Consider the following 288358-nt stretch of genomic DNA (forward strand, 5'->3'; position numbering starts at 1 on the left):
GCTTTATAAAACCTTCTAACCACTAACTGCTTCGTTTTGGTTCCCCTTTTCATTGCATGCAACGGGATGGAAAAACTCCAGTTCGATATGATGGCGTCGGTATTTGAAGCGGCATATCCCGGTCATTCCTTTCCATTACTGAACGTAATCTCGTGATTTCACACAGATTTCAGCTTCCGCTAACTTGGCGCGGGAACGGCTTACAAGACTAAGGGCACAGCGCCCAAAATGGCGCCGGCCGAGCCCAACTCCAACTCTCGCGAGACGACGGCGGGAGCAGGCAGAGCCCTCGCAACCGGTGGAGGGGAGGGGGCGCCTACAAGCCCCGCCCACGTCCTCGCCCACTTCCGGCGCGGCGGGCGGGCGGCTGAGGGAGGAGGAGCCGCGCCGCCGCCCCTGCCCCGGGCCAGCCCCGGGATGGTGTTGGCCGCGGGAGCCGGGCCCTGACGCCGCGCTCAGGTAGGTGCGAGCCGACCCTTGCGCTTCTAGATCTGGGTTCGGACCCGCCCGCGTCTCCCCGTGCGGTACCAGCCTGCTAGGCCTCGGAGCACCGGCTGGGTCTGCCTGCCCCCGGCTGAGGGGCGAGAGGCCCGGCGGTGCGGGCCTGCAGGGAGCTCGTGCAGCCCCTGCGTGCTGCGGAACTCCCCCCCCCCCCCGTGGGCTCCGTCAGCAGAAGGGGGGGGCAGCGCTGGGGCTCGGCCCCTTGGTGCGCGCCTTCTGGTTGCCGCAGCTTTTTAGGACGCAGGTAGCGAGGTGCTTAATGCCCGCTGATACCGGTTTCGTTTGGACGTGGTGCCTTTAGGAGGCTGTCTGCAGTTCGTAGGTTTTCTTTTCTGTTTCTGTTACTGTTTGTTTGCTTTTAGGAGCCCCTGTCACCGTTTTCCTGTCTTTTCCCTTCTGTGTTTTTTTTATTTTTTTTATTTTTTTTATTTTTTTTTTTACTCCTTTCGTTAAAACCGGCTGTTGCCTTTCTTCGTGGGAAAGCAGACTGTTTTGTCTGCTTATTTTATGTCTCTGGGACAGTGTGAGAGGGGGGGAAAAACACAACCGAGCCTGTTTCAGCTGGGCAACCTGGATTTCTGTTTGCTCCAGGTTTTACTGCTTTCAGTCTGGATCTGAAATGTAAGACACCTATCAGCCTCAGAGAATTTGGCCTTCTTGTGTATCTTATCAGGGAGTTGTGCTGTTGGGAACTCTTGTAAAACACATGTTTTTCCTCTCTTTTAAACCTCATTACTCAGCTATCTGTTATGTTCTCCTCTACACAGAATCACAGAATGGCTTAGGTTGGAAGGGATTTTAAAGCTAATCTAATTCTAGTCCTCTACCTTGAATGCCCAACTGTCACAGCAGTTGTTTGATTTCTCTTCTTCCCCATGCTGGTACTTCGGTGCTGATGTGGTTTGTTATAAAAACCTCAGCTTTCTCACAAATCTGCAGAGCAGCCAGGCTGTTTCTGCAGATATGCCAAGGAGACTGACAGGCCAGGGAAGCTTTTTCTCCCACCTGATTTCTTTAAGGCTGGAACGAACACAATCAGCAAAGCAACTGCTGTTACTGTTGACCTGCTGATTTCAAGGCATGCTTAGGAAGAAAGAAGCAATGAGAGATGTAGAGCTGGAGCTGACATAAAAATCTTGTTTCTAGTCTTGTCATTTTATGTTATGCTCATCTTCATCTCAGTAGTTCCTTCACTTGACCGTTTGCACTGTGAGTATCTCAACTGATATTGCATGAGCACCTATTTCATGTCTTGGGAACTGCTGCACCATATCTGTCCGGTCTTCTGTTCAGACTAGCTCATGTAAAGACTGTATGGTTAAAGGGTAAAGATTACTGTTCTAGTGGTGGTGAGGCCTAAAGGGTATTGATCTTGTCAGTAGAAATTTGGTTTTGGCCACACTTTTAATAAGAGTGAAACTTCTTGAAAGAATGAACTGCCTTAAAGTAGGAGTAGCATCAAAATGTTCAGGCAGAGGACTTTGCTTTTAAGAATTTGGCATTCTGTCCGACTCCTGCTGTGACTGATCATCATAGTCCTCTTCTGATGTGGAGGATTGACGTACCAAAAATCTCTCTTTGTTTCAGTTACCAAATGTCCACATGTAACTTCATGGCTGTGCTGTAAAGAGTGCATCCTGTCACTACTGGGCAGTTTAAATCTGTTCCATTCGCTGTGTGCTGCTGTCTGACTCAAAGCTCACTTCCCAGTGCTGCAGAGTAGTTCCAGGAAGCACTGCCCTCCCCTTCCTCTCTTCTTTGGATGCAGAAAGCAGTTCTGAATGCTGTTATAGGAGATACAGATGAGGATGGTGGGAACAGGTTGTCTGGCTGTGGCAGTGGGATTCTCGCTGTGATTCGATATGCTGTGGTAGATGGTGCAGGGAAACAAGGTTGTAAACAGTGATGAAAGTCTGACCTTCTGCCAGCAAAAACTGAACTTCCTCCTTGCCTGATAGGCTGCAGCTCTGTCAGTGTTCTGGTCTGAAACAAAGTCTTGTTCTTCAAACTCTATAGTTTGTCCATGTCTTTAGCTGCAGTCAAGTGATCTGTTTTCTTTGACTGTTAAGAATATGGCCAGAGCTGTGTAGCATGGGTCTATTTTTGTACTTCCCCTTCCCTAGTGCTCTGAGTATTGGTAATTGACTTCATTCTTTTATTTTTTTTTTTCTCTAGACTGAGGACAGCAGTAATGCTCACTCTGGCAAGCAAGTTGAAGCGGGATGATGGTGTCAGAGGACCCCGTGCATCCAATCCAGCTTCTGATTCCACTCGGAGGGTGTCTGTACGAGATAAATTGCTTGTTAAAGGTGAAAGGAACTTACATTTCAATTTTGTGGGTTGTACTTTTTAGACCTGTTGGCAGTGGTGCAATATTAAATGTTTATAAAATGGTTTCCAGAAGTGTGTTTGAAATTGGTTGTGACTTATATGTGGAGCTTATCACAGAACTGTAGGGTGTTTTGAATGGGAAGGGATTCATCTAGTCCATCAATGAGCAGGGACACCTTCAGCTCCAAATGATACTCAGAGCCCTGTCCAGCCTGATGCTGTATGTCTTCAGGGACGAGGCTTCCACCACCTCTCTGGGCAAACTGTTCCAGTGCCTCACCACCCTTTCTGTAAAAATATTAAAATAAAAAAAAAAAGCAAAACAAAACAAAACCAAGAAAGCACAATAACAACTTCTTCTTTATATCCAATCTAAATCTCCCCCCTTTTTGTCTGAAATCATTTCCCCTGGTCCTGTCACATCAGACCCTGCTAAAGAGTCTGTCCCCTTCCTTCATGCAGCCCCCTTTTACATACTGAAATGCTGCTCTCAGGTCTCCCCAGAGCCTTCTCTTTTCTGTGCTGAACAGCTCCAGATCTCTCAGCCTCTCCCTGTAGGGAGGTGTTCCATTCTTTGCATTGTTTTTGTGGCCCTTGTCTGGACGTGCTCTAACAGGTCCACATCCCTCCTGTACTGAGGACTCCCCATCTGGATGCAGCTCTCCAGGTGAGGTGTCACAGCACAGAGGGCCAGATCCTCTCCCTCCACACTGCTTTTGATGCAGCCCACGGTACTGCTGGCTTTGGGCTGTGAGGGCACAGTGCTGGCTCGTGTCCAGCTGCCATCCTCCAGCACCCCCAGTCCTTTTCAGCTGCTCTATCCTGACATCCCCCAGCTTGTGCTGATAGTGGGTGTTGCCGTGATCCAGGTGCAAGACCTTGCTTTCAGATTTATTGAACTTCTTGAGATTCACCTGAGCACAGTGCTCAACCTGTCAAGGTCTCTCTGGGTGGCATCCCATCCCTTGGCTATGTTGATCACAGCAGGGAGCTTGGTGTCATCTGCAAACTTGCTCAGGGTGCACCCAATCACACTGCTGATGTCATTGATGAAGGCATTAAAGAGCAGTGGACCCTGTACTGGTCTTGGAGGGACACAAATTGTCACTGATCTCCATCTGGACACTGAGCCATTGATCACTGCTCTCTGGGTGCAATCTCACAACTGGTTACTTGTCCATCAAACAGTCTACCTATCAAATCCATATCTCTCAAGGGAGAAAAGTATTGCCATATGTCAAATAGAGAAAAACTGTAGCTGCCTGTGAAAGGAAAGTAAATCCTAGAAGTAATATCAGTGTTTGTGTTATTAATGGTAAAGATAAAACCATTAAACTTAAAAGTTTTAAAAACAAGCAAAATATGTATTGTGAATTTTTTTCTTCTACTTAGAGTCACTGGGTGTTAAATGAGAACTTGAGAATGGAAAAATAGACCCCTTGTTTTTGTAGCACTGTGTAAGGAAGGCTAGTTTAGGTTGTTACATCTGTGTCTGCATTGGTGCTTTGTGGCAGTTCAGGGCAATGGAGGTAATTTGTGTTTGAGGTAGTGTGAGGCTGTGTAATTTTACTGTTTTAAACTGAAATTGAGGACAGCACTTTTCTGTAGCTCAGATGATCTGTTAGATAAAAATCCTGAAGTGCTGGTGCTTTGCAGTTATAGTGGGCCTAAAGCCTGATTTACTCCCTCTGGTACTAGTTGAGTGCTTCAGTGCTTGAGCTGTGCAGCTTGATCTAGTAGACCGGAATATGCTGTTTAGATTGATGTTTCTGCTAAAAGTGAGCCAGTGTGAGTATATTGCTGTTGGTGTGTAAGCTGTTAAGGTTAGGATTTGTATGAGTTAAACAAACTATTCATGTTTTCTGGGCTTGTATCAGCGTCCTGAAGTTGCTCTGAACTATTTGGTTGAGTGGTATTACTGAACTACTGCTTTATGTGTGGCTTTTTCTAATTAGGGTAAATTCTGATGGAGGGCTTTACGCTGGAGCATGGTTTCCCTGCAGTTGCTAAGGCTTCAGTGCAGTGGGAAGTGCCTCAGGTAGACATTATGTTCCCAATTTTCTGGCAGTTATAGTTCTGTAAGGACAGAGAGTTTCAAATCACTTTAAACTCTGATGCAAAAAAATGAGATTGCTTGTGACTTCTAATTTGGAAGTCTGCACTTGGCTTCAATTCTGAAGGGAGAAGGGCATCAGACTAATGAAACAGGCTCTTCAGCCAGAATAAACTACAAAACTCAAATGCTAAATGTATATCTTCTGAGATTCTCATTAGCTTACAAGTGCAGACTTCAGAGAAAAAAAGCAGTATAATACGAATGCACTTCACATTATACCAGAAATTGTAGTTGAAGTGACATAAAAAATTCTACTGTACCTTCAGAGCATTTGCATTTTTCACTTTTATGACTAAAACCCTGTGCATCTTTCTTCTTTTGCAGGGAAAGCAAGGAGTGTAAGCTATAGGAAATCGTTACTGAAACTGTAATTGCTATTACCATTATAAAACCAGCACAGGCTAAGTATTGAATGAGCTGAGTGCCAAACTGACAGATATTAAGAGCAGGTCACTGGCAGCATCCTCTGACGAGTGTGGGTGTTACATCATGGTCTGATTGTGTGTATCACATGGCCCTCCAACAGAGCTGTAGGAGCAGCTGTCAGTCTGCTTTGAATGGTTGCTGGATGGAAATGAGAACTGGTGGCAGAATTAGATGAGTTCAGTATAACTGTGCTGGGAGTGAGTGGAATATCTGGTAGCTAGACTAGCAAAGCCTTTGTGGGAATATCATCTTTTATGGTTTGCTTTGAGCTGGATGAGTACTGAGATGAGTACAAAAATTGCTAAAACTCACTCCAGCCACTGAAGGTCTGTCAGCCAAAGCAGCATCTGCAGTGTTGGAAGCCTGAGTGGTATGTTGTGATGGTGCTGGTATTTTCAGGACACGTTGTCTAGGTCTGCAGGAGGAGTTTGGAAGCAAGGGACTGCCTGCTGAGAGTGTGTGTGCGTGGTGGGTGCTTGCATCTAGACCAGTGTAGGTGCCTTTTGCTGCTTTATTGTATGGAACTGAAACAGCCCTTTGGGTGTGCAACTATACGGGGCTGTGCAGGATTGGAGGCCGAGCTGAGGGGAGTCTGTAAGAGCAGTGGTAAGGAGAAGTTGTTACTGATGTTCGTTATAGGCTGGAGGCATCAAGCACAGAGATTGCAGTACAGCTGAAAGGCTGAACTTGATCTCCTGGCAACTGTGGATTGAAAAGTAGTCTTTCACATAAAGGAAAATAAATTCTGGTGGAGGGGGAGACAAGAAAAGGCCCAGCAGTTGTGCTGAGATCTGAATAGGTTCAGTCGTACCTCTTAATAGTGTTGGTTTCCATAACATATCTGTATCATTTTTGTCCTCAAAATAGGCATTAACTTGTGAGACAGCAGAACAGCAGACAGCTGGTCTGTGCATTGGCCTTAGGGGCAGTAAATGCATATGATGGGCTGTATTGGAAGGTTAGCTGAGGATGATTTTGGCACCGTATCCTAAATCCCACCTAGCCCTGGAAGCTGGTGATGATGTATAAACCAAGGTGTGGAAGCTGTTTGCCTTCTCGAGGATGATGGTGTGCTGGAGTGATGCTGTCCTATTCCCAACCCATGGAAAGCTGGCAACGGTCTGACAGATTCTGCAGGCAAATGTCTTGGCCAATTTGATTACAGGCATCACCCAGACAGTGTTGTTTTATGGTGTTTTGTTTTCTGTTTTTGTTTTGTGTTTTTATCTGGGGGTGAAGACAGCCTTACTTGTGATGACAGGGAGTGCAGTCCAGGAAGGCTTTATAGGATCTCCTTGAAGGATGCCTTTGTCACAGTGATAACACCACTGTCCTCCATGTTTTGTGTGCACAGCCTGGAATACAGATGAGTGGCATTTTGTCTGTGGGCTGGATGGTTGTGAACACAGCCACTGCTAAGTGTAGACAGTGCTTACAATCTTCTGAAAGGTAACTGTTGATCAACAGCCTGACTGGTGCTGCCTTGAAAGAGGGAAGAAGTGATAATGTAGGTATGATTTACCTAATGTAGGTATGATTGATTATAATGTGGCTGCTTGCAGTGTGTGAGAAGGTTTGGGCTGGGAAGAGGCCAAGTGGTGACTGATGTGTCAGGATGTGCTGTGCCTTGAGATTGATGGTGTGGACACAATTTTTTTTTGTGCTAAAAGAACTGTAAATTCATCTCTAAGAGGTTGCTTCATCAAGTTTAAGTAGTGGCCACTTGCTTGCTCTTGCAGGATGCTCAAAGCTTTGCAGTGCTGAGCTTGATGGCAGATCCTTTCTGAAATCATGTGTGAGCCAAAGTGTCATGTAAGATTAGTGTTATCTAATGAGCATGACTACGAAATTGAATTAAAAACAGCAGTCCTGCCAGGATGTCAATTGTAGCCATGTGTTTGGGTATTGATCACAAATGCACTGCAAAAAAAGCAGCAGTTCGAGCAACCACATCTTAACATCATCCAGTTTTATTTTACTGGTGCTGTTTACTTGATTGCAAATGTCAGGTTGTAATAACTTAAGTCCTAAGACATTGAGTTAGTGTTTATTCCTCGGTCATCTTCAACGTGTCTGAATTTACAACCAGATTTAGTTGAAAATGTTTCAAGTGTGTATTTGTACAATCCTGAAGGGAAGGGAGCGAGAAACTGATCACATGACGTGAATGTGCTCTGTAAATAAAAATCAGGAGAATCTGTATCTTGGCTTTTTTCAAACCTTTAGGTACTGTAATATCACTTGTCATAGTGGTAGGTGAGAAAATTGCAAAGTGGAGAATAGAATTAAAAGAAGACATTCTAAGCACTCTTGAAATTCTGAGACATTGTTTTGGAAATGCTGCATTCATGTCTTCACTTTTTTTTTTTTTAACATTAAACAGGGACAGAAGCAGAAGAGGGGCTTTGGGGCCAAAAGCAGGGAGAAATATGTATTGCTGTGGGTGAGAATGTTCGTTTCAGTTGAGGAAATACCCCTTTCATTCTGTGCCCTTGTGTTGCAGCGGGAAGCACGTGGCCTGACACCGTGGTGAGGGTAGTAAATAAACCATCTTATATCCTGCCTTGTTGAGCTGGGGGAAGGAGAGAGAGCAGAACATCTCGATTATGGTTTGTGTTACTGAATATAACATCCACGTGGGTCTATCATAAGCCATATGCCTATATGCTTGTCAGGAATGTGTGTTCCTATTTCTGTCCTGAGAATTGTCATGACTAGGGAGAATTGCTGTTTGTGAAATCATTTATAAATAGCTCTGGTTACTCGTGTGTAGTGTAGCTTTCATAAAGTTCTGAGAGCTGTTGCTGTGAGACGTCACCGGTTTGCATTCAGTTTGTCCAAGGCCTGTGGTAGGTTTAAGTTCAGTCCCTGCCTTTTCACCCTTTCATTGTAGCATCTGGAACCACTAAACTAAAGCATTCCACTGGTGTTGGAGTGATGTATGCAGGTAATCCTGTGCAGTGAGATTCTTCGTTGAGATTCTTTCTTCAGTGAGATTCTTTTACTGCTGAAGCTTCGACTTGTCTGTGTCAGGGATGAGAGCCAGTCCAGGTCCAGCTGAGTGCATTGCTTCTGGCAAGTGCTTACAGGATGCTGCAAGTACACTTGATTTAGGTGTGCTATTGCACCTGATTGATTAATGTTTCATGGACATCAGACTGGCTGATGAGGAGCTGGTTAGGGTCTGGGCTGCCTGCACCATGCGTGTTCCCCAGAGAAGCTCTGGCACCTCTCTGCCTTTCAGACCTCCCTGGGATGCCTTACCAGCGTGGTGCAGAGCTCTGTGCTGCTCCTGGGCTTGCTTCTGGTTGGCAGTCAGCCCTCTTGGCTGTGAAAGGGCTTGAGAAGCTCTGAGGTTTGCACAGCACTGGATCAGCAGTAGCAAGCACTACTCCAAATGGTCATCATTCCTCTGTCCTGCTTTCTGGGTGCTTGAAGAAATACATGAAGCATTGTGCTTGCTGCAGAGGTTTGGTAAGCATGGATATAGGAAGAGCTCTGTGGAGCTGGTGAGCTTTTAATTGTGAGATAAACTGTTTTCCTATATCTTAAGCTCAATTGTAATCTTCTTTGGGAGTACATTTCTGAGAGCTGGTGTGCAGATCTCTTAATGTTGTTAGCCTAAATGAATCATTGGTTTCTGTGCAGAAGAGAAAGTGCAGTGAGAAATCAGGTGGAGAAAAAAAGCCTACAGGAAATGCAAATATACACTTAATTAGGTTTCCTGAAACTGTAAGAGGAGGGGGTGCCTTCCTGCATCTTATTCATACTCTTGTGAAAGATTCAAGTAGTTGAAAGTAAGGCTTCATTGTGGTGCAGGAGAGAGGGAGAAAACAGTGGGCCTTCCAGAGAGGGTAGTGTGACAGAGAGGGAGTTAGGAATAAGCTTTTCTGAGTGCTACACAACTGAATGGTGTTACTTTCTTTTTTTCCCAATGAATGACCTTGAATTTCTATGCGTGGGACATAAAAGTGAATAAAAAGAAACCTGAATTTATTTTTCAATTGGAGTGCATATCCATAGCAAACGATGCTCCAGGGGAAATTTCTAACAGGCATTGAAGCAAAAAGTCTGACTGCTCTGAGAGTATTCAGCAGTGCTGAGGTTACAAGGGGAGCTGTGCAATGGGAGCTGATGTTTCTGTCCTGATTGCTGTGCCAAGTGCTTCAAATGAACGTTTCTGGGTTTTGACGTTCTTAATGCTGGTTTATGCAGGCAGGGTGGTGTCTTGTATGATAGTGCTCTTGAGTAGAGCCTCTGTAGCTGTTCCCAAGTGTGCAGGCAGTAGTGTCATGCTTGGAGGCTTCCCCAAAGGAACCAATGTGTAACCTGAGGATATCTGTAGCCGAAGGTGGTAAAGGACATGAGCAGGTAGGTGCTGTAGAGTGCTGCAATTCCAGCAGACTGTGAACCTCTTGTGCTTGCTTTCTCCATTGAGGTGTAGCTGCTTCTTGAGGCTGGTCTGCTCCTGTGTTTTGGCCTTCTGTATTTTAGAGCCTTATGAGGTTGGAGGTCAGGATGGTGCCACTCTTTGCAGTGGTAGGGCTCTGTGTCTGTGGTGCTTCTCTCTTGGCAGAGCTGAGCCCTCTCATTGCAGTAGGGAAGCGTTGTCTGCAGAGCAGACGAGCCTTTTCAGTAATGAATTGTGTGGCTTAAAGAGAAATTTCAATGTAAATCTTCCGTGAGACTTAATTATATCTTAAGTGAAATTTGATTTACAGCAAGGTTTAAATTAGATTTGCCAATTTGGACTTTGAGAATGGCTTTCTGCTTGCATAAGTAATGGTATGTTTCTTTTCTTTCAACAGAGGTTGCGGAACTTGAAGCTAATTTACCTTGTAAGTACAGCATTCAATGGCATACATTTTAAGGGGAATAGGGCTGTTGATGTGATTATTTGGATCGAAGTATGAATGCTAATGATGTGTTAACTGTGGGGCAAGCTGTGCCAAGCTCTGCTGGCCTAGGTTTGAGCAGGCTTGCTCTGCCCTCTCTTAAGGTGTTGCAGAGATGTAGATCCTTGCTGGTGTCCTTTGGAAGCAGCATTGGTCATTCAGTGACATGACACAACTTGGTTGCTGGTAGAGTGGGAAGTTCCTTCTCACAGAACACTCTGGAGCTGAAGAGCATGCTTCTTACCTTGCTCCTGTTTCTGCTGTGGTCTCACCTTAATTCCAAACCAGGAAATGCTCATTTAGTAGCAGAGCAAATGGCTCAGGTCTCAGGAACCACATTAACCTGGTGCTTTTTCATTTCACATTTCACATGCAAGCTGTAGCCTAGTGTGCTTCTTAAGCAGTAGATGTATTAACAAAAATAAGAATACTAATTAAAAATATATATATATATTCCTTAAACAAACAAAAAAGGCAAGATGAAGTGCTTTTAGCCCTGGAATCTTATCTGCATTATGTGTTATCTCAGCATTATAGGGGTTTGAAGAGACATCTTGAGATCCCTAATTATAACCCTCTCCCTTCCTCTCCCCCCCTGCAAAAGCAGTTACCTCAAGCAGGAGGAGAATCCACAAGCTGGGCAGCCTGTTCTAGTGCTGTGCTAGTCTGACAGTAAAAAAAAGTTCTTCCTTACGTTTGTATGGAACTTCCTCTGTTCCAGTTTCTGCCCATTGCCTCTTGTTCTGTTGCTGCTTGCCACCAAAAAGAATCTGCCCCCATCAACTTGATTCCTGCACTTTAGATGTTTGTAAGCAGCAATGAGATCCCCTCTCAGTCTTCTCCAGACTGATCAGTCCCAGGTTGCTCAACCTCCCCTCTTACAGGAGATTGCTCCAGGTCCTTAATCATCGTTATCTCCCTCCACTGGGCCCTTTCTAGGAGACCCTGTCTGTTTTGAGCTGGGGAGCCCAGAACTAATGCTCCAGATGTGGCCTCACCAGAGCAGAGGGAAAGGAGAATCTCCCTCAGCCTGCTGGCCACACTGTTTTTAATGCAGCATGGGACAGCATTGGCCGTCTTGGCCACAGCAGCACACTGATGGCTCATGACCAAGCTGGACTCCCAGGGCCTTCTCTGCAGAGCTCTTCTCCAGCAGGTCAGCCCCTAACCTGTACCAATGCGTGCATTTATTCCTCCTCAGCTGTAAGACTCTACACTTGCTGTTGCTGAACCTCATCAGGTTCCTCTCTGCCCAGCTCTCCAGTCTGTTCAGGTCTTGTTGAAGGCAGCACAGCCTTCTGGTGTGTCAGCCAGTATCCACCCGGCTCAGTATCATCAAATCTTATGCCAGAATGGTTCATGGATGCTTTAAGATAGAGTTTGAAGAGCACAGGGTAAATGGCTTATTGCATGTTTTCTGATCCTTAGCTTCAGAGAGTTCTGTAACAGATAACAAAACACAAAGTCCTTCTATAAAGGGCTCCTGCAGTTCTGTGGTTGTTGCTGAGGGTGAGTGTTGGTGGCAAAGCTGAGCTCTCTTTCCTCTCAGATTTTGACCAGAACAGCAGCACCCTGCCATCTCTGCTTCAAAGTTACCACACAGTCTGCTCGGGGGCAGCTCCAGAACCTGTCACTTGCTCTACCTAACTTCCTGCCATCCATGCTCATATTTCAGAGTAATCTAAGACACTTCCCCTGCAGGGGAAGAGATGTGAGCTGCTTGCTGCAGTCTGAGAGCATGCATGCAGGCTGCTGCCGTGCATTCACATAAGGGTGAACGTGCCTTGCTCTTATCTTTCAGAGAGAAGTGGTGAATATTCTCTTTGATTATGCTGGCAGATAACCCGTAATGTGCCTGGTCTTCTCCATCTGAGGGAAGTTTGGCCATTTTTTTCCCTCTAGGTTAGACCTCTGCTGCTTCTCCTGAGCCTCTTGTGTTTGCTAATGCCTGTAAATCCAGATCAGCTGTCAGATCTCAAAAATCAGGCTTCTCAGCATGCAGGCTGCCTGATGGAGGGAATTGAGGGGAAAAAAACACAGAACAGGAGAGCTAAAAGGGATAATGTGAAGCATTATCACTTTCTTTCTGTATGCTTCTCTTTCTAAAAGACAATTATAGAGATTTTTTCATAGTAGTTTTTGGTTCAACTTTTTGCTTAGTCTCTTCTATAAGATAATGAATGAGAAATGGATTAAAGTAGGATAATGTTGAGAAATGTATATCATGGTTTGTGGCTTTTACAGTGTGAATGCATTACTGGAGTGTGTGTGCAGCTGTAGGTATTTTTATAGGCAAATGGGATCTATATATTTTTGATGCTGTGTAGCTTCTTAGTTAAGGGAGAAAAGTACAGCCAGCTTGGATGGATTCAGAAGCTAAAGGCTGCATTATATGGATAATAATGTATGCATGGTTGTACACAGCTTCTAGTGCCAGCTTGATAGCTTTTCTGTGCCATAATCAAAAAAGACCAGCTTTGTACATGAGAAGGCAGCTCCGTTTGTGTCATCAGAGGCAAACAAAGGGCTGTTATGCTGTGAATTTGCATCTGTTGAACTGCTGCTGACTACTTTCATAACAGCCCCTGCACAACTTCACAGATGGATGTTTCCTCTTCTTTTTGCTCTTGTTCTTCATTGTCATTGTTGTCCTGAATTTCATCTAGTTTGAGAATAAAATCATCACCTTTGCTTTTTGATGCTGCTTCACTCTTAGTAGGTGTAATCGCTGACTTGAAAGTTAAACAGGACAGAGATGTGTAGCAGTTGTACGTAGGCATTCTGAGGCAGTCTTTATTGTTGCATATGGCTGCAGTATCTGTTTGATTTCTAGTCTGTTGATTTCTGAATGGTGTAGCAGCTTCAATTGCAATTGCACTGTCTGGAGTGGTCAGTGCCCCACATTGAAGCAATTCCTGATTGTGAAGCCTTGGGTAGGGAGAAATACTTGCCTCACGAGTTAAAAAGTGCACATTGCCAATACAGTGTTAATTTTTGAATTGGCTTTTTAACATAAAATTTCTGTAATACAGTTCACTGTAAAGAGCACTAAGGAAATGTAGATTCTTCCCTCTCCCCTTCTTCTGTGCAAAAGCCTGAAAAAGTAATTTACTTTTCATGAGTTCATTTTTGAAGGGCTAGGGCAAGGCTCTGGCAGCCTGTTATGGGTTTGAAACTTGCTCTTGGATGGAATAAAATAGGCTGGTTGTGGCACTCAGCTAGGCTGAGAAACAGCTTTGTTCAATGTGACAGCTGAACAGCAGCTTTGCTTCTCTTTTGGGTGAGTGAAGCAGTAAAGCATGCTTCTAATTGCATCTTGCAGGTATAAATCCATTCTAGCATAGAGCTGTGGTGGCAAGACTTCCTGGAAAGTGCTGTGTATGATCAAGTGTTAAAGGTATATGTGTTCCTGTTAGGGAATCTCTGAGGAAAGGATGCTGATTCTGCATGCTGTCTTCTCAGCTTAGAGCTAGTGTCCATATAGAAGATCTATTCCTTTGTCATTTTAGAGTATGAGACAACATGGTTTACTGAAAGGAAATCAACTTCTCCCTCCCAGCTCAAAGAAACGGAGTTATTGCAGGTAACCTAGAACTGTATGGAGAAAAGACACTTAGAAAGTATGGGAAATCAGTGAACTGGAACACAGGGATTAAACAGGGTGCTGATTCAGGGGTTGTGAAAGATGATATATGTTTTTTCAACAGTGGACAAACAGTTATCTGATGCAAATTGTTCTTTTGCTTAACAGGTACATGTAAAGTGAATTTTCCTGACCCAAACAAGCTTCATTACTTTCAGCTAACCGTAATCCCAGGTAATTTTCTAAACCTATAGCTTTTGCTTCTGTATGTGTTGCTGTGGTGGAAACACAATTCAAGGCCTATGGAATATGGTAAAAATTCTAGTCAATGACAGCTGTAATGCAGTGATGGTTTCATAGGGGCCGTGAGGAAATTGGGCTGGATTTTGAGAACTATGTTGCAGTAAGATTGCTATCAAAATATAGCAAGTTCAGCAAGTATTCAAGTCTTGTTGGCTCCTTTTGAATGAAGACATTTTACTGAGCCTATTTCAAGTCATATATTGGCAAAAAAACCTCAAAAACAAAGTGTGGACCATGTCTAGAGAAATGACTGTATGACAGCTCTGTTGAACTCCAGATTTATTCCTATTTATACATACAGATTGCTTGATTCTGTGGTATTTAAAGGGCAGGTGATGTAACACTGCTGGAAAACTTCAAATCTGTGCATATCTGAAGATGCTTAAAAAGTGGGAGTCTCTTGGTCTTTAAAAATGTCTTCAAACATTCAAGTATGTAGAAGCTAGATCTTTTAATGCGACTGAAGTACACTGCTGGCCTGTTGGTCAGTAAAAACTGCCTCGAAATTAATTTGTGCATTCATCTTTTCCATGTGAGATTCTTAATAATAATCAGAAATTACGGAGTTTGCTCATGTTTTGGATTAGAAAATGGTGTCTGTTGTGGATGGACTTGCATGGAAGATCATCTATTGAAATGTCAGGAATGCTTTTACTGCAAATCATCTTTGAGAGCATGCAGCAGTTCAAATGAGGACACTGATGTGTGCAGTGCACTGAAACATTTGAGTTAAGAGGCGTTGCAGCCGAGCCAGCAAATTCTTACCGGTGTAGATTTCCTGTGGATATTTATGGACGGGGGTTTGCATGCTATGTGTCAGTCTTGGAGACGTCTTACCTGTGCAAATAGTGCTTTACAGTTTGTAGGGCTAGAGGAACATTTTTGGCAGTGTTTTGATAGGAAATGACCGCTAGATGTCGGTGTTGCTTTTTCGCTGGCCCGAACCGACCGGCACTTCCTTGGCAGTAGGAATCTTTGCTAACGAGTTCATTCGTGTGACTCCTTTTGGGTACGGAAAAACGAGTTCGATTTTCCTTGTCAGTATGCTAAGAAAAACAAAAATATATATATAAGTGCTATTACTGAACTTTCTAACGTCTCGTTCTGTGCAGGAGATGTATTTGTATTTAATTAGTGAGTGTTGCCTGTTTGTAACAACTCGTTGTCATTCAGTTTAAATGATACTTGCTTATGAAGTTTTGGAAATGAGATGATTTCACAGGATCATCACAGTGCAAGTCAGGAATGTCTTCGATGTGAAAGCGATAGATAGTTTCATTGTACTAATTTTATGGCATCTAAATACATAAGGTTTTTTGGTCTGTTAACTGCTGTGCAAGCTGTTGCAGTTAGAAGACAATTGCTGAGTGCAGTGCATGGTTTTTGTGCTGGCTTCGTTAAACGATCTCGGGAATGAGATGATCTTAATGAACATTTTCTTGCTCCAAATATAGCTGCACAGCTGAAGTGGCTGCAGTTGTAGCCTGCCCAAAGTAAACATCTATTTTCAGCTGTGCATAATTCAGGTGCAGAATCTTGTGATCAGCGACAGCTTGGCACAGCTCTCTCAGTGCAGAACACAACACATACCAAGGAACCACTGCAGTTTTCTGATCACCTTTGGAATATGCTAAATCTCAGTTTTCTCTGAGGTGACAGAGAGGCAGCAAATATTGTCTCAGAATGCTTCTGGCTCAAATGGGTAAAATTCTAGATGGGAGACAACCATTTTTGAAACAGCATTGCATGAATGTGAGCAGGGAGAAAAGGGCTGTTCTTCCTCATCCTGCCTGGAATTGTTTCTAGCACTGCACATCCAAATTACTTCTAGAAATCATCGTATAAAAATTGTTATTTTGGCTTGTGCTTAAGAAGTTCTGGTTCCTTTATGGTCTGGCAGTGCTCAGTGAGAGAATGTATAGCAGCATGCATTGGACAAACAGTAAAACAGGTTTTACAGCCACGATGGATAAACTGCTTGCCCCTGAGACAGATGCTGCTGCTGGAGCTGCTTTTTCCTTGTGTCATATCAACCAATTTTTTCTGTCATTGAAAAATGTGCTCGTGGCACCACTTGCCTCTGTTCCTATTTTGGTATCTGTACCTTATTGGATCAAATGCTAGGGAAAATAAGGAGATGGATGTTTGCAACATGGAGGCCTGCCTCTGCACTGGTATTTGAAGCACGGAATTTGAAGCTGAAAGTGAAACGCAGTAATGACCTGGGCAGAGGGGAGAGGTGAGTTTGGGTGGCGTATACATGACGAAGACTAGAGGAATGCATAGAGTTAATTAATTTGTTTCCCATGCAGTCGTGTAGGTTAGGGTTAGCGTGATTATTTGAGTCGCATTCTTCAGGGAATTAATAAAATGCCTGTTTTCTGCTTTGCTTACCATAAAATGACAAATGTCAGTGAGCATGGCTGAGCATTTCAATGCTTACGATTCAAGGAGCTGCTATCAAATGCACATCCTTTGTGGCCTGTCCAAATTATCTTACATTTTCTTTTAAATGTAAAATAATTCTGTATCTTCGCTGTGCATTTAACCATCAGAACACCTCACAGGCACAGATTACTATTAGGTTGTTAGTAAAGAAACTTGAGACTGCAGTAGGAGGAATGTTAATGTAGCTTGAAGAAGTAAATTTAAGCAGGAGACACAAACTGGAGCTCAGACATATTCACTTCTTGGAAAAATCTCCTGTAAATGGACAAGTTATGAGCTAAAACTATTTTAATTAGCTCTTTCATTTACACTGCTTTGCTTACTATTAGCTTTGCCAGAACTTCAGTTCTTTCTAGCACTGTTACATGGCTGAAAGATAGAGGGTTTTTGAGTCTGTATGAGGGCAGGGAAGGAAATACAATTGTAGGTGTTGGAAGGGACCTTGGGTCGTCATCTAATTCAACCCTCTGCTAAAGCAGGTTCCCTATAGTAGGTTGCAGTAGGAAAGCATCCAGGTGGGTTTTGAATATTTCCAGAGAAAGGAACTGCACAGCCCCCTCGGGCAGCTTGTTCCAGTGCTCTGCTGCTAGTTACAGCCCTCAACTAGACTGCACTGTTGTCTGCAGCCTTCTGTGCTCTGCCAGTCAACCAGTTCTCAATCCACCTCACCATCAACTTGTCTGTCCCACAGTTCTGAAGCCTACCTATGAGAATGTTATGGGAGACAGTGTCAAAACCCTTGCTGGGATTCCTGAGGGTCAGTCTGAAAGTCTGAAGCAAAGAAAGCATTCAGCAACTCTGCCTTCTCAGTGTCCTCCATTACCAGTCACCCACCTCATTCACCAACAGACCAACATTTTTCTCCAGCCTTCCTTTTGCTATTGACATATTTGAAGAAGTGTTTCTTGTTGTTCTTGATCTCCCTTTCCAGTGGGCCTCAGCCTTAGCCTTCCTCATTTCATCCCCTCTGGCAGCATTACTGTGTCTCTCTCAAGTGGGCAGACACCTTTCCTGCATTTCACAGGATTTCATCCATTTGAGGTCTTCCATGAGTCCTGTGCTCATCCATACAGGTCTCCTGCCACTTTTGCCTGATTTCTTACCCCTAGGTAAGATATGTAGATACTGATCTTGAGCTTTGTAGAAGTGGTGTTTGAATGCCAATCAGTTCTCATGGGCCCTCTAACCTGCACTGTAAAGTGCCACATCTGGAATGCTCTAGGTCTTGCAGAGATTTCTCAGCCTTGTGTAGAACACAGAAAAATAAAGAAAACAAAAGTAATACAATAGGAATTTCTTGTGGCTTGTGGAGCTGCTAATATGTGGTTAAAAAGCGTTTGAGCTAATCTAAAACAAGTTTTTTGCTAAGGAAAGGGAATGTTCTTCCATCGTCTGGTCCTGCTGTACCTCTTGCACTAATTCCAGTTCTCGTCTCAACCATTTGTACACCAATTTGTCTCACTAATCCCGTGGGACACACTGCAGTCTTTTTGCCATGATGATTTCATGCAGCTTTGACTGATTTCCATGTTGTTGCTGGGAGTCCCTGCCTGGGCTGGGTGGGTGTGGAGCTGCCCTGAGCTGTGTCTGCCTGATGGTGAAGAGGTGGAGAAAGTGACGAACAACTCTTCACCATTTTTCGTTTCCTTTTTCCCCCCCTTCCCTGTGCATTTTCTTGAGCAATGTCATCAGCAGTCTTGCTGCCCGTGCTTTTAAATGAGTACCAACCTGTATGTTCCTGCAGATGGCATCTGTGCCTGGTGTTTTCAGTGTGCAGAGATGCAGAGCGTGGCTTTTCTCTTACTGTTCAGCTGGCAGCACACTGACAACCTTCTGGCAAGCTGTCATTCCCTGGAGCTGTTTTTGAGTATTTTTGTTTTTGAACAATTGGATTACAGTGAAGACTGATTAAATCTGAGGGTTTTCTTTGACGCAAGACACATGTAGACATACCTATTTTGCATTAGCAGGGGTAGAACATGAAGGGCTGCTGTGTGCTACGCTCCAAGGCCACGGAATCCAGGAACTATTGAAATTAAGCCAATGAAAATTAACTTTCTGCTGCTGGGCTTTGTGAGCAGCCTTCACAGGGGTGCTGTTTCTCCTTTGCCTTGCAGCAGCCTTATTTCTCCCTGTGCAGACATCACATTGCATGTGATAGCTTCCCATGGAAGCCTAGAACGGTTAAGGCTGGAATAGAGCTCTAAGATCATATAGATCATCACCCCCAGGTTATTTTCCTCTGTGCAGCTTTCCAGCCACTCTGTCCCAAGCCTATAGCATTGCATGGGGTTGTTGTGACCAAAGCCTGGCGTTTGATCTTGTTGAACCTCATCCCATTGGCCTCAGCCTATCCAGATCCCTCTGCAGGCCCTTTTACCCTCAGACTGATCAACACTTTCACATGAGTTGGTGTCATTGCAAACGTACTGAGAATGCATCAATCCCCTTGTCCAGATCAATAAAGTGATGTTGAGAAGTGATAGCTTAAGTGCTTGTGAACCAAGGAACACTGATGGAAGACTGATCTGCATGGTTAGTACTGTAGCAGGCACTGAAGAGATTGGTATTGTTTGTTTTGCTCTGCTCAGTGAAAGACCTGTGCATTTATTTCTTCCAGCTGTGGTTTTTAGAACGTGTGGCATCACGCTTGGGAACAGTGAGGATTCCTGCAACTTGGTTAAATAGATTTCACGTGTGCTGAGTGGTGAATGAAGTGCAGTCAGTTGCATCCTGTAGGGTTGCTCAGTGGTGACTGTGCTGTTTGAGTTCCAGGTGGAGCATTGAACCATTTCTATAATGGATCTTTCTTAAAACAACATCTTACTTTGAGCGTGTGGCAAATCTGACAGGCAGCAGTTTCATCAAAAGGATATTTGGTGTTACTCACCTTTATATACTTGATTCTTCAGAAATGTTTTGCTTCACTGATTTTTATCTCCAATATGTTTGAATGCAAAATATAAATGCTTTGACTTGGGTATTTTTTTCCCATCAAAACCAATGCATGTGCAGCTCTGTGCTGGTAAAGCACAGCAGCATGCCTGAGAGGTCTGCTTAATAAATTAAGTGCATGTCAAAATTGAATTGGAAGTGAAGGATGTATTTGAAAAATGCGTACTCTCAGTAGGTTATTAAAGTGAGCTTTGCACTGGGTGAGGCTGGCAGTTCTGTGCAGATGTCTATGGGATGACAAAAGGTTTGGGTGGGCTGGGTGCTGGAAGCCAGCAGTTCCAGGATGGAGGCAGCCATAAACCTGTATGGGATGGGAAAGATCAGCCATGCTCTGTTTCCATGCTCTGGTTGCACTAGATGTGGGAAGGGAATAGGTCCAGAAGGCACCACGTCATCCCAGTGGGATTTTGGTGATGTATAGTAGGAGAGCTAGAAGCATTTTGGAAGTTAGATAATAAGATAATAAGAACTGTGTCTTTTTAATCATTCTCTAAACCACGGATTGCTTTGCCAAGCTTTCCTTTGCAATGTTGTTTTTAAAAACTGCATATTAAACAGTTGTGTGAGGATAACCAACCTCTCCTGAGTATCAGTTCTTTGTATGGCTGCACGATGTGATGCAGAGAACAAGAATAATGACAAAACTCTGTAGTTGCAATGCCAGACAGACACGTATCAGATTGCTTGCAAGCATTTCAGCATCCAAGCACAGCCATCTCAGGAATGACAGCCTGTTGCCTATTGTCTCTGGTTACATGCAACTGGATATGTTCAGAATTCATATTTTACAATTTAGCACTTTTCATAATTCAGTGTTGGATCTCAGGTTGACGGAGAAGCAGGCGGATTTTCCTAATTGGTGCATCACCCAATGGGAGATAATTGTCAGTCAAAAGACCTGACTTGCTTTTTTATTGTAGTGCACGTGCTCTTGGCACACCATTATTCCTACTGTGACAGTGATTGCTGGTGCAAGTCTGAGGGTGCTGTGGTTAAGAAGGATTTAGCATGTATTAGCAGCAAGGTGTGTAACCAGCTCTTTCTTTTTGGAGTTGGAAGCAGCTAGTGCTTTGGCGTGTGGGTTTTTGGTGATGGCCTGAGGCTGTTATTTGAATCTCGTTAATGACATGATTTGTATAACACAGCATTGGTTATTTTCTCTAAGTGAACTGTTTTAATATTTGTGGTTCTTTTTCTTTGCTAGATGAGGGCTATTACCAAGGTGGAAAATTTCAGTTTGAAATTGAAGTTCCTGATGCCTACAATATGGTGGTAAGTATCTCATCGTTGGTCTAAAGGTGGTTACATTTCCTTTCTGTGTATTGGGACAGAGGGAAGTTGGCATTGAGTCTAAGAGAGGGGCTTCTCTCTCTTGCTGAAATGCCATCAAAATACACAACAATCTGGTTACACTTTGGTAGTGCAGCATCTGAAACCAACGTTATTCCTTAAAGAAAAGAAATGCTCTGGCAGAGGATGCTTGGAAATGTAAATGAGGAGTCAGACTGTTTTGGCTGAGGTTCCACTCTCATCTGTTCTCCCTTGGTAATTATTTTTGAGACCCGAGCTTGATTATTCTCACCAAAAAAATAGTGTCTAGAAGAGGGAGTTATACAACTGAACAGAAAGGAGAAGTCTTTGCTTTTTATTTTTGTGGGGCCTTCAGCTTGTGCTTATATTTCTGCTATTGGACTGTAGTGCTCAACTCCTTTTTAGAGGGTGCAGTGGAGGACGTGGAAAGTGCAGAGATGGTGGCAAGTGGCCTTTGGTGCACTCCACTAATTCTGCAGGTTGTCTCCCAAACTGCTTAGCTATCTATAAAAAAAAAGCACCTTATTTCAATGGTTATTAAGCAAGCAACTTTCCAGAGGACATCCCCATGATCACAGTTTCTTATTATAGACAAACAGAAAGCTCCAAGGAACTTGCTCTTTTTGAACATGAGAAACATTATTGCTTTGTTTTACTCTACTAAAATTACAGACTGTGGCAAGAGAGGAGGAGGTACAATTACAATAAAAATAACTGTAGACATTGTTTTCAGAGTTCAGCAGTCTGTAGGAAAAAGCAAACTCCAAAAATGGAAAACAGGTGGGGCGTATGTCTGGTTCTCATGAATTACTCTTGGTCCTTTGTGTTCTGATGATATATAGGGAAATTAGATTCATTTGAGCATTTAAATTGCAATAATTGCATGCGGAGGTATGAGCTGCAGCAGGAAGGAAGGAAGGAAGCCTCACTTTTAGTTTGAACATTTTTTATTTTGCTTGCGTTCATAACTTTTTTTCTTACATCTTTTTTGTTTTCTGACATTTGCTGTTATTATTTGAGAAGTCTTCTTTCAGAGAGGCTGAAGAATGAGTAGGAGAGGATAGCAGAGGTCCGAGAAGACCTTTGACTTGGGTTCAAATGCACCAAGATGAAATTCAGCATCATATATGTGCGGCTGCTGTCGCAGCCCTGTTTTTTGTGCAGTATGTATATACACACACAGGAGGAGCAGCAGTCTGGAATGGGATGGCCTGAATTCTCAGACTGAGCTTGAAGAGCTCCAGTGGGGTAGAAAGGATCTGCCTCTGGGAGTGGGGGGACTGGGCTGCCATTCCAGAACATGCCTTCGAAAGTTCTCTGATATTCCTGGTGCTTATAATCAAGGGGGCATGCACTATATTTTTTAAGTTATTGCTTGTGGAGGACGGTAGTTATTTCTGAATCAGCTCAATTTTCCATTGTCACTGGTCAAGAGATGAACAGTATTTTAGCTATCCAGCTATCTGAGTTAAGTGGTAGCCATCTCAGATCCTGCACAGCTTCAGGGAACGGGTTTTGATCTCTGTTCACAGCTTTTTCTCTCCTTGACTGTTTTCCTGGGAGTTTTTGGTAAGAATAAAGTATTTTTTTTTTTGAAATCTCAAACTCTATTTCAGTTCAGTGTTCTATTCCTTTTATTTTATTATATAACCAAACCCTGGATCCTGTGTGTCCTTCTAGGTAGGTTCTTTTAGTGCATCTCATGTTTGCAGTTGCTTTTTTTTATAAGTTCCCCACGTAACCTCACCAGAAAACTTTCCATGGTGACAGTTTTATACGCACTATGAACATACTGTAAGTAAGGTGGTCACTAAGTAATTGCATTCTCCTTTTAATGTGAATGAACTGTGCCATCAAAAATACCTGGAGGAACGTGGCATTCATGGCAGAAGGGGAACCCTCCCGTATTCTCGTCCATCTGACTTTTTAGTCATCATCAATAAAGCAGTTTAACCACTGTGGCATTGCTGAGTACATGGAGAAATACAAAATATATAGTCATTTAAATTTCTTCTGTTATCATCTTTAAGGCATTCATGTGAACAACTCTTGCAGGAAAGGACTTGCTTTACGGTAACGAGAGCACAGGATGTTAATTAAATTATGTTAAATTGCTAAAATTGTAACTGAAGAGGAAAAACTTAGTAAGCTTTGTGTTGTGAACTGAAACTGATGCGTGCTGTTCTGTCAGGGAAGCAAAGCACTGGAGGTAATAGTGGATCTGTGAGCATAAGGCACTGGCTTGTGTCACCTAGGCTGTGCAGTCCCTCAGGGCAGAGATTCAAGAGCCTAACATGTGGGAAGGATGCTTTGGGGTTAGCTCTGCTGTGAAGTGCTGCCTCTTGCTTGTGCCCAGAGCACACAGCTGGTTGATCAGGCACTTCTACATCACTGAGCTGCTGTACGTGGTACTGGAAATGTTTGTGGTGATTATCTGTAAGGCAATAACATATTATAAGGGTTCTTCCATTATATCTGTAATTAAAACTACTTAAGCTGTTGAAGAGATGGATGATTTTAGAAGCATCTGAATGGGAGAACAGGAAAAGGTTTTCATTTCTAATCAGTTGCTGGTTGTGCAAGAGGAATTGTTCAGATAGATCTGTGCTGCATTGCGAGAGGTAATTTGTGTCACACTGCTTCTGCAAGCTGACAGGATGCATTTCACTGTGCTTTGCAGGCAGGCTAAAGAGAGGAAAGAGATCTCATGGAGGAGAGATCTCATCCTTGTTTTACCAAGGACTTCTTTTAAAGCAGCGTGTTTCCCATAGAGGGGAACTCTTTGGGCACTGCAGCTGTGCATTTTCCTGCTGGGTCATCTCAGTGATTGTCTTCACTGTTACTGAGTTAGTACTGCTAGTAATGTTAGCATTACTACAGAACAATCTGAACGTTACAAGTGTCTTCAAACTCCCATGTTGGCAAAGGGGCCTGTGTGGGCAGTTCTGTTCATCCTTTTCCTGTGGCTTCTGAGCAGACGGTCAGAGGTGATGCTTCATGCAGCCCTAAGGAGGGAAGCAGAGTCGGTCACAAGGACACCAGTGCATGCACATGGTCCTCAACTAACATGTCTGCTTTCCAGGGACTGTTGGGGTGAAAAGCGTCCTGAAAGGAAGACTTCATCCCATACATGACCCAAAACTAACTTGAAAAAGGGTTTGCGCATGTCAGATCAGATCTGTTCCTCCTATAAGTATCTGATTTGGGCAGGCTGATTTTTGGAGCCGTAAGAAAACCTGGCATCTTCAGAATTCGCTGTTTGGATCCAAACACCTGTAATCACTCTGATTTCCCTTCATAGCCAAGATTTTCTTGACTCCTATGGCGCTGTTTTGTTGCCATCACTCGCTAACTGGTAATCTTGAGCTCTTGATATCTTTCAGACTCTGTGCAGCTTTTCCCATAAGTAATTTCCATGTTCTGAATACAAAAAGGAAAGAAGAAATTAATCCTGGGAGGTCTTTCCCCTTTTTAAAGTTGAAGCAACTCGGAGAAGATATTGTTGCTGATACAATTAATGGTATTGATATTAGCTGTTAAGTGTTTTTCAATGGCACTGCAAGTCTTTAGAAGGTTGACACTTAATATTACCTATTCTTTGAGCTGCTGGGATGTTGTGTAGGAGGAGAAAGCATCTGGATATGATGCAGGTCTTGCAGTACTGTCACGAGAGCAGCATAAGTTAATTCCTAGTGTCTCCTCAAACTGTGATGCTGTTAGAAACTCTGCAATCTGTTTGGTAATACTGTCACTTGGCATTTTAAAGGCATTAAAAAAATGCCTTTTAGGAAATAAATGTATTCACAAACATTTCTGTGCAGCAAACAGAAGCTTGCCAGCGTTTGTGCCTACGAAAACCTCCGGGATTGTTGTTGTCACAGACATCAGAGGAAGCTGTGAAGTGGCAAGCAAATAATGGAGTACGCGGCAAAGCCTCCGGTGCCAAGTGCTGACCTCTGTCTCTGCAGCATCTGTTCCCCAAGCACTGCTTTCTCGGTTGATCAGCTGCCCAGAAACGAGTCAGTGAGAGAGGGAAGCAATTGTTGCTGTTGGTTAGTTTTTTTTTAAATACTAGTAATCTACTGACCGGGGGATGTCTTGATTTAAAACAACAGCAGCAAAGAAAAAAGCACGACAACCCTATTCTTCCTTAAGGTGCAGCTGATTGCTATAGGACGGGGGACCTGATGCTTTAAGGACTCAAGCCTAGTTAATGGTAAAGATAGCAACACAAAATCAGTTTTCCAAGGTTTTTATGACCATAGGTAGAGGTCGGAAGCTGGGAATTTAGCAGCAGAGCTACTCTTCTTAGACCTTTTCCTTGCAAGCATCTCAGCTGTGAAACAGCAATTGGAAGGGATTGGAATCCTGAAGAACTGGATGATAATCTCTTAGTCATGAGATTAATTCTCTTTGGTGGCCTTGCTGCATAGGATTGGATAGACACAGCATTCCCACGTTAGCACACCTGTTACATCAGTGTGATTTGGCTTGCCAAACCAGTCAGGGTCTAAAATGAAGTTCACGTCCTGGTTGGTGCTTTATATCCAACCTCTGATTCAGTGAGAATAACATGGGAGAGATTGTTAGCAATGTCCTTAAGGAAAAGGGACAAACTTGATAAAGGCTTGTTCTATAAAATGAAACTTCTGCCCTAACTGAAGTCAATATATGCATAGATGTCAACTGCTTGCAACACTCTCCTGTACTGTTTGTGCCGTGTTTTGAGGCTTGTGAATACAAACCGATACGGTGAAGTCAGCTGAGAGCAGAAATGGAAGCAAGGATGGTTCCATGATAAAAACTCGCAAGGGCTCTGAAAACATAAGTGGTTGCTGAGAACTGGAGAAGAAAATAACTGAGATTGCTGCTGTGCCTTGTGGTGAGAGTGGATCTGCACGTATGTCTTGCAGAGTCTGAAGAGAAGGATGAACTTACGAGCAGTGAAATAACGGATTTTCTAAGCTTTGCTGTCACATCCGTGACCTGGAGATGGTTTGAGGCATTCAACTGAAGCATCTCAAGGAAAGCTTGCGTGGATTTGTTGGTGTAAGGAAGATTCAAAGATAGCTTGAAGCAAAAATTCAAAGGAGAATTTGGCTGAAGCTAATTTTTATGGTAGTGCTGCTGTTGTCCTCGTCTCTCTGTAAAAGGAGAAGAAGGGGAGAGAAGGAAAACCTTTATCTCACTGTCAGCAGTGGGTTTCTCTTATTCTTAGTGATAAGAAGCACTTTGGTGTGTGGTGAAAGTATGAAAGATTAGTTGTTTCTTCCACATTACAGAAAACCGAGGTGCCAGTTATTTCACTCTGAACGACTGTAGATTTGGGAGTTTCTTGTAAAGGTTTAGTTTGTATAAAACTTACTTCTTCTATTCATCAGTACATTGTCTGCTGGAAGGCACGTATGGTAAAATCTGCTCTTTTATCCGGAGTCACCAGGTGGAATAAGTACTGCTGCTTCCTCTCTTTATTTTTTTTGATAACTAGGCATAATCTTTCAAAACAACATGAGGGCGTAGCTGACGAAGGGTTGCGCTGTCAGAGAACTTCTAAGTGAACATTTGTGGGTTTGGGAGGTAATAAGTCAGACCTTTCTGCATGCCATGCATTATTCAGCAGTGCTGTGATCCGGCACTGCCACAGGTGCCTCCTGAAGGCTGAGTGTTGAGCAGCAGTTGGGCAGACGTGAATGTTTATGGAGAAAAGCTGATGTCTGTACTACAAACTGTAGCTGTGCTTTGGTGATGATTTCTTGCAGTGCTGGACAGATGTTTTCTCGGTAGGTTGGTATCATGTGTGTACTCTTACCTTTACTCCAAGGAGCTGGGCTAAGTGGATAACATCTAAATACATTCCTAAGATGATGCTGGAGAATTGAGAACAAAGCAGTGAGACAAAACACAGCGTGCTGCTATGCAGATGCAGCTATTAGAGCTGTTTTCTCTCCTGACTGAAGACTTCTTGGGAAGCAGTGGGGGAAAATAGCTCCACATTTATAACAGCAGATTTAATTGAAGCTCTGAAAGGTACTGGTCTGTGTTGGTCTTACAGTATGGCTGCTGTAAGAAATTATCTGCCTGATTGAAAGCTGCAAATCGTAATTTGGAGAAGAGCGAATGGAATAAGATGCTGTTGCTAAGCTACCGGCATTTTTATGACCTGCTCTTTATTTACTTCACAAAAGTAGAGCAAATGAAACTGTATTTTAAGAATCCGTGTTTCAGAACTCGCTGTCTAATTCAACATTCTGGTGACCTTACCTAAAAATAAGTCGGGTGGCTTTTCACATTAGCATCTTCAGTTTGGATACGACTGCCCTTCTTTGTACTATCCAGCTCTGAACAGGAGCTGACACACTGAAACGGTGCTTAAGAGACTAACCTGGTTTTGTTTTGCTTTCCCTGAAGGAGACAAGAGAAGAGAATGAATTTTCTTGTCTTGCTTTAAAATCAGTTTTTCCAAGGAAAAAGCCCATCATTAGTAGAGAGTAGAAAGAAGCTAAAAGGACAGAGAAAGGTGGTGTACCTCCTGCAGTTACACTGTCAGGATCTTTAACATGCAGACATATGCTGTGAGCATCAAATATATTTCCCTTTTCAATTCCGTGACTTCTAACTGTGATTTGGCTTTATTTTGAAGAATAACACTGTAATTTTCTGTTTTCTGTCCTGGCAGCCTCCGAAAGTAAAATGCTTGACAAGAATCTGGCATCCAAACATCACAGAGACAGGAGAAATCTGCTTAAGGTAGCAACAGCATTCTTTTTTTTTTTAATATCCTGAAGGTCTTTCTGTGTGATGAGATGTTGTATGTAATTTTCAAGTCACTGTTACTTTTGTCAATGGTTTCTAGCAATCAGACCACTATGTGTTAAAAACATAGAAATATACAGAAAGTATTGTTCTTGCTGTGCAATATGTGCTGGGTAGAACCTGGCTCTTCAATTTCAGACTTATCTTTAAGTTTTGTTTAGGATAAGAGTGTAACATCCAATCTGGACACAGCTTCTTCCCTTTCCCTCTTTCCCCCTTTCCCCTTTTTTCCTCTCCTCATAGGTGAATAATTTTCAGGCCCTGAGAAGGCTGAAGGCTTTGCTCTGTTAATGCCTATATTATTTTAGTGCTTGGAAACTGTTTTTCAGAATGGAAAAAAAAATATCTGTTTAACTTTACAATAACTATTCTATATGTATTTATTTTCACATATCTACTGAAAGACAAATGCTGGTTATAAGAAAACAGAGTTGGGGGAACATGAGGCGGGGTATGAAGCCCAAAAGCTGATCTTTCCCAAAGGAACACAGCTACACTGCTGGCAGGTTTTTCACAATAGTAAATGTTTCCTCTTCAAAATCAGTTCCAGAAACCTTGTGATTTCAGTGTTTCATCTCGTGTACCCAGTGGTGAAATTGGCTGGAAGCTGAACATAAACAGAAGTAAGAAGCAGGACTGTCATTTCTCAACTTAATGGAACATGAAAGAAATACTAAATGAAGCATAAGCGGTGAAAATAAGTAAGATTGAAAGCTGTTCTGAAAATCCAGAACAGTTGCCGCCACATGTAGCAAAGCAGTGCTTAAAAAGATATATTTTGTGTCCTTTAGATTTGAAATACAAGGTCCTGGTGCAAACAAAGCTTTCACAGGGTAGCCTTTCTCCCTTGGTGGGCAGCTCTGGCTCATTGGTTGGTAGCAGCTGGAGAGCTGATAGCAGTGCTTTGAGCTTCATTGATGTGCTCCGTGCTTCTGAGGAGCTGGTGCTGTTGGAGGGTGGTGGTGGATACCTGGTCAATGGAGAGAACCTGGGTGCTGTTAATCAAAGAGCCGAAGTAAAGGCAAGGAATGGATGAAGTGTTTAGAAACTGAACAGGAAATACTGGACACCAACGGATAGGTAAAAGTTTAAGCTTTGACTATAGAGCTGTATCTTTTGAGGTTAAACAAAGCCTCCTCGCACTCTTGAGGATGTTTCAGTGTGTCTATTCTTCAAATGATTTTAATTATGTCAGACAAATGTAGTGTTGGAACATCTTAATTCTGGTTAATGAAGTGAAGTCATTTCTTTGGCGTCTGCACTGAAATGTCAGCTTTATTTGATTGTCAGATACTTAAGCACATTAAACCTTTGAATGTCTTACCGTTTAGATGGGAAATCTAAAATAACCCAGACTGCTAGAATGGAGAATGCAATCTATATATAGTACCTGCAATCAGCTTCTATCAGACTCTTCATATAGAAATGTCTTTGGGTACTTATTAAAGCAGAAGTAATTCCTTATCAGTATTTTTCCAGCTGTTTTCTTCTGAGCATACCTTACACCACGGTGTGTAATTGTTCCTAATTAAAACACAGTGAATGATTAAACTTGAGTCAGGTGCAATAGATTGGGGCACAAGAAGCATTCTTCCTGTGCCTTATGAATTGCAGTCACTCAGATTAGATCTGGACCATACTTATGGGTGTTGCTTGGAAACACCAAGATATCTAGAAACAATATGCTTACCACATACACCAGTTCATCCTTTTCCTAATAATAAAACTTCTAATACATATCCCTGATTTTATTTCACCTCTGTTGATGATCTTTGGCTTTTTTTTTTCTCCTTGCCCACATAAGCTTTTGGAAAAGCTTAACCACTCTGAAGTTTTGCTGCTTCGTAGCTGTGCTTCTGCTCTATAGTGAGAAGACAAGATGTGGTTTCCCCTGTGCTGGAGAAGGGCTTTGGTTAGGAGCCAAATGATTGTTTCTGATCTATGGGAGGAAAGGGGGTGCTGCTCTTAGAATGGGTTATATCAGCAAATCTGAAATACGAGGCAGAGCTACGCTTATCTGTCTGCATTGCTTTCCTGCCAAAGCTCCATGAGAAATGAGTGTGTCCTCTTCAGTCCTGGCTGCTGAGCTGGAGATTCGCATAGAGAGAGAGGCTTTGGGAGCTGCAGGGGTGTTAATGAGGTTTGGCTGGTGTTCTCAGGTGCTTGGAGTTCTGTCAGTTGATACTTGCATACTTTTTTTGTATGCACTCGCTTATTCTTAGCTCTTAAGCTCACTGGGGGCTGTATGGTAAAGTAAAGGGAAGCACTGCAGCAAAATTGAAGGAGGAAAAGAAAGCTTAGAAGGTCCATTATTTCTTCAAAACCTGAAAACCTTGGTTCTTCCTTGTTCAGCATCATTTTTGCTTGTTTTGCTTTACTTTTATAATGTGAACAAAAATAAAAGCCCAAACGTTTTTTTAATGTTTTTGAAATTAGTTTTGGGTGCTATTGGTGGTGGAAGCACATTTTGTCTTTTCAAAGGCACTGAAATGGGATTAGCAACGTGGTTAAGATGGGATACTTGGTCGTCTTCTTCCTAGACTCTTAAAGGGATAAAGAAGTACTACAAAAAAAACCCTGCAAAATGAATAGCTTTGGAGTATTTCACTTTAACCCTATCACGTTAGCAGCAGAAGCTATTGTTACTGATAAATCCCTGTGCTTTGTTACTTTGCTGTGTGTTTTCAGTTTCAGATTGCTTCTTAACAGAGGAAGTCAATTGTGAAATGATGCTTACAGGAGTTTCTCAGATTATTAACTTTGCTTTCGTGCACATGAGTGAGACTTCTGCTTTTCTCAGTCTTTCATCACCTGTGGTGTTTCTTAGTTACGCTCCAGTCTCCAATACTTTTACTCCTCGTGTCTGATGATGTTTTCACCTGGGAGCTCTAGGAGTTTCTGACCGACTGAATACACCTCAACTCTTTCATCTTGTAAATGGCTCAACAGTTTCAGTGGCCTTATTACATAGCACAGTGTGCAGGTCAGGTAAAATTCAGACATGTGCACGGAGGAAAGACCAGAGCTATTTCATTTTCCTATCCCTGATTTTAAGAAGCTGCAGTCCCTGTACAGAAGGGAGGATGATAATAATCCTCTCTGATAAATAGATGTCTCTCCAAAAAATATCCTCTCAGAGGGATTGAGCTGTGCCAGCTGTGGTAGGAGCCAGGACGTGCTGCTGGAACTGCCTGCTCGCCACAGATGAGCGTGTTTGGAAATGGAACACTTGTGTGTGTCTGTGCATTCAGGGGTAAATAAAGGCTCGGTGTTGGGAGTGCCAGAAGGACTGCTGTCACACTTAGTATACTTAAAATAATTTGATTTTTGACCAAGCTGAGCTGTGTGAAGAATGTAATTCTTGGACAACATACCGATTTTGGTGCTTTCAAAAGTCCTGATGCTAGATAGAGTGCAAGAGGGATGTAATACTAACGTGGCAATTTCTTCCAAAGTTGTTAAAGCTGTCTGAGAAGACAAAGTTTCTCTAACTAGAAATTACAGTGTATATAATATGTTTGTCTTTTTTTCAGTTTATTGAGAGAACATTCAATTGATGGCACTGGCTGGGCTCCAACTAGAACATTAAAGGTACTATTTCCTTTTAGATACATACAGCAAACTAGATAATCTTTTAAACTACCTTTACAGACTTGCGAGGAGTCAGATAAATGCAGTTTGCTCTGGGAACAACTGTTGTGTTTTTTGTCTTTCAACAAGCTGGTGACAATACTGAAACAATTACTGTGCTAACCAAATATAGAAATGTTGTCTATTTCTAGTGTGGCTGCTTTGAGTGATAACAAGTTTTGTGGGATGATATGATTACAGTAACCCTGAGAAACCACTTCCAGTAAGGGTGGTCTGATTTCTTGGTGGTCTTTTTACACAGGCAACAAATAGAAGAGCATGCTGTGAGCAGGACTAACAGTAATCCATAACCCTTCCAATTTCCATTGTGTTGACAGTTCTGACAAGCCAGCAGGCTGTCTTATGAACACTTTTTCCTTGGAAGACTAAAAGGCACAGTGCATTTGGGAGAAACGCCGTATGGAACATAGAATTAGACTGTAGTTACTGCTGTGCCTTGAATCGTGTTTCATCCCCAGTGTTGGAACTGGTAAGAAACATGTCCACACTTCAGTACTGCATAAGCAGGCTGCTCCTGCCTGTTCTAGTAATTCCAGCAGGGAAATGACTGCCTCTGCCTTGTAAGCTTGCCTTGCAGTCACGCTACCCGAGTCACCACAACGTAAGTAGAATTTGCCCCTTATGAAGTTGATGGCAGTTTTGCCACTATGATTGCAGAATGGCATCTGAGGTCAGTCCCACAGTGTTAAAAAATTCAGAGCCGTAGTTCCTGGCTGAGATACACATCCTTTGTGACAGTCTCCCCAGGAGTGCCTCAGTGCAGCGAGTGCCCTCATCTCCATACAGAAAGCACTCTGTTGTCTGCTGCTCCATGACCTCGCTGTCAGAAGAGTCTTACAGAGCACTGAGTAAAAATCTCTCCAGCCTTTGATAGGAAACCTGCTAGAATTTGTTCCCAAACAGCATTAGCTGGGTCGATAATGGGTGAGCATGTCAGCTGTTTGTTTCTTTTCAAAAGCCAGATTTAGAATTTTTGTCTGATACCTGCTTTGCTTTTTCTAACTATGAATGAGATCTATGTCTTCCTCCTTTTAATCTCCAAAACATCCTTATGAGCTGCCTGATTTCCTGGAAAGTGGAACCAGAGTATGTTTTTTTTGTGTTTTTCAAATACTTTCTGCTTATTTTTCATCAGCAAGCATACTTTGTCTTCTCTCTTACGTTTCTGTTTGCAAATTAGCTTAAATTGAGACATTAGGTAATTCAATACACTGCTTCTGTTCTTGTTTCTCTATTTCATTCCCAGAGGAAGTTTTTGGACTACAAATGTTTAAGCTTTAGACAATTAGAAAATTCCTATGCCAGTAGTACAACTTGACAAGAATGCACATACATTCTTATCTCTTCTCCTAGCTTTATTTACAGTATCTTAGGAAGATTAAAATAGTGTTTCATGTTAAGACTGTAGGTGGGAATAATTAGTGACGCTGTATTTAACTTCCTATCGTCAGTAAGGTTAGGAAGATATGTATTAATTTTCTTTCCCGCTCTGTTTTTGCATCAGTTTACTAATTAATTTCATAGAGGAAACATCCTAGTATCTCAGTTGCCAGAAGAGTGAAATTAATGAGCTTTATGAAGCAATTTAGGGTGTTTTTACCCTCCGTAAATTAAAATCTAGCATCCCCTCTGGGTGTCATTACTCCCCGTGGGCATTGAAGCACCACAAATTTCATAGCTTAAAACTTGTGAAGTTTGTCTGACTTCAGGTTTTGTTTTCAGAGGGCCCATTTTAAGCATGCGGTTTCAGTCAGCGTTCCCTCACTTGTTCTGCGATGGCTTCGTGTGGTTTTGCAATGCCACCACAGCAAGTACCTGACTTCCATGTTTTGCCTCTGTAGAAACATGGTAATCGCATGAAGTAGCTTCACAAAAGTCAAGCAGGAATAGCTGTTAGGGATGCTGGGAAGCTGCAAGCCTTGTTTCCAGAACAGTGCTATTAGTTTGATTAGTCTCCAAGTGCTCAGATTCCAGACCTTGGATGGAACAGACAGCATTGTGCAGGTTTATCTCCAAGCAAGTTACTTTTCCATAGACATGAATCATTCTGTGGTAGGTACGTGTTCCCTATCGACCAGAACATTATGTGGAGTGATGTGATTTTGTAGGAAGGAGCAGTGCCCAACTTTGTCAAATACTCTAAAATGCTGCCACAGTGTTTTGTTGGAGAATGCAGGAAACATATTGGATTTTGATGACAAATACTGTCAGGTGTCACCAGTGCAGCCGTTCTGCGTGCATTAACAAAGCCATTTAAATAGATAACAAAAGAAAAGCCTACCCGACCTCAAAAGCCACATGCACAAACCAAGCCAGCTTTGCCTTAGGCTGCTGCTGCATTCATCTGTATGATACACTCTTAACCTTTCAGAAGGCTTTGGAAGTTTTAGATTGTCTCATCTTCCATATCCTAGTGGTGGCAGCAGAGCTCTTACATGAAAAATCCTTCAAAATAAGTTACTGTGACCTTCTTAATACTTACAGTATCAAATTGGGAGCAACTTGAAGAGGCGTTCAGATTGCGCCTTTTGACTTTCTGAAAACAGGCCAAAAAAACCTGTGAATATTTCCTGATAAAATGTGTTCTGGCAGCGTACATAATTCATAAGGGGGGGAAAAGGCTCTGTGAGTTCTGTATCCTGGCATTTTGCTTCACTTGCTGCCATCTCATTCACAACTGAACTCTGTCGGAGTTACCAAGTGTTGAGCATGGTGCTGTCTTCCAGTTCTTCCCTTTATGGGATCTGCAGCCTGTGTGCTAGTGAAGGCACTGATGTGTGTGGTCTTCCTGAATTCCTGTGTTGGATGGAGCAAGTTGAGTTTTAACCCTGGAAAGAGGTTATGGGTAATGTTTGAAAATATTCTCTCTGTGTATTCTTTTATCACCGCTGATGCAGTTGCAAATATTTTCTTTATCCATAGAAACAGTCCTGAATTCTAAATTCTTAAAAAATAAAAATCTGGCAGCTTGCTCCACAGATTATGAAATATACAAAGAGAGATGCAGTACTTCTAGACCGATATTGCAGTGCAATCATTCATTGCTTTATGAGTTAGCTGCAGGCGCTTGCTTACCTTTCTGTCTCCATGCTGTGAGGTTTTGCATGGTTTTACTGCATACTTTCCTCTCTAGAACAGAGTATCTATGAAGCTGAGGACTGCAGAGGTTACTTTAGGTTGAGTCTCTCCAAGTAGCTTCCTTTTTTCAGTTTCTAGGTCTCATAGTCAAAGCTGGAGCTTTCCAGGTGGAAATCAAAGAATTTGTTTTAATTCATTCCGCTCTCAGATTTTCATTTCACTAAAGGTAGCAGTTTTGAAATGCCTGTCAGGAAATAACGGTGTTATTGCTTTAATACCTTGCTTTTTCCACCCTCAGGAGTTTCAATTCTGAACCCAGAATGCTGCTCCTTAGCATGCACCTCCTTGTGCCTGGCTCACCACAACCCAGCTGCCTGGTTAAGCCAGGCCTCCCTAGTGCTCATCAGCTTTGTCTGAAATGCTTGTTTTGACTTTGCTGTAAAATTATCTCGGGTGATTGAGCTGAAAAAAAAAAAGTCTACGTATTGTGATTGCCTAATTGGTTCTAAAAGTCAAGCTGTTTCTTCTGCAATTATCTCCAACAAAACTATAGCTGGAAATTGGTCAGTGACTGATTTATGAACCATAGAAATGATGGAGGCACCGCTGTGTAATTCTGACTCTGCAGGGCAGAGCATGGTAATGTTAAAAACAGTATTTTAAAACGTCTGATGAACGTCCACAAGGAGAATTTGGGTGAGTTCCCTGTTCAGATGGAGCTACAGTGAGTTTCAGATAACTGGAGGACTATTTGCAATAGGATTTTCTTGTTTACTGTTCAAGTTTTTATACCTTTCAGTTCTTACCACGCTTTAGAGTATTGCTTTTGACATGTCTTATTTCTTATGTCTTATGTCTTGTTTCAGTAGACAGGAACAGTAGTGGGAATTCTCAAGGTTCCCTTGAACTGTAGCTGTGCAAACATCTTCTTATAGCAACCTGTAGGAAAATGCTATGTTTTCCAGGAATTCATTTCTGATATCTTCAGATAGCTGTTTGTGTTACTAAATAATCTAATCTACAAGGTATTAAAGGCTTCAAGAATAATTTATAATAACCTGTCATTAGCTGAAGTTTATTCACAAGAGGCTTACTTATTTAATTAGTGTTTATGAGTAAATGGGAAAATATCTCCTATTTGTTGTGTTGGTTTTGCTTTTGTCCACAGGCAGTAAAGATAGTTTGTTTGAAGTCATGCAAATGACAACCTGTAATCTGGTGGAGAAGTAAATGAGAGGAACTTCACTTAATATTTCCATTTACCAGCATTTAAGCACGAAGCTGTTTAGTTCTTAAAAGCTTTGGTGTGAGCACAAAACTTTCATTCATTGTCTTAATGAAAATGGGTGGTTTGCCATCAGGATTTTATGTAATTAGTGTAGAGGAGTATTTTCAGGAGCAATAACTGTCAGTGTCTTCAAGATGAAGGGAAGAAGAGTAAGCCTGTATGTCCTGTGCCATTCTAATGTAATTCTTGCTGCTGATAGTACCTCTTTCTCAGCCAGCATAATGGTAATGCTGTTTGCTGTAATGGCAGTAGAATCACTCCTGATTTGAGTTCCACTGTTGATTTATTCAAATCCCACCTTGTAATGTGTCTGCCAGCTGTGTGCCAAAATCTCCAAGCACGTGCTAGTGGAGGCTGCATTCCTACATGGAATGTCCTTATCCCCCACTCCAGCACAGCCAGTAGCTGATTTCCCTTGCACCAGAACTGCTCTGCGACCTCAATCACCACACTGAAAGTAGGGACATGGGATTCTGCTCCATAATTTAGTCTGAACTGACCACCACCAGGTCCATCAGTGCCACACAGCGCAGACCCCATGTGCTGCTCTGCCGAGGACGTCTCTGGTTTGCCCTTGCTGTGCAAGACTGAGCTGTTCCTGGCAGCTCTGCAGGAATGCTGTGGGGCTGATTAGCACCTGAGACTGGGGAAGCCTGGCACATGTTCACTGAAAGCCAAATTGCGAGGGAGATTTTGCTCTTACAGTGCTTTCTGAGCATCCTGGATGATCACAACTGAGGTAGGTAGCTGTAGCTATTGCAAAAAGGCACGACTTGCCACAAGGTGCCCTTCAGTGGTTCTTGTCTCCTTCTCTGAAGGAAGTCAGCTAAAGAAAAGAGCAGTGCGAATTGCTGGATTTTCAATACCTTTGCTCCCTAAAGTGCTTAAAATGTCCATTGTTGCTGCACTTGCTTCTTCCTCTTTCTTCTCCAGCTCTAAAAATTGAATAGGCTGCAGACAAAAACTTCACCCTGTATTTGTTAAAGTTACGAGGCACTGAGTGTGATCTCTCAGATCTGACATTATTGCAGTTTTCCCATAAGGAAAATTCCCATTAGGAACTTTTTCTACAATTCTGGTGCATTGTATTGTATTTTGATTTTATAAATCTGCTTGTCAAGATTTATTTTCTCTCTGCACATGCCAAAACCAGTGACGAAACACAACTCGGTGTCCTCTGATAACCTCTGCTTCATAAAGGATTTGCAGCAATTTTCTTTCTCTGCATTAAATGGCTGTGGCAAAGCTGAATCTGTGCGCTAAACACAGTTGCTGTTACCACTGGCGTACTTTGTGAGTGATTTTGTGGAACAGTGTAGTACATTGTAAAGTCTAATTAAACCATGCTTGTTTTCCCCAAATTGTTGATTTCTGAATATGCAATTTGCATTGACTTTAATCAGTTGAGTAGACTGGTCTCCGGAGGGCGATCGCTCCAGTGTTCGTAATTGCTGTAGCGTAGTTCATTAAGAACTATTGCAGAGTTCCCCTGGGAACGATTTCCAAAACATTGTCTGCTTGTTCCAAGGTGAGGCTGGGGACAAATGCCAAGGAGTCAGGAGCAAAAGTGGGGGATTTCAGTGAAGTGCTCCTGCATGCTTGGCAATTCACAGCTGTCTTCGTCTAGGAGAGGAACAAGCCATAATTGTTCCTATTTTCTTCCCTCCAGTATATTTGAGCACAGAAGAAATCGTTTTCCAGCCTTCCTTCTGTCTTTATTATTGTTCTTTTGGTGGTTTTTTTTGGTGTGTTTGCTAAGTGGAACAGCTCATGCCATTTAAACTACCCAGAGCCCTCTAAGTGAGCTGCTGCTGTTATGTTTGGGTGGGAAGCATGAGCTGGGACTGCAAGCACGTGAAAATTAAGGTGGCCCTTGGGGTGGACTGAAGAATACCACCTTACTGTGGGTGAAAGTGGTGCTTTAGCTGATGTAGGAATTTAGCAAGATATTCAGCAGTGTTACATGCAGGGTTGTAGAGAGCAGGACAGGGAGAGGCTCAGGGGGTGACATTATCACTCTCTACAACTCCCTGAAAGGAGGTTGTGTCAAGATGGAAGTTGGCCTTTTCTCCCGGGTAACTGTGATAGGACAAGAGGGAAGGGCCCTAAGTTGTGCCAAGCGAAGCTTCAGTTTGGGTATTAGGAAACATTCCTTCTCTGAAAGAGTGGAGAGTTACTGTGACAGGCTGCCCAGGGAGGTGGTGGAGTCACCATCCCTGGAGATGCTCGAGAAGAGCACTGAGGGATGCGGTTTAGTGGGGGTGGGTTGGGGTTGGACTAGATGATCTTTTCCAACATTAATGATTCTGTGATTCTGTTCCGTGATTCTTCGCTTTCCAAAAACCTGCTTCTTCCCTAAGCAGTCTTCTGCCAAATACGCAGTTTATAGAATCATAGAAACATAGATAGAAAATACCTCTGATTGCCTAGTCCATCTGTCAGCCCATCCTCACCATGCCTGCTGACCGTGTCCCTCGGTGTCACATTTACCCTTTTATTGAATGCCTCCAGGGATGCTGAATCCATGAAGAAGTGTCTACTGTCTCTGGAATTAGAGCATGCCGTGTTTTTCTAACCTCGTGGACTGGCAGTAAGATCTCTACAGTCAGTTAAAGAGCAGTGATTCACAGGGAAGAATCCAGAATGGTTGTGGAGGCACACTGAAGGGGCAGAGAAGTTCTATAAAGGAAGATGGGCTAGCATGCTTGGTTCTCTAGCCTGCAGTGAAGAGAGAAGGGTGCTGTGCTTGGTTAGAACTGAGAGAAGAAGGGGAATGGAGCTGGAAGACCATCTTGGGCAGGTCTGCAGGCAGGAGAGAGCAGCCTGCAGATTTCAGCACACTGTTTGCAGTTGTGCCCCCTCCTAAATGGCAGTGTCCAAAGCCTGCCATGGTGTTGCACTGGGCTTTCTACTCAATTTCTTAAAACCTCCCATCAGACATCTGCTGGTATGGATGATCGCTGCTTCTTTCATTGATCTGAACAGATTAAAGTTTTTGCACATAAGAATCTTTTAGCGACGAGCTTTAATTTAATTAGTCTATGAGATCAGAAATTCTCCTTGAATCTCTGAGGAAGTTGCTTTTGATTGGAAGTTCATTAGCTGCTTTTGTCTGGCTTGTTCCCTGCCTAAATTAGTGTAGTAAATATACTTTGCCTGCTGGGGGAAAACCTTCATTTACAATTTACATGTTGACTCTCTCTTCAAAAGAACTGCTGCATGGTTGTTTTTTTTGGTTTTTTTTTTTCCCAGACATCTGAAAGAACAGCTAAACACTTGTCTCTGACTTGGTTTCAATGGCATCGCTTTTGTAAAGAGCTTGTGAGAACTGCCACTTGTGCATATTTGGTGACTAACTGAATGAGGACCTCCTACAAACACAAGGCTTAGAGAGTCCCTGGGCTGGGGAGAGGCTATTCCAAAGGCCATACTTAGCTTTTTGCCTCTTTGCTCTTGACCTTTCAGTGTTGCTGCAGGGCGGATTTCTAATTCCCTCATTTGGTATGCTGTGAATAAACCTAGGGGAAGGGATTTCAAGCTACTTTTCACTCAAAGGCAGGAAAAAATGCCTGAGAACGAAAAAGGGCAATTGTAAAGTGTTCTTGCTAAGTCTGATCTGCTGAGTTTCTTACACTGACATCATCATGCTGTGAGAAGGAGCGTATTTCCTTCGCTATATCTTCTTCCACTTGTACAGTGGATTTAACCATGCACTGCTCTGCTGGGGAGGTTAACCCTTGCTCTTTGATTGGAGTATGATAGTTGAATCTTCCAAATTAACCCAGTAGTGGAGTGTATAAAACCCACCACCCCATAACCACGTTAAGCACATGGAAGAAAATAGACCAAAAAAAACAAGCATTGTAAAGGAAATGGTCTAGCCCAGATATTCTCCATGTGAGCATGCAGATTCCTATGCTCAGTTCTCCTTCTGCAGGTACTTTTTCCATAGCAGCAAAGTCTGGGGAGTGAGAAATGTGTTAAAGAAGTGGAGCAGCGTAAGGCTGTAGATCCTTAACATTTTAAAGGCAGTCTGCCCTACCTGGATCATAGAATGGCTTGGGTTGGAAGGGACCTCAAATATCTTCTATTGCAGCCCTCTTGCTGTGTGATGATCATTAACATTCTCTATATAGAGTTGACTTTCTGCTTTCCGAGTATTCAAGCTGGAAGTTCAGTAATGTTTGTAGCCAAGGATAATGCTTTGTTACATTAAGAGAAAACAGAAGCTTAGCTTTTTTAACGATTAAATCTGTCAGTATCTATTGTTTGGTAGCTTGCAAAGCCTTTCAGATAGTCAGGGGAACATTGAGCATTCAGGCACGTTGCTCATCAGCATGCAGCAAGCAGCTCTGCTGAAGTCAGTAGAGCAAAGTGATTATTTTTGCAGTACAACAGTGTCAAGTTCTTCAAATATTAAATACTTGCTTCACTGCCTCTCAGCTGTTCCGTCCCATTTCCCTGTCTTAATATCCTGGATTTAAATCTGGCTAGCCTCAAGCTCATTACAAATGGCATTGTCCTCTAGTAGTAATTTAGCATTATTTTTTTATGGAACCATGCAAGGGAGTAAAATGAATCCAGCATGTCATAAAACTTGCATAGGTGGTAACAGGTCAGAAATAATATTAAGATTTTCACACCATTTGTTCAGTAGTAATAATAATCTTTGTACACTTTTTGGTCACTGGAGTGACCATAAAAATGCAAAGCGCTCTGAAAAGCTACAGCCTTGTGGAGATTTTTTCTTATTTTGTTGGGAGTTTTTGGATAGAATTCTCTGAAAAGCCAGCTTGAATTAAATAACAAGTCCAGGATTCCAAAGTCTTAAAACTGTGTTTCAGCAACTGAGAATTAGAAAGCAATTTGGGTAAACTTAAAAACATGGGGTTTATTGAATGACATGGGGAATAATTTGATATAAATAAATTACATTTCTGTCTCAAGTTGCAACACTTGTATGAGATGCAGCTCATAACTGGAGCAGTTGGATTCAATGAGGTAACTCAGGTGTGCCCTTTTTTTTGTAGTTGGTGCTGCCATTGAGGCCCCATTAGGAGAAGATGCAGAAACTAGAAATGCTCTGATCTTTACTAGGCAGCTTTGTGTCAGTAAAAGATGCACTGAGCAAGTTCTTTAAGCAAGATCAAAGGAGAAGGGGTTCGTAGGAGGCTGTTGTCGTCATGCTGACATTGTGTCTTTTGCTTAGGATGTAACTGGATGTCACTTAGAGGGAATGCAGATTTCCCCAAGAGTTTGCAGTAGGGTAACTTGGTTATGTGATTTCAGAATCCTTTCTCTTGAAAACCTTCCTGGTGGTGGGTGATCCTTTTGAGTGTGCTTCTGTAGTAATTGCATCTTGTTTGTTTTCTTAGTCTGTGAGGCTTGTAACTGAGGATATGGGCTCTTAGGTGAGTGGTAACGGACCCTTCTGGAGATGCACACCCTCAGAACAGGCCGTGCTTGATGGCACCAAATGAGGTTACATTTAGAGTCAGTTTACCCTTAATCTTCTTATTTGCAGCAGTTGCAAATCTTCTCTATTCAGTTCTTTTTAAATAGATGCTTATAAGCAAGGCTGGTATCTCCGTAATCATGCTACACCTAAATCTCAGTGCTGTCATGACACTGATTCAAGTATTTGCCTGACGTTATTTTTAAGAACAGATTGCTAAATTAAGTTGTATACCCACCATTTGAACTAAGCTGTGAGGTCATCAGGTGGTGGCATGTAAGTTACTGCCCCTCTCCTTGGCAGAGAAGCATCAGGAATAAGGAAAATCTGAGCTTGTATTTGAGTATTCAGTGTTTGGGGTTTGGAAACTTTGATATTTCAGGCATGCATGAGATGTGGAAGATTTCCCACTATTTTGATTTAAATTAGTAAAGCTTAATCTTGATTTGATTTCCAGTAAGCTAGTGGGCTAGTAGAAAAAGAATGTCAACTTGTTTGGAACACCTGAAACGCATGCCTAACTGACTCTGCTTTTCCCTTGCAGGATGTTGTCTGGGGATTAAACTCTTTATTTACTGTAAGTAAATGAATCCTTTGCATATCCATGTTCTTTCTGTCTGCCTTGTGTGGTTTCAGCCTCACCTAATGTTGCCTCTTGAGGTCTTTCTCCCTTTGGCCTCAGTAGGTGTTGTACAAACAGAAAATCAGTTTGTGCTTTTGTTAACTGCAGGACACGTACAGGTGATCTCTAATGACCATGTTTTTGTAGATTGTTTTTCCTTTTGGTTGCAATTTATTATTATATACTTTGATAATGAGTTACACTATCTAAGGGACCTGCTGGTCAAATTGAAGGATAAGAAGGGAAAGTATAGGCAGTGGAAGCAGGGACGGATGCCCTGGGAAGGACATAGGAATGCCATCCAGATGTGCAGAGATGGAATCAGGAAAGCCAAGGCGCAGCTGGAATTTTACTTTGTGAGCAATATGAAAAATAACAAAAAGATAAGTTGGTCAGAAGAAAAAGGCAAAGGAGAATGTACCCTCTCTGATAAATGAGAACTGGAAGGAACAAACATTGAGAAGACTGAGGTACTCCATGAGTTCTTTACCTTGATCTTCACTGCTAGTTGGGCTTCCCCATCCTCTCATGTCCCTGAACCTCCAGGTGGGGTTTTGGGAGGACCGGATTCCTCCCACTGTAAGAGCAGAGGAAGTCCAAGACTGCCTCATGAGGCTGAATGTTTATAAGTCTAGGGGCCAGACAACGTGCATCGTGGGCTTCTGGAGGAACTGGCTGATGTTGTTGCCAAGACATTCTTCAACATGTTTGAAGAGTCTTGTCAGGTGAAGTCCCTGGTGACTGGAAAAAGGGAAACATCACTCTTAAGAGAGAAAGGAAGACTCAGGGAACTACACAGGTCGGTGAGCCTCACCTCTGTGCCTGGAAAGATCATGGAGTAGATCCTTCTGGAAGCCACATTAGCATGCATTCAAGATGAGGAGGTGGTTTGGGGCAGCTTCACCAAGGGCAGGTGGTACTTGACTGATCTGGTGGCCTTCCATGATGGAGTGATGGCATTGGTGGACCAAGGAAGGGCTACTGATGTGATCTTACTGGACTCGTGCAAGGGCTTGGATATGGTCTTTATCTTTAAATTGGAGAAATGCAGATTTGAAGGCCGTTCTATTTGGTAGATAAACAACCAGTTGGATTGTTGCAGCCAGAGGGTTGTTGTCAATGGCTTTATGTCCAGGTGTAGGATGGTAAAGAGCGGTGTCTTTGAGGGGTCTGTCTTGGGACTCGTGCTCATGAGCATCTTTATCAGGTATGTAGATTGTGAGATTGAGTGTACCTCAGCAAGTTTGTGGACAACACCAAGCTGAGTGGTACGGGTAACACAATAAAAGAAAGGAATGCCACCCACAGGAACCTGAACCAGCTTGAAAAGTGGGTCCATGCGAGCTGAATGATGTTGAGCAAGGCCAGGTGCCAGACACGCGTACTGACTAGGAGAAGAGCTCATTGAGAGCAGCCCTGCAGAGCACGACTTGGGGGTCCTGATGGACGAAAAGCTGGATGTGAGCCAGCAGTGTCCACTTGCAGCCCAGAAGACTGACAGCATCCTGGGGTGGCAGAGCAGTGAGCGTGTTCCACGCCATCACCAGGAGTCACGGTGCGTTCCTAGAACCTCCATGCAGGCTGAGCCTGGGACTGGCTGCAGTCATCTCGCTTTCACGGCTGCTAAAGGCTTCGTTTTAGATGGCTGTTTTAGTCAACTGATTTACAAGATTGGACAGCAAAGAGTAATTGTGTTTCTGTTAGTCTCCCACTGCATGTTAAGTAACCAGAGGGAAGTTCAATCCAGTGGAGGTACAGAGATACAAAGAAGTCCCTTACACAACTGCACATAACAGTGATCTATTGGGCAGACAGCAGCACATGATGGTCATGCATTAGAGACCACAGGGATCTGTCATGTCCTGGAAGAGCCGTGCTTTGCAGCTTGCTCTTGGATTTTCCTCCCACACTGCTTCTACAAATCAGGCGTTGTATGGCAGGCTTTGTCAGAGGAAAGTTTTGTTTCTGGAGGGATGTGTGGTTCTGTGGTCCGTGCAGATTCTGATGGGGTTTTCTTGAAGACAGTGAGTGAAAATCAGTCTGAGAGCAGCAAAGCCTTTCACGCTGATGGCATGTCACTGCTCTCAGAGGCCAGCCTTCAGCTGAGGAAAATGGTCCAGTCTGCAGGCAGAGGAGGGTTTTTCTGTGATACCACATTATTTTTGTGATGATTCATGTGTTACCCATAGCTTGGCTTTCTTTGCTCTTAACCCTGGGCACTTTCACCTTCTGGAGTCATTCATTGAGGTTAAACTGGTGGAACTCAGATTTATTTTTGACTCTTTCTGCTCCTCGCCTTCTTGAGCCATTATCTCATGGGGTCTGTGCACTTCCTTTCCTTCTGGTCATGTGTTTCCCATTGCATTAAGCATTCCCTGTCTGTTGCTCCAATTTAGAGGGAATGAAATTGTGTTGCTCTTGTAGATGACATTAGGGAAATTCTCCCTGCTTTATCACCAAACTTAATTATGATTCACAGTAAAATAAACCCTAATTAATGAAAATAGTCAACAATTACGCCTCCTGAAACTCTGAATGTTCCTTCAAAACTTGTTTTAAAACTCTGTCTCTTTTCAAACAGAAATGCATCACTGTCTGAGGAGTGTGTCATAGGGGCTGCATGTGGCATGCAGTCAGATGAGATGGAGTGTCTTGCTGCTGTTGTCCTTTAACTGATGTTTGATTCAGTTTCAACTGCCCAACTTGTTTGCGTTTACCTTTGGCAGGGATCTGTACAGAGGATGTGAGATCATAAAATCATAGAATGGCCTGGGTTGAAAAGGACCACAATTTACTTCCAACTCCCTGCTGTGTGCAGGGTCACCAACCAGCAGCCCAGGCTGCCCAGAGCCACATCCAACCTGGCCTTGAATGCCTGCAGGGATGGGGCATCCACAGCCTCCTTGGGCAACCTGTGCCAGTGCCTCACCACCCTCTGGGTGAAAAACTTCCTCCTCATATCCAGTCTAAACCTCCCCTGCTACTCTTGTTTGCTTTGCATCTTTTTCTTGTTTATTAGCGCTGGGGAAAATTTGGAGGAAACCCTATAATGTTTTCTGGTTCTTTTCCAGGATCTTTTGAATTTTGACGACCCTTTGAATATTGAGGCTGCAGAACATCATTTGCGTGACAAGGTGAGTCAGTGGTTTATTTAAAGCATTTTGTTCCTTAACACACACTGTACTCTGTGATTCCCAGTCAGTCCTTTTATAGCATTTAAGCTGGTACTTAAGGCAGTAGAGTGACTCAGTCTATCAGCAACCAGATATTCAAACAAAAATAAGCTTGATCTGGGAAAGTAAACTCAGCACAGTGGTGGTATGCACCATATGCTGAAATTGTTGACCATAATGTAATCACATCCCCAGAATAGATGGTCTTTGGCTTCTTGTTTCTGAGATTTTTCCCTGAAGCTGCATATGTTCTGTGGAGCAAACGATAGCGATTTTTTTCTGGCACAGCTACATGAGCAGCCTTTCACTTAAAGGCCAGCAAAAAGATCCACTCTCTCTCTGTCTCTTTCAAAATGCTGCTTTTTTGTTCACAAGCCTTACACGTTGCATGCTTTTATTAAACCTTAAGAAACTGGGGCACATTTGAAACCCAGCAGTGGAAAACTTCATGTTTAAAATACTCTTTATGGTTTTCTGATTAGTGACCTGATGACAAGCTGTGAACGTGTACCTCTCAGCTAAGTGTGGAGATAGATATGAACAAAAGTAATAATTTCCCCCTTACCTGGATGTCTGAAGTTGCATCACCTTCCATTACATGGATGCATACCTTAAATGCATAAAATATTGACTTGGCATTTCAGGATTGCTTATTTTAATTAAACTCTTCTGGTACTTTTGGCAAAGTTAACCTTCAAGACTGAGCAAAATTTCCAGGTAAATGTTGGTGTGAGGAGTTTGTTGAAAATGCAGAGTTGGGCAGTATATCTGATTTAGGTTGCATCTTCCCAGCTATTATTTGTTTCAGTAAGACCTTGTAGCCAGTCTGGTACTCATCAGTACTTGCAGGGTGGGGATGAGACAGTTAGCCTAAGGTCAGTGAAAATTGGTAGAAGACTAATCTGGAAGTGGTTTTCATTCTAGTTTTGTTGTGTCCACATGGCAAATTGTGCCAGGAAACCTTCCAAGCCATAAAACAGCAAGTAGTTACAGACAGCCTGAGGAACAAAACCAGTGTGGTGAGGTGGCAGGTCAAAGCATTTTCTTTGTTTGCACTGCTAGACTGAATTATTCTCTAACATCTTGCCAGGAAGGTGTCTATGTGTGCTCTTTGGGAATGGTGAGGAGGCTACATACCTGCTGCTGCATCTCCAACTCAGCACTTGTTTCTTTTAACTGGCAGAGGGGAGCAGTGGGGGAGTCTAGGAAGGTTTTGTAAGCAGTGATGCTCCCACGGCATGAGCACAGTCTTCTGTCAGGTCTTCTGAGGCTTAGCAGTGCTGCAAGACATCGAACCAGCTAAAGAATGGCAAAAAGAAGAAATCACTATCATGCATCTCCCAGGCTCGTTCAGAAACTGGAAACCTAGGGAACCCTAACAAGGGAAGAATGCTACGTGCTTTTGAAATCCCAGCTCCCTCAGAAGAGGAGTGTTGAGTGTTCAAAATGTGTACTTCCTGCTCTAAGAACGTGGAAGCGTTTTCAGATAGCAGTTATTGAGGAAAAAGTTAAAAGGAAATGGAGGTTTTTCGTCAGTCTTCAAAGCTAAAAAATGTTTTTGCACAGACCATTGTTTTTTGTTTTTAAACTTAGTAAACTGTGGGGTAGACTCATCACAGTTAACCAGTTAAGTGAAATTCGTGTTCTACCATGTTAACTTCTTTGGTGCTTTATGTAGATTTGGTGTTTGGTGAGTTTCACATATTCAGTGCTGAGTTTTTGATAGGAAGTGTTGGATTATCCATTGTATATCTTTCAAGCATCATGAAAACAAAACCAGTAATGCCTGCCTAAGGATTGCAATGGGGAGAAATGACTGTTTTTATTACAGTTGGGCTCAAAAGGATGTGATTGCAGCTTGCATTTTTGTCTCCCTAGGGAATAGATGCCATGTAGTGTCTGAGCACTTCATTATAGAGTAAAACTGCTGTGGTTCTGTCCCTCTCTTAAGAAAATGTTGCATTGCACAGTGTGATTAATAGGGGCATTTTACTGAATTTTCCCTAAGTCATTTTTATGTGCATAATACAGTCATACAGATAATGTATCTGTGATATACATGCATGCTGTATTTACACATAGATATGCAAATACAACCGTATACAAACAGTTCTGTCTGCAAAGATCTGTGTGTAGCAGATATCATAAGGAAATGCCTGTGGTCATTTGGCAGTGTGGGAGTATATGGCTTGTAGAAGCCAAAACAAATGTACATTGAGTGGTCTTTTGTGGTTCTCCTGGGGGAGATGACTGTTTCACTGATGTCATTTCAGACTGCAAATCCTGAGATCCTTTCACAGACATTGAAGCTTAGTGTGGCTGCTTGAGAAGTTAACAGTTAATCTGAAGCCTGTCTCTGGTTATTTAAAACGTGGAGCTGGAGTTCGTTCAGTTCTCTGGGCTGGTATTAAGTCATCAAAAATGCTTCTCTTCCTGCAGGTTCTCAAAGCTGTATTTGTAGTCACATCACAGATATCAGATCTCCATTACTGATCCTCGGAGAACAGCCATACTGTGAATGTTTGCATTATAGATCAGGCTTCAAAGGACACTTAGGATCTCTCTGCATAAGGAACTTAACTTTTTGCATTAGGTCCATGGCTTATACTGGAGCATATAGCTGTGGCTGTTGGGAAGGCAGTCTTGCCTGAAAACTGAAAAATGATGCAAAATTCAGAGCTCGAGTTCTTCAACTAATTGCTGTGAAAAATCCTGTCTTATATGACACCTGTGTTCGTGCAGCTTCATCTTCCATTCTTCAGGGTATCTGTCAGTTTGAGGAAGGAGCTGTCAGCTCCTCCTCAGCCTCTTCCCTGCTGATTCTTTCAGCCTCTGATCATCAGGTCACTTTTAAGTTAATTCTTTAAAATGCATACAATTGTTCATGCAGCTTTGGTAATTCTGCACTTCCTTGCACATTTTGCAAGATCTCAGTAACTTTTTGGAAAGTTGTACGACAAACCTGGCCAGTCATCAGTATCCCTTTTCCTAAATGGTGCACTGAGCTAACCTCAGTATTCAGCCCTCTACTTTTCAGCTGCAGAAGTGATTTGGAGTCCTGGGTTATGACTGATTGCTTACATTAACAGACCTTTTCAGTGCCAGAGGATGCTCTGCCATCTCGAATGAGCTAAGTAGTTATTTCTGAGGTAGGACCCCATTACTTGTCTCCTTTCAACTGATTTGATAAGGCTTCCATTTTGCTGGCTGTAAGTTTGTCTTATGGGTCACCATCAAGTGATGTTGGGTGCTCCCAAAGCTTAATCACCCACATGGTTGCTTTTGTTTTTTCCCCCACTCCCCTTCCTTTCAGCTTGTGAGCACAGTTCCCTATTCTCTCACAGTTCACCTCTGTGAATGCTGTCTTCCTAAGTAACCTCGTTGGTATTGAAGGACTGCTACTGGAATAGGTTGCCTAGTGATGTGTTTGATGCCCCGTCCCTGGAGACTTTCAAGATGAGGCTGGATCAAGCCCTGAGCAGCCTGATTCAGCTGTACATATTCATTGCAGAGGAGTTGGACTAGATGACCTTTAAAGGTCCCTTCCAACTCTAGAATTCAATGATTCTCTCCAAAGCCTTCTCCTTCCCAGTAAGTCCCGTTCCCTCAGCCTCCCCTTGGACCCAAGCCCTTCCCAGCAGAAGTGTCCCCAGCCAGGGGCAGAGCATGTCCCGTGGGCAGGGCCTTGCCTTTGGCCATGCTGAGCCTTGTGGGGTTGCTCTCAGCCCTTCCTGCAGCCCATAAACCTCCCTCTGGAGGCTGAATTTGTCCCCAGCACGTTGACTGCATCCACTTCAGTGTCTGTATTTCTGTAGACCTGATGCAAACTTCCACACGCAACCATTGTTTTCAAACTTGGGTCTTCTCGCAAACACTGACTGTGGCATTTCTTTATTTCATAAAGCCTTCAGTAGAATTTGTAGTTCCACGTTGCTTTTCTTTTTCCCCTGTGCCTTTGTTTAACTGCTAATTGTTTCCAGCTTGGGCAGAGTTTGCATTGTTCATTTTTTGTGGAGCCGCTTTTTGGAGCAATTTGTGGTTTCCACATTACACTGCAGTTAGGTCATGATCGCTGGAAGATTATCATCCCCCTTTGTTTGAGAGCTCAGTAAATCAGAATTAGAAGATGATTGATGTCATTATATAAACTAAGCAATGTTTTTCCCAGCATTTAATCTTCTCGTGCCGATAAAATCTCATCAGTTTGATAGCATGAGATTTCTTGCAGATTTTGAAGAACAACTTACTGACTAACAAGCTGCTTTGAATTTAGCAGAGCAGTCGGTCCATGATGGATGTGGATGCCAGAGCCACTGATTGCTGGTAGAATCAGTTCCAGGGATTCCTAAACAGTGAGGAAGTGTTCATGTTCTGAGGATTTGCTGTTTTGTGTAGGGAACAAACAGAGCTGTATTGATTCACTTTCTTTCACAGCCAAACAAGCTGAATAGTAGAAGAATAGGGGTGTACCTTGTTGAATGAGCTTAGCAGTTCAGGACTGATGTATTCCTTAGCTGGAGGTGCTGTGGCACTGCCTGCAGTTTGTTAGTTGAAATCTAGAAAATGCTTTCCACATGTACCTCTCGTGACTGTTTGCAGATCCAGTCTCAGGCCATTGCATTCACTGGGTTCCTTATTTTTGTGCCTTATGTTTTCTCATAGTGTCAGCATTTGCCAAAGCATTTGCTCAAAGCCATATGTGTGCTACCCAGCAAGAAAATTCATGGTGCTCTTTCACGTGGTTTAGGGTGCAGTATTTCTTCTAAATTCTGTTTAGCTTTCTTCAACTCCCGTACCCTGAGTGCTAATGCTGTGTCCCATTTCCTGCTGAATTTGGTATAGTTTCAGTTGTCGTCATCTTGCAGATTAACAAACACTCATTTGGTTTTTCTTCCGTGTGTTGGCTTTGAGCAGTTTTAAAGGAGAAGCTGCATAATATCATCACCCTGTGTTGTGTTAGTGCAGATGTGAGCGCAGTGAGGCTGTGGGTCGTGCCTTTCACCAGTGGCAGCAGTGACAGCAGGCACCTCTGCTAGTGCAGATTTTGATGAGCCACGGCATGCAAACTCTGTGCAGAAATGCACAGCTAATACTTGCGATGTTGTTGAAAGAGAGTGTGTTGTAGCTGAGATTTAGCTCTGTCAAATAGTGTTGTTTTGCTCTTTGTATCAGTTGTAGTTTCCATGGAAAGTAATAGAACGCATTACTTCTGGAGCAGCCTTTATAGATGCAGTCCTAGACAATTCCTGTGTCCCAGACAAGCCTAGATGTTGGACACCCATGGTTAAAAGGACTTTGTTTGACTCTTCCTTGAGAAGCAGTGTCAATATGTTTCCCACCACGGAGCTCAGAAGCGCATTGACAGGTAGGAGTGCAGCCTGCAGGCAGCCAGCAATTGCGTCAAGAAGGCATCAGTAATGCCACACATCGTGGCCCTCCCTTTGCTTGCCCCAGGCAGAAGGATCACACTTGTCACTGCAGGAAGGCTGCTGTCAGACTCGATGTAATTATTGCTGGTAACGTCCAGGATGTGAAGAGGCCAGCATGCTGCTTCCAGCAGGCACTCCAGCCTGATCCTTACCTGCCTTGTTTTATTTCCTGGGAGCCTGTCAAGCTGAATACCCTTACGTAAAAGTGGTCTTTCTTCTGTCTTTTTTTTTTTTTTCCCCAGTCATATTCTGTTACTTTCAGATATAGAAGGGAGACTTAATTGTTGCCTTTTCCGTGCCTACATTGGTTGTGAGGCTCGTGCTGTTGTTTTGGTATCTAACGATGAAATATTTTGTGTCTGTTTGTGCAGGGGATTTTGGTTCTAGTCCAGGTTTTAGGAATCTTGTTTTTTCACGGGAGCTGCAGAATTTTGGCAGTTCTGTTGTCACTGGCTATTTCTAACCCATCTGTTGTTAGGCAGCTTTATATGCTGGGATGGCTGCGTTTGTGGGTTGTGTTGTCACTGCACGGGTGCTGTGCATTTGTAAGAATATTAATGAGAATTAATTCCAGCAGCTGGAATTCCATGCTGCAGTTAAACTGGACTCTGGACAGTTCAAGACATCCTGAGGCTGTCTTTAATAGATCATCCTGACAATAGCAGTTCATATTCCTGTCCAGATTACATCTTTCTGATTCCTCATAACAGTAATGCTAGCACACTGGCAGAAATCCTCCAAAAGACACCATGGACAGGATTGCCAGCCTCATCTCACCTGGGGTAATGGTATGTTTTCATGAATTAAACAGAGATAATTCACACAGACAGTGTGACAGTGCGGGCAGCAGGGAAGTGTGAGGCCAGGAGCTGTTGGGGATGCGGAGTGTTGGGGCAGGTATTTACTTCCATGCTGCAATGCCAGCTATCAGGCTTTTTTTCCCCTTTTTTTTTTTTTTTTTCCAAAAGAAAATACTATTTTGCTTTTGCATTATTATTTTTTTTTTAATCAAAGGCTTCTCTTGGTAATATAAAGTTTTGTTATAGGATTGTTTCTTGTGGAGATGATCATGTTGTTATGGAGTCCGAAGCTGCCCCTTAGGTTTCCTCTTAATTGCTCTATATAGCCTCAGCCTTTAGGGAACTAGGCTTAAAAAACGTCCTCCTCCCAGTTGTGTGCTGCCTTTGGAGGCTGTTTTAATGAGTCTTCTGAGATGAATGTTTTCCTTGAATTGCCTGAGGAAAGTCTTCTCATCCTCACAACTGAGCATGCCAATGTAATTCCATTAGAAATAGCATTAATAATTAAAACAGCAATAGATTACAAATCTCACTGGAGAGCTTTAGTAGCAAACAGTTCAGCACTTTTATAGAGCAGTCGTGATGTCCCAAAGTCTTCCTTGGGCTATTGGGTGAGAACCAGGAGCACCTGAGATGTTCCTGAGGGGACACAGGTGTATATCCTGAGAATAGGAAAGTCATCAAAAGAGAAAGTAGTCAGCAAGGGGTCTGCTTGAAAATAAAGGTGAAAAGGTAAGAAAACAAAGATAGATCCTAGAGTATCTCTAGGCATCCCTTTGGAAATACAGTAAACTCAATTTCACCCCCACATTTGCATGTTTTTAGAATCTAACCCCAGTTTTTACCAACTTTCTGTCCCACCAGCCAGGAGCCCTGTGCTTTCCCTTCCCTGCTGTGCTAATGGGCATTGCTGCCTGCCTAGCAGACATGGTGCTAAGTGCATCTGAAGTCATGCTTCTCTGCTAGAACTTGGAGTGATTTTATCCTCACACTGATAATGCCTTCAGAGAGTTAAAAAGACCCAGAATTTGCACCCTGTGCAATCGTTTCCAATTTATCCTGCAAAAGACTTTTCCTGTCAGTGTCAGTGCCAGCTGCACTTTCATCCTCTCGGCTTTTTATTTCTGTGCCTGTACATAATAGAGACGTAATTACATTTGGATTTAAGATTTAAGTCTACCTTGAAAATCCACTTTTCTGTGTAGCTGAAGAAATGCATTTGCAACAAAGTAGTGTTTGTAAATTTGGATTGTTCTTTCTCTCGTGATTGATCTTCATAGAATGGCCTGGGTTGAAAAGAACCACAGTGCTCATCCAGTTCCAACCCCCTGCTGTGTGCAGGGTCACCAGCCAGCAGCCCAGGCTGCCCAGAGCCACATCCAGCCTGGCCTTGAATGCCTGCAGAGATGGGGCATCCACAGCCTCCTTGGGCAACCTGTGCCAGTGCCTCACCACCCTCTGGGTGAAAGTATTTTCAGACTTCAGTTTTGTTTCCATTCATCTAATTTGATGTATCAGAAGACTTGGCCATTAGAGATGTTATCTGACGCATCCGAATGAAAAGCATGATGTAAGTGCTGACTTTTACAGTGCTTGCTTTGGAGACTAAGCAGCCAAACAGTAACACAAAAATTAAAACTTGAATGCTTGGAAAACAAAATCATCAGCCCTTCCTCGTGTCTTCTGGTTCAAGTTAATTCACTTAGCTGATTCATAGAATCATGGTTTAACTTCTCTATGTCTCTGTCATAGCTTTTCTTTTTCTCATGTACGTTTTTATGTCAGAGGCATTTTGTGAGTGAGGCATCTGTCTTTGCGGACTCCTTGTGCTCAATTTCTGCTGTTAAAATGGTGTTGATTTTTTGGAGACCAGAGTTTCCTTCCTGACAGTAACCTGTCAGGATCTCTCTCACAACTGAAAAGATGTTTTTCTCATTTTGGATGCGATTTGCATGGAAAGCCCAACCTGCTGGAGACGCAGTGAGGACACAGAAATCTGTGCTTGAAAAGCATTACAAGGGATTTGAATGCAGTTGAGTATTGGATGGCTTCTAGCATCACCAAAGTTTGAAAATGGAGTTTAAAACCATCATTTCAGGCTCAAGTGCTGCACTGACAAAGGGAGGAACTGAAGGATGACAGGTTTTGCCTCACCTGGTGTTTTCAGCATCGTCCCCACTTTCCTGCTCTGTTGTTCACATCAGAAATATGTGATATGGGAATCAGAACCCAGGAGCAAGGACAAAAAAAAAACATTAGAAGAAGGTCTAGACAAGCATTCTATTTTCCAAACAATTAATAATTATGTGAAATAGGTCTTTTCCTTTGATGGTATTCCTTGAATAAATTGAAAGCAGTGGAAACATCTTTATTTTGCAAAATATTCAAGACCATATGCATATGCCAGAAGTGAAACACCAGCTATACATCACTCAAGTTATATCCTGATTGTATCCGAATGCTTGTTTCTGAGCAGATCAGTTTGGTTCTCAGCAGCACACTCCAAAAGATTTCATTGGAAAATTCTTCTGGTTTTTTTTTTTTTTCTAATGCCTTCCCCAGTGTGTTTGTAGAAGATAATGCTTATTGAATTCACCAGTGTGCTGTCTGTGCCCTGTTCTCTGTGCCAGACTTGCTGCCTTTGCTAGCATTTGTCCATCACAGCCATGCACCTTGTTAATCTTCTCCTGTATCCCAAGCATTTGACATTTTGTATGCAAGAAGTGCTGATGATATTTGTAAAATTCTGATCATGAATTGTGATTTTTACAGTTAATAGCAGTCGAACTGTGATTACTATTTTCATTTCTTAGGCTTAGTGATGGCTCAAGACAGCTGGCAAATCCGCCTTAGAACAGAGAAATTCTTTGAAAACATTGCCTCGAAGTTCATTTTGGGCTTTCTTTAAAACATTCCTTGTTGTTAGGAGCGTGTTTGAGCAGGTGCTGGAAGAGAAACCAGATGGGGGATGGTTGTGCTGGGTGTTTGTGTGAGGCAGGGAGCAATTCTCAGCTCCATGTCTAGCTGCAGGTGGATGTGGTGGGGAGATGGAATGGAGCGTGCCTTGGTGACTTGTGTTGTCACCTTGGTGGCACAGCACTGAGGAAAAGCCCTTGCTTTGGCTGTTTCTGAAGACATACAGGAGTGTCAGTGGTTTCTCTTTGCACTGCTTCCCTGAGGCTTCGGTGCACAGAGAGCAGAGGAGGTGCTCCTTCCTCAGAGCTGGAGCTCTCCCAGAGCTGGCAGTGCTCCTCCCTGCAGCAGCAAGGGGAAGAGTTACCACCATGAGGCAGATCTGAGCAGACACTTGGGCTGCTCTTTCTGCTTGGTGTGGGAGGATTTTCAGTCCCTGCTACCAGATCTTGTTGAAGACCTTCTTGCTAAATTATCATTTACGTGTCTGTGCAATAAGCTTGGCAGCTCTGTTGGGTGGAAATGCTTTTGATTAAAAGTGAGATGTTTTAGGTTGTGGCTTGGCTCCTGCTAGCGAGACAGTTGTGTTTCTTGGTAACTCTTCTGTTCTGGGTTGTGCTCTCTGCTTTTTCATTTAGTGATATTTCCTGCATGCACAGATCAAAGCAAAGCCCCCAGGTGTGGTGAGAACATCTGGCTGGATGCCCTAGTTAGAAGAACGCGTTCCAATGACCTTATGTCCAACCTGGAAGTCATCACAGCATCAATTTTGGCAAATTGAGGGCTCTGAGTGAACAACGTTACAAGTTATGGCTTCTGTAAGTGTACTGTGTGGGCTTTTTCATACTTGTGGGGTAGAAGTAGGGATTTAAAAGGTCAGTGTAGTTTTGTGATCTCCTTCTGCAAGCTTTACATGCTTTCCTTTAGCAAGTCAGAGTACATTGGATCTATCTTTCCAGATAGCTGAGTGCCAGCATCTGTTCTGTTGCCCCACAGTGAAAATACCCAGCTGTTAGATACATTCTGGTCGGGAGGTTAAAAAGTAGGCACATTCTTGTACTATTTTTCAAGTCTGTTCTCCAAATTCTGCCCGCTAGCATAAGGGCATAACAAACAAAAAGCTGCAGAAGTCTTTATAATGAACCCAGATTTCATCCATCGAGCCAAATGAGTGGAGGCTGTAGGTGAACAAAGCACAGTTTTGTTCCCTCCAGAATATTGTGAAAGCATCCTTATCAATTTATTAGCAGGGCAGAAGGATCAGATTGATGTTTGATATTGCTTCTAGCTTGGAAAACAAATAAGTTATGCTGTGCATCTAGATGTGCAAAGTGCTGGATGCCATCCATTTCTCTTTCAATTTAAAAAGCATTGGGAACATTCAGAATCCAGGTTGAGTCTTTTAATCTTGTGTTGATCGTACAGCAGCAGTTTCAGAGAGCGCTGTGAGCTAGCTGTCCTTCCTGCTTCAGCATGACTCATGGCATTGTATTAATTATTCTTACAAGACTCAGAGATGCAATGCAGACAGAATACAGCCTACCTGACGTGCTTCTCTGTTTCCTGTATGTAAGAACAAAGTGTGGAAGGGGATGGGAAGCTCTTAGTGACATGTTGAGCTAATGCACTCTGGTGTAATCTTGCATCAGATAGAGATAAGAACAAAATGTGTCTTAGCTGCTTCTGGAAGGATGTAACAAGGTATCTAGCTCCAAGGCGATGATAGAATCTCTGAATATCCCAAGATGGAAGGATCATCCAATCCAGCTCCCTGTGGGTGATGGAATAGCCCGGTACTTTGCTAACTGTGCAAGACTTATGAGATCTGGCACATCAGCTTATCAGCCTGTTTCCTGCTGAGTGCTCGTCAAATTTGTGACTGACAGCTTTATGCAGCTTGCTTGAATATCAACCTTCATCCAATTTGTTCTGTAATTGATTGGGAGCGAATGAGTAGCTTCCTGTTCCAAAATGACTAGAGCTCCAGATGCAGGCACACCTGTCAGGCAGAGGCAGCAAGGGAGAAATTTCATGGGGACACATGAAGAAATTGGGTCAATCAGCATTCTCGGCGTTGCTTAGAGTACTTGGTGCTGGATGTTCCTTGATGAAAGGTGGTGATTGCATGCTCACACTCTGCTGCATCCTGAGCAAGAGCCTCTGCCAGCACTTCTGGGTAGGCAGCAGACGGCTCACTTGGACGCTATGAAGGGATAATATGTGACAGTATCTTTAGCTACAAACCCAAGTTTGCGTGCAGTTCAGTCAGGCACACGGAATATTTGTTGAAATAGCCTGAAATTTCACTTGCTGATCTGCCGTGTGTGGCATAAGAAAGTGGCAGATAAGCAATGCAAAAATTCTCCTGGCATCTCTTGTCAGCACTGTGCCAGCACCAACCTCCAGTACTGTGTCAGCAAAGGAAAAGGAGGGCAGTGGATGGGTTACAGCTGCCAAGTGAGGTGTTGTCAGAGGGTGGCTGTTCTCTGTGGGATCCAGCCCTGTGTTGGCAGGCTTGGGCACAACCTGCAAACTCAAGCATATCGTGCCGTGCCAAATACGTTGTCAGCAGTGTGAATATTCAGTAACAAAATCTGTAAAGCCAGGATATTTTTGCCTTCTGGAGCCTAGAAGGAGCTTTATTTCAATATTGTGCATTCAGCATGTAACGTGCAAACTTCTTTCTGTGTGATGGATCAGTCAGCAGAGCCTACAAGTCAGCTATCACACGTGAGCCCACAGCGTGGCGTTGAGTGTATGGTGTGTTCATGACCCCTGTTCTTGTAGCTCTGCAGTCACATGGCTGGTTGTCACCATCAGAGTCACTACTTGTTAACATCAACTGCCCATCCAGCACCCATTAACCAAGGACCCTACTGGATTTCCTTATCAGAAAAGCTAACAGCTGCTGTAGGTAACTGGTTTTCTTGCATTGCTCTAGCACTAAAGCACTGCTCTAACACTGCTGGGGTATTAGCCTATCACCCAACTAAAAATAAGTCCTTTATAACTTCCAAAGTATTACGTTGCTTGTTGTAGAAAACAACAGCTGCCTCTGATTCTTTAATATCATCGAGCATGTGAACCTAGGAGCTGAAATCTCTCTTGAAAAATAAACAGGAGTTACATTTAATAGGAGGAGGAGTCAGTAAACCACACTTGGATGTATTTTAGAAGGTAGGAACTGGGGGAGCAATGCTGATCCCATCGTAAGAGAAGATGAAGTTTGGAACCACCTGAGGAATCTGAGCGTGGTAGGTCTGTGAGTCCCAATGAGGTGCTATTTTTCAGAACTAAGATTGGACTTTGGCTTAAATCATCATGGTGCTGCAAAGCTGAGACTCGCGCTAGTGTTTTACTTTCTAACCTCTTAGCAGCATTACCCCACAGTGGAGTGCATGATGTGATAAACAGAGAACGGTCAGCAAGGAAATTGATGCATGTCTTAAGACTGAGCTCCTAACAGTAACTCACTCTCGTGTCTCTCTAGCTGGTGTAAGTATTGTGTTCTTCAGGCAGTCCCAGCTGTTATTCCTTGGCTGGAGGAAAATTCTATCATGCGTGTGATTAAAGTCAGTGGCTGTTATCTTAAAAAGAAAAAGAAAGGCTGCCATCAGGAGGGATGGCTTCCTGAGCAGGGCGGTGCAGCACACATAAAAAAAGGTGAAAGAAGAAAAGTGGGTTCTTGTCTTGATCATTAGAGCAATCCATTTACATGATTAGTGTCAATTATAAGTGGGGAGAGATGCAGAATTGCAGGGCCCTTCAGGTTGTTTCAAGTATTCAGATTTACTAGAGTGTAAAACTGCAGCTGGGGAGGGGGAGGAAGGAGGAGTCATCCATACGCTAAACAATCTGGTCTTGCACCTACTGGAATATGAGATAATAGTAATTAGGTGTAGAACAAAAGCATTTCTGTGGAGCTGAGAGTAAAGGAATTACTGAGTTTGACAAGCCCAACAATTTCTCCTCCATTTTTCAATATTAGAAATTATACTTGTAACAAATTATTCCTGTCTTTGGTGCGTCACAGTACAGGTGGATGTGTCAACCTCTGCCACGATCGCTTCTGAAGGATTTCTGTTTTCCCTTGAATTCTCTGATAAAAGTTGAGTATTGTTTTGGAGACTGTCAGTCTAATATTCCCACGGCAGCAGCGAAATAATTGGAAGAGATATAAAATGATGAATACTGATGATAATGAGTAAGGAGATGCTGGGAAATTGTTAGGCAGCTGGCAGGTTACATGAGAAGCTTGTGGTTTTAATTTAACGTGAAGGTAAAGGTCTTGATACAAACATGTATTTCTTCTCCCTTGCTTACATCCACTGTAACCAAGTAAACAATTCTGAATCACATTATGAGGACTGTCTGTTCTGTAACAGTTCTGAGACGTTTTCAGGAGGCGTTTCACAAAGCAATGGAGTTGCTGAGGGAGGCACGACCCCCTGGATGGTCTGGTCCAGCCCCTGTGCTCAAGGTAAAGTCAGCTAGGGAAGGTCACTCAGCAGGGAAGCATCCAGTGGGATGTTGTCTTCAAGGCTGGAGGTCGGTGTGAGCCCACACTGGCATCCACAGCAGGTGAGATGCCCTTGGCCCATGAGGGCACATAGAGGATGCATTTTACTTTCATCCAACTGCTGGGAAGGAGACCAGAAGGATGAGGGAACTGGAGAGAGGAGGAATATCATGGAAGCTGCATTGTGGTGGGACGAGGAGAGTAGCAGTGATAGTTGGCAAGTCTGTAGGCAGGCAGATCGTGTTGTCTTTGCTTGCTGAATGTATGTTTTATAGCCCTGTCTTGATTTTGCTGGCTATTCTGCAGCTGTGTGGGTAAGAATGTGTGGGTTGCCAATAAGCACACTGACTAAACGAGGCTTTATTCTGGTAGAGGTAAGTATCCACCAGCAATTCAGACACCAAGGGGAGTTCCATTACTTCATACTGATCACAAGATCTGCATATTTTCGCATGCGTCTGTCTTTTTTCCTCTATCTTGTTTGACCGTATTTGAATTCATCAGCAATCAGACTCTGGTATGCAGTAATTTTTAGGGGATCTTTGCTCAACATGCTCGTTGTCAGCACCAGCCTTGCACTGATGTGTGAGAGTTGTGCTATTCAGGTTGCTATAGTGGTAACTGAAGTCAAGGCTTTGAAACGGCTGCTGCTTCATCTTGTATTATTATTAATTCTCAAGGAAACAGTACCATGGTTAAAAAAAAAAAAGCAACAAAAACCCAAATCATTGTTGAATTCTGTGCTGTATCATAGCTGACTTTGCGGCGTCGCTCATTTCTTACGAAGAAATTCCAGTGAAAAAGAAAGTGCCCATGAATTTGCTGTGGGACGTGGGGCTATGGGAGAGAGGAGTTTGAGATCATCTGAGGAGTTCTATATATACCCACGGAAACAGTAAGAAGATACTGCTATTTGAAACTTCTTATTGTAAGAAATGTTTTGACAAACGTTATGATTAATCGTTACAACACTTCAGGAATCTCTTGGTCTTCACTGATACTTCCTCTCTGGCTGAGATATGTCAGGAGACTTCAGGACAGCTCTCCAGATGGTTCTTCCTGCAGGATGATCCCATTCATCTTTGCCCAAAAAGTGTGTATGGACATCAGTAGGCTACAACTTGACCCTCTTACTACCTTTGCCCCTTCTTTCGCTTCATTTTGTTGTCTTGGTGCCTCTCTTTTACCCAGAATCCCAGCTGGTGATCCCCGAAATTGCTGGAGCAGATTTGTGTGTTTGAGCTGCAATCTGTGTCAGACTTGCAGGTTCCACGGAGTGCCAAACCTTCCAACACTGCCCTTCGTACCACAAACACAGCTGACTTGTTGAGCCAGGACGCCTCCGTCCCTTGACCAGTTCCATGTACGTTTATTTTATTCTGCTGCTCTTCCAGAGAGAGTGACCAGAATAGATCCGTGCCTCCAGGAACTCTCCAGCCTTTTGATTTGTGCATCTAAGAATGTAGGACACAAATTAGTATGTTTTTATCTTCAGCTTGTTCGGAGCTGGACTTTGTCAACAGCTCGATTGATGCAATTGGCTCTTAGCTCAAGGAGGAGCAGGCAACAGAAAGGCTGCTTGTGCTCGTCAAGAGAGGGTATTGTTGCAGCTAACAAGGGGAGGCATGCCCACGTCTCGCTCTCATTATGTTTGCTTCAAGCTGGCATTGTCAGGCCCTCATTTTAATGTTGTTTGCATTGCAGAATATTTGAGTCAATGCGTTGCTTAGATTAGTGCAGCCTCGTCCTTGCTGTGCTGTTTACATTCTCGTGTTTCAGCTTCTGTTGGACTGGGATCTGCCTTTGTCCATTGTTGGGTATAAGGTTTTCCACTTAACCTCATTCCCATGTTTAAACTGATAGCTCCACGCTGCCCCTGGTCGTGCTGGGATTTCTCTTGCTAATAGGAAGAAGCTGGTTCTGAACATGATCTTCAAGAACAGCACAGAACTGTGATGTGATGGAAGAGTGAGGGCTTTATAACCTTCTTCAGGTTAAAAAAGAAAAAGAAAAAGAAAGCAGCTTGCATTTATTCCTGGATACTGAGCCAAGTATCTCTGTCCCAATGTTTTCTAAGAGGGGTTATGAAACGCTGAAGAATTGCTCTAATTAGATGCACCCACAAAGTCTTCCTGAGGTATTGAAGTGGGTTTTTTTGGAAGCTGCTTATTTTTTGCTGTTTGTTTTTCATTGCTTTGATCGCAGCTGAGCTGTCTTAGTAGGAACAACAGAACCATCCCAGTCCAAACCCATCTTTGCAAAAGAGCGCACCCTGTGAGTCACTGCATTTAGTGATCTCCTTGTTTACTACAGGAAATCCTTCACTTCCTTAGCACAGCCAGCCTCCCTGTTTGATGGTGGTTGTGCTGAAATTGCAGCGACCACGAAGGCTCTGCATTTTGTTTTTCCCCCAGCATTTGTGTGTTTTCCTTGGATTTCCTCCCCATTTTGTGCTGCATCCATATGACAGCCTTGAAACCTTCCCCTGCTGAGCATAGAGTGCATTGAGCAGCGTGTGCAAATGAGCAACGACACAACTGCTAATTGTGCTAGCGGATGTAAATAGCAAAAAAGTTCCTCTTCTAATTCTAATGGTATTTATAGAAACCATTACCCACCTTTCATAACGCTTTGATTACGGATGGAGCCTCTTTCTGCCTCCCTGAAGTTGATGAAGCTTTTGCAGGTGGTTTGACTGGCTGAGGTGATGGCAGAAATGCAGATGTTTGCAACCTTTTGATTTACGTGTGCTAGGCAGGTAGGAAAGCTGCTGTTTCCCGTTCTGCAGACAAATGCGTGGCTTTGGGAGAAGTCTGTGCTGAGCTCCCCCTCCCTGTGCCTCCAGGGCATGACTTGTGGAGGGGATGACTTGCGAAAACTCTCTCGCCAGACCCAGACAACTCTGATTTCCTCCGCTGTGGTCATTTAGCCATTAAGATGTCAGATCCTGAAGACATATCCTCTCTTGGGAATGAGTGACATCCTCACAGGTGGAAGTGTGTTTGTAATTTGGGATGATTGAGGTGATTGTTTTTCAGGGCTGTTTCCTGCAGGCAGTTCCAACAGCTGTATCAGCAAGGCTTCCAGGAGCAGAGCAGCTCTGTGCTTGCCGGTGGGGAGCGTAGTTTTGCCCAGGGCCACGTGGAAATGACTCAGTACAGACCCAGGTGGATGTTCTTGTCTTCAGCAACCTGGCTAAAGCGTAAGCATTACAAAGCAGATCAGTGAGAGTCAGGGCAAAGCCTGAGTCACTTGGCTCTGCAGCTGGAGGACCAGAGCACTCCCAGGAGCCGAGTGAGGACTCCTCTTTGGAAGGTGAGGGTGGTGGTGATGCTGTGCTTGGGCTCGAATCTTCCTCTGCAAGACTTAGCTGTAGGCCCTGACCACCTCAGCAGCTTTCACGCCTCCTAATCCATGGCCTTTTTGTCTGCTGAGCACCTCAAAGTGCTTCACTTTGCATGGTGCACATTGGCCTCCTCCCTGAGCAGCAGTCCAGCAGGTGCATCAGTGCCACCACTCCCATCAGTTCTCTTGCATCAGTTCAGACAGTTGACCTGTGAGAGCAGCAGTTTGGGGGAAAAATGTCCAAAATGTCTGACTGCACAGAGACTGGTGTGAGTGTGGCGGGGACACTGTGCTGTTTTTCACCCTCCCTTCTCTCCAAGTCCTCCTTCGTGCAACTGAAATGTAATTACAGGGCTCAGAAAATGTGTAAAATGATGTAGAAGCTGAGCTCTAAATGAAACAGTGCCAAGAAAATCACAGCGAGGTAGGAATATGGATTGGAAAAAGGCCTGATCCTGGAGATCTTTGTGTTTCATTCAGCTCCTTTCTAAAAGAGAGTGGGAGTGCAGGGGCTGATGGATGTGAAGACTAATTTTTTCCTACAAGATGGAAAAGAAAGGTTGCTCTAAATGTGTTCTACAGGGTTAATAGGCAAACCTAGCCAATTATTGTGTCCTCCTCCCAAAGCACTGAGTGGGGCTGAGCAACATGAGCAGACTGTGGCTTGCTTACTGGTGAGTGGTAGAGCCCAGTATTCCACTAACATGCCTTTCAGTTGAAGCCATAAAGAGGGTCCTAACGGAAACCATTTGGGATTTAACCCTGCTGATAAACTTTGGACTAAAATAATGTCGTGTTGAAATAGCGGAGGTTTAAATTACTATTTGGTGTTATTATGTGGGTCCATATTCTTAAATAAAACAACTCTGAGACGGCAGCTTTTTCAGAAAGCTCCAAGCTTGTTGTGTTCAAACAGAAGCTCAGTGAGTGCTGGACTTTGGTCTGTGCTGTAACCCAGTTTTCAGCACAGTGATATTGTGAAATATGTTGTGGCTCATATATCACACTCTTCATCTGCTGATTAATTCTGAGTTTCCCTTCGGTCGATCGATGCCCCGGTGTGATTCTCAGCAGATGAAGCAGGGGTTTGGCCAGCATTACTCATGCAGTACATACTTCCCCATGGACCCGTTGTGCTCACGTACCGCTCTGACCTCCCTGCAGCTCGGGGCAAAACTGCTTTAGGTCTGCTCCAAAATGGCTTTTTGCTCATGCATGGGTCTAAAGCAGACACTGCCACATCGTGGGTATCCACCAGCTCTTGCTCATCCCTGGGCTGTTGCTCTCTTCTGCTGACCTTCCATCCCAAGCAAGACAGGGCTGCAGGTGCTGCTCCCAGGCATAAAGCCCAGCCTTGCTTCTCCCCAACACCCCACCTCCCCACTGGGAAAACCCATGGGCAGCACTGGCAGCCTCTTACTCCATCTGTGTGCTATCTCCAAGCTCGTGATGGAAACGCTGCGCCCTGAAGTTGATGAAAGGCAAATTAAAATTAGATTTCCCTTTTGAAAAGCTTTAAAAAGTATTTTCAGCATTCCCTGATGGCCTTTCAAGGCTTAATGGCTGGCCGGGGTTGCTTCTGATGGAGCGTCGTGCACTGTAGCATCTGTGCTGCTGTAGTCAAATGTCACAGCAACAATCAGCCCTCTCCCCTTACAGTGGCCTAACAGTGCCACTGATGGGGCAGGCAGCTGTCCCAGCAGGGACAAGGCAGGAGCCCAGCAGATGGGTCCCTGGCAGCAGCAGTCTCCCACTCTTCTCCCTCTCAGCATCCAGACCATGGGGTGCAGGACTTAGGATCCTCCTTCGTAGGTTAAAAGCAGGGGGCAGAGAGCAGCAGGGCTCTCACCTAACATGGTGATGGGTGCTTGCATGCACTGCCCGCCCCAGCCCCGCTCCTGCTCTCCCTTAGCACTCCTGCAGGATCCCGTGCTCCTCTTTGTCATGCAGAATACAGACTGCTCTGACTAATTCCTTGCTTCTGATTATTCAGTGCTGCACACCAACAGATGTGCACGTAGGAAAGTGCACACTGTTAATCAGGGACTGTTGAGCCATATGGCATGTGAAGATGGAATATTACAGCTCCGTAATGAGAACCTCCTTCACATACAGCAAGGACAGCCGTAAGGCATTCTCACCAGTGCTGTCAGCTCCTTCGTCTGGTGATAACTTGTAAGTGAGGGCGTGGAGTCCTGGAGCACCCCTTGGCCGAGGTCCACCTGCTGTGAGTTGAGTTCAGAGGCCCTGTCTGTCCGTTGAAAAGCATGGGACCGGCTCCTGAGCCACCTGTAGGTACTGTAGTTACAGTAGAGATGCAGCTGGCTCTGTTGCATGTTCAGTGCTATTTCTTGGCCATCTTCCCAGCTTGTTTTAGTGACCCAGGGCAGCGGGCACCACGGAGCCCTCTGTTAACCCATCCAGCTCCCAGCAAATGGGAGCTGTAAGCAAGAGTGTCAGCAGTCGTAGATGGTTGCAAAACCAGAAAAAAAAACATGTTAGAAAGGGTCTTAATTTGGGTTACTGTCCTGAAAGATGGGTGGTGTTGCCTTCTTGCACTGATGTGTGGAATCAGACCTGATGGTCCTTATGGCTCCCTTCCAACTCGGGTTATTCTGTAATCAAGCTCCATTCCTCACTAATACAGTGAGTCCAAGTCTTAGTGTATCAGATGCAGCGCTGTGACTGACGTGCTCCAATGCTGTCATTGCCCAAGGAGAGTCTGGGTGCTCGTTTTGCTGCTGTGAGGGACCAGCCTGTGATACCCAGGGTGCCCACCATGACTGCAAATGAGATTTCCAGCACGGTTTGCCATTATGAGTAATCGTCCCAGTTTGCAGCAAAGCAGCCCGCAACTTGTCAGAGCTGAACACAAGTTCAAGGCGTCACTTATTTTTGGTGGTGTGATATTTCAGCAGAACTCGAGGTACCTGGAGACAGCCTGACACTGGGGAGTGGCTCAGAGGCACGTAGTTTGTAAGCTTGTAAGTGTGTTCAAAAACACTCCAGTGTGATGCACAGCTTTCCTATCTGCCGGCAGGATTGGAGCTGGCTGACACACAGCATCTTGTTTAAAACAAGGTGTTACATCCCTTCCATTAGGTCCTTTGCACACGTAGGGTGTGTGCGGGGCGTCTGTGCAGTGGTGGGCCTTCATTTCGTGGTAATTCTGCCTCTGCTTCTCCCCAGGAGGACTTCAGGAATAAAGTTGAAGATTACATGAAGCGCTACGCGAGATGATGAAGGGCGATGGCCAGCAGGACCACAGCTTCCATGCTGTCTTTAACTTCAACAACACCGACCAGAAGAAAACCAGCCCGGACTGTACCAGTCCAGTGTCCATGTTGTACCGAAGAAGAAACCTAACTTCATAACTTGTCCATGTTAAAAGGAGAGTTCAGCATAAATACAGCAAGAAATTGTGTTTGTTGGTTGAAAAAAAAAAAACAAAAAAAAAACAAAAAAAAAAAACAACAAGTTGTTTGCTTACTTTTAAAATGTTTACTCTTCTGAACTGTACTGTATATCCTGTTGATGAGATATGCTTGACAAGTTAAAAGAAATCACTATTGGAATTGTAATTATTATTATTATTTTTTTTTTTTAAAAAACCTTTTGCCTCGTTTGGGGAAAAAAGAAAAAGCCAAAAGCAAGCAGGTGGTGTGGGTTTGGAACACTTCAAGTTGGCAATAAAATGGTCTCCTGTGAACCAAATCACAATCCTGTTGCTTTTGATGAGCAGGAACTGTAGGAGCTTTGTCCAGGAGCTGCTGGAGTCAGGCAGAGTGCTCTGCTGAACGTCCCCTGTGCTGCAGCACTGGAACTCCCATGGTGTTTAATGTAAGTCCCTTCTTGTCACAAGTTTGGAATTTTTACAGTGCTATTTTCAGCTCCTGTTTGGGCCACAGTATTTTTTTTTGTGTGCGTGTGAAGTAGTTCAAAAGAATATAAGGCTAATCTGTAACTTAAGTGATTGTGTAGTATTAGTAACATCCTATATATATTTTATATATATATATATTTCTGTGGAAAAGTAATGAAAGGGAGATTTTTTTGTTTAAGAAATCTGCCTTTGCCTTCAGCTGGGGATGCAGTCGGGGGGGGATCAGTTACCATGACCCTCAGCAATCACTCAGCTCCATGCTGTGTGCGGGCACTTTGCTGACCCTCTGCTGGTGCTCTCAGCTCCCACTGCTCACCCTGACCTTGGGGGGGATTGCACAGCAGCTTTTATACGTAGATAAACCCAGGAATAAATGTTGGTGTGGTTTCATACAGAGCGCTTGTTGTGTTGTGCAGTGGCCAGGTCTCTCAGTCCCCTCCTCCTCTGTGTGCACAGGGCAGCTGCAGCGGGTTGCAGCAGCCTTGCTGGCTACGTTTCCCTCCTGCAGGTGTTACTGGAGGCCCAGAAAAGTGAGGAGATGAGATGTGTGGATGGCACGTGGCAGGAGCGCCTTGCCTTTTAGATAATGCAGCCTTTGTATGCATTGGGAATGAAATGTGGAGCAGCACGTTCCTTGGAGCAGGAGGTGACTGTGGCGGATCTCTACTGCCAAAGTGGTAATGTCAGGGAGAGGAGGCAGAGAAGCACACACAGGCAGGGTGGAAAGCACGTTCAGTTTTCACTAGTGCCAGGGATGAACCCCTCCACGAGGTTGCGGGGGGCAGCAGGCCTGCAGGGGTGCTTTGGGGCTTGCTCTTGGCCCACGCTTGGCACGTGCCTCATTCCAACAGCCTCCCCACTGAAATCCTCATTCCATCGGCTGAGTGTAATCCCCTAGCTCTGTTTCTCCCCTCAGCTTCCATATCTCACCTGGAGATTCCCCCCTCCCCCCCCCCATGCCTCCCTCCCCTGGGCTTGGTTTGGAGGTGAAGTCCTCCCCTGGGCACCTAAAGGAGACCCACAGGGACACCCAGTGGGGCAGCAGGGTGGGGGTTTGGGGACCCTCAGCCCACCCGGAGCCTGGCTTCGTGGAGGGAATGCACCAAAGACTGCTACCTGCTTTGCTTCTTCGTGTATTTATTTAATTAGGAAAAGCACCTAATTCCCATTGTTCACTGGCCCTGGGGCACCTCCAAGGCCATCAGTGCCGCTACTGATATCACCTGCCAGTATGAAGCAGTGACCATCGCCCATCTCTCCACCTGTAGTCGGAGCCTGTCTGCAGGTGGGCAGGGGGAGAAGGTGCTTTTCCTGCTGATACAAAGGGTAAAACAACAAAAAAAAGGATAAAAAGTGAAGGTTTTATCATCCAGGCTGTGCCCTGACCCGCTGTCCTTGTGGTTACGGCACGTCCCAGTGCTGTGCTGGCACCAGAGGCAGGACACCGACCCCTGCCTTGTTTTTTTTTGCCCCGATTTTTCCATTTTTTTCCTTTTTTCCCCCCAGTGGATGCTGTAGGCTGCCGGGAGGGAAGCAGGGAAGGTCTGAGCAGAGCTGTGGCACTCTCCCATTACCCAGCGAGCAGCATCCTCAATGCCACCAGCATCCCCATGTTGTTAAGGATGGATTTAATTGGAAGCCACCTGGGAAGGGGCCAGCAGGGGACGCAGCGGCACCAATGGGGCTCAGCACCCAAGGATGCTCCTTGGCCAGGTTCTCCCCTACAAACCATCTCTAAACGATGCCCTCGCTGCGTTTGCTCCGCCACACCACCAGCGCTGTCACCAGCAGGGTGACGAGGATGGGCACCAGGATGAAGGGGCAGAGGATGCCGTTGGGGGGATCACGCAGCGCCCGGCCGGATGGGGAGCAGTTCCTGAAGTAGTGGCTGTGGACGGCGACGAAGAACTCATCCACCAAGCGGTTGGGCCAGTAGCAAGTGAGGTTCTCAGCCACCGCGACCGTGCAGTTCGTCAGCTCCCCGTAGGTGCTGCAAGACAGACAGGGCAGCGGGGTGGCAACAGTGGGGGACTTGGGTCCTCACCAGCCTCCCGTCGCCAGGTGCTTCCCACAGACCCCACTAAAATGGATCCGCCCAGCCCTGGATACCAACAGAAAGGTTTGTGATATTAAGAGTATTACTGTGCGTGTAATGAAGGTAAAATATAACCAAAAAATATAACCAAAAATAACCAAGATAGGATGTAATATTCCATAATAGAAGTATGGTTGTATGTATGTCAGAAAACATATTTTCTATCATAGAGATCATACCTTCTGTTACAGAGGTGTCTGTATGTGCACACAGATACTTGAGACTGGGTAGCCAGGGACAGAAATAGGTTTCTTCTTCTAGTGAGCCACTTTGTAAAGGAAGGGGGAGGAAAACGAAAGAAGGCAAAAAGCTCACTTTCTAAAGGAAAGGGAAAGAAAACAGTGTCTTCCCCTGCAAGGTCGCTGTTCAAGACAGTGCATCCCACAGACACTTGGGAAGCTGGCGATAAATAGAAATGCCTGGGGTGTATTCTTAGCAGGGTGACAGCCTGGCGGCCCCTCAGCAGCCAGAGCTGAGTGACGGCTGCAGCTGCGCTGCCATGCTGGCACTGGGGTGGTTCATCCTCCTCCATTCCCACCACACAGCGTGCATGTAATTTGTTATTCAAATCTGCCTTCCCAAAGCAAGTGGCAGCTCACACAGCTTCCCCGGCTACATTTCTTCCTGGGAGGGATGCTCAGGCTGTGGTGCTGTGCAGGGCAGTGCTGCAGCCGATGCTGCTGGAGGTAGAGACGTGTGGATGTGGCACGGATGGACATGGACTGGTGGTGGGGCTCAGCCGACTGCTGGTTGGACACACTGATCCAGAAGGGTTTCAAGAATCAAAATTCCTTGGCTTGGGGGGAAATATGGAGAACAAACAACGAGGCTCTAGGCCCAGAACATCCTCTCCTCCGTAACCCGAGGCTCGTGTTCCCACGGAGCAAATGAACTCGTGCAATCAAATTAAACACTGTGAGTTTATCAACATTTCCTCCAAGTGCCTCAAGGATAATAAGTTTAGCAGAAGCTATTCAGAAGAAAATCAGGATGTCAGAGATAAAGAAGCAGCTCCCTAATACAACTCTGCTTCCTGTGCTGTGGCCTCACCGAAGATCTGGAGATGGATTGCACCTCATCCAGCTCACAGGTGGCACCGAATCAGGAGGTGCACTTCCCCTTGCTCAGAGGCAGCAGCCCCAGACATCATGAAAACAAAGAGATGTCCAATGCACTCTGTGCCACAGAAAAGAACAGAATAAGGGCTAATGCTGGTCTCGCAAACCCATTGAATCTTTCAGGAAGGAGAGTCAGATTTTGGGGCAGATGAGGTTTCCCAGAAGCAGAACATCTCCCACACAGTCTTCCTGCTCTTTCTCGCCTCAATTTTATCGTTGATAAAGAGGAAGGAAAACCCAAGCTGTCGTTTTTGTAGGCTACATATGTGTTTACATACACATAAATGCACAGAGAGGAAGATATCAATTTGGCACAGAAGAGGAGGAACAGGCAGGAAGTTAACCAGTTAACTGTATGTTTGTGCAACACACTCATGGCACGTGGCAGCATCTGCTCTCCCTTTCCAGCTGCTCTCCATTTCCAGCTGCCCTCAATCCCCAGCTGTGTTGCAGGAGCTTGCTTTTGTACACTCTTCTGTCTCTCAAGAGAAAGACCATGCCCTGATGTTGGATGAGAGCACAACATGCAAAGTGAGCTCTGGTGAGAGCAGCCCAGGACCCTGCTTCTCATCTGCCACAGATCGCTGCTAATTCCCTGACACTGATTATGAGCAGCAGAAGGCTGCCATGCCGTACCAACAGCACGCCAACCTCTCCTCCAAGATGGCAGGAAAAATCAGCATGCGACTTCTGGACGCGAAGGGCAAGCCTGTAGGACAGCCTGAGACTTTAAATACAGAGGGTGTCTCACACTAAGGGAGCGTGGGATCTCTGGGTCCCTCTGGCCCAGCCCCTGCTCCAGCAGATACCCAGAGCAGGGTGCCCAGCACCACGTCAAGGTGGGTCTGGAGGGTGGGTCTGAGGAGGAGGCCCCACAGCCTCTCTGGCTAGCTGTGCCAGGGCACTGTCACAGTACAACAAAAAAGCAGTGTGAAATGGCACATTTGGTCCGTTGTGAAAGAAAACCCATTGCTGAACTCAATCCATTCCCCAAATCAAATATGGGTGCAGGAGGTCCCTGATGCAGTACCACCCACACTGTCCCTTAGGCTCGCCAGCTCTGACCCGGCTCTCTTTTGGGCTCATGAGGTGTTCTGGAGAATCACAGAATCACAGAACTGTAGGGGTTGGAAGGGACCTCTGGAGATCATCGAGTCCAACCCCCCTGCCAAAGCAGGTTCCCTACAGCAGGTCGCACAGGTAGGCATCCAGGCAGGTCTTGAACATCTCCAGAGCAGGAGACTCCACCACCTCCCTGGGCAGCCTGTTCCAGTGCTCTGTCACCTCACTGTAAAGAAGTTCTTGCGCATGTTTGTGCGGAACTTCCTATGCTGCAGTTTCCGGCCATTTCCCCTTGTCCTGTCTCCACTCACCACTGAAAAGAGTCCGGCCTCGCCATTCTGCCCCCCACACCTTAGGTATTTATAGACCTGGATCAGGTCCCCTCTCAGTCTTCTCTTCTCAAGGCTGAACAGACCCAGTTCACTCAGCCTTTCCTCACAGGAGAGATGCTCCAGGCCCATCACCAGAGGGTCATCAACAGAGGAAGACCCACACTTACCCCATGGTCTCATCCCAGTCGCACCACAGCTGCTGCCCGATGCCCTCCATGCTGAGCTTGAAGGGTCGCAGGCAGCGCTCGCGGATCTGCCTGCCGTACTCCGCCTCATGGCACGCCGTCGCCGCGATGAAGTGATGGGCTGAAAGACAGGCCAAGGGGTCGTGGGTCACCACCTCCCCATACTTACCATGGGACTAGGCAGGGAACGGCACCCATAACTGAGCCCTGCCCTGAGCCGGTGCTTGGAGCTAAACCCATCTGCCAGAGCACCGCAGGAAGTAAAGGCAGCCCTGCTCTTAGACAGCCCCTTAAAAACATGCCGTGCTTTTTGTCATTTTCCCCTCTCCCCACTTATCATCAGTTCCCTTCCCCATCATCTGCAGTTACTTGTCCGAGTGCCTGATGCCTGAATCAATTATTCACAGTGTGTTCTCCCAGGTAAGGCATGAATAAGAAAGGACGCAGCCTTATCCTCTGCTGATGGCACGGACTTCAAATTCAGTGTTCTTGTTAAAAACCAGCAGCACAGACAGGTCCTGTCTGAAGAACTCCTTACAAATTACCTGCAAGGCGCTGTGCCTCCAAACAAATACCCATCTCTGCATAGATGGTGTGCACCAGCACCAAAATACTGTCGCCACCAGTCTGAGCTCTGCCATAGAGGGGTTTGGGATCAGAGGAGAAAGATGCTTCTTGTGGACTCCACTAGTGGAATCTGGGGCATGAAGACTGCACTGGAGAAAGGCTGCAGGGAGTGACTGTGAGCAGCACGACTGGGCTCCCATACGAGCTGTGTTATTGGATGAATTTGTGCCATTTTTTCTATGGAAAGCAGCAGTAATGTTACGCAGGAATCAGGCTGAAAGAAAAACCTTAGTAGGAATGATTTACTGCAGCTGGCTATAAATAATACCTTGCTCTTGGTCCCAAAGTGCCTGCCGGTGCCTTTGCAGCTACTGGAGCACATTGCAGGCAAGCATCGCATTCCGACTCTATTTTTTGCTACATGTGAATAACTCAGTGCAAAAGCTGGAGGAGAAGGGGGTATTTTTTATTTCATTTCTTAACAAAAGAAATAATTCGTGCATGGTTTAGCTGCAGAAATGTTGGCCTTGGGAGCAGCGGGCTGCGATGGCCAAAGTCGTCCACGGGAGCAACGCTGAGCACAGGGTGCAAAGGGAGAAAGCAGGGCTTGGAGAACGGACTGAAAAGCAGGCAGGAGAGGAGCCAAGGGGAACTGGGAGCAAAGCAGGAAGCGGAGCCATGCAGAAGCAAGCAAGGCACGCAAAGCAGAGAGAAGAGCCGGGGAAGAGAAAGCTGCCCTGAGAAATTCAAGAGCAATACAACGTGAGGAAAAGCAGAATTTAACTGAGCTCAGCCTGGCTGCCCGGAGCCAATTAGCACAGATGAGATTGGAGACAGGTCATCCACTTGTACCAGCACAACAACTATTATTAGCGAAGCCCCAGCATTTCCTGACATCTGTTCCCGAATAACAGACACCGTGGCCACTTCCTAGAGGAAAACACCTTAATTGGCAGCTCCACCTCGGTTGGAAAGACAAGAAGCAACCACAAGCCATACCTGAGCAGCTGCAAGCTAAAGCTATCTCGTATTCAGCACGGAAATGAACTCAGAATGAGAAAATAAAAGTTAAAGACACAAAGAAATCAAACCAAGCAAAAACCGACCCTTGGGAGCTTTTAGTGCTTGCCAATCAAAGCAACTCAAAGGCATGGATGGGCTGAGCATGGCTGTGAGCAGCTGGGAAAGAAGTGGCAAGGCATATGAGGAGTACCTGAGGAGGACCTGTTCAGGTCCCTCAGTTTGCTGTGCTGTTAAGGAAATGCCATTAAATGAACGCCCCTGTGACACCCCTGGATGGTGCTGGATGTAGAAGGAAGAAACATGTGGAGCACGTTGCCCATGGATGTGTTAGCAATCAACCCAGTTCCAGCTGGACTGGCAGGCTTTCCTGGTGAAGAGCCCTCAGGGCTGCACAGCAGGGAGCAGAAAACAGCTGGATATTCAGCTAAAAGCTCGGAGGTGTAATTAAACCCCCAAAGGTTGCAGACCACTGCTAAGTGACGATCGCAGCAGGGCGAGCAGTGAACAAGCACATTTATCTACAAGCCAGCAAAGCTCTGGGTTTCAAGGACTAAAATCCCAGCATTTTCTCCCGAACGCTACAAAACCCCAAGTGAAATCATTTGCTTTCTGAACAAGCCCAGGCTGAAATCACTCCGCTTTCCCCCTCTTGCCTGCAGGTTTGCTCTGTTGCACTGAGAATGAGCTCTGTGGCTCAAACTCCACAGCACCAGCGAGTGCTCCCAGCACTACAGCTAAGCCCACAGCCTCCAGCCGTGCCCACATGCAAACAGATGGGCTGTGGTCTGCCTGATGTGCCCAAACCACCCATGGCACAAACGTGTGGTGGCACCAAAACTTAGTGCAGAGACATTGCTGAGAGCTTTCTTTTCCTCTGTGCTATCAATAAGGCCCTGCAGACAGCCTTCCCTCTCCTCAGAAGAAACCCTGGGCTGAAGCACTGTCACGCTCAGGCACCTCTGGTGGCAGAGCTCCACGGTCAGTATCTCATGGAGCATCTGTTACAGCGGTTTCCTGTACCTACAGCCAACTTCTCCCCATTCAGGTTTGCACAGAGCAGCTGAGGTACAATTTAATCCAATCCAAACTACTGGATTAAAATTAAAACAGGACTGACTTTTTGCCTGATAGCAGAACTGCTAGATGCTGTTAGCTAATAAATAAATGGCAACAGGCAGCCCCGGGCTGCTCCAGTTCCTTCCCTGACCTCAGTTCCCTGTGTGGAGCAGCAGGAGAGACGCGATGTTCTTGTCAGGTGCTGGTGGCTGTCAAGCACATTTCCTGGAAGGCGACTTCTCTTGGATGTCCCTGGACTTAACTCCATGCAGGACAGAGCAGCAAATGCTCTTTTTTCCAAGAAAAAGAAAACACCAAACCAAAACAAAACTGATTTAGCGCATAGATAAAATAAAGACCAGATGAAGAGGGGAGGGACAGGACTATGAATCAGAAGCCGGGCACGCTGCACACCAACTGCTGGCTGACTGCACACCAAAACCTGGCATGAGCAGTTAGCTATAATTACATCCTTAATGAATAGCGTGGGCTTTTTAAAAATTATCTGCCCTGGTTAAATTATTGGAGAGAAGCACGGGTTTTCATTACCCAATACTCCCAAAGACCGTGGGGTTGCAAGGAGGAGGACAGAGGGACCTGCATGCTCACCCTGCTGGGCTTTGGGGCTGATCAGAAGGATGCTGAGGCGACCTCTGCCTGTGTGTGTGCATCAGGAGGAGGGTCAGCACCACAGGCACAGATGCTGGAGGTCAGTTTGGGGACAAGCAGTGCTCTGATCACGTTGCCTGGCTTCCCAAAGCATTTGTCTGCGTTGAGCTGGGTGCATTCCGCTGTGCACAACTAGAGGCTGCTTTATGGAACTACCTTCGAGATCTACAAAAATGGCTCCCGGACACGCGTTACTCACTCAGCTGAGCACACAGCCTACAAAGAACAAAATAAATAAATATAAAAATCCATTAGAGCAAAGGAAAATAAACAGCTCCAGTGTCTTGCTGATGCACTCATCCCAGGCTGCAAAGAATTACGGCTCGCCTAAATACTTTCAGCATGCATTTTCCCAGCTAGAGAACAATTTATTTCACTTTTTAAGATGGGTTTCTTGACGCAGGCTATTTTTCCCTTCCAGCTGAATAATGCACTTCTCTCCTGCTCACCCACACAAAGCACAGATGGCTTCCCACCAAGCCTTACCTAAAAAGACATGGCAATGCCGGCACTGATGGCACAGCGACCCAGCAGAGCACGAAGCAGGTCTGAGCCCAGGCTCACTGTTGCCTTTTCGCATACGGAGGCCAACATCTCTCCTCACGAATAAGAACCTTCAAGTCCCCTCTGTTCCAGGGCCTAATGCAGCCAAATGTTGTGATAACCCTGCAAATCTGCTTGGGTTTAACAGAAATAATGTGGTTTTCTGACAGCCTGGAGCTGGGATCACTTCATCCATCGGCACCAGCAACAACCAAGCTCCACACGCAACCTGGCCCACAGGGAACTCCACAAATGTGGAAATCAGGCAGCAGAGCCCACAGGAGAGTCTGCTCCTGCCAACAACAAGCAGCCCCAAGCTGACAGCTGTTTCACCTTTAATGGCAGCAGGTACCTTGGGACACAGCTGGCGCTCCAGTGTGGCAAGCAGGGCTGGGGTTATTTTAGATGATCCCCCAGTTGCAGCCAGCTGCTTAGAGCACCAACAGAGCATTTTTTTGCTAAGAGGAAAGCTCAACTGGTGAGGCTGGCAGGAAGATGGTGAAGAGGAAGGGAAGGTGCTCCCGGCCAGCACGAGTGGCTGAGCTGACTTGACACAGAAGTGACCAACTCACCAGAGACGCAACAAAGCGGTCTCAGCCTTTATCTGGCTCCCCCAGTTTTATTCTGGATGCCATCCAGGCATCTGAAGCGTCTGTATTCCTTTCATAACACCGAAACAGAACCAGCTGGCCTCCCTGAGCACTTCTGCATTGCGCTGCACCATGAGACCACAGCTCAGCACGAGGAGCTGCAGTGGCACGGCAGCCGGGGCTCAGCAAAGCCCCTGCACTCTGTGAGAGCTGAGCTCTCTGTGTTTGCCTCAGCACTTACACAGCAAGCTGCCAGCACTTCTATTAGCACAGCTTGTTTTATCTTTTCTTTCTAAAAAAGAAAACCCACACCTGCTTCATCAGAAGCATCAGCAACCTCCACATTCACCACTCCACTGTCTCAGTGGTCACCCCTAGTATGGCCACGTCTGTCCATGGCAACAGAGCAGCAAGGAACAAACAGGGTTTTTTTCTTTTAATTTTTTTTTTTTCCAACTAGAGCAGAACATACTTTAAAAAAAAAAAAAACAACAAACAAAACCTACAAAAGGACACAGCGAGAGAAATGCATCCCCAACTCAGCGCCAGGATTAGCTGCCATCCATCACAGCTAAAGGCTTACATAGAAGCAGACGTCCTGCTGCGAGCCCTGAAAGTGGAAAAGAGCAGCCTGGAGTACCACCAGCTCCCACTGTCTTATTTAAAGTCCCTGAACCCAAAGCACGTGGTGGAAGGTGCAGCAAAAGAATGAGCAGAGGTCCTGCAGCTGAAGCAGGGAAGCTTACGGTTAACGACAGCACAGGGATGAGCCCATCACAGCACACAGCTCCATGTATCATTCAGCAGGGTTACCAGGAGAAAACCTGCACTGGAGTGCAAATAGGGGAAAAACAAATCCACATTTCTTCAAAGAGCACTTGAGTTTCGTGCAAGAGTAGCTGCACGGCACTGTGCAGCTTGTTTTCTAAGCAATCTTAAACACACTTCTTATACTAAAGCACAATCCTAAGGTTTTTACTGGCTAGACTCAGGTTATAAGGCAATCCTCCACCTGTTGCACACAAAACCCTACCAACATCGAGGAGACCTCATGCCTTGTGAAAGCAGGTGGGTGATGCAGGAGTTCCCAAAGTGAATGGCAGTCTCCCACCTGCCAATCCATCCCCAGCTCAGAAGGGTGGCCAGAAGGAGCGCTTCAGGCTGCGTCCTCTCCTCGTGCCCGGTTCAGAAATGGAAAATGGCAAAACCCCTCTTAGAGCAGTCGCCCCGTCGTTAATTTCCGTATTAGAAGCCAAAGGCAGGGGATGTCTTCTGGCACGAGTGCTCTTCAGTGCGTCTCACAGAGGACCGTGTTGGACGGCATCACCGCCTGCACGCGCAGAGCCCAACTTCGATCGTTTCTCAGCACTTGGGAACGAACGCTCCTTCCCGTTCCCCCCGCGGCCGGCAAAGCTCGGGCAGAGCCCACACAGCCCACGTTCAGGAGCCTCTCCCGGAGCCCCCGCTCCCCCCTGGCTGCCGGCGCAGCCCGCGGCACTCACCCAGCACGAAGCAGAGGAAGCGGCGCGGCAGCAGGGCCATGGCCGGCAGCGAGGGGCCCGGCTGCCGCCTCGCCGGGAGCTGCCGCGCGATCGCGCCCGTCCTCGGTGCTCGTTTCGCGTTAACAGAAATCAAACGAGTTCGCACAGCTCCACCTGCAGCCCAGCCGCGGCTCCTCGGGAATCGCTCTGTTACGGACATCCCTCTCCGTCATCGCAGCAGCACGCCGCCCTCTGTAAAGCATCGCGCCCGTCTAATCGCACAATTAGGGAGCGCAGAGGGCAGCGAGCGCCGTTAGCAGCGCGCTAGGGCAAAGCCTGCCGCTGCGCTCAGCTGGGCGCACGCGGGGGGGAAAGCAAAGCGGAGGCCTGAGCTGCGGCTTCAGGACGAACCAGCAGCGGCGCCTGGCAGCGCAGCGCCGGGCCCTGGGGAAGCGATTGCCGCCGCGGTTCTGTTGAGGGGAGACAAAACGGGTGAGATTTGGAAACAGCAAAAGAGCCGCACAACTCTGGGAAGAAGGCATCGCCACCTTTATTCACCGTAAGGAGGCAGGGCAAAGCCCAGCTGAGGGACGGAGGTGCGATGTGATGCGCGGTACCACAGCACTCGCCCGTCAGTGGCCGCCAGCGCTGGCTGCCCACGGCAGGCACATGCCTCAGCGTGGATGGAAAACCCTGGGAGCGGCTCCACATGCAAACAAAAGGCTGCGTGCTCCCGCATCACCCCGAAGCAGACCTCAGGGAGAGCGCAGCCAGGAGAGGCTTTCCCCTGTGCTGTGCTGCAGCATGCAAAAGGAAGGCTGACAGGCTCAGCTCTGCAGGGCACGGCTCTGCTCCGAGCAGCCGCTGCAGCACTGGGTTCACGCAACCAGCACTGCGTGTTCTCCAAGCTGGGCCTTGCTGCCTGTCCTGCCCTGCCTTGTATGAAAAGGATGCCTGACATTTCTGCACAATATTTGGAATCGCTGTCTGGAAATCGTGCAAGCGTGCCGGCTGTTTGAGAGCACTGCAGCTATCGCTGACACAGAGCAGCACCACGAGCCGGGGCTGCGTGCTTCAGCACAGGGAAGTGCTGCTATGAGAGAAGTCTGCTATGGGAGCCTTCAACCTCAGAGAAATGCACTGAACGACCAGACAGGGGAGAACTACTTACCATCTGCCTGCACACAAAGCCACTCTCAAAAGACCTTGAGGCAACGTTCTGTCAAACAAAACTGCAAACCATGCAGCAACACTAAGCGAGTTTTCACAAAGCTCTACCAAAATCAAACAAACAAGAAATACAGAACAATCCCGGAGTGAGCTGGACTGCAAAAATCTGTCATGTGAAGCGTTCAGTTCTTCATTACATCACCTACACAGAAAGAAAAACAAAGAAAAAGCAGATTAAGTTTTGCCTGAACACGTGTATGCGAAACAAAGCCTCAGCAGTGCCAGCATCCCAGAGCACCATTGGCTGAGCTGCTTTTGCTACGGAGGGCGGAAGTTTGCACGCAAGAGTGAGGTTTCCTAGCCCTGAGAACTGCACAGAAAAGTTATGCTGATAGAATAAAATGGTCCTTGTGAGACAGATCACATCCAGAGGTAATTGTTTGCATGGCCTGAGTTAATTCAAAGTTCTCAAGTCAGCATTTAGAAGGGAACAACTTCGCTCCAACTCCATGCGTTTCCTGGTGGTGCTTTCAGCATTAGGCCAAACTTCCCTCCCTGTCTTTTCGAATGCAGAGACTCCTCCACAATTAACAAATACACAGACGTGTAAACATTGAGATGTCCAACTCGGGGCTAACTCTGCCAAAGGGAGAAAACAATGCAAGATTTCCAGGCAAGCCAGTAGAAGAAAGGAACCATCTACAAAGTCCTTCAGTGTGCAAAAACTAGAGGATGTGCAAACTTATTCTGTTCAATATCTGCACCGAAATAAATATCACACAGAATCACAGAATTGTAGGGGTTGGAAGGGACCTCCGGAGATCATCGAGTCCAACCCCCCTGCCAAAGCAGGTTCCCTACAGCAGGTCGCACAGGTCGGCATCCAGGCAGGTCTTGAACGTCTCCAGAGAAGGAGACTCCACCACCTCCCTGGGCAGCCTGTTCCAGTGCTCCGTCACCTCACTGCACAGCCGTTCCTTCGCACATTGGTGCAGAACTTCCTATGCTGCAGTTTCCGGCCATTTCCCCTTGTCCTGTCTCCACTCACCACTGAAAACAGTCCGGCCTCGCCATTCTGCCCCCCACACCTTAGGTATTTATAGACCTGGATCAGGTCCCCTTTCAGTCTTCTTTTCTCCAGGCTGAACAGACCCAGCTCACTCAGCCTTTCTTCATAGCAGAGATGCTCCAGGCCCCTCACCATCTTGGTGGCCCTCCGCTGGACTCTTTCCAAGAGATCCTTGTCTTTTTTGTACTGGGCAGCCCAGAACTGGACGCAGGGCTCCAGATGAGGCCTCACCAGGGCAGAGCAGAGGGGGAGGATCACCTCCCTCGACCTGCTGGCCACGCTCTTTTTAATGCACCCCAGGATGCCATTGGCTCTCTTGGCCACAAGGGCACACTGCTGGCTCATGGCCAACCTGTGGTCCACCAGGACACCCAGGTCCCTCTCCGCAGAGCTCCCCTCCAGCAGCTCATCCCCCAACCTGTACTGGTGCATGGAATTATTCCTCACCAGATGCAAGACTCTACACTTGCTTTCGTTAAACCTCATCCAGTTTTTTTCTGCCCAGCTCTCCAGCCTGTCCAGGTCTCACTGAATGGCAGCACAGCCTTCAGGCGTGTCAGCCAATCCTCCAGCTTCGTATCATCAGCAAACTTGCTGAGGGTGGCCATTATCCCCTCATCATGGTCACTGATGAAGATGTTGAACAAGAGCGGACCCAGCACAGACCCCTGGGGAACACCGCTGGTTACAGGCCTCCAACCAGACTCTGCACCGCCAACAACGACCCTCCGTGCTCTGCCACTCAGCCAGTTCTCAACCCACCTCACTGTCCACTCATCTATCCCACACTTGCTCAGCTTTGTTATAAGGATGTCGTGGGGGACAGTATCAAATGCCTTGCTGAAATCAAGGTAGACTACATCCACTGCTCTCCCCCCATCCACCCAGCCAGAAAAAATCATCAGGTTTTAAATCAGTATTGAGCCTCTACTGGAATTCCTGTGTGAAATGCTACACAGGAACTGGCCATTAGATGTCACCTTTGCCCAGAACATCGATCATGTGCTCAGTCACTGAGTTCATCACTCAAACCCACACAGTAAAACCCCCAGTGTGCCCAGTTTGATAGCTGTACTAGCAAGCTCCTGTGTTTACAGACATTCTACAGCAACAGTCCATCTTTAGAAATCGTTGTTTTAGCGATTCCTTCCCTTACTTTCGTGCAGGAAGACGTTCCTAGGAAGTTCTCCTAGGCTACACAGCTAGATGAATTCACATCTGTGTTTTTATAGGCTAAATACTCACTGATTGACACTGCTTTCCCTGTACCAGCAGCCGTTGCTTTCCTTAGGATTGCAGAGGCCCTCTGCGTAATGGAGCTGATGGTCAAACCACTCAGGACACCATTATTGTTCTTCCTCACCTCCAGCAGAGCATCCACGATTGTGTCTCTATAGGAGCAACAGAAATAACTGCTGACATCACTTTTTGTGCAGTTGCTTAGCGCTCCAGCTATCGTGGCTATGGCATCCCTAAACCTCTAGGTGGGGACCGGGGCGACAAATCCCCCCCTTCTGTGAGGACAGAGCAGGTCTGAGACTGAATGTGTACAGGTCTATGGGCCGGATGGCTGCATCCCAGGGCTCTGAAGGAGCTGGCTGAGGTGGTTGCCAAGCCACTCTCCATCATTTTTGAAAAGTCATGGCTGTCAGGTGAGGTCCCGGATGACTGGAGGAAGGGTCACATCACTGCCATTGACAAGAAAGGGAGCCAGGAGGACCCCACGAACTACAGGCCGGTGAGTCTCACCTCTGTGCCTGGGAAGATCATGGCACAGATCATCCTGGATGACATGCTCGACCACATGAGGGATGGGCATGTCATCCATGACAGTCAGCACGGCTTCATCAGAGGAAGGTCATGCTTGACCAATCTGGTGGCCTTCTATGATGGAGTGATGAAATCGGTGGACAAGGGAAAGGCGACCAATGTCATTTACCTGGACTTGAGCGAGGCCTTTGACATGGTCCCCCACCACATCCTCATCTCCAAATTGGAGGGATGTGGATTTGATGGGTGGACCACTCGATGGATAAGAAACTGGTTGAAAGGATGCAGACAGAGGGTGATCATCAATGGCTCTGTGTCCAGGTGGAGGCCGGTAACGAGCGGCGTCCCCCAGGGCTCTGTTTGGGACCGGTGCTCTTCAACATCTTTATCAATGACAGTGATGTAGGAATCGAGTGCACCCTCAGCAAGTTCACTGATGACACCAAGCTGAGCGGTGCAGTCGACAAGACTGAAGGAAGGGATGCCATTCAGAGGGACCTCGAGAGGCTGGAAAGGTGGGCAGGGTGAACCTGATGAGGTTCAACATGGCAAAGTGCAAAGTCCGGCACTTTGGCTGGAGGAATCCCAGGCATCCGTACAGGCTGGATGGAGCGGTCCTTGAAAACAGCCCTGTGGAGAAGGACCTGGGGGTCCTGATAGATGAAAAACTTAACATGAGCCAGCAGTGTGCTCTTGAGGCTCGGAGGGCACATGGAATCCTGGGGTCCATCAAAATAGGGGTGGCCAGCAGGGACAGGGATTGTCCCTATCTGCTCTGCTCCTGTGAGGCCCCATCTGGAGTACTGCGTCCAAGTGTGGAGCCCGCAGTACAAAAAAGACAGGGAGCTGTTGGAGAGGGTCCAGAGGAGGGCCGCTAGGATGATCAGGGGACTGGAGCACCTCCCCTGTGAGGACAGGCTGAGGGAGCTGGGCTTGTTCAGCCTAGAGAAAAGAAGGCTGCGGGGTGACCTCGTTGCAGCCTGCAGTACCTAAAGGAGCCTACAGAGGGGAGAGGAATCAACTCTTTTAAAGTGTTGATATGTGTAGGACGAGGGGAAATGGTTTTAAGTTGAGGGAGGGGAGATTTAGGTCAGACATCAGGGGGAAATTCTTTACCCAGAGAGTGGTGAGGTACTGGAACAGGCTGCCCAGAGAGGTTGTGGATGCCCCGTCCTTGGAGATGTTCAAGGCCAGGTTGGATGGGGCCCTGGGCAGCCTGGTTTAGCATTAAACATGGAGGTTGGTGGCCCTGTATGCAGCAGGGGGGTTGGAGATTCGTGATCCTTGAGGTCCCTTCCAACTCTGGCCATTCTGTGATTCTGTGATTCATTACCAATCAGGGCAGAACTACAATCCAAGCACTCTTACCTACTAGCTTCTGGATGAATGGCTTTAAGTTTCTTCATTAATTTGGCAAAACTGCTGAAGTTCAATGCGTTAGGAGACATAAAGGCTTCTGATGAGTTAGCGGAGAGAGGCGCAGCAAGTGCTCTTGGCAGGGAATTCTCTCCAGCATCCTAAAATTGCATGAAAAGCAGCAAGCAGTGAGTGGGCTATGTGCTGCACAAGTCATCTGGAGCATCTTTACTACCAGTAAGTATCTGTGTTACAGAAAAAGGAGAAGTGAAATTCACACAGCGTATTTACGGTTCATTAGCCATTACTATTTTTGCCTTGACCAACGTGAGTGAACATAGAAATGATACCTATGATATCTATTGGTTTGGGGATAAGAAGAAACATCACAACTTGATGTGGGAGCAAACAAATGGTGATATCACTCTTTTCCAGCATGTCACCAATTTATAACTGACACACTCCGTGCTTTCATACCCTAACACTGCTCAGTAAGCAATAAATAGAACATGTTAGAGGAAGGAAGTTGTGAGGCTCCAATCTGCCACATAAAAAAGCCACAGTAATCATTAATTACCTTCTGATTAACTGCAAACAGAAAACGTACGGAGTCTTCAGCAGAGGACTTGGGGCACTTTGCTTCTGAAGGCAACTGTGTAGAGCAAGGAGCTGGTGAAGAAGCCCTGGGCAGGAGAGGCACCTTCAGAGAAGCAGGAGAGGGGCCAGGTGCTCCCACAGAACCAGGGGCTGACGGCAGTGTTTCATTCTGATCACAGCTTGCACTGCTAGCAACAGAGAGGGCTTCACTCCAAAGCTTCTTCCCAAGGATTCGGGAAGCCGAAGATCTGTTCTCCGATGGATTATTGACAAGCTCCACACTTATTGGTTTTCCTTTAATTTTTGCCTTGTTCATTTCTTCCACTGCTAACTTTGCTGCAGAGACGTCTTTAAAGCCAAGAACTGCACACCTAAGACATGAAATAGGAAGCTAGGTGAAGTACAGCTTCAGTTGCTACACAACGTCAGTAAGTATTTTGGGATTGTCAATATGAACACATCATGACTTGTTCATGTTCATCTTTTGAACATTAACCATGTCACAAGAGAAAATTCCAAGCTGCTTAGCTTCTCATAAGGTGAGAAGCTGCCTGGAATCACAGGTTTTTGCCAACTAATCTGTATCTACATTACTTAATAAAACTTTACTAATTTACCTGTAGTTATCAGAATCTCCACAGAGCAGGACAGAGATCTGGTACTTCTGGAAATGCAATCTCAGATCACCCTATAAAAACACACATGTTTTGTTTGCAGGGATATAGCACGAAAGTTCACACGAGCAGCGAGACATCACCGCTATGGAAATGGAAGCAGGCATACCTCTGACACTGAAGAACTCAAGCCACCAACATAAACAAAGGAGCACTCATTTGCACCCTCCGTTATCTTTGCTTCTGATAACAAACGGAAGAAATCAGACTGTTACCATTTTTTCAGCTCAAACTGACATCTCTAAAGCAATTCTCAAGAAGCCATTACAGGGAAGGATGCAGAAAGGGACAGAGAGCACAGTGCCATTATGAGGTACGTCACCTTAAAGCATGTGACCTCACCTCTCAAACCAACCGTGTCTTGTTTCTCTTGGCACTTCCCCACTTCTTCAGATTCTCCAGAAAAGTCTGTTCCTGTGAAGTCCTCCTCAGCATCAAACCAACATTCATTCCGCTCTTTGTTTCTCACATGTCCTTGACAAATACATTTCAGTGTGTCAAACTCAGATGAACGAATATCAGAGGATCCCAGCTACTTACATTATTTGCTGCTACTTGAAGAAGAGGTGACACGCAGCAGGTCACCCTTGTAGCAAAGGTTTATGACCACTTTTTTCTGGATACAAAGTGTAATAGATGGCTGATGTATAGGGATGTCCTACTGTGCCCCGTGTCACAGTGCTTACTGGCATGTATTTTATACCACACCCCTCACCTCACCCCTCAAACAATGAGCAGGCCATGCATCAGAAGCAGTGAGCTTACCGTGCTGCACGCCCTGCTTTTCGAGCTGCTCTTGGGACATCTTGGAAGAAGCAGAGTCACTGGGCTGCTGGCCATCAGTCAAACATGTGGGCTGTGCACCCTCCTATGAGCACGTTCCAGTTATATCATACAGCTTGCACTTGATAAGGCCTTTTTTTAACTTCAGAACATTAATCAGTTAAACAGGTAAATTTTAAAAAGAGAACCTGATGATCCCACCAAGAACCCCCACATTATTTTGCTTCCAAAGGACCATAGCTGTTATCAGAGCATAGCTGAGAAGAGACACTGCTCCCAGCACAATGTCTATCAAATAACAAAGCCCTACCTACCACGTTAACAGGAGTTCTGATTTCTTGCAATGCTGAAGCTTCAAAACCTGCCTTTCTCATGCCTGAAACAGAACTGCAAAAGATCCAAGGACTTAATACAAAGTACAGCTCCACAAGTTTTAATTTAATTGCCACTGCACAGTTCCCATCTGAGAACACTACAGAGTAGAGCCTTCCTTGAAATGAAACCACTGCACCCGAAGTGCTATGCAGTCTAGAGCAACAAGATGCATCCCAAAATATAGGAATCCCAAGTCAAAGGGGAGCAGAGCTTAAAAGATGTTCATTCGGAGCTTTAAAACCGGAAGCAAGGACTACTTACCCAGGGCAAAGTTCCTCCCTGAATAACTGTCAAAAGAGAAAACAGGACTTCATTTTCAAGAAAGAAATCATTGAAAGCAAAAAAAAAAAGAAAATTCACAAACATACCTTGCATGGGACATAGGAAGAAACAATTGGCAATAACTTTATCTCAACTGACAGTGGTGGAAGTGCGCTCAAAGGTGTGCCCGCTTGTATTTTTGCTCTCATACTGCTGTAATTCATTTTTAGCTCTTCCAAAACTGACGTGACAGAGGAACCTGATTCAGTATTAGCAGAGGTATTTCCGTGGTTTCTGTTAAAATAAAATCATCACAGAATCATAGAATAGCCTGGGTTGCAAAGGAGCACAATGCTCATCCAGTTCCAACCCCCTGCTGTGTGCAGGGTCACCAACCAGCAGACCAGGCTGCCCAGAGCCACATCCAGCCTGGCCTTGAATGCCTGCAGGGATGGGGCATCCACAGCCTCCTTGGGCAACCTGTTCCAGTGCCTCACCACCCTCTGAGTGAAAAATATTGCATCCCATAATAGGAAAGATAAATTTTCCCCATCAGCAGCACGGTAAGACATCCAGAGGCAAGTCTGCTGCAGGGCAAATATTTAGCAATTAATGCCAAGTTATCCATTTCACCCAGAAGGACATTAACATACCTGCTAAAACATGCATTTTCCTCCAAAGCCAGTTTGTGGATCTTCAAGCAGTGCTGATAGCACATCTGATAGTGAGCATTTAGAACCTGCAATTCTGCTTCAATAGCTCTCTGCAGTAGATTTTGACAGACAGACACAGAATCCTTCACAGCTTCTTTGTTGAGGTGTGCTGGCCTTCAAAATAATAATAATACAATCATAAAGCGTTTGAGTCAATACTGCAGGTTTCCTATGTTTTACTGTTTAACGAGCAGCTTTACAGGAGCTACGTCTGAGGTGATTTAAGGAAAAAGACAATGCAATCAGTTCCTCCTGTTTGCAGAATTATAGAATCAGAACCTTTAGAGTTGGAAGTTTTTACAGAATACCTTTAGAGAATCACAGAACGGCCAGGGTTGGAAGAGACCCCAAGGATCATGAATCTCCAATCCCCTTGCCACGTGCAGGGCCACCAACCTCCCCACTTAATACTGACTGCCCAGGGCCCCATCCAACCTGGCCTTGAACACCTCCAGGGACGGGGCATCCACAGCCTCTCTGGGCAGCTGTTCCAGCACCTCACCACTCTCTCTGTAGAGAGCTTAAAAGAACTTTCAAGAGTTGGCCGTCCAGTCCAACTCCCCTACAACAAACACAGCCTTTCCATCTGCAACACAGAAATCTTACCCGGCATCTAGAACTCCAAACAGAGAACAATCCACGACCCACCTGTCAGCCTTTATCTTTACACTGCTGTTAGACGACTCAGTTTTGGATTCCCACTGTTCCTAAATAAAGATGATTACAAAGAAGTTACGGATTAACATTTGTATATGCAAGTTCCGAGCAGTGTTAGGTTTACAAAGCTATGCGTCAACATTATTATTATTTCTGAAGTTACCTTGACTTGTGAACTTCTTTCATTTGCTGCAGCACTACCATCCTGGTGCACATCAGCAAGCTGTGACCCCATTTCCTCTGTAGGACCAGTCCCAGACAGCCAGTCTGTATTGCAAGCAACACTGGCACAAGTTTCCCCAAGCCAACCCACACGTCTAAATTTGTTCATCACTGTGATCTCTGTATTAATTGCCCTGGATAAGAGAGGAACTTGAGCACTGGTACTTCTGCTGGTTGTAAAGCAAACTCTAAAATCAGAACTTGCGTCGACAGCCTGGTTAACTTTAGAATTACTGACCACATTTACCAAGCTTTCACAACACTCCAAGTTGAGAGAGGCAGAGGTATTTGCACTGCAAGATTTCCCTGCAGCTTCCTCCCCAGAACAGAGATCCTTGCTAGTGAGAACTGCAGGGACTGGACACTGGTTCTCATCCCCCTTTGAAGCACAGTAAGCACAGCTGGCACCACGCATGCACAGGAGAGGTTCCTCACAACTGTAAAAATCAGAGTCCCCTGCACTTTTGCAGACCTGTGTGGCTGTTGCTTGGGCCCTTTCCCTTGGTGACAGTAAAGGGCTTCCTTGCTCCACTAAGTTGCTGTGAACACATCCGTCGTTCTGTCTGGGCTGTGCACCGCCACGTAAGGAAGCATCTTCCACCTCTGCACGGTCAAGTGCAAGCAGATTTGGATAACTCCTTCCTCTACTCCCGTATGCGTGACTTTCAAGCACACTTCCAGTAAGACCACTAAGAGATGCTGCCTGCTCCTCCTTACTACCACAAACCGTGCCACTGCCAACAGGCAGAGAGTCCTGGAGCAGCTGGGGAAGCTCTGGCACAGCTGTACAACACTCAGAAGCAGAGTCAGAAAGATTTTGTTCTTTTGCAGCTCCGCCACCTGCAACGTCATGAACTGGACCTACTGCCACTAGGGCTTCCTTTCCTACAGCTTCCCTTTGCTCAGACAGCTCGCTTGAGCTATTCCCATCACCAAAGCCTTCCTCGTTCGCACTGATGTACTCCAGCTGTGAATCTTCACCCACACGGAGGTGACTCCCAGCATCATAAACCCCGCAGCTGCACCACGTACCACCAGCACACGCCGTCCTCAGCACACCAGCTTCTTTCCGGCTTTCATCTGCCTCGGCGCTGAAGGTTCTCACTCTCACGTCATACACGTCAATAGCAGCATCTAAAGACGTACTCAAGTAAGGCAAGCTTTCCTCCGATAACGCTGCAAGGCCCCCGCTGGTGCTTTGCTGGGCTTCCCGCGGACGAGGGCAGAGCAGGGAGCCGCGCGCGAAGCGCTGCTGGTTGCTTTCAGCACGGTCCTCCTGCAGCTCCATGGCGCACATCGGGCCTTCTCAGAAGCGATCCACGCAGCTCCTCCCGCAGGCAGCCACGACCACCTCCTTCCCGAAACCAAGCCAACCTCACGGTATCCGCACCGGACGAGAGCACGTTCTCCCCCTACCGCCGACCGCAGCCCGCGCCCGCAGGCCCGGCCCTCACAGTACAGCCCGCCCGCCAACTGCCCGCCACGCGCTCAACGGCCGCCGCGCCTGATTGGCTGAGGCGGAGCCCTCGCGCTGCCGCCGCCATTTTTCCTGACGCAGCCGCGGCTCTGTCCTATATCTTACCGCTATCCAGAGCGCTTTGACGCGGAATTGCTTTCGGTCCTGGCTGCTGCGGTGCAAGGTCTGCTCTCCCAGAGTCCTTAAAACGCGGTAAAAATGCGTTGAGGCTTCTAAACAACGCAGCGGCGGTCTGAACGCACCCAGCCCCGAAGCACAACCGCCTTCAGAAGCCCGCCCGCCCGCAGCCCCAGGGCCGCGCATCCCCACACGGCGCTGCTCGGGGCCGTTTCCCAGCAGCAGCACGAGGACAGACCACCAAAAGCACCCGACAAAGTGATGTTTTTTATTGGCAACTTCTGCTGATGAGTTTCCTTTTCCACACTCCTTGACATTTATATATATAAAAAGGAAGAAAAACAAAAAACCAACAACCAATAAACTTTTTTCGGGTAACATTCCATTCTGCAAACATTAATATTATTTAACATTTGAAAATAAACGCAAAGCAGTTTTAAATAGAAATTGTAGGAGAATTGTGGGGCCATTGGAGGCAGCCCTGCCTGGAGCCCAATGGAAACAACGTGGGCACGTGCTGCTGTCATCATCCAAAGCCCTGCTGTACATTCTTCACAGGAAGACACAAACCAGTTTGCATTAAACCCAACGGTGCTTTCTCTTCCCTTATTCTAAAGCTAAGTCATACTGAAAGTTATGGGGGGAAAAAAAACGTAGCTTCAACATCCAGCTACTTCATCACACACGACGATTCCTACTAAGAGCATATCCAGGTTGAAATACACAGCTGATTTCTGTCATGAGGCTAATGCTTATGGGGTGCAAGATGCAATCTGCTTTAAAAAAAAAAAACCCAACACATCACTTCTTGATGAGCAAAACATTATTTTCAGCCTTTTGGACCAACTCTGATTTGTTGCTCCTGAATATTGCCAGGGGAGTTTCTCACCGCTACCACAAATAAGATGACTGATGGTAATCCCACACTTCATCATCAGTTAGCAAGATGTAGCAGTTAGCATGTTTATTTGCATTCAGAAAAACCCTTAACTCATCTTTTTTTAGGCCCCAGAGGCTTCATACACCAGAAATTACACAAGTCACATAAAGTTGTAAATAGGTATCGACAGCGATTTTGAGGTATTCCATGAGAAACATGGATTTGCGCCTGAATGTTCCTCTCAAGGAAAGGAAAACAAAATCCAAAGCCCTAGCTGGAGAGTAAATTAAATTATTTACGATTCCTCCATTTCCCATGTTCTACCCCAATTGACCAGCAAGGACATACTTATTTCCTCAGAGGCACAGCAAGCCTACCTCTTCCACATCCTGGAGTATTCACCTCAGTACTTCACCCCTGAAGTTCAGGGCACTCAGAGGAACAAAGAAGAAGGTGTTACAACCTAGCCAAAACACATTCAGATACAGGTTTTGGTTTACTGGCCTTGTGAAGGTGCTCTAAGATACCAGCAATCCCCTGATGTTCCAAATAGCAGCAATTTATCCCCTAAAACTCCAGGCTATGAGGAAGAGGCTAGAGAAGGATCTGGACCAGCAAATTCAAAACCAAGTTAGGACAACACGGGCTTCTGAGTTTGCATTTGGCTTAATCAAACCGTATTGACAGAAGGCTGCTCCTGCCAAACAGGAGATGCTGCTCCATCCCACGAGCAGATCCCTTAGGGAATTGCTCACCTGCATTACTGCTGGGGTAGGGCTGAAGGGGAAAGGACAGATGTCATCTTCAGCTAACTGCTGTTCTCCTTGGAGTAGTACATTCAGAGGTTTTTTTCCACAATCCAGAGCTACTGTGCTAGTTGTGTAAACTGCATCATTTTAACTGGTTATGGTAGCTTTCATGAGAAGTGGAAAACCTTTACAATGACTTGCAAAGGAGATATTTTGCTATCTCTGTATTTGTAAAAAAACACAACTAACACCCATATGCAGTAACATTTTCTAAAGTGCTTCTTATCAGTTACTTTTTAAAGATTAGACTTGCATTCTGTAGCGGCGTTTTCCTAGCAGTTCATGGACCAGTAGATAGTTTCTGATGTAGAAAACCCATGACGTATTTTGTTTAAGCAAACGACACATGTTTTGACAAACTGAAGTCATGTAAGTGCAAAACCCACCACTTCTTCAAACATGGCCTTACGCTGGTTTATTAACACAACTTTACATCCTTAAGAAGTATTCTACTTCAATTCCAAGAGCAGGGATTAAATAATACAAATAAGATTTGAAATCCAATGAAGCTATTGCCTATTTACCCTGAAATAAAATAGTCTTACAATTCGTCCGGTGCAAAAATCCCTCCAAACACCTTTGTTTTATTGGCAAAGTCATTTAAGGTCACTTTTGCTTCCAAGACCATCTTCTTCCACGGTTTCCACTGAAGGAGTTTTGCTTTGTAATGGCTTGTGGTTCCACAGTGATTTGTAAATGAAAAGCCTACTATGAATAACTCTACCGTAGTCACTAAATGACAGATACAGTCATGAGAAAGTCTAAAACTTAGTGTTTTTTTGTTGTTGTTGTTTTTTTTTTTAAATTCTCAGCAAGACACAAAATTCCAGTCCAGTTAAAGTGTTTTCTTCGAATGCCATTTGAAATGGCGAGGAACAGCTGCCGTGCCTTCTGGGAGAACTCAAGGCGGCGCCCCGATGTGCTTCTCACATGGCATACAGATATTGTACCCACAGCAGTGCGTAGAAGGGCCCCGCAGGCACAGCCATTTGGATCAGCTACTCCTACGGATATAGTGCAGTAGGTTTGAATCTGCGTAAAGGGAACCACGGCTGGGTGGCACCTAGCAAATGTTGCAGTTGTCTGTTGTCAGAAGGCATGACGCAAAGCATCCCGGACAGCAAGACACAGAAGCATCTGTAACGCCGTTCGGATTCTGTCCAGCAGTCGTTTCCACTGAGAGCTGGTGGTTATTGCTGTGACAGCAAAGCACTGCGGTTGGCCTTCATCTTCTCCAAGCGTTTTACTAGATGACCGTTGCTGACTTCCAGCTCTTCAGTTTTATCCAGTGCCGAACGAAGCTGAAGGAAAGAAGCAGAAAAAAAACCAACCCCGTCACTTTTGCAGTGTTTGCCCTTTCCAATGATAAAGCAAAGTTTATAGTTACCAACAATACTGCAGGAGCTTCCTTACGTGGTAAAGCAGCTGAAAATTCCCAGGAGAGGAGTTAATGGTGAATGCAGCACTGCTGCTTTGAAGGCCACACGCACACAGTTTCTAAGCAGGGTGCCAAGAACCCAAACTATTTACAGAATGTTGAACATCTGGCTCACAGTTGGCCTTGGCTTCAGAGGCATGGATGTTCAGAGATCTGCTGGGTGACATACACCTTTCTCACAGTGCCTGACTTTTCCATTTCTGGTTCCCAGAGTTACAGAAACAGCCTTGACTTTGAAGCCTTAATTTTCTATAACATCCACTAAGGGAGAAAGCATGGAGTAACAGCTACAAAACCCTGATAAGGGTGCCAATGACAGCACAAGGCAGATTTTAGGGCTTCCCTCAATTTAGGACTTGCTAGTAGTTACACTGGCCCTGAGAAAAAACAAGTGTCACTCCTGACAGAAGGAAGGAACAGAAGAGATGGAGCAAAAATGCCTTAGTCTAGAGCTGCCATCCAGGGGAGCACTGCAGCATTTGGGACCCTTCTGGCCTTGGGCAGCTTGCTGCCTTCCAGGACAGCATCCTAAGCAACAGACTAAGAACTGCTGCAGGTTTTGACTGAAGCCACTGCACTTTGTGGAAAAGACTTCAAGGCTCCTTAGCTCAAGAGAAAGAAGCCTTTAGCACAGCTACTGGAGTACTTCCCTGGAAATAACAACACAAATCCTGAGTTTAATTTAAAGACCACTTAAACAAGAATATCTGAACCATTTTTGGATATCACAATCCAGCACCTCACCCCCCCTTCAAAAAAAAAAAAAAAAAAGCTAGAAATTAACGTCCTTTTCTCAAGCAAATGTGATGTTTATAAACTGTGGTCCGAGCTTCTTCGTGATTTCTATGCTGTGGTGGCTTATAATGCCTTTACAAGCACCAGCCCCAGTGTCTTAAGGGGAATGAATCTTATCTGATAAGCAAGACAACCAGACAGAAGGGTAAGTTCCACAAGGCATCACTTATTACAGGCAGCATAGCAGGAAGAGCTATTTAGTTTTTATGGTTCAGAGAGCCACAGTGGAAAAACCCCTTAGGAGGCCGGCGTGAAAGCAGCTGACATATTTAAGGCTGGCTGTAGCAGTTGCTTAAAGACAACACAAAGTTTGGTAAAAGAAATAAGGTCGAAATTATGAAGAGCTTGAAAAGTGTGCTTTAGGAGAAAATATGGGCAGAGTCAGGATGGGAATGCAACAGGAAAGAGGCACAAACAGATAACTGAGCAAGAAAAGGAACAATTCACATTCACTTACAGCTTGAGATTAACATGCAAAGCTGAGCATCTGAAGGCTGCACAAGCAGCACCTGAGTTTCCTGTGACAGTTACATTTAGTTACCTCTCTCTGTAGTTTGCGCTTCTCTGCTTTCAGCTCATCTTCTACTCTTTCAGCATTTTCAGCAGCAGTTTTGTATCGGGCTACTTGACCTTCCAGTCGTATTACCTATTGCAAATGCAAACGTCTGGAATTAAAGATCACTCTGAAGCTTTACTCCTCTGCTGATAGTTAAGCAGTATGAAAGTTGGTGGATTTATTTCAATCAAAGAAAGGCATGTTTTGAGAAAAATGTATGAAAGAAGACATGGCAACTACCTCCAGAGCCCTTAGATGTACCCATATTTCATATGCTTCCAGCAACAGAAATCACAGCCCATTTACTAAATCTAGCCATTTATACTCTGATCACGAGCAAACAGTTACATCTGAACAGCACTGCACAAAACCCACACATACTATCTCATGTGCCAGGAGCCATTTGAAAACTGCCAGCAGCTAGACACATGAAAGTGTTCTGAGGAGCTCATAAAGTGCTCTGAGTACACATCTGTGTTTGAGAGCTTTTCATTTGGTAGACATGAATAATATATTGACTTTCCCCTGGAGATGAAAAAAAGTATTCTAGTCCTCATGGCTTAACTTCAAGAGCCTCGGTGCTCCAACAATCCTGCTTTTTATCTTAAGGGAAGTCACATCAATTAAGATTGCACTTTTCATGGAGTAAAATACACTCTCTGCATTCTCATCAAGAGTAAACAAACAGAACAAAACGGGAACTTACATTCTGCTCCAGTGCTGTTATCTCTTGCTCAGACTTGGCTAGTTTAAATTTGAGATCACTGATCTGCCTGTTGGCATCTCCTAAAAGAATTGCAGATTTATAAGAGATGTGAGAATAAGGCTCAACAAAGCTGTCACAACACTTCCACATTCCAGGAAACTACTTGGGGCAGTGATAGAGCAGCTCCCTGCCTTGGGTTTCCTTCTGTACTAAGAGCTGCCAGGTAAACCCACTCAGTGCCCAGCAGATAGATAGCAGCTAACCCCAACCCTGTCTGACTGCCTTCTGGTCACTCAAAGCCGAATGAAGCAGGTGTGACACGGAACTCGTCCTCAGCTCTCCTGCAGAACATGAAGGAGGTTTCCCATCCCGTTCTTGTCCGAAGGACTGCTCCCTCCCCTCTAGCAGAGGTGCCTCCTGGCTGGCTCCCATTTTGGAATTCCCTTGGGACTGAAGGCTCACTCTTACTTCAGGCCACATGTCCATTGTACTGGCACATTCTCTCACCTTCATTCACGACACAAAGGTTCTCTCAAAATGAAAGCACAGCTTACTTTGGAGGTCAATCATGTGCATATCCGTCCCATTTTCCAGAACTTCTACTTCAGACTGCGCGTTCTCCAACTTGCCGTTCTTCTGCTTCTCTTCCAGTTGTCCCTTTAATTTTTTAACCTGAGGTACACAAGACAATTATTAAAATAAGACACTTGTTTCAGGACTCTCTTGAATGTTATGAAGCTTTTTTTTTTTTTTCCTCCAAACTAAATTAAAAACATGCATCTTTTCTTACATTTCCCAGAAATTCTTCTGGCAAGTGACTCACCATAGTTTAAGTATCAGTGCTTATGCGTAAATTTGGGACCAAGAATATAGGAGGAAGAAGAATGTTTTATTAGAAAAGCCAGAACTGTTCTGTAGGCACAGTCACATAAAACATCCTTAGTAACCCCAAACTGTGATTGATTGTGCTTGAAAGCCCAAGGCCAAGGATACTGTCTGCAAATGGAAGCATAGAGCGTGACACAGAGAAACAGATCAGCTCAAGAGTTCTGCATGAAGATCACAACCTCTATATCGCGATATCAGCAATAATTACTTTGTTATATACCAATCTACTGTAATCCCACCAGCATTCTCTCCAAACTGCCTGCTGCCCACAGAACCAGCCATGAGGAAGGCTTACTCTTGGACGTCACATTTGCTTTTCTAATCTCTGGACCATATTTGCTTTTTCCCCATTGGCCTCGCTCAATCCAAAGTATTATTTTTCAGACATAGTTATGGAGGAGGAGGTTTAGGTGGCTACAAACAGCAGTCTGGAATACTCAGAGCACTGAATGTTAGCAACACAAAACAGGCCCCTGGGTCATCTGTTTCACACCCTGTGTTAACGCACAGGAGAATTCCAGAGGGAAGCAGCCGAGTCTTTGGCAATAAAAAGCAGCACATGTTCTGAAAGAACAGCATGTATGTTCTGCAGTCTGTGTTAGGGGCATCCTGGTTTCCTGAGATTGTATTATTTTTATCATACGTCAAGTGAACACACAGCATTTCAGTTCTCACGTGCTCACCTGGTCTAGTAAGGACTCTCGTTCACCAATGAGCTTTTTCAGCCTTTCTGAAAGAGAAAACTGAAAGCTCAGTGCTGATTTCAGTGAGCCACGCGTTTCAGAGTTATCTGATACAAGAGGGACCCGTTCAGGTTAGTGAAGGGAACGATGAAGGTAGTTACGCACGTACCACGGGAAATGAGGCCACAACAGGACTGGGAAGGGGCTGCAGCCAGGGGAGGTTATGTCATTCCCACAGAGCATGCTTGTCACGGCACCCACTGCATGCAAAGAGGCTAATCTTCTACGTTAGGTTAGCATGCAAGAACTCTAGGGTCAAACACAACAGCTGCAACACAAAATCTCACAAATCTTTACAGTTCAGCACAATGAAAACACCACAAACACCTATAATCATAGCTATGCACATTCTCTGCGCTGAAAATCCTCACTTCAAAAGGAAAACTAAACAGCATGAAATGACATCACGTTATCTTCAGTACTGTGACAAATAAAACATTTATCCACGACATTATTTTTTTTTTCCAAACTCAAGAGCCTGGTAAGCATTCTTTGCTCTTTAACCCTTCACAGTCAATCGTCCCAGTCAAACATCAAAGAAGGCAACAGGCAATCTAGACTCCTTGTGACTTGAACTTGGAAGTACAGCAGATCAGCAAACAGATGTGCGTGGCATTGTTTAATAAGGAACACGATACACAATGAGACAACTGGAAAGCAGCAGTGAGTAACCAAATCACTTGTTTCTTCTTTCCTAGTAATGCAACACGTGAAAGTATTTTAGCAGGTACTGTATGCAGCAAATGATAACTCTCAGTTTTTACGGTAATTGAAGTCACTCTACCTCATTAATTGACAGCCTGAGCGTGTTCAGCCACCTCAACAGAAGTACACCAAACACCACCTTCCAGCATTCTTATCAGAAGAGGATATACTGACCTCAGATAGGTCTTACTCCACATGTCTGTTTGTTGCAGTTATTTAGGTTTGACACACACGTTTGTTGCAGTTTTCTGTAGTTTCCCTCCCTTGCCAGCAGGCAGTCAACTGTGCAGAACCAAGGCAGTGAGTGTGCTCAGCTCCACCTCTAAGGTCCTGCCTGTTAGCTGTTCAATTGTTAAAATGCAAAGGTCATAAATGCACGTTCAAGTTCCCCGTATCAGCAGTGATTCCAGAGCCTGGAATCAAACCTTGACCTCGACTTCTGATGCGACACCCAAACACAGATATCAACATAACACCCCAGCAGCAGTACAGCAGCTCTGTGCATTCCCTTTGAACCTCCTCAAGTCCTATGCCTTTTCACAGCTGTTTGTAACACACCCGGTGCTTTTACATGTGAGCATTGTCGCAAGACAAAAAAATAGATTTACGTTTGTGTAAACTAACGAGAAAAAAACACCAAGTGTAAAATAAGAAAACAGTTTCATCTGCCTACGTGGAAAGAGGCTGAAGACACATCCTGTAAAAAGATGACAGGGAAGGAAGATGAAATCCAATGAAGAAAGCAAGGAGAGCAAACAGTAAAAGGAAGGTCACAGGTATTCAGATAAGCGTTGGTGCCAGAGCTCGTCAGAGATAAAGAAATGGAATTACTAACAGTAGGCAAAGAGAACAAGGACTGATGCAGAAGAAATTAGCCCTAACTTAAGGGACTCCAAAGAGTCGAATAACTTGTTAGCACAGCCGCTGCTGCGGGGTGAAATATTCCTGCCTAATGGAAGGACAGGCGCAGGCCAGGCGCAGTGCCATTCTTTTTGAGAAGAGAACAGGACAGGTGGGATGGTGGCAGCTCTGTGGTTACCAGTGCTTTCTGCTGTTGCACAGGCTCTTGAAGCCACACGACCACTGTCATCGCTTCGGGAAAGCAGTTGACTCACTGTGCTGCTTCAGTGGCAAAGCTGAGCTAATATCCCCTGATCACCCACAGATACCCGGTGCCTCTTCCTACTTTGAGCATAGTGTGCAGTGGGATGCAGCTGTTGATAACTTGAATGATTTGCATGGTCTGCCAAGTAATTCATGGCAGTGTGGCTGAAAAGAGTAAGCTGTCCTTGGAGGATGGGAAGGCAAGCAGCAAAGGCTGCAACCCCTGAAAATACACCAGCTATTCCAAGCAGCTATTCCAATCAGCTTGCAGGGATCCAACAACAGGCTGGACAATACCACTTCTCTGGAGCTGTCAATTTATACTACATTGTTTAAAATAAGAATAATAACAACAGAACGCCTTCCACTCTTCCCCAGAAGAGGGAAGTTCATGAGCAAGCATGAGGATAAGCACTGGAGTTAGAAGGCACTGGCTTTACAGCACAGATTTTGAAGGTGACAGCAGGACCACTCTTTCAAAGGGACTGTTGACTGAGGCCTTTCACTGTTACCTGCTGAATACCAAAGTTATTTCAGCTACTGCTTTTGCCAGCACTTGAGGCTAGGTGTGAAGTCACGGTAACGCATAAACCCGGCACTCCAGGCTACGCGTGCCCCTAGGTCTCAAACACAGAACCCAATGAGTGTTTGAAGTTCTTTTGAGAGATGAAAGCCCTACGCATTGCGACCAGCGCTCACTGCAGCAGGAAAGAAGATTCCAGCAAGAAGCGAAGAGCCAGAAACACCCAGATCACCTCCTTCTTCATGGTACCTGTCCGATTCCAGAAGGCAAGGACCAGCTGCCGACACGGGTTCCAAGAGGCAGCAATCATGGGGAGATTTGTGATACCTGAGCTGTTCTTCATCACCTGCCCCGTGTTCTTGTTCCTGCCCTAGTTTCATTGAGATTTGGCAAGGTGCTGTGGGATGAGAGCACGCACAAGGGCAGTTAAGGCCGGAGGTGTCATCTCTTTCCATGACTTAGCTCTACAGAGGGACTTCTCTAAGGACGCCGTATTTTCTGAAGTGGAAAAAATGGTTAAAAATAGGTCTCCATTAATTCCCCTTCAACAATCAAGCAGCACTCCTGTTGGAAACAAACTCATGAAAAATAGAGGAAATGTTGGCAAGTGCCTCATTTCAATGAGAGTTGTTTATAGACCCATCCACAAGTTTAGGCAAAGTCTGGCATGAATTTAGTTAAATATAACACTGTATGTAACATTTAAATATACACACATTTAGAACACTTTCAACATTAAACCATACGTTACAGCTGAGCGTGACAAAGAAAAAAATCTTACTTACACAGTGCTATATAATAAGAAATGATGCTTTAGAGAACGGTGACTCTTTAGATTAGAATTAAGTGTAACAGTAAGAACAACTGCTAATGCTTACAGAAACCACACTGAAGCTGCTCTAAGCTGGAAAGAAGCCATATGAAAAGAGTTACAGGCTTACAGTGCTGTCACAAGTGCAGAGCTATGGTCTCACTGAACACTGAATGTCCTCAAAGGCTGCCTGTTCCTCACAGGACAGCTCTGTCATCTACGTAGCACAAAGCAATACGTTTTAAAAAGAAAGCTCTAGAAAAGGGTTTTTGAAGTGAGAAGGATTTAAACAAATATTTACACAAGTTTATAAAGAGTGCTCCGGACAGACAATTTGAAGTATAAAATATGTTTATTTTAATTATATACAGCTCAGTACACTTTGATATACATCTTGTAATTTTGCAGTCTATTTGAACTCTGTCAACTTCGTAACATCAACAGATAGAACCTTCTGTAGCCCCCCAGCTCCTCAACTTGCATTCCCTTTGCATGTTCATCGCTTAATACAACCTCCAGCTAATTATTAATTATGCAAAACATCATCTTCCTGCCAAGCACTGTAAAAATGCAAGAGGAAATACATCAATGGGTTGAAGTGTCTCATTGATGCCAGTAATACAAGGTAATCCAGCTTTCCAAAAAAAGGCACGGGGGCTCATATGTGGAAAAACAGCCTTTGGTCTGACATCCATGAGGATTAAGACATCCTGAGTTACCGTCTCTCCAGAAAAAGAGGAAGAAAGAATTTTTCAAAGAAAACCATTCTTTCATAATATTTTTTGCAAAAAAATATATATATAATGCAATAAGGAATGCAATATTAAACACTTGTTTTAAAAATATATTTATATATTCATAGGTACAGTATTGGATAGCAAACCTAAGCACGTTACAGTGTGTACTGACACTTTCTTAGGAAAAAAATACAAAACCCACGTGAGACATGGTGCAAAAGGCCTGTTGTGGTGCAAAGTGCCCAGATGAAGTAAACATGTACATGTTTGCTCCCTTCAGCAACCTACATGTTGCATTTCCTTCAAATCGTGTTATTGTTCCTCCAAAGCTGAGCCTTAATTCACAGTGATCTACCAATAGCTTGGAATATGTCCTTTTAAGAAACATACATACAAAAAGTGGAATGAGGGCATCTTTTTTTCTTCTTCTTTTGCTATGGAAAAGGGCTCCTAGGCTTTAACCGCTCAGCAACAAATGTTAGCATTACATCTAAGTGCTGCTGATCTTCCGAGTTCCTTCATGACAAAGCATCAACATTCTAGTAGTGCTATTGCACATACAAGCACGTTCAGATAATCTACTTTTATTCCAGGCTAGAAAGTAGGAATTTCATATAAAAGCTCCTCAGCAGCAGTTATCAACACCAGAAGTACTTTAAGTGCAAAAGCCTGATCAGTTCCTTTGTGAAGCTTGCTTTGTTTGGTGACACACATTTAACCTGAGACACAGCAAAACCAAACCTCTGGATGATTTTTTGTGGCTAGGTACGTCAGTGAATCATCTAATATTTGCATTATCACCGCTTACATGACCAAACAGTGTATTATGAGATCTACCTGCAAGGAAAAAATGAACTCCTTAAGAGTATTCCTATATTCCTAAGGGCTGATTTATCGTGCAAAGCGCGTGCTTCGGTACAGAGCCTGATCAAATGGCTTCTAACTTGTATGGACTGAAATTCAGAACTCAGGACATTGTACAGTCATCTTTAGATTTACCCTTGCCCTTCCTACCACCTCGCAAATCCTCTTTGCTTTCAGCCCTGTTACAGCCAGCACTTTCCAAATCCTGCTCTGGAACATTTTCACCTGGTGCCTTTTCCGCTTCATTAGAATCTGATGCTTTGTTTTCACCTGCCAACACATCAGCCTTCTCGTCAGTTTTCAGGGCTGATGCTTCCTCTTGCAAGCGCCCTGTTTCTTCAGACTCATTTCCTTTGTTATGCTGTAAGCTGTCACCTTCAGTCAAGGTGTCCATGGTTTCTATTTTGCCAGTTCTCTCTCCCTCTTCGCCTGTTTGGGCAGTTTTTCTCATCACGCTGTTTGTTCTGTCATCCTCTTCATTCTGTGCATCAACTTCTTCTCCATCGCATTTTTCATCAGTTTCCAGTGTCTGTTCTGAATCCTCATCAAAATCAAATGCATCACCATCGTCTTCTTGTTCTTCCTCTGCTTGGCCCTCTAGTCTAAGTTGCTCACTAACGTTTTCATCCAGCTCAGCTTTCTGTGCAAGAGAATTACCTGCATCTTCCATAGAAGTAAGTTCATCACCCTGGTGGTCTGCAAGCTCTGAATGTTTTTTATTTTCTTTAAGTGCTTCTTTATCTACTTGGTTCTCACTAGTCACACTATGACATACAATGGACTCCTCTTTAGATTCACCTTCCTCGTGTTGGACTACATTCTGTGCTTCACTTTCTAAAGAACTATTTTTCTCATCCTCTTCATCACCTGTTGTTTCTTTACCACACTGAACTGTTTGAAGCTCTGCCTCTGGCTTTAAGTCTTCTGTTCTATTACGCTCTAAGCATTCTATTCTATTTTCCTCTCCATTCCCAGACACGTCTCCCGTTTGCATTTCTGTTTCCTCGATTCCATCATCTGAAAAGCCTGGGTCTAAACTTGTTTCCTGAGATGCCATTTGTTTCACAGTGCCCGTGTCTGGCTCTGTCTGATGCAGTGCACTTCCTTCTACCTTGTTAGCAGAGCCCACAGACTCCCCGGATGCCTTCTCCTGCTTTTCTGCAGAATCTGAGCACGCCTCCTGTCCATCTTTCTCAGCAGGTTTAAGTTCTGTTTGCTCCTGTGTATTCTGCTCCTCTAATAATGCTAACTCACCATCCTCTGAGGAAACTGGCTGGATGTGTGCCTGATCTCCTCCCTCTTCATTTATATCTGATGGGACACCACTTTCACATGACTCCTCCCCTTCTAAGCCCGTGGAATCTCTTTTCATTTTCTGACCCTGAACTGCACTCCCAACCTCATTTTGTTCTCTAGCTCTACCACCTCCAGTTTCATCAGCTGTTCCATCAGTGCAGTCTTTGCTTTCAACAAGAGCTTTCTCCAAGACCTCTGTCACTTTGTTTTCAGCACTTTCTTCCGAGCTCTGGAGTGTTTCAGCATGGCCCTCCACCTTTACCTCTTCACTACGTGAGCCTGCTAGCACAGGCTCTGGTAGCCCTGACCGGCCAGATACCGTCTCACCGCTGTCACCTGCACTGCCTGCTGCTTGCTCCACCTCATTAGCACTCAGTGCATGGCTAGCTTCCACATCCTCTCCTTCTTCCTGCTGTGGAGCAGCTTTTTCCAGTTCATGCTCTACACCTAAGTCACTGTGCGCTGCCTGAGGACTCTCAAAATCCTGACCTTGCAGTGAGCCCATTTCTGAGTTCTCAGTCGTCCTTGGGTTTAAGTTACTGTGTTCAACCTCCTCGCTAACAGGCTGCTGGCCTGCTGCGTCTGCTGACTGCGTCTCCTTTCTCAAATCACCTGCATCACTATCATCATTTGAAGAAGCATTCCCTGACACGGGTTCTGTAAGGCTTTGAATTTGTTCTGTGAACCTACTATCTGGTAACGTCACTGTTGACAGAGCATCAGTTTCTTCAATCATTTTTTCTGCCTTTGTATTTTCATCAGCATGCAATGTCTGTACTTCCTGTTCCTCAGACTCCTCTTTGTGTTCCTCACGCTCAGAATTCTGCAAGATTTCTCTTTTCCCCACATCCTCCAAAATCTCATTTTTCATGTCCACTTCCTTGGCTTTGCCTAAAAGACCATTGAGAAAGTTGAAGGGACCGCACCACAGCTCTTACCTCCCCACTTAAAACCCGAAAGAGAATGAATCAAAGAACAGGTTAATGGAAGATCAGCTCTTTTGCCAATGACGTGAGGCAAAGCAGCAATTGAATTAGTAAGGGGGTGGGTTTGTTGATCACTGAAATTCACCACCACCACCCTCTCAAAGCAAGAAAAGCCTTCAGTGCTGGCCTGTGTTTTTGTCAAGATCTATGCTCTTGGCTATGTGAATTACAGCTTCTGAAGATGAAAACAACTCTGTTTCAAGCAGTGCAATTTAACAAGGATATCTGCAGATGTAACTCTGTAACTGTAAAGATTGCACTTCCTGGGCAGTTATTTTCTACAGCTTGAAGCCTAACAGCGGTGCATGCAAGAGTGTTCTGATGCCAGTAAATGAAGTAAGCAAGAGTAACTCGGTAGGATTTCATCACAGGCACCATCAGTGTTTACGTATATATAAATCTGATTGGCAAGCACATGTTTCAGCTGTTCAACATTACCAACACAGACACTTAGTGCCACTCCATCCACTCAAAGGGATGGGGACTTCTGTAGGTTGGTTGTTGTTTTCTTCCAACTTTACTTAGAAGCAACAGGTACTAAATCAACACTGCGGCTTCAGCAGTTAGCTTTCGAGTCTATGTTGTACCTGTTTTCAAATAAACAGAATAAGGAAAGACAGAAGGCATATTACATTTAAATATATACCCTTACCTTGATTTTGGTGCTCCATATTGTTTCCATACAAAAACAGAGTGAGGAAAAAGCAGCCAACAGCAAGATAAATTGCACTTGCAACTGTTGGCTGCTTCTCGCTATTTACTATGATGCTGATTTAGAGCAGTAACAACAAAAATCCCTTTTGCTATTTTAACAGTTCTCTGAGTGGTCACTCATCGCAACTGGACAAGGAGGAAGTTTTTGCCAACCAGATTTCTCCTTCCTTACAGCATCTGTCTCAGAGTCAAATTCATTAAATTTAATGGCATTCATTCCATCATAAGAGGCTGAAGTGGTAAAATGAACTGCTCAACAGTATGAGATACCAAGAATAAAGAATTCATGCACCAGAGGGTTTTAATGGTGACCACCGTTTCTGTTCAGCAAACGCTGACAGTTCTCAGGTACGTAAGTGAACCAACATACAAGCTTTTTATGTGAAACTAAAATGCTTTGATCTTGATTCTTTAAGATGCGTGCAGAAAAAACACTGAATGACATGAATTTGGGACAGTTCAGAGTTTAAATAGTAATCCGAGTGACTGCTACTTATCTGTACCGTGTAATATTGGTATTCTTGTCCTTTGTCACCTCCAAGGGGGAATGAAGTCTGCTTTTGCAGGAAACTGCACAACACACTTGAAGTGATACTAAATATGAAGCAGGAAAATGCACACCGTGATGTGAAGCACAAGTGATTCAACAAGTGGCATGCTGCGTGACGTGTTAATTGTCCCACTGACAAAAGCCCAAACTCCAAGCAGAGAGGAATGAGCGGACAGACAGACAGAAAGATACAGAAGGACAGCCAGCACTTACCTAGCATCCCGTCCCCTGGTGTCTTTAATGCCTGCGTTGTGCCTTGAACGGTTTTGGAAGAATCCAAGTGTCCTTCATTATCAAGAATGTCTGATGCCTCCCCATTGGTGGCTACCTCAGAGTCTGGGATTATTCCATGTTTCTACGGGGAAGCAAAAGCAACGCTTTAAAGCCTGCCGCTCAGTTAAGAGTAGGATCGTTCAGATGCTCTCGTCCTTGACATTCTGATCAAATCATTGCTTCAATTGCTCCATTACAAATGGCTGGAAGTCAGAAAATAGCACAGGATATTACAGTTCTCTGTTTAGCCAGCATCACAGAAAGCACGTGATACCAGCAAGGCTTCGATCTTTAAGCATAATTCTGCTATGTCAAGGGCTTCTCAGAGATGAGTCTCCTACAAAAGCAACAGTTTAATGCTGAACATTACAGGCTATACTAAGAGCTCACAATCAATTAGGGGGAAGGACTTTATGAGAAAATGCCTGAAATGGCAACTTATAGGCAACACGGCAAGAGTTCTCGCTACTCAGCTACAAAAATGCATAGGAAGGCAAGGTCAGCAGTCAGTAAGCAGTAAGCTTCTCTTACTCCTCTTGCATACCTTCAGTTGCTCCTTCAGCATAATCACTTCATCTCTAAGGTCATCCCGCTCACTCCTTATGGAATCAAAGAAATCTTTCTGCCTCTCTAAGGCCTGAGTTCGCAACACAGACAGAGAGGGAGGAGATGTGAAGAGAGGAAAAGGAGAAAAGTAAAGATCATGAAAAGCAAGTGTAAACAAGAATGAGCAGATTTAAGATATTCAAAGATCCGTGGAAGTGATATGTGGAAAAAGTAAAGTTCAAAGACTAAAGGACCAAGTTTTCAGACACACAGACAAGCTTCAAATCCAAGAAATGCACAGCTTATTCAGTAATAATCAGCTCCAGGAATTCCTATTAAAGACACTCGGAGCCCAAGCTTCATTAGAAATCCTTCAAGTGAGGATCTACTTTTCCCTCTTATCTGCTAGATGAGTCCATTCATATTACTTCAACGCGTACGTGGAAGACATAAAGCGATTCCCATGTACTCAGACAAGAGCATGAAAGCAGGCCTGACATTTTAACGGTCTATAAAAGGGCTATTAATTGCACAGGGTACTATGATGGCTGCATTACATTTCAATTAACTTGAAAACTGCAATTAAGTCATCCAGACTTTGGGATGTGTTGCAAAAGTGCCATCTAGTATGGCTCTGCCTTGATAATTCTTATGTAAATGCACAAATAGAACAATAACAAAAATCAGACACTTGAGTTTCAAATTGCAAGAAATTACTGGACATCAGCAGTATGACTTGTTTCCCTTCTATATTCAGAAATTCTTCCAGTATTCATTGCTAGAAAAGAAAGCAATGCTTCTCTTTAAGAGCGTGTTTCCATTTGGCTTTGATAAGGGGTGGTGGGAAGGCATGAGAAGCAAGGGAGAGTTCGGGACTTTCATCCCCACAGGCCACAAAGAGCTCTATTGCTTCTTGATCACACTCCCAGTCTGCAGATTGAATCCAAACAAGCAAAAAACCAGTGCTGACAGCATTATAAATAGCACTTTCCTTCTCAGTACAGCACACACAAATGAAGCACCATGGCAAATAAAAATCCCTGCGTTTCGAATTCAGAACAGCTGCTAAGTTTTTCTTGGATTTTATGGTGTTGAACAAAGACAAAATGCACTACTTGCTAGTTCACTGGAAATATACTAAGCCAGCCACACCAAGCAGGGTCACTCAGGAGTATTATTATTCATGGGGTTTTGCAAAAGCAGGATCAGCTGAAGAACGACAATGCCACTCTGAACACACTTCAGGAGTTGACAGTCCTACCCCTATTTTTTTGTCTTTCCACTCTATTGTCTCCTGAAGATCAGAAATTTCCCTGACATAGCTCTGCTGTTTCTGTTGCAGCTGCTGGATTTCCTGAGAGACAGGAGCAAAATGAGAAGACAGAAAGTAGGGAACAGGTTAACAAAGACAGTCGAGATTGCAGTGATGCCAAAGAACACAAAGTCAGGTGAAGTAAAAGGGTATCTGCATGCACAGTATCATAACTTCTCACACCTCAGCTAAATCTATGCTTCTCCTAAGGCAATCTTACTATTCGCAAGCTGATTTACAAAGTTAGACAGTTCCACTGCTTTCCTCTACATCTCCACAAAGCAGCTGTTGAGAAAACAGCTTATTTCACATCGTGGACAATACAACTTCAGATAATACTTAGGAAAATACTATTTCCTGTAAGTTAGTCTGAACCTGCTTGGCCTGGAACACTAACATTTCTTCAGGTGAGAAACTTGAGAAGGGAACAAAATTCCTTCCTTTCTACACAGTTACACACACCGATCAAACGAACCAGTAAAAAGAATGAAGTTACTTACTGCAAGCATTTCTTCTCTTTGCTTCAAAGCCTCTTTGATTTCCTTAAACTGAAACTGCAATATGCTATGAGCGTGCTTCTCTCTCTCAAATTCCTATGAATGATGAAAAATTCATGAGATGTAATCGATCAAAAATAGCATCCCAGGAAAAACTGGAGGAAATAAGCCCAGCAACCAAGAAAATGCTCACTGCCACGCAATTCCTCAATGTGCTCCTAATCACAGTCCCACAAGAGTACAGTTTTTTTGTTGTCTTATTTGTCCTTTTCCCAAAGAACTATCACTACATCAAACATAGAAGTGACAGACATCGTTTAGCCAGCTTCACAAACTGCGCAGCACGATGCCAGTGAACAGCTGTTACACCCAACTCCTACTGACTTCACAGATGAGTGGATGGGAATTTAACCCCCACTTCCTATGTAAGAACGGTGCAAAAAAATTCACTAGACATTAAGGACTTAAAAAAAACCCCAAACAAACGAAAAGCCAAACCCAAATCAAAACAAAACAGATGAAAAGACAACCAGTGAAGCAACCAAAACTAAACAAACCAACCACCAAATCTTCCAGGAACCGTATGTTTTGCAGCACACTATAGTAAAATGCCCCCAGGCTAAAGGGACAGTTCAGAGAAGCTAACCCAAGCACCAGATGTATTATTTAACACCAGCTTACTAGCTCTCAGATGCTGAATTCATGCAAAACAATGCCATGCTCAACCATGCAGCTGCTTTAAATCTACAAGCTGCACAACTCTTTTTGGAAGAGAGTTTCATGCATTAAAATACTCCAGAAATTACCACAAACAAAATCTTCACCTCCAATGTACAGTACAAAAGGATGTCTGATACTATAGTAGTACTACAGTGTATCCTTCCCATATTTAATATCTCTTCACTTTAGAAATTGCTTTCTCAAACACAAGCTAAAGGAAAAATTCTACTCGTATGACTGCAAGCACATAGCATGCTGCTCTACAAAAAATAACTTATTTAAAATCTGGAATAGTGATTTGCTTTGATCCTCTCAAAGATGTCAGCCCCCCAGAAGTCCTTCACTGCTAAATAACACGCCGTTTCTGTATACATACTTTACTCTTCTCTTCATATTGCCTCCTGGATTCCGCGAGCTGTTCCTCTAACTCTAAGAGTGCATCCTTCAGGGTATCTACTTGGTACATGAAATTTGTTTTCTCGTTGTCTAGTTGAGCATTTGACACCATAGCCTTTTTGTATTTCTCTTCGACTTCAGCTAGAGAGTCCTGCAAACAACAAGCAACCACAGTGAGAGGTCAGCTACAAAACATCGCTCTGCCAGCCGAGACCTTAAGGGAGAAAACGAAGGTATAAAACCACAAGCCTCCTCAGTAGTCCTGTTGAAACCAGTGCTAATCATCTGCAGGACAGACTTAGCAGCTGTCCCAAGGTGAGGATAATCTCCCCTGCGTTCCCACTTCTGTTAATGAGCAAGAAACCTTACCTTGGGATGGATTAAAATGCTTCCTGTTCTCTGCTGCTTCAGCTCCTGCTTTCTCAGGGTTTTCTTCCTTCTCCCTCCTCCCCCTGCCCCTGAATGCTGGCAGCTCAAAGCAGCTGATGAAGATATGACAAGTTGCAAATTCTTTTTCTTTAAAGGTAAACTAACCTTGATTTCAGATCATTATAGGTCGTCCAATCTCAGTGGGGTAGGCTTTAACATAAGGCAGTTTAACAGCCACTTCAGGCAAATTTCAGCGTGAGGTAGGAGACACTGGTATAACTAAGTACACTAACTCAGGAGTTAACATTTGCTGTGAAAGCTGCAGCTTTTGTGATGTGATGCACCATTTTTGTTTCCTAAATCGCTTTCCATCTTAACAAGTTTACTCTGCAAGATACAAATCCCAGTGTCCTGAAAACCCATCTTAACAACTTGGCCTGAATACAAGAGACTGAGATGTTTGTAACAACAGACAGTGGCAAAACAAAGATCAGGACCATTCCCATGCTGTGCAGCCAAACTTGCAGTACTTGATTTTAATACGGTGACAAAGGTCTTACAGGGGCAAACCAGTGAGAATATGCTAAGACACACATTGTTTTAGTTTCCAGATCAAGCAACTTTTCTAGGAACTTCAGCACTATTGGCATTGCTCCTATAGCACGAGCAACTTCCATGTACTTCCCATTCCATTCAATAAACAGAGCTGGGGATGACAGAGTGAGATGATCACAACAGTAATTCTGAACCAGTTTATTTTCTATTTCTATTGACAAATAAGAGCATTTGTCTTTGATCCTGTATAAATTTATCTCCTGAAACACAAGTTGTGTCTTGGCATGCTTTCCAGCCCAAGGGTAAGAAATATTAAGCACAGGAAAGCAGTCAGTATTTGGAAACAGTGGAAAGATTAATCTCAGAAATTAGCTGGAAAGGAAGTACATGTAAGTAAGTTAAGGGAGTTGCTGCAGCCCTCCTTCAGCATGCTACATTTGGTTTTATTAGCACCAAGTTCCACCACAGTTGGGCACCTGGACACCTTTACATCCAAGTAAAGCCAGAATTAAACACTGCTATTGAGACCTGCTGTGGCTTAGGTACAAATCACCAGAGATGCATGTTAGTCGTTGCATCAAAACTCCTTTCTAGCTTTGTGGAAGCTGTAAGTGCTTCCTTGGTGCCAGCTTTCAATTTTGGGAGGCTTCCTGGGTTACACAGCTATTTAAAAAAAAAAAAAAAAAAACAAAACACCCACAACTTAGTAATTTTCATTTGCAAGCAGAATGATTACCTTTTCAGAACATCAAGTAAGACATGCAATAGCAATCAGCAGTCTTTCAGTTCATATTTGGAAGCATTGCTCACCACAATCAACAGACACCAGAAGGGACACTTCTCCTGGTAATGCAATGCTTTCCACAGTTTACAACCCCTCCCAGAAGAAAAGTGTGCAAGGTCAGTGCTAGGTCTCACTCTGGCTCTGTGAACTTTTAGCTGGGGTTAATTAGCACACTTCACACTGCAGTACACCAGTACCTTCATTTCTTTCAGTCCCTGCATGTATTTGCCTTCTACATCTTGAATCTGCTCCTTTAACTCATAGATATCCTGAGAGAAATGGTGAGAAAGGTCAGTGATGTCACTGAGACTAATGGGTACAAATGCACATGGAAGAGCAAGTATCCGAAGTTCTCATGTAAGTATTTCTACAACACAAGTTAAGCAGTCTGATCGCAATCTGAAAGCTTTGCTAGGGAGTGGAATGTCTGGGTTAGAAGTGTATCCTAATTCTTCTCTTCTTGACTGGAAAAACCACGACATCAACAACAAGGCCAAGACACAGCTCCAACTTCTAGGTCTCCAATGTGTCTCAGTCAGAGCCCTTCTCTACCCTTTTTCACTATGATCTTTTTGGGGAATTCTGATATCTTCTGTTGAAGCTGTCCAAGCAAGTCTGAAATACAGGCTGTACTAGCACTATAAGAAGAGACTGTACAAAATCCATCCATCACATTAAATGCATTGTAAGGCCTATGCCTCTCCTCTTTGTCCTTGGTCACCAGCAAATGATTGCTTTCAGCTTTCTTATGGTGCTGAAACTGGACTGAACTGCTCATATCTGAGCTCTCCAGTGGAAATTCCAGGTATTTTAACTTGCTGTAATGACTGAAAGTTGACAGAACGCACATTTCCAATTTAAAAATAGATTTCAGAATGCAGCCTTAAAGCAATCTTCAAGAAAAAACCCAAAAGAGTTTAGTTATGGACTACCCAGGCACTCAGATAAAAAAAGCCATGGTTCAATACAGTTTATGTTGGCTTTAAGAACAGCTCACCTTTATTTCTCTAATAGATGCCTCTGTATCTGCTGAGATGGACGTATCCCCGCTGCCTCTTCGTGAAGAAGTCCCACCCAAGGAAGCTAAGGTAGCTGCTGATAGACTTGAGACAGTACGTGCTCCCTGGAATCACAAACAGTTGAATAGGGTTGTGAATGTTTCTTCTACATATTATTTTTAATGCACATAACGTGCACTATTTATCTCTTGATAAATGCCAAAACAGCAACTGTGTCTTTGGCACCTAACTGGTCTCTAATGCCACTGGAAACATTAGAAATGAGTGCTAAAACCAAACTCAGGGGAATGGGAGCTGCTGTTACTCAGCTCCTCAGCAAGGGCAGCTTTAACATCAGGCTGGGAAAGAAGAACCCATGCATTTCTACAAGTTAATGCAAGTTCCATTAACATCTCTCAGGAAGTACTGAGGTCAAGTTTTAGCAAGAAGAGGTAATGAGAAAAAGGAGACTAGAGCTAAACATTGTTATCTTCGTGCACAAGTCAACTTCTAAGTATTAACTCTCAACTAGACAAAATCCTTAGGGGCTAGTGCCATCTTGCCAGCCACTTTCAGAACTTGTATTATGCCGTAGATGCTTTTGACTGCTCCTCAAACTCTTCTGCTTTCGTTTGTACTTGCTACTCTGCAGCAGTGGCAACGCTGTGTTAGAGTAGTGGGGGTAAGGCCAATTTCTCACTGCTGCAGTACGATCTTCATTTTATCCATTTTCATGCAATACCATCATTAAGCTCTACTAAACAAAACCAATATTCACATGGCTTAGCCGTAGCAATGTCAGTGCTGTTAAATGCCAACTTAACCCCTGAACGACCATGATGGTTTCAAGGCTGTCTTCAAAAACCGTAGGGTGGTGCCACACTGGAACAGGTTGCCCAAGGAGGCTGTGGATGCCCCATCCCTGCAGGCATTCAAGGCCAGGCTGGATGTGGCTCTGGGCAGCCTGGTCTGCTGGTTGGTCACCCTGCACACAGCAGGGGGTTGGAACAAGATGATCATTGTGCTCCTTTTCAACCCAGGCCATTCTGTGATATGATTGGAGTAATAGAAAGCTCTGCTAATTCAAACTCACTACAAGTTGAGACAGAAAAAATAGCTGTGCTGTTGTCAGAGCAGTTCACAAGATCCTTCTTACCTTCTCAAAATCTTTTTCTGGCCGCTCCTCAATCTGTAAAGCAACGGTTTAGAAGGAATCATTAGATAATGAAGTACAAGAGAAGGCAAAACAATGTCAGAAGGGTAATTCTTAAACCTTTGAGATACTTTTCATTAGCAATTTCTCTAATGAACCTAAAACAGCCACTTACTTAAGTAGAGAGATCAAAACTGTTCAAACGAAAGGTGAACGCGCTTCCAGATCAAGACAGTTTCTTGCAGGTACAGTTTTATGGACTTTAAATAAATTGAAGCAACTCCACCCCTCTAAAAAGCAAGGCACCAACTGAGGTTTGAAGGACTGGATTGCATCTGCACCTCTCCCAAAAAGAAGAGGAAAAAAAGTAAAAGAGAAACGTACGGCTCAGAAGCTCCAATAAGTTCAGTGTTCTCCTTCTGTGAGAAAAGGTGTCTGACTTCAAGCAAAAACCCACGTAAGGTTCAGACGACAAAAACTGACCCTGCAATCACATATCTGGGACCAGCTCAAAGTCTAAACAAACAGCTGGTCTATGGCTTCAGAACTTTCCTGGAATTTATTGGTTCAGAAAACCAAACTTACGCTAAAAGCAGCCCAGAAGAAAAAAAGACTGGAACCAAAGCAGCATTTAGGAGCAAGAAAATTACCAGGAACCAAGACCAGTTCAATGCTCAGAAGGCTGAGCAGAACCACATACAACCTGGGCAGATGCAAGAAGCCCAGGTGTCAGCTTCTGGGAATGCTCAGCACAGCAATCGAGATGGTTTCCTGCAAAGATTCTTCTCAAAAACAAACAGCTGACCCAGATCAAGAGCCTAGGAGAGCTAAAGAGAAGAGCCATTTTGAAATGGCTGAGGAAGCAATAGAGATCTGCTTCAGAGGAAAGCAGGGCATAGCTGAGGTTAAGCTAATAGATTTCATTGGAGAGAGAGAACTAACTCAAAACTTCCACGTCTTTCCAATCAGTCAGCGCTCGTATTCTTTTCCTTGGAATTATACAGAGCAATGTGTGGATGACTCCACTCGCTATGCTGCACTTTACCCACTACCCCATTACTTCCATTTCTGGACAGCATAGGTTTCATTTGGCAGCTTTCCAGCCCAGCCAAAAACTGCTTTGCTGTGTAACAAGAGAGTTGTGAAGGTATAAAGGTGTTACCACAGATTAATGCATACATACACACACACACAATTTTTTATACCCACAACTTTATATGCTGCCTTCTGCAAAGCCTGCATTATGGCTTCAGGGCACAAATGAAAGTACTGCTTTCCCTCAATGACTCGCAGAATAAGGATGAAAAGATGTTTTTAATAAGATAAAAACATCAACATTTACTCTCTTCTTTAAGTGAAGCACCACATGAGTCAAATAAAAGCTTCCATTTACAAAGGGGAAGACGTTAAAGCTCACGTGTTGAAAGATATGCATGCATATCTACTATGCATACTACTTACATACTACTTCTACTCGGCTCTCAACCCCATACTATGATGTTTTGCTGCGGATTACTTGCAAAACAATCTTCAATAATTGAGGCTTGTGATAGGATGTAATCATCCAGAGCTATTAAGTAACTTCTAAAATGCGTGTGGTTTCAAAACTAACAGATTTCATTCATTCTGCCCAGCGATGCCCTGCAACACACGTCTATTTGGTGCCACAAATGAAACAGCCACAGCGTTTTCTCCTTAAAGTAAGAATCACTGCTGGTTATTTCACCTGTTTGGAGCAAAGCCATTTCCCTTAGCCCAATATCACCTCATTACAAAGATGTAATGTTACATTGATAAGGCGACGGTAACACAAAGGCTGTAACGATTGTCTTGTGAACGACAGAAGCCTGTTTGATATGAATGTTCCCCACAGTTCTCATTCAGCTCGCTGATGGAGTACTTTCCAAACACAGGCAGCCAGCAGGGGGAACCCCGGCTGTTCAGTCAGTCTCCACGGAGCCCTTGGGCATCTGATCCAGTAAGAAATCAAAGGACGTTCAGGAAAACCTCTTTGAAGTCACACAAAACTCTTGTCTGAAAAACTTACCTTCCATACCTACATGCAATAACAAGCATCGTATGCAGCTACACTGAACACATGTGCTCCAGTTTCACTGCGCTACACCCAGCATACTTGCTAAGAGAGAGACTAAGAGGAATGCACTTAATGGTACATGACCTTGAATTTATGGAACACTGTCATCTTTCATTTCTACAAAGACACAGGTCTGTCTCTCACCAGATCATCTCCTTCACTGTCAACAAGTTGGGCAATTCATGTCTTAGTGTACAAAACAAGAAGGTAAAGGAGGCAATCTTCTGAGGAACCCCAGCACGCACATCTTTGCTTTGGCAAGAGCAACTGGCTGCTCTTTGTAAAAAGAAGTGAGTGGGATCAGAGTTCAGCCTCTTCTCAAAGTTAGATCAAATAAATCCCGAGCCACGATACAAAAATGTCAGCAATATCAGAGGCTTACCGCAGCTGGAAACCTCACAAGAGCAAAACCATCCTGCAAGCCTATATATGGATATAGTGCCTATTTTTCACAGACACTAAAATCATTTTAGCACAGTGTCTGAAAAAGCTTTCCTCCCCACAGCACAGAGGACTGGCAGGCTAACCCTTAAAGCTGTTCTGTCAGTGACTGCCCAGGACAGACCGTGAGCTGGTGGCAGTTCTGCAATACATCCCAGCTGCACACAGGAGAGGAAAAGTTACCCATACCTTTAAGTCAATGGGCATCCCTCACCTCTCTGGGCAACCTGTGCCAGTGCCTCATAACCCACACTGTAGAAAGCTTCATCCTTATGGCCAGTCTAAATCTCCCCTCTTCTGGTTTGAAACCATTTCCCCTTGTCCTATCACAGCAGACCCCGCTAAAGAGTCCGTGCCCTTCCTTCTCGCACCTCTCTCTGCATACTGAAAGGGCACTATCAGGTCTTCCTGGATCTTGCGCTTAGATCTCTTCCTCCTAAAAGCAAGGCCTCGGCTGTGACAGATCTAGTTAAGATCGTTTCCTGCTCTTGAAGCAGCAGGGCCTGAAAGAAAAAGAGTGGCCCGCACTGAAGAGCCAGCACAGCAACCCATCCAGCCACAACCGCACACCTCTGGCTGCCTGGCAGGGGCTCCCGGTGGCTCAGGGATCCTGAATGTTGTCTGGTAGGAAGAGCCACCTTAACTCCAGCAATTAGCACTGAAAAACCCTGCTGAACTTTGTCAGGTCTCAAGTGGATGTGTCACAACTATCCTCACTCAGGAATGCATGCTACGCCAAAGCTCGTTGTTTAAACAAACTTATCAGTGTCGGAAACACGAGTGAGCATTGGAGAGGTCTAAGCAGATGCAGGCCCTGCCAGCGCCCAACGTAAATCTTTTGGAGCAAGGAAAAGGTAAAGCTTCAGCACACAGATAACTGCTTGCATGCGAAACAAATCTGCTGCTGTTTTCATTTCATTGCTGGCAAGAATGCGATAAGCTTCTTCAAACGACAAACGCCGTTCACAGCCATGCTTTGATTCACATCCCAAGGCCTGCCCTTACTGAGGGGCACTACATCTCCAGCCACAAGCTGGCAAAACTTACTGTAGCTTCTGGCATGCTGCTTAATGAACAGCGATAGAGGGAGAAACAGAATCCTCAGAGAGGATTTCAGTGACAGCATATCGTGCTCTTTAATTCACAAAGCTAAGTTCAAAAGTTTTCCCTTCTCAATATCTAATTCCTCACGAGAGTCAATCGAGCTAAGGAATGGTTCGATTCCATTCATCTGCCTCACAAACATTAAGAAAAATCACATCCACCTTCAGTGTTAGGCACTGATTTTTATCACAGCACACAGATAGTGAACTATCAAACCGGTAGGTGACAAAAGCTTGCTGGAAACTCAGCCTGTTCAGCCCTGAGTGCTTCCTGTCTCCTTGCAGACCAAATTCAGTGTGGCATCTCTCCAATTTCTGGGCTGACACAACAAACCACCTCCACCCACTTGCATGCAAACAGTCCGAACTCTGAGCAGAGAATTAAAATAAGAAAAATCCCCTACAAGTCCCAGGAGGGACAAACTGTGTTTTGTTATTACTAAGAGCAACTTGCACTAACGACTCAGAATGCATGCAAAAAAAAAAAAAAGCACATAATGGAAGCTAATGTCAACATAGGGACAACCAATTCTTACACTTCAAGGGCTGTAATGGCATCCCTAGCTATACTAATTATTTTTTTGCCTTGTGAAAAATTAAAATTCAGTTTTAAGGCCTCTATTAACAAACTTTATTCAGCACCTTTCTCAAATGGAAAGGCAGGGTTTGCTCGATGACCTGAAGCTTTTGCCCACTCCCTGCTGAAGGTAAGCAGCATAAACATGTGGGCAGAGCTCAGGCACCCATCCCCACTATGCTGCAGGCACTCTGTGCAGTTCCAGCTGTGGAACAAAGTGCCAAAAGTGCATTTCCAAACTGCAGGCTGTGCCTGGGGGGAACTGTGTGATGGAAGACACCTGATATGATGCCATTCATCACTGCAGGCAGTCTGTGTTACTGAAAAACACCACTCCAGATTTGCATGGTACAGCCTACCTCGCTTCTTGCTTTGCTAGCTTGAGTATCCAGATATCCCCCTTTAAAAGCCACAAGGCAATAGATGTTATGACTAGAGAGGCATGCTATGTGTGTTAATTCATACCACCATCCTGATCTCTCTGCATCTTGAGGACGTGATAGGCAATCTGTAACAGGTCCTGCATCACCACATTACTGCTTCACTAAGAGGAGCGCCAAAATGCAGCGCCACACTTCCAAACACACTCAGTGTGAAGACTGACTGGTTACAGATGAGCTTACTGCAAGCTGCACATTTCCTGTAAAAGGAAAGCTGTCACCACAATATCAGGCCTTGCTCTGAAACGAACAACAAAGTATTCAGAGGTGGGGACAACTAGATGGAACAAGAGAAAACAGCAACGTGCCACTGAAAATAGGAGACAGCTACTTTCTATCAGTAAGAAGCAGGGGAAAAAGTAGATGTCTTAGCCAACTACAGTCACAGGAGTTGCACAGCCTTTAGTGTTTATGCCTTGCCCAGCCATCACCACTCAGGAGTTCACAATGCTGTCCAAGCTAAGTACACATATTACCTCTAGCACTTCATGATGCTAGAGATTCTGCTCGTCTGGTAGTCTATAAGTATGTTCAGCTCCAATTTCTAGATAGCCCTGCAGCAACACCACTATACTGCTAATGGAGAGAAACTGGAATGCTGCAATAAGCTGTAGGGTTTCCTGATTGCAACAGTCACAGGAGATGCAGCACTATCCATCAGCAGTGCAATCTTTTCCTCAATATCCTTTGCCAACGTGCTTAAATCTCTATACAATTTAGTGTCTTTACAATAACCCTCTAGGTTCCTGTAAGAATGCCAGTTCTATTTTCCCTTTGTTTTTGTAACTTCTCATCTGGTTCATCCCTTCTTTGTCTCTAGCATCATCTAGATGGCCCAATTAATAGAATCAAAAACTGTCTCATGAGGGACAACGACCTCTTTGTGCAGAGAAGAGCGTGAAGGACAGAGAAATAGAACAGGAAAATAGAGGAGCTCACCACTGGACTGGCCCGAGCAGAGCTGGCTCTTGAGGACGCCCGAGATCCCGAACCAAGGTAACAGCTGTACTCTGAAGGCTGCCGTGAGCAATCCAGGAGCAGCAAGCAGAGAGGAGAGAAAAGAATTAGGACTGGGAAAGGAAGCAAGATAGAAATTAAAGCACTGCATAGTTACAGTTACATGGGTACATGCAGCTGGACAAAGGAAGAGCAGTTAAAGTCAGAGAACAGACACTTCAGGTGTTAATTTGAAGGGGAAAAAAAAGGGCAAACAGTAATTCTAGTTGAAGTTTACCAAGGAAAGAGTTTCGATTCAATTCAGAGTATGGCAGAACAAGAACAGTAACTTGTATTTAAATACCTTAGGACACCATTCACAATCAAAAAGCCCTCCACTTCTACACAAAAGGCTCAATCCTACTTCTCTCTCAGAGCTCCGAGGCTCTCCAGAAAGCCTTCTTGCTCTTCCAACATTGCACACACATAAAATGAATCCATGTTGCACAGGCCAAAGCAATAACCAGACAGCTCCACAGTGATTCGAGCAGAAATCAAGACCATCTCAGAGACTGAAGAACCTCCAGTCTGCAGTGAGAGCTGCAGATTTTCCAGCACCTGCAGCCCTCACCTCCTGCCAAAGGAAGTATTTTAGCCCTTCATAAAAGCAAATACCAAAGCAGTGATGCAGAGCAGACAGGGCTGGCTTGCTGCTGACAAGGGCAAAGAATGCACGTATCCTGCTTTGTTTTCAGAGCTTATAATGCAGTGGGAGTACAGAATGGAAACGAAAGTTTGAAGCAGCAGGGAAACAGACCCAGAACTTACCCTGTATATTAATCTTAGAACTATTCCCTGTGTTTTGCAATTTCCAAGCAGCAGCTTTGTACTCAATCTTGTATTAGAACAAGGTTTTGTAGAACATAAGCATATGTGAGAGAGTGAGACACATTCAGAACAGACACAAGTGAACCAAGTCCCTGGGTATCTGCTAGACATATTGTTTCTCCTATCAGCACCCCCTCCAGGCACTGTGGCCCTTCCAAAGGGTCATGTGAGTGCATCAGATCTCCTGCACAAAGCCTGGCACTGAGCAGGCAGCTCAGGGCAGCAACAAGCCCAAGTTCAGTCCCCAGTACCTTGAGGAGATGTGCGACCTCTGAGAGTTGCTTTCGCAGTCCTCTGTTCTGGGATATGAAATCTAAAGAATTATCGTACTTTTGATATGCATCTACTCTTCCTGTATTTGGAGGCTTCTCCATTAGTTTGCCTGGACACTACAGGAGTCCCCTAAAACTACTACTGAGACACCCAAGCCTTCACTACTGGAGGTCTGTTTTGTTGACTTCCATCATGCACAGTATAAATGAAGCTTACAGTACTAACAAATGTTATCAGAGTAGTTGGAAACAACCCTGAATACAGTCCAACACAGGCATAACTACTGGCCACAAAGCCACCCACACTGCATTACCCTCTGACAGCAGAGCTATGGGCTTCAGTGATGCTGAAATTCCTACTGGAAACACCACAGCTGTGACAAAGCCGTGCCACGTGAGGCTGAAGTTGCATGCTTCAGCTCTCACTCTTGTACAGACCACTGTGCAACACAAACCAGGCTGGATGTGGCTCTGGGCAGCCTGGTCTGCTGGTTGGCGACCCTGCACACAGCAGGGGGTTGAAACTAGATGAGCACTGTGGTCCTTTTCAACTCAGGCCATTCTAGGATTCTGTGAAACCAGAGGGGTGATGATGCACAGGATCTGCAGCATGGTGCTGGATGGGGACAGATGAAGGGGAGCAAGCACCAGAGTTGATTTCATCTTCAGCCCATTAGCAGTGGGGCTTGTAAACAGCTCTCAAGCTGTCCACTGGGAATTATTTCTCCCCAAATCAGAACTGTGTCAAATGGTGCTCTGAGATGTTTACCTACAAAGGAAGACCTGTCATACAAAGGATGCAACCAGCTTAGGGCAGTGCAAACAACAAATCCACTGAAGTGCAGGCAGACCATTCCACAAGACAGCCAAATGCAAACAAGGCGTAATTGGGAAACAAAAAGTAATTTGAAGCTTAAGATCACTAGCAGTACGATGCACAGCGCTCCTAATGAGGCAGCATTATGCAGCGGGGGGCCCTTTAATGCCTAACAGGGACTCAGTGGGCATTCTTGAAAGTCTGTTTCCTCCTTCAAGCCAACTACATTGCAGTTTTTACACATTAACAGCTATGCTTGTGCACGTCACGCTCTGCACGCTAACAGAGTAATGGTGGGGAAGCAAGACTCCTTTTTAATCTATATTAATCTCAGTTTGCAGAAGAAAAATGAGGTCTCAGTGAGTGAAGGGACTTTCTGCCAAGGTACCTGAGCTGGAAGCTAAGCACAGGGGCAGAGCTGAGCTCCCCTTGCTGCAGCAGTGACACCGCCTGCTGCTGGGCTCTGCTACCTGCATAGCAAGGCGATGATGCACTGCTACACCACGTAGCTCAGAATTTAGGATTTGGTGCAGGCTCACGGAATCAGCGCTTGCACTTTGCTACAGCAGCAGGCTGTGAGTCTGTCACAGTCCGTCCTGAACACTCCTCAGCCCCAAAAAGCCTGCGTTCTGGTAAAGACAGTTACTGAAGGACAGAGACACGACAAGGGGGAAATGCAGAAAACATCTTACAGCACGAGAACTAGAGGCACTATACCGACGACTCCCGCTGTAAACACTCTCGTCATACACAGACGCCTACAAGTAAAAGACAGAGTCAGAACAATCCTGGCAGATCTAAGTTTCTGCTTTCACTCTGTAGCATTGCAGATTCACACGGTGCAAGGACACAGGGGAATGAAGAGCATCTCCTGCAAACAACCACAAGCAGCATGCATGTGAATAATTAACACAACCTGAAGTCAGCAGGCTGGGAAACCCCACCACGTAAGTGCAAAACCTGAATGACTCCCCCATACCCATCACATAGCCATGCATTTCTAGCAGTTAGCCCATCACCGATTCCACTGTTAATGTTACCCGTGACCAAAATGGCTACATCAATTCTTAAGTTTCTTATGTCTGTTTGATTTTCATTTCTGGTGCTTGCAAAACACACGATGCCACAAGAACCCCAATGATGAGCTGGTTTTCCAAACTAATAAAAAAGGAGGAAGATGCAGACTGGGCTCCAGCTCTCCCTGGGAGTGTCCAGTTCAGGAAGCAGAAGCAATTCTGCCTTGAAGTGTTGAGAACTAAAACGAGCATCACCCACAGTTTAGGTTTCAACAAGAACCATGGAATTTGGCTAGCAAGGAAGAATTGATGTTGCCTCTCTCCAGCCTGCCCCTGTTCATTCCAAGGGTACACCAAAACAAAGATGCCTGCATCCCAAGGGAAGCCCACAGAAGCTCCACAACTCCACGAGCAGCAGCTGTAAAATTCCAATGGGTGTAAGAGGAAGGATCAGCAAGTCTGATGTACAAACAGCATTGCACACGTGCGTTCACATGGATCAGACAGGTGAAACCAGAATGCGAAAGAAATGGGGCCAGTGAGAACTACAGAGGTAAAAGACAGTATGTGCATGGCTGGAAGCGAGTGGCTTCAGTATTTGTGTTTTGAGTGTTAGTACAACAAACCCTGTAACTTCTGGCTGGCAGGGCATCGCTGTACAGCAAGGAGGGCTGAGGAAGACAAGCACAACACTTTTTGGCATAGAAAATGAAACCAACAACAAAAGAAGGATGCCTATAGCAGAATTCACAACAGGTAAAAGGTTAGGATTATTACACCACAACGGAAGGAAACCCAGTATAAAGAATGCTAGTTGTCTGATACATAAAAGCATTAGATCTCATCTCTCAAGAGTGAGAATACCAAGCACACATGCATTTCCTACAGGAAGGGAGGACGCCAAAGTATAGAGAAGCACAAGAGCACAATTTAATTTTAGGTTATTGTTATTATCTCCCAACACGTTTGTGTGCAGCAGCCAGAAAGGGTGTTTCTCCTCACTTCAACCAAAACCAGAGCTACGTGCAAAGACAAATACTTTAAGCTATACATGGTAAGTGTTCCACCTCTCTTGTGTTGCCACTTAGCCTCAAGAAACCCCAGTTATTCAGGACAAAGTTATGACTACCTGAGTCAGAGCACTGTTAGTAATCAACTGCACACCTCAGGGCAGCAGGCACGTATTGCTGTGATGCTCCAGCAGCAATTCCAGCTCACAGGCCTGGTGCCAACCCAGCTGTCAGGAGCACGGTGACACTGCCTTGTCCTGCTCAGAACACTGCTCGAGCGCCAGCATGCTGCTGCCCAGCCCCATCCGCATGCAGAGGACAATGCAACCTCTCAGGGTACTGGGAAGCTGTGGAATTTTGCCTCTAGCATCACTTCAGGCAAATAGAATTGCCTGAAGAACTTGACGTTTCCCTTACTGTCGCAGAGCAGTTTAGGCCAAAAGCAAGAAAATTAACCATTGGAAAGGGAGGAGCACCAAACCAAAACTACTTCTGCCCACGTGAAAATGGCTTGCCATTACTCTTTCCAATCTTAAAGCAGAAACATTGCTTTGGTTTTGGGATTTTTCTTTTTGGTTGCGGCAGTTTCACTAAGAGCTACAACTCCTGACAACTGGTGCAGATTAATTTCTTATACAAGAGGTCACATTATCCAAACGAAGGCAGAATGAGAAGCACAGGCCAGGTGAAAACCAGTGGACAACAGACCCAGTTTCCATTTTGGGAAGAAGGCTGAGACGTGGAAGCATAGCCACTGTTGTGAAGACCCAGATCAGGGTAGTATGAAGCCTGCATTAATTGCAAACAAAAAGCCTTTGAGAACTCAATAACACGACTTTAAACTCCCTCAAGTGGGAAATAAAACGTACATTAGGAAGAGCACTGGTTAAGAACACTGAGAAGTCCACGTGATCACAGGTACAAAAAGGTAACTGCATTAAGGAAACTGCATTCAAGGTAAGAGGACATGTGAAAATAGTTCATCCTTTCTATCTGTGAGGTAGAGGCTTAAATGAAAGGTCTTTCTTCTATCCCTATCACACCAAGAGGACTTTCAATCATTCCAATGGAACCCAAGCAGTGTTTTTCCCTGGATGACTTTCTTACACACCTGAAATGTGTCACGGAAGAACAAGAGCACCATTAGAAGCACTACATAAGGCTTCTTGAACTCCCAACAGTTCAGCAAGAGGGCCAGCAGCAGGACATGCTGTTTCTTAACAGCTTAAGCAACAGCATTTCATCTTCTCTTACCAAAACATATAGGCCAGATGCATAAAACCATATGGTGGAGTTCCTAGTAAGCTTTTCTATGAACATTCCTAGCAATGCAGTACATCAGTGTTGATATCACACAGCTTAGCAGTAACACTTTCACTGGCTGTTCACCTTTGTGGGAACTTCCAGAACCTCTACGTGATGTAGAAAACAAACAAGTGCTTTGTGAAGCAAACTTCAAATAAACATCAAACGCTGTGGGAAAGTCCAAAGGCCAATTGCAGTGCCCATGTGCAAATGCACACTGAGTACTCCCAGGCTAGGGAACCTCAGCCTTGCACACGATGCGAGTGCATTGCACAGGCTGCAAAACAAGCTCTGACACGCAGCACCTGCACAGACAGCGCCTGCAAACCCTCCCTGCCATCAAGATATTTCTTGCAACAGTTCAACTTTTACCCAATTTTGATTACAAGTTAAGCAATTCCGGCTTCCAAGTTCTACTTGTATCAAATGCAGAGACTTCCTTTCTCACTCACGACCTAGTTTTGTTTTTTCTTTAAACAGCTTATTGCTGCACCTCTACATCTGAGAAACTGCAAAACCCGCAACATGCAAGGCAGGAAAAACCTGCTTCACCACACAAAAGAATTCGCTAATTAGATTTAATCCCCTTAAACACAGCAACAGATTTTAGAGCAATATAAATCATACTACAAGATACTAACCCTGCTAGATTTTCTACTCTGGGACGATCCATACATGTCTTCCTCATAACCATTGGTCTGTTATGGAAAGAAAGAGGAGAAAAGGAAAGAAAAGGAGAGAAACGGATGCAGTCCCAACAGACAAGTTTGTGTGACAGCCATCATTTATGAAAAGCAAAAGCAGAAAGAGAACTTTTCAAAGCTTAACCATGAACAGAAGTGCAGAACTAGGTCAGGGTTTCAAACGTGAGGATGTGAACACTTTTGTGTCCGTCACTACCTGCAAACCAGCCAAAAAATGTCAAGGATACTCCTGCCTGCCTTTTTGACCCTTTTCTTCTTCTTGTTAAGAAAAACCTCTGCTTCCCCCATTGTTATAGCACTGTAACACCTGTAACTCTTCAAACTCTTTGTAAAGAGAACAGAAGATGAAAAGGAAACACAAGGGACGGGAGAATATAATAAATATATCACAGTAGTTACTTACATTCCTGGCAGCTGAACACCTTAAAAAGCAGCAGATTATAGCTAAGAACTTAAATTTATATCCAAGAAATTCTGTTTAGCTGACAAAGAATGATATATGAAATCTCTTTTTGGCTCTCCCCAGCTATACCAAAACAAATCCCAGATAGCGACCATCCACCACCTGCCAACGCTTGGCAAGGCAACACAAAGACTACAAGGGGTTTCAGTGGGTTCAGCTGTCCTCTGCATGCTCAACACTCTGCCTTGTTGCAGCACGTAAGCTTGCTCTAAGAGGAGAAAACACAAACGTGCTCAGAGTGAATAAGAGATTCAGAGTGAGACAGTTGAAGTCATTAAGCCCATTCTGAACCCATTTTCAAGCCAAAGAGATACCATATACCATACAGTTAAAGGAAAAGAACAACATGAAACTAATCCACCTATTATTCCAACCTCCAGGACACATCCTTGCTCTCTATATGCAGATAAGCAGGTGCTACAGACTTCTATAGATAAGCAGACAATGCTGTCTTAGATGGGAAGAGCCCAGATGAGATCCTTTCCAGCTGCTAGTTTTCCCAAAAGCTATTTTTCAACTAACTGCATCTCTTTTAAAAGAACTTGATCTTGGCAAAGCTTCCACTCAGGAGTGTTAAGCAGAAGCACAAAATCCTTGGAGTCACAGAGTTTCATCTAATGCTTCTCCTTTATGCCCTTTAATAATTACCTTGCTTTGGGAAATTATGTTGAATTGCCATGCTTCATTTTTCACAAATCCAGGTTATCTACTGCTGCTAATGAGGCACTTCTCAATACAATTATTTTCATTTGCCCTGTTATCTTTTAGATTTCAAACTGAAGCATTACAGATCTGGTCATTTCCTTTGCCACAATGACCACTTATGACCACTGTTCCCTACCCTCCAGGGACTTCTCCAGCTCACACTTCCAAAGGCAAATGCTCCACTCAAAGCTCTGCAGGATGAGTTTCATCAGATCTTGCTGACCTTTGTGATCAAAACCTTTATGAAAACCGAAACAAACAGGATGGCATACTGGAGAGAACTATGAACTTATCCTTTTCTCTCTCAGTTCCTTGAATCTCTCCCCGTGAGATTTCAGCTGACATCCTGAGTGCTGCTCTTTACCTTCCATGTAGATCTAGCTTTGCAATGCAGGTCCTCCTAGGGCAATTCCAGGCAAAGTCAATGCCTTTAGGTTTCCTGAGAAACACTAATGTTTACCAAGTTACAGTAAAGAAATGTCAAAATGTCACTGCATTAAAGGGAAGCACGTCATTAGATTGATTTCCTTCCAAAACCCAGGCAACTGAGTTCTCCTGGTGTTTCACCAGCTCAGCATGCCGAGTACCTGGCTGGAAGCACTGCCATTCACAACATGCCATGTGTTGTACTGCATAACTAACATCCCTATCTGAAAGTAACTCCAAGAGTTGTGCTACCAACAATCAGACAATGTGGGATGGAAGCAAGCTCCCTCAGCCTCCTGAATATTATTTCTAGCCAAAAGCTTCAGCACCCCTAGCTAATGTTCATCTAATTTGCAAATGCTGTGCTCTTGAAGCCTTACCCAATTGTTAGGTATTCAAATGAGGCTGTAAATGAAGTTGCTAAGCTACTACTTTCATGCATGAAAAAAATACTGCTTCTTTTAGCTGAAAAGATTCAGTCTTTACTACACATACTTACCATCGACTTCACCTTTTTTACATGTGTAATATTAAAGCCTGAGCTAGATTTTGAGTGTTTCAGAAGGCTCTCTATGTACAACACTGACACAGACCTTTGGATCATGCTACACTTTGCAGATAAAGCAATTCTAGGCATTCCTGTGGAGGCAAATCGTGAGTTACATCGTATCCTTGACATTGGGCTGGAGACCTTACAGCCAGCGTACTTGTTTCTCTAGTCTCATCACAGCATTTTAGTATACAAAAGCCTCAGCCAGACAGATACATACTGCTTTGGAGTAGTTCTTCCATTTGGTCCTCTCATTTTCTAATCCAGCCTGCAGTGAGATTAAGAATGCAGGGTGAAAAGATCAGTGCATTTACGTGCACACACCACAGCCAGGCATGCACAGCATCGAGCAAATCCATCAGTTCAGCATCTCTCCAGCTCTACAGAACACGGCTCAGTAAGCACACATGAAAAAAAAAATCAGATCTCAAAGTCAAATGGTCAGTTATTAGAGAATATGGTTAGAAGTGATGATAGTATTGTTAAATTTAGTAGCTACAGTTAAAATTATTCATGCTTGCTGGATTAAGTCAATTTACTGAGCTACCAGCTGTCTATACTTACTACATCAATACATCCATGCAAAATCCAAACGTGTTTGGACTATTTCTGTATATAGGTCACTCAAATAGATTCACTGCATTCCTAATCTGAAATAGGGCAGGGAACGAAGAAGAGTGGGGAAAAAAAAAGCAAGCTAGTCTGTAAAACTGCTCTCCCCTAAAGCAACAGACAGACCTCCCATTTGTCACAGCACTGGCACAAAACAGCACAGCTAACAGCGTGAGGAGATTTAAACACTGAGTTTCAAGTCTCAGCATTCATTTCCCCTACCAGGTCCTTCCCGTGCCCCTGAGATGCAGATCTACCTCAATGCAGTCAATGAACATCCTGTGATGAGTTGTATTATTGCTCATCCCTCACCTTAGATGAGCTATCACACTTGATGTTAGTTTTTGTTTTTTCCACACTTAGTTTTTAAACACACAGTGTAACTTTCAGGCTATTCTCACCACTGGGTAGGCGCTGGCATACTCCACATGAGACTGTCAAAAGAACAGAAATCAGAACAACAACAGAAAAGAGTGAAGCAAATGATGGCAATCAACCTCCCTCGTCCCCTGCAAGATGAAAATCCTACAAAAATAATCCTGGTGATGCACAAAGCCAGAAGCTGGGAACTTTGTTGAGTAGACAAAGAAAGGAAACGTGCCCAAATTGTGTCCTGAGTGACTAATAGCAGCAGCCTTACGTGCTGGAGTCTCGGATGACAGCCAGCTGAGAAGTGGGGGAACAAAGGCGCCTGCAGTAAAGACTGAAGGAAAGCAGCATCTCAAACACTGTTGGTGCTACTGAGCCTCCTTAAGAAAAACCGCATGGGAAAGAAACGAGAAAGGCAGGATATTATTGATGGCTTCAGGATGAGCCACGGAAAAGCTGCTAAAGATGTCCAACCTCTGCAGCCCACAGTCTCCCTGCAGGAGGCACAGATGCACTGGGGACAGCGTTATAACTCATAGGCTATTGGCTGCAGCACAGCCCAGCTGCAGAGCTTCAAGTGCTTGGCTGTTGTGCTCTAACCAACACCTCTGGTGCAGCCCATGCTGAGGGCTGGAAAAGAATGGCTGCTTCAAAGAGTAATTCCTACTGCAACCAGCCCCACAGGGACCCGGAGTGCCAAAAACACAACATCAGCTATCAGAAAGGGAAAGTCTTGAACGGCAATCACAATGGAAATAGTAAGGAGAAAGTATTTACGTATCCAAAAACAAAGAGCAGTCACTGTTGAGTTTTATGAACCCTGCATGGACACAGACAGCGCTTCCTTCATGCTAAAGTAGCTCAGGTGTCCCTAAAGGTGACTTTCAATTGGCCGTCGCTCAGTTATTTCTTTGCTTTACACAGGCACAGCAGGAGCCAAACTTTCACAACCAGATGTGGTCACACTTCAAACAAGCTGCTGCATACCCACACTAGGAAAACAATCAGTGCGTGCTCTCATCACTTCATTTCAAGTAAAAAAGCCCTACATGAAGCATAAGGGTAACTCTCCGACCAGGCTAAATGAACGTGCAGGTTTATTTCTTCCTTTCTCCTCCAACCCCAGAGGCACTGGACGAGGAAAGGAAGCCTTCAGATATACCAGGCTCTGTCAAAGCCCGTCCTCTGCATGCCCCAATTGTCAGATGTCTTGCACAATGCTACTTTATGGGGGCAGCGGGGAATCTGTGCAACATGATTGGAAATAGCAGGATGTAAAGCTTCAACCAGATCGTCCTGCCAGAAAAGGACATTCTCTGCAGAAGTGCTGGGTATTTATGGGCCATCCCCTACAGCAGGGGAGATCCCTCTTTGGCAGAAGAGCAGTGGTGATCAGACAGCCCAGTGAAGGACTGCTCCAGGAGAATGTGTCAGGAAAGCTTCTCCAGGGACTGTGGGGAACAGAATGCAAGGCTCCTGTTTAAGTATATAAAAACAAATCAGGTGCATATTATAAAAATGCATCAAAGGAATCAGTAGCAGATTTCCAGGAAGAAGCCTTCCAAATGAACACAATGATAAGAAATGCAGACCTTGCTGAGAATAATACTGGTCTTGCTTGATCTATAAAAACAAAATTGACTGTCCAGCCTAAATCATCTAACTCGTACCAGTGATAAATTGGGAACAGCACCAGCAGAAGATGGAGTTATTGTCAAACACGTCTGTTTTAGGCACAATTGACTCCAAAACAAACAGCAGCTGACTTGCGTTCAGAACTGCTGGGTGCTCCCTGCACTGCCCTGCTGCTGTTCCTGTTGTGTTGCCAGCTGAATGCTTCGCACAGATCCCAGAAGCAGTGGGCTCTGACCATCTTCAAAAGACCATCAACACACACTGAGACAGCAGCATTAGCTGCTAAGTGCTAAACTGCTTAACTAGCCCCACAATTACAAGAGCTGACTGTGTTTACCCTAAGATTTGTACACATGTATTATATGGACAACCATTGCACTGACAGTTGGAGGAAAAGTGTTGTAGGCTTTTCTACAGATTAGCAGTGGTGCACCGTGGCACCGGGTGCCCTACTAATCCCTCCCCAGAACTCCGTGTGGCACTTTATTCCCCAAATTCTCCATGTTGACCATCAAGCAACGGAGCTTACAAGGCACAAACGGCTTTGGCTAAGTTCTTCCTGTGACAAAACAGTGAGCAGCATTAACCAGAAGGGTATGCATCAATGCTTTGCTCACGTTTCTCAACAGAGAATAGAAATCAGACAGTTCCTTGGCTTGAAGGAATTATTGGCCCAAATATAGCAGTGCAACAACACACGCCTCGAGCACAGAAAACAGCACAACCTTGGAAGGAAGGTGTTTGCAGAGAACTTAGAAAAGGTGCAGAACAATGATTCTGTGGTACAGGAGGAGAGCAGCTTCAGTACACACACATGCACACTTAATTTGTACAATTTACCAACCCTCAGGCTTCCACGGCTACCCACTGACATGCGCTCATCTTCATCCGAAGCCTATCAAAAGAAAGTACAAAGACAAGGAAACAATGAAATGAACATAAATAACAGGCAATGATGTAAACACAGGTGAGCTTTGATGGGACAGAAGGAAAGAAAGGAAATAAAACTTGAATAATTAAAAAGAATGGCATTAAATTCCAAGCAAAAAGTAAATTAAGTTGTATCCTGCCTAAGAAACAGTCAGCATTTTACTACAGGACAAATTACAAGCTTGCTCAGCTACTCCCAGCTTTATGTTCACAGCCCATGGTTGAATATAAAAACGTTATACACTCCAGGCAGGTTATTTCCCCATCCTCCACCCCACCCCTTTATTTTAGCACATTTGCAAGAGCTCTTCAGAATAACTGGAAAGGGGGCAGAGAAGCCAGGATGTGGGTTTGGGGCTTCATTCAGTTGGGGGGGGAGGGGAACATTGTGGGTTTTTTTCTCCTTTTGAAAAGAAACTGCTTTACTCCCATCTATTTAATGAAGGAGCAATGCCTAGCTACAAAGGAAAAGCAAAAGCACAAATACTGACCGAGGCATTTCTTCGGGCTCTACGCGAATAGCGCTCACTGTCTTCCTAGCGAGGCAGCAGAGAAAAACAAAGAGTGAAGCGTTGAAAGGACAGGTCCATCAGCAGAGTGCGTTCAGAAAGAAACAAGGAAACTTCAGAGCGTTTTGGAGTCAGGAAGATTAATCCAAATAACAGGAGGTAACGTGTTGTCAAATCAGAAAACCCCTCTCTTTGACCCCAGCTTTCTTTCCCTTCACATTACAAAAGCATCTGCATCCCGAAACACAGCATCGTTACTTCTGTGGGACAGAGGCTGTGCAAACACTGTGGCACGTGTTACAGTTCAGTCAACTGATTTGACGTGGAATTTGGAGAAAGTGGCAAAAACAGGGGAAAAAAGTAGTTTCAACATTGGAATTGATGGCTTTCAGTGGTGAGCTGATTTCTAAGCAAGGGAATTACTCGTAACATAGAGCTAAGATCACCATACAGCCTTCCAATACTTGAAGGGAGCATACAGACAGGAGGGAAAGGACTGGTTGTGAAGGTGGGTAGTGATAGGACAAAGAGAAATGGCCTTAAACCGAGACAGGGGAGGTTTGGGTTGGATAGTAGGAGGAAGTCTTTCCACTCAGAAAGGAGGTTGCCCAAGGAGGCTGTGGATGCCCCACCCCTGGAGGCGTTCAAGGCCAGGCTGGATGTGGCTCTGGGCAACCTGTTCTGCTGGTTGGTGACCCTGCACACAGCAGGGGGTTGGAACCAGATGAGCATTGTGCTCCTTTTCAACCCAGGTCATTCTAGGATTCTATGTGGAGAGACTAAATGGCTCATCTGTCTGATTGGAGCATCTGGAGTGGCTGGCTGCTCTCTGGGACAGCAGGTTTTAAGCAGGGATGCAGCAAGCCAGTATTTATGCTAGCTAATTATCAAGGAAAAGTTACCTTCCAGGCTGGAAGTCAGCTGTTCCACTGTGCCTCTTACAGCATGCACTCCTTGAATTGCAGAGAAAGGCCACAAGGGCAAGGAACAGTAGTTTTCATCTGGCATCACTGCTAAGCGATGTCACGAACTTATGCCAGACAGACACATGAAGGAAATGTCCTCCAGCCCTTCAGCAGTCCTTTCATCTCATGTTATGGCTGTTAAAACAGACTGATGCTGCTAACGGCCACATCTGTGTCTAAGTTGCTAAGCCAACTCTAGCAGCTTAGCAACTAATGAAATCCAAGACCAGAAAAGGTGAGCACTGCCACAGTACCACTACTACTGCGTCTGGAATGGTCAAAACTAACAGCAGAAGCACAGATAAAACTTGCCCAGCATTTACCTGAATACAGCTTTGAAGAAGTTCAAATTGTAGCAAAATCCACAAGAAATAAAGAGAGTGTGTATATATGTGTGTGTGTGTGTGTGTGTGTGTGTGTGTGTGTGTGTGTGTGTGTGTATTCCTTGCATTAGTGGCTCTATTGGGTCTACAAGCTCATCCAATCTTCAAGTGATAGGACGGATATAGAGGTCTGCAAAAAGAGATGGCTCTAACCAAACCCATTCCACATTCAATCTTTGTTTCAGATGCCTGATGTGGATTGCAAGAACCTGAGTGCTAAGAGCGTATTTCCAATGTATGGAAATATGTCTCAATTTTCTACCAACTGCACAAAACTTCAACACATAAAAGCTGATTAACTATGTTGATCAAGGCCTACCATCCATTGCTCGATGTCGCCCCATTTAGTATCCAGACCATAATATTTCTACAGACAGAAAAGGGAAAAACTGAATTTAGATGAGGAAGGCAAACACTGAACACTTAGTCATGCATTGCCAGTGCACACAGATTCACACATGCGGATTTCATGGCCGTGCCAGTGACAGCATCCATTGGGTGCCATGTCTGATGCAGCAGATGCCCAGAAAAACTTCCCAGCACAGGGACAGGAGCATTTAGCAGGACAGTCTGACCCCTACACAGCTCCTTATTGCTCAGCAGTGTCAAAGAAAACCAACCAGCACCACAGGGAAAGGAGCAAAGAGCGTAATGAGTCTTGAATTTCTGACCCATTTAAGTCAAGGCTCATTATAAGCGACCTGAACACAGAACACTTCCAGGATGAAAAACACTGTCAAACTGTGTTCACTGCACAGATCTGTCAAACTGGGAAGACAAGTTGAATAAAATGCAAATAATCTGTGTATTCCTATTGTTTTCTTCATCCACAGATCTCATTTTTGCCTGCGTTTTGATCATCTTGGCACGGATGGTAGAACAGAGCCTTAGGATCCTTTATAGCACAGCAGCAAGGTTGCAAAGGTCTCTGTTTTAGTACCATACCAGACGTTTCCCTAGCAGGCTGTCCTACCTGAACTCATGTGCAGGTCATATGCTCTTGATGTAACTTTTGCACTTCCCACTGACCTTGCATTCCCAGCATACAGCAAATTGCTGAAGATCAACAAGTTCAACAGGATTTTCCATCCTTCCCAAACACACATTTGGAATCTAATCTCAGGAAGCTCACGTTTATAACGGCAACCATAACACTGCAGTGTGAGGAAAAGCACCAGGCCCAAGCACAGTAATGGGCAAATGGAAATCCTGCTCAAGGAAGTATTAGATGTATTTTAGAACAATTTAGGTTATGTATTTTGAGGTTTGTGTATTTGTGGGGCGGAAAAAGTGCCTACGCTTGCCTGCTTTCCAGAGGCTGGAGGAAGCAGAGCAGGAGTAGGTAAAACATTAACTGATGAGCAAAATTTGCTATCTTCTTCCTCATAGAGCTCAGCATTTTGCAGCCACTCGATGGTATTAATGTATCTTGACTTGCACTCCAAAACCCCACTCTCTACTTAGTAACAAAGCAGAAGAAACATCTGAGCTCTCTGATACTGCATCAGTTTATTCCCACTTCAGAGTTTCCTTTCAACAAAATTATTTTCACCTTCAGGCCACCTTTATTTTCACCTTAATAGCTCTGAAGAGAAGACAGCCCATTACAAAGTGAAATACGCACAGGGCTGCTGCATGAGGACATCAGGGAAAACCCAAACTGTGCAAAGACTTCTGAACGCTGCCAGTTCTAAGCTGAAATTCTTCAGAAAAAGAATTCTAGAAAGTAAGTATTGAGGCCAGAAATTTGGAAAATGTGAAATAAACCCACTGCACTGCAGGTTTTAACAGCACACACGCATTTATCTGGAAAAAGGAGAAGAGACAACAGTTAAGATACTTAACCACTTCCCTATGCCTTCCCCTCTTGATCCTGCAAAGCATCTCAGCGTGTGCACAAATACACCCAGGATCTCACTGCAATGCCTAGCCAAGCTGCACTTGAGTGAAACTTCTCCCTTAAACTACATGAATGAGAGAGTGCTATAATAACTACTGTTCTTCCAAGCATTGCATACTTCCTCGTATGTGCTTGGATCAGCTGTTTCCAGGCAGAAGTAAAATACGTATGACAGCATGTTGTAAAATTAAGGTTTATGTAAATCACATCCTGAAAGCGAGCCCAGTTCTTAAAGCCATACGAATTCCAGCTGGTCAGGGTTGTGTCTGAGAGCAGAACCTACAGATTATGCTTTGTGGTAAATCAGATCAGGTAAAGCCTTATTAGAGGCTCCTTCTTTCCCAAAGAAAAAATGGGCAAGGTTTTCTGACGCTACATATTGATTCAATTAAAACAAAAACACAAAAAGCCTACACACACCCAAGGGGAAAGAAAGCATCCTAAAAACCTCCATATAAAGACAGAGGGTCCTTTCTCACACGTAGGAAGGGCCCACAAGTACACTGATATTTCGTACTGCCTGCCCTTGGCTCTCCACTTCCTGACACAGGCTTTTGAATTCAGTTCTGCATAAGAGAGATGAGGAAGCACTCCTTGAAAGACTTGTATGGCTGTCTCTTTCTCCACCCGTGTGAAGTGACAAAGCTATGTTTCACATCCCCTAAAGAGAACCATTAATGAAAGCAATAGCCTAGAGACCACTTCTATTTGAATCTAAACAACACATCTCACACGCTGGACTGAGCCAATAGCATCTGAAGTTTCAGCTATTTTGCTCCAGACGCTTCCCAACCCTTTACGTCGACTGTTCTGCCATAAGGGATCTGCTGGGAGTGGAAAGTGAAATAACACCTCCACCGTTTAGCTGGATACCTCTTCCAGACTCAAGTTCTCTTCTACCCTGAAAATTGATATTAAAATTCAATAATTAATGACATTAATACCATTGAGAGAGAATTCCGGATCAGATTTGCTCACTAAGTGCCAGTAAAACTGCTCGACTTGCAAACTCACTAAGGGATGCCACGAAGCTAACCCACTTATCTCCTCATCCACGTCACGACACCAAGAGTAAACAACTTCTTTGTCTCCCGTGGGGCTGCAAAAGTAGCAGCAGATTAAATTAGCTCCCATACAGGAGATTGATACATTGACAGCCTGTTGACCCACAGGAAGACATTAATTTGATTCACACAGTACGTGGGCAACTCCAGAAATAAATACAAGAGTAAGATGGGTTTGTCATCAAATTAACCAAGTCAGGATTAAGCATGAGAGCATGATTTCAGTAGTTGCCTTCGTACATGGACAAGAGAGCAGCATTTCCAGAAGCACACACACTGCCACAGAGCCAGGAAACATGCAGTGAGGGCCCAGGAGCAACACAAGCAGGCTGTGGTTTCTCACTCAGCAAGCAATACAAAAAAACAGGATAAAAATCATTCAGTATAGCGGAAAATGAGCAGGCTTCAAGAAATCCATGCTTTCTCTCCCCCTGTGAAATTTCTTTAGAGCTATTCTCTATGTACTGCACAATCCATGTGCTGCAACCACACAACAGCAAAAGAAAACCCCAAACTTTTGTTACGTAGCAGGTGATCTCCGTTACAGCTCTTATTAGCATGAGAACTGTGAGAAATGGGAACTGGGGAGAGATCATGCCTTTAAACTGAGTGGACAGAGAATTAAACAACGTAGAAGCGTTTGAAAATTTTTGGTACACTGGAAGAAAGGCCATACAGTTCATTTACCCAACGACTGCAAACTCAAACACAGTGTCCCTGATTTACTTCAGTGACTTTCTGCATGCAAAGTCATCCGAAAGTCATTCCTGCTGGCACTCATTAGGTGCTTGCACAGCCTGAAGTATGTGCAACGATGCACTTGGCCTTCAACAGCCAAGTGACTGCGTGGCTCTCAGCCATGCTCCAAGCTACCAAACTCATGGGATGGCTGCTTTGCAAAACTCTTCTTCTCTTTACTGCTTATTCCTTGTCAAACAGTCAGTGGAAAAGATGAGACTAAGTGCCTAGCCAAACAGGTCACCTTGCCCCTCTCCCCTTTATTATCCACTCCACAAGGCTATGGGAGGAAAGGAAACATGAAGGCATGGAAACAAAGCCTGCCGTGCATCTTCCATTCTTAAGAAGTTTTTCTGAGGTGCAGACAGGACTCGTGAGAGAACACACACACACAAACAAGAATGAACAAGCAAGCCCTACCTTCTGAACTTGATAGATCTAAGGGGGAAGAGGGAAAGGAAAGAAACAAGGAAACAAAAGCTAGCGTGAATGAATGAACAGCAACACAACAACAAGCCAGCCTAGAGGGGGAAAAAACTCATTTATGCAGAATATACAGCAAAACATGAATACAAAGAAACATACTCAAATCCTGTTAAGTCGGGTAAGATGAAAGCAGAGGTTACACTCCAGGCTTCCTTCAACACAGCTTGCTAAAATACAACACTCCCATGCACCTACCTGCTGGCTTCTGGGAGGTGCATGGACATCTGCTCCACAGACAGCTGGGCAAGAGAGCAATCCAGCTGGAGGGCAGGGCCTCCTGCTTTCCTATCACTCCTATTTCCACTGCCCAAATACTCACCTGGGATGGCAGCTGTGCATCTACCATTACAGTGGGGAGAAAAAAAAAAAAGCACTAACTACAGACAATGCGTGCTTCTGTTAAGGACCAAGTCCTCCTTAGCTGGTGAAACAAATGTCATCAATGCTACCTATCTTTCAGCTGTGTGCAGGACAGCATCAACTTGTGCAAGAGATTTTCAGAGCATTTTAACACGTACTGCCAGAACTGCAGGATTTCTGCAGGTTTTGGTTTTTTGCAAGAGACCCCCCCCTCTTTGTTCAAAAGTTACCTAGCTGGAACCAAATTCAGAAGGAAATTGCAGCTTCATTCTCCCCACTCCTCTGCTGAGCACCCTTTGAGCTTTGTATCTGTAGCAGAAAGTGACAACGCAGTTCAGAACTGCCAGCTGTCTTACTGTCAGATGAGTACTGACTGAATGACTGCAACTCCCAGCCCTCTGCTACATGAATGGCACATGGGGAAGGGGACAGTGCTTGGACTCCATCCCTTCTGCTAGTCAGAAGGCGGCAGGGCAGGCAACTCTCGTACTTCTGGACATATACCCATGGATCTCTGCCATCTGTGGCTCTGGGCCACCTCAGGTGAACCCAGAGCCCAGTGCTGGGTGCAAAGCATGCTCCTTTCAATCACTGCCTCCGGAACCGGCTCAGGTTCACTTTCTTGACTGTGAAGAACAACTGCAGAAGCCAACTTAATACCTTCAAAGCGTTGATTTCTATTCCTACAAGTGCACAGGGTTTAACCAAGACCCACAGTTAAAGCTAGCTTTCCCACACAGCTAATCACCTCACTTTATCTTGCGCTAAGAAAGCCCGTAAGAAGAAACTGCACTAAAGCCTCCCACAGTTCCCAAGAACACACAGCAACTCCAATCTGCATATGCAGGGTGCTTTTCATCCATTCAAGCACTGCACTTTTACATGTGGCAATTAGCAGGCAGCTATTATAGGTTTAACATTGCCACGCTGTTGTTTCACCCACAGTATGCTCCTTTTAAACATACCCTGCCAGGGCTTGGTAACAGGTACAGCCAAGCTTTGGGGCACGCTGACACCACTCGCACGTGGATGATGCTTTCTGATAGCTGTCCCATGCCTTTGGGACAACGCCATAGATCCTTTATTTTTCAAATGCAGCGCTTCAGGCTCAGCGTAGCAGGTATCCCTGCTGTGTGCAGAAAGCCCTGTGTGCCCAGGACCTGGACTGCAAACAGGCAAGACAACAACGAGGCCCTTGTTTCGGTCCAGACACTGCAAGCAGTGCAGAGCAGCACAGGGACAAAGCCAAGTGCATCATCAAAACTGCCTCAACATTTTGGAAACCTGGGATTTTTGTGGTCAGCCCATAGCGTGGTCACAACAGCTCTGCTCCAATGCAATCTCCAATCAGTGCAGTGCCCTCTGCACCTTCACACTATTTGTGCAAGAAAGACACAGATAACCTTCACCAGCTCCTTAGTGTCTTCTCCACACACATCAGCACCAAGTTTCCTGGCCAGCCTCCCACCTCCCATTCAAACACCAATGCTCTTGTCTCGTTTTTCCTGCACTGCCTAGGATCTGAAATGGCTCCAAACTCTTCCATATGCCAGCTGTCACACAGGACCTGCTGACTCAGCTCAGGCTTGCAGCCACTAAATCCTAGCAAGGGAAAAAAAGGGCCTAAGTCGTGATCAACAGGACCTGAAAGCAGATCAAGGGTGTTCTCACATTAGCTTGCCTTTAGCACATTTACATTCACAGGCTGCAAATGACACGGGGGGGGGGGGGGGGGGGGAATAAAAAACCACAACGAAGTACAAGTAACATATTTTACTTCACCAAAGCATGAATGCAAAGAGAGAACTATGTGCAAATAGGTCTGTTGGCAAAGAAAGAATGTACAAAACTGCACAGGCAAGTGTTGTGCTAAGCTGAAAATGAAGCGAGGAGGCACATACAGAGCACTTGCCCTGAACTAAAAGCAGAGGCTCATCTGCTGCATGAACTGCCATGCAGGAACCTTATCCTGCAGGTTACAGAGTGGGAGGAGATCTCTCTCTCTTCCCTTCAGGCTTCAATATCAGCTTAAACAGTGGTCTCCCACTGTCAGTCCTCAAAGAGACATCTGAGTCTTGCCAGCAGAACACAGAACGCACTCCTACATAAAACATTCTTTCCAATTAGCCGTTAATGCTGAGGCTTAAAAGTGTCCTGATACTCAACAGTTAAATGTTTCTTAAAAAAAACAAACAAACAAAACAAACAAACAAAAAAAAAAAAAAAACAAAAAAAAAACTTCAGTATGTATCACTGCAAGGGAAAAATACACACAAAAAAAATCCTCTCTTTAACCTGGTAACCCCACTAGAATTTACAGTTTGTTACTCGGAGCTACTGAGCCAACTCCTGCCTTGTTCTGCTGTGTGAATTAAAAATAAATGTCAGAATGCACACAAGTATTTGACTCGGTACCAAACATAACTCTACAGCAGGATCCAGGATCGACTGACCTTTGACTCAGCAACTGTAAACCCAATGTTTAAAGGCCACGGCAGCGTGGCAGGGGAAAACACAGGGCCCAGCAGGGTGGGACCTGCAGCCTGGAAGCAGGCAGGGCACTAAGTGCCACCTATTGCAACCACCCACACAGCTGAGAAAGTGCATTGGCATTTGCCTCTCCTGCACAGCCTGCGTGCTGAAGGATGCCAGGAAAACCTACAGCAACCTCCCTATTAATCATTTACATCTTTGGTGGAGAACAACAAGTAGTGCAGAACAACAAGTTCCCGCAGCTGTGTTTAGCAGATCCGTGCCTTTCCTAGAGCCTCATGATGAGGAACCCTTTCTCTGCCAAATGCATGTGATGTGAGACTGACCAGCAGCTCTATCTTCACAGATCAGTACGTATCGGATCACGGCTCCGGTGCTCGTGTTCTTTCAGAGCAGGCTCCTCATTTACCAGGCTCACATCTCCATGAAACTGGAGGCATGCTCTCCTCAGCTCCCTCTTCTGAAAGCACCCTGGCACACCTGTCCTTCCTGCAGCCTGCTCCAAGATGGTATCGGGTGATCAAACAAAACCACCTCTGCAAACACACCTGGATTCCTGCCCCACCACAGCGACCTGCAGCAGCCTTCCCCTGGAGCTTTACCACATCTCACAGTGCAATGCAGGGAGTTTTCTCTCAAAAGCCCCTCTGTGCCCTCGTATTTCAACCCGAATTTAACTAAATCTACCCTTCTGCATAGACGTTAAACAGGGGCTCAACCCATACCTGCAAGCAAGCACGCTTACCACTGTGCAAAACCAAGCTGCCTGATAAATACAATGTGAATCTCCAGAATAACCAACTGTGCTGGAGCTTCTGCTGCCAGTGCTGTGTGCTGCATTAAATCCTGCCATACGAGGAGCTGGGCACGGTGTCACGTATCCCCACCAGTTACTGATGAGCTTTATTATGCAGCTGTGACTAATCTTTGGTACATTCTTCACATATAAGGTGACTACAGAACGTAGCCTTTTAATAGCATCTAATAAAATGGTTGCTCCTACATATAGAAACATTTATGGGAACAAGAACAACAGATACCTGGCGTGTTGTTCTTGCCAGAAATGCAAACATTACTTAAATAATATACTTACACTCATGATGCAGAAGTTATCCCATTATTTTAAGGCTAGGGAAATGAAAGACAGACTAAGAAACATCATTAATATTAGATGGTGGGCACTAGGGAAGTCAGTTTCCAGTCCATAACCAAACATTACAATTGCAGTGCCAGTGGGAGCTATACTTTGTTTATAGCTTGTAACAGTAACATCTGGTAACTTGTAACCCAGACTAACAATATATACTTATATTCCTGGGAGATCTGTGCTCCACAAGAAGCCTGTCAGAGCAAGCGCGCTGCTTTAAGCACAAAACACATACATATGCAATAAACTTACTGCTTTTTAACTCTCATAACTGGCTCTAAAAACCTCCTGAAGTAGTAGAGCAAGTGCTCTAAGTTGTTCTCCTCTGACATGTGTGAATGTGCTATTTATTGCCCCGAAAAGTTTGAGAAGGACGGGGAAGATGGCAGACAACAAGCTGTACAGACACCAGTATCACAGTCTGTTCTCTCCCAGGAACAAGGGGAAAGTGCCAAATCTCTTGTGCTGCTTCCTACTTGGAATCTTCTCTATCTGTGCTCTCTTCCATTATATCTGTGATATATCTGTGGCAACAAACAGCTTCGTGCAGACATCCTCGTTCGCTCTACCTTCTATCTGGGAGTTGAGATGAAGCTATGTGAAAAATTCAGGGGATATCCAAAGCTTGCGAAACATTAAACAGTTGTGTAGTCATGTTTTGAGATCTATGCCAGTGAATTACACAACAGATTGTAGGGAATATCTGAGTGAGCTGCACTGAATTTCGTACTGCAGAATGACATGCTGTACCATTCAAATTCCATGCACAGAAGGCAACTTCTACCAAGTTTCAGATCAGTTATCTGCAGGAGCACGCACAGAATCTTTTCAAGCTTTAGCTTTCACACCAACACCTCAATTTACAAGGATGTTCTTTGCAGCATCAGCTTTTAATCTGCAAGGGGTCATCAAGTCCCATTAGTATTATCTGCAAATTAGATGGTAACACCACTGTCAGCTGCCACGACACCCATATTTAGTTTGCTGCCCAAACAAAACACTTTGTGCTTGTTTGCCACAGAGCTTCCAAAGGCTGCTGAGCCAATCCCTGCACTTGGGCTACAGGCACGCCACGATGCTTGATGGCACCAGTGCTTATCATCCACAGTCTGGGCCTTCTGAATGTGATCCAGGTTACAAGAAACATCCTTCAGAAAGCAGCAGCTGGAGTACTAACAGGCTCCTCTCTTCCACAAGCACCATGCTTACAGCAATGCTTCTCTGCAGGTCTGACTTCTGGTGTGTCTGCAGGTATATCTGAACTTCACTGCAGCTGAGGGGTGTTAAGAAACATCCAAACATGCCTCAGCTAGATGAGGCACTTCGGCACAATGCTCAGTATGGGCAAACTGCCCACCTGCTTCTGCTCCAGGGTGGTTCCTGCAGTCTGCACCAATGCTGGTCTGCTACTGCAACCTGATTTGCCACTTTAAAGCTAAAACAAATCCTTCCCTGCACCCCAAAGCACGCATCTACATTTAATCTTCTCACATACACCTCTAGACTCCTTATTTCTTCCCTTGCCATCAAAACTGATTCATTCGAGTAATGACATTGATTGTCATTGACCTTGCTACATCTCTTCTGTTCTTGCATTCCTTGGTGTGTGTTTAATGAAATTTTTAAACCCTGCTGGTTCTCATCATTAGTCTGCCTGTAGCCTCATCCTGATTCCTTTAACTTGCACAGCTGTAAAATAAACCACTACTGTTTCCCAAAGTAGAGTTAACAACACTGAGTACAGCTCTGGCACACCAAGCACAACAGAAGCAGAACAAACTGCTTGGGTCTTCACAGTCACTGGTGATGATTCCTACATCAGAGGCCCATGATTCTGCACATGCTGACTGCATAAAAACAACGAGCTCTTCCCAAGACTCTGCAGAGGGCTGTGTTTTACCAAATACAGTCCCCTTGCTTTGGTTACCAAGCTTTCCTCCTGCTCACAGGAGACCATTTTTATAAACAGGGCAATCACAATGCTCACCCTCAGCTTGCAAGCAGAGAGCTATAGGAGGGCCAGGAGTCTTCCTTGCTATTTCTAATGAAGTGCCCGGAATCCATTTCCAGGATTCCACACATACAACCAGGCCACGGATCTCCAAGTTTAATATTAATGATTACAATAACCACCAGCGTTCTCTGTGAATAATTAAACCAGCTTCACTGAAACAAAGCCGTTGTCACAATCCCAAATTTCAGTCATTTTCTTTCCCGTGATCCACAAACACAGCAGCAGCGCTAGCTCCGCACAGACAAAGGATTCAGCCAAATATATTTTGCTCCAGGACCTGGGATCACCTATAGGAAAGCAGACGGGCCACCTGTCCCCCCACCCCACAGACGTACCTCTTTCTGCTGCCGCTCGAGTTCCTTCATCCGGATCTCCCGTGCCTCTGCCCGCGCTGCTCGCTTTGCCGCCAGCCTCGCTTCAGCCTGCGGATGGGAACACAGCAATGAGACCAAAGGCACACAGCTCAACGTGAGGCACGCGCGCTCAGGGTGCCAAATAGGGAGGCTAAGCTCCGTAAGGCTGTAAACACACCTGTAGGAGTTAATTCCCTACTGCTAGCAATGGCCCTGCCTTCCATAACTCGTTATGCTTCACCAGCAGGTAATACAGCCGAGCGTAGGCACCAACCCCAGTGAGCAGCTGCCTTGAGATGCGCCCTGTGTCTCTGTAATTACTATTTGTGCAGATAGAGAGGAAGTGCTGCAATGGAGAAAACAGTCAGGTTTATTTACTTATTTCAGAAAGGCAGGTCTGGCTTGTTTTTTTTGTTTGTGTTTTTTTTTTTTTCCCTTCCCTGCGGTGCACATTATTTTTTTATTGATGAATTAATTAGACAAACAGCAAACACGTTACGTGCCATTTTCCCCAAGAGCTGACACTGTGCACACGCAGGCACAGCAGCTCAGCACAGCAACTACACTCAGCCAAGGTTGGAACCATCCAGGCAAGGAAACAGGGAACCTGAGAAAACGCACCAGCTCAACTAGAGCATCCAGACGGTGGCATTCAAAATCCAAACCTCTCCGGAGTGGATGCCTGCCAAGCACGGGCCTCCCATGAGATCTATTAAGCTTCCTCATTTCATCAGGTTTGGAAGTGCCAGAACATGCTGCAAAGTAACTGTTTTAATTATCTGCTTTTTAATACCAGGCAAAAACAGGAAGCCTCATGTGCAAAGTCAGCTCAGGCTCTGTGCAGTGGGACAGCAAGCACAGGACAGGAGAGCTGGAGGGACCGTGTGCTCTCACCAACCTGGGAGCACACTCAGCTCCTCTGATCTCTGATCAGAGGATTCCAGATGATCTCTGGAAGTCCCTTCCAGCCCATTCAGTTCTATGATTGTGTGATACTGCAAGGGCAAAGGGATTCACACGCTTGCTAGCTGTACTGTAGAAGCATATATTCTCTCTCCAGCATACAATGAAATGAAGCAACTTGGAAAATGAAGAAACTTTTAAGATGCAAGGGGAAAAGCATGCTTTGTAAGTTATTCTAGGTTCTCCCTGGGAACAAGGCTTGCCTGTTCCCTGGATGCTGACTGCAATAAATGAATTCTTACGTTGTGGAAGATCCCATTAGATGACATTACATATACATACATATGATACATTTTGGTTTCAAGTGCCAATCCATGGGTAGTCTCCAATTTATTGTATTTTAGCTTTGAAGTCCTTGCCTGCTCATACCAAGCCAATTTTCGGACCCTAAAGACACGCAAGAGTAAAAATACATTTTCCTTCAGTATCTTTGGCTTGGCTTATATCCTGGAACTAGCATATGTTTTTCATGAACTTTGTCTTTCCAGGGCCACATGGTTCTTCAGCAGTTAGTATCTGTCATGACAAGCAAGAGAACAAAACATTCTAAATCCTTTTAAATAGCTTTTGAACTTCTCTTTTTAAGCTTATCAAACCCTGCCATTAGCACATACCCTACTGATACATTTGCAAGAAGTCAACAGAAACTTAGTCCATCCAGAACACTCCCTAGGACAATATCACAACTCCCTGCTATCACATCAAAGCAGCACAGAGGCATTCAGGCTCCAACCTCCTCTTCTGAACATGGTCAGCATCCGACTCAGACCACGCTGCTCTACACTTTGTCCAGTTGTCCTGTGGGATCCCACTTGGGCACTTTAATTGATGAAATGATGGAAGCAGAATGAACATTTCTGATATTCTCTAAGTAGCCAGGTGATAAAACAGGTAATATGCATGAGATCAGTGTAAATAAACTGGGTGGGTCCTAATCCACACCTCACACTCAATGAGAACAGTTCTACTGAATTCCGACTCGAAGTGGAGAAGCAAGCCGAGCACGGAACAAAGCCTGCAGTAAGCATGAAGACCAACAAGAGCCATCACATATTGTCCTGTGCAAAAGCACAGCACACCTGCTGACAGTGGCAGCCATCCCAACACCACGTGCCACAGACATGCAAAGGATCCTAACACGAGCCAAACTGACAGCTACAGACTTCAGAGAAACATATAGCAGTGCCACATTTCTTATGGACCTCTTCCTCAAAAGCAGGCGTGTGACTCGACTTGTCTATGTTTATCAAACCACACACTTAGGTTCTGTTCTTGCATTAATTGTGCCCTGCTATGAATACTCTGATTTCTGCAAGGGGCAGCTCTGACATTTCTCCATGCTGTCTATACCAAGGCAGGCTCTGTCTGAATGGCTCTGGCCTTTCAGCCCAAGCACCTGTCCAACACCAGACCCAAGTCATCTCCAAGGCACAGGCAGGTGCCCATAGCCTGCAAGGGACTCGGTGCTCAGCATGCTGCACGCACTGATGTATGCAGTCTGAGTTGCAGAAGCCTGCAAGAGCTGAAATGGAAGTCTCAAGGCTGCCAAAATAAATAGCTATTAAATGGATCCAAGATGGAAAATCACTAAGATAGAAAGAAGCAAGTCTTAAACCCACCTAAAATTCACTACTGACTCCATGAGCAATACCTCAATCAGAAGTGGCACATCACTGGCAAACACACGCGAATAAAAACACAAAGCCTAATTGCACTCATTAGAAAGCCTTTGTAACTTCCCTTTATGAACTACTGTGCATCTGACAAGGAGTGCTGGCAGCTTCAGCTGCATTGTGCATGTCATCCAAAAGAAACCCTAAGGGGCTTGTGTAAAAGCCTGTGGGAAAAACAAGAAGAGAGACAGCACAGTGCTCAGAAGAACACAGAAACCTACACCAGCTGAAGAATGATCGCCTGAATTCAAGGGAGTTGCTCAAACACTCCAGCTACACATCCTGCATTTTTGTCATTTTATTGCAATTGCCCGGGGTGATTTATAGACACAGAGCCCCAAAGCAAACACCCCACTGCACTGCGAAACGCCGGCTGCTTTTGTTGGTCCACTTGCTCTGCACTCCACAGCCCTGTTCGGTTTCCAAAGAAAAATCCAGCGCTGTGCAGATCTTTATTGTGCATTAAGGAGTTCAGTATGTTCAGCTCTGAGCAGGCTAACATTAAGTAACCTGGCTCCCTACCGATGAGAAAAGGCAGGTAGTGGGTATGAGCTGGGCAGGGCGAGCAGCATTTCCAACAGCAATCAGCCTGCAGCACGGGGCTGTGGGGAGAACTAGGAATCTGTGATGGCTGAAGCCATCCTGACCCTTTTCAGCCACTGATGGGAACCAGCGCTCTGCATCCAGCACTGATGCTTGAAAGGCAAGGACCAAAAGGAGGGCTTCCCGGCCTGGAGAAGATGCCTGCTCATTACTGTCTTGACAAGGGAATTCTTTGGGTGACTTGGTTAGATAGATGCTAATGACACACATCCTGAAGGTGTGCAGACTTGGAGCTTTTCCTTTCTGAAACGTTCCAGGGGTCATTGTTAAACTGGAAGCCCCAAGAAACAGCCAACAAAGGCAGGAAATTATGCTGCTTTTCTGAGCACTGGAAAATGACTGTGCTGACTTACCACACAGCTACACATGTAATAGTTTGCAACCTATACAAAGCACTCCCTAAATCCAATGTAGTCAAAGCGATCTGCTTCAAAAACTAACAGTCAAGTGTTGTTTGTAAGCACAAAATCAAGCTCAGAAAACTCTCTGATCTCATTACCAGAAAAAATACACCTGCAAACTACACAGTAGCTATTATATATTCCTATAACAACTATTCTCAGGCTAACATAACTCAGGCTAACATAAGCTTCTTGCTTTATGCTTAAGGCAGAGCCAGCTATTTGTTTGCTGTGAGCACAGTTTCTCATTGGTGCTGCCATTCCAGCCCAGTACCTTGCACGGAAAAGCTTTTCCTTCAAGTGTTACACAACTGCTCACTCCATCTACATAAGTCACATGCTTCATTAGTCAAAAGAAACCTGGCTAGGTTTGCTGTACTCCTAAAGAACGTAAGGGTTATTTGCACAAGCAGCACCTGATTAGCAAGATTCTCACAAGGCAGCAGATATGTCTATCAGCTCAACCTCTACTAAGTGATAGCAGTGCTTCCTTCACCTTGCCTTCACTCGAGCTCCTGGAGCTCACCATGAATAACCACATGTTCCTCTGCATTGAAACAAGGGTGCCTGCAGGTGATGATGCTCGGAAGTCAGGGCAGCATGTCTACCTGATGTTCTCTGCATCTGAGCCAGGAGCCTAAGTACACCTTGCACCACTATTGTACTCATGTGACGATCAGCCCATGACTCACACAGGGATTGGTCAGCCCCCGTCCTGCCCAGCTCTTCACCTTACATGCAAATGACTTCTAAATATAAAGGTAAGGATTCCTTTCTAATAACCACAGGCCACAGCCATCCTTCAGGCTGGGGGGGGTCCATTATGGACATGTCTGATGGCTTCCCTCTGCTCCACAGGATGATGATGAGGGAGGAACCAGGAGAACGACATAAAAATCAGCAACCCGCATCAGCAGCCCTGTGACTCCTCTATTATGGTTCCATGGAGACACAGGGCTGCTTTTAAACTTCACTTACAAAGCACAGAAGAAATTAAGTTGGCGTACCTGCTCTCACGTCAATCTGAAAAGAAAATAACTTTCATTTCTAAACTTTATTTTTAAAAGGGCTCAGAAAACTCAAAGCACTGGGGAAAATTAGCTACTTGTGGGTGCCAGCCAGTGCCAACAACAGGCACCCCACTAGCACCCACTGCTGTGGAGGTGCTGTAAATTACACAGCACGTCCAAAACGAGACAATTCTCACAAGCAAGCAGAACTTTCTCTAAGCATCTATGATTATTACATTTGAATTCAGTCAAAGGCACATGCAACAGAAACCTGTAGGAAGCAACTTAAAGAACACAGCATTGCTCAGCAGCTCGCTAAGTGGCCAAGAGCTTCACTGCACACGGTAAGCTTCACACAGCTGTGTGACATGGGCTGTAACACAGACCGCAAAGATATTTTCCTGCAAGAGGTAATAAAACCAAACCCAGTGTGGTTTAAACTGGGGCAGGCACACCCAAGGGGGGACACCGCTTATTAAGCACTGTGAAAGCCGATTAAAAGCTGAGCAGCCCACGAAGGGTTAAACGAGCACAGGTGCTGCCCGGCTGCGATTTGGATCCTAAGAGCCGCAGCACCCCCATCCCCCCCCACCGCCGTACCAGTTTCTGAGCCTCTGGGCTCAGGCAGTCCGCTTCCATCGGCATGGCTGCAGTTGGGTCTTCGCATGAAAGAAGCGAAAAGCCCCACGCGGCTCGGCGGAGCAGAGCGGCAGCTCTTGCTGGTGAAGCAGCGCTGCGTCCCGCGGGGAACAACGCGCTGCCGGCACTTCCCGGAGCCGAAGTCCGAGCGCTGCTCCGTGCCCGCGGGCTGGCGGTGCTCGCTGTGAGTCAGCAGCGCCCGCAGGCAGCGATGTCACAGCTACACGAGCTTTGTGCTTCCTCGGCGGTTATCAGCACGCTGGCTGCTGCTTCTATTGATTGCTACTCACGCTGGTTTCGTTTTTTTTTTTTTTTGTTTTGTTTTGTTTTGGTGAAGAGCCTTACGTACATAGCGTACTTCCCTTAAGCAGTTTATGTAGAGAAAGCAATTGGGAGAACGGTTAGGGAGCTTACTGCTTCCTCGATATGCTGGAGGGAGATGAACAGCAGCAACAAGCACAACCACCCGCTTAGGCTATGGCTGCCCTCTGGGCTGCACAGCCGAGCTGCACCTCCGAGCACAATGAATGTAACAACCAGAAGCACTCGAACAGCTGCTTACATACAGACATCCACACCACCAGCCTTCGCATCTCAGAAATAAACCACTCTACTGTAGCTAATTTGCTGCAATTCTATCAATACGCTGCGTTGGCTTGGATAGAGCTGAGCTCAGGACACTGGTGTAAGCTGCACAGAATCACAGAACGGCCTGGGTTGAAAAGGACCACAATGATCATCATCGAGTTTCAAGCCCCCCTGCAGACCAGGCCGCCCAGAGCCACATCCAGCCCTCCTGATTTTGCCTGAGAAGCAGAGGTGAGGGCAGAGAGGAAACCACCAAGGTATGAAGAAAAGCATGGGCAGCTCCTTTTACCCAAAGAGGTTTTGCAGCAGTAACAATAGCAGGCGCTAAGTCATCTCTTCCTGGCACACGCTGTGGGGCTGCTGACAAGCAAAACGGCCCTCCCTTAGCAACCAAACCCTGCTCTCTTTTTCCTGGTCACCAGCAACCAAACCCTGCTCTTACTCTCCTGGTCACTGCTTGGGACCTCATGCAGTCTCCGCCCAGCACCTGAGCTCAATTTTTCCATGAGCTGCCTGCCCGGCACAAAGAGCCCAGCTCTCATGCTGGCAGAGCACCCTGTTCCTGTATTTTCCATGCTGCTGACAATGTCTTAGCTAATTTGGAAGCGCTGGCACCGCTTTGCATTCAGAAGGCAACCAATTGGCTGCTTTTGCCAGCTGTTGCAGGACTCAAACAAGTCCCGTTGCTCCTGGACAGGTGAGACAGACACACTGCTCTTCCATCACAGGCATTTGGGAGGGAGATCCATCCAGTCTGCTCCGTTCCCCTCACACTCTGGCATTCTCTGCTCTTGCTGACAGAAATTTCACGGGATTGAAAGAATAACAAACATTCCAGGTCCTCACACAACTTACAAGGCCCAGCAGATTGCCTCGCTCTATGGCTGCAGTCTGGCATCACCCAGTGGTTATCCCGCAGTGCTCAGCTTGGTGCTGCAAAGCACTGCAGAAACCCCCAAAACCAAAACTAGCTGGGAAGTGCACTCCTGGGTAATGGCAGCTCGCCCTGAGGTGGGACGTGAGCCAGTCTCTGAAGTTAACTCTTCAGGAAAAACATCTTTCCTTACGCAGGAAAGCATGGTAACTCAGCATGAAGAAGTATGCTGAAAATAGGTGATTTGCTACGGCTTTCATGATCAATAGGATTTCACCTCCCCTCTAATTTACTGGCAAAGCTGTACAGGTTTTTGTCCTATGTGTCACTAAGATATACTGAAAACGTGAATATTTCCTATATAAGGTCTTACATTACTGAGAATCTCCCCCCACACACACACCTTTTTTCAATTGCTTCCAAAACCAATATAGAACCCAAGATGTTTGCTGTCACTTGGCTTACTTGAGAAAGCACTTCATACCTCAGGGTAAGTCAAAACACACAGCGTGCCGCAGACTTCCAGGATTAGGAGGTCTTTTTAATACTTGTGAATTTCCTTTCTTTTTTTTTTTCCCCTCTGTAATACACAGCTGACAGCATTCAAGATGTGCACTTGGACATGTCTGACTTGATTCTACACGGAGCAAGGCACGTTCCGCCTAGGTTTGCAAGCTGGTGCTGCTGGATTTCCCAGGAAGGGGAACCACTACAAACATGCTCTCCTCCTCACCTCTCCTTCCTCTGGTGCTCTCTGGGGTTCTCCAGGCACTGAAATGAGAAGCAAGCACACATGATGCTGTAACTACATCAGCTGAGACACAAGCTACACAGCCAATGCTGCATCTTACTTGATCGCTCGCCAAAGCCATTCGGCACCACTAAGCTGACAGAGAACAAGTGCTGTGAAACCCAGGGGAGCCCTCCAACACAGGTCACACTCAACTGATGTCTTCAGGGCATGTTACACCAGTTAGCTACTAGAGGTACACAGAAGCAGAGCTTCAAGTTGGAATGAAAAGGCCAAAACCTTGGCAGACAACTAGAAGCACTGAGAAAACCTGCAACATGCAGCCCAATGGCTCCAGTTTGGACCACCCCAATATTAGCTCTTAACAGCCACGGTGCAATGCTGTCCATCACCTCCATCTGCAACTTAACTGACTGCATTTCTATCTTAAATTAAAAATATAAAAAAAAAATTGAATGTTTATTCCCTTTATCTTCAAGTATTTTAGAATGCTAGCATTGTATTTATTACTGGCATTCCTGACAGCGAGAAGGGAAAATGCAAACCGCAAGTTATGGATGAAAAAGCTGGCAAGCACAGCATAACAGAAGAAAAATGCAGTTACTCAAGGGTGGTTTTTTCCCTCCTTCAGCTCATAATCTTGTTCTAATTTCAAGAATGTCTATAAAAACCTACGGAGTAACACCCCACTGAAGTCATGAAGACAGAAGAAACTACGTATGCATCTCACTTTGTCGTGACTGCCTGCTGTGGGCATCCTGGCACCCTCACAGCTCCGCTGGCAGACTTAACAAAACCTCCTTGTAAACCGTCACCACGGCAATGAACTCAAGTGTACACAACTAAATGCTTCTTAGGAAAACAATGTCCAGTTTTCATCACCAAAATGTACTGCCAGTATCAACAGATGACTTTTGATTGAGGCTAGATGGCGACACAGGGAGGAGGAGGAAGGAAACTGCTTACAACTTAAATATGATCACGGTTTCACCCTACGACCTTCAAATTCACTATAAAGAAATAAAACAGCATGCCAATTCGGATATACAACGATCATTCCTTTACCTTGAGTACCTTTGCAAACATGGAAGACTCACATTGTCAAACACCTCTGCAGAACAACCGACTTGGGGAAGCGTCCAATTTTCCAACACTTAAGGATAACTACAGAGGCAAACCGACCAAGAGGAGTGCTGCAGTGCCTCTCGTGATGCCCAGCTGCAACCTAAGCATCTTTTCCTGAATTACTAATTCATACCATGTTATCCTGCAAGACCAAAGGTTTGCTAGGAGGTTAAATTATGTTTTCTCATGGCGAGCTCTTCTTGCAGGAGTATCCCCAGAGTGAGTTCTTATTTTGTTCCTCAGAATTCCAAAACTCTGTTTTTCCCTGTTAACTTCCAAGTGCCAGGAGAAGGTTCAGGCAGACATTCCCCTTTGACATGTTGATGGTGCAAGCACCAGTTATCTCTGTTTAATGGGTCAGCATTCTTGCTCTTCATGCTTAACATTTTAAGCCAAAGACCAAGAAGAGAAAGAGGGCAAGAAACCCACAGCTAATGAGGAATTTACATACGAACAGCATCAACTTGAGAAACATTTGCTTATGCTTTGCCAGAAAACCCATCTCAGAGATAACTCAAGCATGTGACCAGAAGCTGGGAAGTCTTGTTGACAAGAATCCTTTCCCCATAAACGAAGGAAATGTTTACTTTGCAGAGTGCTGCACTGAACACTGCGTACAGCTCTACAACATAAGAGACAATTAAGGAGTTGTGTCTTACTTCATGAATTGTATTGCCATGCAGTCACAAAGGGCTGCTGCTAAAAATACAGTCTAAACACTAACTGGACTCCATCACAAGATTGCATGGACTGCCAAAGCACATCTTACCACAAGGAATCGATCTCACCACACCTGTAAAAAGGGGGGTGCCATGCAACAACTGCCACAGACCCTAGCTGCGTTTGAGAGGCATTTATTCCCCTTGCAAACCTTTTGCTTTTTTAAAGTGAAAACAAGTAGTGATAGTGTGAAACTCATGCATTACTCAGAAAGCTGATAGTCTCTTTTCTCTCCTACCTGTTCGTGTAGCTCATGCACGCTAACAAAAACGAGCTCGCAGAGCAGTTCCACAGGGGCAGGCAGCTGGAGTGGTCTCTGGCACAATGCTGGGCCTGCTGTGTGTCCCAGGCCGCTGGCTCACTGCAGCTGGTTCTTGCTATAAGCAGGGCTCTGCTTTAAGGCACTCTGGACTAGTGGGAGGAGGGAAAGTGCTGGAAGCACCTCCTTCAATCTAAACAAACCCCCTCCACGTGAAAACGCTGCAGAGTTCAAAGTGGCTTCAGAAGAAAACGAGCGTGACAACTGATGAGTTCTGCAGGCCTTCCCATTAAAAATAAAAAGGAAAAAAAAAAACAACACTTCTGTGTAAGTATTGTAGCAAAAGAGCCTGAAGAATGGGAAGATGATTGGTGACAATCGGAAAGCGATCCTAAACTGGTTGGTTTGTATATAGAGAGGGCATACCGCTTTCATGGCTGTTTGGCAATAAATGCCTCATCCCATTTTTGTACTCGGATACAGCACAGCAGGGAGGCAAGAACAATCCCTGCACAGAGGCTGTGGGCAGCTCTGCAGGAGCGTGTTGCAGCTTCCAACCCTTTTCCATACCACTTTTCTGTAGGTGCTGTACCTACCTGGCAGAGGACCAACACGGTATCAGCATTTCAGTCACATCTTCAGTTACCATCCCTGATCAGCTCTGGTCAGTGAGTGACTGCTCCCATCAGGGAAGCATTTGGATGCCACTCTACAGCTGCTATCTCAAGGAATAAAGCCATGAGCTTCATACAGCCTATACAAGACTATTCACGTACTTGAGCTCAAGACTATTATTCATGCAAAGTAGTTTCAAGAGAGTCAACGCTGACCTTGGAAACAGCTGGATCATTCAGTCAGACAAGCAAATCACAATTGTTGAGACTAAAATGACATCCAGTAGGAAAAATTCAAGAAAACCAACTGACAGTAAGAGCAAATGCTGCAGTTTCACAAGAAGAATATAATAAGGTCCCCAGTGCTGTCTCCTGGAACACTCACTTGCAGGAAGCTGTGTTCAGTGGTCCTTTCCACTTGTCATAATGGCTCTGCACTCTCCCCAGCTTGACATCTTAGTACAATATACACATAGAAAACGAGTGGAACTGTACTTCAGACCCTTGGTACTGCTCTGCCACTTCTTTCTTGCAAAAGCCAAGCTGCAAACAGCATGTTTCCCAGTAGGGCTGGTCTGCAAGCACCCAGGGCTCAGCACAGCTTCAGTAAGAAAGCATGCATGCAAATTGAATTCAGCCGTTGGTGCACATCAGCAAAGAGCAAACACATTTGTCTTGGCCATGCTGCCCATGGAAGAAGCAAGCACAATAACCAAATTTGGAGCCTGCAATAAACAGCACTATTTCAGTGGCTTCTTTATAGAATAAACACAGGTCAGGGAGGGCTCCAGGGCTGGGCGAATGCCAGCATCTTTTTGAACATGGGCATAAACAGAGCTTTTGTCCCTGACCGGTAAAAACGTTTGAAATATAAATAAGAACTGATATTCAGAGATTGCTACAAGCAATATAGTCAGAGGAGAACAAAACGTGGTACCCACAGCATCCCAAATTTCACGTGAATAAGTCCGGAACACAACCCTGCAATTTTAGCACGTTCACGTGTCAATGCAAATCTCAGCTTAAAGCAGCGCTCGTAAGTTACTAATCGAGGAAACAAATAATTAAAAGGTACTAATGCAGTTTTGAAGGATAGACTGAAAATACTGCAGACTAAGCAAAATACATGGTGGGAAACATAGAAAACATTATATAGACAAAACAGATGGTGAATATCAAACAAGAGCACAAGAAGGAACAGGTTGCCCAAGGAGGCTGTGGATGCCCCATCCCTGCAGGCATTCAAGGCCAGGCTGGATGTGGCTCTGGCAGCCTGGGCTGCTGGTTGGCGACCTGCACACAGCAGGGGGTTGGAACCAGATGAGCATTGTGCTCCTTTGCAACCCAGGCCATTCTAGGATTCTATGATTCTAAGGATAGGAATCAAGATGCTTGTGAAAATAAAAGGTCATGACAGTGAGGAAAAAAAGGCTTAATAGAAGTATGGGGTACAAGAGCCAAAGCCTATAACACCCAAGATTTAACAGCCACAGTCCTGTTTCTATACACAAACATTCTTCCACTGATTTTTAGGGATTAGCCCTGGAATGAAAGGAACTCGCTGCTCCTCCTTCCTGTTTACAAGGTGTCTGTTTTATTTCAGTTTCTGAAATGAGCGAAACAAGGGCAGCCGCTGCTCCAGCCACTTACAGAGCGTTACTCCTGCAGCAAAGAAAGAGCTTCAACACAAACAGAAGTTTTTTCAGTCCAGCAAGCTCTTTCTAAAAATCTAAATGAATTATTTTTTGTAATAGCATCGAACAAGAGCTCATAAAGAACCACCAGATACAGATTTTGTTTACTTTTCCTTCCTCACTTAAATGCAATGGCTCAATCAGGCTGAGTTGGGTGTAGACTTTTTCATTTGTAAAAAACATCATCATTCTGGTCAGCTGGAAAGCAGAATGAGACTAATGGTAAGCACAGCTCTCCAGTAAAGGCATTACGCTTCTGACTTTCCAGTGCAATGAAGAGTCAGGTAGCCAGACCAGAGGTCAGAGCTGATGCACAAAACGTGCTTTCCAAGGAGGTTTTTACTCAGTGCACTGCATGGCCACACAAGAGACCAAACAGCTTCCAAAGCCAAGACATACTGTAACGTTATCTTTAAATGGCCCAAGATTGGAGTTAAGTCATGAGAACTGCTTGAGAATCACCCTTAGTGTGAGACCTTTACATTTCAGAACTGTTTGTATCAGTGGGAAGCTCTTGAATCTTCAGGCCAAAAACTAATCAGTAGGTTGCACCGGTCTTTGTCATCAATTAATACAGAATTTCACTGTGCTTCAGTTTCTTGCCCAGAGAAAAGAGATGATATGTCCCTCTGGAGGAAAACAAATGCAAGAGGTTTTCAAAAGAAATCTTCACACAACACATTGCACAAACTGTTATGCCAGCAGAACGAACGAGAATCTCCAGCAAGAGCTTAATCTTTTGCACAGCTAAGTCATTTGTACTTATTGGGTACACAGGAGAAAAGGCTGGAAGCAAACACAGCTCTTTTTTGGAATTTAGTTGTCAGGAGCAACTTGCATAGCATAGCAGCTCTCCGCAGACAAGAGCAACAGCCCGCAAACTGCAACTCAGAAGTGCTGACTGCAGGAGAGGAGATACGAGAGATCGTAATACAGTCACTGTATCAGGTGCTTGCCAAGTCTGCAAGAGAGAAACGCTACGACACAGACTCTCATCTACTTTCATGAGAAAACAAGTTGCGCTACACACTAACGGCACAGAACTGCAAGTTTCTGAACACAAGCAGGAAAAAAAGCTTTTGTGTTTTTTAAGGCACCACCCAGATTTAATCTTCCTGAAATAAAAGAATGCTCTAATTCTCAGATGTACGCAGTGAGGCAAGTCTGAAGGTCAGCATCCCATCTAGCAGGTCAGAGGTGTAGTGGTGATGAATTGCTCCATACGGAAAGGTCAAGAGTGAACTTCTAGCTTGTTCAGTCTGTCCTGAAACCCACAAGAGGGAGTAACAACCAAAGCAAATGTTCTGAGTTACCAAAGAGGCAGTACTTCAGTCACACAAAGCTGGGTCCCCAAATTTGCAGCCTAAGTGTTCCATTGCCTGAAAATTCTGTCAGGGAAGATGTGGATGAAGATATGAGCACTTTAAGATGACATGGGATAACAAAGAGGATACGTGACCACTGTACAAGGCATATTCCTCTGTGTACCTACATGGTAATTCAGCCTCCACCCCCGTCCAAATGCCTTCCAATCACCTATGCAAAGAATAAAGAAGGGGGGGAAAAAAAGCTGAAACAAACCAAAGGTAGCAAAAGGATGGGGATGCTTTAAGTCTGTACTAAGTTTCCACATTCTCCTCGTACAGAAATATAATCCCTAACTTAATTCTCCTTACAGTCCATGTCTGGTGTCTCCACGCTCAGCTTCACGAATGCTTTCTGAAGGCCTCCAACAAAACCTGTATGTTATTTTGTTAAATACCAGCCACTCAAAAGGTACCAGGTATTCAAAAGGTTCTGGCACTCAGAACTTCACTGCAGCAGGAATAAAACAGAACATTAAGAGGTTTAAAGCGTTCATAACATTTTTTGCAGGCTGCCACAGCTGCCTGCCAAGCTTGTTTTTTTAAGTGAAAGAGCAAGAATAAATATGACAGCAGAGCACTTTGGTGACAGTTATGCTGCTTTAAGTGGGAGCACATTACAGCTCCAAGAAGTGGAAAACTGCACTAAATGCTTCTGTAGAGGCACAGCCTCGTGCAGCATTTTGCCTCCTACCTCCCAGCCCAGCATTCCAGGATCTGTGATTTGCTGTCCTGGCTCAGTTACCGGATCCCAGCTCCAGCCTGGCTGCCAGCCCTTCTTGCAGAGATAGTGGCCTTGGTGCTCTTACAAACGGACCATGGGCACAGTCATCACTCCAACACAAGCTTCACTGTGAGCTCTGATGGCCTCTCATGCTCCCTTGGCTTTCTAATGCAGCTGCTGCCACAGACATATAGAACACCTGGTTTTAGAGACCCAGCTGAGCACACTGATTTTGCCTGCAGTCACTGAAAAAATATTAAAATATTAATAATGGTCACAAAGCAGCTTGTTAGTAGAACTAGAGTAGGCTTTAAGGTGATACAACAAAAGACAACACAAAGCGATATGCTTCTTACAGTGATTCTGTTTATTTTCTTAGACCAGATAGCTTGCTTCTGCTGAAATCCACATCAGGTTCTGCCCACCTGCTCCTCCCTGGCAGTAACATGAGGTTATTGACCCCCATGTACCTCCTATCTCCTACAAAGCAGAGTGCTGACAAAGATCTACACATGCCAAGCCCATTTATTAGGAGAAAAAAAATCAATTGAGACTCAAGGGCATGAATGGTAAACTTCTCCAGCTGCTCACAGCAAACACCATCAAAGCAAGTGACCATTTTAAGCGATTCTTCAGGAAACAGTGCAATCAGAACACTGTCTAGAAACTGTACACGTAAGTTTCAGAAAGAGCTGCTTCCAGGAGCTATGTGTAACTGAATTGCAGAGAGACTCGCTTGTCTGTAAGCCCAGCACAAACCCTCTGTTAGGAGAGCATTTTAAATGCAGTTATGCAAAATGTGCAGATGCTGCTTGAATCTGTGGCATAACATTTGTTAGGGGATGGAAGTGGGTAAATATATCATGCAGCTTGGACGTGCTCCATCACAAGTAACTGAGAAAGCCTATTTTCACCTCGCAAAAGCATTTAACACTCCCTTCTGCCTAGCCAATGCTGAGGAACAGGCTTTGCCCAGCCAATGCTGAGGAACAGGCTTGTGAGCTATTTATACTCAGAGATAAAGGTGCCAAAAAAGGTTTAAAAAAAACAACAAAAAAGCATTGAGGTCATCAAGCCTCAGTCTATTTAGGAGATGCAGTGTTCCAAATCATACAGCCTGTGCCTCATATAGCTCCTAGCAAAGGAGCAGAAAGAAGTATGCCAGGAAAGGAATGCAGTTCTTCTCTGAACAGCACATTGAAACATGTGAACACACAAGCTGGACACACTGAGTATTTGGCCAATGTGTTCAGCTTGTCCACTTTCTAACAACAGGTTTAAGGCTTCCTATAAAACTAAAAGGCAGAGCTGCACGATTTTACACCATCACATACTGAATGGTCACTTCACAAGCAGTTAGCAATATCCTAAAGATCACTGCTCCACTTGTGCAGAAGAAAAGGTTGCAGAATTATTATTAACTCAGCAGGATTTCTGAAATTCTGACAGTGAAGGTTGTCTGCAAGCAACCTTGAGTGTTCAGAGGACACTTCCCTGTCATGCTAACAGCTCTCTGACAAAAGCCACAGTCAGCAAAATCACTGCAAGTCTGTAGCACCAAGACTGGAAAAGCCATCCAAGTACGCGCAAATCCAGTTCAGCGCTAGTAGCAAGGCTGGGAAAAGCAGAACTAATTCTCTTCAAATAGTGCTGTTATAAATCCAGCTATGTGCTAGAACTAAGCATGATGAACAGTCCAGGTTCTGACAAACCTGCCATCATAACCACCGCGCCGCAAGCAAAGCGCTCAGAGATTCTCGCGCGGCTGAAAGAGGATCTATCAGATCACTGCCATATGCCACACTACACCGCAGACACTACAGCTACCTGGACACAAGGAGACATGACACACCAGAAGAGGAGGAAGGGAAGGATGCTCCCCTCTGTGACATTTCCAAACAGCAGCAGTGAGGCACAGCGGTTTCGGTGGGGGACGTTCACACGCATCGACCTGCAGGAAATGACTTTGGGCTGCATCCCTGTCCGTTTACCATGCAGCAGTTTCTTCCCAGGGCATCTGGCAGCCAGCCCGGCAGCACGCGGCGCTGCTGTCCCACTTCCAGGCAGAAGCCAGAGTCGCACACAAAGCATCGGGCAGCACACAAGCACTGGATCCAACCCACGCTGCATCTCCCTGGATGACTTTCCCCTACCAGATACGGAATCCTGCCGAGCTTATCACAGGGATGTTTGCTCTGCAGGTGTATCATGTCCAAGGCTTACTTGGGAGGAGCCACTTCTTACTGTCAGGAAGAAAGCCCAGCTACCTGGATGTCCACTGCAAAGGATGCAGTGCACACACTAAGAGCACACAGAGATGACTCTTTCAAGTCTGCCTCTCCCGTGGCCATTCTGAAACAGAAATTATTCATCACGATGAGGCCTCCTCTGACAAGAGATTTTCCCACTAAAAACACAAGGAAGTTAATTAATTGTAAGTGATCAATATGGAATTACCCTTTGTTTGCTTGCCAGGCTCAGGTTTAACACCTGTGGAGATCAAGGACCCAGATTAAGTATAATGGAATATCATTACAGCCCTGACACAAAAGCATCTAATTTCTGCTCCCTTATTATACAACATCCTTTTAATTGTTCATGTTTTGATGGCACCCAGGGACCAACCACGATCACATCTCACCTGTATGAAGACAAGGGGATCAAATCTTTCGCTAAATGAGCACAGGAATCCTCAAGTAATTAATGCTGCCCACAGTTCAGTGCTTGACTTTCACAGCACTCATAAAAAAAACCAGCAATCATACAGCTTATGCCCTAGCTGTGCATTCTGTGAAGAAACTGAGAAATATACCAACTATTTAGCATCTATCCCTTCTTTGGCAGCTTTTGTTAGCACTGTAGAACCATAGAATGGTTTGGGTTGGAAGGGACCTCAAGGATCATGAAGCTCCAACCCCCTGCCACAGGCAGGGCCACCAACCTCCGTATCAAATAGTAGACCAGACTGCCCAGGGCCTCATCCAACCTGGCCTTGAACACTAAGGACAGGGCATCCACAACCAACTTGCTTCTTGGCCTTCTGGCTAAGATCAAGTGTTGTACGTGCAGATTTTAAACAAGTATGCCGCCACGAATACTGATCACCTGCCCCACATAACCAGAAGCTGTTTGACCTTTCAAATTCTGCCACAGTATTGCATCATTCCAAACAACAGCCATCCCTCACTGCCACTAAGCCCAAGGAAGGGTTTCTTTTCCCTTAACGATGTGCAGGATTGAACTGCTGCCGTGCTCTTACATCCACATCACTGAAGTGGAAAGAACTCTAAATAGGCTGATTATCATCAATCCCATAAAAACGGCTACATCCAGGCGATCAGTGAAGTACACAGAGCAGCCCACAGACAGAGGCAGCTGCAGAAGCTGAAATGGTGAAAGCTGCAACTTCTGTAGCAGGGATTTGTGCATTTCTCCTCTGCACGCTGCCTGCAGCACTGCCCTTCTGCAGCTCGTGGGCAGGCCCCTCCTGAGCCGATCTCCTTAGGGCATTAGCACACACTGCCAACAAGGCAGCTGCTGCTTGTCCTGCTCTGTCCTCCGAGGGACAACGAAAGCACCATTCTTAAAGGAACGGACACGAGCAACAAGGGACAGATGGCAAAGGCGTACTCAGCACATGCTTCCCTTTCAGCAGGAGATACACTGCTTCACCACCACTTACACTAAGAAAAAACACCCCTGGCTTGCACTGCTTACTGATTCCAAGGGATACTCCTGTATGACAGATCACTGCTTTTCCTTTGCTCAGCTTTCAAATCCAGTAGCAAGGGAGAAACAGAAGCAAGACTGCACATTGCTCTTTGCCCCCCTCACAACACTTATCCATAGGTTGGTAAGGAATTGATTTCTCTGCTCATTGCCCTACAGTACCTCAATAAGAAAATCAAATAAATTAGGTTATTTTTCATCACATCCGTGCCGTGAAGTTTCCCTGCGACAACCCAGCCGATTTGGGCAACAGCTTTTCTATAGCTGACAAAAGAAACAAAAGATCAGGAGCAGAAGAAAAAGTGAGTAAGAAAGGAAAAAGATCTACAGCTGGAAATATGACTGAAGCGCTAAAAACGGAGCCCGGCTTACAAAGAGAACAGGCTGCTAATAACTAATAATAAGAATGTTCTTTGGCTTGTACTAAATGTGACAGTACCTGGCAGAGAGGAAAAAAAAAGTGCTGTTTACTATAAAATTGAAGACTTCATTTACTTGAGAGACTAATGAGGAACACACAAATTCAAGTTCTGACCTATAGATCTAAAATTAGTTCTGCTCAATGCATTTACTACTAGCAAATGCCATTCAAATGACATGAAACACAAAATAGAGCTCTAGAAAGCCATGCATGTTTCCCCCAGCATACATCATCCTCCAAAACTAGATTTCTTCACGTGCAGAAGGTATTGATCCTCTTCAGTTACATACTACTGGGGTTTTTATGGGCCCTTCTACGCCACCATAGCATAAACCGTGCCCAACCTCGTAATACTTCAGTGATATGAAGCACAAACAGAAGAAGAACCAGCCCACAAAAGCAATTAAAAATGTTAAAATAAGCCTCTCACCTACGCTGCCAAAGCAGAATATAAGAGCTATAACGGGGAGCAGTCCAACAAAGTGAAATCCATACAGGCTAAACTGGTCATGAACACTAGATTTCATCTGAAGGAGTGGTTTTTATTCTAAACTTTGCAGCTGGAAGCCATGAAATGCCTCTCAGAAGCACATGAAGGCTTCTGTTAGAAAAAAAGAGCACCTGCCTAAATGGTGCTTCCTTTGGAAAGCAAAAGGGCTCTTCCACACCAAGCAAAGCTGAACACAAGGGCCTGGAACTGGTTTTCAGGTCATTTCCCTCAGTCCTTCTGTAGATGGGCTCTAGCCATGTTAGTTGGGGCTGATTCCAGAACAAAGGGATCTCAGATTCAGCCCAGCACATCAACCGTAGTTCTTGTATGGATAAAAGGCTATGATTGAGCATCCTGTACATTGACAAAAATGATATCAAGCAAGTCGTATTTAACCCTACACCAAATTGAGTGATGTCTAAGGAACAAGACCAAGACAGCTTTACTGCCAAGAATGCATGCTCCTCCCACCACAAAACCCTACCAGCTCCAGGAAACCATCCCAAGGTTGACAGCCAGGTTTATTTTCTGCATCTGTTCCATCCCAAGCATTCCTGTAGGCATCTAACTGCAACAGCATCTGATCTGAGAGCCTGCAGATCCCACTAATGGTTGCCTAAGGCATTAATTTCCTTCCACGCTATTATTTTAACACGAGCACTTGGATGACTATTTTATGCATTCAGACAGTTTAAGCTTTCTCTATATCAAATCTGAAATTGAAGGTGAAGCAAGTGGAATTCAAAGAGTAAAGTGTGAAGTTATCTAATTCGGCACTTATTTATAGCTGGGAAAAAAAACAAAAACCTGTCAGCTGTTGGAAGTACAAACTGTCAAACGTTTTCCCCGAACTCCTACTTGGTAATGGTCATCTCAATGCATGTGCCAGCACTGCCTTTCTCATTTCCAGTAATCTGCCCAAAATCTGGATGTTTGGGTTCTCAGAATCCTTAATAATTTAAGTGGTTCCAACTGAGTGCCTAAAATTGAGTAATTATTCTAAATTCTAATGTGGTAGTAAGAGGAAAGCTATTTTTCCATGTGCTCAGATATTTATACAGCCTTATTTTTGGTATGGCAGGCTGTTTAAGGATTTATACTGAACCTATGGCAGAGGAAAAGGAAAATATGTTGCACCATACATTCCCAGTAAGCCAACCATGCCTCTGGATGCCATACCTGATATATTTAAACTCAGGCTGAAGCAATTTCACCTGAATAAGTTACAGCTAAAAAAGAAAATAGCATTATTTCTGTCTTAAGCCTAATCTAGTAGTGAATGTTTTTCTTCTTTTCTGTTCCAATTAGGAAAATTGCCTTGGTTTTTGTTGGAAATCACATCAAAATGCATTCCCTCGGTCACATTTGTTTAGCTCTCACTATTGAGATCCTTCACCACTACATTATCTGAATAAGATTTCATTTTCCATACGAGAAGTTTTCAATAGCAGATGATACATCACCATTATCATGACTTTCAGAAGAAAAAAAGAAAAAAGCAAATTGATTGTGTAGTTAATCCTTAAGACATCATGAGCTGCTGCTTTCAGAAAAAAACATCAGTTCCTTTGCCGCCCCATTCTCACCTCACCCTGCAATCCCATTCCTTCTCCTGCAAAGTTCTAGCATTTGGCACAATGATTCTGCACTGGAACTAGATGGTCTTTAAGGCCTTCTAAGCCAAGCCATTCTATGGTCCTGTAGTAAACAAACACATCATTTTGACATTCGACCTTAATGTACAACCCAGTAGAGTAAATCACAGCATCTAAACTATGCTGTAGACACCATTTAGCAAGCAGACTTGTTTCTTGTAGTCTACACCACATACAGATGGAGCTCATTAAAATAAGCAGTGTGGCAAACAGCAAACCACTCACACGATAGCAGAGGGCTGCAGCTGTTGACCAACAGCCATCTCCACATAACTCTAACTACAGCGTGTAACACAGCCCTTCCTTGTTTGTCCACCTTGGAGAGGGGGAGCACCTGCAGGGAACACTTCCACCCTTCCCCTCCAGCAAAGAAAGGGGTAAATAGAGCACGTCAGATTCAAGGTGATGGGAGATATCAGTGTTGGCCAGTCCTGTGGTGAAGCCTTGAATGGAGCCTCCTCTCTCATCCACATCTCTGAAGACAGAGCAACACATTCGCTGGGAGGAGAGGGGAAAAAAGTGAAAGTTCAGTTTAATTTTAGAAACCGATTTCCACTTCCCTTCCATGAATCACAAGAAGCCTTGCCAAAGATGTGGGATCTTAAAGCCCCTTCCTTTTGTCAAGCACACAGTCTTTGCTTGCGAAGGGAAAAGCTGCTTTTGACTCCATGCCATACAACCTTCAGTGCCAAAAAGCCAAACACCATCACAAAAAGCAGCTTTGTGTTGAGCACTCGACATGCTACAAAGAAACAGTTCTACAGGGATGAGAAGAGTTTATCTGAACGAAATACAACAACATTGACATATGTGCACACAGCCTGCTTAGCAGGATGAAAATAGACTCTATAGTGATTAATTTTAAGGCACTACGTATGCAAACGACATTATTTTCAACAAAACTTTACCTGAAAGCTGCCACTTTCTCTGTGAGGTTTTGTTCTTAACTACAGTACTGCTACAGCCTATTATTCCTCATAGCAACTTAATCTTGACTTCTCCAGCATGTAATTTCCCTTAATTATATGTGAAGAGTATTTATAAGGCTATTAACGCTAATTATAAGAGTCAGTGAGGTCTTAAGCATTAATTGCCAGTAAAAAAAAAATATATATATCAAAGCTCCGAGTAATTTCTTCTCCTTTTAAAAGAAAAAAGAATCGATTTCACCATCTATCACAGGAAATTGCTCAGGGCAGTGCAGCTACTTCACCCAGCACAGCGAGCAGCTGAAATGGACAAACGTGAGCATCTTCGCAGGCAACCTTTGGCACTCAGATCTTGATTTGTCCTCCAGTTCCACCAAATCCTGAAAGTCACCCGGAGATAAAGAACAGACTTTCGCTTGATCAGAGGTCAGAAGGAACAACTTCTCTGGGGCAATGAGGTAGCTGGCTTTTCAGCTACACAGCCCATCTCTCCAAGTTGCACTGCATCTCTGTCAAGTGCAACAGAGGTGACACCAGACTGCCTGCAAGCAGCAGGGCTCTACAGAAAGGCTGCTGTAACGTGAAGAGCAGACACTGCTGTGTTTGATGCGGAGACGCATGGAGACTTGAAGCTGCAAAGGAAGGAGGCCACAGAGAGACTGCCAGCTGCTAGCACACAGCCTGCTTCACTTCTAGGTTTTAGACTCGGACGTACTGCTTCAGCCAGGCTTGACAAAAGCACCTCACACCAAACTTGCACAATTATCATCCGAGATAACATTAGTATTGTACCCGTAACACACAGATGTCTTAAAGAATCCAGAAAAAGCCCTGACCAAGGTCTGAAGCAACCAGTATGGCTCCCACTCTTTTAGACCCACTCTCAGCTCTCAACTGTCATTTTCAATGTCTTTCCTTTGGGAAGGTTCCAGCTTCAGACAGCTAGCAATCGCAACATCATCTTATGAAAGACAGCAGATAAGCTTTCAGTCTTCCTATGTGGGAAGAGCCCCCGTAGCTACAACTACAGCGTAAAGCTTCACTCTAGTTTTCAGTTTCTCAGTCTTCTCTTTTTTTAACCAACTTCCAATCACAGCTCATTCAGAGATGTAGGCCATTGGTTGTCAGCAACCGAGTTTCAACTTTGCCCCGTCAGTTGCACACATTTCCCACATCTCAATGTGCAGCCTTGAGAACAGGAGGAACAGCTCAAGCTGACAGTTCTGCTTCTATGTTTTACCAGGACTTTTTTATTTTTTAAACAGCTCTTCCTTTCAAAAAACTGTTTGAGACTACCGTTAAACAGCCCAAATTCTCTACATCAAGAGAAAAGTCAGGGTGCCAAAAGTCTTGGATGCGAGGAAGCAACTCTGATCCAAACACAGGGATAAAAGGTGCACTACAAAACAGCGCTGGCTGCTGCTACAAGCGTTATCTTGGCTTGCCCTGTCTACAATTTCAGCTCACTCATGAACTCATCAGTTCTGCTGATTCTCTTATCTGAGATACTTACCTTAAATCATACAATTTGAACTTGCCAAACTTTTTTTTTGGGGGGGGGGAAGGAGGAACAAAGTTATAGAAGGGCTGGACGCATCGAGGCAAACCTTCTAGTCGCTCCATCTCAACAGTAACCCCTCAACTTTTGCTCGTTATTTTGCTAACTCCAGGTAAGAAAAGGCAGGTAATCTTATAAAGGCCTTTCTCATAATGCTTGAACCAATGTCCAAAACACTGAAGCCCAAAAAAACTGCCTCAAAGCACTAACCTGCCCCAGATCAGACCTGCAAAGCAGTCAGCAACCTGCACGACAAACTCCTGTGCCATCTGCCCACCACATCCACTCCGCTGGGATCTTCCCCTCTCCGAATAACAACAGGTGGTCTGTCTTACTTCCCACTTTTAAGGGTTAACTTCAGCATTTGACAAAGCGTGAGTCAGCCACAGCGGGGGAAGAACAGAGCCGTTATGGCAGGAAGTTCATTCCCATGACACCCGTTGCTAAACCACAGGCACAGGCCCTGCAGTTCAGCACACCCTTGAAAGATGGAACATAGCAAGGCAGGATTTAAGGAAGGGGGGCAAAAGATGCACCGTTACTGGGCTACGACATTTTTAAGGCAGGCATCTCTCTCCCTTTTCTCCTCCCTTTCTACATCACCTTCTTACTTTTCCTTTTTTCTCCCTTACGAGAGGGAGCAATGCAGTTGTACGGTGTGGCACCCTAACTGCCTCAGAAGCACAGATCTTCCCAAGGAACTCCGCCAGGTTCACTCTGTTCTCGGTCTGAGTCAGTGTTCAAGTGAAGAAAGTCCACTCTCCATTTCCATTCCACCCTTCCAGCAGTGCTATGGTAGAAACAGACACCAGAGTGAAGCAGGCCCTTGGAACTTTCAATGCAGCATTAAGCCGTTACAAAAGCAACTGTGACTTTTAGATTTGATGAGCTTACAATATTCCATACAGAAGACAGCTGACACAGGAACAAGATGCATGAAAATAAAGCAGTTGCCCAGTACGCTGATTATCTTCTAAAAGCACTAACACTAAAAAGCATTCAAGCAAAATAAATGCTGAGTGCTTTGACACCTAATTACTGAAGCATTTGATGGCATTACCATGATTCTCTCCCATGCCCCTGAACCAGCCCATTTCTAAAATAAGCACTGCTGGACAAACTAAAAAGCCTTCTAGGAAGCTATGCTTTTTTTTTTTTTTCTTTTTTATCTTGGGGTTTCGTATTTATGCAGCATAACCTCACTGCATAAGCAACCAAACAGGATGAGGAGATAAAACCACCACAGTGTAACTTCACTGCTGTGCTCAGACTCAGCCTCCAGACCTTTAATTTAAGAGATTTCTTTCTTTATACTAAAAGCTTGGGTTTATTATTATTTTTTTCTTAGATGTATGGCTGGCAATGCTCAGTACAACAATCTTTTGAGGCTCTGTGGCTCCAACACGACTTGAGAAAGCAATGAGGAAGTTCTGAAGGCAGCACTGCATTGGCAGAGTTGCACAGTGCCAGCCATGGCAGTGGCACAGCCAGGCTCCTGAATGAACTGCCTTCAAGAACCAAAGCATCACAGCATCTCATCAATGAAACCCCTCTCAATGGGGAGAAACACGCACAAGGAATTGTTTCTGCTCTTCAGAGATAAAAAAGTTGAATTCAGCACAACTGAGACCAGCAGCTGATGAGTAAGAGCACAGATGTTGCCAGCAGCCGTTACTTCAGGGAATACAAATATTTATTGCAGACTCCCACCCAGCCTAAGTATTTTAATGCATTATAAAAATAGATCCAGTTTAAGAACTATTGTGCAAGAAAAGCTACTTCAAATCAACTTTCAAGAGAAGAACGCCAACAAGAACCCGTGTCATATAAAAACAGGTCTCACTCTTGTACTCTCCAATCATTTCCCTGTACAAACAGGTCATATTGCAGACTCTGCAATGCCACAGAACTTGAAATTAAATCTATTTACGCAGTGGTCCTGGTTTGGCAATACTCAGATTAATATTGTACTTCACTACACCCAGCCTGCTGTACAACTGGAGCAGCAGTTTGACACTTAAAAATCTAATAATCCTATAAATGCTGTGTCAGTCACTTCTAAGAGAAATATAAACATTTTGAAGCAGTTCAACCCAGGATATTAGATACCTGGACCATCCTTATCTGCCACTCCACACTTTCCCTCTTTTTCCCAATAACCACCAACAGGGAAATCCAGTCTGAGTAACTGCTTCCTGCATCTCCAATGGTGCTCTGTCAAGCTTGGCATGTTAAAGAGCGTATTGGAAGAAGCACGTTGGTTCTACCTATAAAATGGCTGAGGGCAAACTGCAGGTTCTCTGTGCTCTGAGGAAAGAGTCAGACTGCACAAGCTGAAGGAAAAGCCAGGAACTGAGAGAATGCATGAGCAGCTCATCGCGCATTAACAGTATCATCATCTGCAGTGCTACAGTCATATCTGCCCCAAGCAAAAGACAGAACAGAGTATTTGTTACACTTCAACATTCAGTAAAGAGCACCTTTCCACAGGTAGAGCTCAATCCAAATGAAGTTCAGCTCTTCAGACTGATTAGAGCCAGCAGAGCAAGCAGGTAATAAAGACAAAACGTGCTTACAAAATGTTTTGTGGGTCTACAGCATAATGATTACATGTTACAATGCACTGTTTTTCATTACCTCTTTACATCAACTTCACACTATTATTTTTAATACACACACCATGCACAAGAGAAATGTTGTAAAAATCATCATCTGCTTTCATGCCCATCACTACTTCACAGTGCTGCTAAGCCCCGAAACGCTTGTTAGATGTGGAAATGTGGGGATGGTTAGCTGGGAAAACGTTTCAGGCAGTTCTTCAGTTTACATCCCCTTCCTGCCAGTGAGACCGTCCACTTAATTATGTCAGATATTCTGCTGTAACAGATAGGCTGGGGGCAAACCACAGCTTCTCTGCGTTCTCACATCTAGCGACAACACTCTAATCACATCTCCTGTGGCTGAAAGCCAAGTTCCACATCGAGCTTGCAGGAAAAAACTACAGAAGAAATTTCACACAGAAAATATGTATTTAAAAAAAATAACAATAACTCTTCAAATCATTTTAAATAGACCTGTCAAAAAAATAAATGAAAAATCCCACTATCCCACCTTTACAGCTGAGGTTATTTTTATTATTTAAGCGGTATTCTTACCTGGTCAGTGGACAGGAATTACCCTCCTACGTTTGCTATTGCTTCACAGTCCATTTCCCCCACGTTAAGAAAAGCTCCATTAGAGAGCCAAAGCCTTCAAGCTGACTTGCACCAAATGAGAGAGCACTGAGCAACCCATCAGCTCAGATTAAAGCTGAAAAATCGCCGTTGTTTAAGAAATGATTGGACAGCTTTTGTGTGGGGGTGGGATAAGATTACTGTATCCAAACCGAGTCTGAGCTATCCTGGATTACCTGCAGAGCCTGCGCCCTAACCCTGACTAACAAATGTACTACCAGCTTACAGACACTGTTTTGTGGCAAAAAAAAAAAGACCTTCATGGCTATTTATCAGCATTCTAAAACTCAAGGCAAGCTATGTGCCACCAGCACAGAGGTGCAGTCCTGCCAAGTCAGGTCCTGTCCTCCCTAAGAGTGATCACCGCCCAGCAGATATCACTGCATCCTCTGATTTACCGTCTAAAACTCAGCTTGTGTCAACAGTTTGATGTGGGGAACAGCTGCATTAGAAAAATGGCAAGTAACAAGAATGCTGAGAGAATGGCATAAAGCAGCAACAAAGGATCAGCCCTTTGAGAAGCACTTTCTACCAGAAGAAAGGGCAACAAAAACCCAGTATCACAGAACGGTTGGGTTGGAAGGGACCGCAAAGATCACGGATCTCCAACCCCCCTGCCACATGCAGGGCCACCAACCTCCCCATTTAACACCAGCCCAGGCTGCCCAGGGCTCCATCCAACCTGGCCTTGAACACCTCCAGGGATGGACAGAGCACCCACAGCTCTCTGGGCAGCTGTTCCAGCACCTCACCACTCTCTGAGTAAAGAGAGTACATTGAGGTTAGCTTGGCATACATCCCCTAAGCTGGCAGACATTTTAGAAGTGCTGTAGATAAGGTTTTTATACCTTTTCCCTGCATTCTCAGACTCACTGATCTTTATTTTCTAATGCTGCGTTTGCAAATTGCTTCGTTAGAGAGCAACCAGCTCTGGGTTACCAGATGCCTTCCTGCTGGAACAACGACTTCCAGACAGAGTCTGACAGTATATACTTATTTCATCAGCAATATAAAAAACCTTCCCCCAGCACACAAAGAACCTTTCTTTGCTTGCTTTAGTTCACCAAACAAGGCTGTTATTTTTTCTCCAGGGTAATTAGACAAGAATGTACAAATATTACTAAAAACACTGCGTAACCATTTAAAAACAGTGGCATATTCTACATATACCAACATTATCCCTTATATCCGCATACAAGCTCGCCGTTTCCCAGAGCCCCTCGATTCCTCCACAGTTCACACAAAGGTTAGGTCACATCACTGTTTCAATGCACTCGTTTCACATCAGGACAGATTAAAATTTCATATTTAACAGACAATGGAATAGCATGACCCTTGGCTATCACAAGAATGTCCCAAAAGCCCACTTCAATTTTCAACAGATGTTGATTCAACGTATTTGTCGACATAAATCCTCTTAGAGCCCAGCAACACATTCAGCAAGAGAATCGAGTGCAGCATGCATACATCTCACGAGGCAGAAAGGACATTTTAAACAGAATGGTGTAAGGGAGATGCACAGTTGCACAGCAATGCAACAGGATTGCAGAGCACTCAAATTTAAACTGACTTATTCTTGAAAAGCACGTGAAGTTGGTTCTAGCATTTTCCTCACTACTCAAGTGAAAGCAAAGAGCAACAAGTGATTATATGGACACACACACACACACACACACACACACAGAAAGGCAGTAAGCCCTTATCTTTTACTGCTAGTGGCCAACAAAAGCAAGAGTTATTTCATTTTTCCATGCTGCATACAGGTTCCAGTGTAAGCAGTCATATCATTGTGGATGCCCCATCCCTGGAGGAGTTCAAGGCCAGGTTGGATGGGACTCTCTGGTCTGGTATTAAACGGGGAGATTGGTGGCCCTGCACATGGCAGGGGGGTTGGAGATCCATGATCCTTGAGGCCCCTTCCAACCCTGGCCGTTCTGTGATTCTGTGTGATCTTAACCACGCTTTCAAAGAGAATCTGAAGTCATGTGTTTTAAAAAGGAAGGGACAAATGTGAAGCTACAGGGGTCTGACAGGAGGCTGGAGCCTGGGGACTTCTCAGTGCATGAAGTACAGCAAGAGCCTTTCCTTACTCCCCTGTCATCCCGGTATGCCAGCTGATAAACGCTCCATAATTAGAAGACCCAAGCGAGGATGTCTGAAATCCATCTGACCTGAGGGAATAAGTTCAAAAACCTGACCCAGCCTTCAGCACGCCAGGTCCTCCTGTAGTCCGTTTTCATCTACTGGAAAAGGCTGGCAAAAGCAGACCGAAGAGACAGACGCATCTAAAGTTAGTATTCAAATGTTGGATTGAAGAAAGCATATTTTGGGACGTAGGAAGTACTCAAAAGAGGAAGGCAAAGAAAAATAAATAAATACTAGATTTAATTAGAAACTGCTAGAAGTCAGCAGTACGTAAGAGCAGAGACAGAGGGAAGAAACACTACTCCTTGGAGATCCATGTCTGTGCAGAAGTCTGCACTCAAAGCAGCTGTAGGATTGCAAGTGTGATCTGAGAGGAATCGCCACTGAGCCCATTCATGACAGATGCATTATCGCTTAATTACAGGCAACGCTAACAGACAAGTCACTGACTAACCAAACACACGCACACTGCTTTTGTGGAAGTCACTTTCAGTAAGCTGGGAACACCCTCACATTCCTTTCTGGGAAAGATAAATCAACATGACACAAGTGACATTAAAAACTGCAAGCAGTGACGCTTACGGCAGGGCGAAACCAAGCTCCAAGAAGCTATTTTTGAGGAAGCCAGATGTAATTGGTGATCCTATCCTGCTCGTTTGAATACAAACTCTCCGCTCTCATTCACGTTCAACATAAACCTTCTGACAGCTAAGAAAGAAAAATTGCCACTCTGAAGTTTTAACTATTGTTTCTGCATTTCTTCACACGCCAATGATAACAAGCACTGCCCTGCCTAATCACCAGGTATCAAAAATAGGAACACATGAACGGTGATGCACCTGTCAATTTGGGTTTACCAAAGCCTCTGATTTCTTGTACAGCAACATATAATACAAAAACTCTAAATATTTCCTCAAAGAACACAGCCTACAAAGCACCAAAATACTAGTTCAGCACAAAGCAATCATATTTTTCATTTTACCAGCACACTGCTCACTAAGAAGAGTTAAGAACTGAGCGCTCTGCTTAATAACCTAACTAAAAACCCCACTCCTCTCAGCTAAAAACTGAGTTCTCACACCCCAACAGGGTCCCACTCAAAGCCATTTCTCCACGTTGCCCCACTATTCACTGTTTGGTTCTCCCTTAGAATTGTGGCAGCATGCAAGTGACTTAAGAAGTCCAGCTCTTCCAGAGATGGATGTCTGTGCTAGCATCACTATTTTTCCTCACTTTTTTTCTTTTTCCAAACCTGGAACAGTCTATAGGTCTTCACAGTCACTTGAAGAGGAGAAAGCAGAAGGGGAGACGCCGTCCAAATGTTATTTCACTGTGTTCACAAAAGTTAATCAATCTTCTATTTGACTTGTGTCTGTGTTATTCAGTATTTGGAATCCCCAGACCTCCGATAGCAGTTAGTTGTTGGCACCGAACAGTATTTTAAGTTTGTAAATCACCAAAATTTATTTCAACCCATTCAGTAAAGCTTCCAAGTCAGAAACGGCCACTCCAAGTTTTCAGAGTTGTGCCTGTTAGGTGCAATTACGCTCCATATCCCAAACATCCCTCCCTCCATAACACAGACGCAGCTATTCTAGTTCTGTAGTATTCCAGTTTTTATGGTTGACAATAAAACTCAATATTTTTTACAGCTTTAGAAGAAAGTCTCTCTGCCTTGAAGTCCACAGCCTTAAAATGGCAGCAAATACTGCATCAAATTCAATTACAGGAAAACATGACACGACTGAGGGGGCTGGGGGAACACAGAGCAGGATTGTAGGCTGAATGCTCCTGTGTGATTCAAATCTGTCTTGCAGGCATTCGTTTTGTTTAAGCAGGGACATGCTCCCTTCTGCCTGTTTGTTTTGAGCATGCATCCACATCCCAAAACAAGCACCCATCAGTATTGGAAACAGCTATCTCACACCTCCTCCTCTCCCAAAATTCAGCTGGTCAGGCCAGAAAGCTGTTCATTGGGAAACTACTCCTCAGGCCTGGCTTTGTGCACTTCATACTCTTACTGACATCTGTTTAAAGGCAAAATTAGAAATCCATCCAAACAGAAAACATTGAGGTGTAACCAATGAGGTCCAACGTGACTGAATGCAAGGACAGTTTCAAACAGTTACAGTGGTGAGAGTCGTGTCACGTTCCTGTCAATGTGAAATTATTACTTCTGTGCTTTCCCAGTCTCTGAATACATCCATAACCTCTCTGTAGGCTCCAAAAAAACACAGTTTTAAAACACCTGACCAGACTGTGTCACATGGTCACTAACAATTTCTCTTCCCAAAGGCATTTCCACTCCACGAGCACTGCATGGCAGGTAGTTTAGCTCCTTCTACACTAATTCAAAGCCTTCGGATTACCAACAGCAAAGTACAGCTTCAGTTATGCCACACCAAGCTTCGATTTCAGCAGTTTAAAGCTTTGCAAACCAGATCCTTGAGAGTCCTTTTGCACTTCTTACTACCTACCAACAGCACTGGTGGATCTCCATCCTTAAAAGATCACAGGAGCCCTGCAAGTGAGCACTAGCACATCAGACTAGTCACTTCAAGAGATTACTGCCTCATTTTCCTGCAAGATGTTACACTACTGGCAGGGCAGAGGACAGGGAAGCACACAGCAGCTTTCCACCAGTGGTAATTTACCTAGCAGCATCTTGCTTAAAAAATTTTTAAACAAACTTACTGGCAAAGATGCTGCCCACAGTAACCCTAAGCAGCAGAGACCAGCAACTCACCTCAGCTGCCTACAGCGTCAAGAGTACATCCACCAGGAACTGGCCAACCCTACCTTTCAAGGCTGTGGATCAAGCTCACCCATATGGATGCTCTCCAAAGCAATTTTTGCTTGAGACTATATTCTTATTTCAGTGTATGTGCCAGGTATCTTGAGCTGAGGAATTTCTACAGCCTATTTTTTGTATCCTAACAGAAATAGAGCAAGGGAGGAGAGAAGAGCTTCCTGGAAGTTGATGGTTACAGACCATGTTTGGTAACACGCACTTAAGCGCTTCCCTCACCTTTACAGCACGAGGGATGCCCAAACACGAGCTATTTTTCTACCAAGCACGAGGCCAGCTACTCATGGAAAGAGTCCAGCAGAGGGCCACGAAGATGGTGAAGGGCCTGGAGCATCTCTCCTATGAAGAAAGGCTGAGTGAACTGGGTCTGTTCAGCCTGGAGAAAAGAAGACTGAAAGGGGACCTGATCCAGGTCTATAAATATCTAAGGTGTGGGGGGCAGAATGGCGAGGCCGGACTCTTTGCAGTGGTGAGTGGAGACAGGACAAGGGGAAACAGCCGGAAACTGCAGCATAGGAAGTTCTGCACCAATGTGCGAAGGAACGGCTGTGCAGTGAGGTGACGGAGCACTGGAACAGGCTGCCCAGGGAGGTGGTGGAGTCTCCTTCTCTGGAGATGTTCAAGACCTGCCTGGATGCCGACCTGTGCGACCTGCTGTAGGGAACCTGCTTTGGCAGGGGGGTTGGACTCGATGATCTCTGGAGGTCCCTTCCAACCCCTACAATTCTGTGATTCATCTGTGGTAGATTCAGATCAGATTAACACCAGGAGCAGAGAGAGCTCCCAGATGAAATGCAAGTGTGACTGTGCCCACTTTCCCTTCTCAGAAGGGAAAAAACTCTCAAAGCAGCCCCATGACTATAAGTAGAATCTAGCTTACTGCAATTCCCCTCCCTCTCCATTCCATTCCAGCAGTCAACTTCTCCCCTCAAAAGTATTTTCATAGAAGTGAGACAACAGCTGATATTTCAGAGCTGCTATTTTAAGGTTTACCCATGAGTGTGTACATCTAGCTAGACAGATCCACTGCTCCTGGCAACCTGCTGACTTGACAGGAGGGACACGTACCCTGTTTCACAAGCCTGAAATGCCATGTGGATTATGCTCCTTGCAACCAAATGATGGAAGAAAAGAAAAAAAAAAAAAAAAAAAAACAGAACAAAGTGTTAAAAGCACTGCAAGCGCACTCAAGCTCCAACTTTGTTCAGCAACTGGCCTGGAAAAATATCCCTCTAGCTGAGATAGTGATTTGTGTTACATACTGCAGAAGAGCTCAGCATCTGGGCTTACAAAGAAAAAGGCTGGGCTTTCCACATTGCTAATCCTAACAGCAGCCTCTTGCCTGACTGAAATAGGAATCACAGTTCCTAAACAGCTGTTTCCTCAGACAGTGAGAACAGCTGAAGAGGACTCAGGCCAGGCACGGACACAAAAACAGACAAGTAATTACTGAACGTTGCAATAAGCAGACTGGGAGCCGGAACGCAATCACCCACATAACTAAAATGAGAGAGGTCTTAAGATTTGTGCCTCGCTTTTTAAAGCATCCAGAACTGCTCTTCCACTTATTTCCTTCGGGAAGGTTTATAGGAAAAAGGCATTTGCTTTATTTAATGTTTTATGGCTACATATCCAGTAAAAGGCATTAACTGAAGAGGAGCATAATCATGATATAAAACGGTCCTAGTTTTGGAACTGTTCTCCATAGCCTACTGGCAAGCATTTCCCATGAAGGCTTCCATCCTTCCTATGTTTAAGTCAGCTGGGCTCAGAATCAAGCCCTCCACAGGCATCCCTTGCCTTTATAACTTTCTATTCTAGACAGACCTACAGCCAGGCATGCTTTTGCAGACCACATGTTCTCTCGGGATCGTACATTTGCACTATCACAAAGGCAAAAAAGTCAGGCAGGTACAAGCAAGGTGTCAGACACAACAGACTGTTTCTAATGGCCTCTCTTGGAATATGCATCTGGTTTCAAAAAGTCTTCATGCATCTCTTAAATATCAAATTCTGCTCCAAAAAATTCCACCACTGCACTAATGAGGCACACAGACCTTACAAGGGCACTACGCAGCACACCCTTACAGAACACCCTGCTTCAAATGCTCTGGCCTGTACAACACTTGAAATAAAGTTTGCCTCACTTATGCTCCCGTGCATATATAGCCAACCTGTTTGTTTTCAGCTTCAATGTCTACCAAACTGTTTTCATCTCCATCTATTACACAGGTCAACCAAATTGCAGTATAAGCCAGAGCTTTCCCACAAATTATCACCTCAGTTCAAAAGTTCTGCAGCTCGAAAAGCAAATGGTATCCTGGGCTCCATAAGAAGAGGGGTGGCCAGCAAGGACAGGGAGCTGACTGTCCCCCTCTACTCTGCTCTTGTGAGGCCCCATCTGCAGTACTGCGTCCAGGTCTGGAGCTCCCAGTACAAGAAAGACAGCGAGCTGTTGGAGAGGGTCCAGAGGAGAGCCATGAAGATGATCAAGGGACTGGAGCACCTCCCCTACAAAGACAGGCTGAGGGAGCTGGGCTTGTTCAGCCTGGAGAAAAGAAGGCTGCGGGGTGACCTCATTGCAGCCTGCAGTACCTAAAGGGAGCCTACGAACAGGAGGGGAACCAACTCTTTGAAAGGGCAGATAACTGCAGGACAAGGGGAAATGGTTTGAAGTTGAGGGAGGGAAGATTTAGGTTGGATGTCAGGGGGAAGTTCTGGACAGAGAGAGTGGTGAGGTGCTGGAACAGCTGCCCAGAGAGGCTGTGGATGCCCCGTCCATCCCTGGAGGTGTTCAAGGCCAGGTTGGATGGGGCCCTGGGCAGCCTGGGCTGGTATTAAATGGGGAGGTTGGTGGCCCTGCATGTGGCAAGGGGTTGGAGATTGATCATGATCCTTCAGCTCCCTTCCAACCCTGGCCATTCTGTGATTGTGTGAAATGGCAGACCTTTAAATTCAGTGTACAATTGTCACAGCTCCCCTTCACTAATCCTGAAGCTCCACTGTAGGCTTCTGAAGTTCGTTGGGGCCTTCCTACTTCACACAGCAGAGCAGGCTGGCTACCTCCAGCTGCTTGTTGAGCCATTTCTTATCAGCTACACTCTTAACAGAAAAAAAGATTAAAAAATAAAAATCAAATGACGTCGAATGATTAGCTTCCCAAATGAATTATCTGTGAAAGACTCCTGCTCTGTAAACTGCTTGATAAAAGAGGAAGTTTTCAGCACAGAGACAACATAAGGCAGAATTATTATTTTTTTGGAGCAATACAACACACATCTGTATAGAAGATAAAAGAAAAACAATGCTTACGTTACTTTTCCAATAATAAAGAAAAATTTGTCCCAACCTTGCTTTCCTCATTCAAGAAAATGAAAGAGAACAGCTAATATTATCTGCCTATAGGGGAAGGGTCTCATAGATAGATGGCAGTTCTCACTGAACTGGCAAAACTCTCTCTGGTAGCACTCAGCTGCTTCTGCACCCCACAGAGGGAACATCAAAAGTTAGGGCAACATACTCTCCTAGCAAAGATGTCTCCAGTTATAATGTCAAACCCATGCAACCACAGCAAGAAGAAAAAAAAAGCTGGAAATCACTCCCTGTCAGGTTTACAAGCTGTGTTCAGCAGCCTTCCCAAACCGTGGGTGCAGGGACAGATGACTGCACTGCGTGCGTACGCAACTCTTGCTAGCTGTGCTGGCACAGACCTCTAGGAGTATCAAACCACTAGATTCTGCAAACACTGCTGGCACATACTCAGGGAGAGGAATAAAATAGTCCAAAAGTTTCCATTGACCTAAACACAGAATAATCTACTGGCGTCATAACACGAGTCTGAACGCGGAGAAGCCTATCATCGATCAGCTTTGCCCTCATCTGCAAAAGCTGACAAGCAGAAAACATAACCTCAGCAATACAAGCTAGGTGTAGTAACAGTGAATGCAGAGTGGCAGCCATCTGTGACCGTTGCAAACACGGAACGCTGTGTTCTTGGTTTAACTACACCTACGGAACTGCCAGCCCTCTAATTACCATGCCAGATTTAGTAATATGGCACCGCTCTTCTCTGGCGGCCAAGCTGATTTACAGTAACACTACTACAGGCCCAGGCAACGTGATAAGCTACTTGCAACCCAAATCACCCCAAACCTTTTCATCTTAATACTGCTGCTGAAAGCCTGTCGCTACAACATGCTTCGCTTCTACAGTTTCCTTCTGCTCACTTACAGTGACTTCCTCTTAACACTGCTCTCACATCCTGCAGGGCCAAGGGCTGCCAACCTCACAGCACAAGGCCCTCTTTCATAGTCTCATAGAATGGCCTGGGTTCAAAAGGACCACAATGATCATCCAGTTTCAACCCCCCTGCTGTGTGCAGGGTCACCAACCACCAGACCAGGCTTTCGGTCCACGCAAGACCATACACACAGTAGGGATTGCCTGTCAGCTTTTCAAGATGCTTCATCAGTTACACAAGACACAACAGCTGGAAAGTGTCAAAGCAGCATTATCCTTCTGGAGGAAAACCAAAAGGGAAGACTTCCATTTGAACACAACAACATGATAACATAGGATCCGCTGTAATTTGCAAGGTCCCATGGCTTCTGGCTAAGAAAGAAAGGCTGAAGGAGATCAATGAGTGAAAACCTATGCAAGAAAAGAAGCTTTGCCTCAACACTTGCAAGGCAGGCTGGAAAAGCTGAAATCTCAGTGACTCTCATGCCCTTCTTAACGTAAGGACTCCAAACATCTTCATTAGAAGGAGATGCAAGGCTCACATTATTTTATTTTTAAGAGTTCTTATCCCCCTGTGGAAAGATGCAGACAGGAATCCCTGTGTGAAGAACAGTTAAACAACAAAACCATCATAAGGGCATAAAACTTAAGATACAGTAATGCATGGAGTTAAAATAATATGGGAAAATGCTGAACCTTGAACTTTTCAGTTCACTCAAGAGAGAAGATAAAAGAAAGACATGCTTGTGAAGGAACTTTCCAATAAATGCAGTTGTCTTTTAGCAAATCCTCAGAGAAAACAAATAAACAACACTGTCTAGGCTTCAAAACTCTTTACCATACAGCAAAGAGTGGGAGAGGAACCTACAACAGAAAACAACAACCTAGGCCTCCTGCTACAGGTTTATGTTCAGCTTCATCAAGTGACAGAAGGACCAGGGCTGTAGAATTCAAACTTCATCCCAAAGTAACCCCTAGGATGTCATCGTGACTCAAACTCTAGCAGAGAGCACGATCATTCAGACTTGCTGCCTTACATCTTGAACATGAGGCATTCCTGGCCTTCTACCTCACGCTACCTCTGTAGGAACTTACTCACTCCCAGCAACGCCCAAAGAACATTTTCTCATGCTGACACAAACCTGACTCCTGCAAACATGCCACCTAAGTCTGTCACATGGATACGGCACACACTCCAAAGATGCATGGAAAAAGAGTAAGGACATCCCAGATCAAAGCTGCTGGTACCTACAAGCATAAAACTATAGCACTAAAATAAGCCCGCCTTCTTCCTTTCTAACTGACTGCATGATCCTGCAGTAGCTGAGCTTGAAGAAAAGAAACCACAGAAGAGTTAAACCTCCGTAAGAACGATTTATCTCATTGAGGTAATTCCTTCAGTCAACCCATTCCAAAGCCAGGCGGTGCTGTACCACCAGAGGAGGGAACAGACATGGAAACAGGATGCCCACCTCCAGCTGCAGCCAGCAGCACCCAGCTCAGACACAGCAAGGAGCCGAACCCCCAGGTGCTGAGCAGGGCTTGAGCCAGATTCACCAGCCTCCCCTCAGGCAGGAAGAAGGCAGAAAATCCACGTGAACTTCAGAACCAAACACACATCTTCATGACCACCAGTGAGCCCACGGCGCTGGAACCAACAAGTCAGGCTAAGCAGGTAGAAACAAGGCAGGCATCAGCTGCTTTTAACTGTTTCAAATCAGATCAAAGGCAAACGCCGTGCTGCAGTGCCTATCGAACCGCACGCCTACCCCAATACACGCATGCAGCAAGATAGAGACTGGGCTCACATAAAAGACGACGGGGCCCTGGGCAGCCTGGTCTGGTGTTGAATGTGGAGGTTGGTGGCCCTGCATGCGGAGGGGGGGTTGGAGATTCACGATCCTTGAGGTCCCTCCCAACCCCGGCCATTCCGCGATTTTCTGGTCCTCGGTGACTAACACACCCTCACTGAACGAAGGGGCCGTGGTACAGAAGGGGCTTCCTGTGGAAATTCAGGTTTCGGGGACACAATTTTTGGCTGAGGCAAGGCACACGAGCACAAGGCACACGAGCACAAAGCCCAGCGAGCTGCCCGTAACCCTACAAGTACTCTCCGCTCCTCTGTTCTCCGTGGGTTCTGACTCGAGAAAAGCCTCCGCAGAGGCACCTCCGTTCACCTCAGCGCCACACCTGACAGCGCGGTGCCTTCACCACGCCTCTGAGCAAACCCACGGCTTTTTGTTCGGCTTCCAAACGGAACGCAGCCCCACGCAGCCCGGCCTGCCGCTCGCCCCGCGCCCGCTACGGCCGTCGCTCGGGGACGCGCGTGCGCGCCGAGCCGGGGAGCCCCGGGCTGAGGGAGGCGGGAGGCTGCGGGGTGGGGGTGCCTCCGCCGGCCGCTCACCTCGCGGGCGATCTGGTTGAGCGCGTCGTCCTCCGCCGTCAGGCGTTCCCGGTTCGGCAGCCGTTTCCTACCGGCCCCCTGCGTCCCCATGGCGGACGGATGGATGGGATGGGGTCGAACCCGGCTCCGCGTTCCCCGCGCCTCGCGGCTCCCTCCCGCCCGCCGCCTCAGCCGCTCGCCGGCGCCGGCCCTGTGAGGAGCCCGACCGTCACCGCCCCCCGCCCCGCGCATGCGCCGCCGCCCCCCGCCCGTGTGGGGCCGGGAGGGGCGCTGAGCCGCGCGGTGCCGGTTGCGGCCCCTCGCCTCGCAGCCGTGCGGCAAAACTGCGGGTCTGGCTGGAAAGCGTCCCCCTCCCCTCGTCTGCAAAGCTGAGGACATCCCTCCCGAAATGGAGGAGCTCCTTCACAGCGTCATTAAACCGCTAAGATCCCGAAGTCCAACCCCAACGCACCCCACCACCGTGCCCGCATCCCTGAGTGCCACATCCCCACCGTTATGGAAGAGCCACCGCTCTGACCCTGCCCATCCCTTCGGACATCCATTTTCATATCAACCATAAGCAGACGTGATTAATTCCGGTCAATTGCTGGTGTCAGACACCTGTCCGCTTACCCCAGATGGAGATTAATTCGCATTGACAAAAAAAAAAAAGTAGGCTGTCCGCTTACTCCAGATGAAGATTAATTCACATTGACAAAAAGTAGGGATTCCTCGTCGTACCTCAATTCCAGTCCACATTAGTTCCTTCTCTATAGGTCTCTCCAGCTCAGGACGCCAAACGTGCTACACAGGCACCTCATAGGAATAGGACTGCCAAACACATCCGCCTGCTGACAAAGACCAGAGCGGTGCATTTAGTGTCTGCTACTTAATTTGATTACAAATTCAATCTTGATGAAGGTAAAAGGCAGTGCTAACCAGCTCTGAGCAGCCCCAGAATCTCCTGAGAGTGTAAAAGGATGTGGCGCTGAGGGACACGGTGGGGGATGGGTCGAGGGTTGGACTGGATGATCTTAGTGGTCTTTTCCAACCTTAATGAGTCGCAAGAGCCGATTTCTGCACTGCCCTGCAGTGACTCCAGGGCTCTATCCCACTGCAGCCCACCCCTGAGCCCTGCCAGGCTGCTGGTGGCTTCCACACACGGCCCAAGCAAACCGAGACTGATGCTCGAGAGGAGAGCTTGTATAGATTCTCATTTATCCAAGCCTTAAATCGTTCAGAGGCTTACATTCAGAGCTTAGAAAAGACAGGAAAACACCCAGAGTGCAGGGCAGCAGTAAATTACAGGTCAGACCCATTCTAAAATCAGAAATTGCCACGACATCACTGCCCACAGTGCTCTCAGTCGGACTGGAGCCGGCAGTCCATGCACACCAAAGCCAACGTTTATCTGGAAGTTTTCACATACAGAGATTGAGGTTTGGGTCATTTGTGCAGAAGGCTGGTCCTGAAATTCAAAACCATGTCAAACAATTAAATGTATCAACCTTCCCAAGACGGCACTTATCAGATCATAAAGAAACTGGTTGCTGCTCCAGGAAAATAAACTAGTTCTAGCAGAATCCCTGTCCCCAGATGGGTACAGATGCCCTCCATACAATCCAGGCTGCTACTTGCTCTCCAGAAACTATTTAATTGTCACTTGTTGCTTTTTATATGAGTGACATCAAGGTGACTATTTATAGCTGGTGCCTGCGCTGAATCTTTTGTCTTCATTCCTCAGCAGGGCAATGTGCTGCACTCAGAAAGGCTGCGCACAAAGCTTGGCGAGGCCTTTGATGGACAGCCACTGCCTTCCAAGGACATAAGTAATAGGGAACTCTAAACCAAGCCCTGGGAGACACACTGGAGCCAGCCACCCCAGTGAGCACAGCTGGAATGCACCCCGTGGTCCCATCACCTGAACTGCAACCCTGCAGCCTTGCACAGGTTTATCCTGTTCAGACTCACTTTCAAGAGGAATCCCCAGTCGCATCCTCTCCTTCACCCTGCCTCCGCTCCAGTTCTGCTTAAGTGTCTATTAATTTCTCAGAGCTCGTGTTACAGCTGTAGGGGATGCACTGCTTTTATCATGACTCAGCGGTGGTATTCAATCAATACTATTTCTTGTGTCTGGTACCACTGGCCTTCACAGGGAGCAAATAATTTATTTATTTATTTATTTATTCAGAAGCAGCAGCTACACGAGATCCTCGCTTTGCTTGGGCATTGGAAACAAGCTTGTCCTGAGATTTAGAGTCAAGTTTACTCAGAGTCCATGCAAGTGGAAAAACAAAACAAACAAACAAAAAAAAGCACCAAACATGCTCTGCAAGGGCCTTAAAAATGGATTCAAGCCTTGCTATGGGAGAAAGTCTCACTGTGACTTGTTTTTCTTCGCTATCCTGCAGGTTTTCCTTCTGCAGCCATCCTCATCTCTCTTGCCTAGCACTACTGCTGTTTCAAGCTCTACGTAACTTGTTTCCAGAGACCTTATCCTTGAATTTGCCCCTGCCCTTTGAGGAATTCTGGCTAAAGACACAGAGCAGTTCCTTATTTTTAGGCCGGTGTTACCCAGGGATTTCAGCCACCTGTGCAGCTGCATCACTGTATTCACGCAAGGAATTTCCAGTTCAGCAGTGCAGTATGATTTGCATTCTCGCTGCTTGACTGAAGGCCTTGGGCCCCTTATAGCCAATCTGAGATTTGCATAGAGCAGATTTATGTCTGCAAATCTATTTGAAGGAGTTCATAAAGAACAAACAAACAAACAACCCCAACCACACGGAACTTGGAATAGAAGAAGCTACTGAATGACAGCAGTCAGAATTCAAGCCCCACGTTGAATGCACGCTATAGTTTAAGGAATCCCACTTCTTGCCTACATTCCAGACACTTAGAGTAATTATTTCTTTTAGTACAGTCAAAATAAGCCATCTTGTTATAAAACCACTATATATACAGAATTTGTCCAAATAAATATTAAATAATCATTCAAATACATTAGTTTTGGCTGCACTACGAAGTACAGTGCCTGCAGCTGAAGGTTAAGTACTGAAATACGCATTTCTTATTTTAACAAGCAACACAAAGTCGAGACCCATTTTGTCTGAGAGTTATAACTGATTAATGATACTCAAGCAAGCCTGAGTATCCCATGCCAGTTTCAAAGGGCTTTATTTTAAGAGTATAATTCTCCAATATCCTGCATACAAGGAGGCTGTTTCGTGCAGAGCACATCCCAAAGATACAATTTTCCCTCTGTGTTGCTCTTAAACCAAACCATCTTGTAAAACCACACTCTTGAGAGCCAGAACAAGCCATCGCCTGTTAAAACTACTGCTGCTTGTGTACTCAGTAGACCATTTCTACATAATAAAATGGATGGTTTTACGTTTTGAGCAGCAAAGTATGATTACATTTCTATTGGGTTTAAAACCTGGGATAGAGGAAACCAGTGGCTAGCTGACAGCATAGAAAGAAAACACAGGGTCACCTTCTGCTCCACTGTAAGATCATGGCATCTGGCGAGCCAGAAAGGAAGTCTGACAGCTTTAACAAGGTGTCCATTAGTCCAAAGAGAGTGGAATGCTTAAATACTTCAGAAAACCTAACCTAAGAGGCCAATATTTCATATTGCCAAGATACTTGAAAAGAGCAGAGCTCCATTAACATGGTAACATTTTGCAAACATAACAGCGGTGGTATCCTGCAGTGCCTGTGGATTTATTAATGGGAAAAAATTACATCACAGACAAATATGTGCTGGTACTGAAGTACTTCAGAAAGAAACACTGGGGCAACTAGAGGGCTTGTACTTTATTACACCTCCTAAGGAGCCTAGGGTGATCTTCCTCAGCACATGAACCCTCATGGGAAATGCTTTCACATGTTGCCAGGTCAGGGCCCAAGAGACTGCTAGTGTCTGTGCAGATTCGTCTGAGTGAGATTTACTACTCTTCAGGTCAGCTGAGTCGTTATTTGCATTAGTGGAGCTCTGGCAGGCTAGGAACCTTGCTTGGCTTTGACTTTACTATCCTGGGGCTTTTGGTTACGAAGTAAGGGATCACAGCAAAGCCACGATTGATAGCAGCTTCCCAAGGTGCTCCAGTATGGAGATCAATGAACTTGAGTTGGCAGTCCTTAAAATGGCAGCCTTCAAAGATGAACTTCAAAAGGACTAGAGAAAAAAAAACCTGTACACCGCCAGCAGCCAAACACCTCGCTCTCTTTTTCACTTTGGGGATCTCGAGGTCTCTAAATTGAGCCTCTTTCGATGTTGACGAAGACTCTTCCTTCAGAGGGAGTCTTTCAAAGCCCTGGGCTTGATTTCATTTAATATTTTCATTAGCACCCTAGTGCATGTAGGATGGCACTAATGAAATACTTGGATGACAGTGTATGAAGCAACATCAGTAAAGGAAGGTACACTCATACAGGAGGAGGAAGAGGTTAAGGACTTGAGACAAAATGGAATGAAACCAAGCAGACTGCAAATCCCATGTCAAGGATTAAGCTCATGATCTCATCAGCTAGAAATGACAGAGAAGAGGAAGTTCTGAGACCATAAATCAGTCTTGGTTTGGTTGTGTGCCATCATCACAACAAAAAAAAACTAAAGAATTATGTTTAATGTTCGAACATTTCAGGTAAGGGTCTTCCAATGCAAATATTTATACCATTGCATGGAGCATCTATGTGACCTTACCTAAAATGGTGTCCCTTTGTCTGCTTACCCATGTTAAGAAGCATTCAGGCTTGCATATCTACAGAGAAAAAATCTGCTAGCATAAGCAGCAGGAGGATCTTTTCTGAGATGAGTTGGCTTGTCCAATGAAAAACAGAACAACTACATCTCTTTTCTATAAACTCCTTTGGAGAGAAGATCTGCAGATAATTCTGTGTAAAGTTTGGAGCCAAGTTAGAAGAAAAACTTACAGCTAAACAGGCCATACGTAATTGCAGTCTGGAAATCTGGTGTTTATTGCCAAGGTTCTGGACACAAAACCAAAAGAAGTTGTGAGCATTATCACGAGTGCTTGGCTGCCAACACTAGCACTAGCCCAAACGCCGCACTCTCTCTTCCCTACCACGAGGCTTGAGACGTGAGCATCTGTATAATCAATGAGTATTAAGATGTTATAATTACAAATAAACAAGAGAAGTTGGCAAAGCAGATTATGGTAACAAAAAGAGAATAAATAGAAAACTTACCTGTATCCTAGACTCGCTTACAAAACTCCAGTAGAGTACATCTCCAGGAGAGATCCTGGTAGCCAGCTCTTAAATAGGTCTAGGAGAGGTGAATTGCCTTCACCTGTGCTCCTCTGGCTGACTCATGGCTCACCACAGGTGATCAGTCAGAGGTTCAGGCCGTAACTCAGCAGTTCCCATACAGTATCTATCACAGGCAGCACCACTGCAGCTGCAGAGAGGTTGTCCTGATGCTCCTGGACTGGATGACACAATCCCAGCATTGCAATCTTGTATGCTCTACACTACCGTGCCAAGCAGGGAACTCACCTGCAATTTGAAAACTCTCACTGAGCTTGTTGAAAACTGCCCATCTTGGGCTATAGGGGGAGCTCACTCATGGCAGCCTCTACAGACCTAATCTAATTAGGAGCAGACACACCACAGCTCTTAGCATTTTGGCACAAAGCAAAGTTAAGCCAGCTCCAAAGCAGCTGTAGTTATAGGGAGCCAAATCTGTCCCAGGCTGCTGCACAGCAGCTGATGGCAGTGCCTGGCTCACACACAGAGTTACGGGCTGCTGTTTGTAATCTGTACCACTATCTGCTCCCTCCAGTTACAAAATCTGGCTGTTCCTCCTCCTCTGGCTTCCCCTCTTGCTGTGAAGCTAAGTGTTAAGACAGCTCTAAGCTGTTCTTGGAGGAACCTTCTAAGCATACATCATGCATCAGTTCCACCTGGCCTAAAAACACTCACCTTTTCACTTGCCAGAAGTGCTATGGGGATAAAATTCCATTCCAAACAGCAGGATCATGCAGTGATAAGACATCCAAGGCAAGAAGTGGACCCCTACACCTTTTCTCCCAGAGCCTGGGCCAAAGGCAGCAAGAGATCGATAGGCACATTTCATCTGGGGGTGCTGCATGTACATCTGTCAAAAAGCAGATGGGTTTTCCTTCAGCAAGACTAAACCGGGATAGCTTTGGCGAAAACAATGCATTACATCAGCTGGAGCTGGCTCTGCATCTCTTTGTGATTAATGTATGGAAGTATTCCTTCTGTCACTGCCTTGGTGTCTTTGCTGCTCTGACAGTGCGTAGACACGAGAGCAGGGGGACACGTGGCCTGCTTACAAGGGCTGGATGCTTCCTTCTTGTTGGATTTCCCATGCTTTGTCTGCTCCATGCTGTGTGGCCTCATCCACTCCCGGCTCAAACATTCCAAGCTGAGCTACATTTTCCACACAGGCCTTCCCAGTTTTCTTAAACTCGAGTTGTTTGGGACTGCCGTAACACATAGCCGCAACATATGGTCTGAAAACACCAATTGTTTGTAGCAGATTGTTTGTGCCAATTAGTCATACCGTCCTGTAAAACGGCACGTGAACACTGTTTTGGAAAAGCTTATGTGAACACTGCGTTGCAGTTTGATTCCTTTGCTGGAGTGGAAGAAGAGGAAGGAGGAACCTTTTGTTGTCCCTATGGAAATTCATCCAGATTCATGCAAAGTGCAGATCAGAGCAAAAATGTGCCTTTTCTAAAGTGCAGGAAAACATAACCGTGCTTTGCTTCTGGAGATCTTCCACACTTATTCAGGTCTCAGTATCTTCCACTCACTTATTGCCCTGTCTTCTCTCAGGGAATAGTTCCAACCACCTAATGACAGAAAGAACTGCTCCTGTATCTGCTGCCTTGTGGTTCTGCATTACGTCCTTGAAGCAGTGCATCAGTTACCTAACCTCCTTTCACCTTTCTGCTCATCCACCCAGAGCAGCAGCAGGTAGTTCCTGGCTTACCTAAAATAAGCCATGCTGGTGCTAAAGAATTCAGGTTCCAGCTGTGCTAATCACCAGCAGGGCAGGAAGGCAGGTCATTATAGTTTCCTGAAACAAAGACATTGGCCTATACTCGGAAGTGAAAGAAGATAACAGTAAGAAAACATCAGAGAATATAGAAATCAAGCACTTTAGACTCACTGCACTTACAGCACATTAGAGCTAAGGGTGCCTCTAGTCTTAAGCCATAACACATTTTCTTATCATCCATAGCATTCCCATTTTTCCATGCTCAGGGAACCAGGAATGGTGTTTGGGAGTGACTCATCTGCTCGGGGTATTTCCCCTGCCCTTGTGCACCCCAAGCCAACTCATCAGTCAGCTCCTGCAACCATCCAATTACCATCCTCTGCAATTTTCCTGTTGGCTGTTCCACAGCATTAATTATTACGGTATTAAAAACCTTCTGATCCTTCCCCATAGGAATGTGAAGGAATTATTTCCTCTATTCTCCTTCGACGAAGAGCCAAGAAAAGTTGAGCAGGAGCTGTCAAATTCTCCAGTGTACAGATTTCTTGCCAGTTGTGGCAAGAGAAGCAAAAGAAGATTTTTCTAAATTCACCAAATGGCCACAGAATGCTTTCATTTCAGCTACTCTAAAAAAATATATATTCCCAGCTGGGCAGAAAGGAAAACGACTGCTTGCATCTACAAACCACCATTTCCATAGCTGGCTGCATGGCTTGTCAAACACCAGGCTGGAAACAGATGCCCGTATGCAAGTCTCCATTTTTTCTTTCTTTTGCCTTCTGGCTCTCCTAGTTGTAAATTCCTCTGGGGACAGCTACTCAATATAAGCTTCTTACTGCAGTGTTCCCAGATTGAAGTCATGCAGGGCTGGGCACTGTCAGAGGGAGATCCCCAGGAACTTAACAGACACCACCTCTGTTGCTCAACCTCATTTTCTGCACAAGTTTTCATCCTCTTTGACCTTTCAGCAGTGGGTTAAGGCAGGAAAGACCTATTTCTCTATGGTGGCCTCTTTCTGGGCAGTTACTAAAGTTTCTGAAACATCCTGAGCACATTAGTGCCTCCACAAACTAATTAGAAGTTCCCAAAATAATTTTTAATATGTTTTTCAATTATAAAAGGAGCTGCTCTAGGTAATATCAGATAATGGTTTCCCCCTCGAGGTATCTTTGTTCCTTCCTGGCTCACTGGCAACAGATGACTTGCTTCACTCTGTGTAACAGCACGCTGCTCTTCCTGCAGTGGTTGGTGTTAGGCAAGGCTGCTCAGGCTCAAACAGGTTAAACGATTTCATGCGTTTCCAGATTGCACCCATCACACCCAAAGCAGGAGGCTAGGAACCAGGTGAAAACCAGCCAACACTTTAGACACGACTTGAAAAATGTCAGAATGCCATGCGGCCATTGACACACGACAAAGCAAGGAGACACAGACTCCATCACACAACGCTCTGTGAACACGTCTGCACTATACATCCCAAATCTGGGTGGGGATTCCAGCAAAATAAAACCCTATGTTCACACCCACACTTGCTTTCCAAGTCTGTGCTAGACAACATGACTTAAATATTTCTCTCTCCAAACACTGGCGAAGCACTGGCAGTTGCACACATTACAACTGCCTGGGGAACACAGCGAAGCAAAACACTTTTGGGTGAGACTACTGAGCTGGGAGATATTTATGGCTGTCAGCGACCTCCTCACTAGAAGAGAAAGGTGCTGCCTACAGTCATATTTAGCCTGGTTTCCTAAGGGAACAAGCCATATGTGCTCACTCTTTGTGGCAATTCTCCTGTCCCACACTCACAGTGTAAGCCAGCTGGTCAGGAGCCACCAAGTTTATCAGAGAAGCCAGAGTACATCTCCTTAAATTTGATACCCCCACTGGCAAAAAGCAGCCCACTGAGCAGCTCATGGCACGTGCAGAGTGAGCTTGAGTGCTTTTATCAGGTAAAACACTGCAAAATCTGTCCTGGCTCACCCTTTGAAGTGCAGGACCCAAAGCAGAGCTGCATTGCAGCCCTGTTGGCAAGGTGGATAGGAGTCATGCAGCGGAGTCTGGGGGTAAGCAAACCATTCATAGCAAAATATTCCTATTGAGGAATCAGCCAGAAATCAGAAAGGAGGAGGCTAAACAAGAAAGCAGCATAAGTAGGCAGCAGTCCTGAACCACAGGCAACAGGTACAAGGAGGTGAGTGGCTGGTCTCACTACCTCCCTATGCTCCAAGCAAGTTAAGCTTCTTTCCATGTGTGTAAAGAATATGATCAGCCTCTTCAAATGGATAGCAGGCAGTGCTATAAGAAAGCACTAGGAAATGCTATAGGAAGGCATTTCTTGTGGTTCACACATGTATTCTCTTTGTAATTAATATTGAAAATGCTTATTGTATTCAGTAGTTGTTTTCCTCCTTGGTCTTTAACACATTCAAGAGTTCACTGTCAGCTATCATCTGGGAGCCATTAATATTAAGCATGTTTGATGTTTCTAAGCCAATCTCTGGAGCGTTTTAGCACTGTTAATAATTAATACAGGAAGGGCAGCACTTCAGTAGCCCGAAGCAGTGCACAACAGGCTCGGTGTGAACGATCTGTTCATCATTACAACTCTGCAGATCCTCAGAATCTTTCTTTGCTCACCATCAGTGCAGCAGTGAGGAGCACAGCCTGTTTTTCATTAGCGAAGGCACAACACCTCCTCCTCTCAGGACTGACGGAACAACTTTTTCACACTCTGTTGCAGCAGTGACAGACCTTACCTGTGGGATCATCAGTGGGTTACTGCTGATCTCCAGGCTTCAGCAGGTGAGCGCCAGTTGATCCTGTGGCGTCACTTCCAGACGTTACTGCAGGCACACAGGAGAAGAAACAGCAGAGACAGGGATTTACCAGCCCACGACAGTTCCCAATCTTTGTGCAGACACTGCTTTCTTTTCTGTTCAGCATGAGCTTTTGCTCCGAGTTACTACGAGCTGTCCCAGTGGGTTGGCCATTCCTACCTTAGCACATCGTATACCTGTCAGTATGGGCAGGGGGATTAAAGCAGTGTATGGGAACTGCTGAATCACGGCCTGAGCCTCTGATCACCTGAGGCGAGCCATGAGTCAGCCAGAGGAGCACAGCTGAAGGCAATTCACCTGTGCTCCTAGACCTATTTAAGAGCTGGCTACCAGAGGGGAAGGATCTCTTCTGGAGATTGCCTCTCTTGGTGTTTTGTGGTGAGCTCAGCTGAAGGGTAAGCTCTTCCACTTATTCTCTTTTTGTTATCGTTGTCTACTTTGCCTAACTCTCTTGATTATATTGTGATTATAACATCTTGATATCTATTGATTATACAATTATATTGTGATTATAACATCTTGATATCTATTGATTATACAAGCAGTAAAGGGCTAAACCAAGCTTGCATAAACTTACACAGTGTCTTTTAAACAGCACTTTTAAGGTGGTTTGATAGCAAATGATCCCATTTGCAGGTAATAAACATAACTTCTTGTGACCTCTTGAGGGGTCGACTGCTTTGACTTCGCTGTACTTACTGTGGTTTCAGATGTTTCTTCTCAAAACAAGTTGACTTGCAAAAAAGTAAGAGCCTCTCCCTATTTCTGAAGCTCTGCATTTGCTGTCCTGCTCCCAGGACCAGGTTCAGCAATGTTCACACTGCATGCCCATACCACTGCATGCTCAGGCAGCATGCCCACCTCACTCAAAGCATGCCTCAAGCTCCCAAACCATTCATCTCTGAAACACTTAGGGCATTTCTGAGCCATTCTCAAAGGAGGACAGTATGGAGACTGGCTCTGCAAGCTCAGAACCACGGATGGACTCTGCTTATTTATAGCAGGGCTGGCTAAACCAAAGTAGTTATCCCAAAGGCAAGGCGTGCTATATATACTCACAAGTGACTTGTTCATTTGAAGTTGGCAGTGCAGAGACAAGATGTCTGCCCTATGGCAGGTCTGGAAGCCAAGATCACATGGACAAGGCCATTAGGAAAGCCACATTTCTCTGACCCTTAATTCTGGGCTGTGCATGCCCATCACCAGCTAAATCAGACCATAACCTCACTTGTGTCCAGCTAGCCAGAGCTCACAATCAAATGGCTTTCAGCACAGCCCAGAGCCATAAAGTCACTAACCCTGTGGCTCAGGACGACAGCAGAATTCAGGTGCTATCAAACAGATAGCTGTATAAAAGCACTCAAGCTGAAGCTAAGCATTTAACAATTCCTAAGCAACTGATAACTTATAAGCAACATGAGGTCTTCCTGCTGTTTCAGCGACTCTTAGGATGGAGGTGAGACCCCTGCGTTGGGCAGCACACTGATGGCAGACAGAGAGGACCAGCCAAGGGAAGCAGAGACAGAAACTAAGGAGAAAAAGCAGCCCTCCCCATGGGCAGGCAGCAGGCAAGTTTCTAGTCTTGTTTTCAAACCTCCAGGCAGTGCCCTTAGTTCTGGATGCTGCTGATTTTTCAATCCTGCAGCTCCTCCTTAAAGTCGGGGTGATTTGCGCTGCTCGTATTGATGAGCTAATATTTCCTTGCAGCAGTCAGAGCCAGGAGGAACCAGCACATACCACCGAAAAGGAGCCCTCCAGAGGCACTCCGGACAGGTCAGTGTTCTTGCACAACTTTTTCTCAGAGAAACAGGCACAGAGAAACAACCTGCGGCAGTCAGAGCCAGTAAGAAATGATTACTGGAGTTATTCTTGCCCGGTGGCTGTAGGAGTTTTATTTTGACCTGTGCCCTACTGAAATGTCACAAGGTCCTCCAAGGAGAAAGGTTGAGAGCAGTGCAGGAAGGTCTGCGAGTGGTTTTTGAGGTGTTCAGGTCACCCAATGCTGGGCTGGAATATTCGATTCCTATCACTCCCGGGGCATCATTACATCAGGCAAGCATAAAACTGAAGGCAATCCCTATTCTTGGGAAAACTAGCAATGCTTAGTCTCAGCCAGAGAAGCTTATTTTAGGTATGAGCAGTCGAGCAAGATGCATCACAGCGGAGAAGCTTTGTGTCGGCCATTTCTTTGGAGCAACTGGAGAAAAACCGGTGGTTTGGGTGTAGCTCTGGCGCCAGCCACTCATCCATCTGTCCTGCCACTGCCTACTGTCTGTCGGCTTCCTGGTGCAGAAATGAGATTTAACTGAAACCATGGATGAGCGATGCCCTCTAGTGGGTTTGGCTCACCGGGAGCTGGAGGAAGCCCCATCCATGATGTGCCCACCCAAGGGACACATCCCTGAGCTGCCCGGGACTGTCTCCACCAGCCAGTTCTTAAGGCACTGCCTTCTATCAAAGCTCTCAGCAAAAGCATCTGCCTCATCTCAGACACATCCTCAGGTGGGGAATATAACTCCAAAAATCCAAATGATGGTGTTTCCCAGGCCAGTATTTTGAGTATATGGATACAAGCAAGTTTTTCCTGGAGCCATTGGACTTATGTTTGTGATGAGAAACATCCTGCAGCATTCCCAGCTTAAGGTATCAATACCCCTGCACCTCAGTGTTTCCCAAACCCTGGGAAAGGGTTTCAAAGCCCTCTGCTGTACCACTGTAACCATTCACTGTTCACCTAAAGCCCTGAAAAAAGAACAATACCATAAGAGTGCTGGTTTCCCACCTGCTGCAGGCAAGGGACTGGAAGCCATTTCTGTGCTGAGAAAATTACACCAACCTCAGATGGTCTGTGATTTCCCAGGGTTGTAAGGTATCTTCTTCAAAGGCTACCCAGATCCGTTCTGGCTTGGGTAGAGCCCATGAGAAGGAGCCTGGGTAGGAGAGGCTCTTCTGCCTTATGAAAAAGCAGCTTTGTTCAGGGTGCACAGGAGCATAAGTGAGCCAGTTTAGGGAGGATGCGTCCCCAAATAAAAGGAATTCCCTGTCATTTGGCTAGCAAGCCAACACAACACAGGCAGGCTTACAAAACTGATTCAAATCAGTGGGGGATTTCCTCCCATGTGACTTCTGTGCAGCTCTTGGCTGTCTGTAAATGGTGTTTCAGTACAGATATGAGAAGTAACAGAGCCCCAGCAGTCAGACCTTGGAGATCACAAGACGTGCTCTTCATTGCACAACAGGGATAAGTGTTTTTGATCTGGCTTTTAGAATCATAGAATCTATTTGAGTTGGAAAAGACTCTTAAAGGCTATCTGGTCCAACTGCCATGCAGTGAACAGGAACACCTACAGCTCCATCAGGTGCTCAGAGCTCTGTCCAGTCTGACCTTGACTGTCTGCAGGGATGGGGCATCCCCTGCCTCTCTGGAGAACCTGTGCCAGTGCTTCACTACCCTCACTGTAAAACACTTTTTCCTTATATCCAATCTAAATCTCTTTTTTTTTTTTATGTTTATTTCCCCTCATCCTTTCCCTTTAGGACTCTTTCTTTCTCCCTGCTCCCTGATGCCATTAGGGCTAGGCTTTGTTGCACTCCCAGAAAGCTTCAGGAACTGCTGCTTGAAAGAAAGGTACTAAATATCATGAGGCTAGTGCTAGAAATACAAAAGCTATCTTCATTTAGGTTGTTAATGATCTGCAGATCTCCCTGTTCTTGCCCCTGATGAGCTATCCCAACGCGTTAGCACGTTGTGCTTCTTCCCCTGACTATGTGAGCATTTGAACAAGAGCCTCCTACAAAGCACCCAGCCCAGCCACCTGTGCTAACTATAGCTATTAGTTTAATTAAAAAGCAGGGGAAGCCCAAGTGCTCAGGTTTTTTCCTCTCTTTGTCTGCCCCTTGCTGGCTTGTCTGCTGAAGCCCTTTGCAGAAGAAGTGGGCGTGCTGCTTCCCACCAGCTCCAAAAAAACAATGAGCTTTGGCAGCCCTGGGTCCGAGTTATCAGAACCTACATCCTGGCGTGAGACCGAAGGAAGCCTAACCCACGTCAGCAGAAACTGCTGTGCCGTAACAGCCTGCCCTGTCCCCAGCCCTCAATCTCTGCTGCAGGATGCCACGGAATAGCCATGGAACTGAGTGACAGTGCAGAGGGCAGGGTTTACATCCCAGCCTCTCCCTACCAGCAGGAGGGTTTAAGGTTCACCAGCTCACCTGTCAACTTTGGCACCATTTTCCGGGAGCTGCCGGCTTGCCTGCCTGAGTTTCGCTTTTCTTTTCCTGCAACAAGGAGGCAGCCAGGGAGGTCGGACGAGGCTGTTATCATCTGTTGAGGCCGTTCCCATCCTCTGCGACCCCCGTGTAGGAAGAAAGCAAGGCTGCGTACAGGTAACTCTTTCCTCTGCCTTGTACGGCTGCACCTGCCTCTTCCAAGCCACCTGTCCCCCCCAGACGCATGGGAGTTGCCTTCCCACCAAAAAACAGCCCCTGATCGTGGCCATAAAGGCAGCCCACTCTCTGAATCCCCAGCCAGTGCAGGGGTCTCTGCTTGCTGCTAGCTTATTTCTGTCCATCTGGGTGATTAATGACCTCAGCTCAGAGGAGATTACATTGAGAAATCGGCACTACGTCCCTCCAGCGCTGTTTGCACACGGAAATGTTTGTGCAGCTCAGGTTTTTGTGTCTCCTGGTAAACTTTGCTTAAGTGTGCTTGTACACCAAGTGACTGCCACTGAGCTGAACGTCAGCAGCAGGAAAGTGGGGAGGCAGTTTGCTAGCACCGTCTGGGGCAAAAAGACCTCATGGGCCAAACTTGCAGGGCTGGGCACTGCAGAATTACAGTGCGTGGGCAGAAGCACAGATTCACAGAATTGTTGGAGTTGGAAGGGACCTCTAAAAGCCATCCAGTCCAATTCCCCTGCAATGAACAGGGACAGCTACAGCTCCATCAGGTGCTCAGAGCCCTGAGCCCAGCCTGTAATACTGGGGTCCTGCTTTTCCTAAGGAGCTTCTACATCTCTACAGAAAGTCAGCAAGCATCTCGCACGGTTTTTGTGTCTTTTAGTTTAGAGCTGCTGGTTTGGAGAGACTCAGCTTTATGTGCTGCTGTGCAGGGCCAAGGTTTGGAGATCCTTATGGGGCATTTCCAACTCAGGATATTCCAATGTACGATTCTATTTGTTTTGCTTTCTTGCTATTCTCCTCAGATGAAAAGGGAGGTGCACCCCCTGCATCTTCTCAAGACGAAAAAGAAATTGTTTGGCAAAGCTTCCTGTCCTTAATAGCTGTTTGCTTGTAGGAGAAGTTTGAAAGGAAATTTTCCTGCAATTGCGGTAATTGTTGAGTGAGTTTTATTCAAGTATCAATGCAATCTTCTAGGGTTAAATTGAGATAGCTTCGGGGGCATTTTAAGAAGCAGCAGTATGAAATAATGAGAAACAGAGCTCATATACAGATGAAATTCATGCAGCTTCTTGTGAAGACAGCCTGCATTGATTATGGGGGCAAACAGGTGAGGCACAGAGAAAAATTAAAGGCCTGAAGCCTGCCAGATTGCAGGGGAGAGACTGAAATGAAGGGACAGGCAGCATGCAGAAACAAGGGGCTTTTGTAAGAGGAGGGAGACACGGGGGGCTGGGGGAAGGGCATGGGGTGTGAACCCACTGCTCAGAGCCTGAGTTAGATTATCCCAGTGTAACTTTTAACCCAATCCCTCAATAAGTGCACAGTATCAGCGTAAGGTATCCCAAGATGGGGTGCTCAAGAGCAAGGCACACTCCTAATTTATGTTTCTCTGTCAGTTTCTCTGTCTCCCCAGCATGTCCTTAAAGAACATTTCTGCGTCTTCAAGGAGATGCATGCAAACAAGTCTCCTTGTCCACATGCAAGCATGCCTCTTGCATCAGGTTTCTTCTTAAAGATTTCCACTCTCTGATCACAGCTGATAGTCCAAGGCAATGGCAGATACATTGGGCTATTACATTTAATTCAGCCTATTTTGAAGCCAAACCACGCTCACCCAACTGCCACTGGTAGCGAATTCATGCTGGTGGACCTGGGATCACTGCTGATCACTCTGATGGAGCCGATTTCCTTGCAGGACATGGCGCAGACAGTGGTGCCAGGCAGCTCCCTGGGGGATAACCGTCCCACCTACATCTACAAGATGGTCCTGCTGGGAAACACATCAGTGGGAAAGTCAAGCCTTGCCTACAGATACGTGAAAAATGACTTCAAGGAGTCGCTGCCTACTGTAGGATGTGAGTGAGCTGCTTCGATCCATTTCCTTCTGCCTTGTGCTGTAAACAAAGCCACATCCAAACCACAGAGGCTCGATTTACTTCTGCATGTTGGAGGCAGCTTAGCAGCAAAGCGAGGGAACTTGGGTTCCAAATCATACAGTCCCATCTGCCTTTTGCATGTTTGGTCCCTTACACCTGTTTGGACACCTCAGAAGTGTCTACTCGAGGTTCTTCACCCAGGTGTGGGTCCAGGAGCGCAGTGGGGCAAATCTCTTTCCAGCTGTTCTGCTCTGCCCAGTCATGCTGTACAACCCCAAGCAGGGCACACATCAAAACTTGTGTGTCCACCCAAAGCTGCCGAAAAGAAGGGCCATCAGCCCTGCTTGGTGACATGCTGTCCCTTCAAGTGTTACTGTATAATCAGTGAATATTAAGATGTTATAATTACAAAATAAACAAGAGAGTTAGGCAAAGCAGATGATGATAACAAAAAGAGAATAGATAGAAAGCTCACCTGTGTCCTGAGCTCACTTACAAAACTCCAGCAGAGCAGACCTCCAGAAGAAAACTTTCCCTACTGGTAGCCAGCTCTTAAATAGGTCTAGGAGCATGGGTGAATTGCCTTCAGCTTTGCTCCTCTGGCTGACTCATGGCTCGCCTTGGGTGATCAATCAGAGGTTCAGGCCATGACTGAGCAGCTCCCATACAGTTGCCCACCACCAGTACATGGCCATGCTGTGAAACTCTCCAGGTTCAGATAGCTCTATTGGACATTGCTGTGATCTCCTACCCTATTGTCATTCACAGCAGCTACGACAACAGTGGTGTTGTCGTCAAAGCAGACGTCTCCACGCCAAACTCTACACAGCACCATGTGAGCTGATTGGCTCAGGGTGCCTTTGAGAAAAACCCATCCAGTTTTGTGCATTGCAGCATTGTCACCACCCCTCAAAGCGGCTTTGGTCCTACAGCAGAGCCCTCCACCACATATCTTGCAGGCTCCTTCTTCACACAGACAATCCAACTAGAGACAGCCACCATCAAGCTGGAGATCTGGGACACGGCTGGCCAAGAGAAGTACCACAGTGTCTGCCACCTCTACTACCGCGGTGCCCACGCTGCACTCCTTGTTTATGACCTCACTAATAAGGTGAGATGGTGGATGCACATCCTGTCCACATGAAAACACTGCTATGTGGCAGTGGAGCTGGTGGGACAGGCATCCAGATGTGTCCCTGATAAAGCAGAAGGGATCACAAACCCTAAGCAATTAAGTGTCCCGCTGGGATGCATCAGCAACCGCAGAGCCCAGGGGTTCCTATCGAAGTTTCCCTGTATCTGCATCAGGAGTGGCTATCCCTTTTCCCCAGGAAACATTCAACAGAGCGAAGCAGTGGCTGGTGGAACTGGAGAAGGAGTTCCTTCCTGATGAAATTGTCATTGCTTTGGTGGGCAACAAGACAGACCTGGCTGATGAACGGGAGGTTGCAGCTGAGGTGAGCACACACCATGTCCCCACTGCAAGCATTAAGACACATCTTAGCAGAGCCTTTTCTTCCCAAGTGGCATCCCTCTTGCTCTGCCAGGTGGTCTCCCCATTGCTGAGTGGCATGCAGGAGCCCTGCCTTGCCCCCATGGGTCCCCAAGGCTACACTGTCCCTTGGCACAGGGGAAACAATACTGCTCTTCTCCTCCTAGGATGGGGAAGAGTTTGCAAGGAGCAGAAGCCTGCTCTTCATGGAGACGTCTGCAAAATCCAACCACCAAGTAAACGACATCTTTATGGCCGTAGGTAAGGTGTGGGGTGGCTCCAGGTGAGAACCAAAGCGGGGGAACCATGGGTCCTGGCTCCCCCAAGCCTCCTGTGCAACATGGGGCACAGCAGAGCTGTTCTGTCCCCAGTCTGATGCCACATCCTCACACTGGGAACCAGTGTGAATGCTCTGCTCTACCTCCTGCTATAAGAAGAATATTTAGAGAAGACAATGGGCTCTTCTTGCCTATGCTCCCAGGCTACAGATGGCTTCTCCCCAAAGCCCAGCTGGTCAGCAAGAGCTGCTTTGCAGCTTGTGTCCCTCCTGCCAGATTGGAGGAGGTAGTGGCTGTGGTGGCACAGCACCACATTACCTAGGACAGACAACTCCATGCCAAGATGCAGCATTAGAGGTGCAGAGATCAAAGCCACTATGTTTTTTGGGTTAAGTACCTGACCTGGGTATACATACCTGACCTGACCTGTGGCCCCAGCACATCTGTCCTTCAAATGACATCACCACGCTGGCTAGAAGTTGCTGGGAGGTACCTGCATGGCAGCAGTAGGGTGGGACAGAGCAGCAGGTGCATCCCAACACGCATTGGCTGACCCCATGCCCTGACAAGAGAGGTGATGTGGCTCTGTGCTCCCCGTCAGCCCGAGAGCTCCTGCGGCGTGAAGGTGAGAAGGCAGCTGTCCCATCCACGAGTGGCAGGCAGCGTTTGGACCTGCGGGCAAGCGGGACGAGGAGGGGGTGCTGCCGTGTCTGAGGGGCCACGGGCTCCTCACAGGATGTGGGGCTGGACCTTGTGCTGTTGGCATCGGTGGCCGAGAGGTGACAACACAGGAGAGCTCACAGCCAATGTGGAGCAATGATCCTTCTGCCCATCTTCTGCCAGTGAATGCATGCAGACCCTCAACAGGATCTCGTGATGGTGTTCTCCAGAGGTGAGTGGGGAAGTCCACTGTCAAGAAGCAGCCCGGCTGGGGACATCCCCCTGCCCCAGCCATGCACCAGCTTCCCCAGACTGAAGAGAGTTTGGCTTGTGGAGCCCATCCCAACAACTTCAAGACTTGACTGCCAATAAAAAGCAGCTCATCTTAGCCGCATCCTTTTCTCTGCCCTGGCTGCCAATATGCAGGAGGTCTGGAGATGGTGAGGACCAGAGCGTGGCAGTGTAGCCCTCATCAGATGCTCCAGCTGTCAAGAACTTCTGGTTCCTATGGCCAGGAAGCTCTCCCCTCCTGCCCCCATACGCCACCACCCTCTGCGACACCTGCCCAGCACTGAGATGGGTGTGGGATGGGGGAATCCTTTCCAGCTGCTTCCTCCTCCTGCCTAAATCCCCTTTGTTAGTTAGGCAGCTAATTTGATAGAAGCTAATTGCCACTTGCCTCATTCCTCCCAGATTAACCCTTCCCTAGGCAGTCCTGATCCCTGCTGTCCATCCTTAGCTTGCATTTGGGATCCACATCATCCTCACTCTAAACTGAGGAATGGGTAAAGCAATGGAGATTTGTGAGAGGGGTGTCACAGAGTGAGTGAAGCCCTCTGACCTATGCCATGAAAACAGGGGCTCTGTAGTGATGTGGGGGGCTTGGTGCTCTCAGGGGTGCTGACACTCTGTGGGGATTCCATAGGATTCTCTTGCAGAAAGACAGGAGAGCCCCCCAGGGCTTAATTTTAGGTGATACCACCATCACTAGAGCTCATGTCCTGTCCCACCCCAACCCCCCCCCCCCCCAAGCACTGGGTTCTGGAGCAGAGAATCAGGGCCAGGTAGGAGGAGAGGAAAAAAGGCTTTTATTGGCATCCCCCATCTTCAACTCAGGCACTTTGCTGCTCCCGGTGGGGCTGGGTGTGCGGGGGGATGCAAGCAGGATGCAGGACAGCCCCCCTGGGTTGGGCACTTTCCCCAAGTGCTCGCCGTCGCCCGAATCGCCCCACGGGCCTGATGCCACGGCCGGTGTACCAGAAGGGGTCGATGTCTGGGTCTGCAAAGAGAGAGACGGGAAACAGTCGGTGCAGTGAGGCACAGCGCGTGGGGAAGAAAGAAAGGGACCGAGGGGAGAGAGGAGTGCTCGGGACTGCCTGCCGGGCTGCTGCAAAGCGACACCACTCGAACCTAAGGGGGGACCAGGGAGGGTCCTGGGGGTTCCCTTACTCCTGCTCTCCTTACTCCTGATTTCCATGGAGTGCACACGGAGGCGGCCGGCGGCGGGCAGGGCCATGCAGGTGAGCAGCAAGCACAGCAGGCAGGTGGCTCCCAACTTCATCCCCGAGGCTCTCCCACGACAGCGGCTCGGCAACGGCGACAATCCCAACCTGCGGGCACATATACAGAGCAATCGCGTTCTGAGGGTGTCACGAAGCCGGCGGCTTCCCTTGGCTGGACCCTGATCGGGTTGGTAGAGAAGTGATAGAGAAAGCGCGTCCCTGCCGCTGGAACGCCATCGGGGAACGCCATGGGGGAAAGCCAGCCCCATCCTGATCCCATCGCAGCATCCCGGGACCGGCGGCAGGCTCAATCCCAGGAGGTAGGAGGAGATGAAGTTTGCAGCAGCCCCACCTGCAGCCGAAGCCGTCGGTTCGGGGAAGCAGCCGTGAGAGCCCTCGCCGCGCTCCCTTCGCCCCGCGCTTACCTCGATCCCGCAGCGCCCGGTGCCGTCCCGCGGAGCCCAGCGCTCTCCCTGTGCGCCCCGGGGCGCCGCTCGCCGCTTTTATGCCCGGTTCCGTGCTGATGTCAGAAACGAGCCCCGGCGGGGACAGAGCCGAGGCATCTCCCCTCCCCGCCGCCCCCCGCGCTCGCTCTCGTCAAATCAGGAAAAGGATTTTCGTGACTCATACAGGGCCATAATTTTATCTCCAGCCGGCCGAGGCACATCGTTCGGGAGCGTTCTGATCTCCGTCCTCGACGTGACGCGGTTCGGGACGAGGGGGAAGAATTCCACCCGTACTGGGGGCGGGAGGGGTCGGGAGAGACGCGGTCCCTGCCCGGACGAGCTGGCGCACAGCCACCTCCAAGCATCCCCTGCTCCACGGGGCTGGAGCAGCAGCTGGGTACCCCTGACCGTGCTCACCCCGAGCAGTGCTGCATTGCTTTTCATGCTGCCCTCCAGCGAGGGGGCACAGCGGGGACAGCCAACCCCATATGGCCAAGTGCAATGGGCTGTGTGGGGCCAGGGTTTAACCACAGCACCTGGGCAAAGGGGAGGGCGGGGAGACAAAGCATCCTTAGCCACAGCATGTTGAAGGACGACACTGTGAAATAAACCTCCGGGTTCTGGACCCTATGTCAGCTTTATTGTGTGATGCAGTGTGCATATATAACCTCTACACAGAGCAGTAAATGTTAACGTGGATAAACTACAACCTGAACGATGCCTTATTTGTATGCTGCTGAGACTTACAAGGAGGGCTCCAGAGGGTCAAGAGTCTGCCTGACCACCTGAAAGGACTTGGCTTACTGCTGGAATCGAGTACAGCGAGAGGCGTGTGGGTGAGGGCTGAACCATGGCACCAGAGCAAACCCACAGCATTGCTCAGAGCTCAGTGGAGCGCTGCATGGAGTTGTGCTCAGCTGCTGCAAACCAGCATGGTGCAGAGCCTCCACGGATGCTCAAGGGAGGGGGGACACGTGCATGCATACATGTACACCATGAACTGCTTACAAGCTGGGGAGGGTAAAAGCAGTCACACTGCCATGAGTGTAACTCTTTCCACTTCTTCAACTTCAGGCCAGAAGGATTTCACTTTAAAAAAGGAAAACTGGTAGGTAAGTTTCCAGCCTCACAGGACTGCTCTGGGATGACTACAGGACTAATGTCTAGTGAGTTCTCTGCTACGACCAAAGCTAAACCTTGTGAATTCATGCTAAAAGTAAAAGCAGAGACGGAGCTGAAGTTTTTAACAAAAATCTCCCCCTTCAACCCCCTGTTTTCAGTTAGTGGAAGCAGAAAACAGCCAGCCTCAGAGAATGGGAGGGTGCTCAGGGCCAGTGCAGCCTCCAGGGGACAAAGGCACACCTCCAGGGAGGTGAGAGCTTGGTGCTGGTTTCCTTCTGAGCCTGCTGATGGAACCTTGCAGGGAGAGAAGGCACCTTTGGTCAGACTGACCCCAAGCCGTCTTCCTACTGGTGCAGTGAAAGCTGCTGCCTCTTCCCACAAGCCTCACCTCACTCCTTGCCCCCATGTGAGCCCAGCTGCTTCAGGCAAGAAGCCTCAGTGTGTACCTACTGGGTTTAGTGCAAAGAGTCATTGGCCAAGAGCTTGCTAGGAGCAAAACAGTGCAGCTCCCGTGCAGGGAAAGGAAGTGATGCCCCAGAGTTGAGGCAGGACCAGTGCTGGGCTGCACATCAGGCCCTGGGACACTGTGCTTTACCGTGGGGACCCTTCCTCTGGCATCACCACCAGTGGTTCTCACAGTGTCCCTAGTGGAAGGGACAAGGAGAGCAGCATCCTGCCCAAACAGATGTGGTCCTTGTGATTATCCGGCCATGTGTCTGCACTCCAGCTACTTGTTCCTCTCTCTTCCAGCTTCCAGGGGGATGTGGCCATGGGAGAAGGAGGGGCAAGCACTGGGGGAAGGCTGGGTGCTGAAATGCAGTGGTGGGTGGGCGTCCCCTCTTCAGGACAAGTGGGTCATCACTGGCTTCTGCAAGGCACGAGAGGCAAGGCATCAGCACCGCTGCCCCCTGTGACACGGACAGCATATTCCCTGTCCCTCCTGGGGCTCTGTGGGTTGGAGGGGAGCACTGGAGGATGGGGTACCACTGCCAGCCTGGCCACGTACCGCAAAGAGACGCTCCACTCTCCTGTTCTTCCCATTGGGGTTCCTCTGCGTCAGCGAGCCGCGGTAAACCGAGTTGCGGTCAAAGGAGTCATCGAAGCCTGTAATGGAAGAAGAGGCATGAGGTGAGGCTGGGTAGTGCTCCAGCTCATGCAGAGGGGATTAGGCTCGCCCAGTGATGTCTGGCTTGATGGAGCATCTCTCTATCTTCTTTGCAGGACTGACGTGTCCTCGAGGCTGCCTTTATGTGCCTGCCCATTGCCTTAGGAGAGTGGATGACCGAGGGGACCTTTACACCTACCAGCCTGTGCCTGGGAAGCAGAGCTTTTAATTGTCTGCTCATATGGGGAAATGCAATTCCTTCTTTGCATTAAGTGATCTCTCCCCTCCTTTCCTCCACTCATCTTCTATTTGGCGTTATCTGGAAGGAGAGCCATTCCTTCTGCCTGTAAGCGTATGAGGCAAGATAACGGAAATAGAAAAGTCATTTCCTAATGGCATTTGCTGATATCTGTCAGGATGAAACTTTTCCTGTGATTGCCCTCTGCCACATGGGCTGCTGGGCTGAGTTTCAGGTCACGGCCTACTTTGAAGCACTCCCAAGCTGCCATTTTCCATGGCTTGGCTCTCAACATCCCAGTGGGACAAGTGGCAGAGATGGGCAAATAGCAGGGCAAAGGATACCCTCCCCAGGGGAAATCAGTGAGAAGAAATGGCTAAGGAAAGAAGCTTAAGTAGGGTGTTAAGGGCTAGTTTTGAAGGCAGAGCCACTAGGGTGGTAGAAGCCTGCACTGCAGAGCAATGGCCCTTGGGGCAGGCAGTTGTCTGCCACCAAGACCTGTATGGCAGCCACCTCACCCTGTCCCCAGCACTGACCCTGATCCTCCACCACAGATGAGGTCTCCTCTGTGGCTGTGCTGGCAGGACAAAAGCACAGGGAACAGCATTCCAAAAAGGGAGAATATAGGAAGAGAGAGATAGAAATGACCGAGCATCTCATGAGCTGAGGTCATCCCACAGACAAAGCCGCAGCTCTTACCAGTGATTTCAAAGGGACTGTTGAACCTCCTCCTGAGGACCTGGGGCCCAGACATCGCCTGCAAGAGAGGGAAAGCAGTCTGTGGTGGATAGGAAGACGCAGGTGCATCCAGAGGATGCCCTCCTGCCCTTGCTGAGCACTCAAACCCACATCCTGGAACACGGGATTAAGGCTTATTAAACGCATGCGAGACACCTACCCACCTTAACATCATCCAAAGACTCCCCTGGACTGCTGGTGGGGGTGGAGGAGCAGAGGTGGAAAGCCTGCAGACAGAAAAGGGGCATAGGTTCTCTGTGTTTGCTTCACCCCAAAGCAGCCTCCCATCTCATCCTCAGTGAGGCTCAGAGCAGCCAGGAAGGAGCTGGGAGCAGCCAGGCAGCCCCTCCCTGTGCTCACAAGCCCCCTCCTCCCCACTCACCTGCCCATTTGATTTCTTCCTTGCCTTTTCCACCGGCTTCACCGTCAGCCCCGCAGCAGACAGAGCCGCGATTCGAGATTCAATATCCGATATCTTTAAAGGGAGGGAAACAAAACAGGTGGGCAGAGTGTGGAAGACTGCCAACCAGCTTTGTTAGCTGGGCTGGAGGTGAAGTAGCTCCTGATGAGCCCTTACCTCGCTCTCTGCCTGCTGTACCTGTGCAGCTGCCGAGGCCACTTTGTCCTCCAGCTCCGACAGCTCCGAGTCGGTCGTGCCGCAGTGCCGAGCTCCTTCCTCGAGCTCTGACAGGGTTGTCTCCAGCTGATAGGCCTTCCCAGCAGCCAGGTAGACCTGGAATAAAAAGAGAAAAAAAGAATAGGTTGCACCATTAAGCTTCCTGCTTGCTCCTCCCCTTCATGTGAACACAGCCCCTGCTGCTCTTCTATGGCCCCCTTCCTGCCCTGCAGCCCTGGCAGCACCCTCAGTTCTGGCAGGGCTCTTCGTCACTGTGTGTCCCATTGGAAGGAGATGTGTTACTCAAGTGCTGTTACTGCCCCTTGGCTACTACTCAGATGCAAGACCGAGCAAAGCAATTTAGTAGAAGTTAGATTGTCTGTGCAATAACATCAGAAGGCCACAGTTCTGCTGAATGATCCCAAAATCTTGGTACTGCTAATGCATGACCTGCTCCTCCAGCCCTCTCTGCTGGCATGCTGAGCGCCCACGTGTGCCATGTCCTATAGGTCCCCACCGACCCCACTGCAAGCCCCGAGGCAGAGTGTCCATAACCAAGTGCAATCATTCAGTTTATGAGTCACAAGGGCACCGTTTGCTGCCGGGCCATTAAACATCATTAAGCATCCTCAAGGCAAGTGGCATCCCTTAAAGTGCAACCGGTGGGACATGACTCACCAGGGACCCGAGGGAATGGTGGGATGAGCACATGGCTCCCACGGCCATGAGCAGGAGAAGCAGGAAGCCCAAAGTTTGCTCTTGCACCAGTCAGCCCTCCAAAGGAAGGGCTCACCTGGACAGCAGGAGGGGCTCAGCATCATCGGATGGGGCACTGGGGATGTCAGAAGGCATGGCTGGCAGAGCACAGATGTGATGCCCAAGCTCAGATCTCCAGCTACAGCACTCAGCTAGGAGGACCTTTGTGTCTATGAACTGTGAATAACCTACTGTTTGAGGCATATAAGAAAATCAGAGTGTGTCAACCCTCGGTTAATCCTTTTGAGGCAAACAGAACTCTTTCCTTCCCCTAAACTCTACCCTGAGCCTCACAACCTGCAGCTGGGAGGGTTGCATCCTTACACATAGATGCTTGTGGTGCCCAACCTTTGACCTCCAGAATGCCTGCTAATAAGAAGCTTGGGGGGGGTCCACTGTACTCCCTCCCCCAGTTCCCTCCTTGCTCACAGAGGCTCTGGGGAACCTTACATTTTCCTCAAGCTCACGGTATGCTTCAGCCGCCTCTTTCCCATCCTCCATGCTGAGATGCAGAGCACAGCCACCACTGCCCCAGCTCTGTCCTTGCAGTGACTCAGAGACCGCTTTCTCCGTGGCATTTATGGCTCTCAGTGCTTTGGCCGTGATTTCACTCAAAGCCTGAGCTGAGGACCTCTGTGAATGCCCAGTCAAAGTGCAGGAAGGGATGAGGAAAAAAAAAAAAAAGAAAAAATTTCATTATTTTGACGTGTGCTTGTAGTGTACAACTCAGCACAAGTAGGCATGGAGGGGCATCAGGCCTATAGCAGCCATTGGAAGATGGAAAAGGGATAATGAAAGGGCTTAAGGGCTCTCTAGTGGGGCTGAAAACGTGGCTGCCCAGGGAGTGATGGGGTCACCATCCCTGGAGGTGTTCCAGAGCCATGGAGATGTGGCACTGAGGGATGTGGTCAGTGGGCACGGCAAGGATGGGTTGGTGATCTTAGAGGTCTTTTCCAACCTGAATATTCAATGATTCTCTTAGCCTTTCTCCTGCCAGGTTGGCTGGTTGTGATGCCGCACTGGAAAAGCGTGTAAGATGTATTGGATTGCCCCGCTGCCAGGACCTGGGGCTGATATCCTTACCTCCCACCTCAAGGAGCACTGACAGCTGTGACGCCTCTAAGTGCTGCCCTAGCCCTTTTGCTAGGTAAGCCATAAAGCACACGTAAAAATAGACCCAAGAAGCTCATCATCCCTCTCTCAGCTGATAATTCCCTAGAAACCAAGGAGATTGGGGTGATACATGCACTGGAGACAAAGACAAACAGTTTTGTTTACCACTGCACGTATTTCCAGGCAAGCCACTCTGCAAAGAACCAGCTAACTCGGCCCAGATGACACTTTTATCACTTTATGGTGCCCTCATGGTACAGCAGAGTTTCACACCACAAATGCTGCTTTTATCTGAGTGCTCCCCCATTAGAAGCCTTTTTTCCTGACTGGATGGGACTTGCATAGAAACCAACTGAGGATTACGTGAATTCCAGACCCAGGTCTGGATTTGGTCATGGAGGTGGTGCTGGGTTTCGTTAGGCTTTGTGCTCCCTGCTTCTGAATGCGCTCTGAACTCAGTTCTGATAACTGCAGATCATTTATGTCAGAAAGTCACTGGGTTTTCTCATGAGACACCCTTAGAAATCTCTAAAAAAAAAAAACCCCACAAGGCAGGTTGCTGTAAAAAAAAAAAAAAAAAAAAAAAAAAAAAAAAGGCACTGACACAGCCTTTAACCTAAACTCCTCCACCTGCACGTCACTGCAGTCAACTCTCACTCAGTTTTATGGTATTTGTTGCCTTTGCTCTGAGTGTCATTGCAGTGCAGAAGGCTGGATGTCTTCTCAGCTTGGGAGCTGAACTGTGTAACCCCCATGTTACCTGCCTGACCTTCACCTCTCTGTTTTGTGCTTATGGCCCTACTGGGGAATATGTGGGGAAAAAAAAAAATGGGACTGCTGGCAGGTCTGGAAGAGACATTTCAAGATGCAGCAGGCAGCTGCCAAGGGCTGCCAGTCCCAAATTGTCACTGAGCTCTTCTCTTCCCCTCTTCTCCATAGCATCCCTGTAATGGAATCCAGGCCCTGAGATAAGTGTGTAATACTCTACTGCATGGATGTGGATGTTGCACCCCTTCCCATGATGGGCAGTAGTCTTTCAGACCTCTAAGAGAATTTGTTTTCAACTCTTTGATCAGTCTAGGAGAGCCTACAAGTCTTCCTAAGGTGAAAGGTATAGATCCAATGCCCTGGGACTTTTCTATTCCTAGCTGGACTTGATCTGTGTGGGTCATCCTTTCCACCTTAGAATGCTCTATGATACAGACAGTAGATCCAGACAAGCCACAGCCCTGGAGGCATCAAGCTGATGTGAGACAGAACAAGAGACCAGTCATGGTGCAAGTGAGGACACAGATTACCTTTCGAGCTTCACTGGCCACGTCATCGCTGGAGGAGCTCATCTCAGGTCTCTTCACTCCCTTCCTTTCTTCACGCTCCTCTTCTTCAGAAGAGACTTCTCTGTCACTGATGTTGCTGGTGAACTCCTCCAGCTTCCTCTTCAACTCCTCCTCCTCAGCATCAGGATCAAGCTGGGACTCTGTGGCCGGAGACTGAAACAACAGTAGAAGTGAATTGTTCACACAGAATTTATGTGGTTTTCCCCTAAAAAAACAAAAAACAAAACAAAAAAAAAAACAAAGCAACAAAAACCCCAAGGGATTAGGGACCAGAAATCACCACATTTTCATTTGTAGCCATGGTGTGGCTGGCAGCTCCAAGGACATAAACCCCCACCACCCAAAGGCAGTGCACCAGGCTGCAAGGAGAACCCCCATTTCCCCAGCTGTGCTGAATCAGAGCCTCTCAGTACTGATTTGTGATGAGAAAACACTCAGATTTACCAACAGGAACACCAAATAGCTATCCCCATTACAAGTTTTGGGAAGAATAAGACATTACGTTGTTTCTCCCCCGTGCCTGAGGGACTGCTCTGTAATTATTACTATCTATCCCACTGAGTCATTAGCAGCCAGAGCATCTCATTGCAATGGGTTCACATGAAGGAAAAGTACACAGCCTAAAATTAGAGACCCAAAAAATCAATGTTAAGCGGCCTATGCATTCTGCATCCTCACCCAACTTTAACTTAATTTAGGCTCTGAAGGAAACAGCTAACGGCATAGCAAGACAAGAGCAGCCCAGAAGAGATACAGAAGTCCTTCTTGACTCAGAGCTCTCATTTAAAATAACCAAATCACTTTTCTATACATAAAGATTGATTCTCCTAAGAGCACTCAACAGAGAATCAAAGTGAAACATGGTTTTCCTTGTGCAGAAGAGGCCTGGCACTAGCTTGCACAGGGACCCAGATGTCCTAGGTTAAGCTTGCCTCCATTTCTCTCCAATGATGCAATGCTTTTGCTATCTGAATCAAGAGGAGTTAAGCCCTTTGGGGAGCTGGGCCAAGCTTTTTTTTTTTTTTTTTTTTTGCAGTCCCACTTTAGGGCTGCCCCTCCTCATCATGCTGCTTTTGGGGTGACCCAGGGTGCTGATTTCTCCCTGAAACTCTCTGATAATGAGGGGAAAGGGCCAGTGAAGCCCTCTCTCCCTCCCTGTTGCCCTGTTACCTCAGCAGAGCGCACCAGGATTTTTTCCTCCAAGCGGTTCAGCACGCGTTCAATCACTGACATGCGTTTGTTGAGCTCGTGAATCTAGAGGGAAGGAGAAAGAATAGAGAACAGACCAGCCACCATTGACAGGACAGTGGGAAAGGAGCCCAGGGTGCACGCAACCAGCAAAAGTAAAAAAAAAGAATCACAGAAACACTAAGGTTGGAAAAGACCTTGAAGATCATCTAGTCCAACCGTTGACCCATCCCCATCATTCTCACTAGCCACCTGCAAGAGACCAAGATACCAAAATAGCACGTTGTGTTGGGCATCACAGAGTGAAGGACTGTTACCCTGGGCACCCTGAGGAGCTTCACGAGGTGCAGAATCTCTCCTCAAAACTCAAAGTGATGCTACGTCCATGGAATGCTGTAAGTCCCACCAGAGTAATGGGAGCTTTGGCGTGGTGACCACAAAACCTTCCTACCTTGGTCTTTTTCAACCTGCTCATGCACTTACCCCGTGATCCCCTGCTGAATACATCACTGGGAAAGGAAGGGGGTAGAAGGGAGGAGTTTCCCATGAAAAATTCCCAATCAGAACACAAAACTGAAATTTGTTCCCAACACACTTTGAAGTTTTTCTCGCTTCCCAATGCTTTGATCTGTCAGGATTCTCAACCCTCTTTTCCTCCTCCCTCTACCAGCTGAAAAAGAGAGGAGGAATAAAGAGAAATAAGAATTCTGAAAATCACAGAGAAATGGCTTTCCGGGCTCAAGAGCCACGACAAATTTTTTTTTGTGGTTAAATGACTGAAAGCATAAAAGGAACCTCTTCATTTTTCCTCCTTTCAGAAATGAGTATTTTCTCTCCTTCAGGACTGGGCTTTCTCCTTTGATCCAAACAAATAAAACACAAATGATGTAAAATATTGCCCATTCCACACGGATAAAACGCTGCGTGCTGCATCACTCCTGCTCCGTGTGGCTGCCTCCCACTCAAAGGGGACGAGCAGCAAATGCAATAAGTGAATGGAGCAACAAAGAGACGTGAGGGCTTCGCTTTGTTTTTGTAACATTTCCACCCTCTCACTGAGTTTTTGTGCTGGCTGGTGTTTGATTAATTAGATCCTCACAACAGCTTGCATCTGCTTAAGTGAAGATAGATGTAACAACCTGGCACCTGGGGAGAGCAAAGCGTTGCAATTACTGCCCCGAATTGAATGAGCCTTTAAGCAGCATTAAACCCACAGGCTGGAAGCAATCCACACCAGCTCTAAGTGGTTTCTCACTATCATTGGGCCTGACTCTTGCAGCACTCTGGTGACAATGAGAAGCCTGTGATGGACCATAAACTTCAGGAGAGGGGATGGATGTGAGCTCAGCATCTGGTACTGTCTGCACGTCCCATAAGCAGCAGCTCGGAGAGGTCGGAGCACAATGCAGAGCTGGCTGTCGGCAGGTTACAGGGAGAGGAAGAGCTGGTTTTCATTCTCCTTCCTGAGAAAGGCTGGCTTTAGTGCCCAGTTATCCCCATGCAAAGCAAGGTGCACCCCAATAGGGTGTATCCCATTAGGGGGTGGTCCACCTGCACTTCTCTCTGAACGACAAAGACTAGTGAATGCATCTCCACTAAAACACTTCAGATGAACCAACTTCAGCTTATTTCTGTGCTTTAAGAGCTGCTTTGGCTTTCTCTCCCCTTTGGGCTCCTCTTGGCTTCTCCTGGACTAGTGGTAGCAGCCATACCTGTGTTGCTGTGGGGTTAATGGGCCAGCACAGAGCCCCGTTTCCTCCTGCAAGGGGCAGGCTCTGCTAGCTGTTGCTAGCTGTAAACCCATCAGCCACATAAAGGGCAGGAAGGATGAACAGCTACTTAAGCTAATGAACGATGCTGGCATACGAACAAATGGGGTTGAATCAGGAATTAGGAGATGCCTTGTAACCATTAGGTGCCACCGATGCCTTCACGCTGTTGTGACAGCAAAACACCAGGCACACTGCTCCCAAACCAGGGCTGGGAGAGGAGATGAAGGAAGTCATCTGGAGTACCGGTGGGAATTTGGCCCCATTTCCCCACTGCAAAGCACTGTGCACATTTCATGCCTAACGTACTGTGGGCTCATTAACGACACCCAGGCTGAGCTTTCTCCATTTGCAGTGGGCTGGAAAATGAAGCACATCCACCCATTTGAACATATGTTGAGAGAAATAAAGGCCAAAGGACAGATGCCCCCATGGAGGCACACAGAGCTCAGCAGCACCCAAGGTGTGCACAGCTGTAAGTGGAACCAGCACACTTCTCCCCTTGGAAATCTGTGTGGTCAGACACCAATGTGCATTTTGCTGCTGAAGAGGGTCAGAGAAGGCTTAACCGTTCTCATCCTTTCTCAAAGGTGATGACAAGAACTGCAGGTCCTCACTTGACAATTAAAACAAGCGCACAGCCTTCCTGACACCCTTCTCTAGGCTGTTCCCCTATTATCACTTGGCAGAAATGCATGACAGGTCAGCCTGTCCCTGTCCTACTGAGGCCGGAACGCTCCACGCTGCCAAAGAATAGGATCTCAGGGCTGATTAAATATTCCCCTCCAAGCCTTGATCATAAAGCCCATTCACTTGATGAATGAGGACACGTAAAACTACAGGTAGCGTGCAGATTAATGGGGGCAGGCTGGAAATTAACAGCATTGAAGGCAGGCTTGTTACTGCATCAACAGCGGGTACAGTTTCTCCCAGCCATGACCATAGAAGTAGAAGGGTTGATGTGAGGAATACTGTGTAATATTAATGGAACAGAGAAAAGCCTGATCTCTTCACCACGAGGAATGGATGAGCAGAAAACACACCTTCCCACTTTCCCAGCCTGACTTCCCATTTCATGGCCACCTCTGCATAGCCCAGAGGGCTGAGCATGGCCTGGGCATTCATCCACCTGGTGCCACACAACCACCATGCAACACCAAGAGGATGTGACAGCCTCTAGGCCACCCCACAGGTGGCACTGTTTGGTACCTGACTTCCCGAGCTGTGGCTGATGTTCTCCTGGGAGGAGGCTCTGCTCCGGCGTTTCAGGTGGTGAGGCAGGCAGGCAGCGAGCTTTGGGGCTCCCTTCACATCCTCATCAGAGGTGTCCATGTCTGCAGAGTAGGGGGACCGGGGCTGCTCCATCCAGGGGCTGCCTTTGGAGGGAGAAGGCTTCAGTATGAGGACTCAGGAGATTCACAGCCCCTAGCACAAAGCCCTGGATGTCAGTCCCATCCCTCAGACAAGCAAATAAGCAGGTCAGTTTACTCCTTCTAGTGGAGTTGCAAGCAGAAGTTCAGCCTGCAGCTCCATCCACCTAAACAGGGTCCTGCTGAGCTACAGGTGGGCACGAGGAACATTCCTCTCACCCCCTCAGATCTCAAGCAGCTGAGACCCTCAATAAAACCTGCTCCTGCCTCTTCAGTCGTGTTGCAGCCCAGGTTTGGGCTCCTCATTCAGTCTGGGTGCTGGGAGCAGTTTATCCACATGGAGCATAACTTATGAAAGCAGGGAGGGCATCTTCCCAAGGTGCAATGAGGGCTGGAGAGATCTCTTGGGTAGCTCTTACAGGCACTTTTCCCTAGCAGGGTGCTGGAACCCAGACACTTACCAGGCTTTGAACTTCTGTCCATGCTCCGTCTGCGTGCATTGAGCGTGAGTCGAACCTCCGTGCTGAAGTGCTGCTCCGGAGGGCTGAGGTGCTGCTCCTGCTCCCTCAAGATGTGGAACACAGCTGCCAGGTCAGCCTCCTCCAGCCGGGGCTCTCGGGGAGCATCCTCAGCTGGGCCAGAGAAATCTGGGAAGGACTGAGAGACGGGGGCTGATGCTGGGACCGCCCTCCCCACCTCCCCAAGCAGTTCCTAGCTTTGTCCTCCAATAGCTGCACAGATTGACCCTTTATAACACTGATTTTAAGCAACCTGGCTTACAGGCTTTTTAACCTTAAGGCTGAGCAATATTCCAGATGACTGCCAGGGGGCACTGTTAGTTTCTATGAGAGCCAGGCACCTGTCAGGCTGACTTGGGCCCCAAGATCCAGCCTTTAAAGCATCACACACTTTGACTTGCAACGTCGCAACATCCATCTACTTCTCAACAACCAATACATCGACTTTGAATCAGTCCTCCTTATGCTTGCATTAAATTCCACAGCATAAGGGCGAAACGTAGGTAAAGGACGTACATATCTATGTAAAGAAAGATTGAACCTGCCCATTTGTCCCAAATCCTGTCTGTATTCTCCCAACCAGCTGGCACAAAGCAGTTATTTGTGCAGTTTTTTTGTGCCCCACGTTCTCTCCTCTGACAGATGGGGACTTCCCACCCCTCTGGCCATGCAGGATTCCTCTTCTGAACCTCACACACAAAGCTATCAGCAAACCACGTCCCCAGTGCATGCGGGAAAGCAGCCCCAAACTGGATTGGATGATGGGAGAGAAAGCTGTTTTCAACATTCCTAAGTGCTGAACGTTCTGCTCCCAAATACTGGCTGGAAGCTAGGGTGTCCCACAGCCCTGGGACAGCACAGGAAATAGCCAGCAAAGAGATCAGCCCAAATCTGGAGGGAGAGGTGCAAGAGAGTCCTCACCACAGCCAGCTCTCCTGCTTCTGACTCAGGGTTTAGAATGGAAGAAAAAATAGCAGTGCTCTGCACAGAGATCGGCACCGCAGCTTCCCAAAGCCACCGTGCAACCCTACAGCCAGAGCAGCAGGAGGAGGACAGAGAGAAAGGCAAGCCCAGTACCTGGAAAGCATCAGAGCTGATGGCCACTGGAGAGAGCTGGGCAGATTGGCGGCGAGACTGGGCAGAATACTCCGAGTCCAGCTCGAAATCAAAGGGGTGCACGGACAGCAGGCGCTTTGTCTTGCGCATCTTGGCGTGGAAAATGGGAGAAGGGAAAACTCAGCTGGCTTCCATGGGAAGCAGAAGGAGCCCTCGCCTGCTTAGTTTGCAGAATCTGTTTGTGGGAAGCTCTCAGGATGGGAAGCTCCCACTTTTCCTGGAGAACATTGGGTTCTCAGGAGTATCCTGCTTGCAGGGAGCCAGTTAACGTGGGAGTGCTAGGACTGAACTCAAAGATCTGGTTTCCTGGGTCTCTGCATCGAGACTGTGGCCATAAGCAGACAGCAAGATGCTCTGCTGGCAAGATTGCTCTGAAGGCAAGATGAGCAGCTGAACCCCTCAGAAAGAGGCTCAGGAGCTGCTCTTGGGGCCTGAAGCAGCTCCATACCTCCGATCCTGGGAGCAAACCTCCCCAGATATGGGGAAAGCCACGAGCTGGTCTGGGAGTGGGGCTGGCATCAGGAAGCAGAGCAGAGAGCAGTACCCAGCCACCACCACCCAAGGCAGGCTACAGTGCAGCCAGAAGGGATGAGTGGCTGCAGGGGAAGCCCTTACTCTGTTGTAGCACTCTGCTTCAGCTCCATGGAGCGCATCATCCTCATCACCACTGTCGTCCCCAGTGCCACCATTGGCAGGGTGCTGGCATTCACCTGGAGGAGACAAGGGCATGGTGAGCACGGGCAGCTCCTGCACTCTGACCCTGGGGCAGGTAACCCCCTGCCCTGGTGTCCCACCAGTGCATGTCAGAAAAACTGATTCTGAAACACCTCCTTCAGTTTTTATTATTTGGCACGCTGCACTGTGGCTCCTGTGTGGCACAAATAAAAGGAAGGGGACAACGGAAAGAAAAGGAACAAAAAAATCCTCTTGGAAGAGCAAAATGTCCCATGGCAAGATTGACCCTCCCTGCAAGAAGAACACAGCCCAAATCCACAAATTCAGCGCATTTGTTACGAACACAGCCAGCTTCAAGCACATGACATGGATGCACTGAGATCACAGTGAGTTCTCGCAAGCCACAAGTTTGGCAGGCAACAAAAAGCCCTGTTGTTTCAGAGTCTGCCCTCAGAAGCCCCAAGGGTGCTGCAGGGCAGAGGATGAGCAGCGAGGCTCCTCGTCCCAGCCACGCTGAGCAGCTCCAGGGTATCCACAACCGGAGGGAGCAAAAAGAAAAACAGCAGCAACCTCCATCTGACTGCACAACGCACACTGCAGTTCTCTTTTTGACTTACTGTTGATGTCTGGCAGGCTGTAAACTCTGTCATGAAGACCTGAACAACAAGAGGAATAAAAAAAAAAAAAGGATAAATAAATGTTTTCTCTAGGTAGCTTGCACAGAACAAGCCTCAGAGCAATGCTTAAGCACAGCTCTCAGTCTCTAGCCATCACAAGGCACAGCCATCAAAGGCTCTTTGGAGAGAACAAAGCATGTGCTTGGAGACATAGCTTGACTTGGAAGATCAAGTTGTATATTGGGTACAATATCTTCTCAGAAAGAGCAGTGATGCAGTGGCACAGCTGTGCAGGGAATGCTGAGGTATTCCATAACCGTGGAGATGTGGCACTGAGGGATGTGGGCGTGGTGGGGTGGGTTGGGGTTGGATGTAGGGATCTTAAGTCTTTTCCAACTGGAATGGTTCTGTGATTCTCTTATCCTTCTTAGATATAAAAAGGAATCTCAGAAACGCATGCCACAAGAGTTGTGCTGGTGCCAAGAAAGCAGACCAGCTGCAGAGGTGGCAATCACAGCCGGGTAGACAAACCACAGCCGGGCAGGGCACAGGCAGAGCCGAGATGCCAGGACAGGCTTTGAGCCTGGCACTCAGTGCCCCCTGCTGACAGCGGCTGCTGCATGCACGCACAGCACCCAGGCTCAAACCTCAGACCCTAAAATCCCAAGGGCTCGGCATGGCTGCGGCAGGTTTTGTGCCTGCTGGCTGTACGTGCCAGACAGAGACGTGAAAGCAGGGAGCTGAAGCTGCTCCATCAACCACGCGGCAAGCCTGCAGGCAGCCAGCACAGCCAGTTGTTCAGCAAATTCCTCAGCAAGCTATGTAAGCCAAGGCGAGAAAGTTAACCCCAGCTGAAGACAGAGCTTGGACAGCCTACCCTGCTGTTTCATGGGTATCAACGCTAAGTTCTCTGGCTGGCATCCCTTCGGGTGCCTGCCCAGCTTGCAGGACAGCAGAAACCCCGGCGCTTGTCCTCACCTAGAAGAGCTGAATTCCCCTTCTGCCCTGGCTGCAGCCTGCCGTAGAGGGACTGCAGCACCTTGGCACTTCCAAACCTCTTGAAACGGGACCGCACGTGCTCATAGTACCACTCGAGGGAACCGATCTTCACCACCCTGCCCCAGGAGGAAGCACATAGAGGTGAGGCAGCCTCGCCGAAACAGACCCTCACCCCGCTCCCACCCCCGCTGAGCAGAAGGATCACCCTTAGGGTATGGGGAGCAAGCAGAGGATGCAGAGAAAGGAGGCCAGCACGAAGCTGTCCCTGTTCATCACAAGGGAGTTGGACTGGGTGACCTTCAAAGGCCCCTTCCAACTGAACGATGGCAAACGGAGCGTGGGGCTGAGACTGCAGAAACTCTCCATCCCGATGCCCCAGCACAGTGCCCCTACCTGGAGAGGCGGCAGGGGTCACAGACCCAGCCCTGCTCTCTCTTGTTGTAGCGGCTGCAGCTCTTGCAGGTGTAGAAGCGGCAATCCAGGCACTGCCGCTTGCTGTTCAGCAGGAACTTGAAGGGCTGCAGGCAGTGCACGCAGTGCGTTTCGTTCAGGTGGGACTGGTGGGTCAGGAACTCTCTCTTGCTGCTTTCCTGGTCTATCTTGCACTTCAAGTCCCTGCAGATGCATCCCAAAAACAGAGTGGCGTGCATTAGGTGGTGAAATGGCACCCAACAGCAGCTCCCTCCTGCTCCCAGCCCCGGACACCTGCAGTAACCCCAAGGAAATCAGTGCTACCACTCTGATTTTTGCATCACTCTATCCATGAGCAGATCCCTCCACGGATACGTTTTCATCCTGGATGCCTTTGCCCAGCACGCAACATCATTTCGGTGAGCTCTGTAGCCTCTCTCACATGGTAAACCCAGTAACGCTCGATCAGCCTAGAGAATGATTTTTCAGGGATCACCTCGAGTCCCACAGCTGGTGGAAACAGCTGGAGGGCAAATTAATCAATAACCTATCACGGGGTAAAATTGTGCCCAGCTGAGCAAGGCAGCAGGCTCCACATTTCAGAGCAGGTCCCTATGCATCAGGATTTGCTGCTGCCACATTTCAGATCAGACTTGGCTGTATTAAAAATTGGTCCTTTTTGCTGCACGGGGCATCTCTTTGCCACCAAGCCTCAAAATGCATTTCAACCCAAACCTTTAGGGGCTGGAGGCTTTACCCAAAGGCTTTCTGTTTGTTCTCTGTGCTAGCCCAGGTATGTTTGCCCTCTGGGCTATGGTTACAAGATGGTGTTTGACTTGCAAGAGGCCCTAGCAGGCTTGTTTTCCATCTGGGCAGGGTGAGGGAGCTGCATTTTGCAGGGCAGAAATTGGCCAAGACCAGAAAGCTCAAGCAACCAGGAGGCTTTGCACTGCATCTGGTCACCTGCACCACTGCAAAGCTTCCCCTCTGGAGCTTCCTGATGGAACAGCTTGCACTCACCACGGAACACAACACGTGAAAATAAGCAGTAAGCTTACATGCAGCTACATAAAACAAACCCCAAAACACAAAACCCACCCAGCTGCAGGCTGTGGCAGCCTCACAAACCACCTTCTGAGCGCACAGGCCAAGAAAGCAGGTACTGCACAAACCCAAACTGATCTTAATCCCAGTGGCACAACAGCATTCAGTCCGGAAGAGCAAACAGCAAACAACAAGGAAGAAGAAAGCTTCCCAGGGACACTGCTTGCCTTTGAACTCGTGGCACACTGCGTTCATCCATGGCTTCACCAAAAGGGCTGCAGGTTTGGGTGCTGACCCCAAGCTGTGGGCTGCACTCAGCGTTCCTTTGCCACCCTGCACCCAGGCTGCTTCCAGCAGGATCCGATCTTTCCCTGGACTGCCTTTTCCTGTTCTCAGAGCCAGTCGGACCCCTTCGCTTCCCCTCCCTCGCCCTCGAGAGCTGGTAAAGGAAGGACAAGCCTCAGCCCAACCGGTTTAAAACCTGCATGCCTCCGTCTGTCCGTCCCGGCAGCCCATCCTTGCGCTGCTCTGCTCGAAGTGAATCAGCAGCAGGGAAGTGGGGAGATGCCAACTGCTCAGTCCCTAAAGCAGGGGGCTCTGGCAGCAAGCTTTATGGAAGGAGGCAACGAGATGCCCCGCAGAGGCTGCTCCTGAATTCCTCAGGCACATATTTCTGTGGTATCTGGGCAGCTGAAGCCTTTGTCCACATTGGGTGAATAGCTTCTGACAAAAAACACAGAGGAGGCTGAAAAGGAAGAAAAAGACCAAGTGGGGGAACATTCCTTCAAGGCTTGCATGTTGAGACAGGTCCTGGGAACCAAGTGGGGACGGTCAGAGCAAAGGGAGCAGGATCAATGGGATTCTTCCATCATGTCCCATCTTGTCACATGCAGAAAACACTCATGTATTCTCTTGTCCAACATGCAGGTACAGGGCAGGCTTGCCCAGCACACCGGATGGTCTGGTATGGCCTGGCTTTATAGGAATACCTGCTGTACCATAAATCTATACCAGTTTAGCTTGGTGGAGACAGAGAGCTGGGTTGGCGAGCCCCCACACACACCTCTGGCTGGGTGACACGCTTGTACTGAAAGATGTTGGCGCTCGGGACGCCTGTGATGCAGGAGAGGTCAAAGCACACTCACCCATTTTCACAGAATGAATTTCAATCACGTTTATCGCTTCCTGCTCGCACAAACCAGGCAAACAGGACTTGCTATCCTGCCAGCAGCTAAATGGATTCCTCTCACTTTGGACCCAACCTTCCTGCTGCCTTCAGCTTTGTTTGTGGGGCCAGCCCCTGTTTTGAAAAACCACATGCACCAGCAGCACCTTTCTTTGTGCTCAGAGCTCACCGAATACCTGTCTGCCCCTTAAAGCCTCAGCAGTGCCAGGCCTCGCAGAGTTAATGCGGATCCTCTGTGGGGCAGGAAGCAGCTAATGGAGCAGAACAGGGCATTTAAAGGTTGCAGCATTCCAGAAGCACCTCTGAGCTCTGCAGTGCTCGTCAAAACGGAAAGCTAAATATAAAAGCAATGAGTGCTGTGACAGGGCGTTGCAGCACTTTGCATCTCAGGTGGGAAGCAGAGGAGCACACAGAAATAAGCTGGGACCACAGGACAGCCCAGCTTTTCCCCTTATTCTTTTGTTATTCCTTTTTTCTTTACCCTACCTGAGTTCGGTGCTTTCCTCTGCCTCATCCCAACCCTGATACTTTCCTCTTTGGAGGCTCAAGGGCTCAGCTGTAGCTGTGCTGACCAACAACCAGACAACATTCCCTATGGGACCCATGCAGGGCACCCAATTAAGCCAGTCTGGCGCCAGGTCAAGTCAGCGAGGAATTCACATCGCCCACTGCTTTGCTGAAGGGCACAGCAATGTCTGTCCCCACCCCCCTCCTCTAGGCAAAGCACAGCTCTGTCACACAGGAGACACTTTCCCTTTCCAGTAATCACATGTTTTCCAGCCCCCTTGTCTGGTCTGCCTCCTGATTTGGAGCTACCAGCTACAGGACGGTGATGATAGGGAATTCTCTCTTCCTCCCACACTGTAATCAGATATGTAATCAGCAGACTCCAAAATTTCCAGCTCAGAGCTCATGGTGAATGGCACACCCCACCCGCCCTGCTCAGCATCCTTTGTGCAGGCGGTGAATAGCATCACTCAGCCCAGCAGATGGGTGCATGCAGGAATTGTGGCTGGGCAGGGGCTCTTATTCCTGGTTAATCGCTAAGGTGCCTGGCCAGACCAACAGGGAGTTCTCAGAAGCACAAGGAAGCCCACTGCAGGCAGAGGAACCTGTTTTCCCACCAGCTGTCACTGTATCACGAAGCACATCACACAATTAAAGCACAGCGTCTCGCATTCCATGAAAAGGGGACTTTAAAACCCACTTGCTTCCCTCACCACTGAAAACAACATTGTTTTCTTACACACACTTGGGAAAAACCTGCCTTAAATACTCGCTTGGGCTGCAACAGGGTTGCTAAGTCCTTTCCTTTTCAGCGTGTGCATCAATTCAGTGACTTTCTATTTCACCCCAATCTCCCTGAAGTTGCCCCAGCACAGCACAGGCTGCCACAGAGTGTATTTCAGCCTCCTGACAACCGCTGTACTCCCCTCAGTTATTTTCCAATGGTCCTTCAGGTGTCCATAAGCTCCCAGGTCTCACTATATTGCAGAGAATCATCCACCTGGGGTTGGAACTAGATGACCTTTAAGGTCCATTCCTACCTAAGCCATCCTATGATTCTATTCTATGAAGTGTATGAGAGCTCCCAAAACAACACTGTGGCAGAGAAACCCACTTAACTGCTAAGAACTCCTTGGGAAATGGAACCCAGCAGCCAGTGGAGTGCACTGAGCAGGCTGCCCCATCACCTGCCCTGGTTACACAGCTGATAACATCACCTATCCATCACTACATTCAGTTTACAGCTCCGTCCTCCTCACCCACTGCTTTATCCATATCCAACACGAGATGAAGGAGCCCTATATCTCCCATTGGCAGGCACAGGTACTCACTCCAACCTCTCCTCCTCTTTCTTCCGCAGGTCAAAGTCACGCTGAACCACCTCCCAGACATGCTTGGCCTCCTCATCGGTCAGCTTGGAGAGATCCAGCTTCCTCCCCATCTTCCACGACGAGCCTAAGTGACAACCAGAGGCATTCCTACGGCCGGCCCCGTTACCCGACACACTGCTGGGCCCCACCTCCGTGACCGCCCCAAAGAATGGGGCCGCGGGCAGGCGAGCTGGCTCCTGCCAGCCCCACACCTCATCCGCCCAGCTGGGTTAAAGGAAGCATTGACTCACTGCCAAACCACTCGTGTTGTGCAGGGAGTGTAGATCCAACAGGTCTTAAAGCACCTCCCCAAGGAAAGCAAGCACGGAGGCAGGGCATAAGCAAGGGCCAAGCATCCCACCACCAGCATTGCTCTGTGCCCCAGCTCGCCTCTTAAAACCAGCAGCTTTAACGAGGGAAATGGGAACAAATGGGTGCCCGAGCTACGCTGTCTGCCCTCCCAGCAATTTGGAGAATATTAGCTGCACCAGGAGCAAATAGCTTAATTAGTAGGCAGCTCTCCTCTCATTTACTGTTATCAAGAGAAGATGGTTTGACAGGATTTAAAAAAAAGCCAAACAAATGCTAAGCATGTCATGTACCTGGAGGAATATATTTAAATTGCAATAATCCAATTAGCAAAGCTGGTCTTGTTGCTGTATTTGTTGTTCGCCCTCTCCATAAAACACTCCCTCTGTGCCTCCAAGTGAGAATTCCTGTATTACATATACCAGAAGAAGGAGAGAATGAAAAGAAGCCCTTTTCTTATCTTCATCAGAGAAGGAGGAAAACATTCTGCCCTAAAAAGGCTGAGTGCAGTGGGAGCAGCCAGCCCTGGAGGGCTTTAGCCACTCGGCTGCCGTGTTCTGTCCGTGTGGTGCAGGGAATTATCTCCCCCACTAACTCACTTGAAACAAGATTAGGCTAAACCCTACGGACAGAGCCAGAAAGGGATTTTTCAATCCAAACATGGATGGATTTTGTACAGAAAAAGTGATAATTACAGATGCTGGGTATCAGGAATGCGTGATCTCTGAATGCCCATACATTGATTTCCAGCCCCTCTTCCAGCAGAGATGGAAGGGCTGTCCTGGTGAAAGCAATTAGTTTTTTGGCAGGAGTGAGATGTGAGCTGAGCCATCCTTATGTAAGTATGTCTGCAAGCTTGTGCGCCCCAGTGCACCCAAAAAGCACAGCGGGCTGATAGATCCCAATTAACATCATAATGAGACCCTGTTGGAGGACCTGCCAACTCAATTACCCAGTCCCAAGTGCTTGGGATCAGAGCAGTGTGGGAGGCTTCCTGGATGAGGGCCCATAGATGGCCATAAATTCCTAGTGTTGTGTCTCTTTGGGAACTGCATTCCTTATGGGAAGCTCTCAGTGATACGGCCATCCGAGTAACTTGGGTACGGTTAAAACTGGGGCTCAGTTTGTGATTTTTGGCCTCACCAGATAAGGAAAAGAGCAGTATTTCGGTGTCAGCTTCTTGAAGAGAAACATGCCCTTGTGGAAGCAGGGCAGCCCTGAGCATGTGCTGCTCTGCAGTCATCCCAGAGTCATGAGACCCCTCAGTTCTGCGGTTGCCTTCCATCATCCCTTAGCACTTTTATAAAGACCCATTCTCACCCGCTCCCATCACGCTGGTCAGAACAAGAAGAGCAGGAAAGGGTTGCAAAGTGCCCCTGCTATTTCTGTACATGGCCCATAAGGGTTTGATACGGGTTTTGTCTATTAATACGACTGTGAAATTCTGTTATAATTCTGTTACTGTGTGACCGTATCTCATTTGGAGGCTACCAGAACGATCCCAGCAGCCTCCCCTAAAGAAAATGGCCATTTGATGGTAATTATCTTGGAAAATCATGTGCTGACATTGGTTGCAATTAGATAAACACAGTCACAGGATTAGAAAAGAATGTTTGCAGTGTCATCGTTAGGGTGGAAGCTGTATTTCATATAGGGGCGTTTTTGCTGCACATGTAAACAAAGCAGATGCCAAATTCCTACAGATCCCTACAGATTCCACCACCTTTTTTTCCCCAACTAACCTTAATAAGAAGAGAACCCCGTCCCCTTGCCTAACAAAAGCTTGGTTGAGAGAGATCTCGTCGGAAATTGATATTTTAACAGGAACAGCCCTCAAATTGTGGATTTCCTCTATCGATCGAGGTGAATTCGGTCCTATGGGAACGTCTCATTTGTGCTGATAAAAACGTAATTCAAACCCCTGCCTGCAGAGAGGTGGTAAAATAGCTGGCAGAGGCTGTCACTTGACAGCTCCCAGGAATTACCAAGGTAAACAGTAGCTGAACAAACAGGAGTTAATCACTTTCAGCTCAACAAGGTCACGTCAGACACAGGTGCTACAACCCAGCAGCAACACGATATGTTCAAGGCTAAAGGAGTGTTTTGGACTGAACAGAGTGCAGTAAGCAGGCACAAATCCCAGCCAGCCCAGGAGATGAGGTCTGAGAAACGCTTTTAGGGTCAGAGCCTGGAGCTGGCTGAAGTTCATCACTCATTTTAGCATTACCTGGGGAGTTATGCCAATGACCAATGGACCAACATACCTTATAGGTGAAATGCTCATAGGTTTTTCACACAGAGGGTGGTGAGGCACTGGAACAGGCTGCCCAAGGAGGCTGTGGATGCCCCATCCCTGCAGGCATCCAAGGCCAGGCTGGACGTGGCTCTGGGCAGCCTGGTCTGCTGGTTGGTGACCCTGCACACAGCAGGGGGTTGGAACCAGATGAGCATTGTGGTCCTTTGCAACCCAGGCCATTCTGTGATCCTATGGTTGGGCCAACAGTACTTCAACGGGTCACAAAATCCAAGGTGAGGGAGGCTGCTCAGTGATTACAGTGCTGATCCCATATTTGGTAGCGTTTCACAAGGAGACCAAACCAAGCAGAGGACAGACAGATTTCTAACCCTTCCCCCTGAGGGCCATCCTAACCCATCTGGGAGCACTGGGCTTTCATCCTTGTGCTCAAATACTCTTGATTTCAAGTAGTATCCCAGAATAGCCTGATGATTGCAGAGGTGTCTTTACAAACAGCTCAGATATGGCATAAGGTCACGTTAACCTTGTCTTGAGGCAGAGGATGGACTGTTTGTACCATTCCACATTTCATTTCAGCAGACTATTCTCTTCTAGCTTGCAGGACACCCAAAGGCTCTTCACACCATTTTGACAATGAGGAACTGCAAGCTTTGCTGTGGTCATCAAAATGAAATAGTCCCAGAAAACACATGGGAGGGGTAGTCTAGTAGTATCAGTGTATTTTCTTTTACTCTTTTATAATTTACATTACAACCAGGACTGCAACCTTGCAGCTGGGACTTGGTTTGACACTGTCTGTATGTAGAGCAGTGTTAGAGGATTTGCCACTGGAAGCAGCTGGGCCCTGAGCACCTACACAGATGCGAAGAAGGTTACACTAATCAGGTAAGGACACCCAACTGGATGTTCTTGTTCAGACAATTACCAAGGTCAAAAATGAACTGCATTCAGGCACGCAAACACAGTTCTAGAAAGCTAATTGCCTGAGAAATGCAGGAGTCTGTGCATGTTTAGAGTGCTTGCTTTGGGCTGTTTGTAGGCACAGGCTGCTGCTGCTGAACCCATTTCTGCTTTGCGAGAGTCTTGAGGAGTTTCTCTGCCATGCTAAAAGCAAAGCTGATACCGCTAAAAAGAAGCAGACCCCAAGCATCCATCCTTCACCACTCCACTTTTCTGGGATAACCATGGGCACACTTGGCAGGAGTGGGGCAACAGGGCTGACTGCAAGAAGCAGAGCATTAGACTCAGCACGTAGGGTGGCTGACCCTTGGGGAAGACATCCTTTGAGAAACCACCCTGGTGTTTATTCTGCAAACTGGTACAACCACGAGGAATGCATATCGCTAACCGAAGGCGTGATTGAATTCAGAAGCAAAACAGAACCCCACCAAACAAACAACTTATTCCAACTCTGCCAGGAGGGAGATGAGCTTTTGAGTCATTAAGCAGAAAACGAGCCCGTTTGGCTCCCAGAGCCAGTGCTGTGACTTAGCAGTGTTTTGCATGGTCATGGCTGGGCCAAGGACACTTCCTCAGGAGGGTGTACAAGCCCAGGCTTGGGTTTTCTACCTAGAGGACAATTCTGTAGGAGCCTGCACGCAAAGAGGAATGATTTCAGGGCCATGGCTCAACTGTCCATGAACTTGGAGGGCTGTCAGGGACCTCTAGGAGAAAACAAGCCCTTGTTGTTCCAGAGGGATGACTTGCACCCCGCCCCGGGTTACTCACGAGGAAGTAGGGCTGTAGTGGCAAGATAAGGCTCTGTCTGCAGTTAGATCCTGGTCCTGCCAGCGACAGCGATGAATGCGGTGTTGACTTAAAAGCAAACCAAACACAGGCAGTGAAATCTCTAGCAAGGCAAGACCAAGCTGCGTTGGTGCACCAACCTGGTGTTCCACGCTGGAACAACCTGCCCCTTTGCTAAGTCTTCCAAAATGATGCTCTTTCCTAAACCAGGATTTTCCAAGGTCAGACCCTCCAATATTTTCTAAGAGAACATTCAATTACAAAGGGCTTTGTTTTGTTCCTTTTGGGCTCCAGTATCTTCATGGGGTAAATGCTGGAAATGAGGATGCAGAACCCAAGAGATAGACACTTAGATACTGAACAATTAGCTGGGCGGTGCTTTTGGCTGCTCCCAAGCATCCATCTCCATCCCTATCCTGACAGAACTGCTTGGCAGCACTTGAGCTGAGTGGCTTGGGTGCAGGATTTGTTTCCTCCACCCCTGAGCTGCAGTCTTTTTTCAGCCCACTGTCCTGCCCCAGGCTGTATTTTGAAGCTGCTGAGACTAGAGTTGTCCCCAGGCCCTCACAAAGCTCACCCAGTCATTCCTCATCCTTGTTTGAGACATACTCTGCATTTTCTAGCCAGAAGGTGTCTAGCATTGACTCCCAGCCCTTGGGTTGCTGCTGTTCCTGTCAGGCCCTGGAGGCAGAGAAAGGGATGGGATGGAGCTGTGAAGCACTCCCAGCAAGGTCACATAAGGAGAGCCCCGCTGGCCATGCAGAGGGCTGCCGGTCGATCTGCTCTCTAATGAGTTTCCATTTGGCTGTTTCTGGGCAGTGCCAGTATTTCTGTCCTTTTTTCAGTGTGCTGGAGTGAGGTGGCCTTCAGCCAGGGTGCAGAGCGAGGTGCCCTAAGCAGAGGAGAGGCAGAGCTGTTTTGCAGGGCTCTCCAGATTGATAGGGAAACTTTCAGCCCATCCCAGCCTGAAAGCACGTTTCATTTAAAAGAAAAACAACCTCTTGCAGCGACTCCCCTTGGGATGTAACAGCCAGAGAAATGCTCCCTGCTCATCTAATAAGAGGCTAATGAGTAGGTTTGAGCAGGGATCTGGCTCTGATGCTTCTCAGTGCTGTGCTGTTCCTGCCTGTCTGCCTCTCTGTACTGCAGAGCCAGTGTCAGGTCTTACCCTTTTCCTGTTGCCTGATGGCTAGTGGGCCCACTTGTATTGCTGCAGGACCCTGCTTTTGGTGGCATGGGTGCTCAGTGCAGTATTTCACACCAACAGCGTGCTCAGAATTATAGAACCATAGAACATCCCAAGTTAGAAGGGACCCGCAAGGGTCACCTGGTCCAACCCCCGGCCCCACATAGCACCACTCAAACCCAACCCCTATGGCTGAGAGTGGTGTCCCAGCACTCCTGAGCTCCAGCATCAGGGCTGTGCCCACTGCCCTGGGAGCTGCAGGCTGCCGCAAGTCAAACTGAAGGGGAAACCAGAGGCCACAGAGCTGCCTGTGTGCGTGAAGTCAGATGACACCCAAATTAGAGCTTGCAGTGACTAAAGAGAAACTTTCAACCCATGCCAGCCTGAAAGCATATTCCACTTAAAAGAAAAAGCATACTCCACTTAAAAGAAAGACAAACCAACTCTCACATGGTTGTAACAGCAGTTCCTTCCCGTGCTGGTGTTTAAGACAGTGCTACTCAACTTCAGGAGAGCTCCCAAGCCACCCCTGGGAAAGGGTAGACATCCCCATAGGGGTGGGGGCAGCAGCCGAAATACTACAAGCTCCTTCTCCTCGCTAGTCTTGCAAATACCCAGCTGCAAAAGGTGCCGCGCCTCACCCTGCTCGTTGCTTCCGTTCCTGGCCAAAAGATTGCTGGAGCGAAGGGATAAACTCGGAGATGCTCCGGTTTCCTTGTGCCACCTTGTGGAGTCCGGCAAAAAATACAGGCTGTAAACCTGGGAGGAGAGCACAGGAAAAAAAAAGCTTCTCTCAAAAGTACTCGGAGTTCTCCAGGGATGACGGAGATGGAGGAGCCCCCTGGAGATGGTTTGGGATGCCAGGATGATCCCATCCAGCTGGCCAAAATCTCCACGCTTCCTATGGCTGCTGGCATGTTGCATTGCGCAGGTTGTCCAAAGACTGCTATGCACATGGCTGAGAAAACCACATCAGGGCTGAGCACTCAGCGAGCTGGACCTCGGCATGGGGACAAAGCAGAGGGATTTTTCCCTTAGCTGGAGGCACTGCATATTTCTCTCTCACAAACAAGTTTTTCACAGCTCTCTTGCCAGGTACTGCCAACAGAGAGGTGCCCTCCCCGCCCTCCCAAGAGCTTAAACCATGGAAAAGAAGCAAACACCAACTCTAAGAGCTTGGTGCTTTTATTTTTTGCCTTTGGAAAAGTTTCCTGACCCCCAGGGAGTGCTTACGAGTTCCTTTTCTCCTCCCTGTTCCTTCTCTTTTTGGAGAAGGAAAATCCCAACTGCTGTCCCATGACTGCAGTGGAGTCTGGCCAAGCTTGGACTCTTAGAGGAAAAAAAACCACCTCTTTCCCTTTGGTATCCCTCATCCTAGTTGAGTACAGGCCAAGCTGGCATTTCTGTGGAGTGTTTTAGGTCATAGAATGTAAAAATCTCTTCTGCTGTTAGAAACCAAAGGAAATTTGGCCCACCCTGCAGCATCCTCCTTTTAATAACATCTCCCCAGATTCCTCTCGGCATTCTTCAGGTTGGACCCTGCAGAGCGTCAAGTCCAACCATCACCTCCCATCACCAAGCCCTGTGGGCTGCCAGCCTGTGGCACGGCAGCACGGGAGGGCTGCAAGCCACACATGTCAGAAGCAAGCCTTGGGGGAACTGCATATTAATTAATTAACCTGAATATACAACCAACACCTAATGAAGCAGGTCTGCTGGCACATCCCCCCCACCAGGTATGCGGTTCCGATGTCACAGCCCTCCAGCTATCAGCATCTTCGCAAGGCAATGAGGCATCATCTTGCTGCCCCCAGCTGTGAACCTCGGAGAGGTATTATTTCACACGCAGCGTGCTTTCATTTAGCCTGCGAGCATCTAGTTTTACCCCAGGACACGCAGAACAGGTCGGTGGGGAAGCACAGTGGCCAGATGTTTTCTGCAGAGGCTCCTCAGTTGCGCAGCTAGAGGACATTAGTGGCAGCCTGCTCGGGGCTATAGATCAAGTGAGAAATTAGTGAGAACATGCTGCTGTCAGCAGGAACCACGGACGTGCTGTACTCTGAACATCGCCGCACGTCCCTGCTCCAGCAAATCCTCCCTGCTGCAGAGCTGAAGACGAAGTCAAGTTACTGAGATGGTGCTTCAGATCCACAAAACCCTTTGGCATCAGTTCCACAGCACCGAGACCAGCATCCCCATCCCTTCCCATCCTCATTGCTGCTCCCCCTTCTCCAGAAGAACGGAGAATGTGATGGACCACGCTGCCAGTGACAGAGGACAGCCATCTTCAACAGCACTGGATTGCTCCAAAGGCTGGGGGGGGACAGAATGCAGGTTAGCTGTGATTGGAGGGAGGACACAAATGAAAGCTCCCCGAAACATCAAGGTTGAGCAGTCAGAACTGCCAGTGGTGATCCATGTTAGCCTCTTGGCACCCATCTCCTCTCTTTTGGGGTGAAGGTGGTGATGGCACAACCTGCCTGCTGGGAGCAACGCATCACAAGCATCATCTGCCATGGGTTCAAGTCTCTCTGCATACCTTCTCTCTGAGAGTGGCATGCAGGGAACACATTGTCCCCAAGGGATGGGCACAGGATGCCTAGCCAAGATGTTCTGGTCCCTCATAGTCCATAAATAACTCCAGGCTCTGCTGTCACACCCCCATTTTACCCATATGGGTCCCATAAAACCATCCCCGTTCTGGCTCACCCGTAGCCTACAGGTGGCTTCACTGCTGGGTGTTTTTAGGGACAAAGCGTGCCGTTGTTCTGCTTTGGGCAGGCCGTGTGATTTCTGTGCATCCGGCTGCAGAACGGATGAATGAGACGTTTGATGGACGACACGTTAGTCAGGCTGGCAGGGCTGCTGGCTCCACGTTTTATGGGGAGAGCTGAAGGCTTTTTTCCACTCGCTTCTGCCATCAGCGGTTGGAGAAGGTGGTAAACAGCAACAGTAACCACGCAAAGCTGTCCCCACCTCTTCCTGCCTGGGGACAGGTCCATCTTTCACATCCAGGGCCAGGGACAACTAGAGGCACCATGGGCAGATTCCACTTCCTGGTTTGCACTTGGTACCAGCAGCACTAATGAACTGAAACCTCATTAAAGGAAAGTTATCCGGATGAAGGACAGATGCTGCATTGCTGATTCCACTCTCCTGCAAGCAGATGCATTGCTCTGGGCATTGCCAAGACCAGCCAGAAAGGTTCCCCATGCTCCAAAAGATCTTCTGGACCAATTTGGGCAAAAAATTTTGGCTTTTTCACATCCTAAGGAGCTTCAGCCCTTCGCAGAGAAAAATTCAGCATCTCCCACACCATGCCTCTCCGTATCAACCCAAAGCCATGAGCTGTAGCACCGCCTCAGACACGCACCTTGAGCACAAGCTGTTCTATATGCTTGGTGCAAATCACTTACGAGCCCCTGAGGGATAAATACATCCCAACCACACACATGCCATTTCCTGGTTTTTTTTTTGTGTGTGCATTCTTTAAAACGCTGATTTTCCAAACATTGCAGTCACGATGTTGAGGCGCTGTTTATGTCAGCTCCTCCTAAGTTTATAAGTCAGAGAGCACACAGCACAGCCTGGAACTGATTCTATACTAGAGAGCTTTAATAAGAGTGTACCCCATGGGGACCAATGCATATGGCACATCTATACCAAACCTTACGTTTTCAGTGCTCTCCCTTGTAGCATCTCTTGTAAGAGGCACCACCTGGAAGCATCTATGGAAGGAAACAGGAGCAAGCCATTGCAACATTTTGCTTTGGCCCAAGCGCATCGTGCTTCCATTTCCAGACTCACACCTCTTATTCTGAGAAAGAGCTCAACAAGCTTCTTTCCTAGAAGTCGAGCATCGTGGCTCACATTACAGTTTAGTGACCTACAAGCTGTGCATTGTGTTAGAGGGAAAGCATCCGCAGTATTTACATAGTTGAGAGTAGTTTGTTCCTTGTCACTGGAAAGCTCTTGCAGCAGGATGCGCCTTTTTGCAGGCAGGCGCCAAGTTTCTTCACTTGAGTTATTATCTCCCCTGCAGTCTATGCAAGCATGGATTAAGAGAATATACATCCATGTGTGCAGCCCATAGGCTTGTTTTTACTACTTCTGCTGGGGTTATCCCATCACTGTGATTTATTAGCAGTATTAGCATCAGTCAAAAACACTGCAACAAAGCAGGCGCGCTTTTATGGGATTCCTAAGTTGCTCTTCCTTCCAGGAGGATTTTCCTTCTCTCCATAGGAGAGAAACAGTGCCCTGAGATGGAAATCTTGCAGTGGTGTTTCCCTCTCTGTGCTCTAGAGATGCTCCTGTCCTTTTTTCTCCAGCTGCTTCAAAGCCAAGGGTGCCATCAGAAGTGGTACAAGTGCCTCAGGAGGCATTTGCACAGAGGCAGAACAAGAACAACATAATTATACAGAAAAAGTACAGAGAAAAGCAGAACAGAACAAAGCCCCAGAAAATATTCCCTGGATTCCCAAACTGGGTGGTGGTTGTGGGGGGGAGCATTGGGAAGAAAGCAGTGGCAAATGCTTTGGTGCTAATGAAAACCATCTATCAGCAAACAGAAATAAAATGCAATCTGCAGCCCTGCCCCAGTTTTAGCAGAGCAGCCCTCAACTCCTTGAAAGCAGCAAACATTGCTTGGGGGACACAGCTGGACCCCATACAGAATCACAGAAATGGCCAGGGTTAGAAGGGACCTCAAGGATCATGAATTTCCAACCCCCCTGCCACATGCAGGGCCACCAAACTCCACATTTAATACCAGACCAGGCTGCCCAGGGCCCCATCCAACCTGGCTTTGAACACTTGCAGGGATGGGGCATCCCCAGTACATCCAACCACAACACAGATGGTTGGGTTGGTGGTGGAAGAAGAACGAGTGACCTTTGGCTTCAGCGAAACCCATAAATTTTACCATCGTCATAGAATGGCTTCAGTTGGAAGGAAGCTTAAAGACCATCCATTTCCAACCCCTTGCCATGCACTGGCTGCCCCCCACCAGATCACACTGCCTGATCATCCAACCTGGCCTTGAGCACCTCCAGAGATGAGACAAACTCATGGCAATCTCATGGTAAGCAGCAGCCCTGCCTTGCAGGAGCAGGCTTCATCCGAGGACTCAAAGGCGGCTGTGTGGCCTGGGGGATGACCAAATAGTCCCTGGAGGAGAAGCCAGCAGATGGTGCTCAAGGATGGAGCCACAGTGAGATGCTGCATTAGAAGTGGAACAACTTCAGGATTGTCCCAGTTGTTGCACCCTGTGATATTCAGTGCAATGCCCAAAGCTTGCCTTGGACACTAGGTCTAGAAATCTGCTGAGCTCCAGCAGATTGCAGCATGCTCACTTGTCCAAAACAGGGAATAACAAGTTGCATTTGTATCTTTTAGCCCAGATATGTTTCTTGCTAAGCAGAGGCATGCCTCCTGTTCCCCCCATACATTCACAACAATCACTGCAGGTAAACCAGCCATTTAGGCAGGATGGAACCAGGCACTGTGTTCACGTGAATTACACCAAGGAAATCCACAGGCATCCAGAAAAGTACTGCAGAATATTGCCTCTCTGTTGAGATTTTGAAGGGCCTCAATCTGAGACCCTTATGGCAGGGAGGACACCTTGAAGGTCCCCTTTGCATTAGGGCGAGGGAGCATCACGCAGGGCCTTTTCTATTGTGGGTGGAAAGAGAATTCCTGAAAACCCTCTCCTTGACTCATCGCATTCAGCACGTCTGGTTATTAATACACCAGGGAGGAAATCCTGCTAAACTTAGTCACTGCCCTCTAGAAATTGCTGCCACGGTGCAATCCAACGGCCAAAGAGAGCTGTCAGATGGCCGGGGACAGAACAAAGCCTGTCTCTCTGGGTGTCCCCCTATATTTCCTCATGGGATGCTGCAGTGATCTCCTTCAGGACCACAGAGCCAAGGATCCCGAGTTCCCCATTGCTCACACAGGGAAAAACCAGGGCTTTGCTAATTGAAAGTAGAGCAAACTGCTGCGGGGTTGATTGAAAAGCACAAAGATGGACAGAAATAAAAACCAGCTGTGCCTGTACTGCACTGGTTTCCACTGGTGGCAGCCAACTGGACCTGCTGGGTCATGCTCAGAGTGGGGCTGTGTGGTGCTGGGTCCCTTTGCAGGACCAGCTCTTTCTCCACACCACCACCAGAATGAGCTACTGCAGCAGTTCAAGACCTCAGTATTTCCCCAAAGCATTCCAGCTATTTTATTTTAATGGGGCTGACCTGTGAAATAGCAGGAAATCTAGAGCAAACATCATAAATCTCCATTTGAAACAACGGAAGAGAGATTGACTGTCTGATTCCCAGGATATGATTGCAACTCCAGCCTCACGCAGCCCGAAGAAAGGGCAAGAAATAAGAATTATTGCTTCTATACCACAAGCTCTTGCAAAAACACAACCTGAACCAGAATGAAATGTTTGATTTCAGCACGCAGAAGGCTAAAAAACAAACCCCAAACCTGGTTAGTGCTGCCTATTGAAAGGTTAACCGTAGCTGTTCATGGCGCACATCGCTCACTCATCCGACTGCTGCAGCACCTTTCAGATCATCTCTAGAAAGCTTTCTCCGGGCTATATATGTTATACAACATAGCCTCAGGGCTAAATGTTGATTTCCCAATGGGCTCAGGGAGCGGGGAATCTAACCCCTACTGCATCTGATGGGAAGATGCACGAAGGGCTCTGCTGGGCTCTCCAGCATCCCACAAGTGCTTCGAGGGAGCCCTGCGTAACTTGGTACGGCTCTTGGCGCGCCCTGGCTGCCGCCAGGATCCAAGCCCAGCCCTTCTCAACTGAAAGGCGTGCAATTAAAATAATCCGCCATCCCTCTTTTCGCCTTTATAGATAATAAGGAAACAGCGTTCTGGGAAGGGGAAACAGCGCGGGGAGGCGCCCCAGGGGAGCTCTGGTTGGGGCGGGGGGGGGTGGAAGGGAGGGAAGGAGGGAGGGAAGGAGAGAAGGAGGACGGCGTGCGATGAGCAGCTCTGACCTCAGCCCCTCCGCCGCCGCCAGAGCACAGCATCTGGATCCCATTTGCAGCGGCCGGTACCGCGCCAGCCGCCTCCCCCGGCCCCGCTCAGAGCCGCGGCGGCCGCCTGTCGGGGAACCAGAGCATCCCGAGCGGCCCGACGAGGAAGGCGAAGGGAAGCGGGGACGCTGAGCGGCACCGGCGGGGCCACAGAAAGGTGCTTCGGAAGGGGAGAACCCCGGGATAAGCGATCTGTTTTGGGGGTTCACTCAGGGTAAGTGCCACCGTGCGTGCGGGAGCTCGTAGCTTGCGCTCGTGGCTGCTGCTTTTTTTTTTAACGGGGGAAGGGTTCAAAGCATTCTAGGCAAAACTCAGAGCAAGAAAGGCAAAAGTGTTGGAGGTAAGCTGCGTTTCTGCTTTCAGTCTGCAGAGAAAGGCACTGCTGCAACAGGCTTGTAAAGCAGGGCACCCCAGGAGCCTCTGTGCAGAGCCGGAGCACCGCAGGTGCACGGGGATGTTCTGGAGAGGCACAGAATTGAATTAAAACTCACTTAAATCCAAGAGGGTTTCTCTACGGGTGTTTGCCTTCTATACTTTGACATCACTGCTGCAGCAGCTTGGTAGGGTGGGAGCGCAGAAGAGCTCAAGAGGGGGTGTGTATGGAGCTGGAGACTAAAAAGGATGCTTAGGGATGTGCTGCTGGGGAGCCTGCTCTTGGGATGTATGGGGCTGCCTGGGCACGGCAAGGTGCCCACAGCATGCATGGGATCCAGCAAGGACTCCAGGAGGAATAGTGATAACCTAAGGGTGTTTCTCAGTGCATCTTCCCCATATTCATCCCCATTTTGGAGTTGTTTAAGGCAGCCCTCATCTCTCCTGCCCACAGGCAAGAGGGATGCACTAACAAAGACTTGCCCACTCTACGTGGGTCCTGCTGCTGGGCTTGTCCCATGCAATGGAGCCATCATCTGCATAAAAATTTGCTCAAATCAGCTTTTCTCCCTAAGGGAAGAGCTCTTCAGCCCAACACAGAGCCACCCCCCCCCCCTTTCCCTCTATAGTCCCCTCATCCTCAGCTCCTTGGGATGTTTCAGGCAGCAGTGCTCTCACCAAAGGGAGGCAGTGACTAATGGAGGAGACATCCCACCACCCTCTCCCCTCTGCAGAGCCTTCCCTTCCCAATCCCAGCCCGGTTGTGGCCAAACTGGTTTCCTGACCAGGCACAGAGGCCAAAAGGGGCTGGAGAGGAGGTGGCCAAAGCCACTTTCTTTCCAGCAGGCGCAAAGGGGAAACTCTCAGCTCATTCCTGGTGATGATTCATAGGGCCTCCCAGGGGAGAGACTCTGCATTTTTCAAACTTCTGGCTTTACCCCCATTACCAACTAATTAAAAATTATACATTGGTATGGATGGTCAGATAATTGCTACGCTCAACTAGTTCTGCTGCTGGGGAACAACCAGTTTGGGAGTTTTGTGGAGGCCAAAGCATCCAAGGGCACAGGGATGGAGCAAGACACCTCCCTAGCACCATCCCTCGACTCACCAGCGTGGACCTTAGCAACCAGGCTTTTCAATCCCTTTCGGATACAGATTTAAACAGATTTACCCTCTTTGCAGAGAGGTTCACTAACTTTGGGAGGCAGGTGGTTCCTCCACAACAGGAGCAGCATGCTCCATGTCACTCAGTTCATTCATTCATTCTGCACCTCTCCACTTCTCAGCAAACCCTCTGTGAGTTTTGAAACACGCTCACAGTTTTCCATTCAAAGCATCATCTCCCCTTGCTTTCAGGGCTAAACCAACCCCCATTGCAACCAGGAGAGAAATGTTGTTTCTTTCCTAATTTCTGAGACGTGCCTGCTTGGGAACATCCTATTCCTTGCATCACTGCAAACTCTGGCCAACCTCAGATTATCCCCTCGTTGCTTTCGTGCTCGACTTGCAATGGGGACGATCCTGCTCTGTGCAGGGCCAGGTTCTGGCTGGCATTGCATGAATCACAGCCAGCCTTTCTGCCCATGTGCCCATCACTTTTTCCACTTTTAAGTGCTCTGTGTTCCACATTCAGGGGATGAGTTGGCAGAGCAGAGAGGCACTGGGAGGCTTATGTTACCCTATATAAAGAGTCATTGATCTTTCAGGGAGTATCCTCATTTCTGACTTTTTTTTTTTTTCCAGCAAATACTGCCTTTCCTCTTATTAACAACCCAATTTTAGTCTCAGCTTTTAAGTAGGGGAAAACAAGCAGATTTTAAGCCAACTGCATGATTATAACAACAGAAATCAGTATGCAATTCATATGAGATGCTGGCATGCTGGCTGTGATATGAAGGCAGCACAGCCCTGGAGTTTTGCTAACTGCTGGTCAGAACTAAACAGGTTTGCAAAAGCAGGAGGATTTTCCATGCTTTTGGGTTGGGTTGCTCAAGTCTACGTTGTGTTGGTGGGAAGAAACATTTTCAGAAGCAGCCCTCACTTCTCCACTGCCATCAATGCCAAGCGGCAGCAGCAGCATTAAGGGAAACCCTCCAAAAGAAGCGACCCACCCTACACAAAGCAGGGATTTAGGGCCCCACAATTGCTTTTATTCATGGGATTTTTGGGAAGAGCCTTTGGGCTGGACAGGAAAACGGGACCACGTGTAACTTGCTCTGGGACAGCATCCCAAAGGCTGGCCCAGCACCCATCTGCATCTACACGTGACACACACTGCATTCCTATATGCACTGAAGCCATAGACACCTCCCCTACCCTTGAAAGCCAGCCAGCCCAGCTGAGAGGCATATGCAACGAATCAAAGTGATATGTAAAAGCTGGAGTAATTCTTTCCTGCCTTTCATGTTTTGCTTTTTAAAGCCTACTCATCTGCTTCGAGCTTCTTTGGATTTTAATTATGCTCTGGTGAGAGAAAAGCACACAAGTGGGTGATTTGTAGGAAGCTTGAAGCGCCCACACAAATATAGAATGATGTGAGATGTTCAACTTATTGCATACTTGTCAGTGCATAAAGCAGAACATAGCTGCTGGGGAAAATATTTAAGGAAATCATTGCGTTAGTGGCAGAAAGGGTTGCCTTTTGAAAGCATTATTGGTAACAGATGTATATCTTCTGATGAAATGGAGGAGATGCTGTTGCAACCAGAGGTCACCACGCACTGCATCAGCCCGAGGCAGACCAAAAAGCTGCAGATTACTGAATAGCACACCAGTCCTTTTGGCCACATAGGAATTATCAACAGGTAGGTTCTCCATAGTTCCTTCGCAGCTCAGAAAGCTCTTTGCCCTCCCAGAAGCACTCCAGCTTCAGGATTTTCAGTCTTGCTTCCAGGCTTATAGTGGTTATATCAAAAGCTCTGTTAGAGATCCCACACACCCAAGACTGTGAGAAACTTTCCATTGAGAAAATCAGTGATAAGTTCATGAAGTAAGTAACCTGCCCAGATAGCAAACCAGAAGAATATGCTTGCAGAACAGACACCTGTCAGCAACCACAAAATTAACTTGAACTGCCTTAAATTCACATTCCCTGCTTTTGTCCTCCACCTCCTGCAAGCTGATTCCACCTCCAGCTTCTGTGGCCAGCAGGAGATGTAGGAAGAGGGGTAGAAAAATGGAGCAGAATAGGTTATACCTTGCACCTTGCCCAAACAAACCAAGCAGCCCTACCCAAGCAAAAAAAACCACATCACCCACCTCTCCCACCTAGCAAGAGACTTACTGTTTGCTGTATTGGGTGAAACCTGAGCAGTACCTTTACTTCTCATCCATAGCCACCTCCTCACCCAGCACCTCCCCTTGCACTGTGGCTATTGTGGGATAAGGAGGAACCCTGATAGGGAACACCTGTGCTTAAAGGCTCCTCCTCTCCCTGAGTGGTCAATCAGCCCCAAACACTTCTCTGCCTCTCTCCTTTTAGCTAACCAGGATGTTAAGATGGCTTTGGGAAAGTGTGATGCTAGAGGGATTAATGCAGCTGTGTTAACCAACAGGGCTCTCTGCTGACATGAAACCAAAAATACAGTGATCACAGAGGGAGCTGGAAATAGATCCGGGACCCTCCAAGGATTAAAACAGAACAGAAGGCAGTTAAAAAGAACAGCCAGCTTATTACTGCTTGCAAAATATATCCTAATTCTAAGCTGGCTGAATCAAATCAAACAAACCCGAGACTGAGTGTTGCTCCAGCACAGTTGGGCAAGGTTATCTCACAGTGTCCTTTGGGTGCTGCCCAGCTTTCTCATTCCTGGGGAGAAAGGATTGAGGTGTGAATGAGGGGCAGCGTCCATCAGAGCAGGTTTTCTGTCACTAGAGGCACTGGGAGCTTTGGCTTAGGCTCCAGTAGCTGGGGAGATGGATGGTGGCCAGATAACAAGGAATTTTTTTAGGCTATAAATGATAGAGATACCCCAGCTGCAGCTGTTGCCTCTATTAATTGAAGAGTTGCCAATAACAGGGAAGCCTCGTCCTGTCTTAAGTAATCCTGCATGCTAGCTGCTGGCTCTGGGTGCCTATTAAACAGCTCTCCATCTGGTGTTATTATTGTCATACACAACAGTAGGAGGAGAGTCAGGGCCTGCCTTGTACTACAAGGGCTTTTGGTTGTGCTCCTGGCTGTGCCAGGTTTGCCATTCATGCCTTCTCTGAAAGGCAGGCCGTTTAACTCTCTGAGACTCTCCTAGTTGCTTGGACTGATGGAGCTGGAAGCTCCATGAGAAAACTGATCTTCTTCCTCCTCAGAGATGACCCGGTTAACAGCTTGGTGTATTTGAATCACTTTTGGCTCATTTGAATAATTGAGCTCCTTTTGGGGAATGAGAAGCATGATATCACCGTGCTCCCTTTTGGGAGGATATTTTCTCAGTGAAGCAAGAGTTTCTTCACATCCAAGCCTACAGAGTCGGTTTCTGCTCTGTAGGCTTGGATGTGTGGATTAAATAATAAATTGGCCATCACTATGACAACGGATACACAGCTTTCCTGAAGGAGGCATTGTTTCAGAAGGTTTGCCAGGTGGATCAAAGATAAGAAACGTCCATAAATTATGTTTTGGCTCCGGCACATAAAATATTAATCTTGGTGCCTTTCCAAAATGTGGTCAGCCAGTGCAGGCTATTCCACCGCCGGGGCTGCGAGCTTGAGGGAGTCCAAGGGCTTTTTGCTGTATAGCCAGAACATGTGGCTTGCTTGGGCCCGGGATAATTAAGTTTCCATTTGTAGCTTTGGGAGAGCTGAAAAGGTGAAATGAGGCAAAGAGGGGCGTTCAGGAGGATCTGCCTTCTGCAAAAATTCAAATAAGGAGCAGCAACAGCAGGAAAGTGTGCTTTGCCCAGATGTTTTGACTAATGCCCTGTGGGCAAGGAGAGGGTGGCCAGATATTCTGGTTGTTGAATGATCAGAGAAGAAATCTAGGCTGACCATTTGCCAATATACTCAGCATTACCTGGGCAGTACAGGTGAAAAGAAAGCCATCTATGCCCTACAGTGATGACTGGACATCAATGATGGGAATAACTGTTCTTCTACAAAAAAGAACCTGACCAGCATTAAAATCATTTTCTCCTACCAAAACATCACCAAAAGGTCATAAAACCACACAGTTTGACTTTTCTATCCCATCTCATCTGTTTCAGTCCAGGCACATGTGTGGAATCACGCAATATCCCAAGTTGGAAGGGATCCATAAGAATTATCAAATCTAACTCCTGAACTCCTTACAGGACCACCTACAAATCAGACTGTATGACTGATCACAGTCACACAGAGGATGGTGACACAGAGGAACATGTTGCTCAAGGAGGCTGTGGATGCCCCATCCCTGGAGGCATTCAAGGCCAGGCTGGATGTGGCTCTGGGCAGCCTGGTCTGCTGGTTGGAGACCCTACACATAGCAGGAGGGTTGAATCTGGATGATCATGTGGTCCTTTTCAACCCAGGCCATTCTACAATTCTATGATTCTATGAACCTCCTGAACTGACATCCTGTAGGAGGCGGGATGGCTATCAGCACTCATTAACAATTAGGTATTTAATAACGACCAGGCTTTTAACCCCGTTCTCCCTCTCCCTTAGGTCTCACACCAGGTGCTTTGAAACAAGGAGAATAAAAAGGAAAACTGAAACAAAAGAATGAGGAAGCACCGACATTTGCCCCTCGCGGCAATACTTGGCCTCCTGCTCTCAGGCTTTTGCTCAGTTGGTGCCCAGCAGCAAGCAGGTAAGACAAGACCCATTACTGACCACAGTCCTCCACGAGCACGCTGCTCACTCGCTCCGAGATGTTTGCACCGTTTGGTTTTTAATGTGCATGTCGATGGTACACTGTGGTTTACCTCCTGCTCCTCCACTCCCGTTGGGCTGACCTCAGAGCCTGGACCTTCCCCAGCATGTCGCTAGCCGGCGGGCCAGCTCCAGGATGCTCTGTGTGGCCGGGGTGCGGGATGTGGGGTTTTGCCCCAGCGTGACCCCAAGTGGGTTTCCTCCAGGGCAGGGCTCGCCTGGCCTCCTTGCATGCGTATGAGCGTGGGAAGCGGAGGGGAGATGTGAGATGAGCGCTGCCACCGACCCGCAGGGAGCTGCTGGGTTTTTAGGAGGTGCCGGCACCCTTTGGAGTGGAGCCCATGGCACTGGGTTGAGGAGGAATGCTTGCGCTGACTGCTAGAAAATCCTAAACCCCCATCTGTTTTTTTAAAGCTGTCAGAAACGTTGCCGTGGCTGATATAATATTTCTAGTGGATTCCTCTTGGAACATTGGGAAGGAGCACTTCCAACTCGTTCGAGAGTTTCTGTATGATGTTGTAAAGGCTTTAGATGTGGGAGGAAATGATTTCCGTTTTGCACTGGTCCAGTTCAGCGGAAACCCACACACAGAGTTCCAGTTAAATACGTACCCCTCTAACCAAGATGTGCTCTCCCATATCGCGAATATGCCTTACATGGGGGGAGGCAGCAAGACTGGAAAAGGATTAGAGTACCTAATCGAGAACCATCTCACTAAAGCTGCTGGAAGCAGAGCGAGTGAAGGCGTTCCCCAGGTTATTATAGTGTTAACGGACGGACGATCCCAGGATGATGTGGCTCTGCCATCATCTGTCCTTAAATCGGCCCATGTAAACATGATTGCGGTCGGCGTGCAGGATGCGGTGGAAGGGGAGTTAAAGGAGATAGCGAGCCGACCCTTCGATACCCACCTTTTCAACCTAGAGAATTTTACCGCTCTCCATGGCATAGTTGGAGATTTAGTGGCAAGTGTCCGTACCTCCATGACTCCAGAAAAGGCTGGAGCCAAAGGACTGGTTAAAGACATCACAGGTAATGGCCGACTGCTGCGCTCTGTCCTGGCCATGCTGGTGGCTCCTGTCAGCATGGCGACTGCTGCACTGTGTGAAGCCTTTGTAAGGGCGGACTAAGATGGATGGTCAGAGGTTTAAAAACAAAGGTTTGAAGCGTATGGCCCTGTGCTTGTACTTGTACTCCATGGTTTGCAAACAGAGCTGAAATTCCTGCTGCAGGAGGCAGTGCAGGAGCCCTGGCATGGGCAGTGGCCCCTTGGAGACATCCTTCTGCACTCATGGCACAGATATGCAAGCTTAGGGCTTCTGCAGAGCTCTTAAATCACTTCATTCCTCACTCCCCAGGTAGGGAAATAGGAGAGAAACACATCAGCTTTGATGGTGTCGAACCAAAGCCCTCTGTGGGCTGCACAGGTCCCTGCTGGCTGTAGGGTCAGGGGATGGGACGTCCCCTTGCAGCTGGTGGGGCAGTGGAAAACGAGGTCTGTGCAGGGGACCCTAGGGACATGCTGGGATGCAGGCATCACAACTGAGATGCCATTATAGCCTGGAGCAGTGCAGAGTTGATGTGCCAGGGATTTGGTCCCCCTCCCCAAGACCTCATGGGCCCTTTAGGTTTGGAAGATGTAGCTTCCACACAGCCGTGCGACTACAGGGAGGCCTTGGGAGACCATATTCCCACAGACAGTGCGGGATGACTTTAGAAAGCCCCATTATTTTTCCTGTTTCAGCCGAAGACAGCAAAAGCAGTGCTTGCTGAGACTAGGTTGGGTGAGAGCTCCATCTCAGCCAGTCCACAGACCTCACTTCTCCTCTCTTGGAGAAAGCGTGCGGTTTCACAGTCCCTTTTTGCCATGCCACTCAGTTGCCTTCTATCCAAGCTATCCCACCTGCTGGGGCACCGGACCCTTCTTTAACTTCTCTGCATTCTGCACTGGCTTCAAGGAATCTGCACTGCCCACAAGCTGGGGACCGAATTTGCCTGGAAAAGATAAGAGAGCCTTCCTCTATCCCTCCTCTTGTTTATGAAATGGCAGTGAGTAAAGGGCCTTCTGAGCTGCTTTGTTGTGTTTAAAAACAGAAGTCCAAGAGATCAAACCTTTCTTTTTATTCCTGAGACTCCATCTGAAGGTCAATAGCTTGTGGGGTGATGTAAGGCAATGGCAGTGTGATGAGGTGTAACATTAATCCTCTGTGTTGTCTTGTCTGATTAACCCTCACACCACCCCACTGGGTGCTCTCCATCACTGCATGACACCAAGCGACACCAAAAGGCTGTGTTCACATGTGTTGTTGGTTTTTTTTGTGCAATGTGCTTGACAGGGCAAATATCCAGGTCACGTGAAAGCCACAGGGAAGGAAAGGAGCTCCCCAAGAAAGAACTTTCACCATTTCTAAGGAAAACATGCTGATACATGTGCTAAAGGAATGCCATATACGATCTGCTGACAGCGCTGCAGAGGCTGTTCAGCATCATCACTGTGAAGGGCCACCATGCTTCCCTGCTGAAACCAATAGGGGAATTTGTCCTTGTCGGCTGGCTGTCCTCCTCTGGGACATGCCAGCAGGTAACAGATGTCCCGAGTCTCAGATGCTTCTTTAAAAGCTATAAAGGCAAATTCATGTACATTGGGAAGCACTTCCAAGTTCATTTCTACTGAGAGATATTCTTTGTAAGCCTTCCCATCCCCTCCTGTGTCACAAAATTTAAGCTGATCCTACTGTTGCAGTTTTGTCCCAGCACACTCTGCACGAGCTGTCTGTGGACTATCGTTAAATATGTAAAAAGATGTTACAGTGCACGACAGTATGTGGTGTGCAAAGCCTGGTGCAATTAATAGTTTGCCTAGGAGCTGAGGAAATCATTCTTTCAGCTGCTGACTCCATGTGGCATTGATATGTTAGAAATGCCATGGATGTTACTTGAAATGAATGAATGTGAAGAAATAACGTGAAAGAAAACCAACCCATCCCATAGTATTTCCAATATAGAGTACCAGAGCTGTTGGTCTGTGGCAGTCCCCAGAGCTGACTGGCGTAAGTATGAAAGTCAGCCCTGAGTTTGCCCTGGTGTATTCATTAAACCTGAACTGTCTGTCTCATCTGATCCTTCTTGCTTAGTTGTGTAACAAGCATGCGTTCATTTGTCCTCCAGCACCGTCTTGTTCCATAAATGTGCACTGAAGTACGAGAGTTTTTACGGTGATGACAAATTATCCAACACACCTGTTTTGTAAAAACTGTTTTCTCTTTTGCGGGAGCAACCTGTGATGATGTGATGATGCCCACTGGTGTCTGAAATGCCATTCCTCACTCTGTACTTTGAGATTTCTCTTCCCTTTGTGCTATAAAAGGGGAGCGTGAGCATCCTAAGCACAAAGCCAACCCTAAGCACTCTCACAGCTCTTGACTCAGCAGTGGAAAAGAATTCCAGAGCCCTTTGCGATTCTGAGCTGTGCTGGTGTTCTCCAAGCTGGTGTTGGCCACTGAGTTGGCCTAGGGAAATGCTGACTCCTTGGGGAGCCTTTCCCTTTGCTGCTGGGATCGCACAGTTGAGTCTCTTTGTGGCATTGTGGTGCATGAGAGCATTTACTAGAAAAGCAGCTACACGGTTGCCAAAAAATGATGGATGATGCTCACTGCAATGACTGCAGGTTTATTCCTGGCTCTGCTAAACTATGGGCCAGTTTTGCTGCCAGGCTCACCTTCAGCTTTCAAAAACCAAGAGCCGGATTTCCAAACATGGCTTGTCAATCATTTGCAAATGATCTGAAGTTTGATTTGTTGACGAGATTGGAGATTGGTATCATGGAATCACTTGAGCATGCTTTGGGGTCTTCCTCCCCTGCCTATCGAGTGCATACAGCTCTTGGTGATGTGGATGGTAAAGTCACTTGAGCAAAAGAAGGAAGAGCAGACAACAGGCCATTTTGGGTCTGCTTCGGTAAGTCTCACAGAAAAACAGTGCCTCCCCCCTCAACAACCATGCTAATGCCATATAAAAGTGTTGTTTGGTGTGTGTATATTCTCAGCAGATGCTTGTGATCATCTGGGTATAGTCACAACGAATAGAGTTGGATAATTGTGTCATGACTGATTTCATCACCGTTTTAACCTGATTCTGCATTCCTTGATTGAATATGAAGTGTCCATACGAAAAAACACAGATCAGACGTATCTACTGATAATCAACGCATCTGTGCAAAGCAATTAACGCAAGACAGCATTTGTGTGGCATGTGTCGATAATTGTATGGGTCAGTTTGATGGACAAATATCATTGTGCATATGCTGGACAGCTGGTAAAAGAATTGCAGAGCAAGAACAGCAACCAAAACGTTTCCAGTTGTTTCTTTCAGCTGCGTTTCAAATAGCATTTACACATGCTGGGAGAAGACAATATAGTCAGCCACCGTTTTTAAAAAGCAAAAGAGCAGAATTGCAAAAGAGAGGCTGAAACCTTCCATGTAACAGGTAAATAATGGCTTTTTCTTTAAAAAAAAAAAAAGAAAAAAAGAAAATGACTACAGTGAGGAAAAGCCCCTGTGAATGTTACTGTTGTCCCCCAGCATCTGCAGTGTGAATTGCCACCAAAATCCACCGTTTGTTTTGACTCTGTCAGTTCAAATGTTTTGACAGGACGGGGTACGGGTGGAGCGGATCTAGATTTTCAACAATAGTGTTTTGCTGAGTTTTCTCCTCACGTGTCAGAAGCACAGATGCCCAAGGGACAGCAGCCACGAGCTCAGGCGTGTGCTCAACCCTGGAGCAGATGCTGGGGCTGGAACTCGTATTCAATCAGAATGCAGAACTAAGAGGCAAACGTCACCTCCTCATTGAACACGTGTTTTGTTTTCTCATTTTCTTGTTTCTTACTGGTTTCCCAAGAAACATGTCAGAACACTGTACGACTGCATGTAATCACTCATTTTAATGCTTTCACCTTTTGCATTTCTTTTTTTCAAGCTCAAGAGTCTGCTGACCTTATTTTCCTTATTGACGGATCAAACAACATCGGAAGTGTCAATTTTCAAGCCATACGCGATTTCCTTGTAAATTTGATTGAAAGCCTCAGAGTTGGAGCTCAGCAGATACACATTGGGGTGGTGCAGTATAGTGATCAACCCAGAACCGAGTTCGCTTTGAACAGCTACTCCACAAAAGCGGATGTTCTGGATGCCGTCAAGGCACTCAGTTTCCGCGGTGGCAAGGAAGCTAACACTGGTGCAGCACTGGAGTATGTGGTGGAGAACCTCTTCACCCAGGCAGGAGGCAGCAGGATAGAGGAAGCGGTGCCTCAGATCTTAGTGCTGATAAGTGGTGGAGAGTCTAGCGATGATATCCGAGAGGGCTTGTTAGCGGTGAAGCAAGCTAGTATATTTTCGTTTAGCATTGGGGTCCTGAATGCTGACAGTGCAGAGCTGCAGCAGATTGCTACTGATGGAAGCTTCGCATTTACTGCCCTGGATATCCGTAACCTTGCTGCTCTTCGAGAATTATTACTGCCCAACATTGTTGGAGTGGCCCAAAGACTCATTTTGTTAGAGGCCCCAACCATTGTGACTGAAGGTATGTATGCCTTTCTGGACTGTTGCATTTTGATGAATTTTGCACGCTTTAAAAACGATTTTTACCTTTTAGTTTTTTTTGCAATGCATCTCTCTGATCTGATTTTGGAGAAAATGTGCAGCTAATGTGCAGAAACTCGTTTGCTCAGTGGGTTATCTTTCGAAAACTTGTGTCTTTAAAAGGCATGGCATGGGGTTTTAAAGAATACTGTATAAAAAGGCTCATATAATCCTTACTGTGATATCTGAGGGTATTAAAAAGCTCATATAATCTTTATAATTGTATCTCAGCACTCCTGGAAGTAAATACTGCAGCGTGTTTGGCTCTGAGAACACTTATGTCGCATAAGCTTACATTATATGTCAGTAAAAAGTGGCATTGGAAGGATGGGAAAGGTAATAGGGATGTAAGATGGATCCCTGCCTCCAGCACTTGAATCACCTACTTCATTGACACTATGCAGCAGCCTCGGGAGAAGGGTAAAAATGTGCACTGAAGCCTCTATAGAGAATTTTGTGTCACTGGTCTTAAAAGAAAAACAACCCTTAGTTCCTCTGAAGTGAAATCCCCACTTTGCCTATCGCACGTTTCCCCTTCAGTCTCTAATCTGAGTTTGCAGCATTCCACCAGGCCATGGAAGAACAAAAAGTCCATATTCCACTGAGGTCGCTTTGTCTCTCTAAGTCGTTATGACCATTATTTCTGATCTAGCGTGATCCTGCGGGCAGTAGAATAACAAATATCTGGGATTTACGTGCTGGATTTGTGGAGCACATATGTGATTAAGAGTTTCTCACACTGTGATTTTACAGCTCAGCTAAATGTAGTGGTAGAGAGCCTTACGAAAGATCCAACACATTATGTTTCAGAGGCCCCTGGGAAAGGCGAGGCTAGAGTTCCTGCACATAATCACCAGAATGCTTAATGCAAACAACACTTCTGGGATTTGTGTTCCAGTCTGGAGTTCTGTGCATACCATTCAACTCATGATGGATGTTAACCTATAAAGCTGCATCCCAGATGTCTTCTCTAATCCATGTCTAAACATGTTTGCTATCTCATGGCTCAAACCAAAGGGAGGAATTTGCCTAAAAGATCATTTTATGACCTTGCCTCCATTATATCTGGAAGGAACAAAGATAACCTGTCCTTGTGGCGCTCCACAAGTGTCATATTTACCTAAATAAATTGAAATGTGCAAGTTTAACTAAAATGCACGTGCCAGCACCCAAGCGTGTCAATGGAAACCCCCTCTTCTGCCCCACTGATCCTAACGCTGTTCAGATCCCAGCAACTGGGTTGTTTGCTGGGACAGGAATCTTTAGTTCAAAATAATTTCCAAAGCAAGCCTTGAGCTTTTGAAATTAAAGTTTTCAGTTTGGTAATTGGAGAATACTCAGATTAGTTATGTGGGCACATCTGATTTCTTCTGCACTTGGAATATTTCCACTTCCATCTCTTGGTTCATTTGCAGAAGGTACTGCAACAGCCAGTGCAATTACATATATATAGCTGGATCAGCTAAATAGAGAAGGTTCTGTTCTCCAAGGAACTTTGGGGAATTTCCTTTCCCTAGCATCCATTTGGATGGAGTTGCTCAATTCACATTGATGCCTTGGATGTCTGCAGTGTAAAGCAGTGGTTTGAGATGCTCAGTGCATCCGGAATGGGATACCAAGCCCACTGGAGATGCCAAGCATTCCTGTTCAAATACACAAGTTATCTTGCTTCACTTTAGCTCTGGGCCTGCACGCTAGTCCTCTAGGGATGAATGAGTCTCCCAGAGTGCCTTTCTGCCTCTCTCCACTTTGTCTTAGCTATATAGCAGAAAATGAAGCATTTCACCAAAGATGGCACTGAGAAGGAATTCTCTGCAGGGTCAGGTTGGATGGGGATGTCTTCAGACATTCCTAGGGGACTGCAATAATCTTGAAATTCCAAGGTAGTGCTTTGGTCCCAACCCATTTGAAATTCCTGGCAGTCTTGCCATTGGTTTCATTGGGTGCTACATAAGAACCCATGAGAGCTTTCCCTACATTTTTTTGCTTTGTTTCCATTGGAATTAACACCATGGGGTCTTTTTTCCTGCTGGGTTTGGGGTCAGATCTTGCATTCCTCTTCTCTAAGGAAATGTACTGCAGGATTTGAGAGAACTGAGAAGAATTAATAGAGGAGGGAGCTGTTCCTTTGTGGCTTCTCTTGTCTTTGAAAAGCCCCTTTGATGTTTTCCACAAACTTCTATATAAAGTCAAAAGTTCTCAGGGTCTCCATTTTTGGGTATCTGCTGCTGAAAAGCTAAGAAAGCACTGTATTCATCTTTTCTGGATGACACAAAACAGGGATTTCAGGCGCTGTTCTCCGCTTGGAAAGTTTCCTGTACTCAGCCCTCTTCTCCTTGGAGTAATTGATGAGGAAAAAGCCTGTCTAAGGAGATAAATACTGGATGTATCCTGGCTCTGGGAAGGGGAATGCTCAAACAAATCCTTGTTCCTGTGGAGTAGCTCTGTTTGGACAGTCCGGGTGGTCAACACACTGCTAGCTGTGGCACTGGCAGTTCAAGTCAAGTTGTAGCTTGGGGTGGGAACTCTCATTCACTTCACACGGAGTTTCATCACTTTTTTTTTTTTTTTTATCTGAAACGACCACGCCAGGCTATTCTATGCTTCAAATTTTGATGATCAGTCCTTCTTCAAACAATTTCCATCTGGTCTCTGGGTGTGAGGGGCATTTGCAAGGCTTGCCAACAGAGGCAAGTCCCTCAGGATAGGCACATTGCAGAAGCTGTCTCCAGCTGTAAATCACTCCTCGGGGTAGACCAGTCCTACAGTACTTGTCCATCATCAGAAACCCAATGGAGACCAGCCTCCCCAGGCAAAAAATGGCCTTTGTGAGCACTGTTTTCTGCAGCCAGCTGGTGTCTGGCCAAAGAGGATTGCGGCCAATGCTTTGTTCTTTGTTCATATCCAAAGTAAATAGCCTCCATGCAGAGGAGCCCTGATGGGATGAAGGATTGCCCTTTTCCATCTGGGCACGGTGTACTGTTTGCTACCACTTACCCTGAGCACTGCGAAGTCCTAATTGCCTCAGCTTCCCTGGGGCTGTGCACTGAGCCTGGGAGATGATGGATAAAAGCGGGTTGTTAGAAAGATGGTGTTATCTCCCATAATGATCCCATATAATGCTTTTGTCATAATGAGTGTCGGTCTTGTTAAAATTTACTGCTGCATCATGTGCATTTGATATATTAAATATGATGATGTTTTGGTTCCAGAGCTGCACAACAAGTTTTCTGGTGGTGGTTTTTTTTTTTTTTTTTTTTTTTTTTTTCTCCCTATCTTCTTTCAAACTAAGCCAGAGAACTGGAAAGCTAAATGTGCCCTTTCTTCATCCTATGCCATCATCCATAATACAGTTTCAGAGATTACAACCTAAGATACCTATTTTGCTAAACAAATGGCAAGCAGAATAGAATTCAGCTCTTCCATGACTGGACTGGCTGTGCCAAGAAAAACCATAGCTTGTTTTTGTTAGATAAGGAATAAGATGTAGAACACGAAGACCCAAAGTCCAGGTATGTTGAGTAAGCAGAGATTATTCTTTACTTGTGTCATTGCTCTTGTGAATCCAGTCCTTTTGAGACCAAACCAGTCTCAGATTTTATTCAGATAGCTCCACTGCAGACTGAGGAGCATCACCAGACTATTTTGCCTCCAGCTAACTGCCAAGATTTCTCCTGAATTTTTGCACTTCTCTTGTTTTGCATAAACATTTTAGTATTTTTATAAACAACTGAAGTCTAGCAAACTCTTCAATGTTTTCGAAATGGGAAACACTTAAGCAGATTTCTTGCTACCCCCCTCCTAGAACCCAAGTAATAATACTGTGTTTTTTTTTTTTGTTGTTGTTGTTTTTTTTTTTAAATAAGAAAGACCCTTTAAAAGGTACAAAAAGTAAGAGTCCCACAAACAAATAGTAAGTCCTAAGTCTTGCTGGGCTGTTGACATAGAATTTATGCAGATAGCGTAGTGGAAGACCTTCACTGATGTTATATTCATGTGTGTGTATCATTACTTGCAGTTATTGAAGTGAACAAGAAGGATATAGTCTTCCTGATAGATGGCTCAACAGCTTTGGGGACTGGCCCCTTTAACTCAATTCGTGATTTCGTTGCCAAAATCGTCCAAAGGCTGGAGGTTGGACCCGACCTGATCCAAGTCGCGGTGGCTCAGTATGCAGACACTGTGAGGCCAGAGTTCTATTTTAACACCCATCAGAACAGAAAGGACGTGATGGCTAACGTGAAGAAAATGAAGCTCATGGGCGGCACGGCCCTCAACACTGGCTCAGCACTGGACTTTGTGAGGAGCAACTTCTTCACCAGTGCTGCCGGGTGTAGGATGGAGGAAGGGGTGCTGCCCATGTTGGTACTCATCACTGGTGGTAAGTCCATGGATGCCGTTGAGCAAGCTGCAGCAGAGATGAAAAGGAACCGGATAGTGATCCTCGCCGTTGGGTCGAGAAATGCTGACATGGCAGAACTCCAAGAAATTGCTCATGAGAGAGATTTTGTGTTCAATCCAAATGACTTCCGCCTTCAGTTCATGCAAGCCATTCTTCCTGAGGTGCTGTCACCCATCCGGACGCTCTCTGGAGGAATGATTATCCACGAAACACCATCAGGTAATTGATTATCTTGTTCTAATTAGAGAGATTTTTATAAGTTTATCAGCTTGTCTTTTGTTACGCGCAGAGGTAACACGAAAAAGCATGAAGAACATTTTGGCATAGCTAAATATGGTCTCTTTGATTTGCAGAATGTGCATGAACAGACAGATAAACGTGGTAGCATGCTTGTCGTGATAACTTTGCCATTCCTTCCTGGGGACTTTGTCCCAGACCATGTTAGTCACCAGCCTTCAAAGCCTGGATGCAACAGAGGAACATTACTAGTTAGGTACTCAGATCATACACTGGAGGTTTTTGCTTTCCCTTAGGATGTGTGTGACCAATGGATAGGACACCCTGAATATCATCATCTCTTCCCCAGCTTGAAAAATCATCAAGTATTGGATACATAGTCAAGAAAGCTTGATTTTTTCTCTTAGTGTAAATAAAACAAGAACATTTGCTCATGGAGATGTTCAGAAAACGCTAGCCTGATGCTGTTGGCCAGAAACAGCTGCTTCTATAATATATTTACAGTTTTCTTACCAACATTTATTCAGCCCATGCCTTAAGAGGCACATGAGACTGTTGCAGTGTTGACTTCAATTTAATCTGCAGTGTTGACTTTAATTTAATCTGTTTAGAAGATGATCCAAAGCCCTGTGAAACCAACGTATTCTTTTTACTTGCTATTTCCATCGACATCAGTAGACTTTTGGAAGAAATCCAGAAGGTAGAGTCACGTCTTCCAAGTCAGTTTCCTGGTACTTCAGGAGGTTTTTAATCTGTATAGAGATTTTATACCAAATTTCTCAGGGTTTGTCCCCAATAGAGATGCTTGAGGTTGAATTCTTGTTGTTCTAGGTCACATCTGAGCCTTGCAATTCTGTCCCATGGCATATGGACATTAGTAAAACAAGACTTTGTCCAGCTTCCAATAAGGCCAATAGTGAGATTCCTGTTGTCTTAAGTGGGTCTTGAACCATCCATGCTGTTGTTTTTTAAGTAATTTAAAATTGTAAACCACAGATTTTTTGAAAGAGTCCTTTAAAAAAAAATTGAAGCCTATGACTGATCTATATGAAGAGTAGACATTTTTAAAATCAGTTAGCTGATACTTGTCCTTAATTAAGATGAATATCACGGAACTCATCATTTAATAAGCTTTTCTCAGAGCATGTTTCCTGCTAATACAGTTTTGCATGGCTGTGTACCAAACCCGACATTTTTGTTTTTCCAGTGCAAATTAAAAATGTTCCTCCACCTTCTTGTTCTTTGCAATTTATCCATGCAGCTTTTGTTTTCTTTTCTACTCCTTTTATTGTTCTGAACTCACAGCTACACACATCCGCAATAGGCAAATAAACATCTCCCACTCTGTAAACAGACCATCGCTAATAACGTAACTGAATTTGACATTGGGCAGTCTGTTAGATTTCAACCAGAGTAGCTAAAGATATCCTCTCACCCTGGGCCTTGAATGAAACTGTGCTAGGAAGAAAAGCCCATCTTCTCCCATCTGGAGATGATGTATTAAGAGCAAAAAGCACACAGGGAGAACCTGCAGCATCTTAAGGGTGACACTGCAGACCTGCGACTCTGGGCTCAATCACAGGAAGACAACTTGGGGTCAACTTAATCTTACGGAAGGAGCTGAGAATTGGCCAGTTAAAGCCCAAATGGAGAGACTTTCACCCCTTTTACTGCTTGCTATGTGCAAATCTGTAAAATGCAATTTTCAGCATCGAATGCAGACGTTGGAAAGCACGCGTCTTGGGCATTCGCTACCCGCCTCATCCAGACCAAGTTCTAAAGCCAATAGTAAAAGCTATTTTTAATACCCACTCAAAATAACAACCAAATTAGTTACTTGGCAGAAGAGTTTTCCCATGCAAGCAGAACCCTTCACTGCATGACAGCCCAGCACAGTGTGAGGGTAGCGTGGCCAGAGCAGGCACTGCAGGGCACGGTGTGCAGGGCACTGCATCCTATGGGATGGGGATTGCTTAGCCATGGTGGTAGAGCAGAGCTGAGTGTCAACAAACGCTTTGTGTGCCAGCAAATGGCAACATTCCCTCAAGTGGTAAGCCCTGAGAAAATCCACGCTGTCTTCCAGATAAGCAAAGTCTGTAAGTATAAATCAGTGTTGCTCGATTAAAGCCAAGAGAGCTACCTTTTACCAGCTAAAGTATGGCCCAGAACACGCAGCTCTGGCATCAGCAGCCACTGAAATCATCTGCCCTTACAGAGGCTGAGCCCTATTGATAAATCTGATGCTTAAAGGCTTTTCCATACAAGTCAGAAAGCTCCTTTGCCAAATTCAGTGATGTCCAAAGTCCTTGTTATTTGTCTCGTGATCATACTCTCTCTCTTCTCTTTCTCTCCCCCACGCCCTCCTCCCTCCTAACAAGGTTCACATGTGTGTACATGTGTATGCATGCTGTATGCACACATGAAAATATCCATTTTGTTTTCCACGATGTCTCATGTTATTTTCTGTGCTCTACCGCAGTTCAAGTAACCAAAAGGGATATCATCTTTCTTTTGGATGGATCACTCAACGTCGGAAATGCCAACTTCCCCTTTGTGCGGGACTTTGTTGTGACTTTAGTTAACTACCTTGATGTCGGACCCGACAAAATCCGAGTTGGCTTAGTGCAATTTAGCGACACTCCTAAAACCGAGTTCTCCCTATACTCATACCAAACCAAATCAGACATAATTCAACGTTTGGGGCAGCTGAGGCCCAAGGGTGGGTCAGTGCTGAACACTGGCTCTGCACTGAACTTTGTGCTTTCGAATCACTTCACTGAAGCTGGTGGGAGCAGAATAAATGAACAAGTGCCGCAGGTCCTAGTCCTGGTGACGGCAGGGAGGTCTGCCGATCCCTTCCTGCAAGTTTCCAATGACTTAGCTCGGGCCGGAGTGCTGACTTTTGCTGTTGGAGTTAGGAATGCGGATAAGGCAGAGCTTGAACAGATTGCGTTTAATCCAAGAATGGTATATTTTATGGATGATTTCAGTGATCTGACAGCATTACCTCAGGAGTTAAATAAGCCTATAACAACATATGTTAGTGGAGGTGTGGAGGAGGTTCCACTCGCCCCAACAGGTAATATCTACCTTCCTTCATCTTGACTGCATTAAATTAATCTTGTTTGTCTTGACTGTTTGTTCCCGATGTACACCTTCACACTTGTCCAAGGCCCTCAGTCAAAGCGTTGAAGACTGTGCCTAACCTTAAATACATGCTTTGATACAGTCAGCTCTTCATTCTGAGGTTGCAATTTAAAGACAGCACGGTTTGAAGGAGGTAAGGACTGAAGGGTGAACAGAGCAAGTCTATGCCCACTAGTTCAGGTGTTCCCTTTTCACCTCCCTAATAACATCACAACCCACAAGTTCATTGCTTGTACTAACTCAGGCAATGGGAGCTTGTAATTTGGCCATAGGGACTGTTACGTGAAGATAGACATAGCACCAATGAGCTATTGTACACCAATGTAGGAGCAAAGGTCTAGCCACGTACACGTAGCAAAATCGTTCTCTACAAGCACTCTGTAGAAGTGATATTATGAGACTGTCACAGAGACTGAATTTGCCTTCAGATACTCAAAATTAGGCTCTAACATTAAGCTTAAAAATTGTTGGCAGGCTTAATCTTTTATAAACTATTTGCTCAGTAATGCCCTTACTATGCTGTAACTCTATAACATCATGGAAAAGACAGCAATGACAGCAGGGTAGCAGAGTCTTAGGATACAGCAAGTGAGGATAAGCTCAAGCGCAGCAGCTGTGGATGCAGAAACAAAGAAAGCAAGCTGCTTACCTTCAGAAGGTCTCAAGTAGTCAGGGATCTCCAACGACGTACCCTCAACCTCCACTGCCAACCCTTAAATGAGGTCTGGGGTGGATCCTGGCTCCATCACTTCCAATCACTCAGATACATTACATGCACCTGAGCTCTCCAGGGTTGGCCCTGCCTTCCAGGTGCTCAATCACTGCTTCAGGCCATGGCTATACACATGCAAAGACACAAGAATATCCAGAATTGTTTAGGCTGGAAAGGAGGCCAACACAGCAGGTGTTAAGATGCACAAATATGAGGTGCTTGATTTTGCCTTGGATGCTTGATGAAACTAAAAGGACCATTGATAATGGGTAACAAAATTTCCCCCTCCCAAAGTCATTGCTCACCTCAGGATATGACTGCCTTGTGATGCAAATTGAGAGAAATACTCTAAGAGAACATGGAAAATATGCTATATCTGTGTGTATAAACTAACATATATTCATCACCTTCCGAGCCTTTAAATACAAAAAAAACCCCTTTCCACTTCTATTGTACTTCATGTCTCTATTGTTAGCAGGTTGCTAGAATAGATGTCACTGTTCTATTCTGAAATGGCCAATTTATGATATGACTGATATGATATGATACAATATGATGTGAGATCCTGGTGCCTGAATTTACTGAGTCTTAAGAGTGGTGTCCTTACTTTCCTTTCCTTATCAGATAAACGCATCAAAGGTACTGTTTAATCCTGTAATCTCTGAATACTTTGGTAAATGAGAATCACTCGTTTTGCATATTGAAATCCATCTGATTTAGAGAGAAGTTTCTAGGGTGAAATTTAAGAAGAAACATGCCTTCATATCTTTTATTTCCCTCTTTTCATTTGTGAATTTATTCTAGAAAGCAAGAAAGACATTTTATTCCTGATTGATGGCTCAGCCAACCTCTTGGGTAGCTTTCCTGCTGTCCGGGACTTTATACACAAAGTCATTTCTGACCTGAACGTGGGTCCCGACGCCACGCGAGTAGCAGTTGCTCAGTTCAGTGACAACATCCAAGTTGAATTTGACTTTGCTGAACTCCCATCTAAGCAAGACATGCTTCTGAAAGTGAAAAGGATGAGATTAAAAACTGGGAAGCAGCTGAATATCGGAGTTGCGCTCGATGAAGCCGTGAGGAGACTGTTTGTGAAGGAAGCTGGAAGCAGGATTGAAGAAGGCATTCCACAGTTCTTGGTCCTCCTCGCCGCTGGGAAATCAAACGATGAGGTGGAGCGACCATCGGGAGCTCTGAAGGAAGCTGGAGTTGTGACCTTTGCTATCAAAGCCAAGAATGCTGATTTATCAGAGCTGGAAAGGATAGCTTACGCCCCACAGTTCATTCTGAATGTCGAATCCCTTCCTCGGATTTCAGAGCTCCAGGCAAACATAGTGAACCTACTGAAAACTATCCAGTTTCAGCCAACAGGTACAAGGCCCCATGGTTTCCATGGTTTCCAAAGGGCTGAGAATTACCATTTGGCCCTTTCTCTTCAGTAACTGGGACATTTGGGCCTGGTGATGTTTAAAATGATTATGTAGAAACTGCTATTGCACTCTGGTCAGACCCTGATCCAGCAAACACTAAGGTTCAAATTGAATTTTAAAGACGAGTCATTCCATTAAAGGAAAAAGCCTTTTGTTCAGCTGCAAGAGCCGCAATAGATGCTGTTACTGATGCGTAAATGATGGTATAAGCATGAAGTAACAGATCCATTGCCCTAGTTAAATAAGTTGACATACAGTGCTGGGCAAGGACTTGGAGGAGCAAATTAAGGCTCGTCTCAATTCCTCTTTCTATTCACCACTTTCTGGAGGAGTGATAGGGTTTAAGAAGCACTGTGGAGTCAGTGAGATCCCACAGATCAAACCTCCTTATTCATTCTTCCTCTATTACTTAAAGGGCATAACAGCAGTCTTTACGTTTTGTAACTAGGCACCAATAAATCGGATGATCTTCACACAGTTACTACTTAAAGCTCACCTGCTGAAAAGGGATGAATTAAAGAACATAACATATCATAAAAAAGAATCACAGCTTCTATCAGAATTTGAAACGGCAGTACTGGAAATTATGCAACTGTGTGATTTCCCAAAGGCAACCTTAGTTTGAAAGTTAACCTGTCTTCCAACAGCAGGTGGAGACAAGGAAAACTGTAATGTCTTCCACATCATCTCTTCATGAAAGTTCTGGGCAGATGGACTTAGAATCATAGAAACATACGAAAGAAATAGGGCTGGAAGAGATCTCAGTGTGCCATCTGCTACATATCCATTTTCCCAAGAGGATCTGCTTGTCCAGAACCGGCTGACACTTTTCTAACCTCTTCTGAAAATCTTCTAGTACAGAAAATTCCTCTGGCCTTTCTAATCAATCAATGCAATTGACTGAATATCCTCATTGCTAGATGTCTGATGTAAGTGTCAATACTCCGCCTTTTTCCTTATGGCTTCATCCATGTACATCTCTTTCAACTCAGAAAGAATACAGGTGTCAGCTCTTTCTTGTGTTTTGTTTGACCACCTTTCATTCACTTTAAGCTTGCCATGTATATAAGGGTGGTGAAGCACTGGCACAGGTTGCCCAAAGAGGTGGTGGGTGTCCCATCCCTGCAGACACTCAAGGTCAGGCTGGATGGGGCTCTATGGAGCTGTAGGTGTCCTTGTTCATTGCAGCAGAGTTGGACTAGATGGTCTTTAAAGGTTCCATTCAACTCAAACAATTCTATGTCTTTTCTCAGTCATTATGTCTCTAGCTGTGTAACCTCAGTTTCCTAGGATTAGTTCATTAGGTTCAATCTGTTTGAAAAATAGAGTACAAGCAAGGACATTCAAATATTCTTAAGTTGATCTTCTCTTACATGAGACAGAAACCATATCCTGTTGTTGCTGGAAGTATCTGTACTTTTAATGGGAGGTGGAATTTAAAAGGCATTAAATATTTTGCCCACATTGGCATTGTCTGCCTAGAGCCTTCACTTTGTGGATGACCAGGCTATTTTTGGTCTTCCTTTTATTGCAAGTTACTTACAGATCAGATCTCTGCTACTGCAGATGCTTCTTGCTAGATCTCAGTTTGTGCTTCTGGCCATTCTCATTCTCTCTGTGCTGGTTTGGAAAATTACTTCTTAGTAATCTGATCCCACCTGCTCTTTTATGTCAATCCTCTCATGCCCCATGAAGAGCTCTAGATTTATGTTGTTTTTCAGAGGGATAGCTAGATGTCTTTAATGTTGTTAAGAAGCTTGCATTCTGCAGACCGAGGGTTTAAAATTCCTTTGACAATAAGGTACTGCAACCAATTCCACTAGCTGCTCCCCAAGAACTGCACCCACCTCCTTTTCCTAGTATTCTTGGCCCACCTCATCAGTGTATGCATAGTTTTTCTTCTACCTAGAGACTTTTGTTAGACCTCTTTTCCTCTGTTCCTGAGCTTCAGAGGAGCTACATGAAACCAGGATATGCCAGGCAGTGCCTGCTCCCTCTTCTTACTTGCCTTGCTCAACAAGCTATTTTAATATTCCAGCCCTATGTATTAATCTACCAAATTTCTGACATTCTTCCTACATAATAAACCTTTCCTGAAGTCTGTATTAAGATTTCAGTTACCCTTGGTAACTTTTTATATTTTGAGCATTCATAAACATAAAATATTTCCTTCAGGGGAACAGTTCGTGCTCCTGTTGTCCCAATGACCATTGCTATGAAAAAACAACAGGGATGCCATTCTTCTGCTTGGTGTTTGAGATGCAGTGATGTTTTCTGCTTGGCTGAGCCAAAATTTTGCAATTCCATTAGCCAACAGCAGAACTCAACAACAGTCTTCCTGATCTCTGAGTTGTATAAATAATCACTGAGTGTTAGCTCACCATTATTATTCTTTGCCCTCGAGGAAAGTTCAAACTTAAAAGAAACAAAAAACAAACACAGTGCCTTGTATTTCAGAAAAGCAGCTCAGCATTTCCAGTTGGATGTGCTTTTCGGCAAGTTCGTATTTTGTCTGGGCATGTGCAGGATCATCTTTCTCTAAGGTCAGCAATGCCTGAGATAAGCTGTCGTCTCCCTCTCTGCTGGCTCCTTGCGAGCACCCCCTCTGCAGTAATCATAGAAAGACATTTCCTTCTGAACAGCAGATTTATCTGTCAGCCAAAATTCCGCAGGTAGAGGATGACACCTGGAGGCCCTTGGCACCCTATTTCCTATGTGTCTATGATTCTATGGCTTGGTGGATAAGGCACTGCAGATGTTGCACTGTGGTTTCCACCAATTTCCACCCATCTGCCTCCTCACCAGGGATTGCACCCGATTGCAAAGTAACCGAAAAACTGATTCTGAAACCTCGCTGTCCCCTCCTTACACTTCTGCACTCCTTTGGTTCAATGTATTCAGAGAACAATCACTTCAAAAGAGAATCTCACTTATTCTCCCTTCCCTTACTTGTCTCAAACAGTAGTTGAGAGAGGTGAGAAGAAGGATGTGGTGTTTCTAATCGATGGCTCGGATGGTGTCAGAAGAGGTTTCCCCCTGCTGAAGACCTTTGTGGAAAGAGTTGTCGAAAGCCTTGATATTGGCCGTGACAAGGTCCGTGTGGCCATTGTGCAGTACAGCAACGTCATACAACCCGAGTTCTTGCTGGATGCCTACGAAGACAAAGCCGATTTAGTCAGTGCCATCCAGGCACTGACAATTATGGGAGGATCTCCTCTGAACACCGGAGCAGCCCTCGACTATCTCATCAAGAACGTGTTCACCGTGTCGAGTGGCAGCAGGATAGCTGAGGGCGTCCCGCAGTTCCTGATCCTGCTCACTGCTGACCGATCCCAGGATGATGTGAGGAGGCCCTCGGTGGTCCTCAAGACGAGTGGCACAGTGCCCTTTGGCATCGGGATTGGAAATGCCGACCTCACAGAGCTTCAGACGATTTCCTTCCTCCCGGATTTTGCTATCTCCGTACCTGACTTCAGCCAGCTGGATTCAGTGCAACAGGCCGTGTCCAACAGAGTCATCCGACTGACCAAGAAAGAAATAGAATCACTTGCCCCTGATCTGGTTTTTACATCACCCAGCCCAGGTGAGAAGAAGTTTGTGTCTGCACCAAGAGCCAGCGGCAAAATATGATGTTTAGAAACATCATGGTTGCAACACAAACAGAAAAGCAGAGATGGTCACGGCTCTACATCCACCTTGGTCTCACTGTCAATGTATTTTTTGATGTACTTAGGGTTAGTAGGACCTGTGACATTAAGCTGACCCACCCTTAATTACAGTCCTACAAAGTGGTCCATGTTACATCAACATGGAAGACACACCAAGTGGATGCCAGGACTTTAATCTTATTTTAATTCAATGAACTGTTATTTCAGTCCATACTATTCCTCTCAAAAAGGAAATGGCATCGTTTAAATGTTACAGGGATTCCTTCACACAACTACATACCAACGTCACCTTTCTGCTAAATGTAAGACCTTCTTCGGATGTGTCTAACATTTGCTACGCTCATTCACAGGGGGAAAGGAAAATGGAAAAGAATCAGAACTTCCATTTCTGGTCTCACTTTGAATGAAATCCAACCAGCACTCACCCATCCTGAGGGAATGAAGGATACCCAATCCAAATCAGTCCCTTCAAAATCCACCATTCTACTCTATCTGTTCCTTCCCTTCAAAGTCAGACTGCTTTCCCCAAGCCCCACTTGTCAATGTAATATTCAATGATAATTCAGGCTCTGACCTGAATTACTGAGAGAATCATGGGATAAAATCTATCTTAGAGGAGAAAGACAAGGAAAGAGGAATGGCTCGTGTGGCAGCCTGCCCTGAGTAAGGAGCATCACCGTGCTACATTTCCTTGTGTGTAGATCCCACTGGGAATTAATGTTCCAAGATTCCCTTGCTCTCTCTCGCTTCCTTTTCTCTGGAAACTGCTGTTCTTGCACTGCCTCGGGATGTGCCTAGTAGACTGACCCAGTCTCTGGGGCTCCCAGGAGAAATCGTAAGGAAAGAAATGAGCCTCTTCCCAAAGCATGGGCCAGTGACGTAGATAATGACATTAGCTGCTCTCCATAGGCATTGCTTGATGACATCCTTTGACTCCTTCCTTCTTTTCCACAGCGGGTGTGAAAAGAGATGTTGTGTTCCTGGTCGATGGCTCCCGCTACGCTGCCCAGGAGTTCTACCTCATCCGTGACCTCATTGAGAGGATAGTGAACAACCTGGATGTGGGCTTTGACACCACCCGGGTTTCAGTGGTCCAGTTCAGTGAGCATCCCCATGTGGAGTTCCTACTCAATGCTCATTCCACCAAGGACGAGGTGCAAGGTGCAGTGAGGCGGCTGCGGCCGCGGGGTGGCCAGCAGGTGAACGTGGGGGAAGCCCTTGAATTTGTGGCAAAAACCATCTTCACCCGTCCCTCGGGGAGCCGCATAGAAGAGGGTGTCCCTCAGTTTTTGGTCATCCTCTCCTCCCGCAAGTCTGATGATGACTTAGAATTCCCATCGGTGCAAGTCAAACAAGTAGGAGTGGCACCTCTGGTCATCGCAAAGAACATGGATCCTGAGGAGATGGTGCAGATTTCCCTTAGCCCTGATTATGTGTTCCAAGTCTCCAGCTTCCAGGAACTGCCCAGCCTTGAACAGAAGCTGCTGGCTCCTATTGAAACCCTGAGTGCGGACCAAATCAGACAACTCCTGGGAGACGTAACAACAATTCCAGGTAAGATCCTGTCATTACCAGCTGCCTCTGTTGCTATGCAAGTAAATACAACTGGGTAAATGATTTTTAATCCCTTCTTTTCTTAGTTATAAATGGGGGCAGCACACATACTGCTTTTGGAGACCACTTCTAAACATGCAGAAATTTTTCTACCTAAATGTATAGCTTATTCTTATTTTCAAGTCAAAGACTGCAAGGTGCTTGATTGCATGTTCCCATTTACTGGCTAAGAGAAAGACATAAATCTGTGGCAAAACAGAGCTAGAAATATTGCCAAATCCAGACAAGACTGTCGAAGAATGAAATGGATAATCATAGAATGGCCTGGGTTGAAAAGGACCACATGATCATCCAGTTCCAACCCCCTGCTATGTGCAGGTCGCCAACCAGCAGACCAGGCTGCCCAGAGCCACATCCAGCCTGGCCTTGAATGCCTCCAGGGATGGGGCATCCACAGCCTCCTTGGGCAACCTGTTCCAATGCATCACCACCCTCTGATGATAAAGGTCTGAGTAATATATGCTTAGAATATTAGGCAAGTCACTTATGCACGCATGCACTTGCAAATAAGCCCTTGTGGATGAGCTCCACGAAGCACCATGCCTAAATTTGGGTAAAATATACCATGCAGTCTTACATTACCTGAGAAAATATAGCATAGAAATCCTGCAGAAAAGTCTAAGCAAAATAATTTCTCCTCTCTTTGCTTCCTGGCAGATGTTTCTGGTGAGGAAAAGGATGTAGTCTTCCTTATTGATAGCTCCGACAGCGTTAGGTCTGATGGGCTTGCTCACATTCGGGATTTCATCAGCAGAATCGTTCAGCAGCTTGATGTTGGGCCAAACAAAGTGCGGATTGGAGTGGTTCAGTTCAGCAATAACGTCTTCCCTGAGTTCTACTTGAAAACCCACAAATCTAAAAACGCCGTACTGCAAGCCATCCGCCGCTTACGGCTTAGAGGAGGGTACCCCGTGAACGCTGGCAAAGCCCTGGACTACGTGGTGAAGAACTACTTCATCAAGTCTGCAGGGAGCAGGATAGAAGATGGAGTGCCCCAGCATCTAGTTGTCATCCTTGGAGATCAGTCCCAGGATGATGTCAACAGGCCTGCTAATGTGATCTCTTCAACGAGTATTCAACCTCTGGGTGTAGGAGCCAGGAATGTAGACAGGAACCAGCTGCAGGTCATTACCAATGACCCTGGCCGTGTGCTTGTAGTACAGGACTTCACAGGACTGCCCACTTTAGAAAGAAAGGTGCAGAACATTCTTGAAGAGATTCCAGTACCCACAACAGAAAGCCCCGGATATCCAGGACCTGGTAAGATTGCTAATGCATCCTGCAGGCTTTTCTGAGTATAACACAGAGTTTGTACAATGTGTAAATGGCTCCATAACTCTTTTTCATCCCCAACAATTAAGTTATGTTGCTTTAAAGAACACTTTGAAGAAGATTTTGTGGAGCACAGGAAAGCGTAGAGTTTGAAGAGATGAGTCTATCATGAAAACATGAGGTGTAATAAAAACATTGTGTAAAAGGTTTTGTCATGTATGTAAGTCAAGTCACTCCAAAGACCAACAAAGTTTACAAGTTTGAAAGGAGAGAGACATGCAATGCTATCTGACATAGCACTAAGCACCATGAGTATTACAAATGTCACAAACAACGATTAGCCATTTTGATTTCTTTTGTAATTTCTTTTTCAGGAGGCAAAAAGCAGGCTGACATTGTGTTTTTGCTGGATGGCTCCATCAACCTGGGAAGAGATAACTTTCAGGAAGTTCTCCAGTTCGTGTATTCTATAGTGGATGCCATCTATGAGGATGGCGACTCCATCCAGGTAGGACTGGCACAGTACAACTCTGATGTCACTGATGAGTTTTTCCTCAAGGATTACTCCACCAAACCTCAGATTTTAGATGCCATCAACAAAGTGATCTACAAAGGTGGCCGAGTGGCAAACACTGGTGCAGCCATCAAGCACCTTCAGGCAAAACACTTTGTAAAGGAGGCTGGCAGCCGAATTGACCAGAGGGTACCTCAGATCGCCTTCATCATCACAGGGGGGAAATCTTCAGATGATGGGCAGGGTGCCTCCATGGAAGTCGCACAGAAAGGTGTCAAGGTGTTTGCAGTTGGTGTAAGGAACATTGATTTGGAAGAGGTCAGCAAGTTGGCCAGCGAGAGTGCCACGAGCTTCAGAGTGTCAACAGCTCAAGAGTTGTCTGAACTGAATGAGCAGGTCTTGGTTACATTGGCAGCCGCTATGGAGGAGAAACTGTGCCCAGGAACGACAGACGTGACGAGAGGTAAGCACCATCCTTCCATGAAATGCTCTGGTTATTCCCGGTTGGAGTCCATTTTGATGGACTCCTCCAGCTTGCCTACAGCTGAGTCCAGGCATGAGCTTGGATCAGCCCTTTGTACAGGAGGTTCAGCACATAAATGACTTGTGCACTGTCACCTCAGGACTGCAATTGTGGAAGAATTAAAGATAGGACAGGCTGTGGCATAGGAGACAGGAGACATTGCTTGATGGAGATGGCTTCACCTCAGAAACGGGCCAGCCCCAAACTACTGACCATCTGCTGCTATATCAGAGAGGCTCCTGCCTGCCTGATCCTGTTTGACCCAGGTTATCATTGCTGTGATGAAGTCCACAGCGCTTGTATATCAAATAGTGGCATTTCTCCGTCCAGAGACCATCTGCTGAAATCATAGAATCGTGGTGTTTGGAAAGACCACTGAGATCGTCTAGCCCAACCTTCAACCCCATGTCTAACAGTATGAGGGCAGTCTGAACATTTGCACAGGTTGCTCTGAGAGGCTGTAGAATCTTGTAGAGACCTTTGTAAGTGACCTTGATGTGGTGCTGGGCACTCTGCTCTCTCTGCTGGAGCTGGGGTTGGGCCAGAGGTACCAAGAGATCTCTTCCCACTTCAGCCATCCTTTGGTTCTGTCACTGTTGCTTGAAAATCATCTGTTGCATTGCTCAGCGGTGACGCTCTCCTCTCTTTCCACGTTTCCCTTTCAGACTGCGACTTAGATGTGATTCTTGGCTTCGATGTGTCAGATGTCGGAGCCGGCCAAAACATCTTCAATTCCCAGAGAGGGCTGGAGTCCAGGGTCGAGGCTGTGCTGAACAGAATAACACAGATGCAGAAAATCAGCTGTACCGGCAGCCAGGCGCCCAATGTCAGGGTGGCCATCATGGCCCAGTCCCGGGGGGGACCTGTGGAGGGATTGGACTTTTCTGAGTACCAGCCTGAGCTCTTTGAGAGGTTCCAAGGCATGCGCACCCGTGGACCCTATTTCCTCACAGCTGAGACACTGAAATCCTACCAGAACAAGTTCAGATCAGCACCCGCTGGCAGCACCAAGGCAAGTAAAAACCAAAGCTGACGGTGTTGGACAGAAAAGCTGCCCTCTGTTATATTTTGATTGAGAAGGAAGGATGCTCTTTGATTTTGGTCAACAAAGTGACCATGTATTCATAAGAAAAGCCCTGACTTTTGGTCACCTGCTTGTTCCCTGTGGCCTCCCAGCACTGTCAGTGCCCAGCCCTGATCATTGCTGAGCAGCCAGGGCCTGGAGGCACCGCTTGGCCACACACCTTTCACACCTGCCTGATACAATGCACCTAAATCTGGCACAGAAATGCATAGATTCATGTCCAGCAAAGTTAGGAAGGGAGGAGCAATTCCCCCATCTCACCTTGAACAAAACATCCCTTGGATGAAGGCCCTCCAGGTTGCTCGTGATTGCATTCCAACTCTAAGAATTCTAACGATTCTATAATTGAAGGATTCTGTGATTTCACACCAGAAAATCTCCAGGTCCCAACGTCAATTTCTTTCTCTCCCAGGTGGTAATCCACTTTACAGACGGTACAGATGACTACTTGGATCAGATGAAGACTGCCTCGGCTGATTTGCGTGGACAAGGTAATTTTTACTTCTTGAGAAAGTGACGATGGAGCCCACATTAACATCACACGTGCTTTAACGCTGTTTTTCACGGATCAGCCGTGTTTCGATAGCACTGAATAAGGATTTCAGTACGTCAGTGACTTGTACCCACATCGCTGTTTTTTCATCACCTCCCCGTGATATTTATTCCCGTGATCCACCTAAGCATGGGGGAAAACTTGCACTGAGTGTATTTGTTCTTGGTTGAAAAGCTTCCATTTGCAATTGGAGAGGCTAAGAACAGCCCAGCTTTGCAGGTGAGGGTGTGCACGCTCTGCAGAGCACCGTGTCCTGTCACAGCTCCTTCTGCTTTCAGGTGTCCACGCTCTCCTCTTCGTCGGCTTGGATCGAGTGAAAAACTTTGAGGAAGTGATGCAGCTGGAGTTCGGGAGGGGTTTCACCTACAACAGGCCTCTGAGAGTTAATCTCCTGGACTTGGATTTCGAGTTGGCAGAGCAGCTTGTAAGTCACTTGGCACAGGCAGCGCTGCCTTGCAATGCTGGGGAAAAGCCAAAGGCTGGATGTGCTGCAGGTCTGGAGTGCTGCTGAATCACACCCTCTTGGCTCCGGCCATTCCCCCCTCCCTAGCTCACGTCTGCTCTTTATACAGATGCCATAGCAAATTAATGAAAAGCAGATCCTGCTGCTGTCCTGTACCATTCCTGCAGTAAGGCTTCTCCAGCTCAGGCTGCAAAGCACAAAGCCCACTGAGACTAAATCACATGGAACAGGTTAACAATCCACACACGTACCAGCACCAAAATAAAGGCTTGAGGGTGATGCACCATCATGCATTGTCAGTGCTAAACCTCCTGCACAAACATAACTTTCTAGGTTTCTTCCTGGAGCTGATACAGTGCCTATGTGTTAGATGTGTTTCTTACAAATGGTAGTTATTTTTCTTCCAGGCAGAAGCTCATAGATTTACCTCCACTCCATGCATATATTGTCTCTCAAGCCTATTGAAAACTAATTTGCTATCATCTCTTACACGTACAGCTCCCCCTAACTTCACATCTGCTCTCAATTTGCTAACCTCCTTTTCCAGCAGCTTTAATAAAATTAGGCTTAATCTGCTATTACAACCTTGATGGGCCCTTTTCTGCAAAGCCAAGTGCAGCCACTTGGAAGTGAACCGTGGTTTTTGGGATAAGAGCTACTCTTCACCCCATCCCCATGTAATTCCTTTGACTAGGAAGATCCTTTCAAAATGCAAATGTGCAAAGCTGGCAGGAGGCATCTGCAGCCAGCAATGTACTTGGCAATGAAAAGGATTTTTTTCTTTCTAGTGGATGATGCAAAACCAAGCTGTGATTTCTCTGAATCCATATCTTCTTATTTTTTCCTCTTGCTGCGTGCTTGCAAATTGTTCTCAGCCCGTGGGTTGCTGGTGAACTGCTTTCTCCTGCCCTATTCCACACCCTGGATTTGTTTCTACACAGATGAGATTGCTCTCTTCAGCAACAGGCACCATTTCAGTCACTGGTCTCCTACTAAACACCCTCTGTGACTTCTGCTCAAGCAGAATGTTGATATCCCCTAAACAAGCAATCTAATCGTCATGCCATCACACACCTCTTTCTCACACCGCTGTGGCTGTTTTCTGGTGGAGAGAACCCAACATTCAGTTGTGTCATCTGTGTTTTCTCACAGGATAACATTGCAGAAAGGACATGCTGTGGGGTCCATTGCAAGTGCTCAGGGCAGAGAGGGGACAGAGGTCTTCCCGGCCCCATAGGACCAAAGGTAGGTCACTTCATTTGAAGAGGACAGCATCCAACATGATGATCCAACATGATGGGTGAGCGGACATGCAGTTGTGCATGTTGCACTGGGTGGTGCTCACAGGGAGGTTGTGTTCTTCTCACCCCCCTCCCCATTGTAAAACTGCCTCTGGGCCATCCACAGCAGTTGAGAACTGCTCTTCTTCCTTTTCCTCACAGCCTGTGTGCTGTTAGCCAACTGATAGGGAAGGGAGGGCAGGAAAGAAGGAGAGAACAAAGCGTCCCGTGAGACAACCTGGGTACACCAAAGCAGGATGGTTGCTTCCCTTGCCTTGATTACGTAGGCGATCATGCAGATGCTGTGTGATGAAATCCTAAATGTCGATTTAGAGGTGGCTCACAGCGCTAGGATGAAAACAAAAAACATTTTGCATTTTCTTCTAGGGTGCTACAGGTGAGATTGGCTACGGAGGCTATCCTGGTGATGAAGGAGGACCGGTGAGTGACTGCTCTGCTTCAAGTGCTCAGTACTGCTCAAATCAGAGAACTCATCACAGCAAAGCATTCAGAGACCTTTTTCTAAATACTTTCTGCAGGGGATACGGGGGTGGGATGACAAGGGAGCAGGCAGGGCTTTGTGTCCTCCCCATGTGATGGCTGAGCTGCTGGTCCAGGTCCCGGCTGCTCATTGAGAGCTGTGGGGAATAGCTCCCATGCTGCAGGCTGACCCGGCTCTGTGCTGTTCCTGAGAGGCAGCTGGGGAGGTTTGCAGCTGGTCCCAGCTACCTCCAAGCAGGGCAGGGTGTTGTGGACACGGCAAGCACCAACACAGTAAAGTCTTCAGCTGCATTAAAGACACAGCTTGTACCCATATTGAATGCAGCTGGAAGAGCTGAGCAAGTCCAAGTGTCAGACCACAAAGGGGTGTTCCTATCCATCACGGTGACAGGCAGTGAGTCCCATGATTTCTTAGCACGGCTTCTTCCAAACTCTTACTTCACGAATCCCGTGTCAATGCTGGAACAAACAGCTCCCCACGCATCACGCCCAGGGGGTGAAGCCGAGGCCAAGGGGCTGATGGTGCACTCCTTTTCCCAATATCACAAGCAGGGGCCAAATGCTGCGGTCAGATACAAGGTCAGGATTGGGTTAGTCATCTCTGTTGAGCTCTGAGGGGTTCTTGTCATTTTTTGGAAGGAGGAAGATCTCTCAAAGCTGAGAGCTTGGCAAGGATGTGTCTCTCCCAGCAGCAAAGATGACCTCTATACAATGAATGCTGAGGACAAGAGATAGTCCCAGTGCATTGGCTGGGCTCTGACCTTCAAAACTTGATTCTCTGTAGCTTAGGACAAAGTACCTCTATCTCCCTTGCTTGCCAATAAGTGCAATAGATAAAGATACGCATGCAGAGACAAACCTTGATCATTGTGTTTTCTCCTCTGTGCAACAGGGTGAGCGTGGACCTCCAGGAGCAAACGGGACACAGGGCTTCCAGGGATGCCCTGGGCACAGAGGAACCAAGGTATGTCTGGAAGGAACCTGCACAGCATAGATACTGCATCCAGATGGGGGAAGTCCACTGCTGCTTTAGGATGCTGTGCAGCAGACACAAAGAATCCAGCAGACACTAGAATCCACTTGGCCAAACACCAAAGCTCCCCAAGTGTATCGCTTGGTCTGAGGAGCAAAAGGGAGACTGCTGATCCAGGCTCAATCTGGAGGCAGGATTTGCTGTTGAAGAGGGGGGTGAAAAAGTGAGCCGTCACCGCTGCTTTGGAGGGGATACTTGAGCCAAGACTCAGGACAGCAGCCGTGCCACAAGCTAGAAGAGGTGGTGAAAGATTTAATATCTATGGGCAATATCCAGTGATATGAAAGTGCTGTTTCCTACTGTTTGCTCTGACAGCAGGATTCTCTGGCAGGGAGTGCAGGAGTGCCTGAACCAAGCCCATTAGTTGCAGCTGAGCTACTGGGAGTCTTTAAGAAGCTGCCCAGCCTTGGACAAAGCTGATGCTCTCTGTGGCCCCTGAGGTCTGGATCCATTTAAGATGGGGCATAGGGAGAAAGCAAAGTCAGTGGTAATCCAGCTCATTATCTATGGAGAAAGAGTTACATCTATGGAATAAAATATTTTACTGGGTCAGCTGGCACACGAGCACATATTTTTTTTGTTATGAGTAGCCAGAAGACAGCTGAAGGTTTGCACAAGAGAAGTGAGGGATGGTTAACCCCCTTGCAGAACACCTTGTCCATCCCATCCCAGCCCATCCTGGCTCTGGGTCTGCCCCCCTTCCCCACCACCACCCACAGAGATTGCAGCACACTAACTCCTTTTTCCTCATCCCTTTAGGGTTCTCGGGGATTCCCAGGAGAGAAGGTATGGAATTATATCCTCCTCACACAGTGGTGAGCGTGAGGATGCATCGGCATCCCCCTCCCTGGTCCTCCTTTTCCTTGGTGAGCATTTGCCCCCCACATCTCTTCTGCAGGGCGAACTGGGAGAAATGGGCCTGGATGGCATTGATGGAGAAGAGGTCAGTCATTCCCAGCACACTTCTCTCTATAATGTGACGTTCAGGTGAAAAAGCCATGGAAATAGCAAACACCCTCCTAAAATACTCCTGTTCTTTCACAGGGAGACAAAGGCTTGCCTGGTTCCTCTGGAGAGAAGGGGTTCTCTGGCAGGAGGGTAGGTGTTTGTCACACACCATTACAAAGAGCAGAAGGGAGCCTGGAGAGGGTGGAAGCTCCTCTGCTCCCTTTGGGGCTGGCAGAGGGAAGAGCTGCTCTTGCTAACTCTCCCTCCTTTTCCCCAGGGTAATAAAGGAGCCAAAGGTGAACGAGGAGAGCGAGGTGACCGTGGGCTCCGTGGAGACCCGGTAAGCATTGCTGAGGCAGCTTCTTGATCTCCCCCTTCAAGTCCTGGGTGTACTCAGGGTTACTGAATGCTGCTGGACCAGAAGCAACAGCTCTCAGCCTTGTACCCTTGTAGCTGTTGGTAGTGGTTTATAATGCATGAGCTTGTTCAGTCTATGCACCCTGCCCACTTACTGTGCCACAAGAAGCCTCCCTGCCCTATAGACCATGGAACAAGGACAACTCTTACAGTGAGTGCTCAAAAACAAACTTTCAGGCCAGCATATTTGTGTGTAACAACCTGTCCTGGCTGGGGAGGTGAGCTATGTGAAATGCTAGATCTGAGAACCCAAAGCCTTCTGATGGTGCAGTGGTATTAAGGCAAGACACCACCAAAAGTTATTTGCTACCAAATGGGCAAGGGGCAGCAAAAGACGAAGGAACCAAAGATGGGGAACACATGCCTCAGCAACCAAGCTGTCACTCATTGCTTCAGTCTCTTAGAAATCTCGTTCCTCTTCTCAATGTTATTATTTCTCAGCTGAAAAGCCACAGTTGCCTCAAACCACCAGAATTGTGCACTTCATCTAATTCAGTCAAAAAGAGGAAGAAAAAAAAAAAACCATTGTTGGTTCCGAGCTATATCAGAGCAATTTGTGATGTCCGAGTTTCTTGTCTCGCTCACACAGCTGTTTCTCATTGCTCCATTGCTTTCAGGGAGAATCAGGAGCAGATAATACTCAGCGGGGAACCAGAGGCCAAAAGGGTGAAATCGGACAAATGGTAAAGCTTCTTTGTTGTCTTTTGTTGGTTTTGTTTACACGATGAGATGGGATGGAGAAAGTAAGAGAAAAAGATGCTGCCAAAAAAGGTGCAAGCTCCTTGAATTCATTTCACCCCTTGTGCATTTCCCTTAGGGAGAGCCTGGACCTGCGGGGCAGAGAGGCCCAGATGGAGGAGTCGGGAGGCAGGTGAGATGCTGGATCTCCATCCTCTCCTGGCTTCCCATATGATTAATTTCATGAGTGTCAAAAGTCACTGTTGTAGGGAGAAAAGAACTATACTCAAAAGGAAAACACATGCTGGGATATGTTTGCTGCTGCCAGCCCCTTGGCAGAAGCAAAACACGCTGCTATGCATGTGACCGAGCAACTCACCTATGTATGGGGACAAAGGGCTGCAACAAAGGAGAAAACATGCCAGAACTTGGTTTGCAATAGCTGGCACAACATGGAGCCTAGATTCCTCTCTCCCTCTGTCCCCAGTAAACTATTCAAAGTCAATTTTGCATTAAGAAGCAGAGATGTGCTATCCTGAAAGCAACAGAGAAGTGTGCATGCTTACATCCTTGCCTAACATGCCCCATTATTTCTGTACTCACAGGGCATGGCAGGACGCAGGGGACCAATAGGAGTCAAGGTAAGGATCTGCATAGTAACACAATAGGAAACACAGCAGTAACAGCAGGGTAGCAAAGTCCTAGTCTGCAGCAAGAGAAGATAAGCCCAAACACAGCAGCCACAGAAACAAAGGAAAAAGTCTACTTATCCTTAAAAGGCTTCAGGTGGACAGGAACCTCCAGTGAGACACCCTCACCTCCACTGCCAACCCTTGAATGAGGTCTGGGAAGGGGTGGATCCTGGCTCCATCCCTTCCAGTCACTCAGCTACACTGCTTGCACCTGTGCTCCCCTGCCTTCCCACCAGGTGTTCAATCACTGCTTCAGGCCATGACTTAGCATTTCCACTACAGGTCTGGCACTGGTGCCTCCTGCTGCAGGATTTGCTTCCTCTTCCCTGCCTCGTCTGACCTCCAAATGCCTCTACAATTCCACAGGCTCCTTCTTGCTGCTGTGAAATCAGGCTGGTGGCCGCTTCCCATGCCAGACCAGGCAGCATACTTGGGTCAAAGCATAAGTGATAATAACGTACAGATTAACACTCACTGATTGTGGCAAATCGCTCCACTATTTCCACGCTCGTTCTTATTTTACAAAATCAACAAATAAAAACTGTTCTCCCCTGCCCTTCGTGTAGCCATAAAGCAGCTTCCCGTGCCCTGACACCCCCTGCCCTTGCCACGTGTCCTATGTTAACCTGTGCTGTTCTGCACCTCCAGGGTACCAAGGGTGCACTCGGCCAGCCAGGGCCAGCTGGAGAACAAGGCATGAGAGGACCACAGGTCAGTGAGAGAAGGCAAAACGTACATCCTGCGGCAGCGTGCTGTTGCATTACCCCTTCCCAGGGCTTGGGCAGCGAGGTCTGGTGGGTTGGTGTGCAGTTCCCAAGGTGTGATGTATTCGGAAGCCATCTCTCTGGTGCTGAGGAGTTTGGTTTCCCTCCCAATCTCTGCTTGTGCTGGTGTGTCTCTCTCCCCACGCGTGTTGACGTATCTCTCCCTTCTTCTGCACAGGGCCCACCCGGCCAGATTGGCACTCCAGGCATCAGAGGAGAGCAAGGCGTCCCCGGACCCAGGGTGAGTCCTTCTGCCCATTCTCAGCCAGGGACCAGCAGGGCTCAGCCTGGACATCCCACTGAGTTTCCTACAGTGCTTTGAGGGGCACCAGCCCTAGCGGTTGACCCATGATTCCTACGGCCATGCAGGTTGTATTGACACACTGCCAATGCGCCTCTCCTTTCTGTTCCAGGCTGGTGGTGGGCAACCAGGAGCACCAGGAGAAAGGGGCAGGATTGGCCCGCTGGGAAGAAAGGTATGTCTTCATGAGCTCTGGGAATCAGAACCAAAACAGCTACGAGGAGCATCGGAATTTAAATAATACTGGAGGTGAACCTCTTGGGGCAAAAGTAACTTATCTTCGTTGGTTTGTGCGGTGCTGCAAAAACCACTGGTTCGTGAAAAGAAACCAGTGATGGAAGGGTGTATGATTAAACAGATGCTTCTTTTTTCAGGGCGAGCCTGGAAATCCTGGGCCCAGGGGACCGAATGGACAGCAAGGCCCACGAGGAGAGATGGTAAGTGTGGTCATGGACCAGCTACAGGCTTTCAAAGCAGAGAGTTTAGCTTGCCTGTGGACTTTTTACTCTCCAAAGCACAATATTAGAGAGGGCAATCAGCCCCATGCCTTCCAGACATGAGTGTAGTTTTACACCTTCTGTATGTGTGCTAAGCAGACTTAATTCATTCTTGTTGTTTAAACAGCACTTTTTTGTACTACTTTCCTAAAAACTAATTTTCCAGGGCTTGTGGCATTGGTGTTTTTCTCTATCGATACCACAGGCTCTGTGAACTTTAAGATATTCAAGCATGACTGAATATTAATGCCATTTGTTTTCCAATTTTAGGGTGATGACGGACGAGATGGAATTGGTGGCCCAGGTCCTAAAGGCAGAAAGGTATGTGTGCTCAACACGGCTGCCTACCAACACGAGTTAGAAAGGACAAGGAGGAGCAGTCAGACCTCAAAAAGAGTTGGCTCTTCTCTTTTTGTTAACTGCATGAGGAGCAGAATTGCAAGCTGAATTTGCAGTCTCTCCCACCTTTTCCTCCATCATTTTAATTTGTTGTTATTTATCCATCTACAGAAACAGGATCATTTTCTAAAACCCTATTTTCAAACAATACTTCATATATTTTTTTTTCCAGGGAGAACGTGGCTTCGTTGGCTACCCAGGACCCAAGGTACAACGCAGCCCATGAACTATGGGTTCATTTTCCAATCAGCGTAGCCACGACCTAAAGATCTGTGCAGATCGTGAGCTACGATTTCTCTTTGTCCCCATCCAGGGCGGACCTGGTGACCGTGGTGGTGCTGGAGGCCCCGGACCTAAAGGAAACAGAGGCCGCAGAGTGAGTATTCATTTGATGCAGTTTTTCCCCTATGCAAGAACATCCTGGAAGACGTGCCCGTCTCCTCTAAGGGTTGACTCATGCTTCTGGGATTCCTCCAGCAGACACTCACAGAGAGGACTTCTCTTTCTAGGGAAACGCTGGAAATCCTGGCACACCTGGTCAGAAGGGAGAGATTGGATACCCTGGTCCATCTGTAAGTGTTCATTGCACCCCAGGAGTCTCCTCATTGCCTGCATGAGAAACGTGACAGTCCCTATGTGTGCCAGGGGTTGGAAAATATGCCTATCAAAGTTACATATTGCACTCAATTATTTTTATTACTTTCATTAACAGGGACTTAAAGGTGATAAAGGACTATCTATCAGTGTAAGTATAGCATCATTTCAGCCTTATTTTGAGACATTGTTTTGTTGGCTCTGTCATGTTTATTTGCTCTTTCTGACTCTCTCTCCTCCTGTTTCCTAAAGCAATGTGCCCTTGTGCAGAACATCAAAGATAAATGTCGTGAGTACCTCAGTGCTTTGCTAATTCCCCACTGCTACCCTTGTATGCCAGTCACATCAAACGAATGGCACTGACTGAACTGCTTTTTTTCCCCCCCCCCCTCATCTTTTTCACAGCTTGCTGCTATGGTAAGTTACATTCAGTCCTTTACATCCTGATGTTGTCGCGTGCAAGAACTGTTGTTTTCCCCACACGTGTGGTACGAATGATTGACTTCCACTGAGCAGGTGGTTCTTGCACCCTGACAACTGCCTGAGGCACAGTTTGTTTCCCAACCCATGTTTTTGGCAGGTCCCAAGGAATGCCCTGTCTTCCCAACCGAGCTGGCCTTCGCTATTGACACCTCCTCAGGTGTCGGGAGGGATGTCTTCAACAGGATGAAGCAAACAGTGCTCAGAGTGGTCAGCAACTTAACCATTGCTGAGAGCAACTGCCCTCGAGGTGCCCGCGTGGCCCTGGTCACCTACAACAATGAGGTCACCACGGAGATCCGCTTTGCTGATGCCAGGAAGAAATCGAGCCTCCTCCAGCAGATCCAAAACTTCCAGGCAACCCTGACCACAAAGCCACGCAGCTTGGAGACTGCCATGTCCTTTGTGGCCAGGAACACCTTCAAGCGTGCCCGAAGTGGGTTCCTCATGAGGAAGGTGGCTGTCTTCTTCAGCAACGGGGAGACAAGAGCCTCCCCGCAGCTCAACGATGCCGTGCTGAAGCTCTATGATGCTGGGGTCACTCCTGTGTTCCTCACCAGCAGGCAGGATGCGGTTCTCGAAAGAGCTCTGGAGGTTGGGGCTGTTCACCCTTTCTTTCCTTTTCTCCTCCTGACCTCAGCTCAGTTCATTGGGAGATTGATGGCATGTTTCTCTTGGCTCTTCCAGCCGCTGGTTGGCTTCTGTAGGCCTTTCAAGTGCTTAGTGCTGAGAAGCACTGCTATGCAAACTCATCCAGCATGTCTGTTAGAGAAATCTGAGATGCATGCTGCAAAACTCAAGCGATGTTGTGATGAGTTGTTTCCCAGACCACAGCTCCCACGTGCTTGGTGTGGTATGAAGAAGATCACCTCTGCAGAGAGAGGGAAAGACAGAAAATCAATGGGGGGGGGGGGGAAGGCAGAATTATAGTAGCAATCCTTACTAGAGGGAGAGCTGAGGTATATACATTTGAAGCAGGAAAAAGAGCCCTAACTGAGCATGCTAAACACTGTGCTTGACCCTTTTCATGTCTAAACTAGTCCCACTGATATCAGGTATACTAGGCTCCTCCAGATAGGACACACCAAAACCAGCATGCTGTGCAGGGAATCCCGTAGAGTTGGCCACGAGGTTGCCTTCTCCTACTTTCCATTGAAAATAACAGAAGGCAGCGATGCTAACATCACGTTTTTGTTTTTTGTTTTGTTTTGTTTTGCCTCCACCCAGATCAACAACACAGCAGTTGGACATGCGATCGTCCTTCCAACCAGCGGCAGCCAGCTGAACGACACCATCCGCAGGCTCTTGACTTGTCATGTTTGTCTGGGTAAAGCATCCAAATTCCCTTCTAGACTGTGCCAGATCCTTCTGGTTGCACAGCAGTTGGTTGTCAGTGGTACAGAAGGGAAGCCCAGCTAAGAGCCAGCTCGTTTGCTGCTGAAGACAAGGGATCCCTGTTTAGGCTGAGCACATTTGCATTGTGACTAAGGCTCACTCTTCATTAGGGATGTTCTCCAAGTTGTAAATGGAAGCTCTGTTTTTCAGAGCTTCTATAGAGCTTCTATAGATAGAGTTTCTATCTATGATAGAGACTTTCAGCAGTGATAAGGGAGGCTTATCTTCAGCTCCTGCAGGTGATTAATCTGCTGTATTTCTGCCCTAGATGTGTGTGAACCCGATCCCATCTGTGGTTACGGCAGTCAAAGACCTGTATTCAGAGACAGAAGGGCAGCCCCGACAGATGTAGACACTGACATGGCCTTCATCATGGACAGCTCAGCCTCCACCACACCTCTGCAGTTCAATGAGATGAAGAAGTACATTTCCCACCTCATAAGCAACATGGAAATCAGCTCTGAGCCAAAAATATCTCAGCACCATGCAAGAGTGGCAGTTCTCCAGCAAGCTCCTTACGAACACGAAACCAACTCAAGCTTCCCACCAGTGAAAACAGAGTTTTCATTAACCGATTATGGATCCAAACAGAAGATCATTAATTACTTGCACAACCAAATGACTCAGCTGTACGGCACAATGGCTATGGGAAGTGCAGTTGAACACACAGTGGCTCATATTTTCGAAAGCGCACCAAACCCTCGGGACCTCAAAGTCATAGTTCTCATGATAACTGGAAAAATGGAAAAACAAGAACTCGAGGACTTGCGGGAGGCTGTAATTGATGCAAAATGCAAAGGATACTTGTTTGTTATCTTGGGCATTGGCAGAAACGTGGATGTCAAGAATATCTATAGCCTAGCTAGTGAGCCGAATGACGTGTTCTTCAAATTGGTCTCTAAACCCGGAGAGCTCCATGAAGAACCCTTGCTACGCTTTGGGAGACTGCTGCCATCTTTTATCAGAAGTAAGTATAACATCCAGCAGCCAACGTGGAAGGGGCAACACCTGACCTCAGTGGGAATAATCTGGCAGATTGTGCCTGCCTGCTGGGCGGTCTCTGTCATGACCTTCTAACTGGGCAGTAGTACCACTGAAGAAGTAACCTTGTTTTATATGTTCTATAACTTTGGGTGTTTTGTTACTGCCTGTAGGTCTGCCCAGTTGTTTCTGTCTTTGTTTTGGGGTCCTTTCGGGCAACCCACCCCATGCACCTTTTTGATCCTAGAATGGCCTGGGTTGAAAAGGAGCACAATGCTCATCTAGTTTCAACCCCCTGCTATCTGCAGGGTCACCAACCAGCAGACCAGGCTGCCCAGAGCCACATCCAGCCTGGCCTTGAATGCCTGCAAGGATGGGGCATCCACAGCCTCCTTAGGATCCACCAAGTAGAGTCTGTGTGTGCATCTAGCTTGGCTTGGCCTCTCCAGGCTCACCTTGAAGATCTAACCTAATTGTGCCTGGCACGCTAGCTGATCTGCAATGCGTCCCATTGGGTCTGGTTGTGCTTAGGCTCTGAATTGCAGCCCATCTTGCAGTAAAATAATAAGCCAACATGTACACATCTTCCCAGACAAATAAATGTTTAGTTTTTCTCATTTTGATTTTTTCCATCCACTGCTTATAGGGATCCTGGAAACTTCCAACCACACTTCTAGTATTTTACTGAGAAGTGCTTTGCTATGAGAGCACTGTTTACATGTGACTAAAACATACAACCATCTAGTATCTTGCAGTTACTGCTTTTTGTATGTTGGAATAACAAGTCTCTCCGCTCAGGATGCTGCACTAAACATCAAAAGATAGTCCATAGGTTTTAACAAGATAAGAGAAAAGCTTTTTAAATCAAGAAGAAATACGCATAATGCAGCGTTGGTAGGTAACAACCACCTTCAACAACAGTGTTTAATGCTAATCTCCCTCCATCTCTAGGTGACTTTGCTTTCTACCTATCTCCGGAAATAAGGAAACAGTGCAAGTGGCTTCAGGGTGATCAAACACCCAAGAACCCTGGGCATACTGGACAAAAAGCAGTGTAAGTAGACCTCCAAAATTCTGTTTCTATGGTATTTGGGAAAATGATGAATATGAAAAATGGACATATGAACTGCTTTATTGCTCTGATAGATATGCAGCCCCCAATGCAACCGTAACCCAAACCATAAGCACCACCACCACGCTAAGCACCACCATCAAGCCTGCTGCAAGCACCAGTGCCCACGCCAGGACCACCACTGCCAGCACCACAGCCCAGACCAGAGCCACGGAGAGGCCCACAGAGAGCACTACTGTCCAGGTGAACGCTACTGTACAGAGCCAAGGAAGCACTGCTGCCAACACAAAAGCCACCAGCCGCACCACAGCGAGCACCACGGCTGCAGCAGCGAGCGGCAGGAGAAGACAAGGTGGTACGTAAAAGGCTGTCCCCACGCCTCACATCACCTTCTTGTCTAGGTTTCTCTGTGCTGTAGTGAGCTAGGGCTTTTTCTCCTTCCCAAGAGGGTCGTCCTAACAGGAAATGTCACTAGGAAGCCAGGTTTTGCTCTTGCAGAAAGACATTAAGAGCAAAGACGGAAACTTGTACTGGTTTCTTCTCAGAAAGAGAGGTGCTGCAGTGGAACAGCTGTCCAGGGAGGTGGTGGAGTCACCATCCCTGGAGGTATTCCAGAGCCATGGAGATGTGGCACTGAGGGACGTGGACAGTAGGCAAGGTGGGGATGCATTCACGGTTGGACTTGGGAATCTTAGAGGTCTTTTCTAACCTGAAAGACTCCAGGATTTAAGAATGGGACAATCCATCACCTGCTGCCCAGCCCAGGAATATGGTGACAGAGGCACACTCTTTCTAGTGTGGCTCCTCTGCTTTCAGTGTTTTTATCCCCCGAGCTATGTTTTGCTATTTATGGTGATTCATACAGCAAGATTGCTTGAGATCTCTGTCAGCTAATATAAATAGCTGAAGTTCATTCATCACTGAATCACTGTGGAGGCCTCGTTGGGAATGATAAAGCTCTTCCATATGAGCACAGAGCATGTAAAGAAGCCTTCCCAAGTGCTCCTGCAGGGGGGTGCAGGCAGCTCTCTACAAGTAACAAAGAACATCTGTCAAAAGCAAAGCCAGTTGATGAACACATCTCCATGTAAAAACAGCATTTGCAAGGTCAATGCTTTCATCTGTTTGCAGGAAACAAGCTTTTTTGGGTATTTCTTGTTCCACTGTTGCTTCCAAGCAACATTAAGGCTTCATGCAATGCTCTTCCATAGCAGGAAAACCTTTCTCTAACAGCTTCTGTGACTTGCCTAAGGTTATGTTAGGTCTGAGGCAAGCTTTGCTTTAAGATCCTCATCCAGGCCATAAAAAAGAAAGCCTCCCTGCAGCACGCTGGGGATCAACATGCCACAAGTAGATTCTCACTTCTCTTTGAGACTTTCCAGACCCTCATGTAATTTCCCTCCCTATTCCCAAACTGCAGCAAAGATGAATGACATCCAGATCACGGATGTCACCGAGAACAGCGCCAGGCTGCGCTGGGCCAGCCCTGAGCCACACAGCGCCTACGTGTTTGATCTCACCATCACCTTAGCACACGACCACTCTCTTGTGCTGAAGCAAAACGTCACCGGCACCGAACGTGTCATTGGGGGCCTCAGAAGTGGACAGAAATACCTCGTCTTCATTACCGGCTACCTGAAATCCCAGCCCAAAGTGACCTACACGGGGACATTCAGCACAAGTGAGTTCCTCTCAGTGAAATACCAACATTCATTACTATTTTTCCCCCCCCTATTTTAAAACGACAGGCACAAAGCATGAAAACAAACACATAAGGAACGGGGAAAAAAAAAACAAACAAAAATTCCATACAAATGATCCCAACCCTGGCAACGCTCAGTTGTGTCACTGTTTTCCAGGTATCCTCTGTCCCCATTTATGAAACATTGGAATTCTTTGGCAAATGCAATGTGACACTTCAGAGGTGTTAAACTGACCCAGATTGTGGGAGAACTAAAGCCAGTCCCAGAGGGGTGTTTGTCTCATTGTGTGTGCTGAAGGCTTTGCACAATGGGTCCTGCTAATGTCCAGACAGTAATTAATAATAAGAGCCAAACAGGGTTGACAGAGAGGCAATTCAGACGAGCCTAATTGCAAAATAAGCAAGAAAAGCTGTTTCTTTCATAATCATCTTCACAGTCACTATCTGCTCCACGTTCCACAATATCCAAATGAAGCATTCAGAAAGGGTGAAATGGTGAATTTAGTCTTTTGAGGCTCAAGCTCCACATGTGCAAAGACCACATGTAAAACTCACCAAACCCTTTGGTATGGCCAAAAGTTGCTCTATAAGAGAAAGCCAACTTTTTCCTTTAGTAGCTTGGCACAGAGGTGCCTTGGCTCGATGACGTGGCAAAGTCTGTGCCGGTGCCACCAGTTGCTGCCCCTGGCTGTTCTGGCACTTTAGAGCCTCCTCCACTGCCTGCAAGGAGCCTTTCTTTTGGTTTGAATGGGTTTGGATCAGGTGTGAAGTCTCCCTAGCTTCACCGGTAATAAACATGCCCACAAAGATGTTGAGAAAACACCTCAGTTTGGAGAAGTAACATTTGCATGTGTTGACTGAGAGCCTCAGTGCCCAGGGAGGCTTCATTTCCTATAGAAAGCATGAATGGGAACAAACTGGGCAGGCAGCAGTGATACCACCTGCCTTTACACCAGGTAGTACTGTCTGCCTCACTCAAATCCACTCAAGACATTTCCCCCCAGCCATCAGTTCTTGTGGCTGCAACCCTCCAGCCCTGGGGAAGGAGCATGATGCAACATGAGCCATGATCTCCTTTCCAACACAAGAGAGATTTTCTCCCCTCTGTGCCAGTCCTCAATGACTGAATCCCCAGAGGGCTACGAGGCTGTGATGTGGGGAACGTGGGCAGAGCACCACTGTAGCCCTTTGGGCAGCGCACAAACAATCCTTGAAGACTGCAGGGGAGCAAGAAAAGATCCATCACAGCCTCTTTGTTCCCTTGGATGTTGTCTTATTACTCCCTCTCTAAGCCTAGAGGAGCAAAGTTAAACCAAGAAACAACAACTGCTCCTCCAGAGCCTCTGTCCCATCTCATGCTGTGATGAGAAGAGTGGCTACTCAGAGCTGTAGCTCCACAGCCACCACCAAAGAAAAGCCCAGTCGTGCAGCACTGCTGCTAACTGAGGAGAGCAATGTGAAGCGCCTTGGCACAGCCAGACAGTTGTGGATGGATTGCTCATTGTGTCAGCTGCATCCAATAAACATTTCTGAAACATACATGCTAGGATAAACAGATCCAGGCCTGATTCCTGCAACCTGTGTGTCCCCTGATCCCTCTGCTGAATTTGCTGGCAGTGGGTTTGTTTAACACCGTGCCTTGGCTCACCAGTATGGCCACGGGTGGTGGGGATCCCCAAGGGTGTTGCTGCAGAACATGGTTGCCCTTGGCTGACTGCTCTTTCTGTCCTCCCCAGAGACCCCAGCGCAGCCCAAAGTGGCCCTGGCCAACATGATGCTGAACACTGAGCCACTGGAAGTGCCTGAAAATGGTGAGTATTGGTGCCGGTGGGAGAGATGGGGTGGGAGCTCTGAGAAGGAACCCCACGAAAAGGAAAGCTGCAGAGCTGTTGGAGTGGGTCCAAATGAGGACAATGAAAACGATCAGGCCAGGCTGAATGGGATCTGGGCAGCCTGATACAGTGGTGGCAACCCTGTCTAAGCAGAGGGGTAGAACTGGGTGACCTTCAAGGGCCACTAAGCCATTCTGTGAAGATCCTGACCATTAGTATTTCCCTTGCCCACTGCCAAACATGGACTTCCTCAGAGCAAGCATAGCCCTACTAGGACCAAAGGATCTTCAAGTCCTTTGCTTTGCAGAGCCAATAGAGCACAGGCTAGATGAAAGCCTTGAGCATAAAGGCTAATACTCTGCATGATGCCTCAGACCCCTGCTGGATCCAAAGCTCACTAGAACTACTGAGATCTTTGCAGGAGATTCAAACCAGGCCTAATTTCCATCATAGAGTTAGAAAATGAGCTAAAGCCCAAGGGATACACTGCAACCCATAGCATACCGGGTGCACGTAGACATTGCTGTAAGCATCAAACTGTTTGCTCCTTCTCTCCCGGTTTGCCACAAAGAACAAGCCTGGGCTCCTTGGTTTAGCACAGCTCCCAACAAGGACTTGACCTGTAGCCAGGGACTACAGGGAAGATAGTGGCAAACACTTGATTAAATTTAGCTGATTGACAGCTTCCCAGCTGCCCTCCCCATTTCTCTACCATCAGTGGCTTATCACAGTAAACCACTAGCAAGCACCCACTCTGCTGATAATCACATTAACATATTCTTAGTAATGCTGTTAAATCACTGCAGCTATTACAGTGTTGTCTCAGTGCTTTTGTTGACATCAAGCTCGCTGCATCAGCCCTGTAATGCAATCACACTGTAATTGCTGGGCTGTAGCTCTTCCTCTACAGAACTGGAAGGGTCCGTGGCCTTCATAAAGCTGCCACCGACTGTGGATCATCTGACATCTAAAAGTCATCTCCATATAAGCACTTTTTTTTTTTTTTTTAATAAGCCTCTTGCTCACACTGTGGCTCACTTCCTTCATCAGAATCTTGAGGAGGAGGAAGGGGAGAAGGGTGTTAGGCTCAATGAGCAGCAGGTGGAGGTCTAGGGTGGAGGTCTCAAGGAACATCCCACCTGTGTCTTGATGCATGTCCCATCACTGCTGTGATGCTCTGAATGGCTTCTCCTGCTGCATCTGCAAAGTGCCTCCCATGCGTTCCCATTGGCCAGGTCCCCTCCTGGCACGTCCCCTCCAGGTGACACGAACCCATGCCCTGGCTTTGCTTAACCCCTCATGTGCCAGCCCTTTGGAGACAAGATATAGTGGATGTGCTGTATGCTCTGCACATCAATGCACATCTCTGAGTCCCAGCTCTTTTCACGACCCATTTGCAGCAGGTGCCCTAGGATTTATGGCATCTGTCTCTCAGGGGAAAGCCTTTCCTGGAGGCCTTCAAGGATGCTGCTGCTAATCTGAAGTTTTTCAGCAGGCTGAGGATATTAGAAACAGAGCAGAGCAGTGAGGATGGGTTGTTTAGCTGAGTCTTCCCTAGTTCTCTGCACAGTGGGAAAGACCCATACATAAATCTTCCCGCAAACCTTGGAGGAAGCCCCAGATTGTGTTATCCTTATATAGGTAATGCAGCTGCTAGCACTGATGGCCCTTTCTAATAAAAAGTCTGGGATTTGGGCCTAAGTTATAATTTCTGGACAGGAAAAATACCTATGTTTAAGCCCTGAAGACTACCAGGTATGGCTTGCCTTCAGAGATAAAATAAGCACACTTAAAAATTGAAGTTACTGCCAAGACAGAGAACTTTGGAAATAGATATTGAGTAGCAGTGTGAAGGCCCAATCCTGCCCACACCACCCCAGCATGGGGTTGGGATGGGTTGAGTTGGTGCTTAGTGAGAAGGGGGAACAGAAATGGTGTGATGTGGAAACACCCCCAGCAGAAGTATGACCCACCCACCCGCATGGTCTGATCCAACCCTCTTGGCTTCTGATGATTTTAAATGCTTTGGGTTTTATTTATTTTATTTTATTTTTCCCTTTCCTGAATCTCTTTCCTTTTTTCAGCTTTTAACCCTTCCGGAATCATTTAACCTTTGCACCTTTTGATATGCAGATTTGGCAGACCCTTGCTTGCTGGACTTTGACATGGGCATGCAGTGCAAGGACTATCAGGTTGTGTGGTTCTTTGACTACAAACACAAGATCTGCAGCCAGGGTTGGTATGGTGGCTGTGGTGGTAATGCCAATAGATTTGAGACCGAAGCTGAGTGCAATAGCAAATGCTTGAAACCATGTAAGTACCACATGGGGATTAATCCTTTCACTTTATACTGAGATTTCAAATAACGTTTGGGTCAGAGAGAAAACATCCTTTAAACACCAAACCAACACACTTTTTCCTCCAGCAGCAGCTGAGAAAGCCATGCAGCAGCCACCCCTTGAGAAAAGGTTATCGCCAGGTAACACACCAAAAACTTCATCATAAAATAAATCCATCATTCACATTCACCATTTCATGGCATGCGTCCATGCTTGTCCATTACGAGATCATCATATGAGAAGGACCTTGGTTTGCATTTGCTCCCTGATGTGGCCATGCCCCACCATCCGCTTTGCATGAGCGAGTCACCTGCATGCCTTGTCTCACCCCAGAAGCTGTGGTTGCACGACCCAAGTGCAAGCCACAGCTAACACAAAAACACGCCGGATATTGTAAGAAGTGTGCAGCACCGTGGTCCCAAAGCATCTTTTGTTATCACTGCATGCCTAAGCAGTGCCATCGCTCATCAGCATGCCTTTGTTGTGCTGCGAAGAACTGCAAATACTTTGCAAGGAAAACTACCCTGTGTGACACAGGTCTGAAAGCTGAGGAAGGAGCCCACAGAGGAAAGTGGTAACAAGCTCCTTTTCTCGGGGTATTTCTCAGCCCCTAGGTTTCAAGACCTGGGAAGAAAGCAGGGACTTGCAGTCACTGGCAAAGCAGTACGGGGGGATGGGAACCTGTCCCCCAAAAGCCTTTCCATCATGGCAGTCTCTCCTTCTCACAATCTTTTGGGGCCCTTTGCAGAGAAAGGGGAGAAAGCTAGGAGCAAAGTGAGCTCTGAGACTGAGTTTGGGAACTCACGCAGAAACTAATGGCTTGAGTTGGGAGCAGGATTTCAGCCTCACAGAGTGGGGAAGCCTTGCTGGTGGGTAGTTCTCCAAAGCAACACATATTTCTGCTAATCCTATTCCAAAGCCTAGCCCCTTCCGATCATCATCACATGCCTTGATGATGTTTCCAGCAACTGTTGTTCAGCTTAGACTGATATTTCATGAACTTGGCACCATTCTGACCTGGGCAGATAGTCAAGAAAAGCAACGGAGGGGCCCTGGAGGGACGCTCGTCTCTCTGCCCACCCTGTGAGGATCCCCCACTCTATTCATCCCTTCCTCTCCCTTCTCTTTTTGTTTTCTGCAAAACAGTATGCTGTGGAAAAAGAAACTGAGCTTTTAAGATGCTGGGCATTGGGTCAGGCTCTTGGTTCACCCCATTGCAAGGTCCGGAGCCAGGTGCAACACTGAGAAATGCCTCAGTTTCCCAAAACCAATGGCTCTTTGGGTGTGCTCCACACCCATCTCTCCTAGGAGTCAATGCTTGTTTACCCTTTAATTATTGCAATTTATAGGTCTCTCTATTTATTTTAATCAAATGTGCACCCAAAGCTCAGATGCATTTTCTCTGTGGGATGAATTAAAAACTCTGCTCATGGTGGCATCTTTCAACATGATGGAGTCCAGATGGCACTTAAGGCACATTTTAGCTCCTTAGCTCTTCAAAAAACGTGGTTGTTTGTTTGCTTTTGGCAGGGGAAGGTCTCAGATCAAATGCCATCCTGTCGTTTGGATGGAATGATTGAAAGATGGGATATGATGACATCCCATAGTGCTCTGAGTCTGGAGAGTGGCACCAGCCCACACAGTACGCATACTGGGGCTGGTGGATGGAAGGTCACTCTACAGGGGAATCTTCAGCTAACACAGCATGGCAGTTTTCCTGAAGCCAGCACTGAAATCAGATCTGCCTCCAACACTGCTGTTGAATTTCCCCATCTATTAGCTGATCCTGAAAGCTCCTGCTGCCATCAAAGAGGACAATGGGGTGAAAAAGCAAGGATGTTTTGTCCTTGTGCTGAAAGAGAAAATACAGGATCCCTCCCGTGGGCTGGCTGGATTCAAGAAAGGGTGCACAGGGTTTGGAGCAGAGTCATTCTGGTGTTTGCATCTGCTGGTGTTTTGGAAAGCAGAACGGAAGGGAGAAGGGCTTTTAGCAGAATAAATAGAAGAGGAAAAGAGCTTGCCAAAGGGATGGGGAAGCTTTTGGCTGGAGGAGCCTGATAACAAAGCTGAATTGGAAGTTCAAATATTGATTTCAAACTCCTAGGAGAAGCAGAGATTTAGAAAGAAATCCTGCTTCGACAAGCCACTTTTAGATCACAGCAAAGTAAACTGTGAACAAGAGAGTCCTTTCCAACACTTCTCTCTCAGAAGGATGCATTCCCAGCTCGTACCTCAAACCAGCCAACAAACCTCTGCTCGGTTTGACCCATGCAAGATCAGGCAGTGACCTGCTTAGCTCCATGCCTGCAGCACACAAAGAAAAGAGAAAATGCAATTAAAAGGGGAGAGGACAGGGAGAGTTTAGGCAGGGTCCTGCCCATCCCTGGGATCAGATGGGCACGGAGTCCATGACACTGATTTCTCCCTTTCCCCATCCTGCTGGCTGCAGCATTCCTGTGCTCTGGGCAGCTGCCAGCACCAACTGCAATTTCCTTACAAGCAAACCTGCCACCAGCACTTTCTTATTTTCTAGGATTTGCTGCCAGACCTACTTTCTAGTCAGGATTTCAGGGATAATACTCTGCATCCTTCTTCCCACGAACATTTTGAAAGGGTTAGCATGCATTTTCTATCATCAAACTCCCAAAAAACATGCTTGCATCTATGCCTTTCCATTAATTCACCCTTTATTTCTATATTCTTCTCTATTCTCCTTGTGGATATGTGGGAACTGTTTCTGGTAGGGCACAGTACCTTGATTTGTAGCACCCCATCTGTAGCATCTTACAAAGGGTATGAGGTTATCACAAGACAACTTCAGGAGATGGACTCCTGGCCACTCATTGCTGGTATGTACTCTGTATATGTTTTTGGGAAAGTGATGACAAAAATGGTTTTCCCCTTGAGACCCAGCTCTGACACCTGCCAACTCATTTCCTACAAACGGAAGGGATCTGCAGACAATTGTTGCCATGTGGCACATGTCCTTCTCTCTGCTTTTACTCCAGCATCACGCCACACCAGCAACACAGCTGATGGCTTGAAGAGCAGCGTTGGCATCCTCCTGGGCCCAGTGCTGGGCAAAGACACCCAAAGATCTTCTCTTTGCCAACACAGAGATTGGGTTCAGCCACAGGAGACCAGGCAACACCTGGGCCGGTGTCACCCCTTCTGGTCTTGCATGCCAGCCCTGTTCACTGGCATTTCTTTACCATGCTCGTGTCTTGAGAGAACCTGTCTTTAGCCCAGGACCCCAGACCTCTAGCTGACTCTGCCTTCTCCTGCTTTTCTCTGCAGTCATGGACATCTGCCTGCTGCAGAAGGAGGAGGGGACCTGCAGGGACTTTGTGCTGAAGTGGCACTACGACCTGAAGACCAAGAGCTGTGCAAGGTTCTGGTACGGCGGCTGTGGAGGCAACGAGAACAGATTCAACACGCAGAAAGAATGTGAAAAAGCCTGCAGCCCTGGTAAGCACTCAGAAGCAGGCAAAACGTGTTGGGCCAGCAAGGGGGCTGAGGGTGGTATGGGCTTTGTAGCAAGGTCACCCAGCACGTGAGCCACTTGCCCTCCCTCAGCATCCCATGCAGTAAGCTCACGTATCTTCCCCTTCTCCACCAAACTTCCTCAGGTAACATCAGCCCTGGCGTGGTGACGACGATAGGAACATAGAGCCAACAACCTGTCAACACATACCTCTGAGACAGCCAGGAGCATCCACCTTTGCCACCTTACCCCAATAGAAGCTAAGGGTATAGACTACCTTGCACTGTACTATTTCATGCTTTAAACTTCCTAAGCAAACCTCGAAGAAAGGTTTTTGCTGCATGACCTATCAATATGGTGCTAAACTGTTTGTGGACTGAGTGCTACGTGTGTCCGGGATATATTGTATAGCTTCAACATTACAAAATATTTACCTGATTGCAGATTGTTATTGTGTCTGAACATGTCTCTAAATTACCCTTTCTTTCCAATTCCGGCAGCCTGCCTATCGAAGGCAGCGTAAAAATTAGCAAAAAAAAAAAAATAATAAAATAAAAAAATAAAAATCATCATAATAATTTCACTGCAACTGTTACATGCTTGCTTTTATCATTTTCATATCTGAGCATAACTGCACACGGAAAGCCTTTGTGTAAGGGAGTAGCTGATAAACAAGCGGTTCAGTTTTCCATTCTTCCTTTTTGTTTTGTTTTTTTTTTCTCCTTTTGCTGGATTAGATTTTCAAACTAGATCTCTTGGATGTATTTGTAACATATGTGGCCAACCAAAGGAGCAAGGAAAAGGAAGCAAGGTTTCCAAATGCAAATGCACTGCTGGGACCAAGGCCTCAGTTAATGAATTGTTAAATTGTGGTGTAGAATGTCTCCGGCATTCTTCTCATGTTGTATGTTTTATAAAACACAAAGCAAAGCAATTTGGGGTGAGGTGGGTGGGTGGGAGGGGGAGTTTTATTTTTATTGTGGATTCTGTGTCAGGAAGTCTATACAAAGAACTTTTAAATAAAGTCTAATGGAAGTTTTGAGAAACTCATGCTTTTGTCCCTCTGTTTGTAAACGTCATGATGGGCATCAGGGGAGTGATTTTGGTTTGGAAACTATTTATTTGGAAGGCAATCCCAATGGCCATAACAGGGGGGATGGTTGTAGTACGGACATCCAAGGGGACATCACTGAGATGCTGACGGTGACCAAGCTTGGGAAAGGTGGAAATTGGGATGACAGTCATGAAATCCCCTGGAGGACATTGCTCTGAGCAACACAGTCTCAGCTGGCTCTGGTTTGAAAAGTGTTGGACCAGAGAGGCACGGACGTTCCTTCCATCCTACACAACTTAATGACACCACGGGCATTTTCCAGTGTGTGCTTTGCTGTTGGTGGCCATGACAATTTTAATTTCATCCTTTATTCCTGTCTGTCTTTGAGCTCATTCAAGGCAGCTAAAATTCATCCAAAAAGTCCCCCCAAAAGCATAAAGTAGATGAATAGCCAGGAATACCAGTCAGGCAAAACAACCACCTGTGAAAAGGTGGATCCTCCAAAGCCAGCTGGGTCATTTGAAGTTAATCCAGAAAATAACCATACGCAACTGGGACAAGATGATCTTTAAGGTTTCTTCCAACCCAAACCATTCTATGAATCTATGATTCCATGAAAATCCTTCATGGAGAGAAGCAAGAGAGCCAGATGACTGGCTTGGCTTCAGCTCCTGATGACTCACAGTGCCATGCCTGTACTCTCTGGTCAGCTTTGGCCCCATTTCCCTGCCCTTTCCCCACTTGCTCCCTGCAGCTTGCATTGCACTTGCTGCTTCATGCCCTATGCTTTCACTTAAAATTACTGAGCCTGCAATGAGCATGACACACCCTGTATGGATAATGCAGAAAAAAGGACATCGTGATGCAATTACCAGCTCAGAATTTGCTCTTTCCTCTGCCAGGTCACCCTTTGCTACCACAGCCCAGTGGAGCAATCAGTACTACAAGCTTCTCATAAAATGAGATGCTTCACAAGTTGGAAGAGATCCATAAGGATCACCGAGTCCAACTCCTGCCTCCACACAGTACCTCACAAAGCCAGGCTGGGGTCCTACATCTTGGTGAGCCTCAGTTCCAAGGGAACTTGGCAGTGCTTCTCATGGCCAAGCAGAGGAGATGAGAAGGCAGCAGTTACAAGGCTAAATAGAGCTGGAAAGACACCTTCAGCTCCCTGCTCAATGCTACCTGTGAGTCCAAGAGGCTCACCTTGACGTTTTGGGGAGTGTAGGATTCATGGCAAAGAGAACACATAGGACTGAGGTCTGCCTCAGGCTTTGTCCCCATGAGGATTCCCATTTGTAGGTGCTCCTATGTCATTCTCAGCTCACAGAGCAGCCTAGCTCATGACATTTCCCATCAGTACCACGCTGTTGCTGGGGATGCTGCTTCAGCTGGGCATGAGCTGAGCTCTGGCAGCCATGCTTGGGAAGCTGTGCTGTTTATTTGGCACACTCCATGAGCACATTGCAAGGGCTCCATTTGAGAACAAGGGAATAGGGAATTGACTTTTTATTGCACTTATTAATATCGTTGTTTCTCATAACGTCTGCACTCAGCTGAAGCTGCCTGGAGGGCAGAGCAGTCTGCCCTGCATTCCAGCATGCACAGGGCCATGCTGAAAGCACCCTTTTTCTCCTTCAGGGGCTTTAAGCCTTGCAAACTGGACCTATCCCATGCTCCGACACGCTGCCTCCTCCACAGCCTCTCCTTTTAGCTGTGAGCACAGAGGGTTAGGTGGGTTACGACGACCTGTGAATCATCCTTCCCAACTCTCTTTCCCTACCACTGCTCCCACTGACCCCATGTCACGCAGCCTGGGCTTTCCCAAGGGCAATGGGCGGCTTGGGGCCCCCGTGGCCACTCACCCCTGGGATTGGGCATCACTTTGCTCTCCCGGGCCTTTTAAGGAAGCACGCTACGCCCTGGGCCCCTGGCCAGTGCGGGGTTACACATGGAAGTCATCTGCAGCTGGGAGCACATCTGCCAGCGTGGCTGCGGGACTGGAGCAGAAATAAAAATAGCTCAGCACAGCTTTGCATCCCGACGTGCTCAGCGCAGGCGCGCTGCTAGATGCTGCCCTGCCGGAACGCCGCTGGCCTTCCCCTCCTCTGCTTGTGCTTCCAGGAAGAAACAAAACACTCCTCTAAGCTCTGCGTTTGCTATTTTACTTTACTTACACACTCAATCCTAATACGGGTGTCCTCGCACGAGCTGCCCTTGTTTGTCCTATCTTCCATCCTAGGCGTTGGGTAGGTGTTTGTCCATCCTTCTCCTTTTGTCCCTCTGTCGCAGGGAGGTGGTGGAGACATCGACCCTGGAGGTGTTTGAGAAACATGTAGATATTACACTAAGGGACACGGCTTAGTAGGGAAATAATGGTGGTAGGTGGACGGTGGGACTGGATGATCTTGGAGGTCTTTTCCAACTTTGGAGATTCCATGACTCTATGATCATCCCTCACTTGTGTAGGCGACAGCCAGCTGCAGAGCAAGGTGGGGAGTGCTCACAAAATGGCAGGAGGCTCAGCCCTCCCAGCAGCAGAGCTCAGGGCTGAGCTGTGTGCCGTGGGGTAAATGGCAATGAATTGGGACTGTGCTCCAGCTGCAGGGTGATTTATGAGAGTCTTTCCTTCACTTAAACAGAGCAGATCCGAAACAGATGTCTAACCTTTATCTCGATCGCTGCAGAGACGGAGGAGCAGACAGGGGAGAGAGAAAGACATTTGAGTTTCCATTGGCTGCTGCTTCGCTGTCTTCCAAAGTCAGCTCATAAAGAAAAATGAACACCATCAGCCAGGAAACTTTGCTTTGGTGAACTATATGTTTTGTTTTGACGTTGGCTGCCATAGCGACCACGCTGAAATAAAAGTGCAGCCGGCTGTGATGACCTCACTCTGTTACTCCATTAAAATCCCGTATGACAAAGATGCAACCCGGGAAGATTAGTGTCTGAAGATTTGAACATAGGCATGTCTGTCACTCCAGTCTCCTGGAGAGCAGGGCTGAGGAAAGGCAGGTAGGAGAAGCAGGCTCTGGAAGCAGCCCTGTGCTGTGGGTGGATGTGGAATCATAGAGGTGGAAGGGAGCCTTAAAGGCCACCTCGTCCACCTCCCCAGCAGTGAACAGGGACACCTACAGCTAGATCAGATTGTTCAGAGCATGGTCCAAGACGTGAGGATCTCCACTGTAGGAAAGTAAAAGCCAAATACATTATTACTCCTCAAACAGGATAGGAATAGCTTAAGCATGCAAGTAATCAATGTATATCATACCTCCTATGCATGATATCTTCCAGTTTGAGCACAGCCAGTGTACTGGAGTGGACATAACAATCTGAAAGGCCACAAAGAAGTTCCTGGGGAGGAAGGCAGCAGTTTGTTATTTCTAAAATATTTGTCTAGTTTTCCAGAGGTGATTAATTCTGCAGATGGGGAGATTGCGTTGGAGGTTAATGAAAAACAATTAGCACTGCGTTCAGTTGACTGGAACTTTGCAGAGGGCATGGAACAGCCTGATTTTCAAATAAGTGGACTGCTGCCACTCTTCAGCATCCCACTGCAGCCCCGCAAACTCACAGCTTCTCCCAGCCCTTGGAGCATCCCCATACTTATTGAGGGTTTAATTGCTTACAGTGCAGCAAGCAGAAGTTAAAACAAGGGCCATTTGGAAAGGAACGTTAAAAATGCTTGCTTATTACTTGCAAATTTGTCCTTGGAAATCTGGCAGGTTTTATAGCAGGGGCAATTTCTAAGTAAATGATGACTGATGTTCTGAAAGAGGTATTTTTACAGCA

General features: G+C 46.3%; 7 protein-coding genes across 9 annotated transcripts; 3 read left to right on the top strand and 4 right to left on the bottom strand.

Moving 5' to 3' along the window:
* Nucleotides 1–2692: 2692 nt before the first annotated feature.
* UBE2F (ubiquitin conjugating enzyme E2 F (putative)) lies at nucleotides 2693–65594 on the top strand (the record flags this gene model as incomplete). Of its 3 annotated transcripts, XM_079539356.1 has the most annotated exons (9): nucleotides 2693–2810; nucleotides 10183–10212; nucleotides 14021–14086; nucleotides 20763–20830; nucleotides 27546–27616; nucleotides 31216–31273; nucleotides 41699–41731; nucleotides 44848–44910; nucleotides 65145–65594. In XM_079539356.1, the coding sequence occupies 9 exons, from the start codon at nucleotides 2693–2695 to the stop codon at nucleotides 65193–65195; spliced, it is 558 nt and encodes a 185-aa protein (XP_079395482.1). In that variant the 3' UTR covers nucleotides 65196–65594. The 3 variants fall into 3 exon arrangements, with proteins under 3 accessions (XP_079395482.1, XP_079395484.1, XP_079395483.1); XM_079539358.1 differs by lacking the exon at nucleotides 44848–44910; XM_079539357.1 differs by lacking the exons at nucleotides 10183–10212; nucleotides 14021–14086.
* Nucleotides 65595–67572: 1978 nt separating this feature from the next.
* On the bottom strand, nucleotides 67573–87494 carry LOC306949116 (RNA-binding protein 44-like; the record flags this gene model as incomplete). Its single annotated transcript, XM_079538895.1, has 16 exons — nucleotides 67573–67828; nucleotides 70613–70751; nucleotides 76581–76733; nucleotides 80044–80189; nucleotides 81937–82085; nucleotides 82502–82892; nucleotides 83139–83209; nucleotides 83305–83378; nucleotides 83538–83669; nucleotides 83961–84063; nucleotides 84293–84365; nucleotides 84615–84640; nucleotides 84722–84908; nucleotides 85268–85441; nucleotides 85976–86034; nucleotides 86148–87494. The coding sequence occupies 16 exons, from the start codon at nucleotides 87492–87494 to the stop codon at nucleotides 67573–67575; spliced, it is 3480 nt and encodes a 1159-aa protein (XP_079395021.1).
* Nucleotides 87495–90679: 3185 nt separating this feature from the next.
* LRRFIP1 (LRR binding FLII interacting protein 1) lies at nucleotides 90680–177918 on the bottom strand (the record flags this gene model as incomplete). Its single annotated transcript, XM_079539112.1, has 27 exons — nucleotides 90680–90790; nucleotides 92264–92368; nucleotides 92985–93064; nucleotides 93539–93656; nucleotides 94556–94602; nucleotides 103119–103260; nucleotides 103723–103815; nucleotides 104986–105078; nucleotides 105537–105629; nucleotides 106630–106800; nucleotides 108555–108626; nucleotides 109355–109480; nucleotides 110512–110544; nucleotides 116104–116181; nucleotides 118770–118835; nucleotides 119720–119764; nucleotides 120812–120892; nucleotides 121458–121515; nucleotides 122039–122106; nucleotides 124477–124524; nucleotides 125270–125302; nucleotides 127717–127767; nucleotides 128294–128338; nucleotides 129979–130026; nucleotides 133782–133799; nucleotides 140197–140283; nucleotides 177829–177918. 27 exons carry the CDS (start codon nucleotides 177916–177918, stop codon nucleotides 90680–90682), a joined length of 2100 nt encoding a protein of 699 aa, XP_079395238.1.
* A 15796-nt stretch (nucleotides 177919–193714) lies between these two features.
* Nucleotides 193715–196400, top strand: RAB17 (RAB17, member RAS oncogene family; the record flags this gene model as incomplete). Its single annotated transcript, XM_079539375.1, has 5 exons — nucleotides 193715–193895; nucleotides 194876–195027; nucleotides 195248–195373; nucleotides 195576–195669; nucleotides 196288–196400. The coding sequence occupies 5 exons, from the start codon at nucleotides 193715–193717 to the stop codon at nucleotides 196398–196400; spliced, it is 666 nt and encodes a 221-aa protein (XP_079395501.1).
* Nucleotides 196401–197458: 1058 nt separating this feature from the next.
* On the bottom strand, nucleotides 197459–197907 carry PRLH (prolactin releasing hormone; the record flags this gene model as incomplete). The annotated part of the gene is made up of 2 exons (XM_079538971.1): nucleotides 197459–197625; nucleotides 197811–197907. The coding sequence occupies 2 exons, from the start codon at nucleotides 197905–197907 to the stop codon at nucleotides 197459–197461; spliced, it is 264 nt and encodes an 87-aa protein (XP_079395097.1).
* A 2350-nt stretch (nucleotides 197908–200257) lies between these two features.
* MLPH (melanophilin) lies at nucleotides 200258–218160 on the bottom strand (the record flags this gene model as incomplete). Its single annotated transcript, XM_079538835.1, has 17 exons — nucleotides 200258–200284; nucleotides 200423–200520; nucleotides 201459–201516; nucleotides 201662–201724; nucleotides 201880–201972; nucleotides 202075–202230; nucleotides 203320–203502; nucleotides 205281–205472; nucleotides 206490–206573; nucleotides 209486–209648; nucleotides 210104–210303; nucleotides 211242–211370; nucleotides 211896–211990; nucleotides 212573–212611; nucleotides 213551–213687; nucleotides 213965–214186; nucleotides 218051–218160. 17 exons carry the CDS (start codon nucleotides 218158–218160, stop codon nucleotides 200258–200260), a joined length of 2049 nt encoding a protein of 682 aa, XP_079394961.1.
* Nucleotides 218161–236714: 18554 nt separating this feature from the next.
* COL6A3 (collagen type VI alpha 3 chain) lies at nucleotides 236715–283698 on the top strand (the record flags this gene model as incomplete). The annotated part of the gene is made up of 43 exons (XM_079538942.1): nucleotides 236715–236802; nucleotides 237279–237896; nucleotides 241843–242445; nucleotides 246523–247125; nucleotides 249623–250222; nucleotides 251807–252373; nucleotides 255395–256015; nucleotides 257055–257654; nucleotides 258372–258974; nucleotides 259361–259963; nucleotides 260689–261035; nucleotides 261520–261598; nucleotides 261939–262084; nucleotides 263276–263368; nucleotides 263791–263844; nucleotides 264797–264868; nucleotides 265697–265723; nucleotides 265836–265880; nucleotides 265982–266035; nucleotides 266163–266225; nucleotides 266920–266985; nucleotides 267120–267173; nucleotides 267586–267621; nucleotides 268321–268383; nucleotides 268615–268677; nucleotides 268850–268912; nucleotides 269112–269174; nucleotides 269505–269555; nucleotides 269806–269841; nucleotides 269947–270009; nucleotides 270143–270205; nucleotides 270346–270378; nucleotides 270480–270516; nucleotides 270633–270644; nucleotides 270808–271301; nucleotides 271935–272034; nucleotides 272371–273069; nucleotides 274035–274137; nucleotides 274230–274510; nucleotides 275576–275836; nucleotides 277594–277668; nucleotides 283326–283496; nucleotides 283658–283698. The coding sequence occupies 43 exons, from the start codon at nucleotides 236715–236717 to the stop codon at nucleotides 283696–283698; spliced, it is 9414 nt and encodes a 3137-aa protein (XP_079395068.1).
* Nucleotides 283699–288358: the final 4660 nt, after the last annotated feature.

The sequence above is a fragment of the Tetrao urogallus genome (genome assembly GCF_951394365.1).
Source record: "Tetrao urogallus genome assembly, chromosome: 8".
In the NCBI taxonomy this organism is placed as follows: Eukaryota; Metazoa; Chordata; class Aves; order Galliformes; family Phasianidae; genus Tetrao; species Tetrao urogallus.